The sequence below is a fragment of the Macrosteles quadrilineatus genome, unplaced genomic scaffold, assembly GCF_028750875.1.
Source record: "Macrosteles quadrilineatus isolate MER2022 unplaced genomic scaffold, UCM_ALF_1.0 Scaffold_2__2_contigs__length_208266976, whole genome shotgun sequence".
Classification (NCBI taxonomy): domain Eukaryota; kingdom Metazoa; phylum Arthropoda; class Insecta; order Hemiptera; family Cicadellidae; genus Macrosteles; species Macrosteles quadrilineatus.
The window spans coordinates 56049791-56292462 of NW_026542595.1; the positions used below are offsets into that span (position 1 = coordinate 56049791).

Here is a 242672-nt window from a genome sequence, read left to right on the forward strand (position 1 = left end):
CTAAAATAATCATTCAAATAGAAGATCCGGGAGGCAGTATCAAAAAAATGTTATGAGTTAGCTTATCCTCCCAAAATGTAATACAGTGCATTTTAAATTTTTTTATCAAATTTATTCTCTTCTACGTTTTTATTTATTCTCTTCTGAATTGTTACTCCATTGTGATACACCCTTAGAGGTGTTTGGCTTTAGCATTATTTTTTAGATCAAAAAGCTTTGGTAAAAAAATAAAAAAAAACTTGCTTAACTTTTCAAAATAAATGAATATGCCAAATGTATTGTTGAGCTGTCATTACATTAAATAAAATGGTTTCTTCAAATTTGAGTTATTTATCATTCATAAACTTGTACTAAAAGGTAATCACGCATCAGATCTCTGGGTGGAAACTACATAATGCTACAAACCAAACAACATATTGATTTATTTTAAATAAATTCTAGGTTTACTCACATTAAGTGTATGTACTTTAAAATGTTGACTTTATTTTAAGTATTAAAAAGCTTTAAAGGTTTACTCCTGATTCTCATGTAGTTGAGTTGAATTATTTAGTGACAAGCAGGATGTGCATTCACATTAGAACCATTTCCCACCTCCATAGCTTTTATTTCGCACAGACATATCAAAATTTATGTTAGATCTAATTAAATGTATGCATTAAAAGTAGGGGAAGAGTGGTGGGAAATGCTTTGTCTTCCTTGCACTGCCCTTCCTTGAGGTCATACTAATTGATTCAACTTTTACAACTGGACAAAAAATTGTATTAATTTGAAGAGAAATAAAAGTACTGTATTAAAACGTTTAATTATGATACAAATAATGTTGCAATTTAAAACAGTTACAATTTGATCTAAGGCCGTACCTAATAAATCAGTCTTTTATTGGTAGATACGTTTTTGGAACAAGAAAAAGATAATTTAGTGTAGAAAGTACAACAATTTGCAATTAAGCAAATTATTGGTAATTTAATAATATGCAGTTTAAGCAATATAAATTAAAAAATTCCTGATAGTAAAAAAAAAAAAAACTATTATAAATGCTTACTTCTAAAAGCAATTCTCTTGTTTGCAAGTACGGTATATATTCTCCTACATGCAACTTTTCTGCAGATATTTAACATAACAAAGGCAGTCATAACAAAATCAATATTTAACAGTACAAAGTTTAAAAAGTCTGTACTACTGTTTCACAACAGACTCGCTAAAGTGATAGTTTCTAATGACTAACAATCGATTCTTAACAACAACACATAAATAGTAACATTTTGTACAAACTTCATCGAGAATATTTTAATGTCATTTTATAATATTCTGAATGAACCAACTCTATACACAAGAAATACTTAAATAAATAAAATATAGTAGTCGATTGATGTGACTGGCGTTGATCTGTACATGAATGACAGTGGCTAACATAGTTCAGCCACACACATACTCTGCTGGGGTTGATTTAGGTCTGAACCTGCAACATGTGATATGGCACAATAGACGAATGTTATTATATAAATAACTGAAATATAGTTTGCATCTAGTTGTTTTTCTTACTGGATTCACTAAAATTCAAGCCAGTTCCCACTAATATGGTAATATCAAGCTCGTAAAAATATTCTAAGCATTGTAAAAGAAAATGTACGTTTCACCAAATAAAGATCACGATCTGTGATTGATTTTTTTAGGTTTAAGTCGTCAACCACTATTGTCAATTTAAACCAATTGACCAATAGAATTTATTTGAATTTAAAATTTTCACCATCTCCAGTTGGCAGACATGAATGGAATAGAGTTTGAGGATGGTGTTCTGTATTTTGCCCAGACTGTGGAAGAAATTCTAGAATTCACTGTAGGAAGATTTTCATGATTTTTTGAGTGAATGGAATATGTTCTTGTTTTTGCCATGAATACAGAAGACAACATTTTGTCAAGACTGAAGTAGATGTGCTCAATATTGCGGTGACTGCGGAAGACGTTTATGATTTCACTGCTATATTGATGAGTTAACGACAATGTGTTGTATAAACTGTTTGAAATATTCCAATTGATATATTTTTTAAATAAATACTTTCCAAAGGTACCCAATGTTTGCTAGAGATCTGAGGGTGAAAATGTTTGACCTGCCTTGAAGTAAAAAATGTGGCATGCAGACTTTTAGTAAATGGTATAAGAATATTATTTGGTTTTAAATTTACGGATTTGAATTATCAAAATAGTACTAGGATTCCCAGAGTAGATTATCTAAAAAAACTTACCTACTATTGCAGTCAGCGCTCATGCATTAGCTTTGTTTACCCAGGATTAAACATGAACTACTTGTTCATTATCTTGTTAATCTTGATATAGTAACGGTTGACTGGCTAAAAGTCAATAAAACTATCAGTTTTCTCACCCTCCCTCCAATCTCAAGTGACAATGTGTTTACTTCTCTGGTTTTATGGTATTTCTGTGACATGTCCCCCCTATTTTAAGGTATGTATTGTTAATTAAAGCTTGAATCTTTCATTCTTTTCTCCCTCTCTCCTTTGAACCCACCTTGATGACAGTGTCAGTTGCTGAGGCAGTTCTCTTGACTCTCCAGTACGTGGCCACGGGATGGTGTGGCCGGAGGTGGGGAGGGGTTGAAGGCTGTGGCCAGAGGGAAGCGTTGGTGACACAGGGTCATGTACTCACTGGCAGCATCCCCACAGTCACCAAACTCACCCTTCCGTAGAGAGTTGAGCACTGCTGTACAAACCTGCACCAATACAATCACACCATTAACTACTAGGCCAACTTGTAGACAATATAAATGTGAAAAAATTACAATTATCATTACTGAAAACAATATATATTTCATTAGTCCCTTAATTATCCGGAATAATAGAGGGAAAATAATATTTTTTGTAAATTGTATATAATGTTACGTGCAATTGATGTTATTGCTACTAAATTTTAATAGATATCGCTTTTGGCATCAACTGTCAACAATCGATTCTCTTTACTGATCCCAATGTCCATGAATCTGAGGTAGGCCCTGTTGAGAATTTAGATTCCTACTGGAAAGCTCCTGGTTTTTTTTTTCTTCTCATCCTCTCTCTTTAGAAAAACACTCCTTGCATGTTTTCTTCATTGTTTGGTTTTGTTCATAGTACTAATTGTTTTTAGTTTAAATTCAGTAAACCGCCACACATAAAATTAAGGAAGGAGGGGAAGGAGTCCTACTAATTGATTAGCTGATATGATAAAGCATGGCTTTGCAGTTGTCTGCAGGACAACATCACTGTGCTCACGATGCAATACCAAAATAACATAGCTAACAATACAGTAGCTGGTATAACACTTTTGTATTAACTAATGGCAAGACATAAAAACTAGTTGGACATGTTCTAATTTTTAAAATGTTATAAACATGTGTTTATATGCTACCAGTTTATGGCCAGTGTAAGGCTCTCTTCAGGCTTGTAGCCCCCCGTAATCATGGACCCGGGGAGCTGAGGCAAGAGATATTAATCAAAACCATAGGTAGCATTAAATCAAGGCAATCGCTGTGGAAGAGTGAGATTTAAATATTCAACTCACATCAAGGTGTATGTAATTTAAACTAAGTTTGGTTTAGTACAAGTTTAATTTAAGGATGTAAATATAATTTATATTTTAAAATATAAAAACTTATTGGCTGGTAGATTACCGGAACGGTAACTCCTTCCATCGTAGAATCCAAGTTAGTCACAAGTTTAATGGCAGTTGCTTGACTTGAAGGATCCAGTAAATACATCATTTTCGCACCTAGAAATAATATAAACATGGAATGAAAATTTAAAATCGTACTAACCAAATATTGTAATATAAATTATAGACACAATGGTATGGTTTACTTTTCAAAATCAGGTAGTTTCAGTTAATATTTAACAATATTTAATTCAACAACAAGGGTTGATTGGTTTTAATTTCAGAGCCATAAGGGAAATAATGTACTCTATGAAGTTAAGCAATCAATTAGAGTTGCTTGTGTATGAAAGCTGCACACACTAACTTTTTTACATTATAAACACTGGTCATACCTGCTGACATACTCAATTTACACTGATCTATGCAGCATAAAGTTCCTTGTTCATGACGCAGCATCTGTGTGAAGGATCCCGCATATATCAGTGTAAATAGAGTATAAATAGTGTATATAATGTAAAAAGTGTAATGGGTCAAAATTATAGAGGGGTTAGGATTTTATATCTATTATGAAATAATGAAATAATGAATTTATTTCCTCCAATAAAAACACACAATGGATACAAATATGACTTGGAAATTAACTTATTTATTCATCAGTAGGCCTATTCCTTACCTGGTTGGTGATAGTGGTAAACCTATCTTGGTAAGGAAAATAGCTGTAGTAGGCCGTCTGAGGCCTAGCCTAGGGTTGAAGTAGGGATAACCCCTTTTTTTTTGGCAAAATCACTAAAGACACTGTTTTTGGTGTATAAAAGTCATGAAATAACATTGTTGTGTACAAAACAGGCGATGAACTGTTTTCGTGTAACCCCCACACCTAATATAAACCTTTGGGAAGAATGCCAAAGTTGTTGTGCAGGCTAGGGTGGTGAATTGCGATCACGAATATAATATCATGTAACATGAGTACACTGTGTTGAACACTGTATTACTACACTATGTCGAACATGGGTGGAAATTATACGTCTTTGTTTATATCAGCAACGATACTAAAGTTCCGCCGAATAATTTCACAGTCGGCGCAGGTAAATAACATCATAACCTCTACCCATAGCCGACTGCCCGGGCGTTGTGAATCGTGACAGCGCCAGGGTTTGTGAACTCGTGACGTCATCGATCATCAGGGAATGGATCAGCTGATTCCCTATCCCTAAAGGATTAGAGAGGGGGAAGGAAGGGAGATCCCTCGTGGGCTAGGGATGTAAGGAACATTCTCATCCTATGTTTAACAGAGTGAAGTCGTGATTTAATAGACCAGTCGAGTGCTTTTGCTGGAGTTCTTGAGTCTATAGTGGGTTTGAGTGAAAGCACCTGGAGTTTATAGGTAACTCACCGTATATTTTTAATAGTGCTTACTATCATTTTCAGAGTATTTAGTTAGTGATAACCCTCACTTTATTATCTTAATCATAAAACTCACGGTAGGGCCTTTGTTGGGTGTTTGAACCTGTATAAGTCCGTGTTAGCGCATGCTAGGGCTTGTGTGGGTTGGTGATAAAGGGTAGGAGGTACGGTGAGCTTGCCAGCATGAAGATAGAGACTATAAACTGTGAGGTTGATGAAACTGCAAAAATAGTTTATTTAGGAATTTTATTTGTTGAAAGAATTTTAATTATTTCAAAATTTAATTAGATATTCCCAGGTGTGATGATGGTACAGTAGCGCTGTTTGTTATCGGTACAGAGTTCACACCTGATTTACACTACATTTTTGTGCATAAAAATCTGTACCCATGGTAGGATGTCAAATTAATTGTTTTAGTATCTGAACCCTGGAAACTTCCCAGCACGCCGACTTGAGCGATCCGCTGGCGAGAGTTGGTGACGTCTTTCCCGCTATAACTGCGATATAGGGTATATATTCCTAGCGAGAAAATCGTCACATTACAAAAGAAAATTCAACAAACCTCCCTGAAACATATGGAATGACTGAGGTGAAATATAATGGAGAAAAAACAGAATTCTGCAAGAACAAAGGCTACAAAAGAAGGTAAATAATTCAATTTCCGAGTTATTGTCACTCATTAAGACTATAGGACTATATGTTCAGTCCTTAGCTGTTGGGTGATTCATTTCTGTAGCATTTACCTTGGAAGACAGCAGGGAGGTAGTGAGAGTGAGTGTCCAGGAACTGTTGGTTGATGGTGTGAGGAGATCGGTCACCAGTGATGGGTCCCAGACATGTCTCCAGCACCTGCTTGCATGGCTCTGACAGTCTGTCCTGAGCCAGCCACTCCTTATACCTCAGCGCCAGTCTGATGACACAGCTGTGGACCTCTGGATGGTCAGGGGCCAGTCGGTGCATCCGCCTCACACTCTGCAGCATCAGCAGCGCTTTGTCTACAAACAACAACAACTGTTCAGTAATGTTGCCGTCCTGCACCAGCCACTCCTTATACCTCAGGGCCAGTCTGATGACACGCCACAGCCCTGTGGACCTCTGGATGGTCAGTGGCCAGTCGGTGTATCCGCCTCACACTCTGCAGCATCAGCAGCTAGGCCGTTGCAAGACGGCCTAATCCTATTACGCTTTCCCACGGAATTCAAACCATCTCAATCTGCGATGCTGTTTCCTTTACCAGAAAGACAACTCCTTAGACTGCAAAGCTTTAATCAAGCCTAATTATTGGTTAATCCCATGAAAATGCTAATAAACTAAGCTTACTTTTCAACAATAATTTTAGTCACAAAGGCCTTTAACTCAGGACCCACAATATCTTGAGGCTCTAAGGTTGAAGGTGATTTGCACAGAATTGGATTTGAAGCTTCGTAATAATAGAAAATTATTAAAGGGCGTTTAAGATTCTTAAGTAAAAATCCTTGAATTGACAAACATACTCCGATCATCCAATCATCTTCCGATATACCAGAATATGATAGGATTTCCTAGTCAGGGCTCACCTTTTCTGGAGTATATCTCAAATGCCATTAGGTGGGTCTCCAGCAGGTTGGAGCACAGGGATTGTAGGGGCTGCAGGAACTTGATGGCTTGGTCTAATGGATCGTCCACCTGCAACAGATTTGTGACAATGTAGCTCATACATCAAACTAATATCCAAAGTTATAAGTAGCGCATTTCCCATATTACTCTACCCTACCCTACACTAGGTATGAGGAATGTTTGGCATTACCTTGGCTAGTTTGTCTGGCACCAGCTCATCCTGAGGAGGTGCGTCAGGCTCAGTGTCCGCTTGTCTGTTCTTGTGTTGCTCTCTTTTCTCAGCTACTGTTGCTGCTGCTGCTTTCTCCAGTTCAGCCTTTCTTTTTGCTTTTCGTTGCTTGTTACGTAGCTTCTTCAGCTCTGAAGGTGCCAGGTTTTCTAAAGTAACATTCAAACTATTAGGACTCCAATTAAAACATAAAAAGAATTTTACATATTTTATAGTTAGTAAAAAAAGAGAATGGGTAAACCAAATCTTAGAGAAAGCTGAACAAGACAGGACAGCAAACAACAGTAGAGACTTCTACCGATCAATAAGATTTTTTAGGAAGGGATACAGTCCAATGCCATATGGGATTAAAAACAAATCAGGACAACTGGTGGTGCAGAACAAAGAAGGACTACAAGTATGGCAGGAACATTTTAAAGATCTTTTGAATGTAAGACAGTCTGAACAAGAAGAAGAAGAGGAGGAAGTGTACCAGAATGTAGATCCAATTGTACCATACCCAACAATTCAAGAAGTAAAAACGTCCATCAAGGAATTAAAAAATAATAAAGCCCCAGGGGAGGACTCTATCCCATCGGAAGTAATCAAAGCAGGAGGCACAGAACTGGCAAGGGAGATCCACAAACTGATCATTGATATTTGGGACAACGAATTGATTCCGAATGAATGGAAGGAAGCAGTTATCATTCCCATTCACAAGAAAGGAGACAAAAAAGAATGCACCAATTACAGAGGAATTTCCCTCCTTAACTGCACCTATAAAGTATTATCAAAGATTTTACAAAAAAGACTAGAGAAGTATACATCAAATATCATAGGAGACCATCAAGCCGGCTTCACAAGAGGAAGATCAACCACGGATCAAATTTTTATATTGAAAGAGGCAATTGCAAAATATTATGAATTCAACAAATCCTTTCTCTGCCTTTTCATTGACTTCTCCAAAGCATACGACTCGATCACTAGGGGAAAACTCTGGAAAGTAATGGAAAAGTATGGAATACCTAAAAAGTTAATAAATCTATCAAAGTCAACTGTTTCAGGATCTAAATGCAAGGTTAAAGTCAATGGAGAATTCTCAGAGGATTTTGATATAAATACTGGTGTGAGACAAGGAGATGGTTTGTCCCCATTGTTATTCAACCTAGCTCTGGAAGACTCTATACAAGAATTACAAAAGCTAGAAGCTGGAATTACTATGGGAACCAACATTAATATCCTGGCATTTGCAGATGATGTGGCACTTGTGGCCAAAAACGAAGAAGAACTAAAAGTTATGGTCTCAAAACTCATAAACCACACTAAAAAAGTTGGCTTAAATATCAATGTAGACAAAACCAAGATAATGGAATGTGGAAGAGCTATCCAATTAAATAATAAGAATCATGTAGAAATAGAAGGACACAAATTTTATAAAGTAAACAATTTCTCTTACCTAGGAGTAATGCTGACAGATAATAATGAGGAAGACTCTGAAATTCAGCAAAGATTAAATGCAGCTCATAAAAGTTTATCGGCATGCCACAAATTGTTGAGTTCTCGCCTACTCTCACAGAAAACTAAAATCCGTATATACAAAACTATAATAAGACCAGTATTACTATATGGCTCAGAGAATTGGGTGATAAGCAAGAGAACTGAGAAACGACTTATAGTGTTCGAAAACAAGATTCTAAGGAAAATCTTTGGACCAACCTTTGAAAACGGAGAATGGAGAGTTAAGCACAACAGGGAGTTGAGAGAGTTGTACAGGGACCCAGATATTGTGGCTGAGGTGAGAAGTAGGAGATTGAGATGGGCAGGCCATGTGTTAAGAAAGGAAGAGGGATCCTTAGTGAGAAACGCCCTAAACAACAATCCCGAGGGTAGAAGACCTCCTGGAAGGCCCAAGTTGAGGTGGAGAGATCAAGTGAGAAGAGATCTGAGAAGAATGGGAAGAAGAGAGGATGAAGCAATGGATCGTGCAGTCTGGAGGCAGTGTGTTGGCGAGGCAAAGTACCTCCTTGGGTACCAAGAGCCACGGCAGTAAGTAAGTAAGTTTATAGTTAGTCAAGAAGCTGTGGTATCTAGTGAGAGGTGATTCACTGTTTTAAAAACTGTGTTATTAAATTTATTTCCACCATTACTATTCTAAATGGTCCCAGCCTCAATGCTCGATTACTATATCTTCATCATACTGACAAATTTAACCTGTGGAGATCATCACTTGTACTAACTATGAATCACTTTCTAATTTCTGTGGTCTAAGGGCTCAACCCCAATTAAAATTTAATTAGTGTGAATGGAGAAAAGGGTTAGGTGGTAGAAAAAATGAGGAGCATAAGGGATGAAGGAAGTTTGGAGTTTGTGGTATGTACAAATTTGCTGGTGTAGGCAGGCATAGGTCTATAATCAGTTTTGTTTGAGTAATATAAATAAAGGAAAATTCGGAAATTTTGTATGCCAAACGAGATGCAACTGAGAGAGAGTTGCTCAGCTGATAGTGGACAACAGGACCCTGGTAACCTTAAGGCTCAGTATTGGGCCCACTTTTTTTTCTTATTTACATTAATGATCTTCCAAAAGCTATTAATAAAGAACTAATTCTTTTTGCCGATGACACTACTGCTTTGATCAAAAATAATAATACAGCTGAAATGTTTTCTTCTCTGCAAAGTGTGGTAAAGGACATGGAGCAATGGTTTTTAGAAAATGGGTTAAAATTTAATGTTGAAAAAACAAATATTATTAAATTTTCTACTAGACACAAAAATATGGAAAACTGTTCCTTTAATTTAATTGAAGCTCATAAATTCTTAGGGGTTTACGTAGATGACACAGTTAAATGGGATTCACATTTGAATTATTTACGTAACAAAATTAGGTCGATATCATCTTTATTCATACATTTAAGGGACTGTGTTTCTATTGAGACACTTAAAGTAGTTTATCATGCTTATGTGGAGTCAGTGTTAAGATATGGCATAATTTTATGGGGTCAAGCTACTGGTATTAAAACTTTATTCAGGTTACAAAAACGTATTATTCGTATTATTACCAACTCTCATCTACGCAGTTCTTGTAAGAAACATTTTCAAAATTTAAGAATTCATACATTAACGGGGTTGTATATTCTAGAATTATTAAATTACATACATTCAGTTAAAAATGAGCTACCAGAAACAATACATTTTAATCACAGGTATGAAACCCGAAATGAAAATATATTTAGACTCCCCAGACACCGTTTGACCCTATATGAAAAATCTCCATTGTACGCTGGGCTGAGATTGTACAATGTGCTTCCGCCATGCTATAAGTCATTAAGCAAAACCAAATTTAAAGATACAATAGATAATTTTCTTATTGACAAGGCTTTTTTTACTTAATTGAAGATTTTTACAGAACTACAATTTAGAAATTTTTTTTTAAGTGTTTAATTTTAAGTTAAAAGTTTTAATGTTAAATATTTTATGTATGGATTTAATTTTGACAATGCACCTATTCTAAATGTTATGACATGTATGGAATGTTTTGCAAATAAAGTCTATGTCTATGTCTTAGGCCCAATTCACACAGAACGGACGTTGGGCGGAGACGTGGCACGGACGATGCAAGGACATATGTCCTTTCTCGCCTTTCCATGTAAACAAATTGGTCAATGCACACACAAGTGACGTGACGCGGGCGGCCGCCCTCCCGCCACCGCCACGTCGCTTCGGCGTGTGTATTTTGTGTTCAGAGTAATGGTGAGTTGTTTCTTGTTCTTTTCACTATGCGAGAGGACATTGAATTCAATCACAGATTTTGTGAGAAGGTTGAAAAATTCCCTTGTTTGTACGATCACAGTCGTACAAACTAACTAATCAACAGAGTCGACAGAAATAACTAATTCAGTTGACACAAATAACTAACAGATATAGTCAAAAACCAAAACGTCTAGTCTACATACAAGTTTTCTCGCCACTGTACCGTCCCTTCTGTGTGCATTGTACATGCCACGTCTCCGCCTGACGTCCGTTCTGTATGAATTGGGCCTTAAACACACAGAACCGTGACGGTTCTGTACTCATATTTTTTTATCACTTATCAGGTTTCTTGCGGCTGGTTGGAGTTTAATAGATACAACGATATTTTGATATAGACTTGAATAAAATGGCACACCGTCTGAACCTTCCATTATTATCTGCCCGAAGAATATTACTACTCGACCATCGACCTGCTGTTCCTATTCAGGATAGTAAACAACCCACTGGCCTGCTGGACTGTTCTGAGATCCTCCATCAATTGGATTTCAACGTTCCACGTCACGCTCGCCGACATAAACTGTTCTCCAAACACTTCCTACCAACCATCTACAGTTACCAAAGCAAAATACCAAGGATTATGAGAGTCTGGAGTGAGGTTTGTGCTGACTTGGACTTTTTTGGTTCTACCATTGAAACTAGAAGAGAACACTAAACTTAATTTGTTGATATCGTTATTAAGTCATTGTTATAGTTCTGTTATTATATTGTGTTATATTGTTATTGTATCAGGCTATTTTTGACCAAATTTATTGTTATTTTGTTATATAATTATGTTATTACCTATTATAGTTTTATATATATGTATATATTATTATTATAAGTCTATATTATTATAATTCTATGTTATTAATTGTTGTTAAAATTAAAATTATGGCCTTTCCTTTGATTGCATCTCAATTAAAATGAGATTAGGATTCAATCAAACTGCTACACACAGTTACATAGTTAAGGGAATTTATGCAATGTTTTGTTGGATGTTATTTTTGCTTTTTCAAATTACTAATGCAAATCTGGAAGAATCAATATAGACTGTAATGGATATTGTTTTTTCCTGCCATCAGATTTGTAATTTTTTAGCGAATTTCCCTATAGGGAAGTAGCTATTACCGTAGGTCTCATGGTAAGACTTAGGCCCGGGACCGATTTACTTTTTCATTTTGATGTCCCCAGAGGCCAAAAACACCATTCGTTCAAATTTTTATATATGTATATATATATATATATATATATATATGTGTCCGTGAACACGATAACTTGAGTAATTTTTATCCGATTTTGATGAAATTTGGTTTGAAGGTGTAAGGCGGGAAAAACTTGAACGAGTTCGCGATCCAGCAAGATCGGACCATGGGAACAGTGTTTTATGGGGGGTTTTATGGGGTAAAAATTGGTTTTTCTCACTTTTGACCCTCAAAATACAAAATTTCCCAATTTTTCTCCAAACCTTCTTAAAGAGCTTAAAAAAACAAACAATTCAGTATACCAAAGTGTTTTTGTACGGTTATTGGTTACGGAGAAAACTAAAAAAAAAGGTAAATTTAAAATTCCCATGTTATTCTTATGGAGAATATTGTAAAATGTTGTAGTTTGCTTGTTTATGGATATATTTTGATCAAACTTGGCAAATTTATTTATTTTATAGTAAGCTATCAATATTTTACTAAAAACACACTACTTTATTAGTTTCCTTGTAGCAGCAAACCTAGGTACTCGTTAAACCTAATGTTATTTAAATAGATCAATTAAAAAACCAATTCAGGCAAATGGAAATTCGCTTAGACGGCAGGTTTGCTGCGGCGGGGGTATTTATTGGAGTATCACCGTTTGTTAATAAATAAATTAATAAAATCATGAGGGGTCTAAACTTGAATGTATGTTTATTTTTTTTTCATCAAAACATTTTGAATTGCCCATTAAGGTTTAATTGCAAACTAATATACTTGTGACGCTTAGCGCCACTATTTTATATAGTGCCACACAACGAAATCGCTGGCCTTGCGATCAGTGCGCCTCCCTCGGTCTGCCGCTTGCTTTTTTTCTGAGAAACGTCAAGGAGCTACGGAATCGAGATTTCCTCCGTCTTGTCTCTCGCCGCCTGTCGTTCGATTAGCTGCCGAACTCCATTTTCCCATCTCACCATGCCGCTATTAAACCAGGATAAGTCCTTAAATATTAAGTAGTGCTAAGATTAAGATGACAGGCTAAGATAACAATTTAAGGGGAAGCCGGCAGGGTTTCGCCCCATTCGCAAAAATGTAAATTCCAATAATTATGATTACCTCGCAACAACAAGGTAATCATTCCTAGACATGCAATAGTCACCACGTTGAAAATTTAAGTATTAAATCATTCAGGAATCGCCTTAGGAATCTAAATTTGTTCAATAAAGAGTTAGGGAATGTACCACAGAATGCATAGCCTAGTTTCCGCCCTAGTTCCCACCAGAAGGCTACATATTGGAGTTTATCTCCAAAAACAGTTTTGAAAAAGGTCTCTGTTACAATATCATATTAAAAATGGTTACAAATATACAAAACTTCTTTACTTGAACACACAAATAATTTATGAATTATTTATACTACCAACATGTGTTCTAAAAAAATTTGCTGATAAGAACTTTCCAAAAACAAAAAAGAAAACATATAATCAGACCACCACAAGCAGCTACTGGTCCACACATGGCAGAACCTCTTCTGGCAAGTGATTGAGTAAAAAGTAGTTTTTATGCTTTCATTTGATCTACACTAGTAAATTACAGTGTAAGAAACATAAAACAGCAGCATACTTTGCTCTGATGACAGGTCATTAAAAGAGGTTGTAAGTCAGCTGCAAACTATCACCTATAATCAGATCAAGGTTGTAGTTTTCTCCAGTATTGGATGTTACAAAACCAAGAAGATACTATAGATTCTAAATATAGCCTATAATCAATATCTCAGAAGATTTACAAAATATACTTATTAGCCTATTGATGTTCCCAGAGGCTGAAAACACCATTTGTTCAAATTCATATATGTTTGTGTGTCCATAAGCACAATAACTAATTGTTAAAATCTGCTGTTTATGAAATTTGCTTAAAGTATGTAAATCTTTGTTTATTCAAAAGAGTTCACGAACAATCATGATCGAACTATGGGAACAGGGTTTTATGGGGTAAAAATTGGTTTTTCTTATTTTTTACAAAAATTTTTTAGTTTCATTCTAAACTATTTTGAAGAGCTTATAAGTTAAATTTCAAATAACTAAGTATACTAAGCATTATTTTACGTCTAAAAGGAACAGATAAAATTTAAAAAACATGTGACTAGCTTAGCCTTATTTTACAACAAAAATAAGTAAATTTCAGCTATTCAATCATTTTTTTGTCTTTTTAGTATGTTTGTCTTTTTTAGACAATTTTTAACTTGGTGTTCAAAAATAGTAATATGTTTAATATGTTTTAATATGTATAAATATGATAATAAGAAACTTTCTAAAAAACTGATCCCTTAAGTTAAGTGATGGCTTCGACATTCCCTTCCTTTCAAAATTACATTTCTTTCAAAACAAAAATCATGAAAATCAGCCAAATGGTTGATTTTGAACTGTGAATTAAAAAACAATCTATAACTTTTTATATACTATTATATATGATTGTAACCTGATTGAGGTAAGTAAATCAATCTTCAAGGTATGGATTAACAACAGACAAACTAATTTGGCCTATTGTGTTATTCATTTTGAATGCTCAATTTGCACATGGTCCTCTTGTGCTTACATTGTTTGTTCAGATTATTAAAACTAATTTTGTGTTTTATAGAGATTAGGTAACTTTTACTGTAGACTGTTACCATTACTTGGACTGTTTACGGTTAGTGATTTTAATGTGATAAGCCAGTTGTGAATGTTGCGTCACAATGATAGCAAACTGGTCCATGTCCAGCCTGTGGCCGTGTGGCCGTCCACTGGGCAGTTTACTGTGGCTGAGACACGACTCTCACGGAAGTACAATCTCCCAGCACTCACAGCTTACTCCACTAACTCCTTCCTAAATGCTTTTAGTGAATTTTCCTTCAGGAAAGTAGCTCTTACTATGGTGTTTATGGTTATTGCTAAACCGCTGTGGCTTTTATAGAAGTCTCTAGAAACCAATAACAATTTGCGTTTATGTTTTAAATGTTAAAAATATATACAGGCACAACAATTCTGTTTAAAATGTTGGGATTTTGATTAAATTTGAATCACAAACAAATGTATATTTTAATGAATTTATAGAACAGTCAGGTTCAATAATAGGATGAGGGAGGGCATTTAATTATTGTTTTTATAATTTAATTCAGCTTATATACAGCCTATCATCATGATATTATCAAGTTAAAAGAGGGCTAGAGGGGTAATAGTGTTTTTGAATAAATGTGATGCAGACAATCTCTTTGAACAAAACTTACAAGAGGAAATTAGCAATAATACTGAATAAAAAGTACAATAAAACAAGTGAACAATATTTCTTTTAATAAAAGCAAAGAATATTTTGGAGAGCTGTGATAACTAAAAAAAACACCCACAGCATGGTTTAGAGAGAAATTGGGAAACTATGTTTTTTGAGGGTCAAAAATAAGGAACCCAATTTTTACCCATAAAGCCCCCATAAAACCCTGTTCCCATAGTACAATCATACTGGTTTTCTAAATAGTTCAAATAAACGTAGTTGTACATGTTTGTACCAAATTTTATAAAAATCTGATCATTTTCACTTCAGTTATCGTGGTAATATTAAATAAATGAATTTGAACGGATGGTGGTTTGGCCTCTGGTAACATCAAGTAAATCGGGTCCAAGTCCAAAAAAATGAGGCCTACGGCAATATCCTGTTCCCTATATGGGAAATTGACTAAAACTCTTTTGATTGATAGGTTGATAACAATTTTCAAGAATTTATTATTTGAGAATAAAAAAATCAAGCTGATAGATAAGATAAATTACTATTCTAATGAGTTAACAAATGCAAAGAAGTAATGTAGCTTAACAAGTTAGTAAAGATAAGCATGTTAAAAAGAAGTTTTAGATTGTAGTCTACAACTGCTGTCTATAGATATAAACAATCAATGAACTGTGAATTTTTGTCAAGGTACAAGATGTTCTCCAATGTCAGCAAGAATTGTGTAATAGATATGTGGTTTTAAACATTGACCACTGGCCAAATCCTCTTCTGGTGCTTTGAACACTGATATTTACCTACTAAAACTAAACAATTACAATCCTGAGAAGACTATTTTCGCTAGAGGAAATATTACAACAGCTCTGAGAAAAGTGAAACTGTACATTTTCCTGATTAACAAGTTCCTTTATGTTGACTGTGTTATTAGTGTGGTAATGTCAAACCTGTAATGTTTAGCCTTGAGTGGCTAATGAGTCTGACAAAGTTTCCATGGATAATTAATGTTAAGTAAGACACCAGAATACTTTCATCAATCAATATCTTAATCATAACTATGGTATTAGGGATTACTATATGTTGACCAATCAATGTAGTCTGCAAAGTTAAATTATTGACAGATCATTAAATACAAATCACCCTGATCCAGTTTAATTTTAAAGGGTAATTATAATGACCCTGCCCGTCCGTCTGGGCTGCCTCAACTTAGGGTGGCGAGACCTATAAAAGACAACATTCATCTCACAGGTATATTTGTCCCACAAAGGATTTACAATTTTTAAAAATGTGAAAACGTAACCTTTTAACATTTGTGTACAAAGTTTAAATCATTTATTATTTTCATCAAATCTCAAAATAAATATAAATCAAACTTACCATGTATAGGCCTAACAATTCTTATATTAAAATCAGAAGACGTTCCCAAAATTATTTTAAGTAAAATCAAACTGTTAAAAAAAAACTTTGCAAAAGTAATATTTGGTACTTTCCTGTTAAAGGGAACATTCATTATTATCGATGATTTTTTTCGATATATCGATAGGCCTATTAACAAATTGAAACATATCAGCTGACAACTACGATAAATATTGTTCAGTATATGAAACTGTTCTAAAAAACTAACCTAACATAACTAACCAAACTTGCTGTAACATTTAAAAATTCCGTTTTTAACTTGCCTTTTCTATTATCAAACCCAAACGGAAGTTTTAAATGGTACAGCAAGTTTGGTTGGTTATGTTAGGTTAGCTTAGAATAGTTTCATTTCTTAATCCATATAGACTATTTTAGCCCAAACAAGATCAGTTAGTTGTTCTTGTCAATTTGTAATAGATCTGATCGGAAAACAAAAATATCGATATATCGAAAAAAATAATAGATAATAATGAATGTTCCCTTTAACAGGAAAGTGCCTAATAGTTCATGGTATACTAACAGTCCCACATGTCGAGATACAGTATCAATATTACTGCCCAAGAAAACTCAAGTCTTTGACACACACAAGTGTTTTATTTCCTATGGTGATTCTTTACCAATTTGATCCTAAGTACGGTCAATCAATATAATCTGAAAATGTACTAATAACTCAATTTTAAAACAATAATGAGGAGCATAATAATGTTCTTGTGATCCTTCACAATCTTTTGTATATACATTGCTACCATTCATGACAGAAAACTACCGTTATAAAAAATAGTGCTATTACATATTTATATATTAAAAATGAAACGAGTTAACCATACGTGCCTATCCTTCCTCCTTAGCAGTTTTACTCTATTTTGAAGTAGTTGGGATAACTAAAAAAAAAAAAAAAAAGCCAGCTGCACAGCATGGTTTGGAGAGGAATTGGGAAACTCTGTGGTTTTAAGGGTGAAAAATGTTAAAACCCATAAAACCCCGTTCCCGTAGTCCGATTATGCTTTTTGCGAACAAGTTGACAAAGTTTATGCTAGATCAACATCTGAGAAGTTTGTAGGCAGAACAAGAGTTACACAAAGCACACGATTTAACTTTTGCTCCATTTCTGATTGCCAGAAAATCATTTAGAATTTCATAAGACAACAAAACAACTTGGCCGAGTGGGTGACCGATATCGCGGGCGAAACAAACGAGGACAAAACACAAGAATGTCTGGCAGTGAAAGGCGGGGCGGGAGGTGAAGGCCGGAGCAGCGGCAGCGGCGACGTGTTGGTAACTGGTAACCCGAGTCGTTACCGACGTTACCGTTACAGTTACCGTGCCACTGTTACCACGGGCACACGTCCTGCCTTCGGAAACCTCGGTCCAACGAGATAAGACCATAAATAATTGTCCGTCATCTGAGAATACAGACAGATCAAACGAGCCAAGAAAATAAATCGTTTTGGCAAATAATAATATATCAAGGTAGACTCACAGTTAAAGCCCTGTAAACAAACAGTTCCTCAGGGTGTGGCTCGGCGAGACTAAATCTGCCTTCAAAAACAAGACTCGAATAAGATATGATCATGAGTAATTGCAGATGATAAAAACAATGTTGCCTAAGTCCAGAAAAAATCAATTTGACCGATGAACATGTACCAGTTAGGACATATCGGTTGTTGGTTGTTGGAACAGTGTGGCACGTGTCGACAACAGAGAGGAGGAATGCAGCCTGACGTTGGCAATCTCCGGCCTATAATGAGTGTTGGTGTTCGATCCAATTACAGCAGGCCATATCTGCGAGGGATCTGCCGTGGTCGTGGTATGTCGCAGCCACCACCGTCCACCAACAGCCCACTCTTCTGCTGACATTAACAGTGTCAGCGGCGCACAATTAACTTGATAGCACTTCTCCAACCTTTACCGTTGCAAAAGAAAGTTAATCTAGCCGCTCCAGTTCACCCAAAACTGGTATAACTTTCATCTAGTTCTGGATTCTTCCCGTGTTGCAAACTGTACTAAGCAATATAATATAACACTAAATAAACGTATACAAACAAATTACTTGCAGCCGCAGCATTAAAGCTTAGGATATGAGTAGATTGATAATGAGCATGCAATATAGTTATTTCTAGTCAGGCACAACAGGAATATGTTGGATGATAAAATCCAATCCAAATTAAAGAATTGTTTCCAAAGAACGTAATAATTATGTTTGGTGAAACTAGATTGACGAGATACACTAGAATATGAATTAACGAGAAGTAGATGTCTCACTGCAACTCCGGTTGATCTACCGAGTTTGAACTATAAGGAGGCATGGGACCGCGTCTCGTTGTCCCTCCGTCTCGTTGTCCCTCCGTCTACTTGTACCTCGAGGCCTAGGGACAACTAGTCGTAGGTACAACTAGACGTAGGTACAAGTAGACGGTGGCTCACCCGACTAGTTGTACCTGCAGATTTTTAGGAGGTACAACTAGACGTAGGTACAAGTAGACGTAGGTACAACTAGACGTGTATCCCACCGACAAGTAGTATCACCTAGCTTGTACGGATGCGACCAGTTGTCCCTACGACTAGTAGTCTCTACGACTAGTAGTCTCTACGACTAGTGGTCCCTCCGTCTAGTAGTCCCTACGTCTAGTTGTACCTACGCGTATTTTGCGTCCTTATAGTCTAGTTGTATCCATCCTTCAATTCGTTACCCTGTTTAATTGATTACTGCACGAGTACTTTTTAATAATACCCTTAATTAAATCAGGAACTGCAGTCGATTGAGTATGATTGGCAAATATTTTTCACCGCAATACGATGTTTTAGTAGTTTTACAGACGTTAATTGGAGGCTGAAAGCTACGCATTGCTGTCCAGGGTCGAAATGGCAGCTATAGTTGTGATTAAAATTTTCCAGCCCTAGTACCGAAAATCGCTTATTTAATTAAAACATTTATATATATATCATTAAATATACAAGCAGTATATCCCTAATGAATTGCAATAGACCGCTGCCCAGCAATTATGTATTACTATTTTTGCTGATTCCTTTAAATATTTTTTCACATAACCTTAAAGTATTTGCATTGATTAGTGTGCATATCTTATAGTTTACAATGGATTTCCCAGTGATCAATGAACAATGAAGTGTACAATGAAGTTGAGGTCCAGCGGTTGAAAACTCGACAAAAACTATGCAATGTACTACACATACTTCTCCTTTTAGCGAATTTCCCTATAGGGAAGTAGCTATTACCGTAGGTCTCATGGTAAGACCTAAGCCCGGGACCGATTTACTTTTTTATTTTGATGTCCCCAGAGGCCAAAAACACCATTCGTTCAAATTTATATATATATATATATATATATATATATATATGTCCATCCGCACGATAACTTGAGTAATTTTTGTCCGATTTTGATGAAATTTGGTTTGAAGGTGTAAGGCGGGATAAACTTGAATGAGTTCGCGAACCAGCATGATCGGACTATGGGAACGGGGGTTTATGGGGGGTTTTATGGGGTAAAAATAGGTTTTTCCCATTTTAGACTCTAAAAACACCAAATTTCTAAATTTCTTTTCAAACCATTTTGTAGAGCTTAAAAAAACAAATAATTTAGTATATTGAAGCGTTATTATGCGCCTAATTGTTAAGGAGAAAATTCAAAAAAATTGTCATTTTAAAATTCCCATGTTATTCTTATGGAGCATAAGTCAACTGTAGTTTGCTTGTTTATGAAAATATTTTAATCAAATTTGGAAAATACATTAACTTCTTACTAAACCACAGTACCTTTTAACATTTTACATAAAAAAAAACTTGTTTACCCTCCCTGTTGGAGCAAACCTAAGTACTTCTTAGACACCATTCTCTCTAACACTATACAAATTGTCAGCGAGCCTACAAGGGTGACAGAAACCTCGGCAAAATTGATTGATCACATCATAGTAGACAAATCAGCCGAGATTGAAAGAGTTGGAGTCATAGACACCCCCAGCATAGTTGACCACAGAGGAATGAGGATGACTGATCATAAACTAATATATTGTTGTATATCTTGTAAGAAAGACAAAAGGGGGTCGAAGCTAATCACATTTAGAGATTTTTCTAAATTTAATGCAGATACTGCACTAAACATAATTGCTGATACTAACTGGAATTGTGTGTACAAGCTAGAGTCTCCTGATGAGATAGAGCAATTTATTACTGATCATATTAAGAAAGTGTTTGATGAGGTTGCTCCTATTGTTTGTAAGAAGGTAACACGGAAAAAAGCTCCCTGGATAAATGAAACCATTATAGAATTGTCAATTGTTAAAAATAAACACCGTAACAAATATTGGAGGACCAGAGATTCTTCAGACTGGTATGAGTATAAAACCATAAGAAATAGTTTGAATTTCATGATCCAAGAGGCTAAGAAAATATTCTTTTCTAACAAGCTTGCCTCATGTGAAAACCCTGCAGAGTTCTGGAATTGTTTAAAAAATTGTGAGATTGTAAGTAGTAAGAGAAATAGTAGGCTCCCCCCAGATTTAGACATTAATATGATAAATGAATATTTTGTCAATATGGGATCTTGTAATGATATAGACATTGAATTGCTAAAAAAACTTCAACAATATAAAAAACATGGAGATAACGATAAGTTTGAATTTAAAATGATTACAGAAAATGATGTTAAAGAGGCAATGAACTCAATAAAATCAAAAGCTGTAGGTGTTGATAGTATATCGATACAAATGATAAGATCTGTTAGCCCATATGCAATTGGAGCAATAACACATTTGATAAACATGAGTCTGGCCTCAGGTGTTTTCCCTACAAGTTGGAAGATTGCCCATGTGAAACCATTGCCTAAGGTTGCTGCGCCAAAAACCGTCCAGCATTTAAGACCTATCTCCGTGTTACCTGCAATGTCAAAAATAATGGAAAAGATAGTAACTAAACAAATTGCTTCATTTCTAGATGACTTTGATATATTGCCTAAGCTACAGTCAGGGTTTAGAAAAAACCACAGTACTTGTACTGCACTGACTAATATGTTTGCGGATCTATTCGATGCCAAAGATAAAGGCCTATACAGCACATTAGCTATTCTAGATTATTCCCAAGCATTTGACTCTATTGATCATGAATTGTTATTGGCCAAAATGAAGTGCTATGGCTGTAGTGAAAAAGTTGTTTGTTGGTTTCGGTCCTATTTGGAGTCCCGACTGCAGGTTACCAAAATTGGGAGTGAGACATCAGATCCGCTTTGCAAATTGCGTGGTGTTCCTCAAGGTAGTTGTTTAGGACCTGTGCTGTTCAATTTGTACACGTCTGACTTGTCCAGAAGTGTAGAATATTGTACGGCACACTTGTATGCTGATGACTGCCAACTACACTTGTCATACAAGCCAGACAAGACATCAGAAGCAATCCGGCTCATCAATGCTGATTTGCACAGCATTTTTCAATGGTCTGTCATGAATGGCCTTGGATTGAATGTTGACAAGTGTGTAGTCATGCATACTGGACCAAACATTATGATGCAGGAATTGAGTAAATCTGCTATAGAAATCACCCTTGATGGCATGAGATTGTCTGTTTGCGACACTGTCAACACACTTGGTGTTGTACTTGACAAAGACCTCTCTTTTTCTGACCATGACACATCTGCAGTTCAACGTGCAGTGGGTAGACTGAGAGGTCTTAGCAGATTTAAAACTCTACTGCCAGAATATGCCAAAATGCAACTCATGCGGTCCTTGGTCCTCCCAGCCTTTACATATTGCTTTCCTGCATATGGAAACAGCATCTCTAAGGAGGATATGGCAAGAGTTCAAAGAATTCAAAATTCTGCAGTAAGGTTCATTTTTGGCCTTAACCGCTTTGACCACGTGTCCTCCTTCCGAGATGCTGCAAAGCTCATCCCAATGGATGAAATATGCAGGAGGCTGACCTGCTGCCTGGTCCACAAAGTGCTCACGCTGGGAGAGCCTCAGTACCTCAGCGAGAGGCTTAAGTACAGGGGGGAGATCTGCCTGCGTGGTACTCGTTCCGACCGCAGGCTTCACTTTCCTAAAGTGAGGCTTGAGGTTGGAAGAAAGTCATTTTCTTATTTTGGCCCGCAGTTGTATAATGGCCTCCCTCAGGACATAAAGAGCTCCAAATCGTATGGCTCATTCAGGGCCGCAATGCATAAAAACAAATGTAAATTGTAAATGTTTTTTCTTTGTAGTTTTTTGTATATTAAATTTCTGTATATATTAGGTTAGTTTAGTTTTAGTTTGACTTGAGTAAGTTTGAAAATCATGTATATGAAACTCGCTTGTAAATAAAGGCCTTTTTATTTATTTATTTATTTATTTATTTACTCATTAAACTAATTCTGTTTAAATAGGGAATAAATGTGATATTTTTAAGGAGACATTTTAGTTTAAATCCAATCAGGCAAATGGAAATTCGCTAAGTCTGCAGGTTTGCTGCGGCGGGGGTATTAACATACACTGTAAATAATAAATGTGATTGGAATATGTTCCATTTGTTTTGATTTTATTTTCATAATTAGTTGTTATTTCGTCACCAGCATAGCAACCCGTTAAACCCATGTTAGTTTTAAACATTTGTAATTCTTTTTTTTATGTCTTTTTAGCCTATTTTAATTTATAAAGGCATTCTGTAGATCGACAGGAAAATACATTTCCACCGATATGCGGATATTTTCTCTGTGATGTTCACGAGCTGATAAAAAGGTTGTAAAGAAACATGCTTGCCTACATTATTGATATATTTTCTCAGTTTTGTATAGTTTGGTGAAAAACAGCAATCGTACCACGGACCGATTTCATCTTCGTCTCGAACTTAAAAATGATCCCGAGCTGAAAAAAAGTCATTTTCGGCCCTAGGTACGAAATATACTCTTAAACTATCGTAGGATCGGTGAATACTAAACTCTATCTTGGAATTGCATACACTCGCTCCTATCTTTAAGTTTACGTTGTTGCCATACAATAAATGTATAAATAAACACAAAAATTCACAAGTTTTGTTGTAAGTACCTATATCATGTATAAATAAAAACATACAATAGCATCATGTGTAAGTGTATTCTGTAAAACTTTAAACAAATATTAGTAAAATAGTTTTCAGGTAAACTATTGTTGAATGAATTAGTTTTAAGTTGTTAAATTAACCTCGACCCGTGCTATATGTTTAATGGAGTTTGTCCGGAAAAATACCATAGTAAAATTAAATCAAATAAATAAAATCAAAAGCAATTCATAACAAAAGAATAATAGATACAGAATGAACGTTATTTCTGAAAATCGACAGGGCCCACATGCGAAGCCTGTGCGTGGGGACCAAGTTGACTCAATAATTGGCAATGTGTCATAGTCTTGTAACATAACTAACTACCACTACTATAATTATCAATACATTTTCAAAGGAGAAACAAACGTCCGATTATTTCTAGGCAGCCACAACAGATAACTTTAGAAAACTACGTTATAAGAATTAGAACAACTCAAAAATTAAATTGTTAACATGATTTGTTTAGCCTAACGAAGAAAATCATGAAAACCAAATTTAACTCCCATAAGAAAAACATGGGGAGCAATTTCGTTTACGTATAAGCCGAGTGAGATAATAGAAAAATATACGCCGAAGCTTGATGGCAAATCTGTGCGTGCATACCTTTAATTTGAGACCTCAATAATAAAAATGATCTGGTAGCAGAGCCAAACGAATAACCCATTTTCTTAAATTTATAAGATTATTTAATTATTTATTTATTTTACTTGACTGTTAATACCAAAGCAAAAGCTTCAACTTCGTATGCGTCCGGATTACGAATAAACCTAAAACAATCTTACACCAATTTACCAATAAGTTTAATAAACCAAAATTGCACATACTCCGGACAGATTTCTTATAAGGAGATGCTATGACAATATGATCAAATCTCTATTTAATATCGTTTAGGTTGTGTATTGATTAGTTAGGACATTGATTGAATAAATAAATATTTAAACAGTATATATACTAAAACATAAATACAGTACAAAACAAACATAAATGTAAAACATAAAACATAAATGTACAGTACATAAATAGCCTAATTGTTACAATAAATTAACAATGATCATTTGTTAAATTAATCAGTTCAATATTATTTATATAATACGACCATAAAGATAGGCGAATGTCTCTCGTGTTTATTAGGACAATAACACAATATACCTTATTGTTGATTCAGGAACACGCCATGAACAGCTATTTCTGAGAAAGGTGAACGAAATACCTGTTGTAAAATGCAGCTAAAGACATCTGCTACAACGTATTTGACTTATTGTTTAATATAAGCAAAACCATATAGATTCAGTACTTGGAAAGGCAAAGGAAATATTTTGTAAACAGCGTACAGAATGTCCCGTTAATCCCCACACGTTACTCAGAATGGACTTCATTTGCAAATTCTTAGAGTTTCCTTTCACAACAATCCATTCCAGTTATTGGGGTGTTGGGTCAGCCCTCTATCGCGTAGTTGCGAGAAAGTGATTGGCCTCCAATCAACCTAAATATTGTTTTGATTTTACGTTGTACTGTGGTAGTTGCTAAAAAAAAAACTCTTTCACTCACAGTATTAAACATTTTCAAAAAAATGTTGATTATATCAAACTGTTATGAACAGTGTGATTTTTTTATTAATAACATAAGCTTTTAGTTGAGTATTTTAAACTCCTTGAATGACAAAAGTTTTAATGTAAAACAGATCTATAATCTGATGTACGCTGCCCAACAAAGACGTTATTTATTTATTAGTTTTGAAATAATTCCTGGTAATACACATAGCTTAAAAATTAGTCGATTTCGAGAAACAGGTACACTACATTATAGTGCAAACAAAACGTAAATAACACTTAGATTTTCAATCCATTACTGATTTTATACTGATTTTAAGTCTAAATCTACACAGGCAACGTAACTTATGAAATACTCTTAGTTTATGAAGGCTTGGTATAAAAAGTCTTGTAAAGTGCCATTCTTGTGTGTTCTCTGGTTAGGAAACTATTTAGTTGTTTATGATATAAGCGGTCTGATTCATACCTACAGTGTATTCAGGTTTTGGACTGGCTAGGCCTATATCATTGACTATGAATCCTTAAGGATTCATAGTCAATGCCTATATACAAATATGCATGAGTGTTCGATGTCATCATGAGCGTTGGAATGTTTACCTAAAAAAAATTTCGTAGTAGAGGGTGATAGTGTAAATCATAGCTGTTCCCTGGTCCATCGGCCGGTGCCTCGAGGGATAATGACCGACGGACTAGGGATAGAGCTGATGACTCGTCCGGTCATGCGAACATCGATATATTATCTAATACTATTTAATAGTAACTAGGTGAAACCCGTCGAAATCGATGGTTACTTTCAAGGATTACGTTAATTCACCTAACTGCGATAAATTGGATGAAATATAGGCTACATATTTTGAGCATTTAGCATTGTTTAAAGAATAATAAGTGTAAAAACAATATTGATATTAATTGCGTTAGTCGCCAAATTCGGTTGATCATTCAATGAATAAAATATTCCCCTTACCATACGTCATCGGAGTTATTATTAGTATGTTATCTGGTATCTCTTCCTTTGGAAGAACCTTTAAATGGTATTAAAATCGTATTGGTGGATCTTTTGTAGTTAAACACTTCCGTGATTTCATCAGTGTAATATGATTTTATTTGAAAAGAAAACTTTTTTTGGGAAGACATATTCAAAGGGAGGTATATCCGTTACAGTGTAAGTTTGATTTTTCCTTCGTCACGTCGCGTCAGTTCATATCTTACTTCTGTGCCAACGAATGCACCCTCTAGCTTACTTTTGAGAAATTTATTTTGAGGTTACTGTTGAAGCTGGAATTTCTTGACATGGGGGATGTCAGTTTCTTAAATAGGCGACATACGTAATTTTGATCACCACAGTCCATATTACAATAATCAGCAATAACATTGCGTACTCCTTTATGCATGCTCAAACCCCCTCAGCTCCTGGACTACAAGGCCTGGCCTTTGTGTTAGTGGAATTTGACAAGCGAAGTTTGCGTACACCACCAAGAACCACGGCTAGGTGTTGACTATTTGACTAAAGCAACCAATCAGTTCTCACTGATCAAATAAAACTTACTAACTATATTAAGTAGTAATAAAAATATACCGCTTTTAAATTACTATCTAGATAAATAAATGTATATGTAACTTGGTCTTATGTGATTGTTGGATGTAACAGCCGCTCATACACTAGACAGAATTGTCACGTATGGAAATGTATAAGCGGTCTTTCGGCCTTGACGGTTTTATTCATATTTACAGTTCTGATTATGTAAATACTTAGCGGCTACTATTACAATTAACGTTATTAGTAATCTACAATAGTACAGTTTCTAAATTAAAACTATTTCCATTAGTCAGTTCTTTTGGTCTTAACAAACTTATATATAGTTAAATATAGTTACTACCCAAGTTTGTGGAGGTATAATATCGCTTTAAACACGGAGCTATGTCTCTATTGTAATGATACCGGTATTGTTTGCGTATTCTTTCGATCCTTTGGTCCAGCATAATATAGCGACCAGAAATCATAACGTAGCCAAAATAAAGTGTCTCCTAAAACTAATAATGTTTAATGGTAGCTCAACGTTATTATCTGAAGCAACATTGATTGAAACCCAGATTTGTGTATGTTAAAAATAGTATTTATATGTTACTATAACTTTTACAGTTAAAGATATTTAACAAGTGATTGCGACGTTGTATTCCGCGTTGGATGGTTACTACATTTAGCCATGTAAAACAGGTTAGTTAAACCTTCAACCCTAACAGAACTGAGCGATAAATAATTAATTGTAATTAAGAAACTGTAAATATTGTACATTACTAATAACGTTGATGTAAATAGTGGCCGCTAAGAATGTACATGGTAAGAACAGCATATAGGAATACAACTGAAAAGACCAAAAGGCTGCTTCATACATTTCCAGACTTGAATTTGGCTTAAGTAAAATTTGTCTAGTAATGTATGAGCAACTGTTACATCTACACTCTATCTATTCTATCTATATATTAATTACGTAATTAAGCCGATTCTTTGCGTCAAAATTGTGGTGAGAGACTGGGAAATCGTAGAACGATTGTGGCATCTGTTGTGGCTGCCTAGAAATAATCGGACGTTTGTTTCTCCTTTGAAAATGTATTGATAATTATAATTAAAAAATAAATGATTCAGGATTTAATGGAAAACTTTTGCTTTGTTTTAATTTCAAAACATATGTTCAAGATTTATTCAATTTTTTTATATTTTATTTTACCAATTTTAATTTTAGATTAATTTATTGTGGTGTTTAATCAATTATTGTATAAAGGGATAAACCTCAACGGCCACTCTTGGAAATCAACCTGGGAATAAAGATGAAATAGGTTCGTTCAGGACAGGCAATATATTTGTTCATTAATCATCAAGTAAGTACTATGACAAGTTCCAATGGGCGGAAACACATAATTTTTTAGAGGAGATTTTAACCAGGTACTCCAAAAAAGGTTCAAATAATATAGCCCAGCATGTACGGTTTTAAAGGAAGCATCCATATATAACAGTAAAACCTAGAGGTAGTTTCCGTTTCTTAAAACCAACCAAAAATATGCATGTCGAAGATTCTGATGAAAAGTAATTAATTGTTTTTTAACTGGGTAATGGAAACCTAACCAGTCGCAAAATAGTTAGGAATCAGCCGTTGAATAGACCCCTTTTTTATAGAATATTTAAAATCAATCGCACCTTTAGGAGGAATACCACCACATAATCTTACACTAGGCTAATAGTAGTTTTTATGTTGATCAGAAACAAATCTAGCGATACGTTTGGTCAATGGGATGCTTTTACTTTACACTAATTTTGTTAAACCTTTCCAAAAGGAGCATAAACGTAGAAATAATAACTTCGTAGGGATGCTAATTTAGCGGTTTTGACCAAGAACTAAGCTTATCTCAACACACCTTTATTTGCCTTTTCATTTTTGACGAAGACGATTTCCAATCTTTCAATCAGGGAAGCCTTTTTATTATCATTATCATCAAACACAAGACCAAAGCTACCTTAGTAAACCAATATTTATTCACAAACATGTTTGCTGCCTTTAGTAGTAGAGTTAAACCTCTGGAGTAATATAAATTATTTATTAAAAATAACGTCAACAAAAGCAAAGAAAGACTAATAACAAACTGTTTCTCAATGAGCTGCAGACAAGCCAAATTTTCCTGGCTTTTGTAGCAAGTTGTTTATAATAAATTGTTGTAAGATTGTATGATTTTTAAAGAAATAAAATAAATCTCTTAAACCGGTGACAAGTTGAAGGGGAGATACAACTAGCCGCAGGTACAACTAGACGTAGGTACAAGTGGGCGTAGGTACAACTAGTCGTAGGTACAAGTAGTCGTAGGTACAAGTAGTCGTAGGTACAAGTAGTCGTAGGTACAAGTAGTCGTAGGTACAAGTAGTCGTAGGTACAAGTAGACGCAGACGTATGAGGTACAAGTAGACGGTGACGTTCCCGACTAGTTGTACCTGTAGATTTTTAAGAGGTACAACTAGACGTAGAGACAACTAGACGTAGAGACAACTAGACGTCCGCACCATCGTCAAGTTGTCTCTACAGCTTTGGACGGGGTACAACTAGACGCCTGTCACCAAAATGCAGCAGGTACAACTAGACGCCGGTACAAGTAGACATCGCCCCGGAGGCATTGATTGCACCGCGATGAGCAAAGGTAGCAGTTTCATCTTCAGGTGTCGACAAAACAAATTAAATTAAGTCAAAATCTTATGTAAATACAGGTTTTTCTGTGTGCTGCAAGTGTGTTCCTGGTGTAACTTTGTGTACCTACAGTGTAGTAGTTTCCCCACAACAATAGTTTGAACCTTCAAGCAAACTCATGACTTCCAATCTACAAAACTAATCTAAAATGCATTTAATTTATAGATATTGGATGCATAAGCTATCATTTTTACTGTTGGGCCCACGAGGCTAACCGAGCTTAGTAAAAATTAAGACTAAAATAATTTCCATAATGAGTGTTCTCATGTTGAACATTACAACACATTTTTAAAGAAACGTAAACGTCAACATTTGGTTGCTTTGTTGGCGATCGAAATTAAAAGCTGAATACAGTAGACTGCATAAGAAGCTAAAACTCCGAGTACTCCGTTTAATATAAGCAATAAAATTGAAGCACAAGTTAAGATGTAGTTTATTGAGTGCCATTGGTGTGTCCTGGGGTCCAACATCTAACACTTAAGTGGAATTCAAGGCCTAGTTGTATAGGTGCAAGATGTCCTACATACCACAGCAATACATTCAGTAATCCAGACTGACACCTCAAACCCACCTGCAACAGAAAACACACGTCTCAGTATATCGACAGAAAAAACAATAAGAAGGATAACAAACAAATACATATTGTCGTGATCTCTGTGCCGTGTTTCGCATACCTTACATTACATGCACCGTTACAGCATGCTAGTGGCTAGTGGCTGGTTCTAGATCACTTCCTCCTATTCATGTCCCATCAGTACTGAAGGCCAGTCCCAGCAATATACTACGCATAGCTCACTGAGGGTTTCCAATCAACATAATCGTCTTTCACTACAGTTGTTTTATAAAAAAAGTTCAGTTCTTAGAAGAGTTATTTTCCTGTAAGTTATAATATTAAATTTACGTTCTTTTGAGAATCTATTAAAGGATATAATTGAAAGCAGGAAATTTTTAAAGTAAAAGTGTATATTTTAAAGCGAAGTAAAACAAACAAATATTCAGTATAAGAAGAACAATTTTCTATAACTAGCCTATATCTAGTGCTGCTATCGCAGCACCCAATAACATTTAATCTATAAAGTACGATTCTAAAATATTAGGTAATGGGAACAAATTAACATCAAGAGCAATAAAGGAACTGTTGCTGTTTTATTCAGGGGGGGGGGCAATTTCCCTTACAGTACTGTAGATTCAGATTTCCAAACCAGTAAAGTCGCATATTTTAAATATCACCAGGACCCGTCGCTATACCTACGATACAACAGGTAAATACTTAAACTAAACTTTCCTTATCAGAATCAAATTCATCCAGCTAATATAAATAAATCGTAACATACTGATCCCGTTAATACAACTATATTTCGTATGATTTCATTTCTTTTCTATAAAAACCAAGCCATTTAGAAATTTCAGCCCGCGTCCCGTATAATGACACGTCACATTATGACGTATTGGCCAACTTGACATGACGTGTGTGGACAGTCGCAGTCGCGGTGCCATTAGCCTGGGTAATGGTCTAGTGAGCAACGGTACAGCGGTGGATTGGTGTAAATGTCAGGTACGGAGCACATAGCGATACCGTGCAAACTGCACTACTGCAGATAAGCCGTATATACCATCGTGCAATATACAAGAGAAGTATGAAGCCGGCGCTGGAGCACGTAGTAATGCATAGCACATTGCACATTAGCCGTATAAACCATCGATAGAGAAGTGCAGAAATGAGCAAGAGAGGTATGGAGCCGGCGCTGGAGCACATAGTAATGCATAGCACATTGCACATTAGCCGTATAAACCATCGATAGAGAAGTGCAGAAATGAGCAAGAGAGGTATGGAGCCGGCGCTGGAGCACATAGTAATGCATAGCACCATTGCATATTAGCCGTATAAACCATCGATAGAGCAGTACAGAAATGAGCAAGAGAGGTATGGAGCCGGCGCTGGAGCACGTAGTAATGCATAGCACCATTGCACATTAGCCGTATAGAAAATCGATAGATCAGTGCAGAAATGTGCAAGAGAAGTTTGAAGCCGGCGCTGGAGCTCATAGTAATGCATAGCACCATTGCATATTAGCCGTATGTACCATCGATAGAGCAGTAAAGAAATGAGCAAGGGAGGTATGGAGCCGGCGCTGGAGCACATAGTAATGCATAGCACCATTGCACATTAGTCGTATGTACCATCGATGGAGCAGTACAGAAATGTGCAAGAGAGGTATGGAGCCGGCGCTGGAGCACATAGGAATGCATAGCACCATTGCACATTAGTCGTATGTACCATCGATAGAGCAGTACAGAAATGAGCAAGAGAGGAATGGAGCCGGCGCTGGAGCACATAGTAATGCATAGCACATTGCACATTAGTAGTACATAAACCACGGGCAATAACAATGTGAAAGTGCCGGCCTCAGAGCAGGCAGTAAACAACGTTTAATCGACATCGTTCGTTCTATGCAAACTAGTCAAGCTCATGCGATTGGCAGAGCTATTACACCGCGTAAATCAACACTTATGCATCTGGAGCTACATAGATTTATATAAATGCGAAGGCATTGCTCGCCCGTGACTAATTATTTTTTGTTTTCAGGATAAAATGTGTAGGCCTAGTTTAATGAATTATAAATCATGTTAATGTATTTTCTTAACTGAATTTGAACTTCGAGTTCTTAAAACATTGTCACTTGTGTTAATGTTGTAACAATATGGTAAATGATTCAATAAAGTTTTAAACCTGTACTCAGGTAAGTTTGATTATTGTTATGCATGAGTACAGACAGACATAAATACAGTAGGCCGATTTTTATATAAAAAAAATCAATAGTACACACTTGTCTATGTGCCACTAGCTACACGCAGCGGTTAAGCGTTCAAGGTAATCTTGTTGGGGACCAGCGCAACACGTGTGTTGCTAATCTGCAACACTTCTAACACGTTGACCTCAACTTGTCATAAGGAATCTGCACTGCAATTAATTATTAGGTTTGAGTTGCATTCCCTTCTTTATAACATACCTTTACCGGTACCAAACACATGATTACGAGCGAGGCCTAATTAATAACGAATTCTATACATTTCTACTGGCCTTTAATAAGTTTGGAGTATATTATTGAGATAAAAGTATTATAACATTTAATTAATACTAAGTAAAGAGTAAAGGACAAGTGACTGCAAGAAATGCTTGTAAATGTTGTTGATTCAAACGAAGTGACTTAGCAAGAAATGCAAACTTAAAAAAAAATTATTAGTTCATCATTAATTAATTATAAATATATTGAATTGTATTAAAATTTAAGCAGTAATGATGCAGCAGAGCACAGTAAGGAGAAGATCTAGGAAGGTGTACAGAACAATAGCAACAGCAGCAGCAACAATGAAGCCGTGAGGAAGTATAACATCAGCAGCAACAATGAAGCAGTAAGGAAGTGTGCAGCAGCAGCAACAATAAAGCAGTAAGGAAGTGTGCAGCAGCAGCAACAGTGAAGCCGCGAGGAAGTGCAACAGCAGCAGCAACAATGAAGCCGTGAGGAAGTATAACATCAGCAGCAACAATGAAGCAGTAAGGAAGTGTGCAGCAGCAGCAACAATGAAGCAGTAAGGAAGTGTGCAGCAGCAGCAACAATGAAGCAGTAAGGAAGTGTGCAGCAGCAACAACAATGAAGCTGTGAGGAAGTGCAACAGCAGCAGCAACAATGAAGCCGTGAGGAAGTGCAACAGCAGCAGCAACAATGAAGCAGTGAGGTAGTGTGAAGCAGAAGTGTAACAGCAGCAGCAACAATGAAGCAGTAAGGAAGTGTGCAGCAGCAGCAACAATGAAGCCGCGAGGAAGTGCAACAGCAGCAGCAACAATGAAGCAGTGAGGTAGTGTGAAGCAGAAGTGTAACAGCAGCAGCAACAATGAAGCAGTAAGGAAGTGTGCAGCAGCAGCAACAATGAAGCCGTGAGGAAGTGCAACAGCAGCAGCAACAATGAAGCAGTGAGGTAGTGTGAAGCAGAAGTGTAACAGCAGCAGCAACAATGAAGCAGTGAGGTAGTGTGCAGCAGAAGTGTAACAGCAGCAGCAACAATGAAGCCGTGAGGAAGTGTGCAGCAGAAGTGTAACAGCAGCAGCAGCAACAATGAAGCAGTAAGGAAGTGTGCAGCAGCAGCAACAATGAAGCCGTGAGGAAGTGCAACAGCAGCAGCAACAATGAAGCAGTGAGGTAGTGCAACAGCAGCAGCAACAATGAAGCAGTGAGGTAGTGTGAAGCAGAAGTGTAACAGCAGCAGCAACAATGAAGCAGTGAGGTAGTGTGAAGCAGAAGTGTAACAGCAGCAGCAACAATGAAGCCGTGAGGAAGTGTAACAGCAGCAGCAACAATGAAGCCGTGAGGAAGTGCAATAGCAGCAGCAACAATGAAGCAGTGAGGTAGTGTGAAGCAGAAGTGTAACAGCAGCAGCAACAATGAAGCAGTGAGGTAGTGTGAAGCAGAAGTGTAACAGCAGCAGCAACAATGAAGCCGTGAGGAAGTGCAACAGCAGCAGCAACAACGAAGCAGTGGGGTAGTGTGCAGCAGCAGTGTAACAGCAGCAGCAACAACGAAGCAGTGGGGTAGTGTGCAGCAGCAGTGTAACAGCAGCAGCAACAATGAAGCAGTGAGGAAGTGTGCAGCAGCAGCTATGAGGCAGGAAACTGCGCAACGATCCTGGCCTTGCTCCGCTGTGTCCGGCTCCCTACATTTGTTTCACAACTTTTCCAGATTTCATAACGATCATGTTCTTGTTTGCCATTACACTTCATCGCTTTTCTAATTGCTGCCCTTTTTAAATCACTGACGTTATGATTATGGTGTACTTTCCAAGCAACTGCATTGATGCGTTTTTCTTCGCCCATTAATCTTGTGGAGTTCCACACGAGTAGCATGTTAACGATATATTTCACATTTATGGCACTCATAATGTCAACAGTACGGTAGATAGCTCGTGGAGTAGATATGTACAATTGGTGCCAGATCCTGATACATTTACACGTCACACGTCAGACAGCGGTGGTGTGGTGGTGAGGTTGTAATGGTTGATTGGTTGATCGCAGTGCAGTATCGGCCTTGGCTCGCTCAGCGACGTTGACGGTGTAATTGGTCTGTGGGTCGTGCAGATCTTGCCTGGTAATTGTTGAGCTACCACCACGTCACAGAGACTTTAGCCCACCAAGGTCCCGTCATGTGGAGGTTAAATCAAACTTTTGGGGTTTTATCAAAGCTCTTCATTTACCATCCAATTCGGTTTGGAATTCCAAAATATTTAAGTGATTGAGGGCATTACTGTACTGCATTTACAGTATAATTTCTTTATAAGGCATCTCACTTTATTTACATAGGATGGGCCTTTTCACAAACTTTGCCAACAAAACTTTATTTCGCTTTTGTCGGTCCTCTGCAAGTTAGCCTATATACAGGGTTAGTAAAAAGTGTGGAGACACGGTTATTTTTTTAACGGCCCATACTAGAAAAACTAAATTCGGCACACCATTATGGCATGTTATGAAGTACTTTTTGGGCATAACCGTCACTTGGTGTACATCCCCAAAATGGGGGATTTTGGGGGAACTCAAAAGTTTGCGTTGTTGGTTTTCTTTTACCAGGACCTTCAAAATGAGGGGTCACTCGATGGGTCTTTGTATTTGAAATTTTTTAGTTTCCCCCAAAATCCCCCATTTTGGGGATGTACACCAAGTGGCGGTTATGCCCAAAAAGTACTTCATAACATTCCATAATGGTGTGCCGAGTTTAGTTTTTCTAGTATGGACCGTTAAAAAAATAACAGGGGGTCTCCACACTTTTTACTAACCCTGTATTTGCTCCAAAACTTCCTCAGACCTAGCTATCTTAGGTTACTTCACTTACATCGCGACCTTCTCAGCATAACTTCTTCCAAACGATTTCTCTATTAAGACTTGATATACAATTCTACTCCTTGTTTACACTTTGCAAGTTTCCCATCATTCTTAGTTTCTTTTCCACTAGTAATACAAACGGCAAGATCCTTGAATAGTTTCCAGTGAATTGACAAATTTAGCTCATGCATTCATTTACTCTACCAACTGTTTAATTGGTTTAACTGAAAATAGACCAAACAACATACAATGAAGTAATGAGTAGCCTTGAGTTTGTACTATCGACTAATCACGGAGGATCTGTATAATCTTGACTGATTATGGTCGAATATACAACAACAACAACAAAGCATAAATTTATTGTAGATCATGGTCAACGAATTGAGCCAAGTGTCAGTGTCCATATCGCTGAATTTGAGTGACATCATAAGCTACACCTGCGACGTTAAACACTACAAACAATTTTTTTAAGACATGTCTGTGGCAAAGAGAGTATGGCTTTAATAATAATCCCATATTTTTAAGAGCCAAGCCAGCCATGTTCTGCCTGGTCGGACAAAGTAATTAAATCCACCGGTCAGCGACAGCGACGCCAAGGCCCTTGATTACTGAGCTAATTCAGATATCGGTGTCACGACGCTTGCCCAATCTTAGCTATTGTTGTTATACTTTCTAGATAACTCATTGGAAGGGCCGTTCTCCCTTCTCTATCCCTTCAGATTTCCTTATTTACGACTATAACTTTTATTTCGCCGACGGATAAAGGCTAAAAGTAGGATAAGTTGCGATCTGTAACAAACTTTCACGTGGGCACAACGAAATTCCCGTTGAAGTAATAAAATATACAAAACAAGAACTAGTTCCAATTTTTACTCATTTAATTAATTCATCTTTTATATCCTGCCATTTTCCAAAATTATTAAAAGTTGCTAAGCTTGTGCCTATTTTGAATAAAGGGGTACCCCCTCAGTGCGTAGAAAACTATCGACCGATATCACTTCTGCCAGTTATTTCAAAATTATTTGAAAAGGCAATGAAAATTAGGCTTGTGTCTTTTATAGAAAATAAAAACCTTCTGTTTAGTGGCCAACATGGTTTTCGCTCAGGCAGATCAACAATTACAGCTGCTTCAAGTTTCTTTGAAAGTATAATAAATTCAATTGATAGCCACGAAAAAAACCAATCAGAAATAAAACCTAATCACTTTGGTGTCCCTCAGGGTTCAATACTAGGCCCTGTTTTATTCCTTTGCTACATTGATAAGATTCCAAATGCACTGTCGTGTGTACCTTGTGGAAATATGTGTTTATATGCTGATGACATTAACTTAAAAATTACAGGAAAAACAGTAGAACACATCGAAATAGATACCTTTAGAGAACTTGCAAATATTAAAAATTACTTACTATCTAATAATCTCGAAATAAACCAAAGTAAAACTAATTTTATATCATTTTCAACTAAGCAATGTAGAAACAAAATAGAACCGTTGATAATTTTGGATTCTGATTAAATTAAACAAGTTAAAAAACACCTATCCTGGCAGGACCACGTCGATCATGTTTGCTCAAAGATAAATTCAGGGGTATTTGCATTGAAAAAATGTCTTATCTATGTAATATCAGTACTTTGAAAACAATATATCATTCTCTTGTCCAGAGCCACATTTCATACGGTATATCTTTATATGGAGCTACAACAAAGAAAAATCTTACTCGAATCCTTAAATTACAGCAAAGGGCATTAAGAACAATGATGGGACTAAAAAATGTTGAATGTGTTAAAATTCATTTTACAAATTTTAAAATACTAACTGTCTTTGCCCAATACATTTTTAAAACTGCTCTCATTGCGAGATAAAGTATACCAGATAACGCACAATTATGCTACAATACAAGAGGAAAAGCCCTAAGAGAAAATAGTCGCAACCATCTTTTATTTTCAAATAAAAAGCCCACCTGTGCCGGAAGAAGGTTTTTACGTTTTCTTCCAAATCATTTAAAACCCATTGGCAACATCAAATTTAATAACAAATAAAAAAATTATCTAATAGAAATCGCTCCTTACTCCATTAAAGAGGTGTTTCCTCAATTAACCTGATTTTATTTGTTGTTTCTTAGTACTGTATGTATAAATTGTAATTTTAGCTTATAACCGTTTACTAGGTTAGGAATATGACACTATTCAATGTACAATGTACAATTATTGAATAAAGATATTGAAATGAAATGCAGTCAACTTAGTGTACAAGTAAGTTGAAATATTTTTATTAAAATAAAATTCAATTCAAAATAACACTATACTGACGTTCTGAACTGATAAGATGCTAGTCTAAGTATCTTATCTTAGTGAGTTCAGCCAAGGTCACTTGGTTCAGCCTAACTTCCCCGACACCATCTGTCTCAGATTGTATTAATTCAATGCTGAAGTAGGGTAGAGATATGGAGGTGTGTACCTATCAGGTGGTATCTACCTTATATCACAACCTGCTCTCAAGGCTAGCGCTAATGTTTCTGACCTTTACACTCGACCGACCTGTGATATGTCCACCAAGTTACTCAGAAACATGTAATCTCATGGCAAATTCTATCGCTGCCAAGAGGTCTAAATGAGCAGAATGACATTTCACATTAATGATGAGCAAAGTACTGCCATCATTTGTGTTAGATTTGGTAAGTATTAATTTTGCCCCATCTTGTCACTCTTGGTCTAGAGTTGTTTTGCACTTGGAACACATGTCCAAGGATCCAAGGAAAATACGTATCAGATGCTACTTGGGATCAAGCACCTCCTGACAATTCCTCCTGGGGTAAGGCTTTCAACAAAGTGCTATCACTGATCAGGGTTTAACATTTAGGATTGTTAGTGTACGATTAGTCAAGCACATAATTCGACAAAATGCAATTGCCATCAGTTTTCACACTTTGATTTCGTACTTGTAACTCTGCCGCTTATCGGTTAGCAAGAAATAAGGTAATTAACGTGTATTTTCTTCCTGAAGTCTGAACGCTTACAATTTAAATATAGATTTGCTAATGTTAACGTAAAGTGAATGACAATGACAAGAGAGACGGAATGAGAGCATTGTGCCGACACAGACAGAGGTAAGGACACGCCCGTTTGCAACACAACCACCGCCACTCCATCGCCTGGGGCTGCAGCTACACCACCACCACCACCACCGACTGTGCGGTCACCGGTCACTGGCAACTCTGCACACTGCAGGCTGTAGTAGAGGCTACCAACAATGTTGCACCTGGCCGAATGTTGGTATCCACCAGGCATTACACATTTACATAGCATCCACAAACTTACAAAACATGTTTCAAATTGTACATTATCGCACTATGTTTTCAACAAGTATTAGCCTACCTTATATGGTATTAGCATAACTTAAACTGCGATTCACGATTCACCACCAAAAATATAAACAAATAAAGAGAGTTTAGTTAATTTGAAAAATCTACAAAAATCTGTTTGAATTATCCTTCATGATATTCCAAATACCGTATACTTAAAAGCTACAGTTCGTAATTCCTTAAAACTTTTCATCAAATTGAAAACTAAACATTTACGATGTACTATGGATACAATATCTAGATCTATACTAAACATTGATAGTTGAACGTGATAATTATTAGCCTAGTCTTATTACCAAAACGAAAATGCGTTATTAATATAAATTCATGAAAGCCCACGCCTGCCAAAGTTTATGTTGTTTTATTCAGAGTGTGTGTTTGTATGGAGGGTGGGGCGATACTACAGGTACAGGTGCCGGCCGGTGAAAGGGCACTCTGGAGTTGCACAACAAACTAGAGCAAACCACAACACACTTCCTACACTCTACACTCTACACTCTACACACCCGCGCCGAAATGTGACCCGAGCGCGGGTAAATGGCGGGTAATTAAATATATGGGAACGCTGATAACGTGATAAGTCACTCTCGACTCACACCCCTCACACCTGTATGGGGACCTACATATGGTAACACACATCTACAAACTAATATCAGCATTGGCAGCGATGTTCTAGGTGAGTGTGTAGCATAGGCAGGGTGAGTGGTTAGAGGGCTCGCTTGACAATCAAAGGACACAGGTTCGATCTGATGATTTGGAACTGCACCCAGCTGTCCTTGTTCACCAGGCTTTCAATTAATGATCCTGATTAAAAAACAAAGCTACACAAGTCAATAGCCATTAAAATATAAGTAGGAGACATCTGTGTCTCTTTTCTGATACGTGAATCAACGTTTGTATACATTAAATGACATTGGTATTTAGTAATTCGCAAAAGATGTAAAACACTCAGGTTGAATGTTTGTTGGGTGGGACTTGTGTACATTAAATAGCACCTGGTACAGTAAACAATTCATATGTTTAAGCATTTACTAAACGCATAATGGTATTATGTGTATAGTGAATGGTTTGAGTCATCGTAAGATATGCTTCAAAAGGGATGTCCGACCATTTTGCCATCATGATTTCTCAAATCAAACTCACTATTTGCTAATATTTCACAAACTTTGTTAGGTACGTTGTTTGTTCGAATACTTTGATTTATTTCGGATCGGACACTTCAAGCCCGCGAAATCTAGAAATTGTCGTTATATTTTGAACACACATAGTATAGTTAAAATTGCGATGACAATTTATACTGTTTATAATGTAAATAAATATTTACGATTTTTTCATATGAAAAGCGAATGAGTCACTTACTCGCCACGGAGTAAAATTGAGATCACATTTTTAAGATTACAGGTGAACCTGTTTAACATAATGATTGTATTTCCTGTGTTGCAACCTCTATTGTGAACAACTACCCAAAGCATGTGCATTGTCTATATTTCATTATTCCGCACGACATCGCAGCAATTGTATCAGACAATGGCAATCACCACAGTTTTATTGGACAACTCATAACTTTATACTTGGTACCCGGACACAATAGTGATGATCGAACAACTCTCCGAGAAATAGACGGGAAACAACAATCCACGCCCTTCTACCAAGAGGTTGACGAGAAGATTATGCAGTTCAAGTGAATATAAAGCCAGAATCAATATGTAGTATTGGTAACCCGAGATTGCATAACACAAGCACTAACGTAACATGCGGGTAGGTTAACCCGAGCAATGTTGATAGGTATTGACTAATAGAGCGATCAAAAACTTCACGATAAGCTGTAACTAGGTTGTGGACGAAGAATGTTTTATATAAATTTTGAAAAGACTATCCTAACTAACGGTTTGTAATAATTGGAAGAATAAACTATTTGCTAGTATTTTGCGATTCTATTTAAATAAGTGAACATAGAAAAATCCTATCTGCCTATGAATGGCTAAGTACTTTGCAGGAACTCATCAGGAAATCTCCTTGGGTCTCGGATTTTGCCTTAGTAGACTTCCCCCAGATCCCCAGACGTTACACTCTTGACACATTCTATTTGGGCAGACATACTTCAGAGTGTTCAAAGTGGGTTGGTGACAATAGGTGTTAACCTCGCCAACGAAACTCTCAAAGTTACGGTCGGGTCCACTTGAGCCATTCGGCATATTGTATAGCAGAAAGAGGAAATATATTCAAATGACAGTTTCGACCTTCCTAAAATCTCCAAGATATTTCCTGGATTTAAACTCGAAATCCTTGAATATCTAATAAGTTCTAGTTATACTTGATCTTCAACTGAATACATTGCTTTCAAAGCAGAATAGTTAACAATAACAGTGGACACACCTGGCAATACTCGTCAATGTTAAGTAGCGGAACATACAAGGAGTAATTTAAGATTTCATTTAACTTCAACTCCAAACTTTTGAGTTATCAAATCAACGTCTACGATTATAAAATGTAATTTTCGAGCTTGGTGCGTTGGTTTCGCATAGAAAAAGAAATTACTATTCAAGCAAATATACGTATTTTATTAGTACTATGCCAATTAAAATGGGAGCGCAATATGACTGCAGGACAATTGTGGAAATTCCTCGTGTAGCTATTTTGTTTCTTTCGCCAGGATCTTTTATTGAAAGCCCAAAGGTCAAAGAGGAGTAATTTTTAGTACATGTGGGGATCAGTTACACTACGACTGTACTTAAATATTGTTCAAAAAGTTATACTCGTAAAAAATATAAACTCACATTTAATTAGCTCTGGTTCAAATAACATCCAGACAATTTAACTTTCATTCATACAATATTCGATATCATATTTTAAAGCCTGTGTATATCAGTGGTGATTATGCATGATCATTGCAATCTTTCCATGAGGTTGATGGCGTTGATACGTTTCTAGACACCAAGTTGTGCATTCGTCGTTGGCGAGCTACAGTCTCAACTCTCAAGGTGGTTCCTGATGACCCTCCGACAACAAGTAGTTATTTATTGCTGACGCCATCACTGCCATCACAGACAGCTCATGTCTATGATCTGGTTCCTCGCAACATTGGTCCCGTCGACCTTCCCACGATAGAGTCCTCGGTCCCACAACATGAATCACCGAGGCAATAAATCATAGTCATGACCCTATAAAAGAGTTAACAGAGAGGGTCAGATTGCGAAACATGACGTCTATATTCTCTGATTACAGCATTATAACTCAATAACTCACGAGTTATATAATTGTGCTGAACGTTAAAGTAAGCAGTTAATTTCAATTGCAGTTCAACAGCTTTTAAGTGCTGGATAAGGGATTTCATAGATAGTTAACTATCATTTTTTATGCATTTAAAATATTTATGAGCTTATTAGACATTAGTAACTTATCCAAATTACCAAATCAAACTAGTGTTTAAGCATTAATAAATGCGTTCAACTGAAACGAAACCAATAGTCGGGGACATTCACCATTGTCAAGCCTGGTGTTTGAGTATAGAAGTAATGTTGTGGGTAATTTGTACCACGACACACTGCTGTAAACTGCTAAAATGACTTACAACATAGTGAAATAAGAGGAAATAACATATTGTGGCTGTGGAATGAGAGCAAGGGGAGGTGGCTCCAAGGCTGCACGTGAGGACAATGTCTGTCGCAAACCTACACCACCATACTGCACCATAGGGTACCATACTGCAGCACACGTAAGGACAATGGGCGGTGGTGTCTATACCACACCATACTGTACATTATATACTGCTGCAAACACGTGAACAATTGGCGATGTTTGTCGCAACCTGCACTACACTGCTATACTTAAACAGCTAAACCTACTACTTTGTCGTAAACACATTGCAATGTTTTTACTACTCCAGATGGTGCCTGTCTCTTTAGTTAAATTACATAAGAGCAATAACGTTTAACACTGAGAGTAATGAAACCAAAGATGCTTACACTTTGCGTTCTCTTCATGGCCACAAGGTAATATCAGACTCTGGCGTCTTAATCTAGACGAGTCACAGTCGATTGTCTTGAACCAGATCATGGCTAAAAAGCCGGCCTCGCGTCGCACCATGATAGCCACTCGCTTAGCATACAATCTAATGTGATGGCTATTCAACTTGTACAGTCTAAATACAGCATGAATGGTCCTCTGGATTCAAACAGACTATTGTCACCAAACTAGGCGGCCGTGGCCAACCACATGGCCTGTCTGCTAGATTGCAGGACTGAGGGACCGAGGCTAAACCCTCCAGGTGTTAACCGTAAATAAAACAAGAGGATTCGTAGTGCGAAGTAACGTAGTTTTTGAAAACTTCTGTTTATATTAATGCAAATGTACAAGGTTGATGGCGACAGTTTGGAGTACAGTTACGTTGTACGACATTGAAGTGAGGCAACAAGAACATTGTACAGTAAGTGACTGTCTGTGTCGCTCGGGTCACCTGTGTGTTAATGACCACATCTCACGGAGGACACAGGAAGTGAAATGCCCTTCACACCACACAACACTTTCAACAAGCGCAGAGTCGTCGTTGTCCCATTAAACGCTTTTTCGAGTAACGCACGAAATGTTTTCGAACTTTCTTCAACATTTTCCAAATGTTTGGTGTATGTGGTGGAATGTTCGCAATATAAACTGTATTTAAGACACCGATCGTAAACTATCGAAATTTAATTAGCACAGCCTAGTTATCTGGACAGCAATAATTACAAAAGTAATAGCAGCAGAGTTGTGTAACTGTAAGGTTATTACGATCGTGTGTAAGCCATTACATATATCTGATAGCCACGGTCCGGTGGTGAGGCACACGCCCCTCGCACAGACAGACAGAGGCCCCTGGGCATCGCGGGCGCGGGTCCACACGACATCGTACATAACACACGACATATAGGCCTACCACACAACTTAATCATACAACATTCAAATACGACACGAACCAATGTCAACCCTATACACTGGCGAGCGGCTTACGCGTCTATCTCGTCGCAGGAGTAGCATATTGCCCATGCGCAAATAAGAACAAGTAGGTCTTGATCGCATTGGGTTAAGCCAGTCTTGGTCGTTCCAAGTCCTGAAGAGAGATATACGCTGATGGGACAACTGAAATTAATCCAAAATCCTTGCAAAGAAGAGATGCCGAACCTACTTTTCTATTTGAAATATCAATTGGGAAAATTGTTTTATGTTTATGCTTTTTTTCTATAGCTTATTTTAAGAAACACTGGTCAGATAAAACATATTGAAATAATAATAAGATACTTTCAATAGTTGCTTCTGAGTCCTGAGGTTATTCGAGATTGAATGAGGGATCACCTAAACTTGAAACCATTGTAAAGACCAATGTCTAAGGAATTCATAATCGTCTGAGAGTTTTATATTGGATCCATGGTTTTAAATGCTATAATGTAACCATAGAAAAGGTCAGGAGTTGCAGTGTTTTCTGTCCTGACTAGAATGTCAATTTTACTGTCTCCACCAAACTATTCCTTGAACTTATCAATCGCTAAAGCATATTTACTATTGGATAGCATATTTTACTTCTGTTTTAATGTGTACTTCGACTAGCAAAGAAATACTCGATTTTGATTTTAAGACATGATATAATAGCAGGCGATACGCTGACCTATATCAGAGGCACCTGTCAAGCGGTTGATCAATTCCGGTGGTCATTTAGCCCAACCATATAATCTGTAATCTCTGGAGACCGACAAACCGGTACAATTGACAGTGGCTGGCAAGGTCAATCTCACCTGTAAGTAGGAGTAACGGTATGGCAGGATACAAGATGATTAACATAGGCTGTGCTACAGTACGTGGATTGGTGGTAGTGTCCCCAGCTATATCATGAATGTCGGGTCCGGGTGTAATTATAATGTATCGCAGGTAATACTCGTAGTTTAGTCCCAGTATTTAACACGCACTGGTTTCCTCGGCCTTCATATCGAGGGTAATATAGTTTAATGGCTTAAACATTGCTATTAACCGTATTTATTATGAACATAAGAAGTAGTAAATTGAAACTAGACCACGCGGCAGCGACAGAGGACCATGATACTATTGAACACTACTACTGCACACTTCTCACATGTTGATTGTTGGTAAATACTATTTAGAGTTATCGGATTGAATTTGAAATACTGAAGTTCTATAAATGGTTAAAGTGACTGTGTAGTAAATAGTACTGCACAACCAATATCTGCACACAAACTAAACTGAAATGGAAGTGTACTGTCTGTATACTGTAATGGCGTAGCTGAATTACTATGGATTTGACCAAACTAAACGCAATTTGTCATGAATTGGCAGTGTTAAGCTGTGTAACAAAAGATCCGCTAGCAGATCTAGTTTGAGCGAGAGATCGCGTATAATCAGCAGTGATGTGGTGATAGTGTAGTGGTCGCTTTCTCTGGCTAACAGGTGGCGTCCGGTCAACTGTGCCTATCATTACAGCATCCAGCAACTACCTGCAGTCTACACTCCACAGGATCTGCAATGCACAAAGGAAAGGAAATGTAAAGAGAACTCACTGATGCTTGCCCGAGACTGTTGTCGCCCAACACTTACTACGGTTCTCCTCAAAACCTCAATGATCACCATCAAGCATGTATATAATATACAAACATATATAACTGCGAGGTTTTACACTGTGTGTAATTAAATCGCAACTAGTGTGGCTGCGGAGGTGGATGATAAGGTTAAGGGAAGGGTGTGTACAGGAACTGGAACTGCACGTGAAAGTATAGCGAGGCCGTGGTCTGGGCAGACACAGACTGACTGAATCATACAAGCCAAGGTTGCGACCACCTGACACTTGGCACCTCACACTTACGATCTATTGTATTGTGAGGGAGTTACCACTGATACTGATGGCGATCACAAGAATATGGGAAACAACGTGAAGCCTGTACTGCAGCAACTGATCCTGAGTAGGTAGTGTTCACTCCTTAGTACATAATCAGGCCCAAATATGTTCTGACGATTGCCTGACTGTGCAAGGTAAAATTTTAAAATGCCTGTTTCCACGATCCAGAGGTGATTCCTGCATCACCCTTTACATTTCCTAAAGTAAGAAAAAATACTCATAGAAATCAAGTCATTCGTTGACAAAATTTGCTAACAAGGAGCCGGAAAAGGTTTTCCAACGACGTATGTGTAGGCCTACGTGTACATCAACACAATGAGCCGTCAGTCAGATGATTGGGCAGGGCGCGTGTCCAGCAGTCAACAGTCGGCACGCTGCTGGCTGCTGACTGCTATTGTTGGGTAAAGGTTGCTTGCTACACCACATTACAATGGACCTATTGAATGCGCAGTACGCTAGTGCGCCACACCCGAAAACTTCAACACAAATTTGATGAGACGATAATGATGAGTTCTGCACGTATGCTTTAGTCGATCGCAGTCGTAAGATTAATATGCATATGCTTAAACAACAGGATGTAAAATAAATCTGTCAACCGCCAAGGTCATCCTGAAGTGAAGTACAACTTGCAAACAGCAATTAACTACTTATACTTGTGCAAACACTATTTGCATCACAAAAACTCCAATTAACCATACAATGTAAGAGATTGCCTTTTATTTGTGACGTTTTAACGATAAAAACAATCTTGGCCTCGAGATATTTAATTGAACGTTACCAGGAGAGCAGCAAAGAAGGGAAAGCCCATAAAAGAGAGTTGCTAAATGACATATGTTGCTGCTTCGCTCTGGTCGTGTTATGTTATACAATACCTTTGTCGGTCTCTTATATGTTTTAATCAATGTTTTGCAACAGTTTACATAACGAGCAAGCATAGGTTTGAAGAATGTCCAGACATATAAGGTCCAGTTAATTATTGCTGTCCGTCGTTCCAATATACATGTGGTCAAGATAGGTAATCCGCGATGGACGTAATGAATAACTGTATGGCGATAAGTATATGTATCTTTAGTTGCTATACCATGGACAGTAACCCAACTAACTACAACAGTACAGATAAAAACTATCAAAATACACTATGTTGAAAAAATTACTCCCTGATTTACATTGACAAAACCTTTAATAATTAGTCCCACACGAATGTCATGCCACTCAGGTTTATTAGATGATTATTAGATGATCAAGTAAATACAGTATTCAGTCGTGTACTCATCTAGGTGTTGTAAGTAAGGATTTTTGTTTGATTAACTGCAGCAACAAGACTGCAGCATAAGTAGATACATATCCTCGATCTTTGGCGCATGTCGAAGTTTCCTCTTATACATCTTGTCTTCATTTAAGTTGATAATGTATGTTCACCTTTGCTCTCGAAATTTTGAGATATTTTCCAAACAAATAATCTTTGAAAATTCTTATAACAATTACTGACATAATGTCATTTGTCGCTCGTTTTGGCCGGCCTTGGTTCCAACAGCCGCAATCTCGCCCATGTGCCGGGCGGTGGAGTTGCGTGTGTCTAATGTTTGACCATTTGTATTTCTCGCTCGGTTTACGACATTCAATTTCGACCATTTCATTTCTGACTTGCACATTTCAAACGAAACTGCCACAAAAACGTATGCTCCGAGCTAAATGGTGTGTAAAATAATCGTTACACAAACATTTGTCGCAGATATTATTTTTATCCAGGTTTTTAAAAGCTATACTACAATTAAGCGACAATTAAGTAAGGTACTAAAAAAATTACAGAAAAAAATATAAAATTAAATAGATTATTAGGACCTCAAGTGATTCTTCTCATCACGAGCACAATAAAGGTTGATATAGACACTTGTGTAATGAACTAAGTTTTTTCGAAAAACTTCAAAATAATTTTACTCTAACACAGCCCATCCAAGAAATCTAAGAAAAAAGTGATAAGGTAAGTTATCTGAAGAAAGTGAGATGAATAAAATATTCTTCATAAATGTAATAATACGAATTTCTGAATTTCTTTATGTACAAATTACTGAAATGGTTTAAAATTACAATTGTTTAGAATATCGAAAACAAGACATTTATTGCAGTAATATACTTGATGTAACACGATTACAAACACAATCAATACAAATAAATTTCGAAAACTGTATGATAAAAATATATATATTTTATCATAGCTAATTAAAAAAAAAAATTAGAGGACAAAGTAAACAAAACTAAAACTGCAAAAGAAATGTCTTTCACTGCACATGATTTTGTTTTACTCCAGCAAGGTATTAAAGGTATTTTTATGCCTAACCGCAAGTCTGACAAAAATTTAATATACAGTAGGCTATATTTTTCTGAACATGGGAAGTATTTATCGGTGGTGAACGTCATTCCGATAGGAGCTACTAGGCGACATTGGCATCATCACGTCCTTCTTGGCCTTCCACCACCAAGGCTTTGACTCCACATGCAGACCTTCTGTCATTGCAGCCAATGTGTAGCAAATCAATCAGCAACATCATCTTAGTTTAAAGTTAAAATGTGTGGACCTGCACCATCCCGTCAGAGCCCCATTCGATGTGGCACAATCGATGTAACAATTTGGAGATATTAATTTATATTTCCATTACTCCGCAATAAATATAATTACAACTTCCTGAAGAAGGACCAGTGGTCACGTAGACGCATCCAGCCAAGACCATCTGTCTTTACGTGCCATCTACAATGGTGGTTACGTACTCACTACAACTGCTGAGCCTCGACACACTTGGACAAGACCAACCAACCAACGTAGAAACGGATAGTGTTTACGTATAACTAGTGAACAGGGTTAATGTAAGAGCAGTTATCTAGCCAATCTTGAAACATCTTTCTTTGTTTGTTTGATAAAAAAAAAACGTAAACATCAAATTCTTGAAAGAGCTAACCATCAATTTTACTTCATCTATAGCCAAGCAATACTAGTTATGGTAGGAGTCGTTGGCCTCACCAGGGCGATAGGCCTATTTTAAAAATCTACTTCTGGGTCCGGGGAGGGAGAAGAACAGTGAAAGACGTATATGTCCAGTTCTCCACTGGGAAATGAAATAACAACGTATAAAAGTTTCAAAACACATATCACTCATATCAGCATGCAGAAACAACAATCAGGAAAGATAAAATGTCGCACAACACTTGTTACTAAATCTCCACTCATTAGGGAAAATAGAGGACAATCTAGTATTTTAGGGAATTTTAAGAAAGGAAATATTAAGAGTACTTCGGAAGAACAGTATATTTATAAGGAAATTGAAAGCCCCAGAAATAAGCTAATTAATGAACGAGTAGATTTTGACTCCAGCTGTGCTTATAACTTCTTGCACAAAACTTTAGGTAGCCGAAAGGATATACAGTAAGTAGGTACCTCATCGAGATTCTTCTCATTCGCCTATCGGGTCTGATAATGTTGGAGGTTCCATTCGAAATCCATCACAACTTATCATATTTTGTCAAAGCAAATAAAATGAAATTTTCTCACAAGAATTTTACAAAATAAAATACAATAAGAATAGCGTAGAATTACTAAAATTAATGTATTTAGCCACTGCCTTGTGAGTAAACAGTATCACTGTAAATACAGTATATGTTTTCAAGTATTACCAGGCTTTCCTTAAAATGTATATTCGACAATATAAAATGAAATATTTTGGGACAATCCAAAATATTTAGCTTGCATCCAAAGAAAAGTGTTTTGACAAATAATGTAGGTACTGACTGAAATACAATTTCGAGCATAAAGGGTTTGAAATTCTAACAGGAATTTCAATTATGAAATTCTGCTAACTGACGTAGTAATTGCCGCAGCAGGTGTCGACAAATGGGTTGACGTGTTGAGAGATTCGACACTCGTTAACGGGACGACTTTGGCCATTAGAGCGGCAATATAGTAGAGTAGAGTGGTTGGTGGAGTAGGGTGGGGTGGGGCGCGTGGCGCGCACACGACAATGTCACTTTCACCTGCGCGCTGCGCATGCTCGGGCCCCGCGCCTGCGCTAGATAAATCATTGTAGTGGAGCAGGCGCAGGTTGCCCAACACAGACAAGCTCCAGTGACCACCGCCACAACGCCACAGATTAACAGTTTTGTGATTCGATATACCTCTGCACAATCAGATTATGTTATTACTCCTACAATGTGATTACAGTTCAAACAAACTCAATCGTGCGCAAAAGATTACCATTTGTAGTTAAACCAATAAAGAGAACAATCCAACTTGTTAGTTTGGCTGTCAAACTATGTAGACTACTTTAAAGTGGAACAGTTACTTTCCAAAAACTATTTATTGAATCTATAACCTTAATCTTACGAAAAGGTTGAAGGGTAGGCCTATACGAGACCAAGATACATTCCCACAACGAATACTGTACTAGTGTTCTGAAACGATAAAAATGTAATGTTAATCTAAATTAGAATGTTGAATTTATGGCTTGTGCATTATGCATAGGCATTTCCAACGCAAATATTTAGAGCAAACATGTTATACCAACGAGGAACGAGTTCACAATGGACTTTCAATGTACTTACACAATCATCGGCTAAGCAGACACGAGTGTTGTATTGTTTATTCGGTTAACGGGTTACAAAACTCAATCAGTCTTACCGAGAACAGAAACATATCCAGAGACGCTGCAATGTGATACCGATACCATGTGGAGTATGATTTAGGATCTACGTTAAATTGTATAACAATGAATAAAAATAAAATGATGATAGTACAAATTACTACTGATTTTTTTTTTTTTTGGGGGGGGGGGTAAAAGGGCATATCATCGTGTTAATCTAAGATAAGGGTTCAGAGAAATTAACCATATGGTACTTTTCACGTGTTGGGTACGAGTGACGAGTGTTAAATAAAAGCTCAAAATAAGTAAGCACAAAAATAAAAAAATTAAAAAATTGTATTTTTACCAGGAAAAATAAATTATCAGATTAATCACAGTTTAAATAAAAAATAAAAAAAACTACGGTTTACATTGACAAGACATTAAGAGAACAAATCCTTTTCAGCCATGAATGCATGAAGGCATTAACGTGATTTAAGTAACCCAAAATTTCGAATATGGCTGTAGAGAAAGATTGCATAAGGTAAAAGGACAAATAGTTTACGATTAGTTGGCTAAAATCGAAAACCGGGGAATGCAACAGAAAAATATATTGGGTGCCTGGTTGAAAATATAACTTCGGCGATTGACGAGGTGTACAAAGTAAAACTTATCAATCTATTTCAGTGGCTAGTTGGTGTTTGGTGAATGTAGTGATTTACAGTATATACACAGTTGTATGTGTAGATTGATGGTGAATTGTAACTGTTCAGCCCAGAATGCCAGTGTAGCAACTGTTAATTCACCCGAGTGTTAAGTTATGTCCTAGATCTGAGATGCAAAACGAGCTGTGACGCATGATTAAAACACAGCTGGCTATTTTGTAACCAATTAACAAAGGGCGGGGGAGTAGGTGTCATTGAGGGACTTGCCCCACAATCGTACGTGGGACGGTGTGGGAGCATTATACCATACTGTACCAGCATACCACCACCTCACGTTTATACCAATCTCAAAGTTCTTACAACTAAACACGTCTCGATAGCGTTGTGAACATAAGCCAGGTATGCACAAAACGGATTTACGACCCCAATCTGCATAACACAAAAAACATTTTGTTTTTGAAAATAAAGTTATTTCTGGGTTTAGTAAATTTGTTGTGCTGAATTGAATAAACAAATGTATTTCCTTTCTACGTATTAGACTATATGCGATTTTATAAAACGAGAGCATTCTTCTTTAAAATTGAGTGACATATGAAAATCTCAAGAGTAAAATACTAGTATCTTAACTTTCCAAACTTACCCTACGTGATGCAACATTGTTCACCCACCTGAAAACAAAAATCACTCATTAATTGCCAAATTATACCTCATCTTAAGGTAGCCTGACTCTGATCAAAGATAGACAAATCAATTATCTAAGGGAAAATTGATTAAGCTACTGCGCATAATCACCGAGCGCTTTTACAAACAGAAAGGCATTCATTACGGTGTTTGAATTCGGCGGTCGCCCAGAGAGATGAAGGAAGTGACCTTTAGCGCAGATATTATCTGGATCGACAGTCGGTCATTACCAATTAGTCGCTATCTGATCTGGACCGAGAGAGAGAGTTATGCTAATAGTGATGTTAATGACCGTTACATTAGTAAACATTGCATCTGGAGCTGGAGCCCGGGTATCCGCGAGCGATGTATTCACTTGCTGGGACTCTGTCACATATACATCCAGGCTCTCATCATGAGACATAGAATTCATCAGGGGGAAAACTTGCAGCCTCTCAACATTGGAGAAATCTACTTTCATACCTTCTATATACCACAAGAAGTGATGTTGTGTAGCGTGAGGTGGTTACTTGTGTATACAAGTCATGTTTGATCAATGGACAGTTATAATGGAAGTTTATCAAGCATTACGAACACGAGGCTAGTTGTCGTGCCTTTTTATAAATTCGCTGAGCTATAAAACAAATATCTCAATTTATACTAAGAACAAAAAAGTGACTGACAGCAATCGCAATTTGTTAGTATAAAAGTTCCACAAATTGGGCGAATTAAAAGCATGAAAGTGTAGATGAAAACATGGGTCCCATTACATCTTCACAAACAACGATCTTACTAGATATAAACTAAGAATTTCCACATTTTACCCGAAAAAATCTTATCAAGCCAAAGGTACTGTTCAATCTAAAATTCAACCGTGGGTGTCATTTCAAAAGTGAATTCAAATAATCGCATTTTCTCTTCCGTGTCCTCCCCCCATAGCGAATCAATGGTAGAGCGTCTATAGGAAATAAAGTAAAATATCTATTTAATGTCATTTGATTGTTATCTAAGTTTGGTACATTTTTAGCGAATTTCCCTATAGGGAAGTAGCTATTACCGTAGGTCTCATGGTAAGACTTAGGCCCGGGACCGATTTACTTTTTCATTTTGATGTCCCCAGAGGCCAAAAACACCATTCGTTCAAATTTTTATATATGTATATATATAGATTTATATATATATATATGTGTCCGTGAACACGATAACTTGAGTAATTTTTATCCGATTTTGATGAAATTTGGTTTGAAGGTGTAAGGCGGGATAAACTTGAATGAGTTCGCGATCCAGCATGATCGGACTATGGGAACAGGGTTTTATGGGGGGTTTTATGGGGTAAAAATTGGTTTTTCTCATATTTGACCCTCAAAACACAAAATTTCCCAATTTTTCTCTAAACCTTTTTAAAGAGCTTAAAAAAACAAACAATTCAGTATATCAAAGTGTTTTGTACGGTTATTGGTTACGGAGAAAACTAAAAAAAATGGTAAATTTAAAATTCCCATGTTATTCTTATGGAGAATATTGTAAAATGTTGTATTTTGCTTGTTTATGGATATATTTTGATCAAACTTGGAAATTTTTTTTATTTAATAGTAAGCTATCAATATTTTACTAAAAACACACTTTATTAGTTTCCTTGTAGCAGCAAACCTAGGTACTCGTTAAACCTAATGTTATTTAAATAGATCAATTGAAAATCAATTCAGCCAAATGGAAATTCGCTTAGACGGCAGGTTTGCTGCGGCGGGGGTATTAATAAAATAACATTGTAGTCGAGGTGAATGGTGTTACAAACGACAAAATAGCAGCTATTGTTGACCAAGTTTTATTTCTGGTATAATTCAGTACCTGAAATTGATATTTTGGAAAGAATACATATTATGATCATGTGTTCACGAATTTGATATAAATTGAGGGAGTCAACCCACTAAAACACTGTAGCCCATATAAGGTAGGGGCAGACAAAGAGCCCGAAGGTGGCTCTGTTGTATAACCGCATTCCTGTTTCGCCATAAGTGGAAACTGTATCAGCCCGCAGCCATTGAGGCATTCACGTACACTCGTACAGCCGCTAGTTCTACTTTAACAAATTACTTTAAACCTCATACTACATATATCCATTTAACAAGGCGATAACGTGAACGTGTTGCTAGAACAGTATTTTGTTAAGTGATGGAAAACAGTTTTAATGTACACTTCATTTGGATAATTTGCTGTAATTTCTTAACATCTTAACACGTCTTTTACTCAACTCTTAATCGGAGGACTGTATATGGTTACCAGTTTTACTGCACAACTCATCGTCTAGCTTATATTACTGTAATGCTGATTTTCTTGTTGGTCCATTAAGGCCAGCACATTTTGCAAGAAACATAAATATTGCTAAGAGCAGTGCGATGTCTTTTTTAAATAAAATCTGAAGATGCCATGTAATGTAAATATCTTCATAACATTTGACAGATTTATTTATTCCACTACAGAATTTAAAATTAGCAGACAACGTAAGTGAGTCTTCTTATTAAGGCAACATTATTTAGATTACACTAACCAAATAATCCATAATCTATTTTTAAAAGTTCTATTGGACTGCAAAGCTAGAGATTTTCTAATGTACGTAGGCGAGTCAACGTAAGCGATTTTGGCGTTGTAATTAATTCCTAAAAGAACTAGTGGCGATTTTATTTCTGTGCGAAGTGTTGCTTAAGTGTCCACCTTACCCCTGCAAGTACAGTAGCACATAGGTTAGATAGGTCAGTGTGACCCATAGACACATGTTCTGTTGCCCAATCTGTCCTGTTTAGCCCGAATGTCAAGGTAGAACAGGGCGGAGGCGGACCTCACACACTGACTACAGGACATCAGTGATACGTGTTAAGGACAAGCCGACACTTCTGTCAACTAGTGGAAACTCCACTACCAAGCATAATCAATCAATCTATCAGCGTAGGCAAATTTACATCTTCTTTAAAAATATCTAAGATCTATCCAAAGGACAAAAAAGGGTGTACTAACAAAACCTGAAAACTATAGCCCGATTTCACTGATCTCGACTTTTTCATAAATAATAGAAAAGATTACACTGTCAAGAATGCTTAGTCATCTAGAAATACATGACCTAACATAAATAAATCAGCATTGCATTCTCAAATGAAAATCCACGAAAACAGCTATAACGGACTAAATAGAAAACATGATAGACCATCTGGAGGAACACACAATACTCAGTTCAGTAAGGAACCATCCTATATCGGCCACACGATTATCAATGCACTGTCCCAATACCGTACCTCAAGACTATTAGAGGAAACACACTAAAACAGGGACTGCAAGACTGGCTGGTAGAACGAACTGTTTACTCAATCAAGGAATTTTTTCATCTCTTATAAAGATGGAGGACCAGAAAATACTTGTAAAGTACTGTACAAATAAATAAATTGTTCTACTGTCTATTAGCCAAGCCTGTCAACAATATCTCTTTAAAATATATTTACTAGAAATACATTGTAATTGCATGTGAAGATTATACAACTCAGAAATATATCTTCAGGGAAACATCGTTCTAAACATTTGGCATGCAATTCAATCCGTTTAGCCACGAAAACCCTTATACTGGTTGTCTTGCGTAGCTTGATTACTAAAAAGTTAATTGAAATGGAATAAAAAAATAACAAAGAAAAGCACAAATCCTAGCAAAACTAAAGCACTTGCGTAGCAATGACATTCAAGAACTGCGAGATTTTATAAGCCTGGAAAAATGTTGATTCGTCACAAATAAACGTTTTCGAGAACTTCAAACTGTAACTTACATAATGCCTTTAGTTAACTGAATAACAATACATGTAGGCTAGTAGGTATATTGTAAAACGAATTATTTTTGGAAACCTAACAGAAAACATTTATGCTTCGGACTTGTTGGTGCTACAAAATAAAAATACTTAAGAACACGTTTTATTATAAACAGTTTTATAAATCAGATCAGAACAAAGTATTCTATACAATACAGCATAATTTATGATGGGGTTAAAATGAGGGGGGTGAACTGAAATGTCGTAAGCGGAATTTTACCCCCCCGGCCGAGACGTCAGTTTTGCTAGGAATGGTTTCCAAGGGGGGGGGGGTAGAATTTCTCTACCCCCACTAAATTTCACATAAGTATTGTTCATTTTTAGTGTACACATGTATATTTAAACTGATAAGTTACACGTTACACATTCACGGCACTTAGATGCGATATAAATGACACGGGATATATTCGACTAGAGCTTTAACCTTTTACAGAAATGAGAGAATCGGGTGAGCATTAACATTAAACTCGACTATTGTAATATCTTTCACTATCTTAGTCTTACAGGCCTCTTTTATCCTGAAAGGTCTTGCAGTAGCTGAGATTGAAGGGGATTGTGAAACTGTCGTGATCGAGAAAATAGCAAGCAGGTGGTTTCGGAAGCCCGCCAGTTTCAACAGAGGGTTTGGGTAGACAATTATCACAGTTACTGGAGCCTATCTCGGGCTGGAGACCTCTCGGATCAGGGTCATGACTAACCTTAACAATTTTCTCTCATTTTCCTTTCTTTGCTATTCAAAATCACGATTATCCTTGAGATATTTTACTATTGCAAATCGCATAATTACTATTTCAGTGTTTCAGTCCGACAGATTACTACCCACTTACTCAGTTGCGACATCGGTTGTGGCACAAGCAATGCGCCCCTAGCCAAGGCCAATCACACGCACCGAGCTCCGCTTTGACTGTATGACCTCCTGTTGTCATCACAGGTATGTCTCCTGTCCTCCATTAGAACTCTTTGTTCTTCGTCCTCAATCAGTGAAAGGTATGCTCGGTGTCTTGAGAAAGCTTCTTAGCTTTCTCTAAATACATCGCTAACTAATTGCTCACTTTCGTGCCCGATGTATTATTTTGCACGTACCCAGATAGCAGCAGTAATGTCGGTTACTTGATCTCAGTACTGACTGGCACGACTTGGCTCCTGTGTCTACAGTATCGGTGTCCTGACATCGCGACAGTTGCGCCATCGCTGATAACATCTCACAGATTTACTGGACCCTGAATAAATACAGGACTACATATAACGGTCCCTGACAACTGACCGAGATACAGTTTGCCTGGGCAAATACTGTAAAGAGTTTACGCGTACATCTGGTTGCACCAGTAGTTAAATTTTCATTATTATTATCACCGTCGTGATAACGTAGCCGAGTCAACTCAACTAAAACTAAAATCGTCATAATCCATTATACACGTTTTTTGTAAATAAAGGTTGACCAAAACATTCGGTAAATACGGTCGTTGATGTCACCGTCTTTCACTTACTATTGCTGAATGTTTGCGACGATTAATTTAATTTACGAGTCCTAAAACTGCAGCAACCAAATAATCTAGGAGGAATAAATTATATAGTAAATTGAATGTTAGTATGTTTATATACTAACATTACTAGCCATTAAACCAGGATGCCAATTGGCATAAGTTGAATGGTATACTATTGTTTATTAACCACACTTGTGAGTCAATATGTGCTGATCAAGTTGGATCTCTGCTGTGGACGCTATCAGTGACACTGACAGAAAGCTCCGCCGGATCTAAGGTACGACTCCGCATAATTGATCAAGAGTTTTTAACAACGCTCTCCAGTAGAAAGTGGAAATCGGAACTTCCCCTCAGACATTGAATATTGGCCCATCCTCCTCTGGACCGGGGAAAGCTTCTTCCGACGCAGCAGACTCAGGATGTGGCAGTGACGAAGACTGTCCGGTCACTCAGAGATATAGCTAATAAACTGCCGTTAATTGGAGTAGAGAGGGACAGGGGAAACAGGGAAATGGCCAGATTCGTGAATGTATGATGCGGAGCAGTTGTACCAATTCAAAAGGTGGGTTTGAGTGGCTTTAGGTTGTGCATCTAAAGCTGTCTGATCTGCCTGGCAATAGATGGCCTGACAAGCGTTGACTTATATGGACTCTTTGTACCACAGGAACTTGGTGGATGAATCGTCCACATCGCGCCAGGGCCATCTAAGTATAACATGTTGTGATATATACTTCGATGGTCAGGGCCTAGTCAAATTGATCATGGGAGGTTTGACTGTACAGTACATTCATAAAGATCTGTAGAATAACTGTCAAGATGGGTTAGAGTACACATGAATATTCAATCCATAACATGTAAAGAACAGCATGTACATTAATTAAAATATAATCGAACATAATGAAGTGTGTTATACTTAATGCTCATACTGTCTTCATACTTTTTGATTTGGCGTATCCAATAAAAAAACAATGTAGATTTTTATTTTTCACAACCTTTCTGCCGATAAATGACTACTAAGCGATGACCTAGATGTACGTTAATTATCACAAGAACTTCTATCGAGTCAGAACCGTAAACATCGCGTCGGTTTCAAACCAAAATGGAAAACACCCTACTTTTGCATTCTTAAAACATTTCGAATAACTGCCAAGACGTGTAAAAGTATACATCAATTTCAATATTATCAAAAAATTCAGAACGGCAAGTGCATTAATTAAAACATAGCCAAACACAATAGCACACCCAAACCTTGCTCTCTCTCGAGGTATCCAATCAGTGTGAGACACAGACAATGGTGTGAACATAACATAGAGATAAGTGAACTTGAGGCTCGCCACTCGCTTGTATTAACATATAACTGAGGAAAGCGCAGAGGTGGGAAGTAGGCTTGTAGTTTACCCAAGCTAGTGTGAGTGTGAGCGACCTTAACCCCACAATGAAACGCTAACACGCTGTACAAGTGTAGAAAGTCACCGACCTTGTTTACCAAAACTCAAATATCCAAACTGATCTGTAAAGGTTAACGAGAGCAATTCAACATACCTCGAAGCTATACTGTTTCACTTCGCAACGTACGAGTTACAGTTTCAGATAATCGCTTGATGAAAGGTTAGCAGTAGTTTAACGATAATCGAATTGTACTTGTGAACGTCATGAGGGCTAGTTCAAAGTAATATAATTATTGTGCTTGCAAGTCACTCAGATACTAAATTGGTCAATCAGTGTAAGCAATGTTCAAAGTGAGCTGTTATCATATTTTCAAAAGGCGTCTTGGGATATTATATTTGTTGTGCGCTGCACACGACAGAGCAAATAACTGGACTTAAAAAGACGTATGAGACTATAAAATAGTACTTCACAATATTGTACTACGGATTCCCTGTCATCATAACAATATTTAGCTTGTTCACCTACTACGTACTCGTTCATTCTAAAACATATTTCATTGAAATCATATTACCAAAATTGCAAAATCCGCTAAAATCGCAATTGTATTCTCACGACTCTATTCTCACGTTGACTTGTACGACCTTGCGCGAACAGAGAAAGAGAAAAAAGCTCAAATATACATAAATTGCGTCTAGTTTATTCCTCATGCTTGGTTATGCTTCCAAGGTGCAATAAATCATCTCGTACATAGAATGGAACGACTTGTTTGTTGCATGACGAGGAGCAAACACTCGCAAGCGTTACAAATAGAAACCAATTTAAGTGGACGAAATTCAGTAGGTTATAGTGAGCATTTCTTGTGGTACATAAATTAAAGTAAAATGGTCCTATCGTAAAGCATAAAAAAACAATCGACCAGACGCCTTCGGTAAACTCGACCGTTGATGTCACTTGACACCCACCAGCGTCGGTCAAGTAATTTCATCATCCATCATCTTGCTTACGCGAATCTCTTAAGAAAATACCTTATAAGATGTTTGGTAGATGTAATGGTTGTTACTCCGTTAGATATAAATACAATAGTTGTACGCCATGTCAAGCGGCCAGAGAGAGGACGATTGATTAGCGAGTGTGATGATGCGGTAGAGCAGGTCCAGGTCCAGATGGCAGAGAAAGTGGTCGATGTGGTTGTCTATACTGACCTTGCCTCAGAGATGCTTCCCCACACTATAGTTTCAGTTTCACTTCCTTGACTTGACACTGACCACTGACCAATGACCACACGTCCTGCTCAATGCTCACAACACCGCGCATCTACCGCAAACATGATAACTACGAGCTTAGCCGGCAAACAAAATTGAACGGCGTTATTTTTTATGAAATCACAACATACAATAAGATAACAAACAGAATTTACTCCAAAAGGATTAGTTCGAAAGAGATTTAAAACAGATTAGTTAAATTCATTATTTCATCACAAAGTAACTGCACACAGTTATTTATAAAAATTCATCGAGCAAACAACAATTTGGACAATGGGTCAGAAATGTTCTTGGCGCAACTGAAGAAATGGTAATACATGGTCCATATTAAAAAGGTTATACGATTTATGCCTTAGGTTTTATCATAGATAAAACATATAGATTTCTCATCCTTATGGAACAGCTGAATTTTATCGTTAGTTCTGTCCTGTGCACTGTAGAGGTCGTGTTTTGTTTACAATTTTCTTGTTATTTAAGTAATTTAAAACCCTGTTTAGCCACAATAACTCATCCAAATCCACTAATAGAAACAAAATTTCCATTAGTGGACATGAACTAGAGACGAAAAACGATCTTCAAAATTAACAATGGAATGGGAAGTCTGCTTGTGTTGGTTAGTCTATGGTTATATGCAGTTTTCCAAGCATTGTCAAACCCTCCTTGAACAACTCGGCTACGTAAACTTCCCAATATAACTGCAAGACATTTGGATAACATGGGGGGGGGGGGAGTGCTCTGTGTATTACGAATGTAAAGAGAATTTAACACACTTTACCTTAACCTTACGTACTTTAAACACACGTGAAACTTACTTAAAACAAGTCGTGAAACGAGCAATCATACGAACAATTTACAATGACACATTATTAAGTTGTCCCTTACTTAATATGCCTCGACAAATCTTTAGGTCTACATTCCGACGAATTGGACCATAGAGGCACAAACACACACAACGTCGCTAGTTTATCGTAAAGATTTACGATAATCATAATCAGCTTAATCTGACCTTCAACGACCACTGGCCATCTCAAGTACTAGGACGATCCGTACTTTCAGTGACCGTGAAATTACGATATCATCAGCTGTATCTATCAATCTCAATGCCTTCTTTCGTATCAGATTTTAATGCCTTGATTGGGAAAAATTATGATGAACCTTTGGAATCAAGGCTGCAATATATCTTCGTTAAACGACTGTTTTCCAATTGATAAACTGTAATTATGATTCCACTCCCGTGAATTTAATAACTTTAAATTCCCTTAAAAACATATTGTTGGAAAGTACACTTGTTAAAATTGTATATTCCATTAGTAATTTTTCATGGGCTTCACGCAATTTTTTTAGCTTTTTTAGCCAGAACTATACACAAATGTGCATAGCAAATATGGTGACTGGGAGTTCTGGATAAAACAACGAAAATGGTGAGAGGCCTTAGGAAAAAAAAGGCGTACGATACCAGTATATCGTTTGTTGCCGTTTTGGCAACTAGCTTCGGTTCTTCTGAACCATCGTCAGGCCTCAAGGTATCCCGAGGCTAAACAACTCTCTGATCATGAATAATACCTCACCTGAAAGATGCCATTTGAACACAATAATTGTACTGTATAACTAACTGTTATCCATCGACATACTAATATTTTACGGTGGGATTCCAAGCTGCGGCATCATTCAGAAACTTATCTTACACAACCAAATTGATTTCATACAAGTACACACATCAATGCCTAATGATTCTTTGTTCAACTCACTACTAAGTGATCTTATACATTTAATATATTCCAATGATCACGCAAGCGGATAAAAACAATCATAAGAGTGCATTCGTGAGATATATCACATTTGTAAACACTTTATACGTTGGATTGATGTGGATGCAGTACTGTTGTTGTCTCCTAGAGGCCAGCATCCAGCATCACATAGTTACGTCAGCTGCGAGTGTGTCGCGTGTAGTCGTAGAGCTGCGGCTGCGGCTGTGGTGGACCCGCTAGTTGCGCAAGCATAATGCACGCCTCTGAGGTTCGCGACAAGCTGCTATTATTTCCTGCGGATATGTGATCTAATTACGTACGTCTCACCGTCATTAACATATCCTGATCTGCCGTATCAATGGCTACGCTGACGCTAGGCCGATGGCGGGCTTTCACTGCTCAATGGCGACGTTATGTCATGCTCTAGCTCTACTGTAACTGGAGCGGTCCGTGGTCCGAGCCGCACGTGACGATATAACACCACCTCCACAGAACGCTGGCAATCTTGGATAGCTTTGAGAAACAATATTATGAACTTAAATTAATAATCTAGTAAATGATCTTATAAGTTATACTTTTAAGGGTTTAAAAAGTCAACAATCTAATTTTCAATCAGACGTGTCTTAAGTCAAGCAAAGAGCACAAACAAACACGTATATTTAAGCCAAAATACATTATTATTTCTATACAACGACGCCGATTCGGCATTGTGCGTCGTTTTGGTAATGTTAACTAAACGGTACCGTATTATGCCAACAAACTTCCGAAAATTCAATAGCAATACAGTAAAATTGATTAGATCTTAAGGCGATAACATTACGATGCTTGATTGACAGAGCAAAATTGTCTACGTATCAGCTATACATGTATAAATAAATAAACTTCTATTTCAAGTACACATTATGTTGATCGTTTATCTACAAAACATCAGAAACAATGATACAACGATATTGAGTACTTGGTAAAAGATTAATGATTTACTGGAGTTTGAGCAAATAGTTTATCTGCGCAAATGCCATCAATACAACGTAAGGTTTCTAGTTCAAAGCAAACAAGTTAATTGATCGAAATGTTAGCCGGAGATGGAGATGGAGATGGAGAAGGTGAAGTAGATAGATGTACAGTATTGTAATGGATCCGGCATCGTGACCGAGCAATTCACTCTGATTGATGCTCCACACCTGCTACGCTCAGAACACAGTCAACACACAGACACACAAACACACACTACCAGGGATGTGGCGGTGTAGCAAGCGTGGAGGTAGTGACACATAAACTGATAATCTAAAGATCCTAACATCCTAGCTTCGGGTGACCAGTATCAAAAGTAAAGTAGGTATCGCTCTTGCACAACAAGTACGTTTAAGGGGTAGATTTACAGTTCAATAAAAGCGGGATTGTTTATTGCATTAGAGAACAAAAGATTTGCATAAATGTGGTCCTTCAGGACAGTGATCAAAATCATAAGTGTATTGAGATTACCAACACATGAATGTAGCCTAATGGTATTTGACGAAGGAAATGTGAAGGAAAACGCACAGCAGTAACAAACAAATATACTAACGACAGACGGATTTAAAGATGAAAAATTATGAAGCAATAGCCAAACGTAAGTTACTTTAACTGTCAAACTTGGGCGCGTATATTTGTGATAGCATTGTGTTTGCCAACGTGTGGACGTCGCCAGAAGATGAACGATTCCATCCGCGCATTTGGTTAGCTGTTGTGTTGACCAAACTCGCCCGAGTCCAGCTAATTGTTCATGTAAACAAACATTAAAATGCTATTCAATGGATTATTTGGGACATGATTAATAAAAAACGAATATTGTTCCAAAGAAGTTCCAAAATCAAAAATTAGTAACCCGTTTTCAGGTGAGTAAAAAATAACAATATCACATGAAAAGTATCTGTAAAATCACCATCTTGTACATACGTGTACATACAGGGTTGCCACCATTAGTGGGATGACAAAAGTCATGCATGCAGGATTTAAGGTTTTCATTGATAGCTTACAAAAATGCATGGTCGATGTGTTTGTATAATTTTAACACAATTGCGTTTAGCTGATTTCAGATATTTACGTTAAAGAGGCTGTTTCTTTGTGTGTTAATATTGAATAAAACTGTCTTACATGAAATCCAACTATTTTATAGTCATTTATAAATATACATTCAAAACCAAGTTGAAAACAAAACAGGCCCAGCTTTTATAATGACGAATTGGAGAACGATTGTAAAATATATTAAGTCTAGGTATAATTCAGTCTTTACACCGGAATAAAACAAAAATCCCGCTCACCCAGTCGAAAAGTACTGTTTTATCCCCCCACATGAATGCCATGAAATATCCTGTATTCTGGTTTATTTAATTACACAACGTACTAAGGTATTATTGGATTTATCACAGACTATAGACCAAAGGTCTTTCATCTGTGGTTTTATCCAAAAAGCTAAAAAAAATCAGGCGTCAGAGTCGGAAATTCCGTTTTATTACACGCCCCGTCTCAATTCCGTGCATGGTCTAAGCTTCCGTTTTTGCGATTGAAGCCCCTATACCCCTTTATCCATACGCGGCGGTAGGCCTGCTAATGATTTTTTGAACCATATCCAGTCCTCGGAAAGACTCATCTTACATCTGCATCTAACCTAAAATGACTCGGAGTGAACTAAGCAATTGTTTTTGAAAGTGAAACATGTTAAAAAATCATCTCCTAACTCTCTCTTGGTGTTGGTTTTTTTCTGAACGGTTAAATTAATATGAAATATTTCTTATTTGGCAAATTGAATGGTACTGGTTAAAAATATTTCCTGGTTTTGAAAACTCATGGTCCAATGGAGAAGTTCATGCATAATCCAAGCTTTTCAAGGTTTTCTTGGCTGGTGTCAACCCTGTTTTAGTAGGTACTATCATCCTAGTATCATCCTACCTTCCATTTTGTACTAATTATTTTTTTCTTTCATCATTATTTTGTTTCTTGTTTCGACTACAATGCAATACGGTATTTTTTTTTCTTTAGTCATTTCCTAGTATTGGCTAGATTTGTGTACCATCTTGTTATTTTTATGTACTCTTTTAGTTGAGGGTGTCGTCAGATTTCAGATTTCGAAACGTCATGAAATATTAGTTTTTACCATCGAAGTGAATAATTTCTTTGAAATTTCCTTTTTCTTTAAAATAACATGAACTATGAACTCGCTATAACAAAATAATGTCCAAACAAATTAAAAATTTGAATGATAAAATATTTGTGCCAGGAACAGCGGTTCCAAATGTCAACAAATCAGTAGAGTTTTGACGATGAAGGAAGTTAAAACACTTGGTGAATTATATCGGCCAATATACGATGGCTGGTGTAGTAACCGTAACTAATGGCGATTTAATAGTGTTGGGAGGTAGGCCAAGTTCAAGGCTGCAGAACAGAATACTCGTAGATGATAAGTGTGAAGGATCCGGGACCGTCCGTGACGAGCGAATAACACGGTGAGCTCATCTCGGTGATAACTTGTACTGGTTATACTGACATTGACATTGGATTATCTCTAACTTGGACTATCTCAACCAAGACTCTGCTCATTTCTATGTGCATTTAGTAACCAACAAAAACAAATGCTTGAAGCCTCCTAACCATGATGAATATTGAAACCAACCCCTTCCATTCTGTTGAGGATTTATTGCGTTTACCAAAAGTTTATCTGTAAGACCAAGTTCAGGGGCGACCTTGAAGTGTTGGGTTATTGGTGGTACAGTATTGAGGTTGGTCGATGATTTGCTGATGATGGCTGCCACTTCACGGGGGTCGCCTCTTCATCTCGAGGCCAACAGAAACAATCAGATTTATATGGGACACTAATAAATGTTTATGTCTGTTAAAGAGCCGTTTATTAATAGAGCAGCCAAGACAAACGGGCTTCGACATAATGACCAAGGACGTCTTTACTGTATAAATTTGTTAACTACTAAGCTTTGCTAATGTATAAAAGTCTCACTACGAATTGATCTGCATCATTGTAGTATGACCATTTAAACGTCAATTTTTCTGTCGAATCTTAGGTAGCTTGAGACCAGCTGATCTTTATCAGTAGCAAAATGGTATAATTTCGTTCATTCCACACTAATTTTTCAACAATCACGTGCGTCTTACACTCTGCACCTGTGTGTGTCGCAATAAATTATAATCTGATACGAGACAAAACAGAACCTAAATAAGCCTTAATGCATTATAATATAATCAATCAGCATGAATGACTTACTAACCGGAGTTCTCAGAATTGCTTCATAAGCGCATCGTAGCAAAATGATACAAAGAGAAAATAACCAATAAAGGGAATGGATGTTGGATGTTGTGCAAAGTGCTAATGAAGAGTCGTAATGCGGATGTTTCACCAACTGTTACAAACAGTCCGCTGTAGCTGTACAAACCCTCCTAATCACCCGCCCGCTCACCAAATATAGACAAACCAATCAACAACTTAATGTACAACATATTTATCTACTACCTGCTTTTGTCGACAAAATAATAACAAGTTATCGACTTTCAATCGCTTGAGTAATGTTAGACATTTTTCAGTTTGTGAATCACACCCAACGTTTGTGGAAACTAATTTTAAAACACTATTCACGCTTACTCCAGCCTTGAAAACGCCCGGAAACACCTGATCGTTTGGTTAAACCTAACGTTTACTTGTTTGCAGCATTTCCCATAACGTCATCATTAAATTCAAGACGAAACTAGCTTTATCACAGATCATTAACGACCAAAAAATCTGATCTAGTAGAAATGTGTACGTATAATACAGATCCTTATTTAATTATATCATGTAAATTATTCACGATAGTTTAAAATTGAAAGTACTTTATGATCATGATTATGAATCTCCCTAAGATGGCATGGCCAAATGATGCGCGTCATAGAGGGTTTCAAACATTAAAATATATGTGTTCAATGCTAATATGTGTACGTACAATCGTACATAGGGATCACGGGCTCAATCATGTCTGTCGTATACACAACAAACACAGATAAGCTTAATTTGAGAATTCATCGTGTATTATCAAATGAATCTTGTTGATCGGTACAAGAAGATACTGTTATTCGCAACACCCGCAAATACAATAAAATATTATTGAAAGAAGTAATCTGGTTCAATAGGTTAAACCTCGTCACTCTTTCCAAAAGGAATTATTTTCAATTCACGAAAAAGTAGACAGTCAAATTAAGTTATAGTTTTCGATGGGTACTGAAGAAATTTGTCTTGGATGATGGCGTGCCTTGAATGTTAACCACCAATCGTGAGTTGTTAAGTTCAAACAAGATACAAATTACAACAATCGAAGAGGAAAATGTGTACAGATAATGAGTCATATAAACTAATATGTATATCTAAACATTGCATTATTTGAAAAATATTATAAATGTAGCAATAAGTGTAGTTGATTGGTGTGAAATGTAATTGCAATAATTTACTTTTGCAATAGGCATTAGGGTATGTACCAACAGACAAATCTCAATCTATAGACATTACCATCATAATTTGTTGGTCACTGAATAAGTTAAACGCCAACGCGATCTTAATAATACGTTACGTAAAGTAGCATTTAATATCATCGCAATTAATTAATAAGATTTTTTACAGAATGTTACTGCATTATTAATTTTCTATTTGATTCTAGCTTAAATATAATTTGGCACTTGAATCACACGTAGCACAGCAATTTAGGAGCAAAGAATCCATTCATTCAAATTCCTGATATATTACAATTTTATTCATCATATGACCGCTAAAATAATTTAATGTTAAAAATCATAGACGGTAAGATCGAATATAATGTTAACGTGCCTTATTGATTTACATAGAATGCCATTCTATTTGAACATTATAATCCACAAGAAATAACACGCATTTAAAAATAATAATAATAATAATGATTTCATATAAGTTTTAAAAAAGAGAATGGATTTATTTAGGTTAGGTGGTGATTTACTTGATGCGGTATGTAGTGTTGACCTAGTGATCGTAGGTCGTGTAAGGTTAATGTAGTGAGCGAGTGAGGAGCGAGGCAGATGAACCAGTCACGACCCAAGGCCGGTCGGCGACCTAGCCTCTGCCTCTCACAAGATCACGGCCTCACACACACACTCATCCTCATCTCCATGTCACACGGAACTGGGGAATACCCAGCTAGTAGCTACACTTGGGAATGTCCCATGCAAGGTCAACGTCGAGTTTGGGAGAGTTTACGAGCGACGAAAGTAGACGGCATCTAAATCATCATTAGCCGTCCAAGAAAGTCAGAAGCACTCTGCAAAATTAGGTTTATTAGTCAAAAGTGGAAATTCCTGAAAATAACTAAAATATTGGCAAGTGGGTGGGATTCCTCAACACTCATGTCCGGGAAGATGCAACCTTTCTTTGGGTAAAAACATGATCCTGTATCGGGGAAGGAATGTTGTATCGAATCCATGGTGGGTTAGAATAGTTGGACAATATAGAGGAAATGAATCAGAATGAAAGCAGTCTGCAGTAGTGTAGAGGTAGAGGACAAATGAAGCCTGCCATAACTAGTGTCACAGTCGAGCGGTCTGCCCGCGGACATGACGGTTGGCGCTGTTGGATAATGTAATGGAAAACGTGAGAAAACTCGCCTACCGCCTCCGAGCCTCCCAGCCCCTACACAACATAAACTAGGGCGAACTACAAGGGAGACGGACAATTGGTACGCTACGCACCATTTTACTTCAAAACATATTTTGTCAGAACAAAACTAATTTAAAAATACTTTTAAAAATCAATCATACGGTAATAATAAATTATAGCTCTCTGTGGCGAAGGCGATCTTCACCATAACCTCATCCGTATAACTCCTTAGTTCCAATAAGATCTTCTTCATGTGAACATTGTCAACCTTGAAATATTTTATGCATTTCAAAGTAAGTTATACTGCCTATGTTTAAGAAACAGTTAGTAACTAAGCAAACAATATGACTGAACAGTAACATAATTCTGAGTAGGGAATGAATTGAAGGGAGCCTGAGGTAGGACGATTGAGAGTGAACTGATTTTGCCTTTTCACAAATTAACTACAAGACCTCGGTAGACTACATTGCCCTTGCAGTTATCCGATATATGTATTATGTACGTATTCTCATAAGAATGCTTTCTTCAATTTTGGTTTGGATTGGAGGAATATCCGACGAAGCGCGGCCATTATAAGACACGGATACGTTTTATGTCCAACTATGAAGAAATAAATTACGTTAGTTACGAGACAAAAGAGTAAAATTTTGGATTAACACTTAAGATAGTTTTAATTTAAAATAAAAAAAGATTAATATGCTAATAAGTTTCAAGTTGCCCCAATCGTTTGTTGTAATCGCTCAGTCTTTTGCAGTGACGCTTTTAAAGCCGGGCCCAGGGGAGCAAGAGGTTTTAGGTTTGTAGGGCACACATGGAAGGGAAGAATTCCCTCACAAGGCATAGGCCTATAGGTGAAGAGAGGCACAATTATCTTTTGGGTCCACAGCCATAGCGCATCACACGCAACCGAATCAGATCATTCTCGATATTATGAATCTAATAATATCTAGCTTTATCACAGATCATTAACGACCAAAAAATCTGATCTAGTAGAAATGTGTACGTATAATACAGATCCTTATTTAATTATATCATGTAAATTATTCACGATAGTTTAAAATTGAAAGTACTTTATGATCATGATTATGAATCTCCCTAAGATGGCATGGCCAAATGATGCGCGTCATAGAGGGCACACACGCGCCCCAAATATTGGGGAATATAGACCAATAATTGTTGTATGGTTGATGTATGGTGACGAATGGTGTATATTTTTTATTACTGTAGTGCGTACAATTATAACCATTTACAGAATTTATTTCCTATCTTTTATATTTTCACCAAACACTTTAATACTGAAAATTATTTTTCAACATTATTTTCAATATACTGACTGTAATTGTTTAGTATTTCAAACTTTATTTTTTGGAAATTCCACTGCACACACATACTCAATAAACCTGTCCAATGCCTACCTTTCATGAACACTAAAAACAGGCTGATGATATTCTACTAGCTAGAAGAGGATTGAGTTCAGCCCACTTGAATTCAATATGTAGAGTGAGTCATAACCTCCGTTAACTCCCTCATTTTTACCATTTTAATTTTTTGCCAGTCTTTTACTTTTCATCCCACATTATAAAACAGTAATAACAAACTAAAAGCTCTATTTACAACATGTGACCCAAACAAAATGTTTTCAATATGTTTTTAGAATAGAAATGTTTTTCCACAAGAAGTTGCAGTTGTAAACCTTGTTTACAGCCTTTTTTTAAGTTATACTGGAGTTCACATTTTGTTGGGAACTCTGACTAATAGGGTTCGGAACTGGCCTTAATCAGTGAACTCCACATTTATAGAAAATGGTCCGGTCTAAGGAACCAAAACTGTCAGCTTAATTTTTAATTTAAAGCCCAGTACACACGTGTTATTCGGCTCGTCAGAGCAGTTGGTTTGAGGAACTGAATTGGCTCCCACACAAACTATTCAATTTCGGGCTTGAGCTCACTAACTAAGTTTTTCAATGGTTTTGCATACAAAATGTTCACCATGGCTTGTTCACGTCATCATTAGTTGTTCTTCTTGGCATGATTGTGTGACGTGTTTGTGGGTCAGGCCGAAGTGTGGAGTGTCAGAGTGTGGCGTGTAGAGCAAGGTCGAGGAGTGCAGGGTGGTGGCTGGTGGGGGTCCGTGACTGCGGCGCTACCTTCTCTGTTCTACAGTCACAGTGCTATAGCTGTAGCTGGTCCAGTCTGTAGCTGTAGCTGTGTGTCTACAACAACATGTAGTTGTGTGCTGTGCCGTGGACTGTGTGTGCGCGTTATCACCACCTCACTTGGATACACACCCACCACCCAGGTCTCCTCTGCTTCATTATCTTACTTAGCAATAGTCGTCACATACAATACTGTACTACGATACCATGTTTGGCAACGATATCAGTACTGACACCACTAGACAATTCACGTTATTTAATTTCCTAAGGAAATTCAGTAGACCTATAGTACAACAAACTATAAATCTAAATTCATCTTGGAATAGCCTCCGAATCGTTAAAAAATCATATTTATTACTTAAAGTTAATTTTTCTTGTGATACTATCAATCAATCATTTTTTTTAAGTTCCGGTGAAAACAGGGTTTTAAACACGTATAACAATTTACAAAGGCCAAACAACGACGACCTCAAGTTCAGTGACTGGTGCTTTTGGACTTGAGGACTCGTAGTACGAATTTGCTGTTGTCATTAGGACACAAAATAAACCTTGCATTGAAATATATGTAGTTTGCTCAGTTCTTCGAATACAATTTGTTATTAAAGTACACTTGTAGCCGAGACCGATGTTATTTACATCGTTGTCTCGTGTTATCAAAATGTGAAATTATTAATGAATGCATTTAAATAAATGAGATAATTAAGTTAGGCCATTGCGAGAACCGAGAAACTCTATGGTTTTGCCTATTACTCTATCCTAAGGATTATGTCGATAACATCAACAGAGTGATGATATCATAAACGGTGACAACTATTAAGAATGGTAGGCTAAAGACACTAAAATAACAGTTCGTCACGGAATAGAGACATATTATGATAAATCTTGGGTTACATCCAACATTTGTACATTTACACTAAAGAACCACGGACAACAGACTGAATTACTATTCACATTTCGATTGCAATGTAAATTAAATATTTTATGCATTACATGTCCCTTTATATTTGGAAAAGTAATAAACATAATAAACTTTAAACAATGTTAAGAAAATACTACAAAGTACTCTTTACTACAAAGTAAAGAATAACATCAGACAGAATATTAAAATAAAAAAAATGAATGAATATACGTTAAAAAAATTAGTAATATCACCCATTGTCTCAAAACAGATTATTTCAAAGTCAGCTAAATTAATTTTAACGTGCACACATAAACCGGACTCAAGTTACATATGATTAAAAATTCGTCAAAAGAAGTTCAAGAGCAAAATGATTATTTGGGAACAATGATTAAATTATGGCAATTTCTTTGTACAAAAAACTGAAAATATACTTTTTAACTCTTTTAAATTAATTTAAATTTAAAGAAATTGAATCATGCTGCAACTTAACAAAACTCTAATCACGCTTTGTTGACATTGTAGGTCTAATTAGTGAATAAAATTACGTATTTTTAACATTAGTTTGCAAAAAAACTCCTATTCATCACTTCAAAAGGCTTTGTAAAAAACGAACAATGGAAAAAGGTACATTAGTCCTCACTCAATAAATAAAAGTAAAGTAAAATGTTGCGATACTTTCGGTGACTCGTTTTTAGTTTTGAAATTTCATCAATACCTTTATTTAATGATTATCGTATACTTTATGAACCACTATTAATCCAATGTCACGAAATTGAGGATTGTATTTGAAAATGTTGAATTAAAAGAAAAAAAAGTCCATTTTAGGACAATCAAGTAACGTAAAGCAAATATTTGTGTCCTGGTTTATATTCTTCTAGAAACATCCATACTAACATGGGTACTAAATACCTGCTATAAAATTGTCATTTTTATCAACTGAACTTGTTCTTGTTGTTCTTCGTTTATATAGAAATGTAAATTTACATTTGCTTAAAATAAAAAGAATTTAGAATTTTAACACCGCATTATCAATTTCAAATGTCGTAACATAGGCTCGATATGGTAAACATTTACTTCCATAATAAAAAGTGTACCAAGTCGTATTTGCTATGTCTCTTATACTCGTAAATTGTGCTATCAATTTCTTTAAATGATGTAATATCAAGTTACCTAATAAAACGAAATTTTCAAGGATACAGTGTTGGCTTCAATTTAATATATACAGGGTGGCTGGTCATCAGTGTTACAAAAATTTGTTGGTGTAAGTACAAAGTAAATGCAGTATGATGATGCATATCAAATGTTCCAAGTCTAAAAATTAGCTTCTTACAGAATTATTTTATGTTTTTCAAAAATAACTATGTTTTTAAAATTAATACAGCCATTTCTCAATTACCTGTAAATGGATTTGAGTAGATTATGTTATTTTCGTGTTCTACATTAAATTTTGAATAAGAATAATACAAAATGTCAGAGGATCAGTTGTAAAAACTCCATTGTAAATAGATTCAAAGATAAAAATTAAGATGTTTGATAAAAATTTAAAAAACATTGGTCAATTGCATTTGTTCACACCCTGTATACAAGAAAGTGTCGGAATATGTTAAAAACTGCGCCATTTTTTAAGCTATCCAACCATGTGCTACACCATTGAGCTTTATGTCTGCGTATGTACGCTTTAGTGGTTTGAAGACTACGAAGCATGGTGTCTTTAACATTTAAAACATAGAAAGCCGGCATGTATTAAGCAAAAGTTGTATTTTTGTTTCAGCTTGAACAGTAAAACAGTAAAAAAGTTCCCTGTTTTCTGGCAATCTAACCACTAAAACAAACAAAAAATATCTAAACCTCAATAGTGTAGCATGTGGTTGGAAAGCTTATAAAATGGAGCAGTTTTTAACATATTCCGACACTTTCTTGTATACAGGGTGTGAAAAATGCAATAGACCAATGTTTTTTTAAATTTTTATCAAACATCTTAATTTTTATCTTTGAGTCTATTTACAATGGAGTTTTACAACTGATCCTCTGTTATTTTGTATTATTCTTATTCAAAATTTAATGTAGAACACGAAAATGACATTATCTATTCAAATCCATATAAAGGTAATTGAGAAATCGCTGTATTAAGTTTAAAAGCATGATTATTTTTGAAAAACATAAAATAATTTATTGGGAAGCTAATTTTTAGACTTGGAACATTTGATATGCATCATCACACTTCATTTACTTTGTACTTACAACAACAAAATTTTTTAACACTGATGACCAGCCACCCTGTATATATTTGGTACTGTATATTTGTTTGGCAAGTATAGGGACGACAATATGAACTCTATAAGGCTATGTATTATTTGTAACAATCGTTTATCCATTATCAGCAATAAATATATAATATATTTATTATAGCAATAAACATATTAACAAGTGATTTATGTAGAATACATAGCGTAAATCAAATAACCGATGAACTATCTCCTTAGTACATAAGTCGCATGCAAAAAAATACTTTACTATCCACGACTTGGTATCAAACATTAGTAGCTAAGACTATACGATGGACTATGCAACTGATAACAACGTGGTGACTCGAGACTGATTTTATCACTCGGGCTATCAAACTGATAACACAATTTTCGTGGACGCATGACGACTCGACGATCCGCTTGTATCACTCAGGTTGTAGAACTGATATCACGACAGCGACATCGGGTTCGATAAAGCAACAACAATAGCAGGTATGTACGCGGGTGGTGACTCAGTGACCCACTTGTACCACGGAGCCAGGGGTCCATTTACATACCTCGTTAGTCAATTTGAGCCCGTATTGTCTTGCGTCGCCAAATTAAAGGTTATTGCCGCTTTAATAAGCAGTTTCGACACGGGTGTGGTGCTGGAGTCTGCCTGGCTCTGGAACCGCTCTTGTTACTGTTTAAATAAACGCTTGTTTGGAACAACAAACAATACCTCTCTGCATTTCAATAATGACCCATTCAATTCGGCTGCTCTTTTGTTACTTCACACATTGTCCGAGTCAAACAACATAATTTGTTTTTGAAGCATTTAAAAGTGTGGCCGTAACAAGTTAGATCTTTAGGCCTTAGAATTTACGAGTGGTAATTTTGTGTCCAATTGGTCGTTACGCCTGAACGACCATCGTTAGTGTTAACTGTTAAGAGTAGGCTACTCATAATGCAACTCTCAAATTAAATACACAAACACTTAGAATTTTTAGTTTACAAACCTCCACAATTTACATTACAGATGGATGATACAAATTGTAATATCGATGAAACGTGTAATTAAGTCACTATTAATGAAGTAAGTCACTCAGAAGCACGTGTGTTCGATGTGTAAACAACCCTCGTGTGCTACACACATCGTTGTGTCGCCAGCAAACAAGAATTTTCCTTGAAATCAGCCGCAAATTATCAATTTGTCACAGCGCGATGGCCGGAACAAACCCGTCTCATTGCACACCTTACATGGCCGTGAGTTAATTGAGCAAAATCCAATTACTCTAGTTTCCGCCGATTTGCGCGACTAACCACACAAGTTGCACAAGTCCCGCTCACTGACTGTTCCAACTTCCGCAGCTGGCGCGGTTATGACCATCCTTCGGAATACCATTAGCTGACATTAACTGGGACATAACTTACGGTACATGAGCAGCTATGAGGCTACGGCAGTGCAGCGGCTTACCTACCTGAAACAAGGTTACGTTGTTAGTACATCTCACAACACAACAAAGTCACGACTACGACTACAAAATGTAGAGCCCGGGAACAACAATAATACCACTCAAGAGTGGTAAAATAGATTGACGAATGTAATGATACCTTTAGTAACTAAAATAAGTGAATTGGTTTCAATTGGGTTGGTAATGACGTCATCAGTATCAGTATTGCCAGGGCAGTGTAAATTCCAAGTTTGAACAAAATGATAAACAACACATCAAGGTCAATTGTCAACTCGTGGGCTTTCCTATACTGAATCACTACAAGTTATGCAAGTCCAGATACAGGAGTGTACTAGTAGACTAGTGCGTAGCACCTTCACAATAATTTGTCAATATATATTCAAAGCAAATGCGTAAAATAAAAAACATCTAACAATAGGGTGATACAAAAATTTTCGAACTAGCGTCAAAGTACACACGGAATATTTTATGCATAAAAATATGGCAAAAGAACACTTAGAAGCTCGGTTAAATAGTTACAACTGCACGAAACCGACGAAACTTAACAACGTCCAAATGGTTGTCTCGTCCATAATACGCTATTATAAATAGGCCACCGAGATTGAATATATTAAAAAAGTGTATTATACGTGTTATGCTCCTCAACTAACGTGTGCAGCGTATAATCGTGTGGCATAGGTGTGGAAAAATATTGAATACAATGACAGCGAATTGGACAGAACACGGCTGAGAGTCCCAAACACACACGCCTTCAGTCCGCCAGGCCGTTCAGGTCTCTGGCGGCGTGGGATTAAAACAATAAATTACACAGATGTATGAATACAAATGTTTTATTTTAACACCATTAGCGACTGATTTGCGTGAATATTAACCAGCGTACTCGGTCTACTCTTTTTTTATTCGCATTTATAATTGGAAAGTTTTTACGCAATGCTCTAAGGTGTTACAAAATGGCGTTTGTATGTTCAACTTGTTTTCTTAGTTCTAAACAGTTACCTGGCTAGTATTTAAGATCCTTGTTGTCGAAACCTGTACTCAAATGTATACGCGTTGATCGCAAATCAGTCTAACACGGTGTGGCATGCGGAACATTATTTGGTCGTTTACTTATTGTCGCCAGAGGTGACCCCTGTCAAGGTGAGAGAGCAGGAAGTGGCCAGGCCATGTCCAAGTCTGCGCTACAGAGCTACACACACCACCTCTGCTCTACTTTGTGGTGTAGTTGTGACGTAACCTCACAATCAGATCACTATCACTATCACCGCTATAGCGGGCGGTGTAGTGTTATTATCAGGTGTTTCTAGTGATCTGGACCAACCAATCACCCTCTAGACACAGAGCGATATTGAATCACAACCAGGTTATATGTCAATTGTATTTTGCAAATTGTTAATCGGTATATCTAGATAGTATAACATAAACCATACAACGATATCTAACAATATATTGACATTTTAAAACGACAAATTCCCGGCAAACCAGGACACAATTCTCATTGTGAAATACAATTTATATTCAAGACAACTACCCACGAACCACTGGTCAGTGCCAACTGGCAAGTTTGAGTACTGTATTACTAATGCCAGGAATCACCAGGGCTACAAATAACAAGTTTATTTGACCGATTACAGCGACCCAAAGCCGAATATGAACACAATGTTCTGTCAGACGTCGCTGACGAGCAACCAGCACAATAATGTCCTAGTAGGCGGCTATCATCACATTATTGTTGATTGCAGGGAATGTCTCTGTAACGCCAGACTGCTAGATAAGGTTCGATACTGAAGACAGTCGACAACCTTGGTGTAGCAGATGGGTTACACTTCCACACTCAGTAACTATCCTTAGACTTGGAATAATCACCAAACTATTCGGAACAAATCACTATTATTTATGCAAAGCGCATGTTGTTAATTGGTAACAAGAGGTCCATTCGTCGTTTAGTATTTGAATGCCATCCAGTACCGGTACTAATGACAAGTCATTCAAAACTAAATATTCGAATGTTTGAGCACCAAAAACACAGCAGCATTCAGCAATGTTAAAGTACAATTTTAAAAACACATATATAACCACACATGTTCAACTCAACTCAAGATTGTATTTGAATCAAACGCGGTCCCCTGGCGAACTGGATTTCCAAATACGTAAATGAACGAAGACAAGAATGAGTGATGAGGTGCGACTTCCGCGGTGAGGTGTGAATAATTCAAGGCCCGTGGGTTGAGTGGCCGTGATAGCGACGTGCTGCTTGCGTCACAGTCACTAGTGTTGGGCAACGGCACACGACACACTACACGCCGCACGTCGCACGCGTAGCGATACAATACAACAACAATACATAGATAGATAGATAGATTAGCGCCGCAGGATCAAATATACACCCATCAAGTTTAAAACTGTAGTATGCATGACGAATGGACCAGAGGCAGTTGATGTTTATGCCCAGTGTCTGCATGGTCGGCTGAGGACCGATGGCCTGTCCCGTTCCACCAGACTAATCGGTGATGGAGGGAAAGTAAACTGTACCAACTCGGCTGCAACTTTTTCTCTTTTGTAATTTAAATTCCCGCCGCAAAGAGATGCTTATTATCGTTCTTTAAATACTTTGTGATCGGCGCCGCAAACTGCTACTTGGATGGTTGTCAGACATCATTAGAAAACTGGAAGGATGTCCCAACTAACATGGATTTATAACAATGCATTTTCATACAGATGCGGTGAAATTAAATCGCGAATAATAGTGTTTGGATATCTACTATATGAATCACTGAATTATGACCCCACCACAACTCATTGCCTAAAGTGAGGCAAAGGTGAATGAAGGATGAGGGTAATATTGACATAAGAGCTTTGAAGCTATTTTCACGCAATTGATTCATTATCTATTATGATCAGAGATGTTAGTGATGGGTAAAAAAAGTAATGATTTAGTAAGTAGTGGAAGCGTGTTAGTGAAGTCCATGGCTGACAGACAGGGCGGGGGATGATAATATAAGATTAGTCACCACCGTTGGATTACGACCAGTTGTGACTTGGTGACAACAATACAGTTTCGAGTCTTGTGCATGCGAATTAAAATGTCTAACGAGTTTGCGGCCACTTAAGAGGGGATCAGAACATACAAAATGTATCTCAAGATTAGATGATTACTATTACAACCAATTGACATACCTTACATGCCTAATCCTCAATCATTGTAAACGCCGTCTGTTTACAAATTGCATACATATATTGTAAAATGGTGTAATCGGTTGGGAAATAATAAATAAATTGAGATATGGACGAGACTGATGGTATTTTAAGCCCAAAAAGAATGTAGAATGGAATAATGTGCCTTGAGCAGTTTTTAAAACTGTGTTTTCATGCAGGAAAATTTTAAGCCCTGTGATTAAGGGCAACTGAGTCCAGTTCCGAACCATCAAAAAGACATTGAATTTTCTTAAACAAACTGGCGACGATCTTTCAATTACTAGGCAAAAACCTACAACAAATCTAAATTTTTGTTAAACATGTTGAAATATGGAGGGAGGGCAAGTATTGTACAAAAACAGCATGAAATCCTGAGGGGAACTGGCGAATGATGACAGTTCGGACATGATCCATGGATGACGGACGGGGCGGGGGATGATGATATAACCAGATTGGTCACCAGCGCTGGATTACGACAAAGAGTGTCGTGGTGACAACAAAACAGTTTCGATCCACTTGGTCAATCGGGACCGGGCGCGGTCGCTGACAGACGTTGGTGTCAAATCACCCCTAATCTGGCAAACACTCTACAACACAATGAGGTCACGGGGAACTGCATCGAGAATCACGTTTACTTATGACAATAGACTTCTTTCTTCTGGTTGTGGTTAGTTTTGTTAAGTGACCACAATATAAACAAAACAACTTTCTATTACAATCCGGGCCAAAGTGTTACGTACACGAACAGCATTCACAGATATTGTAAAATGTGAACGGTATTTTTTCCCAATGCAACAGAAACAAATTAAAAAAACACATGGACCAAACACTTGAATTTACAACAAAACGCCTAAGGTTAATAAGAATAGTTACCCCATTATTATTTTTGAAAATATGCATTTAGTAAATATGCAAAGAAAGTTTGTATAAATGAGTCGAAACGTAACCTTACGAATTTCAGTGGACACTTAGGAATTTGACGAAAGCTAAAAAGCCCGTCCTATACAAATACTAGTACAGTAAAACCAATACCAGGAGAACTACTCTCTCTTTGTAGAGAGTGGAAGAAGAGTCAAACGAACATTTGTTAAAATATAAAGTTGGCCTATTGTAGGGATAAATTATTGTTAGTCGATGTTATTCAACAACAACTAATCTAGGAAATGTTACCGAGGCTGAGTTAAGGGGTTCGGTAGTTACTCAGGTGGTGTATGGGGATGGAAGCTGGGCCAAAGACTGCGTTGTCGGGCGTCGAGCAGGAAATTTTGCGGAGATTGATTTGGAGGTTTGGTAGTTAAACTCATGCGGTGTATGGGGTTGGAGGCTGAGCCAAAGACGGTTTTCTATGCCTCGGTCGTCGCGATTAAAATTTTCCAGAGGTTGAGTTGGAGGGTTTTGTAAACTCATGCGGTGTATGGGGTTGGAGGCTGAGCCAAAGACGGTGTTCTATGCCTCAGTCGTCGCGATTAAAATTTTCCAGAGGTTGAGTTGGAGGGTTTTGTAAACTCATGCGGTGTATGGGGTTGGAGGCTGAGCCAAAGACGGTGTTCTATGCCTCGGTCGTCGCGAAGGAAATTTTGCAGAGGTTGAGTTGGAGGGTTTGGTAAACTCATGCGGTGTATGGGGTTGGAGGCAGAACCATAGACGGCGTTCTTGGCCGACGCTCAGGAAATGTCACCGAGGTTGAGTTGGAGGGTTTGTTGATCGGACACAGGTTGTGTATGGGGTTGGAAGCACAACCATAGACGGCGTTCTTGGCCGACGCTCAGGAAATGTCACCGAGGTTGAGTTGGAGGGTTTGTTGATCGGACACAGGTGGTGTATGGGGTTGGAGGCAGAACCATAGACGGCGTTGTCGGTCGTCGCTCAGGAAATGTCACCGAGGTTGAGTTGGAGGGTTTGTTGATCGGACACAGGTTGTGTATGGGGTTGGAGGCAGAACCATAGACGGCGTTCTTGGCCGACGCTCAGGAAATGTCACCGAGGTTGAGTTGGAGGGTTTGTTGATCGGACACAGGTGGTGTATGGGGTTGGAGGCAGAACCATAGACGGCGTTCTTGGCCGACGCTCAGGAAATGTCACCGAGGTTGAGTTGGAGGGTTTGTTGATCGGACACAGGTGGTGTATGGGGTTGGAGGCAGAACCATAGACGGCGTTCTTGGCCGACGCTCAGGAAATGTCACCGAGGTTGAGTTGGAGGGTTTGTTGATCGGACACAGGTGGTGTATGGGGTTGGAGGCAGAACCATAGACGGCGTTGTCGGTCGTCGCTCAGGAAATGTCACCGAGGTTGAGTTGGAGGGTTTGTTGATCGGACACAGGTTGTGTATGGGGTTGGAGGCAGAACCATAGACGGCGTTGTCGGTCGTCGCTCAGGAAATGTCACCGAGGTTGAGTTGGAGGGTTTGTTGATCGGACACAGGTGGTGTATGGGGTTGGAGGCAGAACCATAGACGGCGTTCTTGGCCGACGCTCAGGAAATGTCACCGAGGTTGAGTTGGAGGGTTTGTTGATCGGACACAGGTGGTGTATGGGGTTGGAGGCAGAACCATAGACGGCGTTCTTGGCCGACGCTCAGGAAATGTCACCGAGGTTGAGTTGGAGGGTTTGTTGATCGGACACAGGTTGTGTATGGGGTTGGAGGCAGAACCATAGACGGCGTTGTCGGTCGTCGCTCAGGAAATGTCACCGAGGTTGAGTTGGAGGGTTTGTTGATCGGACACAGGTGGTGTATGGGGTTGGAGGCAGAACCATAGACGGCGTTCTTGGCCGACGCTCAGGAAATGTCACCGAGGTTGAGTTGGAGGGTTTGTTGATCGGACACAGGTGGTGTATGGGGTTGGAGGCAGAACCATAGACGGCGTTGTCGGTCGTCGCACAGGAAATGTCACCGAGGTTGAGTTAATTAGACCGGTCGTGACTGTACTGTAGACTCTCTCTCTGTGTCTCTCTCGCCCTCTCCCCACCTTTTCTAGCGTGCGCCGCTCTACACTCTATCACTTAGGTAAAGTGTCGCCGCGGGTTTTCGGACCGCCACTAATACAAGAAGGCGACGAGGAAATGGCTCTACATTCGTAGCAACATTTTGCCTTAATATACGGGTTGAGAAACAATACACAGCAAAGGAAACTGATGCAACCCGGGCGAGTTCATAAAACAATGTAGAATAACGCTATTGAGACGTACAGTTTTGTACCAAGGTACATACTACCACTCAATGTACAAAGTGACACATTGAAGCCCATAGGCCTACCTTACGTCACAACCCCTAATCCCGCAATTAACGTCGGCGCTGTCCAATCAATCAATCAACAATGCGGCTCGAGGCTAAACGCTCCAAATCGGATTGAGATAAACGCTAACGGAGCGCAGCAATAACTCAGACTGGCGGGCATTAAGCAGAATGGAGGTTGCGTAAGGTTTATGATTGATGCAAGTGGGCCGATCAGACAATGCGGCGGTGAGTCGAGTAGTGTAGAGCGGCCGTGTACGGGGACCACGAGCCACGAGACACAGACAACGCTAATGTCATGAGCTAACGACGGCTAACACGCCACTAGCAATACTGAACAAAACACCGACCACTCACACCAACCGTAGTCAACATAGAACACGCCAAGTTACATACATTTATCAGGTGTTTGTTGATCTTACGCTCGATTGCTGTAAATAGCAATCGATGATTGCTGCTACTTGCTGATAAGGGGGCTCAACTCGGTGACTTTTCACCCAAAGACGGTATCAGTGAATGGCGAGTGTGAATGAAGTGAGATGACTCGTGAGGTTTTGTTACTGACAAGGACTAGCTGTTTCTAAAATCATGACCATTTATTTAAAGTCCAATTAACAAGAATAGCTGAATCTAGTATCGAACCGTCGAAAGTTGCTGACTTTTCTCAGGATCTAACCGGCAATCTGTTGATTACTAAACGAGTACTATTAGCCGTCTTCCCAGCTATGATGGCAACATAAATTTAGCCTGTTCTTGGGATGTAAAACCTATTCATCTAATTTCGGCCCACCCACAATCTACGGAAAACCTCGACGAAACCTTCCGAGCAAACAGTAAATGGAAGGAAATGCTATTAAAAAATCTGTTTTAAAATTGCACATAAACTATGTCCCTTGTATGAACCGCACTCGTTACTGTATCGGGCGGTGAGGTGTAGTCAGTGCAGCATGGGGAGCATGATAGGTCAGGGCCGGAGCAAGGACGGCGACATAGTGAGGCGGGGCGTGGTCCCAAAGTTCCGTACTGTAGGCTACATTACACTACGACACGCAAATACGAACGACAAAAACTATAGTAGATAATATCACGTAAATTAACGCAATGAATCATTAAGCCCCGCGCGCACTGCGCCGTCACGGCCGTCACGGACGTCACGGCCGGCCTTTTCCAAAAGTCGTTCCCATGTAATGTAATGGAGGTGCGCGCACTAGGACGGCACGGCCGTCACGGACGCCACCGCCGCCACCGACGTCTGTCAGAAAGTTCGGAGGAGTGAATCTCAGGACAATTCCGCGGCGTCCGTGACGTCCGTGCTGTCCCAGTGCGTGCACCCCACGGCACGGACGTAATTTGTATACGTAAATTTGTATCATGTCTAGAAAGACTCTCCTCTAGGTATCGAACTAGACATTCGAACTTTTCATGGGTCATGCTAAAGTACTGGAAAAATTTGTCATCGTCCTCTACAAGATTGGGGAATAATGGGTGAAATTCACCAAAACCTAGTCGTTTTATATTTATATTATGTATCCAAAATCTCGCTTTCCTCAACCTCTTCTCCTAAAATTAATCCAACTACCACCACGTATTCGTCGATATCCATAGCTCCCACACTCTCACTGCTCACAGCAAAACAACTCAATTGAAAAATACATCAGTCCAAAATGCTGTGACGGCCGTGACGGCCGGCCGTGCCGTCGCAGTGCGCGCACCCCCCCCTGAAAAAGGCGGTGACGGCGATGACGGCCGTGACGGCCGTGACGGCGCAGTGCGCGCGTACCTCTGACTTCTTCACAACACAAAACTTTTCTAGGGGCATGTTCTCCTCTTTCTACTGATCCCTCGACCTGATTATGTTGTGGTCGAACACCGTGCCATGTTTCCTGCCTCCACTAGCACTGCTTGCACAAACCCACCGTCATCAGATAACCAGCAATATACATATGAATAACTCCACAGCTTCCCGCCACGGCGACGACGCTGGCTGCTCAATGCTCACACCGTCACACCTCGGTCTACGTGTCCACAGTCATTACGATCGCTAGATTCCACCGAAAGTAAAAGTAAATTGATGAAACGACGATGTAACTTGGTCCTCAAATGCCACCCACATAACACGACCAAGACCGGCTACAGTGTGGATTACGATACAATGTTGATATAGAGACAGTTGTGTTGTGTGACATTTATAAATCTCTATACAGTACTTGCTTGACTGAAACCATACCAAATAGTATTTGTTTTGATTCGCAGCAACATTTTAGTCAGCTACGTTGCTTATTATTTTACCCTGAAAAATTGTAATCGTCGATGTCAATATAGTAACCAATAAAGAAATAGTATTTTATGGAACGATCGCGTAAAAGTAGAAAATAAAAGCTTCTACGAGTGTCGTTAAGACTATTTTACGCGAGTTGCGTACACAACTTTACCTGCGGTTTTTAATTACTAAAAATCACTACTCAAAACTTCTAAGAGAGGATATGTTTTCGTTTATAGCCTCTCATTGACGCAACCACTCACTGCACCAATCACTAAATTGCTGCACCAATCGTTAACAATTAAATTGGTAAACAGATGATTAGTTGAAGTTTGAAGCATTACAATTTACTTCTTCTCTCTTAATCCTTGAACCTAATTGGTCCGTTACCCGTGTTGTTAAGTGAAAACTGTCAATTCTAAGACCTGAACTGAAAGGCTACTTTAAAAATGGTCGTAGGTAAAAAATAATAAAAATTACCATTATTAACCATATTATATACATACGAGATACAGTGTTTTAACACGCATCGGTGCTAATAATAAAATGCACTTAGTTGCTTAGGGTATTTAAACCCACATCTGAAGTTTTAATTAAGAAATTGTATTACACTACGTAGTAATTAAGTTTTGTTTCCAAAACTAATCCATACAGCAAATCAAAACAGCAGAATTATTCCATTTCGTGTTCTCTCCCTGTTGCGGCGGGGCGCGGTAGGGCCTATATTATGTGCTCGTTGGGTAGGGCATGGCAGGGGGCAAGACGGGACCGTGACCTAGGCGATCACAACCAGGCACAAGGTCGACTCATCTCACCTCTGCCTGCATAATAATTACGTATCGTGACTCATCTCCCACAGCCATTCACTGCCACTTTCTACTGTGCTATCTGGCATGACACAATCATCGGTAGTACTATATTTCGATTTTATGAATGGCACTATACTGCCTAATGTTTCTGCTTTAAAATTTGTTTAGCAACAATTTCATTTTATATTTATTTATGCAGGCACAATTATATTTTCTTACGTCATTTATTATTTATAACTAATAGTCATTTGATTAATATTGGAAAAGGTGCAACAAATTCTCATATTCAAAATATTTACAGGAAATAATAGGGGATGTACAGTAGGGTACATTTTATTCATTATTTTACAATAAAAAACATACTAAACCAATAGCTCCAATAATAAATCCGAGCTTGTAAACATCAAGCATGAAATGTTGTTGGATAGTAATATGAGACACATAAGAATTAAATTTTGTTTTGTTTATGGTAATGGTAATACGTTATTTTCGCCACACAACTGGACTGTTTTTATTGACTTTCCAAGCAATCATTTAGTCCGGAAAACAGCCGTTTACCACCTGCTTGATCAAAAGGGATTTCATTACGTGGTAATGAATTTTTCATCACTCTGTATTCAAAAGTAGCCCATTTCCATACAGCTGAGATCTTTGAATATTTCCATACGCCAAATAGTGATCAGCTGACTTTTCTTGACATAAACATTTCTTTCGTTAAATAAACATTACTTTCGCTACACAAACAATACTTATCATTGTGGGCCTAGCAAAATGTAAACATCAAATCATATTATGTACTTAGTTTTTGAACATAAATGTATTTTTTTAATAGCGTCAAAATTCTTCACCTCACAAACCAAATTTATTAAGCAGAGTAAAAAATACAAAAATACACACTATTGTTCACATGTAGGGGTTACTGAACTTACAAATCGTGTTAATACACAATTTTCTTTGCTCATAAATTTTAATATTTAAAATATACTTAATTATAAAGATGTAGGCCCTAATCACAAAAAAGTTTGGAATACGTAGTCTAATATTCCAATGTCAGTAAGTGGTTACAAACGAAAACATACCCTCTCGGAGATGTTATGAGTAGTGATTTCTAGTCCTTAAATCGGTGGGAACGTATCACCGAACCGATTTTGACAGTTTTTCTATGGTTAGGTTACTTTAGGGTTGTAATGGTGAAAAATATTGTATGTCACTCGTCCAGAATTTGTTTACCGGACTCGTATGGTAAACCCACGCGAGACGACCACACTTGGTAAACACCTACTGTATTTTCCTGACTAGTAATGTAATATACTATTACAACGACACCAACACATCATGGTGTGTTGTTAACTGCTATCACATAGAAGGAAAAAAGTAGTACCAGTACTTTACTTGTCTGTGGTGCCATTTCATTTTCAATCTAAAGTAAATAGAATTCCCAATGAGAATGTTATTTAGTAAGTATGTAGATGTATTGTATGTTATGGTTGTTGTGGTATGTTGTGGCTCGTAACAGTGGCGCAACTAACTAGCCAACATCAATTACTGTGTAGAAAGTGAACTGGAGAGCGAGTGAGTGCACAGGCTAGATAACTCAGTAGGGTAATGACCCTTGAAACTACAAAACTGGACTGACCTACAATAATAACATAAAAACACCATATTACAACCAGAGAGATGACAACTCGAGCCTGACAAACACATCATGACTTGATTTCTGGCACGGTATTTCTTTACATTAATCATGGGTATTTTCAGATGGGTCGGACAAGCCTAGTTTTGTTCCTGTTGGTCTTCGCGGTCCTTGCTGCTGCTAAGGAGTATGTCCTGGAAGACTTGATAGCTGAGGAGAGCAATACAGACAATAGACGGGTCATCCACAATGTTGGTGAGTTTAGTATGTAACAAATGAGTCGTCAACAATGTTGATATGTTTATAATCAAATAATGTAACATAATGATTTGAGAATGGTATTCTACAGATTTTCAATGCAGAGCAAATAAATAACGACTATTTTGGGTATCTTCAATGGCTTTAAATTATTCTGTTAACAGAGGATTTTAAATATTGAATTTTATAAATTTTAATATTCAATATTGATACTTTTAATCTAAACAAAGTTCTTTACCAGTTCATATTTAAAATATGATATGCTCTTATAACAAATGTTATGTGTTTAGATTTTTTTATTTAACTTGAATTGTTCAATACTCCAATTTATACTTTAATGAGAATACTGTAACAAGTAGTATACTATTTACAGTCAACATATAACATATGACTTCAAATTTTAGGGGATGACGAAGACCATACAAGAGGTAAGAAAGTGGTGCGGCAAAGCAGGGTCGAAGATACAATAAGAACTGTTCAGGAACCTATCACTGGACCCGGCTTCAAACAAGAACCTAACCAGAGTGAAGCTGTCAAGGACAAGGGTGGAGGGAAGAAGGAAGAAACACAAGATGATGAGGATAAGAAAACCCTCTCTCAACAAGTGGCTGATGGAAAATATGGCCTAATACAAACAGAACTCTTCAGTAAGAGGCCGGAGAGACCAGGAATCATCAGCTATGAGGTCAACCCCGAGGTTCCAAAAGATAATGTTAATAATCTTGGAGGCTTAAGACAAGAAGAGATTTGGCTTGCAGAAAACCATTTACTTGTTTTAGCTGGAGGCAACTTTAAGGATAAAAGTCTTGATCAATCTATTTGGCCTCCAATTGACAATTACATTGCACCACCTAGACCGGTGAAAATTCCAGCAAACCCTAAAGTACCTCCACCATTTCCAGTTCAACTCAAACCAGGTGGTCCCGTGGAGTTCATCAAGAATGAAAACGGAACAGGAGGTCCACCACCATTCTTCCCGTTTCCACCACCAAACAATTCTTTTCCTTATCCACCACAGATCAACGGTCCGGGAAACTTCACACTGGGGAACGGCCCATATCTTCCTCCCCCGTTCCCCTTCTTTCCATCTCCAAACGGATCCTTGCCATTCCCACCACCAGGATTCCTACCCCCCATCCCACCAGGAGCAGCATTCCTACCTCCACCAGGAAACCTTACAGAAACATTCGACGAAGACGACCCATCTCTTTACTATCCTCCACCTTACAGCTTCTACTATCCAAAAGACAACAGTTCCTCAGTGCCACCAGGACCTTTAGTTCCCGGTATCGTCCTGCCTCCGCCGCCGGACTTCTTCGCACCATTCAAAAACACAACAGCATCTAAACCTAGAAGACCAACAACCAGGCCGTCCAAGAAACCTACAACACGAAAGCCTACAAAACATAAAAATGTACAAATCATAACTAGCACTGAAGATTCGTATGGTGGAGTTAAGATAAGGCCGAGTATAGGAAATATCAATATTGTTACAACACCACCTCCTCATTTGGTATACACTACCCATACTCCACCTGTGACTACCCAAGTATATACACGAAGACCAACAGTTCACACTACAACAGATAATTCACTGAATGAAGTAACGCCTCCAACAATAGTACATGCACTTCCTCCCAATGCAGTTGTCAAAGGATGGGTACCAATTCCTGCACCTCATCCCTACTATATCACAGGGGCGAGAAAACCATTCAGAAAAGTTACTACCACATTGCCACCTGATTACAATTCAGTCACACCCCCAGAAAACCAAGTCTATGGTTTCAAACCATCAGATTACGATTTGTCGATAACCAATTGGATTTACCCCAACAAAACCAAGACCTATACCCAAGATCAACAATTTTACAAGGTTAATACTGAGTCTCCTAAACACGACTTTTACTATGATGATATTTACTCAGAAAAGGGGCAATTCTATTCATCAACTGAGTCGCCACTGCAATATGATGACCAAACTAGACTGAAGTCATTATTTTACCCAACAAATGCTCCGCCAGCTAGTACTATTTCGCCAGCTCATTTGTACAGGTCACATTTAGACAGTAGAGGAAAAGCTTTGAAGACGTATTACTTCTATGAGGAGCCCCACATCTCACAGGGTAAGCTGACAGATACAGACAGTTTACCACCTTACCCTCCAGCTTTACCTCAACCAAAGTTTAGACAATCTAATGCTCACACAATAACAGAGGAGTCATATGAAAACTCGGCAGCTAAACCATCACTTCAAGGTCAATTCAAACCATCTCCTTTAGACTATTTTTACCCTCAAGAAGAATATATCAATGTTCCGAGAGTTAATACACCATCTCCTGTTCATTATTACTATCCAGAGAGGTCAAAAGGCTACAGTGGTTATTCATATTCTGGTATTGCAGGAACAACTGCTAGACCCGAGACATCAACTAAGCCCCCTGTATATGAATATAGTTTTGCAATTCCGGGTTATGGTTCTGCTGTGCCAGGAAAAGTAGGAAATGGACAAGAAGAGCAGTATGCTTATCAGACAACACCCAGACCTTATCAGGAACCTCTGTTTACTACTGCTGCACCTACTACAACTCCTGCGTCAGTTTACAACACCAACAATCAATACTACACCACAAAGAGACCTCACACTACGCCGAGACCAACTGTTCAAACTGACAACCCATACTACGCATTTTTCACACATCAAGATTCAGACTTAATTGACGATATAACAAAGAAATATTTTACAACTTTTGGACAAAAACTTAATAAGGGAGAAGCAGTGACATCACCTCTTCCACCAATTGACGATGTGTCCAGCAAAGATGTATTCCCGCACACCTCTCCTAGGCCACAATATTATGAGACGGACAAACCAAGGACTAAGTACATCCAAAACTCTGGTTCGATACCAGGGAATATCTACTACTCAACAGCGGCTCCACCTATTCAAAGCTATCCTCAAAGAGTACCTTACCCTACACCGATCTACAGCCAGTTCTACGATCAGCGGCCATATTCATCTTTAATTTCTACACAAAAGCCAATACCCTTAGGATCAGATGTATTGGTGAACTACAAAGAACCTCTTCCACCTATCAATCCTGACGCAGAATTCATAGACCCTTCAACTCCTGGGCTGGCTAAGCCGGATCAATCGTTTATCTCGTACCGGCTCCCTGGCAACGGCGGTGGACATTTCTTCTTCTTGACTCCTCAAGTGGCTCAGCAGAGTCAGCAGTACTCGGACTATGTGTTCAGTGCGGACCGAGATCAGAGTGCCCCTTATTACAAGCGCAACGCACGCAGACCACAGACTCAGCGCAGAAGACCTTCACCTCCCAACACAAGGACTAAGTGAGACTGAAGATGCATTAAGACTTTAACTAATGGAAACATTTTATCCTTGAGATGATCTATTTATTGGGGGCAAAAATCACTAGTTGGTAAAAATTGTGACTATTTTAACTGATGATTTTTAAAAGGAGGTAAACTTGTTTATTGAATTAAAAGTAAAGTGTGATCAAAGCTTGGATAAAATGTTTAGTTTTTTAAATCAATTTCACATTAACAGAGAGGCCAACTTGACAGCCGTTCTTGTGCTGTTGTGCTAATGTGCACATAAAACTGTGATATAATTGTTAAGTTGATTTTGGTGCAATTAAAGTGTAACAACAGACAAACAAATTGAGACTGAGTGTTGAGACAACAGTTCAAGTGTGTGTGTGTGTTGGAATAGAACAACTCAATGTATATTTTTAGTAGAATATAGTTCCTAAAATGAGCATACTGAGTCCAAGACATATCTGCCATTTCAGGAAACTAGAACAATCAAATATATTTATCCTGAAGTTAAAAAAAAAAATATTTTAAACATCTTTTTAAGTTAATATTAACTGAAAAGAAAACTATGGACAAGTATAATTTAATGTTTTTTAACAGAGTTTAAAGGCTCAGAAAAATCAATTAACTAAAATTATATACTGTGTGATTTATTTTTATATACATTTTACGTTTACAACTTTTCCAAGAAGGGTAAACCATTATTATTTATGTGTGAGAAGAACTTAAGTTATTTTATAAAAATGAGTTTCAGGTTTATAATAAATCGTCACTTTTAGTACCTACTGAATAAAATTAATAGGGAGGTAAATTTCATCATCTTTTAGAATATTAAAATTGATAGAACAAGTTTTAGAGCTTTGTATATGTCCAGTCTTTAATGTTTGAAATAAATTAAGCATATAATTTATATTCCTCAGTTTACAATGCTTGCTGATTCAGTCAAGTTTTTTGTATGTTGTATTTAGAAACTAATTTTTAATTTGACAATTATGTAACTTTGAAGTAATTATGTAATTTATGAAGTAACTTCATGAAGAAGTCATTTTGTACAGTGTAAATAAATAGCAATGTAATAAACTTATAAAGTATTGTCGCTAGTATTTTCTTTTTTTACCTTTACACAAAATAAATACTGGACGAATTGCATGAACTGCATGAGCCAAAGCAAATAGGCTTAACAGATTAAACGTTTAGTTCATTTAGTGGAGTAAATATTACGACCAATAACAATTAAAAAAAACTAAACAGTTTCATTGAAGGTAATAAAAAAATAATATACAAAAAACACAGAGATTTAAAGAGTAACAATCAAAGAGTATTATGAAGATATGTAAATAACTAGTTGTTGAGGGTGAGGGCCAATTTCCTCACACAGACCTCTGAGTAATTCCCAGCCAACAATGTTCTTTCATCAGGCGTCACAATACTCTGGGAACCATACCAAGTGACTTCTCATTAGACACTTGCGACATCTCATCTGCATCTCATCATGTGGAATGTAATTGTACAGTGAGACAGTGGTCTGTCCACCAGATCTCTGTATCATCAACAAGATGGTAAGATGACTTGCCTGTGCTTCACAATTGGGTATAAACACACGATTAATTTAAAAAGTCCTTTAAAGCCGCAATAGAAAACAACTGCCATCATTACCAATGATTGTAGAACACTGTGTATTTTCTTACATGGCCTGCCATAGAACTAATTTATACTATTACTTTGTTTCAACAAATGTTTATTAGTTGGCAAGGTATAAATGCTAAAAGAGTACCTATATTATTTAATTGGATAATTTTGATCCAATACACTATTAAGCTTCTGTTTGTAACTATTTTTATTACTGAGTAACATAATAATACTTTTTTATTTGTGTTCATTTTTATGAATGAACATTAAAAAATACAAACATACAAACAAACTATTGGATGGTTCTGAGCTGAATATTTTCCATTGGATTATAAATGTACGCTAGAATTTTGTAATATGAGTTATCTACTTCTGTTAATATACATCACAGTTTAGTTCAAAATTTATTTATATAGACTATAAACAGTTTTGTTAAGAAAGTAGTAATGTTCTAACTGCTTCTATAGTATGGTAACTAACCAATCAAATAATTTTCATAGACGGTTTTAACTTTTTAAACCCAAGAGAAAAGTCATAATGGATTTTCAAATAAGATACAAAAACAAAACAACAGTACCTACATAGAATTTCTCAACGTTTCACAAAGGTAATAGGTAAGATGGAGGAATAGGTAATGCTAAAAGTACATGCAGACACATTTGACTAGTGTTTAACTAAATAAATTGGTTTAAAGTCATATAAATGGTTGTAAATTTAACATTAACGATTCAAATGACCAATTGTAATATTGGTATAGTAAGGTACAGAACGGCACCAGCTTGCAGGTTACGACTAGAAAGAGGACAAAGAAATGAAATTGGAGCAAAGTAGCCACGCCCTAACCTTTCTCCTCAGTGTGGAAACTACAGTATCCGACCTTATCACCTGGCAGGCTACTGTTATCAACACTGATCTCCTGCTATATCCAGCTACTTTCACACTGTTTTAGAACATGTAGATCATTGGAGTTATCTTATTAAACAAAGTTACAGGTTTTAATTTGTTGTTATTATTAACTACTTCTCTTCACACACAAAAATTTGATGGATTATATTTGTGGTAAATTGTGACCTGGGGCCTTAGCCTGATTTCTGTCAAGACTAATCCAGTATATTTAATACAATTAGGTATTGATTGGTATTCTTCGTCTTCACATGGCTTTACTGAAAGTTATAACTGATGTTTTGTAGTTATTTAAGCCCATCTATTTTCAAACTATTTAATAATAATAATTAATAATTATTAACAAAGAATGGAAATAATATAGTCTAATTATAATCAATATTAACTACTAGCTGTTACCCGGAGCGCGTTGCTGCGCTTAAAAACTATTATTTTAAATGGTAATTTGTTTTTTACGATGAATAATAAAAATGTATATCAAGAATAAAAATGGAATATTTTACTTAATTGCTAGTGGATAAACAATGCTTTTTTTTCATTAGGTGTATAAATATATAAGTTTTTAGGCGTACCTACCACCACGTGAGCATGCAACACACAATAACTTTTGAATCGTAATTTGCACACTAATGGGGGGGGGGGGGGGTATACCATCTTGTTCAGAGTCAAAAGGAGTATAAAATACTAAATTGTAATCAACCTGGTTCTGGTCAATTTCGAGAATTTTTTTAATTTTTTATCTATGGGTTTTTATGGGGAAATCACCATTAAAAATAAAAATTTAAAAATAAAAAAAACACAGGGAGATAACATGGGTTAGTACCTACGGTAGTACACATACAAAATTTAATCAAAATCAGACCACAGGCGTGGTCTGTAGTTCTGTACACATCCACACAACAGACTGACAGACAGACACACACACACACAAACACACGGACAGACATCACTTTGTAAAACAACTTTTTTTGGGTTCAAGGGGATCCAAAAGGGATATCCACCAAAAACTCAAACTCGAAAATTTGGACAAAAGCAATACTTTCTGGATACTACGGTATAAGGGTAGAAGGTGAAAAGGATATACAGTAGACCCCCTCTAAACCAACCCTAACGGGACCAGACCTAGATCGGATAACTCAAAAGGTCAGCTAAACAGGAAATCAATAAAAACTTTTAAAAATTAAGTGTTATTCATTTGGAATTAAATAATTGTTACTCTGAAGTTGTGCGTGGATTATTTAAAAATTAAATTACACTTATTTCCTTTTTAGCGAATTTCCCATAAAGGGAATAAGCTATTACCGTAGTACTCATGGTAAGACTTGGACCCGGGACCGATTTACTTTTTCGTTTTGAGGTCCCTAGAGGCCAAAAACACCATCCGTTCAAATTCATATATATATATTTTACAACTTAGGGGGATAATCCTTAAAAATATTAAATATTCCCTGATTTTAGGTTCTAACAAGTAATAGCTAAATAAAAAACCTGTTTTATCCACTTTCTAAAAGGAGCTGTATTCTTAAGAATTTATAACATCACCTACTATCTTTGTTTACAAATCAGAATAATCAAAATCAAACATATGATCATATGTTGGTTCCATACAGTACATTAGTTAATTAAACCAAAGTCTTTTAAATAGGGGTTAAATGTAACCAAAGTCTATTAAATTCAATTCGTAACACACTCCCCACCTTTGTAAATTGAGGAGTTCGACAACAATTTACAAACACTTAATTCATAAAGTCAGTAAACATCAAATACTTTAACAGTACAACAATTTGTATAAGACCATTCGTAAGTTCATTCTGGTTGTCACTGTAATAAGTCTAGACTAAGGTAATGCGATCCGTGCCAAGAGTCTTGTGGCACTGGGGGCCTAATATTCAGTGTCTTAACGGAGCCTTCTGGGAACCAGGGGTAACCCAGTCGTACGCACCCCTTACCTCTCTAATCGGGTCACTGGGGAGGTGGACTTAAATACCCGGTATTCGTGAGAACAATGTAGACAATCTGACCCAAATGGAGGAGGAAGGTCAACTGAAATCTGACGATGACGACAAGCTCGCAGAAACCGGAAAGGAACGAAAAACGACTTTCCAGGGGCGAGTTGCAAAGATGGAGGATAGCGGATGCTTAAGCCAAAGGCGAAAAGGTGCTATCCAGAAGTGAGAGGAGGCTGGTGTGGGCTGCCAAGCACCCTAACTCTGCTGCCTGCAAAGCCAGTTCCTCCGGGAACTAGGATGCTGGGAAAAAGCAGAGCAAGGGTGGTACCCCTAAAGCTGACTCTAATGAAGCCTCCAGGAAGAAAGGTGGAGGCTGTGCTGGCGCAGCCACAAAGGATTGGCTGGTCAAGCAAGTTCAGGAGCTGAGTCCTTTCAGGAAAATCTCGCTACGGCTTGCCCCAGCCAGAGACCTTGTGAAAGCTGTGAAGGTATATTTATGTGCCCAGCCCTACAAGGTCTGCGTATGAGATCCCTCGTACGAAAAACGACTTTCCAGGGGTGAGTTGCAAAGACGGAGGATAGCGGATGCTTTAGCCAAAGGCGAAAAGGTGCTATCCAGAAGTGAGAGGAGGCTGGTGTGGGCTGCCAAGCACCCTAACTCTGCTGCCTGCAAAGCCAGTTCCTCCGGGAACTAGGATGCTGGGAAAAAGCAGAGCAAGGGTGGTACCCCTAAAGCTAACTCTAATGAAGCCTCCAGGAAGAAAGGTGGAGGCTGTGCTGGCGCAGCCACAAAGGATTAGCTGGTCAAGCAAGTTCAGTCTGAGCTGAGTCCTTTCGGGGAAATCTCGCTACGGCTTGCCCCAGCCAGAGACCTTGTGAAAGCTGTGAAGGTATATTTATGTGCCCAGCCCTACAAGGTCTGCGTATGAGATCCCTTGGGAGATCAAAGGGAAAAAAAGGTCACCATAGTCAAAAGGCTCTCACGGTTCACCAAAGACCTGGGATTTGACGGAGAATGAGGATCTGTGAACGAGGGTGCACAATAAGCTGTTCTAGCTGCGATGCAATCCCATGGTAACTTGTAAGCCTGGCCCTCGATAAAAAAAAAAAAAAAAAACTGTAATAAGTCAAGGAACGGCTGTCCATAAGACAGTCACATAACACAGTGATGCTCGTCCTAAATTTTTCTGTAGAAGGTCCTTTAACACACATATTAACCGCTCCCAATATCCTCCCCACCATGGTGCAGCGGGAGCATTAAATTTCCACTTTATTCGTTGAATTCTACATTCCTCTTCAATTTGTATCCAATCTAAATCATTGAATAAGTTTTTTACTAAATCCAACGGGAGAGGGTCATCCCATTCTTTACTTTTATCCCAGGACCTTTGCAACAGTATCTTCATTGTGATGCTTACTGCCATCTTGAATCCAATGGGTTCGTAAATCCGCTGTACCGTGGAAAGTAGAGTACATCGTGTAAATGCAACAGGTTCTCCTTCAAACAGTTTTAGATTACAACCTAACTTGTCTAGTCCACAATTCCACTTGAGACCAAGAACATTCTCTTGAGCATCTGGATCTTTCTCGATTATTTCAAGATTAACCCCTTCGCTTACAACGACGGCGATCCGCCGTCGCGCTCCCGTTAGCCATTGTGTGAAGCGACGGCGAATCGCCGTCCGCTATTAAAACCTGTTTGTGCCGAGTTAGTTCCCCAGAAATCCAATAGATCGCATATGCTTCTTGTTCTATGATTTCCAGGCTTTCTTTTGGTTATATTTTCGTCATCTCAGTCCAGTCCAATCGGCAAAAAAACTGAAGTTGAAATGGTGCAACTTAGCAGCTGACGACGTCTACACTGGTTTCACAGCTGATACGTTGTTGTGTTTACTTCGACGATGTAAACATTGTGTTAGAGCCTTGTTTTACTTTATTATTTTATTGAAAAGTGTAGTTATCTTATAAAATAAGTTATAGAATTTACTTAGTGTAAGTTTTTATCAGTATTTTACTTTTTCGTCGTTATAATGACTGAGTTATTAGGCCTATCATGTCGTGTTTCACTTCGTCGTGATAAAGATTGAGCTACAGTATCTTGTTTTACTATATTATTCAATTGAAAAGCTTTTGTATAATACGATGAGTCTTCAAAATAACTTGGTATTCGTGGATGAATGTGGAAAAGAGTTAGATGAAAGTGACATTATAAAACTTATAGGGGATTGTGACAGTGACAGTGATTGTGACTTGTTTGAGGAGAGTGGTTGGAGTGATGATGATGATTTGGAAGGGAGCAGAATTCAAGTGAGTAATAAGTCTAATACGCCTATTGATTATGAGACCACAGTTTCCCCAGACCATAATACTAATTGTGTTAGGCCTAATCCTTTAGAAAGTGACCAGTTGTTGCTTGAACAGCCTTCTTGCAGCTATGCTAGGCCTATGACCCCTCCAGATGCCCTTACTGTCCAATATAATTCAGATTTGTCTAGTAGGCCTGAAATATTTGATCAGCATGTATCTTCTCCATCACGTGATGAAGAATTGCCTAAATCAGTCCAGTTTCTTGATCGGTTATACCGCGGTAGTATGAGCGCGCCTTCTCTCTCGCCTACACCGAGTGAGGAAGCTGACGACCCTGGTTTCCCTGACTCTAGGCCTATAAATGATATAGATAGTGGCAGGCATAGGCCTATGACCCCTCCAAATGTCCAATCTGATTTAGATTTGCCTATTAGGCCTGAATTATTTGACCAGCTTGCATCTTCAATCGTGCCTGCCCTCTCACCTACACCGAGTGAGGAAGCTGACGACCCTAGCTTTCCTGACCCTAGGCCTAAAAGTAAACCTGTTAGGGGCAGGTCTAGAGGAAGAGGTAGGCCTATAGGAAAAAAAGCTATTTCACAACCATCTAAGCCTACTAAAAGGTCCAAAACTTAAACTAGTAACGATACAGCTCCACCAAAAAAGAAGAAAAAGGAGGGTTGGCAGTGGACCAGTACCATAGAAAGTAATATAATAAATAAAATCCCTTTTACTGGTTGTCCTGGTGTTAGAGCAAGTTTGGCTAGAAGTTTAGGCTCAGCTCCCTCTGAATTAGATGTTTTCAATGCGTTTCTTGATAATGACTTTTGGCAACATGTTGCAACAGAGACTAATAATTATGCCAAAGAAACAATTAAGAAAAAGAACGAAGCAGGCGGGGTAGGAAAAACTATATACTCAGAATGGTTTGACACAACTGCAGATGAGATGGCTTGTTTTTATACACTGTGTGTCCTTATGTCGCTTGTAAAAAAAAGAACCATACAATCATACTGGTCGCCTAATGCTGTAACTGAGACCCCTTTTTTTCGTAAAGTGATGCCATTCCGCCGTTTTTTGCTACTGTCCACATTTTTCCACCTTACAGACAATAATAGGAAACCTGTGAATGATAAACTGTGGAAGTTAAGGTATGTTATTGAGTACATGAACAGGAAGTTTTCCCATCTGTACATACCTGATGAAAACATAGCTGTCGATGAGAGTCTTATGAAGTTCCGAGGGAGGTTGGGCTATGTTCAATTTAATCCTAAGAAGAGAGCCAGATTTGGCATAAAGTTTTACAAGTGTTGTGAATCTGGAAGTGGTTATTGTTCTAAATTTAAGATCTATACTGGAGCTGAAGTCAAAGAAAATGTACCGGTTGAAGAAGGAAGTGGGGATTCTACACAGGAGGAAAAGCTGTTAACGAGTGAGGCGATAGTCGTTGAAATGACAAAAGATTTGGCAGGAAAAGGACATACTCTGACAATTGATAATTGGTATTCCTCACCTCTTCTCTTCTATAGACTTAAGCAAATAGGTTTCAATGTAATTGGAACAGCTAACTGGTGGAGATCAAACATGCCAGAGAGCTTCAAAGAGGGTAAACTTAAGTTGGGCGACTACGAGACAGCCTATAGCCACAATATGTTAGCAGTAAGGTGGCAGGACAAGAAGCAAGTTTGCATTTTGTCTACCTTTCATCAAAAAGCTGACAAAAGATCAACTGGCAAGAAAGACAGAGTTACCCAAGAAATTATAACAAAGCCAGAACCAGTGATCTACTATAATCGTTCAATGGGTGGAATTGACCGCGAGGATCAGCAATTAGCGTCGTTTCCTAGTATGAGGAGGTATGCTAAGGGATACAAGAAGATCTTCTTTTACATAATGGACATTGGCCTTTTTAACTCTTATGTAGTGTTCAAAAAATTAACCAGAAAAAAATTGGGGTTTAGTGAGTTCAAGGAGAGGTTTGTCAAGCAAATGTTTGAGTCGCGACAACTGCCACCGTACAATCGAAGAGGACGATCATCCAACTCAGAAACACCTCTGAGGCTCCAGGCAGCAACTTGGGGACATTTTCCTAGGCCTATTCCTCCAAATGAAGTCAAACAAACACCTTCAAGAAGATGTAAGGTGTGTAGTGCCCAGGGAAAGCGCAGTGACAGCCGATGGGAGTGTGAGCTCTGCCTTGTCGCACTTCACATGCCAGAGTGTTTCAAGGCATACCACACCAAAATGAACTTTGCTTGACATTTGGTGAGTTTTTATAAGTGTCATACAGTATTATAGACTAGTTCCAAAACATATATGAGCCCTATGTAGCTAAAAATGACCAATAAAAAAGTTTTTTTAAATTTTTTAATTTTTTTATTTTATTTTTATATGGTATAATAAAAAATTATAGTTATATTTTTTGGGGAAATATTTATATATTTTGAATCTACATTTAATTTTGAATAAGAAAATAATAATATCTTGCATATAAATAGTAAATGTTGCCTGAAAAAAAATTAAATCAGAAATGAATGAAACTAGCCACAACAAATTCGTTTGTTTTGGCCTAGGCGGATAAAAAAAAAATCATAAGTGAATGGGTTAAGCCATGAATCAAACACAGAATCATAATCATCGTACTTACCAATAAGTTTCAGTTTTTTGGTAGTAGAACAAAGTCTCTTTTCTGCGACTCCCTGATTTCAGGTTCTAACAAGTAATAGCTAAATAAAAAACCTGTTTTATCCACTTTCTAAAAGGAGCTGTATTCTTAAGAATTTATAACATCACCTACTATCTTTGTTTACAAATCAGAATAATCAAAATCAAACATATGATCATATGTTGGTTCCATACGGTACATTAGTTAATTAAACCAAAGTCTTTTAAATAGGGGTTAAATGTAACCAAAGTCTATTAAATTCAATTCGTAACAATATATATATATATATTTTTAGGATTTTTTGAGAGGATAGCAGGCTTACCTGAATGGGAAAGAGTCCAAACTGGCACAGGAAACACAAAACTTTACACTATATACACAAAACATTAGAATATTTCACTGTCACTGACAGCATTTTCAACTAAGGAAGAGAGAGTTTTCTAGATGTCCTTAGTTGAAAATACTGTCAGTGACAGTGAAATATTCTAATGTTTTGTGTATATAGTGTAAAGTTTTGTGTTTCCTGTGCCAGTTTGGACTCTTTCCCATTCAGGTAAGCCTGCTATCCTCTCAAAAAATCCTAAAAATCTAGGCCCTTGTGCTCTATGCTACACCCTTATATATATATATATTTTATATATATATATATGTGTGTCCATTAGCGCAATAACTCAAGCAAAAATGATCCAATTTTGATGAAATTTGGTATAAACGTGTAAACCTACATTTATTCGAACGAGTTCGCGAACCAGCATGATCGGACTATGGGGTAAAAATAGGTTTTTCTCATTATGACCCTAAAAACACAAAATTTTACAATTTCTTTCCAAACCATTTTGTAGAGCTTAAAAAAAACAAATAATTTAGTATAATGAAGCGTTGTTGTGCGCCTAATGGTTACGGAAAAAAAATTGTAAATTTAAAATTACCATGTTATTCTTATGGAGAATAAGTCAACTGTTGTAGTTTGCTTGTTTATGAACATATTATGATCGAATTTGGAAAATACTTTCATTTCTTACTAAACTATTAACATTTTACAACAAAAAAACACACTTTTACCCTCCCTGTTGCAGCAAACCTAAGTACTCGTTAAACTAATTCTATTTAAATAGGAAATAAATGTGATATTTTTATGGAGGCATTTTAGTGTAAATCCAATCAGGTTAATGGAAATTCACTTAGTCTGCAGGTTTGCTGCGGCGGGGGTATTTTAAGTAATTACAATAGATAAGTCATAAGTAAACCCGTATAATCCGATTATCGGTTAATGCAAGGTCGGTTAAAAAGGGATCTACTGTAATTGGATATTAGGCTATTTTGCCAAGTATGAGCAAACTCTGCTCAAGGCAAAGAAAACAAACCCTTTAAGAAGCGCAAAGCCTTTGTAAAAAATTCAGTCTGGAAATATTTGAATTTTCAATAGTTCCAGCTAGGTAACTATCGCGAGCGTCCGGCCAAGTCAGCTGACTGAGTGAGCAGTGAGACAAAGAATCTGATTAGAAAGAGATAGAGATGGAGCAATGCGGCCTCTGCGCGAGCGATCGTAGCGGCGCCACGCAAAGCTCATTTCGGGGACAAAATTCCAGACTGACTATTCTCCATATTTCGGGGGCAAAATTCCAGACTGACTATTCTCCATAAGCATTTCGCTTCTTCCTGAGGGCTCATTAAGGTAAAAAATCTCATTTAGGCTGGATTGTTGAATATGATGTACGTTAGATCCCATAACTAAATTGAGAAAATTGATTAATTGTTTCTCTCACCTGTATTTAATTACTATACAACAAGCTAATACATTTAATAACAAAATATCCTAAACAAACTTTTAAATCTTAATTCTACAAATGGCTTTTGAACAACCCTTTTTATTCTCTAAAAGATTTTTTTGAAATGCCTTTTATTAATTTTTAAGTATAGCTAGCAAATTTACCAAATTACTGTTGGATTTAGTTGGTTATGGGGTTTAATAACTTCCATTATTCCAAACGCCTTGCATTTTTCTTAACAATAAGATTATTTGGTTGTAATATTAAAGTATGTATTGTAACATGTCTCCTTGTGTGTAGTATTCTTGTAAATATTGTATATTGTATTAATTAACTGACTATGCTAGTTTTAGCAGTTTTCGGACATTATCAATAATTTGTATAAATTCACAAGACAATAAACACATTTCATTATTGGTAATCACTATGTAGTCTCTGATGGAAGAAGACTTGTATCAAACAACACTGAAAAGAAATTGTGCTCTCACCTGTATTGCTGAGGTGGTTTGTAAAGGTGGAGCTTTATTTTTATGGAGAGGTGGGAAAATTTGTTTATGCACACAGATGGCTAGCCTGTGGTGTGGGTCTCTTACGGGTTTTAAACCCACAGACTATTCACTAAAAACCTCTAATCTTCGGAAACTAGCCTGGAAATTTGTTGCAATTTACTGTAGGCGAGAGTTGAGAAGTCCTCTGAGCCCTGGCCTATTATAAAAATGCAGGCGCTTGCTACTCGACAGCTAGGCGGGTTTCTCATGTTCCACGCGGCAGTCAGGGCTCATATCCACTTTGTTAAAACAAAAATAGCACCTGCAAATACTGTGCGGCAACATACAAACATTGCTGCATATCGCTCTGGCTCAAAGGACTTCTCAACTCTCGCCTACAGTATCAGAACTAGTTTAAGTTTGCTTATGCCCAGAGGGCTCAATCCGTGTCCAGCAATTCATTTCTTACCTGACCTAGGGCTTGGAGGCTCCAAAACAAAGATTTCAAATACTAATTTTATATGTAGGCCTACTTTGTTAAGCTTAAAGCATAGCAAATTCCTTAATTAAATTCTGTATTTTTGTGTGTATGTCTGTTGGTAACGCATTAATGTCCTTATTTCTCAGTGTTTCACGGAATGGACAAGAGCACCTTTGATAGTGAAAATGTCAACCGGAATAAAGTGTTAAAAGGTGAGGTTGATGTAGTACTTTAAATACGTTTAACCATTGTGGAAAGTAACTTTCAATTATAGGCTTACCTTAGGGCTATGGCTCATGGATCCATAAAGCATTTTTTAGTTTAATCATTGGATTTAACATATGGACCAACACGATCCGGGTGGCATTTAATTGCGAAGCATTTATTTTGGCTTGAACTGTCAGATACTGTATTTGCGAAGGTTTATATAAAATAGTTTTGCCAGCATATCTGCAAATATGCAAACCAACTGCTTTTCCTAATATAAGAAGGTTTCAACTGACTACTTTAAGATCCCTGTGCGTAAAACGGGCACACAGCTAGTATGCTATAAATGTATTACTAGGAAATGAAAAAAGAAGCTTAACAAAATTATATTAGTTTTGGCTGGGAGCACATTTCATCGTGGACAGCCGAAGGATAAGTATTCTGTGCTGGGATCACCTAAACAGTAAATGCAGTCGGGTGAACCGGACTTGCCCATCAAAAATCAGCTACGACTGATAATAGTTGTATGTAACAAGAACCTTGCCATACCGATATTACTTGCATCATTAGTTCTGCCTTATAAGTCTGTCCTCTTCGAGTCTCCTGTTCCCAACTATCCTGCCATTGCAATTGGCAAAGGCTCAACCAAATTCTTTCTTCAACCTTGCTCACACCTTAAAGCCATAAAGAAGCACTTTTAAACTGGACTGCACACATCAAGAGTCTTCTTTATAAGCTTACTTATCAGCAACACTTCCAAGAGCCTTTTATACGGAGGATCTGGTATTTCCATCCCAACTCTTATTATCCACCATAGCACCGGTTCTCCCACGATGGGAGGTGGAGATTGGGTACCAAATTTCAATCTTGTATCCCAGTCTCAAAGAATCTGAGTCGAGAACTTTCACAAGTTTCCCTTAAGAGCTAGCCTTGTTTTGGTTCATCGCCCTGCGGAGAACTTTAACTCTGTAGGCTGCTGACTTAGCCTTGAAATTCTTCGAAGGATCTTCCTTGGAATATCCCCCCCCCCCCCCCATTAATGCACATCTGGCTTTCAGACAAGCTTTCTGAACGTTCGAGATCCCAGTACAAGGGTCATTTGTCACAATAGAGTCTCCTGCACGACATTGCCTGGTTACAAGCCAAGTCAAATCAGTATCATCCTCAGGATCAGATATTTTATATTACCAATGCCTCAGCGCCAGCCTCAACAAGTGAAATTGGGTTCTCCAACTATCCCGCAAGATTAAATTGGTTAACTTCTTGAAATGCAGCTTGTCTGAATTCCATCTACGTGGTACACATGATGGTGCTCATGAAGTTTATAAAAATCCGATATATTGTAGTGAGGTCTTTGATGACTCTCAAGCTAGAGATCCGCCCTCATTCAGGAAGAGTGCGGACCTGGCAGTCCAGGATGTATTTTGCCCTGGGAGTTTGTAGAGTGCATTTCCTACACGACAGTCCTAGGGTTAATATTCCTATATAAGCGGTAAATCTTAAGAAGTAAAATACCAAACGGGCTCATTGGGGATAATGTGGAGTGGAGACTAAAAGCTTCAAGTCCCTCCCTGGTGCTTCTATGCTGTTTCGCACCCAAGATGTGTCAGTTGAGTCTGGAAACCACAAATGTGCAAACTGGCTCATCCTACTCTCAGGTGTATGAGATTCAGGAATATGCTGGCATATTATTCTTGCATTTAAGCAACTGTCATGTGCTGTTCTCTTCGGTTAGGCCATGTGATCCATAATTTCAAGGAGTTTTTTAGGATCTCAGGGAAGTCAGTCAAGGTCCCCACCCTAAGTCCTAAGCTCAAATTCATGAATGGTACCCTTGTCCCCAAAGCCCTTATTGACATTCCCAGCAAAAGCCAACATTTCATCATATTTCAAGAGCTTTAAGAGCTCTAGGTACATCTGATTTACTTGATGACAGTCTTTGTATCTTACGGTTTGGCCTTAGTCTTGAAGCTCCCCAAAACTTCAGCAATAAACCACCCCCTCTCTGAGGGCTTTATCAGTATAGCTTCAGTCCTGGGCTTCCTTTGTCTGGGTTTCTTTAGTACAGAGGGGCCCTTCCTGGAGGAGCAGGGCCAACTAGGAGGCGTCATCTGAAGGGTTTAGATCTTTTCCTCAGAATATTGGCCAACTTGGGATCCCTGATGGGTGAGCTCCTTGTAAAGGTGGAGGTAAAGTTTTATCATACATTAATTACTATGAGAAGAATAGAAGATTAATGAAATACTTCTCTCACCTGTATTGGTATCCTATCCCGCAGTCTCATACTGAGGTGGTTTGTCACGAAGATGGAGAACAAATTCTATCACACACCACTACTTAGAAAATTGATTAAATGCATCTCTCACCTGTATTGGTATCCTGCTCTGCAGTCTCGTCCTGAGGTGGTTTGTCGTGAAGATGGAGGTAGACTTGTATCGCACATCTCGCAGCACGCAGATAAAATGGATGTGATCTTAAAACGTCTTCTAGCCGCAGGAGTCCCACATAAGATCTTAATGTCATCTTTCGCATGCAGTATGTGTGAAAGTCAAACTGGTCTTCTATTATTTCTGAGAAGTGCTAGAAAGAAAAAAAAGTTCAAATTAGTGTACAAGTTTATTTTAAGGAAAAACTCTAGACCAGTATTTTGAATTGTAGAATAAGGAGAATAGGAGCTAGCTTACCTTGAAGAAGTGCAGGTAGGTCATAGACCATACAGAAGACACAATGCTGACAGTGTGTTCAGTGTCTCTTCTGTTTATGGCCTACCTGCACTTCTTCAAAGTAAGCTAGCCGCTATCCTCCTTATTCTACAATTCAAATTAGTATACAAGTTTGACTGAGCATGAATTTTTAGTGACATTAACAAGTCATCAATGAGGTGATGGTTGTGTTTAATGTAGGTTAAGTTTCTGAAGTACTGAGCTATGAGATTTTAACTCCTTTCAAAATCTCTAGATAGAAACCTAAACTGACAGTTTAGTGTGTTATGATTAGAAGCCCACAGAAGTATTTTGATAATTGACTTACAAATTAAGTCTACTCACTGAGGCTACTGATTAGTGACCTCAAGCTTCATCTAGTTCATAGTTTTACAGTAAAATTATATCATGGAAGTTGTTTTTCAGAATTTAATATCCTAAAAATGTTAATAATGTTTGTTTATGTTTACTTACCCTGTCTACTTCGTGGCACTTTTTTAAAGCTTCTCCCCACTTCTCTAACCTCTGGTAGGCAAGGGCACACTCTGTTTGGAACCACATGCATTGCATCTCATTTAGATTTTCCATTGCAGACACACCTTCCTAAAACAAATGGGGACCACTTTGATAGAAAATCCTTATCTTCCACCACTATCTCTGAAATCATTAATACAACTATGCAAACAAAGAGCTTGTCAATTAGCATATCTTTCCAATTTTTTTTTATCTAACTCCAGAGAATTTACGTAAAGTACAACAGATTCAAGTAAAGAAATGTGTTTGTACTTACCCTAGTAAACTTGGAACACGTTTCCTCAGCCTCTTTGATTAAGTTGGCCCTCAACATGTACTTGGCACACTTGGAGTTGATGTACCTATCAGCTGTGTCCAGACCTTGAGCCTCGTCTAGCCACTTGAATGCCTCAACTACATCTCCTGCATGCTGAAAGATGACAAAGTTGGTGTAATACAACTTGTGTATGAATATTTAACCTCAGAAACTTTCTCTATCAGATAAAGTTTAGTTTACACAGTAGCCCTAGTTGTGTGGTATTGGCCAAATGCATTCAAAAGACATATCTACCACAAGCAAACAAGTTAATTAAACAAAGCAAATCAAATCTAATCTTTATTCATTATTGATATTTACATGAATACATTGAATAGAGTCAAATCTTATTTTCTAATTACTAAGGGATGTAACAAGAAGATCATAGAGGCCTAGGTTTTAAGGAATTTTCTAAGGATAGCAGGCTTGCCTGGATGAGGAGGGATAAAATGTAGCTAAATAAGAAACACAAAACATTAGATTATAACCAAAACTAAAGTATTTAACTGTTACTGACATCATTTTCAAAACATTTTTATTAGAGTCAGTGACAAAGAAATATTATAATTTTTTTGTACCGTATATTGTACGGTTTTCTGTTTCTTGTGCCAGAGTCAATTTTATCCCATTCATTTAAGTCTGATTTCCTCACAAAAAAACCTGAAAAGTTTATTATTTACTTTTTAATGAGAGTCGCGCATCTAGTAGCTAGCCAGCAATAATAGTTTTTTTTTGTCTAGGCTTATATCTCTTGTCATGTAAAATTCATGATATAGATTTTCAAAATGTATCTTTTAGTAAAAAGAACCGTAGTGGTTTAGATTATCCTACAGAACATCACATCACCGACTTTATAGTTTTCAGAACTAAAAAAACACATACAAAATACTCCCTGACTTTAGCCACCTTCTATACACTTAACTGGTAGGCTATTGGTTGATGCCAGCAAAGCCTAGCACACTACACTGTATCTCAGAAAAAAGTGTTCCCTAATTTCTTCTGTGTGGTAATGCAAAGACAAACGTCAAAATAAACAGTGCAGTGACAAAATAAGTGATAATTATCATAAACTAGGGTGAGTATCAAGGCTATTTCAATACCAACGGCTTTGCACAAGAGACGACAAAGATGCTTCAACATGTATTAGGTTTGACTAGCTGAAGGCTTAATTTGTAATGCATACCTTGTATATCCTGCCTTTGGTGACGAAGAGCTCTATGAGTGTAGGTGTGTGTTCAATGGCTGCATTGATGTATTGCAGAGCCTTGTCTGTGTTGCCCAAGAAGTCCCAGTGTTGTGCCAAGTAGTAATATACCCACAACAGAGCAGAAGCAGGCTCCTTAGGCTCGTTTGTTTCTGTACAAAATTAGTTCTCATTGGTCTAATTTGTTAAATTAATAACGAGAGAGTTGAGTAGTAGAAGCTGATAAAGGGAAGTAAAAGATGAACTCTTATAGGGAATTTTTCATAAAGAAATAGGCTATTACCGTAGGTCTCATGGTATGACCAATTAATTGTTTTTCTATTATTTTATGTCCCCAGAGGCCAAAAATACCATCCTTTCAAATTCATATATACAAGGGACGTTTTAAAGTATGGGCCGTTTATGTGTGTAGCTCCGTAGTTTCAGTGTATGCTACAATTAAGCGGTGAGCTGCAATACTGGCATTGTTGGTGAACGGAGTGTCGCCATTTGCAAATGTGTAACTGACATTTATGCTTTCCTGAGTGTTAAGACAATTTGACAATTTTTTAAATTATTGAATCTCCTGCCACATGAGGGATTAGGTAAAGTGTACTGTTAAAATTTTACAAAAAAAAACACTTAACTTTTCCTGGGCGTTGGCCATAAATATACGACAAAGACGCGTCAAATCTTACGTCAAAACATGTTAACATCATTTCTTGAATTATTTTAAAGTTGTTTCTTAGCCGTCAACAGTTACCTTAGGGCATTAATCAATATTATTGTTGCCATAACTTTTTTTATTTTTCAACTAAATTTCTGATTGGTGGGTTGGCAACACTGAACTCGTAACATCTATTGTTTACAAAACTGGCCGGCTGGGTTCAAAATATTCCGAATCAATATTTTTTATTGTATTAGGATTAGATAGGCTTAAGTCTGTTTTGTTCTTTGGTAATAATGAACAGTTAATCAAAGATAAATGTTTATCCTAAACAAAATTGACAAGCCTTAGAGATATATATGCAGATCAATGCATTCCTTAGTGAGCGTTGGACGTATACCTACGCCACAACATGGTTATAAAACTTGTAAAAAAATTATTTTGATAAAAAAGCTGTCTATAATCAACTATTTTTTTAACCTCAACCAAATTATTGATCGGGTTGTGTGAGTAAGGCTCCGCCCTGCAGCCGCCGTTTGGGAAGGGTTAATTACCTTCCCTGGTGCATCATAATACCTAAGTAATCATCAAGCCTTATGTTATTTAAATAGAAAATAAATCTGACGTATTAAGGAAATATTTTTGTGAAAACTCTATTATATTTATATTAATGGATATTTTCCTAGTCAGCAGGTTTGTTACTGCAGGGGTATTTATACTTTTTTTAGGGGAATATTAGGGGAAATATATAGTGATCATAATCTATAAGTATAAAAGAGGATGTTTGTATATTTGTTTGGCAGTGATAAACTCAGACACCGCTGAACCGATTGCCACGAAACTTGGTACATACGTGTAGAATTTCATGGAATAGGTTTATACACCATCAATTTCGTGATCCGTCATATCGGCTCCACCCCAGTGGCTCTGGAGTTTCCCATGTTAACCTTATGAGAAATGGAATTAATGAATCTTAACAGCTGTTTCAATTAAACAAGTTGGTTCTGTTCTATGATGTTCAATAGCATTAAAGTTACAAGGATTACCAACAGGGTGCAGCACTATTATTTCTTTTACATTTATGACAACAGCTAATTTGTAACCAAAAGGTGAGTGAGCGTAGCGAACGAACTTCAACCTGTAGGCGAGTTAGCGTAGCGAACGAGCTCCAACCTAAAGGTGAGTGAGCGTAGCGAACGGACTTCAACCATTACGTGATTGAGCCATGCGAACGAGATCATCTTTAAAATTAAGAAGTTAAACGGGGCAACGCCCGCGGGTTACAGCTAGTCATGTATAAAATATCAAATTCACTGTGAGAGGTTTCACTCTTACTGTGAAAGAGCATCCTCAGTGGAAAATGGTACATACAGACAATTTAGGTAAAACCTACATGGGTAAAAGTTACCTATATTTTTTTTTTATTAGATCCAATCAATCACTGATCAATTATTTGATACTGATTAAGAACCAAGATTTTTTTAGGAATTTAGCTCAGCTAGCTAGCCAAAGAAACTTTTAGTTCAAGTTCCAATAGGAAACTTCACAGAACATTAGGCCTACATAATGTGTTTTAGGTTAAGAAACAAAAATCAAAGGATCATGGTTAACCTCTCTTTGTTCATTTACAACTGCCCTACCCTGCCACGATTGGTCCTTGATAAAATCGATACAAAAAATTACATCAAGCACAAACTAAGATATTATGACTCACCGTCCAAACTGAACCGCCCATTTTTACTGAGGGCTTGGACGTATTGCTCAGCTAGTTGTTGGATTACTGCCACCTTTTCCTTATCCTTATAAAGAGACCTGAGGTCCACAAACAGAGGAGGCACTCCTTTATGTAAGCCTCGTCTCAGGTACCTGTCTACCTCCTGTTTGAACAGTTCACCTGCAATACATACACATATCTTGTCAGTTCTGATCATTACTAATCCACCTGTTCTCATTTTAAGACTCTGTAAAGAAATTACTATTACATATAAGGAAGACTAGTTAAATAAGAAGTGAATTACCACATTTTGAAATGACTATCGTCTTCTAAAACTTTTTGAAATATAAGACAAGACATAACTCTGGAAATTATAATAACCTGCAAATTAGTACTTTCTATGAATTGTTATATTTGTCGTTTCTACCTTGAGCATAGTTCAAGTAGAGACGTGCCGGAGCCAGTGCCTTGGGATATACCTCTCTGTACTCCGCCAGCAGTGACAGTCTCTCCTCAGACTTGTGTAGTTGTAGAGCGTCTGCTAGACTGCCGTAGTAGCCTGTGTTCTCAGGGTTACGCTGTAATAGCTTCCTGTACACCTCCGCAGCACTACTGAACTTGCCTAGCTTCAAGTAAAGGCTGCCTGAGAAACATCAACAGACTTCAATGAGTTCAATGGCTTTGATCATGGTCACTGAACATTCTCAACAATCGTTAATTATGTCATTTGGTAGAAAACCCTACCAGGGGTCCATAGTTATTTATAAAGGGAGACAACTGCTTGCGTTTCAAATATGTAGGTCTTAGTTGAAACACAAAAAACGCTAAAAATATTGACAGACCAATATTTTAGTAAAAAGGCCCTTTATCAAGGATGGCTTTTTTAAAACCACTTTAAATACATTATCTATACATTTTTCCATATTTATCGATAATGCCTATACAGGGATTACTCTATTAAAATCAGGTAGGGTAGGCATACGTAGTAGAAACAAAAATAGATATTCTTACATTAAATTACCACCAGAATGTTTGGGTTTATTCTCAAAAAACTGACTGCAAAATGTTTGTAGCAAATTTCTCACCTAGGGAATAATCTATTACTGAAGGTGTTTTGGGGTAACCAGAGGCCAAAAACAACCTCAGTTCAAATTTATATATAAGTATTTATTGATGTTATGTGTCTGTTACCACAATAACTCGGGCAAAACTGATCCCATTTTCTCCACAAGAATAACATGAGAATTTTACATTTACACTTTTTTTTATTTTCTCCTTATTCAGTAGGCATACAACAACGCTTCAATGTACTAAATTATTTTTTTTTAAGCTCTACAAAATGGTTTGGAAAGAATTTACAAAATGTTTTTAGGTTCAAAAATGGGATAGATAAATTTTCCCCCATAAATCCCAGTTCCTATTGTCCGATCATGCTGGTTTGTGAACTTGTTTGCATAAACGTAGGTTTACACTTTTGTATTTAATTTTATCAATATCGGATCTGTTATGCATAAGTTGTAGTGCTAATGGACACATTTGGTACAGTGTTTAAAAAAGGTGGATATAATTTACGTAGTGATTCCTTGGGTCAAAATAAACAGGAAACCTAGAATTAAACTTTTTCCAAAATCGCTTCATTTACCAGATTATATTTCGAATTTTAAATTTTTTATGAAAGGACACAAAGTTCAAAAGATTGACTAAGAAATATCTGAAATGTGAGGGTTTATAGTTTTGTAAAATGGGGTAGAATAAGGCTAAGCTTGTCAGGTTTGACTCATTTTACAACTTAAAACCGTGATATTTCATATATTTTTTATAAATAACTTCTTGATCAGAAGTAGGCCTACATGTTACTAAATTTACGGTAAGTAAATAAAAGACTCGCCTTTGCCTCGATGGAGAATCCGCCCCCAACACTTTTTTCATAAAATCGGCCACTTTTAGTCATTTAAATTTAAAAAAATAAAATGGCCAATAATTTAAAATTTAAGATTGCACCGGCAGATGGTGATTTATGACTAATCACACATGGTTACTGGATTAACCCCCTTCCACTGTCGTTTATGTTTGGTGTAAGGGATGAAGAGGATCTTTTATTACTTAGCTTGACAACAAACCTTTAGGATCAAAACTGTGCAAAACTTGAGAAAACGGATCGTTCAACAGAGAGGTCTAACTTTAAATGTTGTTGTAATAGGTATTTAATTTAAAATTTTTATTTGAACATTTATATTGTTACAGTACTACCTAGAGAATGTACAAGTGCCGTTTGACATATTAGCCAAAAGAACTTATAGAACACATTATCAGTTATCCAACTGGACCGCTTATTATTAAATTTTTAAGCCACACAGGCCTATTTTAATTTAGTTATTTTGTTACGCCTTTATTTTATCTGTCACTATAAATAATCATTTGCGTATATTTAAGTTAAAATAAATGTGTACCTATCTAAATGGCAAATGGGGACATCAGAGTATGTAGGGTAAAGCATTAATGTATGACTAAAATATTAGATATCCCATTATGTTTAAGTCTAAAGTGAAAATAATTAGCCTGTGTTTAATACATTACTCTAACAAAACTTCCAAGTACCGTAGAGTCTTTATTTTATTTAGGTAAAATGATTGACAATTTTTTTTTTATAATTGCAATATCACCAGGCTGCATAAACATATAAACAATTCATTGCAATGCACTCTTTTTCAAGTAATTTCATTAGAGGAATGTTTGAACAAAATAAAATTAACGTTAAACTGATAACCTTTCAGCTATATATCTACTTTGATAATCATGGAACTATCAATCTTTTATCATAAAAGTTGTTTTACTAAAATGTAATACTCTGCTCAAGATAGATGTAATTCTAACTCACAACTGTTCATACCTATAATCAATGATGCAAGTACAATTAGGTTTGCATTGGAATACTGCGCCTACCGTAATATGTGTACTTAATGAACTACTTGATGAATTACTGATGAATTACTTGATGAACTAGCAGCAAAAAAGTGTTTCAACGATTTTGTCCAAAAATTATAACAAGTGATTAGTCAAATATTTTCAATCCATTGGCATACCGAAATTGACCTACCTACACAGAGGAATTCCTATTTCTTAGTTCTTTTAGTGAATTACAAAAGCAACAATAATATACTTTATTCATTATTATTTTGTAATAAGTTGTTATCTTCCTTCTCAGAAACATAGGAAGACGATTCAAAATTATCTTTATACCAGTCTATTACACCCGATCGTAAACAAGACAGCCACGGCATTTTGACAGAAAACATACCTCAAATCTCTAACTTGTTGCAAAAACAGGATATGCAACCAAAATACACACAATAACTATTGCAGGTAGACAGAAAGAAATTATTGACCTGACGAGTGCTGCGATCCCTCGGAATAAGTTTGAACTACAGTAGTAGCAATGTTTCAGGACAGAACAGTTCCTTCTAGGAATGCCAGGCTTATTAGCCAGGCGGAAATGTTTGGTACATATGCAGTGGGTTAAAATAGCTTTAAAATTAATTCCTTTTGTCCAAAGTAAACTGTACCTGATAGACCTATGATATATTTGAAACTGGGATTTAAAAAAAACTTTAAACCAACAACAAAAGTTAAATTTGTAATAAAAGGCTGCAATATTATTTTAATGGTTAACTTTGTCGATCGTTGGGCTTGTATGAAATTATTCTAAAGAAGAATACCGATTGTCCACAAGCCAATCCAAAACTATTCTACCTACATTTATCCCCTGACTAGTGATTATAAAAATATATCATCTGATTTATCGTTTTTAATAGTCAATTATTCAAAAACATGTCACCTACTGCTGTTATATCAGTTTTGACAACTAAAGCTGTAACCATGTCAGTCAACAATGATAAAACTTCTTACCATGTATTTCTTGTACAGAGAGTTCATCACATATTTCAGTCTGAAACTGATCTAGATGTCTGAGAGCATCTACTAGGGCCCCGGACTCTTGGATCACCATGTTTTGGTACAGCAACAACTCACTATGTTCATAGTCAATTATAGTCTGAAACAATATGACACAGGTCAACACTAATGGCATTATATTATACATGTTTATTATATTATGGAGAAAACGTTCTAACTGGTTTTTGTTGGAATCTGAAATCCATCAATCTCAAGAAAAGATTCCAAATTTGATCGACTGTATTAGGCATAGAGAATGGAATCTCACATTTAAATCCACTTACCACCAGTGTGATCGCAACCCTTGTGTTTGTCAAATAGTGCACAATTCTGGCATTAACAGTTTGGAATTGGATCATTTTAGAATTGACTAAACTGTTAATGTTGGGTTTTTCTCTGTACCGGGCCTTTCAGAAAATTTCCCATATAGGGAATAAGGGTGTAGGGACTTTCCATAGTACTCGTGGTAAGACCTGGACCCGGGACTGTTTTACTTTTTTGTTTTGAGGTCAATAGCAATCCAGAAACACCATCCGTTCAAATTCATATATATATCTGTCCGTTAGCAGGATAACTCAAGCAAAAGTGATCTGATTTTGATGAAATTTTGTATAACCGTGTAAACCTACATTTATTCAAACAAGTTCGTGAACCATCATGATCGAACTATGGTAACGGGGTTTATGGAGGGGCTTTATAGGGTAAAATTTTTTTTCCCATTTTTAACCCTAAAAACATAAAAATTAGTTTTTTTCCCAAAACATTTTGCAGAGCTTAAAAAACATAACTATTTAGTATATTGAAGCGTTACTATGGGCCTAATGGTTACAGAGAAAATTCCAAAAAATTAAGAATTTAAAATCCATATGTTATTCTCATGGAGAATAAGTAGCCTACTGTTGTAGATTGCTTGTTTATGAACATATTATTTTGATCAAATTTGGAAAATGCTTTAACTCATACCTAAACTACATATTAAAATTTAACAAAAACACTTTTATTTTTTAAACCTTCCCTGTTGCTACTCGTTAGACAGTACTAGCGTTAAACTAATGCTAGGCCAATTTAAATATAGGATGAATGTAATATTTTAAAGGAGATATTTAATTGTAAATCTAATCATTTGCTTGGTCTGCAAGTTTGCTGCGACGGAGGTATTTTGAAGAACCAGTGGTGTACAAATACTAAGCATTGGCTTTCAGTACCAACACACCACTAATATAAATTTAATTTAAACTTTCAACGTAGTTTAGTTCAGTTTTTCTCAAAACACCACTGGTAAAAAATTTATTTAGTTACCTTTCAACGTAATTTAGTTAAGTTTTTCTCAAAACACCACTGGTACAAAAATAAATTTATTTAACGTTCGACGTAATTTAGTTCAGTTTTTCTTTTCAATCTCATTTATTTGCAAAAATGTCATAATGTACCAATTTACAAGTTTACAAATTTACCAGATGGAAGTGAATTTATGGTATAGCACGAAAAAGCTTTAAAACTACGGGGCCCATGTCGATGCGCAAATGAAGATTGAAAGAGGACGTACCCACCTCTTAAAAAAAGCAAGTCATCAAAACAACAGACTAAAAACACTGATCAGATGGATTTTACTACCCTAAGTTACAACAAGATAACATCTTAACATAATAACTAAATTAGATACCTGAAGTAAGGTCTTTCTAAATGCATTTAATATCTTCAAGGCCATATCATAATCTTTTAGAAGATGATAAGACATGGCAAAACCAATCCAAGATGCTCGTTGAGTTGGTCTCAACATGAAGAGTTGATATCTTGTGTCCTGACAAAGAAACATAGTTACATTATTATTGATCAGTAGTACAAAATTTCAACATAAACATAATATGTTGTGTATCGAACAATACTGCCATGTTTGAATGAATACTCCAGAAAAATTTATACATAACTTAATACTTGTTTCACAAAAATCTAGAACATTTAACACTTCATGAAACAGTACACAAAATACAGTAGAACCACAGGATAACCGAAACGGTTCCATAAATTAATGCAGGCCTAAAATATTAGTACAAAAGTATAGTACAATACGTAATATGTAAAGCGAGGTGTAGCGCCGAGCCCCTCTCTCTAGAAAGAATGCCTACGTGACATATCGGTATTGTACGGCGATGCGTGAGACGTTTGACGTGTCCTAGAGATGATTCACCTTCCCTCCCGGCCCCACTTACTACTTCCGGCCAGCGACCTGGCAATTCCCCTTGCCCTCCCATCAGTCACTTTCACAGTTAGTTGTGCTGTTAAAAACCCGTTGCAGTAGTGTACTGTTTGTAATTAGAAAGTGTGTACTGTATGTTGCCGGGTGTTTTTATGTGAAGTTGTGTACCGTAAAGATGTGTGTGTGTGTGTGTGTGTGTGTGTGTGTGTGTGTGTGTGTGTGTGTGTGTGCAGGGACGCCCCGAGGGTGGGGCGAGTGGGGCGACCGCCCTAGGCGCCGCGGCTTTGGAAGGTAACAATTAAACAACGTTATCGGCAAACCGCAAACAAATTTTTTTACGGGAAACTCGTAAACATGTAATCAATGACAATGTATATTCTAAAAAAAGCAATATATAGATTTTGTTTTATTATTATACAACTCGTGATATTACTACTTTTACGTCTGGCATGTGACTTGTTGGCAATACTGCGAGTCCGAGACAACACTGACACACACTGCGTAGTGCGTATTCGCCCACACGCTCCACCTACACTTGCTTGTTTCTAACCTCAAAGCTCAAACTCTTACGTCAACTCATAGTTGTTTCGTGATGTGAGTCTTAAATTCTACGTTTTTAGTAATTTAGTTCAGTGTAGTTGTTATGTTTATAAAAAATATTTGCAAAACAATCGATATGAATATATTGGACGTTGAGTCTATTGACGCAAGCCCCCCAAATCTTTTTTGGGGAGGGGGCGAAAGTTTAAATCTCGCCCCGGGCGTCTATTACCCTTGGGGCGGCCCTGTGTGTGTGTGTGTGTGTGTCTGTTCCATGGCTTCAGAGTGAAAATGTCTGGTTATCTCTTAATATAAGCAGCAAGTAAATTAGCTGCTATCAAACAAGTTGAAGAAGGTTGTTTACTAAAGACTGTTGCGGCTAATTAGGGAGTTGGTGTGTCTACAGTCTGTGAATGGGTTAAATCTAAACCTAAGTTTTTAGAGCAGCCGTGAAAAATGGTAACAATAAAACTTTGATGACATCAGAAGAATGGTTTTTATAAGTTTGTGCCACAAGTTGAAAAGTTTTTAGCTGAAAAAGGTTTGCCGAAAAAAGATTTTTATTAATTGATAATGCGTCCTCGCATCCCAGCAAGTTAAAAAGGGCAATATTGAATTATGCTTTCTTCCGCCTAATATTCAGGCTATTTGAAAGTGCATATTTATCATAAAATATTATCAATAGTGGCTATGGCATGATTATTTCAGTATTTGTTGGTGGGAGTGTTGCATGACGTCCAAGTGCCACGACATCCAATGATATTATTATTCAGTGCCACGACGTCCAAAACATAATTTTTGAGTTGTTGCACGACATCCAATACAAAATATTTGACTGTTGCACGATGTCCAAGTGCCACGACGTCAAAAAGTACAGTAACTTCAACAAAAAAGTCTTTCTACAAGCTTTGGACATCATGAAATTGGACGTCGTGCAACAGCGCACTTTATACTTTTGAAAAACTTAGCATTAGCACCACGTCCAAAGCTCTGTTAAGCCAGGTACACGACGTCCAATAACTCAGCCCTGTTGCATGATGTCCAAAGCAATAAAGACAGTAAAACAGTCAAAAATTATATTTTGGACACTGAATAATATTATTGGACGTCGTGCAATGCATCCTTGTTGGTTAAGTTGTCGTCACTATCGTCAGCTAATAGAGTGGTGCAATCATCAACACCAATTGCTCCACCATCTTCAACAGAAGACAGAAGGCAAGCTTAATAACGACTGGATCAAATAAATTATTCATTTTGACTCGACAAAATTATTAGAAACATTAATAATAGTTAAAAGTCACAAGATTATTTTATTTTATTCATAGAGTTCTTTATTTGACTTTGTTTTGTACGAAGCAACACAAACAGCAGAACAGCACTGAATGTACGACTCAAACCTCAAACTCAGTCAAGTTCACTCTAACTGTTTGACTCAGTGCAGTCCAGCTGAATTATAGGCCTAATATTTGTACTGTATTTCCAATGGTTAAATATTGGAGTACTCAGGATTTTGACAAATCATATTGCATTCGATCTGTAACCACTGTGATAAATGGCAACAAATTTCAAGTTAACGGGTAAATGAATTTTTTGATGGATGAGACTACATGGCTACATGACAACAGCTAAGCCTTCATTCAGCAAACAAAAAGGGCTTTTATTTGTTATTGTTTGCATGTTCAGTGGTTCGTACTTCATTTTGTTTTTGTCTTTCTCGAACGATATGAGGATGTTTAAAATGAAGTTTAGCGTCGTCCGTCTAATTTCTTCAAAATTGAAGAATTGGCCTTTGTTTTGCCAGATTTCTAAAATAAAATGTATACGTTGATGTGAATAATTAAACTTGTTTTGTGTGTAAATAATAAGTGAAAGTGGATTGGTTTATTACAAGAATGTAGAAGTAGGCCTAACTTAAGTTGTTGTTTTTGGTACTAATTTGTCATAAATTCTTATTAATGGCTTCCTAAGTTTGGAAGTATTTTAAAACTGATAAAAAACAAAAGATTTGCAAAATAAAACATATTTAATAGGCTTATATCTAGAGTTGGGGGGTCTAAAATCACTTTTAACCTAAACCCACAATACCGGTACAGGCACTAGGCCTACAAAAAAACCAGCTTATATCTAGAGTTGGGGGGTCTAAAATCACTTTTAACCTAAACCCACAATACCGGTACAGGTACTAGGCCTACAAAAAAACCAACAAAGTCATAAACCAAGCCTTTGTTAAACCTTTTTTCAACAAGCCTGCATCTTAAACTGTAACCTAAAATTGAACATGTACTCAGGCCTATTTCAAAAATGTTTTGTTTAAAACGTCCTAGAAAGTTAACAGACAGTTAAAAAAGTTAAAAGCTAGAACTTAACAGACAGTTAATTTAGTTTAACAAATTTCCAGAGCCCCTTTTATTACCAAGGTTAGTAGTCTATGTTAAATTTTAAATTTATATAGGCCTACACTTCTGATATGGTAAATATTGTTTTGTTTTGAATGTGTTTGGTTGTCAAAGTGTTGTTTGTACAAATAGGCCTAAGTTTTATTTTCTTAATCGCTTAATACAACCAACCTAAACTAATGAAAAAAAATCAGTTTTAAAAATTTAAATAACTTAGGGATATTTTGTTTTTAAAATAAAACAATTAAGTAGCCTAATTTAAAATGAGGTACCGATGGTACCGGAACCGGGAACAAGAATCGATTTTGGTTAGGAACCGGTACCAGGACCGACATTGAAAAAGTGGTACCGACCCCTCACTAGTCGTCGCCGATGATGCTGACGAACTAACCGACTAAGATATTGTAGAAGCATTTTGCAACCAGCTGACAGCACAAAGGAAAACACAGAAGACGATGTAGATGACGGAATCGGCAAAGTGACACCCGATGACAAAATTAATGCAGCAATTTTAATAGAGATTTCATTTAGTAGAGATTTTGGTACTTTGGTATTATACGGAGGCCACTTATTTTACAGTACGTTGAGGTGGTTATGTTAGGTTGGGTAGGTAATCACAAATATGTTTGTAGTACTTTACTCGTTTTGTTATTAATCGAACGATAACAGATGAGTCATATTTTTATTTATGATAACTCAACCTAACATAACCGCTGCAGTGCGCTGTATAAGACTGGCCTCCGTATAATACCAAAGTACCGAGATTTTAAACAAGTTAAATTACAGCCACTTTTATTATTGAAGGTTGCCCTAAAATTTGCAAAATAATGCAGCGAGTCAACGCCTACTAAATTATTACAATAATATTTAAGCCATTAAGTTAAAAATAAATTCTCTACAATTAAATCCTTTGAATAGAATTCTTTTAATTACAAGATGGTGGGACATCACAAATCAAAAACAATGTGAAGGACTTACCAAAAAGCAAACAAAAATCACTGATTTCAGTGATTTCTGTAAAATGATTACCTAAGTAACTTTAGTTGTTTAGATTAAAGTATTATCTAACCCATTGTAACATTTTTGTAGCTGAAATTAAACACTGTATTATATAGACATTGTTTTAAATTCATTTTTTCTACACACCGTGATTGTTAATGCATAGTCTATTTTTAGCATATAGCGGGTTAACCGAAAAATTGGTTATCTGAAACGGCTCTCCATCCTTTATTTCAGTTAACCCTGGTTCTACTGAAAAGCACAAACACTAAAGAGAAATATATAATTTTTTTATTTGAAAATTGTTTTTAAGTAAAATGACTCATCAGCTGACCTTGAATTTTCAAGTGAGCAACCAACATATTTTGAGACGGATGGCACTACAAAGGACCTCGATCGACCTTATTATGACCGATCAGCAGTTTGAGTATCAATGAACTTAACAATGTTTTCTGTCTGGGATAGTTTAGTTCTTTAAGTACCAAACTACTGTACATCTTACACCCTGTTGAGAAAAATTATCAAGCTTTTCACAGTTTTTAACATAAGGTGCACTATCAATAGTAGGCCTACACTTAAAAACAAAAGTAACTAGGAAATAATTATATATCTACGATTGGCTCTATAAGTTTACGTTTAGCAGTAACCATACCAATTGTTCAAACTTGCTTACCCTGTAGCCTTCCAGATCTCGCATTTGAATTTGCAAAAGTGATAAATCACGTAAAATTTGAATATTGTCTTTTTCCCATTTCAGAGCATTGCGATAACATTTTATTGCTTCATCATATTTCTTGTCTGACCGTTGCAAGAGTCCATACACGTGCCAACACACGTGAGATCGCAAGTCATTACGCAGGCCACGCCGAACATACTCGTATGCTTCTTCTTTGCGCCCCAAGCAATTAAGTGTCAGACCTTTCATTGCCAAAGTTTCTGTAACAAATATGAACTGGGCATATTCATTCTATTCAATTTTTTACCCTGATTGTATTTTGAATTAGTTCAGAAAAAACTCACAAACTTATTAAGAACACCCTTAAGTTAAGAGTATTAAACAGTCTAACTACGATTCATAAACATAATTTAAATATTAACATGTAGAATAATTTGCAATAATACTTAACATTAAATTAAATTAATTAATTACATACCACCATGTTCAGCAAACTTGGGATTTGATAAGATTTGCTTGGCAAACTTCAATCCATTCTTATACTGTTTCTGCTCATAGCATTTCTGAAAAATAACAATACCGGGTAGTATAAAAAACATAATTTCAAACATTAGATTAGCTATTGTAACACGGATTCATATAACTAAAAATAACTAGCCCTAATAGGAAAACATTTATATGAACCCTAGTGAGGTGCAGGGATGAGAGCGGCGGACGTGAGACTGCTAAAGATCAAAGTCGTTTCTTACTGCATTTACAGGGCTGTGTAGAGTAGAGCGCCGCCACCCACGCCATCCTACCCTTGATCCCGTCTCCGCTCCTTGATTGACATCTATATTTTTTATAAAAATATCTTTCTTAAATTGCTTTTAAAATGCATGAATAGTTTTTTTCACTAAGTATTAATTAGTCTATTTTAAATATAGGCCCTAGACCTACCTATAGTATGCACCTGTGCTCTTGCAAATCCATAAAACCGACGGTAAAAATCTAAAATAGTTTTAAATTTCAAATACAGTTCCCTTTTTTTAGCCAACGGGAATTTTAAAGGATTTCTCAAGTTTTTAATTTGTACCATATTTCACAGATTATACCCTCTAACCAACAAATGACCATGATTCATAATTAATTTTGTCATGACAAATCCAATGAACTATGCAAAGAATTGCTAATTTTTATACTTTTATAAATGCCCACACTTTTGTGTACCTGTTTAGCCTGGGGTAAATACAGTAGGTCCCCCTCTTAATGGGCCCTAAAGGGATTGGACCTAGGTTGGATAACTCAAAAGGTTGGTTAAACGAAGCATCCCTAAAAACTTTAAAAAATGAAATGCTGTAGCCTACATTTGGAATTATAAAACATAATTCTGAAGAAATTCATGAATTGGCTGATTACAAAATAAACTAAACTTAAGATATCTCCTTTTTTTCTTAAGTAGATAAATGAGTGAGAAACAAACCCAAAACACGGTAAAGTCAAATACTTTCTGTGGCATAAATTAGGCCTATAGTTGTAGGCAATAGGCAAGAGTCCATAAAACTCTTATTTTAATAGGTACCTTTATTAATATTAGTTGATGCTTTCCAAATCCATCGTAATACAGTAAAAAAGAACATATTATCGAAATTTAAATTACAAGCAACCGTTTCATTACAAGACAGGATGTGTATTTACTATATTTATAGCCTATAACATCCTGTAGAGTATAGCGTATTGTTCCCATCGCAGAGTGTGGGAGTGGAAATGTTGAGATTTTTAGAAAGCGGCTGTTAAACCGAACTGCTCTCAAAACAAGGTCTGATGAAACCTACTTTCAAGAAGGGTTTAAGATATCAGCACTGCCCGTATCGACTAAGCTTCAAGAACGACTTCCCTGGATTCACGTTCCATGCTCCCGAAGAACCACTGGCCCTCTACTGTATCCTAAGGGTACTCCGTCCAAACTTAGCCTCGTCGATTTCCACAACCGAGTTAGGCCTGCCGAGTTTTCCAAGCACTGGATTGCATGATGAACGAGGACTTTGCTCAATAGAACGAGAACCAATCTGTGTTGGTGCAACTTAGCAACCCCTCAGTTCTTAGTAAAGTAGCTGTGTTTCGGTGATTTCAGCCAAAGATAGGAGGTAACTAGTTTCATGACAGTCCTCAACAAAATACGAGCATTGGCCAGGAACATGTTTTTCAACGCCACAAGCTTCCAGTTGCAACTTGTAGGCTTCCTCTCTAGGAAGTTGAATGCTCACGTGGTTGCACCGGAAAAGCAACGTTTCCCAGTTAAGCAAATATTTCCGCCCACATTTCTCGCACTACGCCACATTGCTGAAAACACCATGCCAAAGGAGATTTAGCACCCCCATCTTTTCTCATAAAACAATGTTGAAGTGACTCAACACGCATGAATTACAATGCCCAGTTGTTTACCATTTTTAACACAAATTTAAAATGGCTTCAATCATTGGATGCTACAAAAGGACAAATTTAAGGATTAGGCTAACGTAGTAAAGGCTATTCCACCATCATTCCCTCTCACTGGGACGTACCACAACACGACCCTTTTAGTAGTAGTTTTATATAGGTAGCTTTTAATTATTATTGTGAAAGATTAGTAAAATATGTACCTATAAATGGAAAATATCTAATTTTTTAATGACAAAAGAAAACGGTTTATTGGATAACTTAGGCCTAACTTAAGTTTATTGTCCAGATTTTTAGGAAAATGCATTTTTCTTTGAGAGCAATGGGAAAAGCATTAGGTAGGTCTACAATGGTGATCTGGATATTTAATTCTGGTGCACAACCTCATAACATTTTCAAGATACTTAGGTACCGTAAATATGATCTGTAAGTTTAAGTTAATTTTGATAAAATAAGTTAAGTTATAGCCTACGCTAAGTTGGGTGACACTCATAAACGTCTTGGAGAAGAGAATAAGCTTTGGGGCAAGCACATTTTTTGCCTATGCCATAAAATGCACGAGTACCGTAGGCCCAGCCTCAGTTATCAGTTTCAAAGTTAGGCCCTACCTAACTTAGTTGTGGTGTGTGCAATTAGTAGAAAACTTAAAATCATTTTAAGTTAGGCCTATATTCCTTAACCAACCCAAAGAAAAGACACAAAATAAAATTGTGTTTAATATTAAAAGAGGAACACCAGGTCGGTGAAGATTAGTTTGGGAGTAAGTTAGGTCTATCTTAGCTTAATAAGTTAGGCTAACTTGCATAGTTTCTAAAAAGTCGGATTGGAAAAGAGTAACTTAGGCTACTTATTTATGACTAGCTGTTTGCCCGTTCTACGTACGGGAATCTTGTAGTAAATTTAAACCTTATATTCAGAACAGGAGTTGGTTTGCATATTTAGTGTGCATTTTTCCAGATATGCTGGCAAAACTATTACTGTATAGGAATATATATAAACCTTCGCAAATACAATATCTGACAGTTTCAAAGCCAAAACGAATGCTTCACATTTAAATGTCACCCGATCGTGTTAGTCCATATTTTATATCTAATGATAAAAGGAATTGCTTCATAGATCTATGAGCCCTCAGGTAGGCCTGTAATTGAAAGTTACTTTTCACACTGGTTAAAAGTAGTTAAAAAACTACCTCAACCTCACTACTGCACACGTTTTATTCGGGTTGAAATTTTCATTAAAAAAATTAAATGAAATGAAATAATATTTTATTTCCCATAAATTATATACATATAATTACATTGTAATTTTTTTTACTTAAAATATAATACAGCAAACATTACAACTAGATAGGTAACAAAACAAAAAATTATATTCTGTAGAAATAAAGCCAAAAAGTGAAAAAAATACATTCTAACAAAGGAAAAAGTCTACATAGGCAGGGCCTGTGCGTAGACTCGAGTTGCGAAAAGGTTAATTTAGATGGGAGGTAAAAAAATGAATAGGAAAACAAAAAATAATTCGTATAATTTTAAATAAAAAAAAAATGTTCTTGCTTGACAAAGGTGCTCTTGTCTTTTCCAAGAAACACTGAGAAATAAGGACATTAATGCTTTACCAACAGACATACACACACAATAGCAGAATTGAATTAGGGGATTTGCTACGCTTTAACCAAAGTAAATTACAAACAAAATAATTATTTGAAAGTTTTGATAGTGTCATCAAATGTTAAATGATAATCGTTTTTAGGCCTAATCAAACTGTAAAATTTGTGTAAATCCGTTGGCAAATATATAAATAAGTAAATAAATACACAGTCCACAAAAAAATTATTCGTTAACAACGCCAAGCTTTAAAAATTCATGATGGTTTGCTAAAAAATCTTTCAATAATGTTTTATCATTTCATAGCATAAACTAACATTTTGGTTCTAGACAGAAAACGCAAAAATTATACAGTAGGACATCAATTAAATTTAATAAGAAATAAGGTGCAGCACTAACGATAACTATAGTTGTAAATAGTGATGTGTTTCTACATAAAAATGATTCTTACTGCTACCACCGGTTCTAAGGAAAAGTAGCTGTACCATAAACCAACGTTTACATTTAAGAAAATAACTATAGTACTTACAACCAATTCAAACTGCCCTTCTAATCAAACTGTTTTATATAGGTGTTAATCCGTTAGCAAATATATAAATAAATAAATACACAGGCCACAAAACATGTAACATGTAACGTCAACAACGTAGCTTAAAGCTTTAAAACTCACTATGGTTTGCTAAAAAAAAACTTTCTCTTGGATGTGGTGCAGTACCGAAGTTATTAATCTCCCTTGGTTTTAAATTTCTTTTAAGTTTTAAAGAATCAAAGTTTTTTCCAATTAATAGCATTATTTGTAAGCAACTTTCAATGTTAACATATTAATGACAGTTTGAAGAAACCACCTTTATCCAAACAAAGGTTTCTTATGTAAAAGATTACGTACCGGTAATCTCTCTCTAAACGATAATTGGTACATATATCTAGCAAACATTCGGAGGAAATGTGACAAAAAACGCACAAATCTGGGGTTTTGGACGTTTGTAGTTTTACTTCCTAAGTAGGAAAAGTACCGATATCGTTGTCGAAATGTAAGTAGTAAAAACCAAAAGTGACACATTGGAAAAGCGAATTTAGCTACATCTGTAAGTTAAACCTCTGTTACGATCACAGCAAAATCAGAAAGATCTACCAAGATCGCAGCAACATCCACGATCACCCAGCCACCCACTGCAGTTGTGATTTTTTACTTTGCACTTTACACAACTGTCCTTGAAGCGCCGTCAATGAGTGGAAACCTTTTTTGTAAGGCACAACGTTTTTTATCTCACTTGGTTTGGATGTGCTAACAAAACTTGATCAGAAATGGTTGCGGTATTTGTAAACAACTTTTACTGTAAACATATCAGCGACAGCTAGAAGTGATAACTAATCCAAACAGCTGATCGTTATTTAATCAAATGTAATAGTAAACATTAGGAGAAAATTTGACAAAAATCGAACAAAATTGGGTTTTTGATAACACATTATTTTGTTTTCAAAGAAGCGAGGCCAGGTTTTTATAGCCAATGACAATCTCACCAATTCAGTAAATACAGACAAATGTTTAGAACCTTGATCGGTACTCTAGTTTTTTTAAAATGACATTTTGAAGTTACAGACGCAACCACAGAATGGACAAACAGACAAACAGACATACAGACAGAAATATAGATAAGACTCGTTTCGGCTTTCTTAGTCCTCCGAGTTTTATTTGTCGCTGCAGCGACACACAACACACTTTGTGTCAGTGTTTTGTGTCGCTGCAGCGACTCACAAACACTGTTTACGGCGAAGGCTCTATGACTGACAAAATCGGATTGAACTGGATCGAGTTAGGTACCGGTATCGTTTTATTTGACAGATTCAGAGCTTTCTCCGGAGGTCTGTCTCTAAGCGCTATTCATTTTAGTTCCGAAAATATTGTAGCAGACAGCTGACGTGCGTATTTGTAAACAGCTTGGTTAACCTCGGACCGATGACTGATGTGTTTTATTAAGTTTATCATTGTTTTTAGTGTTAAAAATCAAAAGTAGTGATATACGTGGTGCATTGTAAGAAGATTTAAGTGATTTTGAAGGGCTGGTTGATGATCCTGAAGAAGTAGGTAGTGATATTGATGTAAATTATCAGCCAGATTCCTAGCTATGGTTAGGCTATGTATTCTTAGCTAAACGCTATGTACTGAAATCTGTTTTTTGCCCATAACTTATTTATTTGCAAATCTACTTCCTTATATTATTATATAGGCCTATTTGTAATCCTCATAAAATTTAGAACAAAGTGGTTATTTTCAAATATTTATAGGCCTATAATTTATACAATTTCATTGAGCGCAAACTTATTTTTTTTTTTTGAAAATTTTCCAAAATATTTTTTTTTTACCTAAAAAAATTTTTTGAAACAAATGTTCCTTATGTTCTATGTATAATATTGAAGCCCATGATTTTCCAAACAAAATGGTATATAGAACAGTATAATTAACATTGTTTTCAAGCTTCTCAGATCTGTTTTAATAAAACCTTGCAAATGAGCAAAAAATAGGCAGACATTAAGGCCAAAACAAGTGACACTCGCAGGGTTAAGCTATGAAACGTCAAAATAACCAAAAACTGCATGATTCTAAGCAATGTACAGACAAAACTGTAATTTTATTTATATAGATACTTCTAGGGCCTATGGATTTAGCAGAAAAAAAACACAATGTATTAGTGCCAACAAACTTCGTGGTTACCAAACTAATGTAAGGCTTAGACCTACCAATGTAACTAAAATTGTACTTGATTTGCATGGTAGGTTTATTCCTAAGTGAAAATACTGAAGTGTTGGGGCACTTCCTAGCCTAAATTCTGAGTTTAAGTTTATTCATATCTCAGAATTATTCAAAGAATAATAATGGCACAAATAAAAATAATTAAACATGGGATTGTTTAGATTGTTGACTATCAATAACCAGAACTAGCTGATATTATTAATTTGGTGCTTCAGTAAAACCTAGCCTAACTTTTAATAGCCCACAATATTTGATGTATTTTGAAGTATTATAAGGCTCCATTGGTTCTATTAACTCTAATGCTTCTTTTCTTAATAGATAAATGTCTTAACAATTTCAGTGTATGACTTAAAAAACCTTAAAATAGAATCGAGACCAATCATATAAAAAAAACAAGAGGGTTATGTTTCAAACCGAAACTGGTGGAGAATCCATTGCTTAGTGATACTGTAAATTATAAAAATTATTTTTATTGTTATTTAAATTGACTTCCAACTTACCAGTATTCGTTTGAAAAGAGAGTTTTCCTTTGGGGGTAAAGGATTACTAGAAGGCATTTTAATTAGGTAATTTACCCAAACACCGGAAAAATCACAAAATAACTCCTTGACACAACCTCGTGGCTATAGCCAAAGATGGAGTCGCGTCACGTGACCTAACGACTGCGCCTGATATCAAGGTCGGGTGTTCTGCAAATCATCAAACTGAAGCGTATGGTAAATTTATTGAACTAGCGGTATATACAGCCCATTCGGTACTATACAAATTTAATATTTTAGATTAGGAGATGGAGATATTTTCACATAATTTTAAAGCATCATCATATAGAACAAGATCCAACATCAAAAAGTATAAAGTATGCTCCAGAATACTGCATAAAATTCTTGACTTGACTGACCGATCCAAAGGGCAAAGATCAAATACTTCACATTATAAGCATTGCAATACAAATAGATTCAAAAATACTTTATAGGCCTAGTTTGTACTTTATTTCAATGACTAGCTGGCTGTACCCGTGCTTTGCAACGGGAAGAGGACACAAAATAGAAACACTTTGATCTTTACATTTGTTGTATAAAAAAGTTGCACATCCACCAACGCTTTTAGAAACAAAATTCGGCTGCACTTTAGTATCAATTGACATAAATTAGAAAAAAATCTATAATGAAGTTTTATATTAAAATCAATAGTACTGCACCCTAAACCTTATAACTTGTTAATGCCATTTAATATCATAGAACCAACTTGTGTAATTGAAACAGCTGACGAAATGGTTTTATTCCTTTTAAATATGATTACTCATAAGGCTAACATGGGAAACTCAAGAGCCACTGGGGCGGAGCCCGAAAGGACTTTTGAGATAAGAATGCGTCTATATGTTAATCGGGAATGTGAGGTATCATCACACCAAATTTCAGCCCAATCCAATCAGTATTTTTCGCGTTTACTTGTCACAAACATACATAGGTACATCCACACATTAAAACTTTCTCATTTATAATATAAGTAGGCATGGTAGAATTATTGCTTGTTATAGTGTGTAAGGGTTCTGGCACGGCCACCTTTTTTTAGGTAGCTGTGGTTCTGGTGATAGCCTTTAAATAATGAAATGTGAACATTCGCTATAAGTACAACAATCCCAAGCTAGGATGATTTTGTACCCAGACGAAGAGCGCGAAGATGCCACCACGCCAAGGAGCCACCGAAACAGCGTGCCAACTAAAAAAGAAGTTTTAGGTGATGGATTGCGTGGTAGCCCCATGTCAGAGTGGCACATACGCGCAAGCGTGCACGACAACCCACCACTAAGTGTGGGGTGGCAGTTTGACATGGTGACAATTTGTCAGGGTGGCGCCTGGACGTGAGATTGCGCCATTGCACGGCCACCTTTAACTACAGGCCGCGGCCTGGTGGAATTGCCAACGTCGCAAGGGGTGTTGTTTAGTGACAGTTGTACCATAAGATAAAATGGCAGACAGGTGACATCAGCTCATTTGATTCGCACTTCATTGATTTAAATTTAAATTTAGGAACATAAATTTATTAAAATATTGAAAATAAAACATGCAGAATAGAAAACCGAATCAATATGAATTAAAAATCTATATCTGTATATTTTTAAGCGGATTAAATATTGTCATAGTCTAGTAACCAATCCTTCGGCGGAGTCAGCTAATGATATTTGTGTACTTTTTAAGAACACAAAGCTTTGTTACTGGGCTATGTAAGCTATTGACTACACTTTAAATGTACAGAAACATATTCATATTGTTTGGGTTTCAATTCTATATGTTTTATTTCCAATTTATTATTACATTTTATGTTCATAAATTTAAACGAATAATTCACGAATTAATGAGCTGCTGTCTGTCACCTATCTGCCATGTTATCTTATGGGACGTCTGGCACTAAACAACGCTACTTGCAACGTTGCAAATCCTACCAGGCCGAGGCCTGGAGTTGACGGTGGCCGTGCAACTAGTCGTCAGATGAGTCGTCAGCGTACTAGACCACCTCTTAAGTTCAATAATATATGATACATTTATAACAATACATTTCAATAATATATAATACACATCCCTTGCTGTGTAATACTGTATAATAAGCTCTTATCAAAGATTCTACTTGATCCAAAGCTGGAGAAGATCTAAAATATAGACAAGGTCTCAAAAATGTTTTTTTATATTTCATTTTATTGCCTTTTCCTCTACAGATTTGGCATCAGCAAGTCCTATTATGTGACGACATGTTGTCTAAATACCCCCGCCGCAGCAAACCTGCAGACTAAGCGAATTTCCATTTGCCTGATTGGATTTACACTAAAATGCCTCCTTAAAAGTATCACATTTATTCCCTATTTAAATAACATTAGTTTAACGAGTACTTAGGTTTGCTGCAACAGGGAGGGTAAAAATCTGTTTTCTTGTAAAATGTAATAGTTTAGTATAAAATTAACACAATTTCCAAATTTGATCAAAATATGTTCATAAACAAGCAAACAACAACAGTTTACTTATTCTCCATAAGAATAACATGGGAATTTTAAATTTACAGATTTTTTTTTTTTTTTAAGTTTCTCCGTAACCATTAGGCGCATATTAACGCTTCAATATACTAAATTATTTGTTTTTAAGCTCTACAAAATGGTTTGGAAAGAAATTGCTAAATTTCAAGTTTTAGGGTAAAAAATGGGAAAACCCAATTTTTACCCCTTAAAACCCCCCATAAACCCCTGTTCCCATAGTTCGATCATGCTGGTTCGTGAATTTGTTCAAATAAACGTAGGCTTACACGTTTTTACCAAATTTCATCAAAATCGGATCATTTTTGCTCGAGTCATCGTGCTAACGTACACATATAAATATATATATATATATATATAATATGAATTCAAACGGATGGTGTTTTTGGTCTCTAGGGACCTCAAAACAAAAATGCAAATCGGTGCCGGGTCCAGGTCTTACCATGAGTACTACGGTAATAGCTTATTCCCTATAGGGGAAATCCTCTAAAAGGGAGTTACTATGGGTTTTAATCGATAAATCAAAAAATACCCCCGCCGCAGCAAACCTGCCGACTAAGCGAATTTCCATTTGTCTGAATTGATTTTAAGTTAAATATATTTTAATAACATTAGGTTTAACGAGCACCTAGGTTTGCTGCTACAAGGAAACTAATAAAGTGTGTTTTTGAGTAAAATATTGATAGCTTAGTACAAAATAAATAAATTTGCCAAGTTTGATCAAAATATATCCATAAACAAGCAAACTACAACATTTGACAATATTCTCCATAAGAATAACAAGGGAATTTTAAATTTACAATTTTTTTAATTTTCTCCGTTACTAATAATTGAACAAAAATTCTTTTATATACTAAATTATTTGTTTTTTTTTTAAGCTCTTTAAAAAGGTCTAAAGAGAAATCGGGAAATTTTGTGTTTTGAGGGTCAAAAGTGAGAAAACCCAATTTTTACCCCATAAAACCCCCCGTAAAGCCCCGTTCCCATGGTTCGATCGTGCTGGTTCATTCACGAATTCTGAATTCTGCTGGCGAACTCATTCAAGTTTATCCCGCTTTACACCTTTAAACCAAATTTCATCAAAATCGGACAAAAATTACTCAAGTTATCGCGTTCACGGACGTATATATATATATATATATATATATACATATATATTCAAATTCAAATAGTTTATTGCCATTAAGTATACATGTCATACAATAGGCCAGGTCAATGGAGATAATATACAATTCAAAGTACAATGTACAGAGTCAAGTGTAAATAGATGAACATGCTATACTAATAAACTAATAATACTGGGTTTTTGTACAAAAGTATTTGAGATGTATTGATAATGATGATAATAATACTGTTTATAGTTAAGCAAACAAGTTGGGTAAGTGCCTATAACAAAATAATTACAAGGCTAAAATTGGCAGAGAGATACAGCTTAAAACTAAATAACAATAAATTTTTAAATAAAGTTCACAGAAATAACATTATTATGAAAGACTATTATATCAAAGTTCATGAAACCATTATTACATACTTTAGAAACAATACCCTACTTAACAATTAGAATTTTACAGAAAATCATCATGTTTGAAAGATAAAAATTCCTCGATAGAGTAGATAACCTTTCTGTTCAAAAAATCGGTCAATACATTTTTCAGTGACTTAATAGGCAAGTTGCGTACATTTTCAGGGAGGGCATTGAAAAGTTTAAGTTGTAAATATTTATAGCTGCGCTGTGTTGAGGCCAGTCTTAATGATGGTAACTCTAAATTATTCCTTAGTCTGGTGTAATGATTGTGAGTTAATGAGCGAGATGAGAATTGTTCAATATTTGTTTTTACAAAAATGATATTCTGCAAAATGTACACACTTGGTAAAGTGAGAATTTTGTATTCAGGAAAAAAGGTCTTACAACTAACTCTACTTTTTATGCCAGCTAGGATACGGATTGCTTTTTTCTGTTTTTTAAAAACGTTAACTGCCCCGCTACTACTGCCCCACAAAATTACCCCATAAACTAAGTGACAATGAAAGAATGCATAATAAACATTAATTAACATACTTAAACTAACATGATTTTTCAACCTCCTGAGCAGAAACAAAGAGTTACTTAACCTTGCAACAACCATTTCAGTATGACTACGCCAAGATAACTTACAGTCTAATATGATTCCTAGCAGTTTAGCATTTGATACTTCAGATACAAGATTTGTCTGTGAAAAAATAATTGAAACAGTTTTGTCATTGTTTACTGAAAATTTATTTGCCTTAAACCAACTATCGGCTGCTATTTTCATCTCCTCAGTTTTAATTTTTACCTCTTGCAAAGATTTGCTTGAGACTATTAAGGAGGTGTCATCTGCATACAGTACTGATTTTGAAGGAAGATTAGATGGAAGATCATTTATTGCAATTAAAAACAAAAAAGGGCCAAGTACAGAACCCTGGGGTACTCCTGCTGTGACTTCTTTCCACTGAGAGGTTTTATTGTTGGCTGATACCATCTGATATCTATTTCCTAAATATGATTTAAATAGATCTAAAGTTTTATCTTTTACACCATAGTAACTTAACTTATCAATCAACAGGCTATGAGAAACACAATCAAATGCTTTACTTAAATCTACTAAAGTTAACTCTAAAAAGGTGTGTGATTCAAAAGCATTCAGAATGTCATCAACAACTGACTTACAAGCATCGATAGTTGATAAACCGGCTCTGAAGCCAAACTGGGAGTTGCTTAGAAAATTATGATTACTAAAAAAGGCACTTATTTGGTTATAAATACAACACTCAATAACCTTAGCAAATACCGGGACAAGCGCAATCGGTCTGTAATTTGATGGACATGAAGTGTCGCCTTTCTTGTGAATAGGCACAACTTTTGTAAGCTTAAGATTATTTGGAAAAACACCATTTTGTAAAACTAAATTGATAATGAATGTCAGAGGAGGAACAAGAGCATACTTGAGTTTTTTTACAATGTTTGTTGTTAAACCATAACAATCCTTGCTGGTGGAGTTTTTCAGATTATTGATGATTAAGTCTATATCTTGTGGAAATACATGCTCCCACATGAAGTTAAGATTTTCAGTATAACATTGCTTTGGATGATTATTAAGTAAATCAAAAGAACTAGGCCTATTTGAGTTGCAGAGTGCATTGTTGTTTGAACCATCAAAATTTGCTACATTGACAAAAAAGTCATTGAAGTTGTCAACATCTATAATAGGGTTGGATTTATTTTTATTAAAACTACCAGATTCAGACTTTATAATATTCCAGGCCTCCTTACTTTTGTTATCACAAGTATTGAGTTTATGGTCATTAAACTTCAGCTTTGCCTCTTTGATTTTGCTTTTGTACATTTTTTTGCACCTAACATAAAACTCTCTATTTCTATTTATATCACCATCTACCATTAATCTGTTGTGAAAAATTGTCAAAAACTCCCTTATCTTTGCAAGTTCAGGTGTAAACCATTTATTTTTATTTTTCTTAGGTCTAGAGTGGATTTTACTGGATTTAATTTTTTTTACAGGACAAAACTCATTGAATTGACAAAGAACTACATTTAAAAAATAATCAAAGGCCTCGTTAACATCATTAATACAAAACAAGTCACTCCAGTCAGTGTTCAATAAACATACATTTAACCTACATAAACTATCATTAGTTACTTTACGAATTTCTATGAGATCATTATTTTGACTAGATCTAGCATTAACAAAGCCATCTATATATATATATACATATATAAAATTTGAACGAATGGTGTTTTTGGCCTCTGGGGACATCAAAATGAAAAAGTAAATCGGTCCCGGGTCTAGGTCTTACCGTGCCACCTACGGTAATAGCATAGATAAAACATACTCCCTTAGTAGATTTCTCATCCTTATGGAACAGCTAAAGACAATTTTATTGTTAGTTCATGTACGGTTTATGTAGAGGTCGTGTTTTGTTTACAATTTGTTTCCCGTTATTTTTAAAACCTCGTTTAACCAAATAATACGATCTAATCATAAACAATAACTTGTCCCCTAGATATATAACCAAACAGTAAAGCACAAATCAAGAAATTAACCCTAAAATAGTGCAAACAAAGTTTCATCGACACTAGCGCCTTTGTGTCACGTACATGAACTAGACACGAAAAACGTGCTTCAAAATTTACAATGGGATGAGAAGTCTACTTGTGTTGGTTAGTCTATGGTAATAGCATAGATAAAACATACTAATAGCATTGAGTATAGACCTGCTAATAGCTACTTCCCTATAGGGAAATTCGCTAAAAACCATTGACTCTGAGTAGAGTGTATTTTATCAATCTTTAACCGAGTCTTTTCAATACAACATTTTATAGTATTAAACGCATATTTTTTCAACAGATAATAATAATGTTTCCTTTTATTAAAGCACTTAATAAGCTATACGTAATACAATGTGTGATTTATTATAGTACATATAAAAGCAGATTTCAATACTAATTTTCATAGATCTGTATGTTGGTAGCTTTGAAGAACTGTCATTTCATTTTTTCTTTTCATCTGTCATTCCTTAATGTTCAATGTTGTGGTTGTGTCAAAATTCAGGAAAATGAAATAAAAATCTCACAATTAATTATGTAATTTTAGAAATATGTTTAAAATCACTCAGGAAATAGTTTGCTTGTTTTAACCATTATACTTGACAACAATATCATTGATGCTGTTTGGATCTACTGGTAAGGAAAATTAACTTCAGAGTAGTCCTTTAAGTTATCCATTTCAACATCTGCTTAATTTTCCTTCTGATGTCTAGCCTGTATCATAATCTATTAGAAAAGTAGCCTAATTATAAACTCTTGGAAGAAGAAAGCTATTTGAAATAGTAGGCCTAAGTTTATGGTTGAAAATGACTTGAACCACATTGATGTGAATCTGCCAATACATAGCTCACCAATAAATAGTGGAGCGTGGGCCAGTGTGCCATATGATGTCTATTGATGGTGCTATTCCGTCACAATAGGCCCGCGTAGTATAAGTTAAGTTAATACCGGTACACATATAGTCATGTTGTAAAGGATATGTTTACGCATAGCAATACACCAATGTTGTAACTGAGGAACGATTAGAGGGGGTCAAGAAATTGAAAAGAGAAAAGTGCTCACGCATAAATTTATTGACGAATATATCCTGGAACAATAGGCCCCAGTACAGTGATATACATGTGATAAAGAACATGTTCACGCATACACCAAAGTCATAACTCAGAAACACATTAGAGTGACTATATGTATGACTGTACTCCGTCCTTTTGTCCCGGAATTTTGCACGAACAATTTGTGACTTTTCACCCCCTCTAATGTGTTCCTGGGCTACGATGTTGGTACCTACTCTGCTATGTGTGAACATGTCCTTTATCACGCGACAATATGTGTATCATTGTATCGGGCCTATCGTGGCGAAATAGCACCAACAACAGACATCATATGGCACACTTCACTATTTATTGGTGAGTTATTAGCTTCACACAATTTTGGACCACTGCTTAAATTTGCTAAGTGGTACAGAAGCTTCTAAGTTATTTAGGCATCTGGTATGTGCAAAATATTTCCACGGTAAAAAAAATGCTTTAATTTACAGTTTGACCGATAGTTTTTGAGTACCGTACGGAAGCATTAGGGGATTCTTCCTTTCTCTTTCACATACACACACATGCACACGTAAGTTACAATCAGTTAATAAATATTATGATGAAATGGAAAATCAACGTTTCATAATGAATTCATTAGAATAACAGTCAGTTCCGTAATGGAGGAGGAATAACAGTTTTGCTCGGCAACGGTTAGTCGTCGTTTCATTCCGGACTTATCGATATCGGCGTTAACATGTTAACTGCGTGACACAAGTGTCTCCCAGTGCTGAGATTTTGTCGCCCAGTTGCTATGGGTGGTGCCGGCATATTTTTTAATGATTCACATTTTAAATCTATCGGAATTAACAAAGTATTTAGTAAATAGGTAACATTTTGTAAATATTTTAGAGTTGAGCCCACGAGGTTGTAAAGGGATTCTTGGCCTGTTACAACGTTCTAGAATACGTAATTAAGTGAGATTATAATGACTATTTAAAAGCAAATATAATAGAAAAATTCATTAAAAGATAGAAATGTGTGATTTTCACTATAATTTATGCACAAATTTCCGGGAGAGAACCCCCGGACCCCCCCAGTAAGTCCGCCGCCACTGTCGCCCAGTGGAAATGCCTTAAAATATGCTCTGTATCGGCGTGGAGTTCTGTATTAAGTAATTGATATATAACTGGTTACGATAACCTGTTATCGCTCAATAACGTATTAGTGATAACCTAATATTGATATATAACTATAATTTGCATCTCTGGACACGAGCGCCTTTAATGTGGTTCTCTTCTATTTGTTTGTAAACATTTTTGCGTTTATACTAGTTTTATAATAGTATTTTCTCATCTCCGCTAGTTTTATTCCTAATTTAGTTGGTTTTAACACCGCAAGACCAAATTTATTCAATTTAGTGACAATGAGTTAGAACAGAATAAAATTTAGTTTTAATGAAATTAAAAAAATAAGTTCAGCACTTTTGGTGTTTGTCATGATTTGACGAGATGTAGAGACTAATTTACATACAAGAGCTTTAAAAGCCACTAAGACCAATGCTGCTTTTTCACTCATGATGTTAAACAATAAGAATAATTGATTGTTAGTTTAATCTTTAAATATTTTTGTTTTATAAAGCTTTTACTTCGGGTAACAGCTTAAAAGTACCGGAACCGGTAATGAAAAAATAATTTTTGTGTAACATAAACAGTACTGTTCTAATTTGATTTACCGTTCATGCAATATTCCACACCCCCCAGATTTCAGAACCCTGAGTTTAAAATCCAAATTTATGTTCAAACAATATGGATATACTAGCAGAGTACCTGTCCTTCGTACGGGGTTGGCATATTAGTATAAAATGCTTATTGCAGTTATACTCAAGCTTTGTGTTTGCAATGGGGGAGAACACAGTTTGATACAATTTGCTTCTTCAAATTTACAGTATACTAAAGTTAGTGATGTGGGTCGGGTAAATACCCAGTGGGTAGGTAAATATAAATTGGGTATTTACCCGGGTTTTTACCCCAGGCCCGGGTAAATACCCAAAAACTGGGTATTTATAATTTTTATTAAAGTTAGAGAAGATTTAGATGTTTTTTTACAATTATTACCCTGTAAGGATAGTAAAATGATGATAAAATGTGTTAAACAAAATTTCATATGGTCACTACTAGCATTTTACTTATGGCTATAATCGCCATAAATACCCAGGTCTGAGCATAAAGCATTATCGGCATAATACCCTGGTCGCATGGTTGCACTGGTCCTGACTCTTTATGATTTTGTAATTTCTATGATAGATAAATGAATTTATTTTATTGGAAGTGAAGAAAAATAATTTGTAAAGTAATAATTATTATTTAGAAAGAATGACAGGAAGATTTAACCTAGTAGTGGCCTATGTGTAAACAACTTATGAAAATAATTAAAATTCAATCTGTAGGATATGGCAGGATTTAATAATATTTTTGTTCTAGATCTTTTGTTGGTATCAAAGGTATCAAAATAAAAAAAACCTAATTTCATAAACTTGTGATACAAAACATTTGAATCTATAGCACAATAAATCTTTCAAAATTATATTAAGTTAGACCAAAAAACAGGAGTTACATTTTTTTAGTAGGTTTATCCAAATATATTATTGTTTTCAACTAAGCGGTAACACAGAAAAGTTTAATTACTTTTAGTATTCTGCCATTCTGCCTATGTCAATCAGGCTTAGGTCTGTCTAGCCTTCCAAGCCATTTATACAATAGAAATTTTAACTATCATAATTAAATAACAGTAAAAGTAGGTTTAGGTTCACTATTTTTCTGATGAGGTGTTGTCTTGATTTCATTTCATAGGGAGTGTTTAGTTTCTAGCATTCTCAATCAAAGGTAGCATCACAGGCTTGTTTTATTACTGCACACCCGCACACCCAGCCCGTTTATGTTATGGTTATAAATTTATAAAATGATTAAAATTGAAATAGCCTTTTTTTAATATCCTATTTTTTATTATGTTAAATTTAACTGATGTTACTCGATTTAAGACACGAAACCCCATGCTTATTAAGAAACTTTATGTATTATTTACAAAAAAAGTGCTAAATCATTAAATAAAAGGTACTATCAAAGCTTCAAGTTACTGTAAAAGGTGTTATAGGCTATCCTAATTTATCATGTAGGCCTAGTGATAACAATAACATATTTAGGGGTGAATATAAACAAATTTAAATTGATTTCATAAATACCCAAAATACCCGGGTATTTATGGATTTTGGGTATTTACCCGGGTAAATACCCAGGGTATTTACCCCGAGTTTTAAATACCCAGGTATTTTACATCACTAACTAAAGTATTACATGGTATTACTCATCTACCATAGCCATGATGTTCTACCACTTATCCTAAACAATAGAGAAAAATATATTATCAAACATTCGCAAAATATCACACATTATTCATTAAATTAAAACATAAACACAACTGTAAACAATCCTACTTTGACAGTTCTCATTACATATCACAGTTATTTGTTGCTGCTTGGTTCAAATTAGCTTATTTAAAGTTCATTGTGTAGCCACTGAACTGTTGATAAGACTAATATTTAAGGTAGGCTATATCTTAAATAATAGGCAAATTGGCTGTTTTCATAAAAATGCAAAAAAAAACACTAATAGTGCTGCACCCTGTTAGTAAATCTTATACTTGTTAATGCTTTTGCATAGCATAGAACCAACTTTTTAAGTTGAAACAGCTGACTAAATCCTTTAATTCCCTTTAAAATATGAATACTCATAAGGTTAAGATGGGGAACTACAGAGCCACTGGGGCGGAGCCCAAATGGATTTTGGAGATAAGAATATGCCTATATGTTAATCGGGAATGTGGGCTATCATCATGCCAAATTTCAGCCCACTCCGTTCAGTAGTTAATGCGTGATTGAACTTCAAACAAACAAACAAACAAACAAACAAACAAATACACAAACTTTCACATTTATAATATTACTAGCTGTAACCCGCGGGCTTTGCCCCGTTTAACTTCTTAATTTTCAAGATGATCTCGTTCGCATGGCTCAATCACGTCCTAGTTGAAGTTTGTTCGCTACTCTCACTCACCTTTAGGTTGGAGCTCGTTCGCTGCGCTCACTTGCCTTCAGGTTAGCTCGTTCGCTACGCTCACTTGCCTTCAGGTTAGCTCGTTCAATACGCTAACTCGCCTCCAGGTTGAAGTTCGTTCGCTATGCTCACTCACGTTTTGGTTGCAAATTAGCTGTTGTCATAAATGTAAAAGAAATAATAGTGCTGCACCCTGTTGGTAATCCTTGTAACTTTAATGCTATTGAACATCATAGAACAGAACCAACTTGTTTAATTAAAACAGCTGTTAAGATTCATTAATTCCATTTCTCATAAGGTTAACATGGGAAACTCCAGAGCCACTGGGGCGGAGCCGATTGGACGGATCACGAAATTGATGGTGTATAAACCTATTCCATGAAATTCTACACGTATGTACCAAGTTTCGTGGCAATAGGCTCAGCGGTGTCTGAGTCTATCACTGCCAAATATATATACAAACATCCTCTTTTATACTTATAGATATACTAGCTGTACCCGCGGGCTTTGCCCCGTTTAACTTCATAAGTATTCGCGTGGCTCATTCACGTCCTGGTTGAGGTTCGTTCGCTACGCTCACTCACCTTTTGTTTGGAAATTAGCTGTTGTCATAAATTAAAAAAAAATAATAGTGCTGCACCCTGTTGGTAATTCTTGTAACTTTTATGCTATTGGACATCGTAGAACAGAACCAACTTGTTTAATTGAAACAGCTGTTAAGATTCATTAATTCCTTTTAAATATGAAAAATCATAAGATTAACATGGGGATCTACAGAGCCACTGGGGCTGAGCCCGAAAGGGTTTTTGAGATAAGAATATGCTTTAATGTTAATCGGGAATGTGAGCTATCATCATGCCAAATTTCAGCCCAATCCGTCCAGTAGTTTATGCGTGATTGAGCAACACACACACAAACACACACACAAACTCACAAACTTTCAGATTTATAATATTAGTAAGATATATATATATATATATATATATATATATATATATATAGTAAGATAAGATTATTTACATTTTTTGTTGCAGTGCCAGTGTAAGAGAAAAGTAGTTAGTGTTGGTTAATGAATTGTTGCTCCAATGAAATTTGTGTCCCTGTCACTGTAGATAAAAACATACTCCTCTTTAATGCACTAGAAAAGCAGGCAGAGGAATGCACCTTTTTCGGATTTTGAGACTAAGGTGGGTTTTCCTAGCTGCCGAGTACGGCTGTGTGTTTTGGCTCTGACTCTTCACACAATTGTCAAGTACTGGTACAGCCCTTAAAACACTAGAAGCTCACCTGACATTCACAACTCCGCAGCCATATTTGGCAGCTAGGAAAACCTACCATAATAATTTACTGCATTTATGTCAAATCTTCAATGAAGATTTTAATGCTTTTATTTTTGCTCAATACATTTTAAAATTATTTTTCTCGCTAATGTCCAAAGTTTTTGACTATTTGATATGAATCAACGAGGCTAAATTAAGTTTATGATTTGCAAACATGAACATGCTCTGGTACTTTTATATAGTTTGTTATTCAACTGGTATCAAAACTTGTCATTTAATGATTCATAACACTCTCTTTCAGAACTTTATTGCCAATATGGAGGATTATAAATTTTTATTCAAAGTAGTTCTGGTTGGAAATGCTGGAGTTGGGAAGACTTGTCTAGTTCGCAGATTTACACAAGTAAGTATGTTATTTGTTAGGTATTCGTAAACATATAATTGCTTACATCTATCTTCTTCGCCTCGTTACTTTACGATTGGATGAGTTTATAAAATTCATCTCAATAATTCAACTAGATTCTAATAAAGTTCATTTTTAAAACAGCAACCTAACTCAACTAGTCAACATGATTGTTGCAGACTATCTATGGTGGCATTGTTATGTTACTCATAGCTGTGTTACTCCCAGCAGTTTAGTTATTTATACAAATGTGAGAGGACGTGTGTGCAAACTGTGCAGTTTAATAGGGTCCAAAACCTTTATCCGAGGCTAAATGAATCAAGTTCAATGTTCCCTTATTTACCTTTTAGAGATTATGTTTGCTTAGAACAGTTATTTGAATATAACTACTGAATTGTAACTGATTTATCATGGAATAAATGACTTTTGATTTGAATTTAAATTAAATTTGTTGATTTTAGATCTGCACTAAAGAGTGATTTATCTACCTTAACCAGGTCACAGTTGTTAAAAATTAACCTATTTAAATTACACTAGTTGCTCTGCCCGTGCTTCGCTACGGGGTGAGAATAGAGAAAAGAAAAATTCGGTTTTACTGCAAGATACTATAATACTATGAGAAACCGTTACAACCCACTTACCAGGAAACATGTAGGCAAAAGCTCAATCCTGCTTATTGATTATTTAAATTAAGATCTCTTAATGTATTACAGTACTATCATTTTATATAGTGTATAGCGTTTAAAATATATGCAAAAGTATATAATTCATTGACCACATGGCACCAAAAACAATTCTCCTTGTAAACAAATTAAATTAAATAGCAGAACAGCATTTCTGACAACAGCTGTAGTTTAATAACAATGTTTGTTTCCCATGTTAATCTTATGGAGGAATACGAAACTTTAAAGGGACCCAGCACCTCACACTCTAATTATTTCCCTAAAAAGAAAGTTTCCTCCACAACTTCACGTTACGCTCTTTCCAATGACACCAAAAACATGTCAATCGGTTCAGTAATTTCGGAGGAGTAATTGTCACAAAAAACCTGCTTGCGTATTAAATAAGTATATAGATTTTCATGAACTGTTTATTCTCTTGTTTACAATCTGACTGTGGTTGCACATTCAACTGAAGGATCTTAACTGTTAAATTATAATTTAGGCTAAATTTAAACCGTTATAAAGAAAGTTGGTCATCATAACTGGATCTTTGAAAATGGACTCTATTAATAACTAAAACGTGAGGGGCAAAGCTCTAAAGGAAATTACCTTTTTAATTACCATTCACAGGTACGCTAGATCAGCATTAAAATGGCACCTCAATCGTAAAAATTTGTTTTACAATCCGGCTGGTGGGACCGAATGTTCAATGGGGGAATAAAATATGGTAGTTACAAAACCAGAGAGTGAAAAATATGTAAAACTCGAAGGACCGCCCGATTAGGTCGGGAACCATAGAGCTTGGAAACACCTTAATTAAATGAATGAAGAAAAGAGAGTTACTCACCAATTTCCATTGTTCTGTTAGGCTAGGGGAAGGCGTCGTGTCCAAGCTAGGGTGTTGCACAGAGGGATGAGTCACTAGGGAGAGAGGGATCTTGATCTTGATTAAATTGAGCGTTCACGCCAAAACAAATGTCCTTCAATAAATATCTTCTGTCGCGGTAGACCGTTAAACAATACATTCACGAACGCGCACAAAGAAGTTGTAGAAGAGTAGAGCATAGAGGGGGAGAGTAATTTAGAGCAGCACAAGAGACTATAAACACTAATTTTGATTTAGAGTAATAAAGGGACTTTACTTTAAAACTGAACAATGATACATAAGAGAAAGAGTTATGAAGAGACAATTAATCCAAAACGCCTTTAAGAGAAGCGTGGACAAAAGAGACAACACAGCGGGGACGCTATGGTTGCAAACAAACTCAAAACATGAAGAGAACTGAACAGAGTTCAACGAGAACAACAACTGAGCTTTCCTGTGAGTACAGGTAAACTCCAAAGGGCAAGGGGCGGGGGAAAAATCATCCGTTGCTAGGCGGAAGTGACGACTAGAAAAGAGATGTTGAGAAAACCCTTATTGTATTAAGTATATGGATGAGGAGACCCGTGCAAAAATGGCACATTTTTATAGGGTTCGATTCCTAAGCAAAATGAATAATGCAATTAAAACATTAAACTGAAAGATCAACTGTTCACTTCTAAACAGTTAATGAAAGCTGATTATCATCACTGAATCTTTGAAAGCAAACTCTAAAAAATCCAACACTAGGGGAGTGAAGCCTTGAAGAAATTACCTTTTTAGTAACCATTCGTCACTTTGCTAGATCGTAAGCTTTACAATGACATCTCAATCGTAAAAATTGGTTTAGTAGGACAGCTGAAAAAGGGATAGAACAATGAAAACCTTTATTGTATTATGTAGCCATATAGATGGATTATTTTAGCATTGAGTGTACTTGTACAACAGTGTTAAGTATGAAATTGCATATGAAGTTGTATGGTTTTAAATGGTTGAATGGTTTAAAATGGGGTTTTATACTCATGCAAATTAAGTTGATTACAGAAGTAATGTAAGTGTCACCATGCACAAAATAGAAGAATGAATTGTATCAGATATTGCTATCAGCCGATGGATAGAAATTAGGCCTAGGCTTTTTTGAACCGGCACGAGGACAGATTAAAAACATATGACAATTTTGTTTTCTATTTCTAGGGGCTGTTTCCTCCAGGCCAAGGGGCTACCATTGGTGTTGATTTCATGATTAAAACAGTTGAAATCGATAACGAAAAAGTGAAGGTAAATAGACATTTCTCTGTTTGTTTCTAACCTAATCTTGTTGACCAGTTTAAAAGTTACATCATTAACTCATTAGTAGCACAATTTCATTCCACTGTCCAGAAAACATATTTCTCTGTATCAAACTTTTACAAAATGTTAAAATATTATTTCATTTCTGAAACTTACTTTACTGATTAGTGATTGTAACTTAAAAGGTTCATGATAGGTGCTGGTCTTGTTGACCTTAGTTATGGTCTGTCTGGTTGCTGAGAGTTGGTACACCTAATGTAGTAATTTATAATTTATAAATTTATTCATTTGTTAATTTACCAATGCTAAAAGCTAGTCTTACCACTTCAGTACCTATATAATGTAGGCACTAATCCTTGGTATTTCCAGGCCTTTTAAAATTTTGATTTTTAAAGGTGATTTTTCCACAAAAACCCTTAAAATAACAAAAAAATCTTATTATTCATTCTGATAGCCCCTGGATTTCATTCTGGTAAGCCGATAAAAAAATCTTATTTTAAAAACCAGTTTTGATCAAAACTAGTATTTTATGGTCCTTATAATTCTTAAAATAAACGGTATCAGCATTCTGACACATACTTTCTCCCATAAGTTTGTAAACAACCTTTATCATGTGTAAGCGGTGAGAGTAAATATACGGAAATGGGATTTGTACAATTTTCTTCAGAATTTAAAGGACTATAACATACTAAATTTTTATCAAAATCGTTCGGACTAATTTTGGGAAAATCTGATTTTCCGTCATTTTATGGGGTTATATGGAAAAATCCCCATTAAAAATAAAAATTTCTAAAAAAAAACTATCAAAATTGTAAGGACCATAACATACTATGTTAAATCAAAACCGGATTTTTGTCTAAAATCCTATTTTTCGTTATTTTATGGGGTTTTTATGGGAAAATAACATAATTTACCATAACTTTTGAACCATAATTTTTACAGAAATTGGATTTTTACCATTTTGTTCAGAATTTAAAGGGCTACAACATACTAAATTTTTATAAAAATCGTTCAGGCCATTTTTGAGAAAATCCGATTTTTCCGGTTTTTTATGGGTTTTTATGGGAAAATCCCCATTAAAAATCAAAATTTCAAAAAATTAAAAAAGCTCCTGGAGATACCATGGGTTAGAACCTACATACCAAATTTCATCGAAATCGGACCACAGGTGTAGTCTCTAGCTCTGTACACATCCAGACACACAGACACACACACACACACACAGACATCACTACGAAAACCACTTTTTTGGGTCCAGGGGGACCCAAAACGAATATATCCACTCAAAACTCAAACTCGAAAATTTTGACGAAAACAATACTTTCTCCATATACTATGGTATAGGGGGAGAAAGTAAAAATAGTGCCCCCTCCATTGCTGTAAAAATTACGGTTCAAAAGCTATTGCAACTTTTGTGATTTTTCCTATAAAATATCATAGTTGTTCTCTCCGCTTACTCTTGATAAAGGATAAAGGTTGTTGTTGACAAGCTATAATGGGAGAAAGTATGTGTCAAATTGCTGACACCGTTTATTTTACCATGAAACAAGTTAAGATACAAAAACGCTATCCCAGGAGTCCTGGGGGTAGAGCTCTAGGGAATTTTAAGATTGAGAATAAAATAGAAACATTCGTGGGCATTTAGAGAACAATTTCATAAAGTTTCATGATTTTGTTGATATTAAAGCTGCAGATCTGGGATACGGCTGGTCAGGAGAGGTTTCGCTCCATCACACAGAGCTACTACAGGTCTGCGCACGCTCTGATCCTGGTGTATGACATCAGCTGTCAGCCGACGTTCGACTGTCTGCCAGACTGGCTGCGGGAGATAGAGGAGTACGCCAGTAGCAAGGTGCTCAGGGTGCTAGTTGGTATGTTTAACTCTTGCATAATGTTTGCTAGTCAAATTGTATTGCATTGTACTGTAGAAACAGCCCAATTACTGGGGACCACGAGTTGAGGTTGGTTTCTTCAACACACGTGCGCTTGTTGTGATAATATTTGTAACTGACTGGACATCTAAAACTAAACCTGATACATCATATTTATCAATCAGTTTCTTCAGCCATGATTACTAAAATTATTCCACAGTTGTTCAGTTCTTTTACCTTATATTTTTTCTTTAGCCTGTTTAAAATTAATATTAGAACAGCCGATGATTTTTAAATAATTCATAATACTGTAAAAATAAACATTCCATTATGGTTCTTCTTGTTACAATGATTTGATTAATTTTCTGATTTTCTCACATAATTTTAATTTATTTTACACAAACGCTCTACAACAATGCTTGGATTTTGTTAATTTTTTTTATATATTTTTGGTTATTTATTACCTATTATTTCCACGTCCTAGGATGCTAGTTCTAGCCCAGAACTGTTTTACACATTACTTCAGTCTAGTCCTAGAAGGTTGTGGCATTATCACATGGATAATATCCATTAGTGGTTGACTGGATTTGAACCCAGTACCTCGGGAACCGAAGTCCTACGCTCTACCACTAGACCAGCTCGCTCCTCAAAATTGTGTTATTAAAATCAGATTGACTATTGGATACTGAAGTTGTATCAATAGTCAAAAGTAAAATTTTCCTTACTTTTCAAAATTGATTGAACAGTTAAAATTAATATTTCAATGAAATAACGCTTATTAACAAAATGGTATCGAACGACAATGCCAACTTACAAAACATCATCTTTTATCTTACATAAGAAAATACTGTAGTGCTAACAAATCAAAATTGTAACCTGAAAATGATCTATCCTTTAAACACTAGGGTTTTATTACTGGGCAAAAAATACATGTTAGTAAATTATTATTTGTTTTATTAGGTAACAAAATTGACAGAGAAGACAGGGAGATTCCCACTCATGTAGGTGAGGACTTTGCCCAGAGACACAATATGTATTACCTGGAAACTTCAGCTAAAGAGGCGGACAATGTGGAGAGACTCTTTCTGCAGATAGCTGCTGAGCTCATGGAGGTATGCATGGTCACTCCAGTACATCAGGACTTTTGTTTGGTCCTTTGCGTTTTCATGGCAAACCTGGACAATTGTGTGTGGCAAGAATAGGTAAAAGTTCAGAATAGGTTCAAGCAAGTACAAGAGTTGTCTGTAAATTAAGGTCTCCATTGAGCTCCCGTCACAACTCAGGAAACTAATTCAAATCTGAGACCAACGTCACGTTCTTTACTTCATCCACTATGGATGCATTGCACGGCGTCCAAAATATAGTTTTTGAGCTGTTTCACGCTGCCACTTGCAAGACGTCCAATAGCTCAGCGCATTCTTACGACATCCATAGCGCCTGCACACAGAGTACTATTTTACCGTCTGTAAGGCATACTAAGCTAACATAACTTATCCTAATCTAACCTTGCTCCGTATGCAAGAGCTCTGGACGACACCTGCAACAAGTTTTTAAGAGTATAAAGTGTGCTGTTGCACGACGAGCCAATCCCATGACGCCCAAAACTAGTAGAAAAGACTGTGTTTCTTGCAGTTACTGTACTTTTAGACATGATGCGAATTTGACTTTGTGCTACAGTCAAATAGTTTATATTGGACGTCATTAGACATAGTCCAGTCAATAAAGGGATTGTAGAGGACATGGAGAGGGGGAATTTTTTTTTCTGCGGGAATGTGTTCGGGGTAGTTAGAAGGTAAAAATAACAAAAGTCCCCGCCCCTGGCCCTGCTGCTTCAGCGGGGGGAGGGGGGGAAAGACCCCATTTTTTAATTTTTTACTTCTACACTGAAAACCGTGCATCGTACGGAAAAAATGTAAATTATAAAAAGAAAGATGACTGGTTATATTCAGAAGAATAGTTATATTCATTTCTTATGTATATGCATTAGTTTTAAAGATATTCTCAAAATAAGATAAAAATTATTTTCTGAATTGATTTTTCAGACGTTTTTTTTTCAAATAAATTCATATAATCGATTAGCCTGCTGTTGTTTTACATTAGTAAGGATAGAAAACAGGTTTTGGAGCACAAACCTATATAATATAATATATCCATCGTATATATTGTGTTAAAAATAGTTTATATAAATTTAAATAAGTTTTGTATATTTGTCATGGAAACAAGTAATTTTGGCATTTAATTAATACACTAAAAATGAAAAAGATTATGTTTGCAGCTACATTTGTTCAGGTTTATTTATAACAACTACCGAAACCAAGACTTTTAATACTATTGTTCGTGCTCTGACTCACTTGGGACGAGAGGGTCCGACTTCTGTCCCAAAAACAGGTGCCATCTGGAACTGAGAACCACCATCTAGGACATCTCCATCATTCAATTCTTGTTGATTAGACTCAATATTGGCTATCGAAGTGATAATGCGGTGTAGGCCTATATATTCTTCATCTTCCTCATTCATCAGAATGGGCATTCCATGTAAAAAGTTCCATTAGCAGTTCTGGCATAACGGCCAACGAGGAACAATTAATGGACATTTCATTGCATGTACATCTTTTATTGCTACAATCTTTAGTATATTTGCAAAAAAAAAAACATTCTCAACATTTCTCGTGGGTTAGGTGGTTCATTGGTTAAAAATGGGAACAGATTACCTTTTTGCGCTCCCAACCCCACATTTTTTAGGGTAGTTGGTAGTTGGTTTTCCAAACAGAGTTGTCCTTGATGAAATTATACAAATGATGAAATGTCATATATTTCTAAACTGACAGCAATTTTTTAAAATCACCCACTCTTCCCTGAAACTCAAAACATTATGTCAATAGCATCTGGGGTTGTAGGAGATGAATCCGTTAACTGTTACGATGCTCTATTACGTGGTCAGCAAGTAATTAATCAAATGGTAATCATTTTCGGACAACAAGCTGTCACGGGAAAATATGGCTCTCCCTTTGTCTTCTGTGAGTTCAACCATTGATATTGCAATAATTAAAACGTTGTAGCAAAACCTTTAATTCTGTTTCAAAGGATTTGTATAAGTTAAAAAAAGTTATCAAGATTTAAAAGATTTTTACGATTTGAACTTGCCCCATTTCCCTTTATTTATTTAGAGTGGTATGATAAAGACCAAAAAGGCTGCTCTGTTCAATACCATAGCAATCAAAAAATACCCCCGCCGCAGCAAACCTGCAGACTAAGCGAATTTCCATTTGCCTGATTGGATTTACACTGAAATGTCTACTTAAAAATATAATATTTATTCCCTATTCAAATAGAATATTAGTTTAACAAGTACTTAGGTTTGCTGCATCAGGGAGGGTAAAACTGTTTTTTTTTTTGTAAAATGTTAATAGTTAGTAAGAAATAAAAACATTTTCCAAATTTGATCAAAATATGTTCATAAACAAGCAAACTACAACAGTTTACTTATTCTCCATAAGAATAACATGGGAATTTTAAATTTACAATTTTTTGGAATTTTCTCCGTAACCATTAGGCGCATAATAACGCTTCAATATACTAAATTATTTGTTTTTTTAAGCTCTACAAAATGGTTTGGAAAGAAATTGCTAAATTTTATGTTTTTTGGGTCATAAATGGGAAAAACCTATTTTTACCCCATAAAACCCCCCGTAAACCCCCGTTCCCATCGTCCGATCATGCTGGATCGCAAACTCGTTCAAATAAACGTAGGTTTACACGTTTGTACCAAATTTCATCAAAATCGGATCATTTTTGCTCGAGTTATCGTGCTAACGGACACATATATATATATATGTACTAGCTGTAACCCACGGGCTTTGCCCCGTTTAACTTCTTAATTTTCAAGATTATCTCGTTCGCATGGCTCAATCACGTCCTGGTTGAAGTTTGTTCGCTACGGTCACTCACCTTTAGGTTGGAGCTCGTTCGCTGCGCTCACTCACCTTTAGGTTGGAGCTCGTTCGCTGCGCTCACTTGCCTTCAGGTTAGCTCGTTCGCTACGCTAACTCGCCTCCAGGTTGAAGTTCGTTCGCTACGCTCACTCACCTTTAGGTTGGAGCTCGTTTGCTGCGCTCACTTGCCTTCAGGTTAGCACGTTCGCTACGCTAACTCGTCTCCAGGTTGAAGTTCGTTCGCTACGCTCACTCACCTTTTAGTTGCAAAGTAGCTGTTGTAATAAATGTAAAAGAAATAATAGTGCTGCACCCTGTTGGTAATCCTTGTAACTTTGATGCTATTGAACATCATAGAACAGAACCAACTTGTTTAATTGAAACAGCTGTTAAGATTCATTAATTCCTTTTAAATATGAAAAATCATAAGGTTAACATGGGAAACTCCAGAGCCACTGGGGCGGAGCCCGAAAGGATTTTTGAAATAATAATATGCCTATATGTTAATCGGGAATGTGAGCTATCATCATGCCAAATTTCAGCCCAATCCGACCAGTATTTTTCGCGTTCACTTGTCACAAACATACATCCATACATCCATACATCCATACATCCAAACTTTCTCATTTATAATATTAGTAGGATATATATAAATATATAAATATATATATATATGAATTTGAACGGATGGTGTTTTTGGCCTCTAGGGACCTCAAAACGAAAAAAAATCGGTCCCGCGTCCAGGTCTTACCATGAGTACTACGGTAATAGCTTATTCCCTATATGGGAAATTCGCTAACAGCACGATTATGGCAGGCCAAGAAAGACGCTACAGATTGAAAAAGTCAGTAGCAGTGGCGGTCCCAGCTAAAGCATAATAACGTATAGTTTTACAGTATTTCAGCCCTAAAATATCTTCAAGCTACTGTATTTATGTTAGGTTATAAAATATTTTGGAGAGGATACAGCCCCCCCCCCCACACCAGGGACCGCCACTGGTCAGTAAGTATTCATTTGAACAGCGACACCGAAATTATAGTAACCAGGAACAGTAAAGTTAATCTCTTAACCAAGTTTTTTGCAAATGTACTAAAGCTTATAACAGTGTCACATGCGCAATTTGTGCATGCAAGAAAATGTCCATTAATTGTTCCTCGTTGGCCGTTATGCCAGAACTGCTAAGCGAACTTTTTACATGGAATGCCCATTCTGATGAATGAGGAAGATGAAGAATATATAGGCCTACACCGCATTATCACTTCGATAGCCAATATTGAGTCTAATCAACAAGAATTGAATGATGGAGATGTCCTAGATGGTGGTTCTCAGTTCCAGATGGCACCTGTTTTTGGGACAGAAGTCGGACCCTCTCGTCCCAAGTGAGTCAGAGCACGAACAATAGTATTAAAAGTCTTGGTTTCGGTAGTTGTTATAAATAAACCTGGACAAATGTAGCTGAAAACATAATCTTTTTCATTTTTAGTGTAATAATTATGCCCAAATTACTTGTTTCCATGACAAATATACAAAACTTTTTTAATTTATATAAACTATTTTTAACACAATATATACGATGGATATATTATATTATATAGGTTTGTGCTCCAAAACCTGTTTTCTATCCTTACTAATGTAAAACAACAGCAGGCTAATCGATTATATGAATTTATTTGAAAAAAAAACGTCTGAAAAATCAATTTAGAAAATAATTCTTATCTTATTTTGAGAATATCTTTAAAACTAATGCATGTACATAAGAAATGAATATAACCATTCTTGTAGAGAATTTTATCATCTTTCTTTTTATAATTTACATTTTTTCCGTACGATGCACGGTTTTCAGTGTAGAAGTAAAAAACTAAAAAATGGGGTCTTTCCCCCCCTCCCCCCGCTGAAGCAGCAGGGCCAGGGGCGGGGACTTTTGGTATTTTTATCTTCTAACTACCCCGAACACATTCCCGCAGAAAAAAAATTTCCCCCTCTCCATGTCCTCTACACCCCTCTTTTGAGCCTTCATTGACTGGACTAACAGCTCAAAAATTATATTTTAGATGTCGTAACACTGACTTATATCATTGGACATTGTGACATTTGGACGTCGTGCAACACTCCCTATTATAATATAATATAATTATAATACCTCACTACTATTATATCTGGTTTTCACCCTTATGGGACCATTGGTTTTGTCATACTATTTGAAAACATCTTGAAAGAAAATTGACATTCCTGCCAAGTATAAATCACGTTTTTAGCTTCCTTTTGATCACTGAAAGTTGTGATTTTAATACACAACTTGATCATTTTAGTGATCCTTTGTGAATGTGAGTGATTGTCTTTTATGCTATCTCTGTTTATTTTCCAACAGCAAGCTCGATGTAAAGAACTGCCCAGGTATGATCAGACAAATCCTACAATCAATGGACGGACAACTTCTATAGGTGATTCTTGCTGCTCAAGACTCTCCTAAGCTCAACTTCCTCGTCTGTTTCCTTGGTTGTGGCCTAAAACATTACACATCTCTGCTGGTGTAGTTGGTACTTGTCCTGGAAAACACCTGTATTAAAATGAATACAGGTTCAATCGTGGTGAAAATCCTTTGTACCTTTGTAAGTTGGGTTTGTCGCACGCATTATGATGTTTATCAATTTTAAGCAAAATAACAATGGTTTTAGACTGACATAATAAGTATAAAATTCCCCCTGCATTTAATAGTTAATTTAAACAAGACCAAATAAACAATTTAGAATAATAGAGTAAATAGTCATTAGCAGATTCGAGAATTGCTTTCCCTGAACTTTGTATAACATCACATTTTAATCAGGTATTTGAGACACTGGTTTAGTACTTATTTAGTTGTAGTATTAATTAACAATTACAGAAACATTTGTCAATAAGAAGATTCGATAAGAAATATGATGAATGTTTTAGTAAAGAAATGTTATTTTTAGTAATTTTATTATTTATTTATGTTACAGATTATTTTAATATTCAGGTATAATTAGATATAATTCCTGCTTCTAGTTAACTTACATCTCCAAATCTTCTCCAACTAACACAACCTGAAAGTATTTTAATTAGACATGTTTGTTTATAGAGCACATTATAATGAAGTAGATCCTGGATTATATCTTAGTTTTATCCTCCTTTAAGTTTGAACGGTATCAAAGTAATACATTTTTGATCTTTCATGCATTCAAGTGAATAGTTATGTGCTTTGTAAAGGTAAGCATGACAATTTTTTCTCTAAGACAAGATAAGTCTTACAATTTGACTCATGTTAACTAATGTTATTGTAACAACATTGTCAATTTTCTAGTATAATCTGTTCATTCGGAGGATTGAATGTCAAGATGTTGACACTTTCTCTTTACAATGTTGAATGGTTGTACAGAATAGTGTACATTTCCTGTGATATAGCTTATTGTTGTTACCCTGTATGTTAAGGCATTTGTACTTACCTGTAAATAGGAGCACTGATTGGGTGTTTGTTTTAAACTAAATATATTTAAATATCTAAGCTATTTTAAAATAATTTTGATTTATTTTTTGTGGTAATTTCTGTGGTTATTATGTTAGCATAATTTGTTTTATTATTACTATCTTACATGTAATGTGGTGGGGTTTTAACTCATTGTGAATTCGTTTTTGAATTAAGTAAAAAACAGTATTATAAAAATTCCATGTCATTAAAATGAATTGTTATATAAGTTATTTTACTTGTGTTAATTGTTATAATTGTTTTTAACTTACGTGACTTTGTTACTTAATTTTACTTTTATGGCTAACCTAAACTGGCCTATTTAAATTAAAATCATTTGTAAAATATTTCTCACTTGTCTTTTTCTTTGTACTCGTACATTGTTTAAACATTTAAGAAGGGTATAACAATTTGAAAAAATTATATTTTGTTGTATAAATGAGAACCATTCTTTTTAGACACAGCATTACCTAATAAGGAATGTATTCCGAGATTGAGCTGGTCTTAGCCGTAGAGCGCAGGATTTCAGTCCTTGAGGTCCTAGGTTCAAATCTCACCCAATCACTAATGAATTTTAGTAATAATGCTGTAGCCCCTAGGGCTATCCTGAAGTATTGTGAAAAACGATCCCGTACTAGGGCCTAGCGTCCTAGGAGAAAAATTTTATAAAAATGTCTGTCATAATAGTTTTTATGAGAATTAACTCAATCCATTAATCTACTTAAACCACTTTGTTGATCAGAGCTGTTTTTATCTGCTCAAGAGTATCAGGACCCTTGTTAGCTAAAGGTTCCACATATTTTGGTTGTAACTGCTGAAAATTAGATTTTCTTTTTTACAAACTCAATTTACAGTTTGCTGTTTCTCCCAATTTGAATATTCCGTAAGCATTTTAAGACATTCTTCTGACACTATCAGTTATCGTACTAATATTACAATGATAAATAAAGTGCAATGTGCAAAACTGGAGCCATCAAATAAGCTTCTTAATAAAAAATTAATAAAATGGTTACGATTATGTTTAAAATCTAATATATAAAATTCTCGTGTCACAGTGTTTGTCTGCAAACTCCTCCGGAACGACTTCACCGATCGTTATGAAATTTGGTGTGTAAATTCTGTAGGCATGCGAATCGGACGTAAACTATTTCCCGTTTCGAAATTCTTAAAAGGGCTCCGCCCCAGTGGCTCTGGAGTTTCCCATGTTAACCTTATGAGAAATGGAATTAATGAATCTTAACAGCTGTTTCAATGGTTCTGTTCTATGATGTTCAATAGCATTAAAGTTACAAGGATTACCAACAGGGTGCAGCACTATTATTTCTTTTACATTTATGACAACAGCTAATTTGCAACCAAAAGGTGAGTGAGCGTAGCGAACGAACTTCAACCTGGAGGCGAGTGAGCGTAGCGAACGAGCTAACCTGTAGGCAAGTGAGCGCAGCGAACGAGCTCCAACCTAAAGGTGAGTGAGCGTAGCGAACGAGCTCCAACCCAAAGGTGAGTGAGCGTAGCGAACGAACTTCAACCAGGACGTGATTGAGCGATGCGAACGAGATCATCTTGAAAATTAAACGTAACGGTACTTTCTTTCCATCGGTCTGTCTTAGGGGAAACCTATAACTTAGGCGATACGAAGTTCGCCGGGTCAGCTAGTGTATTTATAAATCTCAAAAAAGTTTGATTCTTAAATGGTGTTGCCCTCAGCCGATCCACTCAACACAAACTTTACTGTTTTAACTCTCTGTGTTTAAATTTAGAAAGTTTTGCTCATAATAAGTTTGGTAAAACTGCCAACACTTTTTTTGTATTGTATATTATACTCCATTCATAGAATTTAGGCGTTTCTAGAGGAAGATATCTATCCCCTCCACGTCTTGATCCCAGTAAACATAGCTCAACAGCTGAGATTTGTCAAAACGTTAATTAGTTGCAAAATTCATTAAGGAGAAAAAAGTGTGGGGAAACTTCCCCTCAAACCGCCTAAATATTGTGAACGGAGTATAGTACCTATTCTAATAAGACTAAAAGACTTATTTTGTATTATTTGTGTAATGTAGTATTACAACATTTTGAACTTAAACTTATTTTATTGGTGGGGTTCAATAATTTTACAACTTTTTGTTGTGCATTCATGATTTACTTTAATTTTATCAGTTTAAGAAACATAATAAAAGAATAATGCATTGTTAATTTAATAAAATAAACATTATATTCCTAGCTGTGTTTTATTTATTGACTCAGGGCTTCTGGTTTTGGTGGGATGGCCAAACAATTTAGATATAGTTTCGGGTTCAAATCAAGGCTGGTTGCATGATGTGCTGTAGCGCTGATCACTTGTTGGCTGAGCATGTATTGCAGGGTCGTAGGCTTGTGTCATTCATTACACGTGGTTCCATGCTTATAAATGCTGGCACCTACTGTGTTGCTGGTGGGATGACACTGTGAAGCTGTTGAATGCTGCAGTATGGGTGGTACAGGTGCTGGTCTCAGAAGTGTCGTCATTGGTTACTGAGGCTGCTGTTGCCATCTGGATCATGGTGGCAGCAGCAAACTCAATAGCAATGATAAACATGTAAAGCACCTCATCTACTGTCTTGGAGTCTTGTCTCCCTTTAAAAAAATGTTTCAGTATTTTTGAAAACAAAATTTTTTTTAAGTATTTTTGAAAACACCAAGTTTACGCTATTTACTGTATGTAAAATCCAGAGATGACTGAACAGACTGGTAAATATGTTTAAAATGAAAGGAGCAATTTTACATTTGTTCGTACAATCAATAGGTCACTCATGGAGGGAAAGTAAGTGATTTGGCTTTAGAAATACTCTTCTTAAACAAGTCTCTGGGGACTTTGCTCACACAGGTCCATAGGGTGCTCGTCATTAATGACTCGAACATTTGAGGGATTCATATTGTTTGCCAAGTACTTAGCCTACTGCACAGAATCTGATTTCCATGAAATTCATTGTCTGGTCTTTAGTCTGTCCTCCTGGCGTCACTGCTTCATGTAATGTGTACTTGTACTTTAACTAGCCTTTTGTGATTCCTGCCTTCTAATTTTTTGATAATCAACTTTTGAGTAAATGGCACCCCATTCATCATTCACTTTCAATGGTAGCCAACACAAGACTAATTGCTACCTCTCTCTCTTCTTCATGTTTGACCTTGATTCCACTCCTCCCTTGGGATAGGACCACAGCTCTGTCTTTTTAAAATCAGAAATGAGAGTTTCCATGTTGGCTCTTTGGAGTTACACTAAGGTCTAACTTTAAATGAATACAAATAAATCAGAATTTTACTATGGAACAACAAAAATAATACTTTGGCAAGAATTTATTGATTATGAAAACAATTTTGTTGTCAAATGACATTTATCGTATTATATTATGTAAAAGTATACTTTATAACAATATACAAATAGATTCAATAATTTTTCTACGTATTGGTACAATTTGACTTAATATAAACTAAAATTTATCACAGAATGATTAACGATCCACCATCTTGAATCTGAGAGGTCCATCAGGCATGTACATTGGATGTATGCTGTAGCTTAGCTTGTCATAGTGATATTCCATCTTGAATGCTTGAACCATCTGAAAACAAGAATTTTAAGACTTAATTTATGGAATCATCAAATGTAAAAAAAAACAGCTATAGTGATATTTAACCACCAGGGCGGTGACATTTATATGGGGTGGCGGAATTGTACAGCTTAGTGATGTCACGATGACGTTTCATTTTCTCAACAAAAAAGCACATACGGGCTGGAATTGTAACCCCCTTATTAATTATTATTAACCCCCTTGATATTGTTATGGACGAGTGGTTCGATTAAATCCATCGGCATCTAAAAAACTGTACAGGCCATAATTGTAGCCCCCTGGAATTTTAACCCCTCTCCCTACTATTTGATTCCAACCTCTTCACGCACTGAAATTAAAATGGATGTGTAGTAATTAATTCCTATACTGTATGTGATTTTTTCAAACTGAAATAAATTAAATCCAATGTAGGCCTATGTCGTCTGTCATATCTGTTAGTCTCTTGTGCGTTACGATATCGTCCATCATATCACCCTAAAACTTGTCGATTGGGGAGGTTGTCTCAGGCAAAGTATATAATCAGGAATTCTATATTGTATCATGTAGGCGTACTTACGACGTTTTGAAATTGACTTAGGGCTTTTTCCTACGAATTTTCAAAATTTTTACGCGTATGAGGTCAACTTTGAGAAAATGTTTTATTAAATAACAATGATAAAAATAATTACTAAAGTATCCTTATTGTCCAAGGCTAACTAAAGTAGTAAAGCAAAATCTTTGGGCAATCCTTTCACAATTATATTTCCTTAGAACAATCACTATTTTTTGTACAAGCTTAAATATCACTCCAACATATGTCATCACTTCAGAAGGAATTCACTACTATTTAGTCTTAATGATAGGCCTACCACTTAAGTTTATTGAAAGACTATTGAAGATGTTACTTTGTTACTTACAGTTACTTTACTTTACAGTTACAGGGAGGGGAACAACTCCAGCCCGTACACAAGCCACGCTACCTCTCCAAGAGGTATACAGGTTACAGGGGGGTACAATTCCACCCTCTACACATTTGGTTTTCTGACAGGGGTTACAATTCCGGGCAGTAAATCTCCTGCTCTTTTTAATTTTTAATACAACTATCCGGTTCACTAATCACTTGCCCACATTAAATAGATTAGATTTCGTTAAAATCAAAGTGTACTGGGGGAATTGTACCCCCTCTAAAATGACATCAACGATCAGTGGGGGGTACAATTTTGGCGACCCAGTTATATAGCCTATGTATTACAATATTTTAGTGTTTGACTACAGTAGGCATAGTTATTTAAAATAATTTTAACTATGGGCCTGTAGGGGCCCCTAATAGCCCCTAATTTAGACAAAAAAAAACTATATAAAAAGACAAATACTTGAAATATGTTTTTAAAATTATAAATGTTATGTTACTTTAATTAAATTAACAGTGTTTCCTGTTTTATATCTTGGTTTTCCTTCCGCTGGAGTCGTATATTAGTTGCTTCTGATGTGTCAATGAAATACAATTGCCCATGAAGCCAACTCCCCATTTCGCTGTAGTAAGTCAGAAATATATCTATGAATTTGTCCCTGAATTTAAAAACAGTAAGGTCCATTTTGTGTAGCGGAAAGCGACGCAAAGGCCATTGCACTGTTGTATTGCCTCATGTTCTTTATGTAGTTAGAATCATGTAAAAACAGTTCTTTTAGTTCGTCATTTTTTTGGTTGTGGCACGTTAATGAGTCCATTGTGGCAAAATGCGTTGAAATGTCCATTTTTGGCCTCCACTGCGAAGTTAAATGCGCTACAATGCATGCAAGTGCTGTTAAGAGGACCTAGATTGTGAGAAGCAACACTCAACTCATTTTCCAGCGTTCTTCTGAAGGCTGGTTGTTAACCAGCTTGTGGATTTCTTTTATAGTTAGGCCTTAAATGACGTTCTCTTTCAGCATTTCTTGTGTCAGTTGAATTCCTGGATACTCTTCTACGTCTTGTAGGTGTTCCCCTACCCTGTCTAGTTACTTCACTCATTATAAAAACGGGGAAAAAATTAAACGAATACATTTCATTTTGAAACATTATTTAACAACATTGACTTTCAGAATAAATTTAAACATTGCAAATAAATAACAGCTGATAGAATGCAGACGTTTTTCAGTCCCTATGCATTTATTATGGTGGATAGTTTACGTTGTATCTCGATTTTTGGTAACTTTATGGGAATTCTGCTATTTTTCCCGAGTCCCTGGGGTCAAGACCTTTAAATTAAGACGTCTCCCACTTTTCTGCCACTTACCAGACGTCCACAATTTTCTGGTAAAAATCTGGTCTTACAGAATTATATATATAGATAAGTGGCTTATTTACAGGAACACGGAACAGCTACGTTTTGCTTTGACTGCCTGCATTTAGTCTCCATGAGTAGAATGATTTAATCAATGCAATGTAGTATATTCGTTCACAATATTTAGGCGGTTTTAGGGGAAGAAATTTATCCCCTCCACTTGACCATTGACCCTTACCGTAAAAAATAGCTCAGCTGCTGATTGGGCAACATACATTAAATACAAAAAAAGTGGTTGGGGGAACTTCCCTTCAAACCGCCTAAATATTGTGAACGAAGTAAAGCTACTAATAATTGAGTTGCTTATGTTAACAAAGATTTTAACCATGTCAGTCACCTTAGCAACCAGAGTTTGTATCTCCAACTCTGCAAAGCGTCTGCCGAGGCACATCCTACGACCGTAGCCGAAGGGCAGCGATGCAAATGGGTGATGTTGCTCCCTGCTACACTTCAACCATCTCTCAGGGATAAACTTGTGTGGCTCAGAAAAATATTCCTCAGAATTGCTGATCACATAGTGTTGGAAAACTATTTGGGTCTGAAAACAGTAGAATTTTTTACTAAAAGTTTCTGTTCAAAAAACACGAGCTGGATGTTTCTGAAGAGGTACCGTAAAGTTGATGGAAATTTCTTATCGATAATTCCTTTAAACCACACTAAGTTTCAGGAGGTAAGGAGACCTTAACAGTTTAGTTAACACACTTAGGGATTGGAAAAATCTATCTATTTTACCGTAAAATAAAAATAGTTGTCCTTCAAATAATGAACATGAAAATACAATATTCCATTTTTCTCTAAGTGCAAATTTGAACAAATGATGTTTTTGACCTCTGGGAATTTAGAAATTAAAAATTGAATCGGTCCCGCCTACAGTAATAGCATTATTCCCTAAATGGGAAATTCACTAAAATAAAATACATGTTTTTCTGATAAAAATATGATACACTTCAATAAGGGGCAAATATAAGGGCCCACCCAGGAGCCCCAAAAATAATGAATATGAAGACAAAAATAAGTACCATATAATAGATATATTTTTTTATGATTTGATGTCAACAATAAAGAAGCGTGATCTCGGTAAAGTAAAATAAGTGGCATTCAGCGCAAATTAACTCTAGTTAAGCAGCAAAACTGAGATAAAGTACCCACAACCTAACCTTACATTAATCTTGGTTCCCCCCTCAAAATATATTCCATATATTGGCCACGTCGCCACTGACTCTTTTAATAAATTTGATACCGTATGACAAACTTACCCCTTTTGGTATTTGATAGCCAGCAATGACAGAGTCTTTGGTCATGCATCTACCATTGCCGATCACTACTGGATACATTCTGAAATTAATTTGGAATAATGAGTTATTTTATTTTTTTTAGTATTAGAAATTCTGAAGGTCTACAGGGGTAATAAACCCTTTGTGTACGATTCCAAGAAATTGATATCTTTATATGCATCTATAGGCTCTGTGTTAGAAATTTAATTACAATCTATTCATTGGTATTTGAAAAATGGTTTTCGATGAACCCCTTCACTTTCATACAGCTTTTTATTATCTATTAGTTTCCACACCAGAAGTATTTTGTGGGCAAGAATTGCGAACAAATTTAAGTGAAAGTGATCCAAACTCATGAAATTTTGTTGATATACTGGGAATTGAACCTGTCCTTTTACACCTTAGTCCAAGACAGAAACTTTTAGATATTGATTTGCTGTAGCAAACAGTGTTTCATATTGTATAAGATACGATATACCATCAGGTCAGTGATTACCTAAGAGTTTCCTTGATGACAGCTCGCAGGTAAGACATCTGGTCCAGACGTTGTGAGGTGAGAGGCTCCCCAGATGTCAGCACTTGGCTCACCTAGACCAGGGATAAACCATTATAGGAACAGGTCATCAGGTACAGGCTACATGTTTCCAAAATCTAATACATCAATTTACAAAATTATAGAAATCTATTGACTATTCCTCACAAGACTATAGGTACTTGTCTGTTTGAAGGGAAGAAGAGCCCAACTAAGTTCATTTAAAAGTTGTTTGCAGTAAAAATGAATTATTAAAACATTAGTATCTTAAGCTCAAAAATAAATAATAACTCAGTAAAAAGAAATAATTACACTTACAACTATTATTTGTAACAGTATAATTAGTCATATTAGTAAGTAATAATATTAAAACTATTACAGTATATTCTTATTCAACCTTAACATAAGATCAGATCAATCAAAGCATAAATAGAAGAAAAAAACTAAATAAATCCTTCAATTGTATTTATTTTTTAGATATTTTTTTACAATAGTGTAGGACTATTCTCATACATCAGGCATTTGTAATTATTAAATATTCTTCAATACCAAAGACAAAGTGAATTCTTGGGGAAAGCTGTACATATATCTGAGAACACTTATTCAAGTTATATGATATCCAAGCATAGGAAAATATTGATAATTATTTATACTGAATAAATGGTGCTATCATAATATACCTCATTGTGCAGAATCTCCTGCTTTTCTGGGTGTTGACTCAGCTGGTACAATATGGATGCCACTGCTGCTGAAGTCTGGGAACAGTAAAACTTTAGGACATTACAATTTGTTTGACCAATGTAAATGGTAACGAATGCAGTTTTAAAATTAAAAGGAATGAAAATATATAACCTGTAAGAAAAATAAATTAACATTATTATTATTTTTATTTGAAATAGTGGGCATTTTAGTCCTTCCAGTCTATAAAATTTAGCTCTGAAATCTACACATTAAACTGAAAACTTATAACAGTTAATTGCAAAAATAAGAAATAACCATGTTGATTTGAAAGAAAAGTTTCCCAGTTATAAAAGGAGCAATTCACAACATCATCGATTGAACGTTCAAACAAATATTTGTTGAAGTTGAGGTTTACACACGGTAAGGATTTGTGAAAAGTAGTAAACGCTAGATGTAAGGTGAAACTCTCAAAGAAACACCCAACCGGTTAACCGGATCCAAGAGGTATTCACCACTCGGCCAGTGGTAGACCTAATTGTCTACCACACTAACAGCACTCTATGGATCAAAGTCCAAGAGTATTATACCTGACTAGATTCTTACTGTAACTCTTATGTTGCAGCACATGCCATAGCTTTTGTTTAGTTTTATTCTGATGTAATTGAATGTTTGTTTTGTTAGTTATTTTCACTATCCCACATCAAATAGCAAAGTTTAATTTTATACCCCATATCACCAAGATGTCTCCCTGCACCTTTTACACAGCTTTTGTGTCTCTGCACTCACCTTGCATCCATATTTAGCTTAAAATACCCACCAAAGTGTGCGACGCTATCTTAAAGTAATGATATTGATACTGACCGTGTCAATGCCCACCAGGAACATGTCCATTGCCAGAATACAAGCCAGTCGAGGGTTGTCAGGTTCCTGGGTCAACACTCTCTCTAGTAATGATGACTGTGCTGTGCACTCCCCACCCTTGCCTTGCTGCAACCTCTCTAGTGCTGCGGAGATGTGTTTCATTGTGATACTGAGGAACAGAGAGTGCAACACATCTATACTATCATTGTTGTTTTGTTTACTACCTGCTCTAACACTTTACCACACACTTTTGGATACTGAAAAATACATCACATTTGGACCAGCTCTTGCAAATTTTTTAAAATTTCAAAATAACCTAGTTGAATGACTCAGTAAAATTATATATCCTACTGTACCTTATTTTTTGTTATTGAGATAGTTGATGTAATGTAAAAGATACTATCATAGCCTGTCATCAGTTTGATTTGGTTAAAAAAACGGCTTTATTTGACAGAAATAAGTAACTTACATCAGCGCAATCTGAGGATGGCTCAATTGAACAACGTCTATTTTGATCTAACAATAACTGGCAACAGCTTTAACTTGGGGATGGAATATCTAGCTCTACCAACAGTCAAGAACTTAGACTTAGTGGAATAATGTAATTGATTTATCAATTATGCACAATAAAACTCTTTATCTATCCTTCGGATGACTAGTTCGCCTCTACATAAATAAGTTTATTAATCTTTATTTTTTATTGTATTTTAAGACTTTCAATGTGCTAGATTGAGGTGATAAAGACAAAGATGTTATTTACCTGGTTATAGTGTCAAGAGCTCCAATGTACTTGCGCCAGGTGGGAGTGTTGAATAGTCGCCAGAACGGGACCTTGAGTTCCAACACACCGACATTGTGGAAGAATGTGTTGACTGCGTCTATGAGAGACTGAGTCTCGGGTGAACAATCGTCAAGGCAGCCTAGTCGGGTGTCTAGAGCCACTTGAGCTATGGCTACAACATATTAAGCATGTTGAAGATATATTCTGAAACTACTTGGGCTATGGCTACAACCTAGGTATTTTTCAAATTCTTAATCCATTTGAGCTGTCAAGACTAATTTACAGTCAATGATTTATATCAAAACGTTGTAGTTAGTAACTAATGATGAGTAGGCAACTTTTTAAGAGGATGGTGGCCTCTCTTTTGATGTAGCATTTGCCCGTCCTCAGAGGCATGTATCCAGCAAAGCAAGGGATGAGTCGATATAGTATAAAGTACAAGGGGGGCTTTACTGGTAAAAATCAATGGCAAGTACTAGGATCCGAACCCTTAACTTTGCTGTTATAAATTCAAAGTCCATCGCACCCCCTACTGAGTCACTGACCCACCAATGGGGGTTCTATCTAGTTTCTAAGATCCAGTATTTATGTTTGGGATCTTCTAAACATTGATTTCTTAAATAAATGAATGGTATTAAAATGTCTGGGGAGTCGCTACTGAAATCGCTAAAATTGTTATTTTAACTAATTTTTACATTGTATCAGGCTTTTATACTTAAAAAAGACCTAAAACAAAAAAAAAATTTAATAAAAAATATATTTTTTTATGTGCCCTAAAAATGGGTTTTATTGTTTTTTCGGAACATTTTTAAAATTGATATTTAAAGAAAACCATAAACCTTACACAAATGGAAATTGTATACTTTTGTTCAGCATTAAATTTACTTTAATATCACGAATTTTTATTGTATTACAGAAACATTTACTTTTTTTTAAATAACAGCAAATTCTTAAAATTTGCTGTTATTTAAAAAAAGTCAAGAAAATTTAATCTAGAATAAATCAAAGTGAAATTTTTGTTCTGAATTCTAGGTACTTTTTACAGTTGAGCGATAAAAATAATATTTTTTTGTTACCTATATATAGGGGAGTCGCTACTCAAATTAGTGAAAAATCTTCAAAAATTCAAAATTTTGTTTTTGTTCCTAAATTATTATATATATCTTTTTACATAATAAAAACCACCCAAAATCATTTTTACATACATGTACCTAGGAGAAAAAAAAATAAAACAAACTGTTTTACGGTGCGACAATAGTATAGTATAGTATAGTAAAAATTTTAAAAAATTAAAAAATATTCTTAAAATATTTTTTAATTTTTTAAAATTTTTTGTTAATTTATATATAAAAACAATTTTACCAAATGGATTCAAAATACGTGTTCTTTTAGGTTTTTATATGCAAAAGGTGTGTACAAAATTTCAGAACTGTGGCTCAAGTAGTTTTTTTGGAATATAAAAGTTTTTAGGCTGAAACATGGAAAAACACAACCTTCGGGAAACAGAATATTTCCGGCAAATGTGTTTTACTATACAAAATAATTAGCATTTTTTAATAAAAAACCATTTTTGGTAATTTTTTTTTACAATGCCATGGTAACAAACAAATAAGAATTCAAAAAGCTATAAACTACAATTTATTTAGGGCTAAGTTGTGAATAACATATGCACATACCTTTTTATAAGCCTTTGGTTACATTAGCCTACTTGTCTTTGTCGCACCGTAAAACAGTTTGTTTTATTTTTTTCCCCTAGGTACATGTATGTAAAAATGATTTTGGGTGGTTTTTATTATGTAAAAAGATATATATAATAATTTAGGAACAAAAACAAAATTTTGAATTTTTGAAGATTTTTCACTAATTTGAGTAGCGACTCCCCTATATATAGGTAACAAAAAAATATTATTTTTATCGCTCAACTGTAAAAAGTACCTAGAATTCAGAACAAAAATTTCACTTTGATTTATTCTAGATTAAATTTTCTTGACAAATTATAAAAATCCAAGATACATTGTTGATTTGTTGAAGGTTTGTTTTTAATTCTTTCTCTATATTTAAAACAAGAGGACTATAGTATTGAATTTTGTTATTGGCATTAGCATAGATAAAACATACTCCCTTAGCCTAGCGCACACGAGAGACTTTTTGTGGGTCGACTGTCTGGCTGGAGTAGGGTGGACAGTCGGAAAGTCGTCAAGACTGTTTGGTCGTTGACTGTGCACACGCACACGCCACAACTGTTTAGTCGTCTTTAGAAAGTCATAAGGATGAATATGACAGAAACCGCTGTCATATATACGTTATTGACCAGATTTTGTGCAAGAAAACGTAAAAGAAAATACTGGGTCCATCCAATTTATAGTCAGTGAGCCTTGGAAGACCAGTTTTACCTCTTATACTCGGATTTGAGGAAATATGCGGACAAATTTTTCATGTACTCTCGAATAAGTGTTGGTAGTTTTTAATATTATGTCTGAATACTCTTTTCAAAGACTTTTGTAAAGAGGGGGCCGGGCCTCCACTTCATCAATAAGTTTATCAACTTTTTTGTCTCGCAAAACACTTTCACCTGTCGCAGCCATTTGCACTTGAATGTCTGCGTTGCACACACAACTAAACTCTTGTCAGACTGACAGACTTTTTAGTCGTCAGTGTGCGCGATCAAACTTGTCTCTATGCCTTTATCAATACGACACGACAGTTGAGTCGGGGAGGAGTCGGCAGGAAAATCGGTCAGCCCCAAAATGCCCAGACTGTCTGCCTGCAGTCGGCCCATGTGCACGCTCAGATTTACCACCATGGGGCCGACTTTGACTCCTGACTATGACAAAATAGTCGGCAGAAAAAAAGGCCTTAGTAGGTTTCTCATCCTTCTGGAACAGCCGAAGCAAATTTTATTGTTAGTTCTGTCTGGTGCACTATAGGAGGTTGTGTTTTGTTTACAATTTGTTTCTTGTTGTTACAGTCATTAAAAACCTCGTTCAACCAAATAAAACGATATAATAATCAACAATAACTCGTTCCCTAGTTATATAACCAAACAGTAAAGCACAAATCATGAAATTAACCCTAAAATAATAGAAACAAAATTTTGTCAACACTAACGATCAGTGTCACTGGACATGAACTAGATACAAAAAACGAGCTTCAAAATTTACAATGGTATGAGAGAATGGGTGAACAAAATCCTAGAGAAGGCGGAACAAGATCGGACGGCAAACAATAGCAGAGACTTTTATCGATCGGTAAGATTTTTCAGAAAGGGTTATAGCCCAATGCCATATGGAATTAAAAAAAAATCTGGGAAACTAGTGATACAGAGCAAAGAAGGGATACAAGGATGGCAAGAGTATTTTAAAGATCTCTCGAATGTAGAAGAATTAGAAGAAGAGGAAGAGGAAACCGAGGAAGTGTATCAAATTCAAAATGTGGAACCAATGGTTCCAGACCCAACAGTACAAGAAGTAGAAAACGCAATCAAGGAATTAAAAAATAATAAAGCTCCAGGAGAGGATTCAGTATCATCAGAATTGATTAAGGCAAGAGGGGCAAGACTAACGAAGGAGATTCACAAATTGCTTCTGAATATTTGGGAAAAAAAGTTATTCCAAACGAATGGAAGGAAGCGATAGTCATTCCTATTCATAAGCAAGGTGACAAAAAAGAGTACACCAACTACAGAGGTATTTCTCTCCTCAACTGCACCTACAAAATACTATCAAAGATTTTACAAAAAAGATTGGAGGAGTATACATAAAATATTATAGGTGAACATCAAGCAGGCTTCACAAGAGGTAGATCAACTACCGATCAAATATTCATACTGAAGGAGGCAATTGCCAAATACTATGAATTCAATAAACCCTTTCTCTGCCTTTTTATCGATTTCTCCAAAGCATATGACTCGATTAGTAGAAGACGACTCTGGAAGATTATGGAAAAGTATGGAATACCCAAAAAATTAATAAACTTATCAAAATCAAGCATATCAGAATCTAGGTGTAAGGTAAGATAAATGGCGAAATCTCAGAAAAGTTTGATGGTTTGTCCCCATTGCTATTTAATTTAGCTTTAGAGGAAGCACTACAAGAAGTAAGACAAACAGAAGCTGGAATTACAACAGGGACCAAAATAAACGTCCTTGCATTTGCAGATGATGTTGCAATTATAGCGGAGAGTAAAGAAGAGCTGAAAGTGCTGGTCACAAAACTCCTAAACCATACACAGAAAGTTGGTTCAAGAATAAATGAAGGGAAAACTAAATTAATGGAGTGTGGGAGAGCAACCCAAATAAACAATGACAACAATATAGAAATAGAAGGGTACGACTTTAAAAAAGTAAACAACTTCACTTATTTGGGAGTAATACTGACGAATAATAATGAAGAAGATATTAAGCTATCGAATACTATCACACAAAACAAAACTCTGTATATATAAAACCATTATAAGACCAGTTCTGTTATACGGCTCAGAAAATTGGGTGTTAAGAAAAAAAACAGAAAAACGTTTGATAGTATTTGAGAACAAAATATTGAGAAAAATATATGGTTCAACCTTTGAAGATGGAGAGTAGAGGATAAAACACAATGCGGAGTTGAGGCAATTATATATGGGCAGTACATACTGGCCGAGGTGAGAGGTAGGAGAATGAGATGGGCTGGCCATTTACTAAGGAAAGAGGATGACTCCCTAGTCAAGAACATCCTTTTGAACAATCTGGAGGGCAGAAGACCACCAGGAAGGCCCAAGTTGAGATGGCGAGACCAGATTAGAAAAGACCTAAGAAGACTGGGAAGAAGGGAAGAAGAGGCAATGGATAGAAAAATCTGGAGGCAATGTGTTGGCGAGGCAAAGTATTACCTTAGGTACCAAGAGCCACGGCAGTAAGTAAGTCAGTATGAGAAGTCTACTTACTTGTGTTGGTTATTCTATGACATTAGTCAACATATTGAATAATGTTACGCTCTGTGATTTATACTTACATTCTAATGACCATTTGTGAATCTCATTTAAAAAATCATCAGGCATTTCCATGGATGAATCTCTTATCGTTCGAATCCTGAAAAAGAATGTTCTTATAGTAGCCTTGTAAAAACTAAATATAAAAATTTACCATTAAAAACAGACTACACTTCAGTGTGATATGTCAAAAATTATTTGTTATTGTTGAAATCAAATTTTTCACTTGCTCTTGCAGCGTTTCACTTGTCATAGTGAAGTCCCCTGTTGATTTTGATGGCTGTGTTCAAACCTACTACCTGAGGAAGAGGGTAGAGGCGCAAGGCTGTAGTGTCTAAGCAAGCGGCACAGACCTCACCTTCTGTACAATGTTCCTCTTTGTTCATCAAGCTCTACTTCGGCCTGCACTAGATAGCCATTTTTGAAGGCAGGCAGCATCTGCCCAAGTGTCCTCCTATTAGCATCTTCTCTTCTGACCTTGGAGTGTTATCCACCAACAGTGCTAAAGCCTTGTGGACTGTCTTCTCACTTGTTTGACTGCTCCCTTATCTTCCATTTAAGGAAAACATTAAAATGTGTGGGCTTCTGGAGGCAGACTGACTATATTCACTCAATTAAGCACCATCATCACTTGAAGCACAATTATCTATGCTGTGTATAGCTTTGATGAGTTCCTCAGTGTTAGATGGGACTGAACACTTCCACCACAGGTTTGGGGAAATTAAGAGCAAATTTCCAGGCTCATGCCCTTGGGTAGTGGCATCACATTCTTATCCTCTCCAAAAGCTCTTCCAAAATCCGATATTACTAAGAAACTGTAGAATTTTCTTTTCCCACACGTTTAACAGACTGTTGATTTTCTTCTCATTATGCATTCTTGCACCAATAAATTTGAATTGTTCTTCATCAGAGTACAAAATTAGTTCCCTATACTCTGGTCTCTCATTCAAATTGTTGTAAGTTACCTCATAATTTGCCAAGAACAAGTCTTCTCTGGTCCATTACTTGACGATGACTTCATGGTGTTTTCTGTTATGAACAAGCCACAGAGGTCAAGTTTGTATAAGGTGGATGGAAACATTCAAATCATCCATTTTCTTGGAAAAGACTTGTTTGCTACATTGGAGACTTGTTGTCACAGTGTTGTTATCAAAGTGCCGACCATTGACCACTTGATTAGATGAGGAAGGGAGGAAGAAGAGGTAGTCTCTCTCTGTCTTTGAATGGCGAAATACTAAACTAATATTTTTTTTTTATAAAACACATTCATTACGAGAAAATGTGCTAATGCTTACTTTTCTGTTTACTTATCTTCAAGTGAGACTTAATTTCTCATGAAGGAATTGTTTTAAAGATTTACCTATCACTTTTCACTCTATTAAATTGTTATATAAGTGCAATTCGTACAAACTCAAAATTTTAATATCAAAGCAATAATCCTTTTAGTTAAAATTATTATTGTATATGGTTCAAGAATAGCCAATATAAGTTAGAAACACATTAAGTAGTTAGTTTTTTCACCTGTCAATGAATGCTTGAGCGGTCTGTTCGATAGGAGTTACATAGAGCTTTGCTGTTCTTGGTTGCAACATTGGCTGCTGTACTCTGGTACGGAACCTGTACCACTGTTCTCCATGCCTATGGAGTGGAAACGCAAACATCAGTTCAACATAAAAACAATATCAGTAAGTGAATGCTAGAGAATGCAAGGCCCAGAACCAAAATGATAGCAAAAGAATGTGGAGAATGAATTTATTTGATGGAAACAATTATGAAATGGTCTTACACAATAATCAAAGAGAGGGATTGAAAAATATAGGAATAACTAGATGCTAATGACAAAGGCACTTTGAATGCCAGTGCCAGTGCGAACCATGGGAGGGTTTCAACATAAAATTAGGTCTAATTCCATCTTATATTTATGCAAAATTGAAGCTCAATTGGTTTATTCACATTGGTTTTCACGAGATTGCCCATGTGACATTTTCACAAACACCCAAACTCTCACATTTATAATATTAGTAAGATAAGATAAAAGATCACAAAATTAGCACTTTCTCATGTTTTCACTGCTTGTGGAAACTGAACATGAGATGAATAAAAGCCTTTCATTGTTAACTATAAATCACAACCACTCTTCCTTCTCTTCAACCAACAGGGCTCCTTACATTTAAAAAAGTAGCAAACTACCACCCTCCGCTCATCTGTATTAATTTAAATCTAGAACTACTTTCTTGATTTGAAACCTATAAAATCTTGCCCTTGAACATTTGAAACTCACACAGCTATCACCCCAGCGTCTTCACCAAAGAAGTCCTTGCGCAGGACATGTTTGTAGTAGTTGAGGGAAGGCATGGACGGTCTGTGAGGCATCAGTTCCTCACTGCGGAACACTCGCTCTATGTCGTCTGCGTCAAACAAGAACACCATGTCTGGCCGGCCAAGCAGTCCTGCCAACTTGACTATACGACCGTACTGTCTGTGTAACTGTTGGCACACCTGGTCTATATGCTCGATACTGTAGTTACCTGAGAAAGTACACATAGTAAAACATTGGGGTGTTTCGTGTTCCAATTTAAATAAAAATCTTAAATTAAGAAATGTAACAGAGAGCATTTTGTAAGAGAGAAGATCTTTTCCTTTGTTGAAAATGGTATCAGTGACAGTGAAATATTCTAATGTTTTGTGCTTATAGTGTACTTGTGTGTCTCTTGTGCCGGTTTGGACTCTTTCCCATTCAGTTAAGCCTACTACGCTCACAAAAGTTTTTAAATTAAATATCTTAACTATAAGATTAAAAGCTCTAAAAAGAAAAATACCATCCAAACTTTCATATTTTCCGTTCTTATATTCTTTGAACAGTGAACAAATGAATCTTGATTGTGGTTCAATGAGATAACAAATGGAAGGAAACATATTTTTTTAGATAACTGAACATATACTGAATGGCTTAAAAAAATAACCTTCTTAAATCACAAATAAAAAAAACTCAAACAATTATGTAAATTGGTTTGGCATATTACTTAAAAAAACCTGTCACAGGACAGGCAATTCAAAACATGTTTTAAAGTAAAATGTACACTTCAAATTGGTTGACAGAATTGAGGTTTACAGGAAATTATAAGGAAATGTTTATTGCATCTCACCTAAGTGTGCTGTGTTAACTAAGTGGTAAAGGCCTTTTCACACCGGCTTCCTGGACGTCCCGGACGTCCTTACGTGGTGCTTCCCGCCACTATTCGCACCCCGCGTTATCTGCAGTGTGTTTACTGTTTGTTGTTGCTGGTGTTTTGTGCGTTGTACCAGGCTAATACCATGGAAGCTAATACCATGGCTAATACCAAGGAATATAATAACACTAAGTCATCGTCACTGTCACCACTTGATTCGTCCATCCATGGAACAGTAAATCCGGGCTCACACCAAGGAACTAGCAAAAAAGACATCTTAGCACGGGAACTAACAGACTTAAACACTGAGTGAGAACTGCACTTGACTGATCACCTGTCCATGAGTCATGCGCAAACAAGTGGACGTTTGAAACGTCGCTGGGCGGTGTGAAAGAGCCTTAAACTTAGTATCTTGGGTGATTACAGATTTTGTTCTAGTATTCTTATGTTAATACAAAATCTTTAAAATAAATTTTTTTTAGTTTTTATTTTTTGTGTCTTTTATGGCAAAAAAGTTATGATTTATTTATGCAAATTAAATTACCTTATAAAAAGAAGAATTTATCCTATATCTTTATAAGCATATCTAATTTTTATGTGAGTTTTTTTAGGTAGATAGAGTTCTCATATTTTACCTGAGAAAGGTAGGTGTTAAGAAGCTTTAAAGATACACAGAAACATCCCACATAACAAAACTCTGATATTTGCCAGGACTTCTTCTAGAGTAGGTTGATAAAAAACCAGTATTGTTTGTGAGTTTTTTGTGTAAACCCTTTTCATTCACTGGTATGTTAACTGAACCAACACTTCCTTTTCCCAAAACATTCCCAATTTAGCTACCTACAAGTATTTCTTGAATTATACTTCAGTAATGATTAAGCCCATTATTTAAGTAATCACAAATTAAAGAGTTGTCTACTCTTTAACTTGTGCTGTAACATACCTATGAAGGGCATGAATCGCCAGTTGTTGCCCAGCAGCGGCAGTGGCGCAGGGCCGGGCATCTCCTCGTAAGGTCTAGCACTGGTGAACTCATCAGTCAGTGAGAGGTCCTCCACAGCTGACGACTTTGTGCGAACTTGCACTTGGTTCAACCTTGCCACTTGCTGCAACGTTCCTGATATCCTCTTCAAGATGCTCGCTTGTTTCATGTTTCTGTAAATTGTAAAATTAGTGATACATGATTCACTTTCGCAATGGTTGTCAACGTCTTAGTGCTTGCCTTTAAATCTAGAGGCTGCCGGTTCAATCCTGAGAGATGTATTACAGACCTAGATCCAATTTGTCATTTTGCTTTTCAAATAATGATGCCATATTTAAAAATTGACATTATTAAAGCTATACCGGTAATCCATTCACAAAAATTAGGTGGTTTTTGGGGAAGAAATCTATATTCTCTCTACATGATCCTACCTTTGAAACAATTAATAGCTCAACAGCTGAGAGGTTTGCCAAAACGCCAATCAGCTCCAACATATTATAGCAAAAAAGTAGTGGAGGAACTTTGCTTTAAACCTCCTAAATTTTGTGAACTGCAACTGAGTATAGTAAAAAGACCAGGTTTTAGACCGTTCTATTGACAAACTGTAAAATTGCCAATGGCATTGGGTAGTGCAACAAAAATAAAATATGTAAAATATGAAATTATCAAACAGAGTCACTAAAATGATTGAAATTAAGAGAAAATATTTATCTTTTGAAGTTTGGTAGTAAATAAGTTATTCTTCACGATTAGAAACATTGTAAATAATCATGTGAGTAGCTGATGGGCTTAGTAAAACCTAAGGTTAAACACTCATCAAGCCTTTATTTATCATCCTTATGAATCTGCTTAGGCCATTTTAAAGGTTCTTTTTGTTTCAGGATGAATTTTCTATTGTGTTTACTGTTATGTTAACCAATATTTTATTTTACCATACTATCTGCATTAATTACCAGTATGATATTAAATTAAATTTAAATCACAAATTTAAGTTAAATTCATGATTGTCACTGATAATAAATGCTCAATTCAGATTACAGTATTCTTTGTACTCTTAACAACCTCAGGCTATTCATTGTTGTAGTTTCTTTGTTCTAGCTATGCATAATGGTTATGGTTGTTGGTCAGTTGTAAATAAAGAAGTCAATGAATACAAACTAGTCGCCCAAACCGACATTACCATCTGAAAGAGGATGAGTTGTTGAGAAACAAAAATGTGTGACAAGATAGAACAAAGACAACAACGACCAGCCTGACACTAGTGACAGGAAGGTAACTACAGTGAATTATCACTAAATCTATAATGAACAGATAACTAAGTGTGGTTGTAGCACAGAAAATATACTACTATTACCTGACCCATTCAAGTAATTTTTTGTGTTTTCACTTTGTGTAATGTGTATACATGAATCAAAATAGTTTGTCATGAATACAAAATTGAAAACAAGACAAGTTACATAATAACAGCAAATTCAATGGTTCTGGAAATAACTTTATTTTAAATACATTATTTATGAGATATTTGTATTGATGATATTTTATATGTTTTACGGTATACTATTTTTTTACTGCAGAGCGTGTGAAATGATGTATTTATAAATGTTCCAAAATGAAACTTTCTTGTTTTAAAGGTACCTATCAAACTAAAAAAATGTTGTGTTTACAAAAACATTTTCTAATGTGAGATAACTGTAATGATTTTTAATCTTTGAGAAATTGTTTTTTTTTTTATTTAAAGGGCTATGTTTTAGTAAATTCCTTCATGTCAACCTTAGTCACTAACAAGACTGCAAGATCACTCACTTATCCTACACTCATTCCAGATAATACTTGGCATAAAATACCTACATTCGTATGGTCGCCATTTTAGAATAAAGTATTAAGAACATTAAAGCATATAGGGAATAGGCTTGATGGCGAGATAAAGCACAAAAAATGAATTTAAAATTAAGATTGTACGCTGATTGAAGTGTCGTCTGCAAAAAATGATGTGTTATCTTGATTTGTTTATAATTTGGATAAAACCCTATACATTTTGCACCTCAAGTTACCTTCGTTACAATTTAAACAACAATTTAAACGTTGAGTATACACGTATTCTCAATATGGTTTATTTTAAAACATCACAACGATTTAAATACCAAACATCTTACTCTATGAAGCATAAAATCCTGTTTCTTATTCTACTGTCTTATTTCGAACGATTTAAATAAATTGTTTATTGTATTTTGAGCACACACGTTTGAAATGACACTGGACAATAAACCATACTTTACTATTACCTTTTCATACGAATTGATAATAACTAAAGTGAAAATAATATGTAGATTTTTCTAGAATTAACAGAATTTTCATTTTGTGAACAGACTATAACTTAGTTTTTAAAATTACGTTTTTAAAGAAAATGTTTGTTCTATTTACAGTTTTTGGATTAAGTTATTATGTTTTGTTTTTAAATTCACTCATAGAACATTCAATTTAGTTGTTATGTTAGATATAGTTCATTTAAAGTATTTTCGTCCAACATAACACTTTTAAACGGCAAAAAATATCTCAGTTTTTGTATATACAGTAGTAAGGAAATTTCTTACTTCTAAACAAACTAAAGTCGTATTCGAGAGGAAACAGATAAGAGTTGATTCTCTGATTTGCGACCGCTATGAAAGTGGCACTTTCACATATAGCTATTAGGATTCTTGATGTAATTATAAATGTCTCTGAACTCTTAAAACTACAACTAAGGCCTACCAACACCTCTTGATCGGCAGATTGGCTCTACTTACTGATATCGAAGACTAGATGTTATTAGAATACTTGATGATGTTTGTTATGATAGAGGTAGATAAATACACACTTCAGTACGCGCGTACTCACAAGAGAAAGGCAGTCAGGATCCACGACGGCCTACATAGACAGACTGTCGTCCTTCGCGCAGGAAACTACTTTCTTCTCCAATCTCCATTCTCCACTGAATCTCCCCCCCCCCCACTCATAAACTGTCCATCAGGGCCCTGTTTCATAAAAATACTAGTCTAGTAATTACTAGTCTAGTAAATACTAGTCCCGTATTTACCTGTCCTACTAATTTCTGTTTCATAATAGTATATTACGTTACTAGTCCTGAAAATAAGTGTTTACCGGACGAGTGTGGTCGTTCCCGTGCGAGACGAAGTCGAGTACGGGATTACCATACGAGTCCGGTACACACATTTTGGACGAGTTACGTACGATAGTTTACGCCATACTACGTAATGCGTACAAATCCTTATATATTTCCACCAACTAAAGGACTAAAAATCACTAGTCATGAGAGGTTATGTTTTTGTTTATAACCTTTATAACCACTAATTGCCACGAAAATACAGTATAATCAGCTGATTGGTGTCCGGTAAAACTCATTGCAGAACAGTATTACGCAATGAAACCCCATTTGAATAAGCTGGCGGCAAACAGCTGTTTTCTGGACTAAATCCTTGCGTGGAAAGTTCATCAAAATAATGTAGTGTGGCGTAAACGTTTTTATACCACTAGTAAATACTAGTGAATTTTACTAGTCACGTGGCCAAAACTACTAGTCACGTGACCAACTTTACAAGGTAAACTTTCAAAACAAAATTCTAACCTCAATCACGGGTTTTCAAACCCTTTATAAAGGGTTTTAATTTTGTTTTCATTTGATACAAAAAGTAAATAGTTGTAGAAACGCAGTGTTTTCTTTTAATTAATAACTATATAGACACATAAGTAAAACAATCACACATTATTTATCAAACCGCTATTATTTATGTTCATCAATGAACCCGCCGAAGCGCCGGCGCGGCGCGGCGTCGCGTCGCTGCAATCAACACGGTGATTGTAGTAGCCGGTTGTAGGCCTAGTTGCGGCGCTCAACAGTTGGGTGGAAGTTGATCTGTTGCTGCCGCATTCGCTGTGATTTGTATAGTTTTTGTTTTATTCTGACATATAAAATTAAGCTTGCTATGAGTAAAGAAAAGAAATCTCAAATTTTGAATGTAATTAAATCATCTAAGGACATTTTGTTTATTGGAACGGTTTCAAGTACCCTTACCTATGTTTTCAAATATTCGAATGCATAAGGATATTTGGGTTAAAAACCATTTGGTGATATTCTAATTTTGAGTCTACAAACCATGAATAATAAGCCTAAACGTTTATTGATGCAACAAAAAATTGCAACGCCGTTACAAGCAATGGAGAAGAAGGTTTTCAAGTACTGTATAGTAAAACATGGCATAGTCGTTACGGCAGGGCTTAGCTCAGAGGCAGGTAGAGTTCTCGCTAGTCATGTGGCGGGTCCCTGGTTCAAATCGTGCCACTCATTATACTTTTTATTCCATTAATTAAACTTTTACATGTTTTTACATTAAAAAAACATGATCAACATCTAATTTTTTTATTACTTTTAATAACAAATTCAGAATACCAAAATAGATTAAAAGTAATGTTTTTATGATAAGCAGTTCAGTTCAACGCCCAAAAATCAAATATAGGCCTACAAAATTGTTAGTACATCACAGGGTTTTAGCTATTAAGAGAAGCAAATAATAAGCACCTCAAAAATACAATGCAACTCCTCTTTAAAAGTGTCTTACTATTATTTCCTATTCAAATGTCTTTAAATAAAACCGAGAGCCTTGGGTGTAAAATTATCTGATTAATGTTGCAATGTTGGATACATTTGTTACATTTTTGTATGCAATACGGTATGCGGTTTTAATTTGGTTTCTCTCAAAGCTTAAAATTCTTTTCTCTGTGATAGCTAATAGTTGATATAACCATGAAATTTAACTAAAGTAAAATTAGACTAAAATTTCACAGAAATTGATAACTTATAATTATAATTAATTCTAATAGGGCGATTGTACATACATTATACAATTTTATTTCTCTCATTTTGTACTACGCCTCATTTATTAATTGTAATTTATATAAAATAATTATCATTTTAGCAAACACAGATCTATTTTTATCTTAAATTGCAAACGTGAGCCAATTTGCACTTGCAAAAAGAACTTAATAATAATTTTTTTTTTTATGATGTGAGTAATGAAATAATTCTCTTTCCAAAAAATACTAGTCTACTTCAAATAATACGGGTGTAGAGAGGTTGTTAGAAAATGGCAAGTATTTACCAGTGTAATTTACAAGAGTAAAACTTTATGAAACACATTGCTGTCTACACTAGTAAAAACCACTAGTAATACTAGTCCCTACACTAGTAACTAGTATTTTACACTAGTAGGTTTTTGAAACGTAGACTTGTAAAATACACTAGTATTACTAGTCCATGGACTAGTAAATACTAGACTAGTAGTTTTATGAAACAGGGCCCAGATGTCTTTTTGGACCAGAGTAATTTTCATATTTTTGTATGAATAAACTAAAGTAATTGTACGATTTTTGTTGTTAAAGTAGCCTATGTCTCTCCCGTTCATATCTTACCTAGAGACCTACGGTAATAACTAAATACCTAGGTCTGGGAAATTTGCTAAAAGTAACTTCCGTAAGGACTAAGGAGTACGAGTATAATAAAGTCATGCTCTTTAGGATCATACCATATATAGGTATGGAGTTAGAATAATTAAAAATTAAAGGAACATACTCTGTCACTTAAAACTCTTCGGGTGCACGGCAGACGAGAGGGCTTCGAACTTTTCGACACATTGTTGTCATCATGCAGTTTAATCCTGACTTAACTGTAAATTTATTGTTTTAATACTACTGTCCATTAAATTTTTTATCCTGTAAATATAAATATTCATCAAATTCTTATATATTGTGAATAAATTTTAATTTTGCAAAACAGAATAAAATTTTGCATTCTGATTGGCTTAGCTGCTAATTCCTTTACTCTTTCTTTACAATTATGGCCCCTTAACTTAAGCTTTACAAATGGTATGTGAGTTACATAACTTCCATGTGCTAACAAATTCCAAGGTCTGGTTCACACATGGTGAGGTAAACTGACAACGGTAAACGGTTAGTGGTGCAATAGTCTATTGTCTTTATTTTTATACAGGGTGTTTGTGAACTCTCTCGAAAAAATTCACAGGATTATTCCTTGGGTTAATATATGAATATTTTACATTATAAACATGGGTCGCCGGAGCCTCGTTTTCCGTCTGTCTGTCTGTATGTGTTTTTAATAAATAACCTTATAACTCGAGTTTGAATCAAGGTACAAACTTTAAATTTGACACACTTGTGTATTTTAACGTGGTACACAAACATGCAAAATTTCATTTCGATGACTATAGCCGTTTCAAAATGGCGGCGATCTAAAATCGTTGACCTCAAATTACATGAAAACCACTAGAGTTACAAAAAAAATACAAGAATAAAAAAATTTAGGAAATTTTATGCCAAATCAAATGACACCTAGATCTTAAAGATCGAACAACAAACAGCTGAGTTATAGTTTTTTTTTTAATAATTAATAATTTTTTTACTGGCTTTTAATTGTTATTGTTTATTCTTTAAAATCATCTGATACAGAGTACATTACGTAACCTTAAACACATCTCAATAGTTAAGGTAAAAATAGGACACTTAATACATTTACCTTCTAGTAAAAAAACTAAATGTTGTTGTTAGGGCAAACCAGCTGTCTTACATTGTTGTAACAATTTAGAAAGGATCAGATGATTTTAAAGAATAGACAATAACAATTAAAATCCAGTAAACAAATTATTAATTATTAAAAAAATTAATAACTCAAAATAATCATGTGATCATCTCAAAATCATCTGTCCAACCAGCTGTCTTACATTGTTGTGACAATTTAGAAAGGATCAGATGATTTTTAAGAATAAACAATAACAATTAAAAGCCAGTAAAGAAATTATTAATTATTTAAAAAATTAATAACTTAGCTGTTTCTTGTCCGATCTTTAAGATCTAGGTGTCATTTAATTTGGCATACAATTTCCCACATTTTGTTATCCTTGTGTTTCTTTTGTAACTCTAGTGTTTTTTACGTAATTTGAGGTCAAAGATTTTAGATGGCCGCCATTTTAAAACGGCTATAGTCAACGAAATGAAATTTTGCATGTTTGTGTAACACGTTAAAATACACAAGTGTGTCAAATTTAAAGTTTGTACCTCAATTCAAACTCGAGTTATAAAGTTATTTATAAAGAACACATACAGACGGACAGACAGAAAACGAGGCTCCGGCGACCCATGTTTATAATGTAAAATATTCATGTATTAACCCAAGGAATAATCCTGTGAATTTTTTCGAGAGAGTTCACAAACACCCTGTATTCCGTACCTAACAGTTTACAGCAATTTAATTTTGATTGGCATCATTATGCTGCACAATGATCTTTATGTACAGTAAAAAAAGTAATAAAACTATTCATGAATGAACAATTTGGTAATGCAAGAGAAGGACATACATCGATGATGCAGATAAACAGACTTATACACGAAGACATACAGACAGACAGACTTATACGCTTATAGTGTTCAGAACTTCCAGGCCCATTTTGTGGATTTGTTCCTTGCATCTAGGATCAAGAAAACATTTAAAAATACAAACTTAACGTAGAGCGCAGTAATCTGTATGTCTGTATGTACTTGATTTTTACTAAAATCTCAATAATATGTGAGAGAAATTTAGGCTACAAACTTCATCTAAGCATCTTTGATAAGTGTTCAAGCAAAGACACTTGTAAATGTCAAATTTAACGTTTTTAACCAGGCCTACGGTAGACCTGGTATACCTTGTTTAAAAATGGTTTATCTTCAAACATTTTAAAAGCTAACTAAATTATCTAAAAAATAATGCTTATGTAAAATAATATAAAAATAATTATGACAGTTTTATTCTGAATGCAAATCTTTGAACACCTTAATTATATCTTACTGAATTAATCTCACTCGAACTGAATGATAATTAACCAACTTATAACACTTTTAAGTATATAATAAAACTGAGGTTATTATTTTTAAGAACCCTCTTTATGTCTAAATTAGGACATGGTCAAAGATCACAAAACACTTTCCTAATGTTGATGGATTGCCCTAACTTTACTCAGAACTTCTATAATGAAGGAAATAATTTATTAATTAAATACATCTGCCTTTATAATAAGGTTGTCAAAATTGTCTCATCATTGTTTCATAATATTGTGTGGCTGAATGAAAGTAGGTTGACTGTATAGTACGACCATTCAACGTAGGTATTTTTACTAAGACCATCCAGTCTAGTTGTTTATTTAGCAAGATCCATCAAAAGCCCAACAAAACAATGATCACTGATGATCCGGTTTTAAATCAACAAGAAGCTACTGAATGTTGTCAGATACCTTATGTATGTAACCACATAGTATGGTAGGTAGTAGTGTTTGCACATCTATGCAGTTAATCTCGGTAGAGTCAAAAACCACTTTAGGAATCCCAGTTCCAAAATTAAGAGATGCTATTGGGTTTTTTATAGCCTAGCTTGCATTTTATATCCAATTTTTGGGGTTTGTTCAGTAGGTATACTTATTTAATAATTCCTTGCAATATGTTTTTAAATGTCTTTGTTCTCAATACACCACAGTATACAAATATAGTTTGAGTTTTACTATCATATGTTTAATTATTGAACTTGTTTATTTCCTCTTCCTATAAATAGTAGGAGAAGGTATTGTTGTTGTAAAATTATCGATTTTATTTTTTGGGTGGAAAAATCTATTTTGGATCCTCCTGAACCCAAAAAAGTGGCTCTCAAAGTGACGTCTGTGTACAATTTTGAGGATTTTGGTTTGTGGGTACTTATACTTATTGATAGTATCTCCAGTTTATTTTTTATTTTTGGAATTTTGATTTTCAATGAATGGAAAATCTCATTTACACAAAATAAAAACAGGTCTAACAGTTTTGATTGAAGTATATAGTATGTTACAGTCCTTTTAACTCCGAACATGCCACAAGCCCCAAAGTTTTACAAAAGTTATTGCTGCTTTTCTCCATAAAAGCTCATATTTACCCGTACACATAAAAATAGTAGGATGTTCAATTATAATGCCAGCTTATGGGAGAAAGAGAAAGTATAAGTCAGTTTGATGATGCCATTTTTCTTGCTATAGTTTGACTTCAGTATACTGTATTAGCCTACCCATTTACTCTTCACTCCCACTATTATTTCTTTCTACCTTTGAAAATACAAGACCACTGTTTATTGTCACACAATAACCTTCACTTGTGTTCTGTGTATTCTTAATAAAGTAATCACAGTTAATGTAAATTTTCTTCACTTTTTCAAGCTGAAGAAATTAATAGGAAAATTATAAAAATAAAATATTTTTAAAAAAGCTATACATTTTCAAAATTTGCATTTTGCAGCCAGGGAATATATCTATACAGGGTGATTGATATAAGTGTGCCAGCCGTTTTATTCGTAAACTATAAGAGATATCAAAAAAAGTTAAATGGTAAGTGCCTTGGATTTTTTATTTGAAAAATTGTAGTCATGTCGAAAAAAATATTTTAGCCGCCAACTTTGATTTTTCTTATAGAACTCCCTGTATTTTATGATGTGTTCCGGTAGAAAATGAAATTTTAAGACGATTTTATTCTTGTAATTTTTTTCATAAACCTAACCGTTTCAAACATAATAATGGTTAAAGTTTTTAAATTTCGGCATGAGAAAGAGTTTCGATAAAGGCCTAAGCAAGCATGCCAGCTGTTTTATTCAAAAATTATTCGAAATTTCACCACTTAAACCATTATTATCTTTGAAATGGTTAGGTTTATGAAAAAATTACAAGAATAAAATCGTCTTAAAATTATTTTTTCTACCGGAATACATCATAAAATACAGGCTGTTCTATAAGAAAAATCAAAGTTGGCGGCCATATTGGAAAAATGGCGGCTAAAATAATTTTTTCGACTTAACTACAATTTTTTAAATAAAAAATCCAAGGCACTTTCCTTTTAACTTCTTTTGATATCTCTTATAGTTTTCGAATAAAACGGCTGGCACACTTATATCAATCACCCTGTATACTTTAAACATAATGGTTTTAAACAGTTATAGGTATCAATCTAGTTGTAAATTCACATTTTTTTGCTTTAAAGCTGAGTATAAAATAAATATTGAAAAGAGGACCTGATATTTTCTTTACTGTACTAACAGAGTGAAAATGCTACATCTGTAAAAGATGAGAACAACTTTTATGATAGAGAGTTCCAGGAAGCTAGAGGAAAATCTATTTCACTGAAGAGTTTTTTTGGATTGTACCTATAGATTCATCTTGAGTTCTTCACTTTTATTTTCAATTTTAGGACAAACATTGCCAATTTACACAAAAAGGGGGAAATATGGTGAATTAATTAAACACAGATTTGCAGTAATATTTATTTACATACAAACAAAATATTTAAAATACCCCCGCCGCAGCACACCTGCAGACTAAGCGAATTTCAACTTGTCTGATTACATTTTTACTAAAATATTTCCATAACTAAGACATATTTATTCCGAATTTAAATAACATTAGATTTGCTGCTACGGGGAAGGTAAAAAGTTTTTTTGACCATATGTCAATAGTATAGATGAAATAAATAAATTTGCCAAATTTTATCAATATATATCCACAAACAAGTAAAACTACAATAATGGGAAAACCCCATTTTTACCCCATAAAACTCCCCATAAACCCCTGTTTTCCCATGGTCTGTTTATGCTGGTTTGCGAACTCGTTTGAATAAACGTAGGTTTACACGTTTGTACCAAATTTCATCAAAATCGGATCATTCTTGCTCGAGTTATCGCGCTAAAGGACACACATATACAGAGTGACAAAAAAGTCTGGAAACGGCTTAATATCTTTTTACCTAAATCCGTTAGAAAATTCATTCCTTTCACATAAACTTTCATGAATGAAAACTACTTTTTGCAAGCATTACCAATTTTTGGCCCCTACCAGGGGACGACCCACGAGGAGTAGGTACTTAAGCTTTAATGTAAGCATAGGTCGGTAGCATATGCACATCATTTTAAAGGGCTCAAGGTCAAGTGGAGTTCATTGCCGGAAACCGTAGCTAAAAAGGTTCATCCGTTAAAAAATGGGGGACGTCCAAAGTTCTTGTGGAATATACCTGCACAGGCCTTAGTATTGGTAAATACTCGTAGTCAACATTAGCTTAAGAGCTGAAATTGACATTTAAAGTAAACTATCTCATTGAATAATACTATTCAATATTCAAAACAAATTTAACCGGGTTTCAGCTTTTTCGGCTAATGTTGACTACGAGTATTTGCCAGTACTAAGCCTGTGCCGGTATATTCCACAAGAACTTTGGATAGCCGCCATTTTGTAACAGATGAACCTTTTGAGACGCGGTTTCCGGCAATGAACTCCACTTGATCAGCACTTTAAAATGATGTGCATATAGACCTATGCTTACATTAAAGATTATATACCTACTCGTCATGGGTCGTCCCCTAGTGGAGGTCAAAAAATGACAATGCTTGCAAAAAGTAGTTTTCATACACATAAGTTGGTGTGAAAGATTTTAATTTTCTAACGGATTTAGCTAAAAAGATATTAAGCCGTTTCCAGATTTTTTTGTCACCCTGTATATATATATATATATATATATATTTATAATAGTAGCCCTTTATCCAAACAATTGTATATATATGAATTTGAACAGATGGTGTTTTTGGCCTCTAGGGACCTCAAAATGAAATATTAGATCGGTCCCGGGTCCAGGTCTTACCATGAGTACTACGGTAATAGCTTATTCCCTATATGGGAAATTCGCTAAAACAGAAAGAGTTTGATTTGACAGAAAAAACAATTAGGTTACAAAACATTAAAACAATAATATAATTTACTACATTCTTTGGAGTCTGTATTACATATTACAAAAAAGGTTAAATTAATCTAATATTCATCAGGACTAAATACAACAGCTTTGAACTGAGATTTCATGATAATTTAGGTTTAAATATATGATCGATCGTTATGCTATTTACATTTGTTTGATAAATAAATATTTTCATGCACATCTTTTAAAATATTAACTAAGCCCATGCACTTCAATAAACACTTCTATTTATATACTTTAATGTTAAAATGTTAAAAATACAATATAACTTAACATGTTTAATTGTTGTACAAAAATACTTCGAACACATCAAGTTGATGTCATAATTAAAATCTTATTTTAAAACTAAATAAAAAATTACAATTTTAAAAATAAAAGAGTGATTAAATATTCAACAATAACAAAATAAAAATATTAAAGATACTTTACAAAAAATCACACCAAATTGTAGTGTAACACATCTTTTGGCATTTTTAGAGAAGGCCTTGTATTTTGCTTCTCAAAAAATAAACCATCTTAGTAATACTTATTTCAATAAATTGTTGGTACACTTTCTAACAATTTCAAGATACATTCACCTTACTGACCTTTAAACGTAGCAAAAGTGTGTACTCAGTAATACTATGTTTCTTATAAAAACGTTTGTGGGTGTGTGTGTCATTATAGATAAACATCATTACATTTTGTTACAGCTTCTAAAAATAATATCTTATTTTTTAAATATTACAATGTAAACTTGTAGAATTAAATTTGAAAATTCAAACTTTTGTATACAATCAATAAATGGGTTTAGTAAACATATAGAATTAACATAATCCCGAGACCCGAGGATTAAATAGATATTTTTCTAGTTTAGGAAGTCAAATGTATTGTCGTCAAACGGTTGTTGTGTGTTGGTGTTACGCTGCATCTGTTGCATTCCCATCATCTGTTGTCGATATTGAGGCTGAAACACACATCATCAACACCTTAGACAATTATCACCATCGTCAAACGAAAAACAAAAACAGACATGGCACTGTTTTTACTTTCTCCCCTTATACCATAGTAGGTATATATGTAGAAAGTATTGTTTTCGTCAAAATTTTCGAGTTTTAGTTTTGAGTGGATATATACGTTTTGCAATGTGTTAGGCAATGTGTAGGCGAGGCCAAGTACCACTTGGGGTACCTATGGCCACTGCAGTAAGTAAGTATATACGTTTTGGGTCCCCCTGTGTGTACAGAGATGTGTACAGAGCTACAGACCACACCTGTTGTCTGATTTTGATTAAATTTGTTATGTAGGTACTAATCAATGGTATCTCCAGGTGTTTTTTTAATTTTGATTTTTATGTTGATTTTCCCATAAAAGCCCATAAAATAATGGAACAAATTTTTTTAGAAAATAGCCCAAACAATTACGATAAAAATTATGTTATAACTTAGTCATTTAAGTTCTGAACAAAATGGCACAAATCCCAATGGCATAGTCCAAAAGTTAATGCAGCTTTTGTGATTATAAAAATCATAGTTACTCTCACCGCTTGCCCATGATTAACCCATTGGTGTCAACTTCGAGCATTACTCGTACGGCCGCTGCATATGAGTGCTGCTGGCTCATATCACCGCTACACAGCGCCATTAGTTATTTATTATTATAATTTTCCCCCATTTTTGTTTTTTCTTACTTTTATAATGTTTATAAATATCTTGCTTCTTGTATTGCATATTTGCAGCTGTGGTATATATATATTGTATGCAGCTGTGGTAAGGTAAACAATATCTTATTACATATAAAAGTTCACTACTTGTGATTTTTCTACGTAGGGAATCAATTGAAATTTATAATTGTAGGGTCATTTGGTGTCTGGATTAATCTTGGAATTTGTAAATAAAGTTTACTTTAAAAAAAAATGTTTTTTAAAATTGTTATTGTTGTAATCTTTCTTTTTACTTTGACTATCCACTTTTTTTGTAGACAATTTTAACTGTGAACAAAATGGCAAAAGAATTATTAATTTATTACCTAAGGTTTTCTTTCTATAACAATTAGAGTAAAACTCTAAAAATTCGGTAAAATGAATTGCCGACAGAGGGGGCTGCAGGCAGCGCATTAATTCCTTCCCCAATGGGTTAAGGTTGTTGACAAGCTTATGGGAGAAAGTATGTGTCAGATTGCTGATACCAATATTAAAATTTGTATTGCAGGTTGAATGTCACATGGCTTTCATTATCAGCTGCAAAGTATATGTAAAACGATGCTTACCTATGGTAGCATTAATAGCGTAAAGTGAAAAGTACAGCACTAATTACGAATAATAACACAAATATGTAAAATGGGTGGAATAGGATTTCCTTGTTTCGCTTACATGCAAGCATCACATGTGTTATGCAGACCAGCTAATTCTCCATTGAAAGCATTTGTTGACTACGTGCTCCATACAAGACTAGTATCTGTCTATCCTTATAAAAACTCTGTCAAGGCGCCTAACCAGCCCCAGTCCAGAAACAATTGATTACAGTTCATTGAATGAGTTATTAAGAAGTCCCTCCAGGTGAATGATTTTAAAATCCTCGAACATAAATATATTTGTTATTGTGCTCATTTTTCAACTTTAAAAAGTATTATACATTTTAGAGGTTTTAATATTAACAAATCATTTAATCAAAGTTGTTTTATTATGGTGCGGCTGTGGCTAGATGTTTGTACCTGTTGCAGCAGATGCCTCAGGCCCGGGTTGTTGGACATGGCAGGTCTCATCATCTGTTGTTGGTTGGCTGCCCCTGCCAGCTGTTGTTGTGCCATTCCACCAGCGTTGTTGGACTGTTGCTGTGGTGTGATCTGTCTCTGTTGTTGTTGTTGTTGAAGTTGATGCAACTGTGCTCTCAACTGGTGCTTTTGCTGCTCCTGCTACAAACATTTCATAGTATTGGTTAAAATTTAAAATCAAACTGATATTCTTGGGATTCATAGGAATTAGGAATACATATTAATAATTTCATTGAACATACCCTGTAGACCCTACATTGAAATATAATACTAGATTTTTACTGGCAAGTACCCAAATATTGAAGTATGTACTAAAGTACTAGGTGCACGCTCATTCTTTCCGATTGTGGACGGAACGAAGGCAGTGAATAAGGTTGAGCAGGTAGTAGTAAGGTGGCTAGAGTAAGGTGAGTACACCGTAGTACTCTAGCTGGACGCACAAAGGACTTAGCCCAAGATGTATGGAGTAAAAGAGGTGGGCCAGACAGAGAGCGCCTCTCGCCTATCGAGCCGAGTCGGTGATGTCACTGCAGTCCTCAAGAGTGCAGGGCCGAGTGCCCTTTGCCTAAACACTATGACGAGGGTCATTTTACAGCCTGAAGCATGGCGGGGCTCGTGCCGTCCAGGTATCAGTGACCAGATCCACAGTGGGGCGGGTATGGGGGTGGAAAGATTGACCAGGAGGGGATAAGAAAAATTTGTTTTAGGGATAAAATGAAACTGTTATAACCCAACCTAACCTAACCAAACTTGCTGATTATGAAAAAATTGAATGAAGGTTTACTAATCGAATCGATATAAATTTGCAATCGATATTAGGGTAGCCCAGTTGATAAACTGTACCCGGTCTCCGTTACATCTTGCCCACTACACCCCCTTCCACTAATACCCCTCCGATGAATCACACTTACGCTTGAAAATAAGTTGGCAACATTTAAAGATACTATGACTACGATAAGCTGGTACAGTGTTTCACAGCCTTTGAGTATTGTAACTATGATTTAACCTGTTGTTTCGTGTTAACATTCTATTTTCATTCAACGCTCGGATTTAATCTAACCTAAAACGTGTTGTTTAGTGTTTGAAAGACTAATTATTTATAGGCTTTATAGAAACTATAAGAAAAATATAATATGTAGCACGAGTGCAAAGTGCCTTTGCTGCACTTGTGATACTTTCCACACTCGCCTGCGGCTCGTGCGCATTTCTCTCATGTGCAGCAAAGTGCCACATCACACACTATAATTACACAAATAACTATACCCGTACCACCATACCTTTTGTTATTTTGTACATTCATCTCAATAATTAGGTTCATCTCAATAATTTAGGCCTCATCTCAATATTTATCTCCTAATTGTTGCTGACTAATTTAATATCGTCTAGTGGTATGATTCTTAGTGTTGTTATCAATCAATTATATCAATTATTTAAGATGGGGACGCCACTATGTGCGTATTTTAGCCCAAATATGGGTGAAGAATGAGTGTAGTACGAGTGGCGCGATCTTGTAGTCTTTTTAGTGACTAAGGCCGACATATTCCTTAGACACAGCTGTTAATTAATAGCCCAAACAGCTAATGGCAACTAAGGGACCTACAGTTTATCCAAACCACATTCTTTCCTTGGTATTAACGAATTGGTCTAGGCTAATTATCAGGATAGTACTGCGGATAGTCATAGTACTCACTAGTGCGGACGTTAATACACACCAGGGAGTATCGCCTCTACAGTGCATCTCTATAAATATCCACAACTCGTGACCTCCTAGTAGCTGGACTACAGAACGACGCCACTGTCCTAGTCGTTAAGAGCCTTTCACTCACCACCCTCACATAGCATCATTATTGACACAACTGGCTATCAGCAGGAAATATGTCAAAGTGCAAATACGAATGCAGATTGTGAGCAACTTTTTGATGATATATTAATAAGTTAATACTCTGAAATCTGAAATAAGCAAAAAACTGAAATCCGTGATTCCTTAACTGTGCAAAAGCATCTGGACCATAACAATATGTTTACCTCCATCTGAGACTTGAAGAGGTTTTCCTGTTGTTGAGCCTGTTCTAAGTTTTGTTGTAGTTGCTGGATCTTCATATGGTTGAAAATCTGCAACAAAGCTATGTGTCAACTTTTTTATGATTGTTTAACCTAAATGAAGGATTTTGAATTATTTGTTGATAGATTTGATTTTCCATGTTTTATTTATTTAAATGACGAGCCTATTGTACTTATTGTATTTAATGGCAATAAAGACTTATGACTTCTATTAATTCAATAAACCAAGGCAAATAAGTGTGCCAATTTACAACTCGAGGCACAAACAAAATTTATAAACAAGGTTAATTTAGTTGTGTCAAATTTGGATCAGAGATATCTTTTCTTCATAAGGGAGGCCTGATAATAGGGCTCAACCTTTCTGATATCCGTTCAAGAAAACATCATTTCCAAATCAATCTGGGAATTAACTCTACAGTATTGTAGTTATAAGGGAGTTAAGTTGTCAATGTTTTTAGCCTTAGAATACAAGTTTAACCTTTGTTCAGTAAAAAAAAAAAAAATGAAAATAGGTTACAAGGAATTAACACTGTGAATACACCCACTTGAAGGCTAGATATGTTATTAGAGCAACAGACATCCACAATATAATGTATTATCATGTTTTTTATTCATAATAAATTACGAAATGTTAAAATATAATGTTGCAGTAGAGATTTTAGTCTTTTAGAGGCAAGCAAACTTGGAGTAAGTAAATATAACACACAAACACAGGTAACACCTGAACACAGGAGTTGGTGTCCAGGTAAGAACACAGATTATATCACTGTGAAAGAAAGCAAATATTTTTCAATAAACCAGTTTTTTATAAATTGGGGTTTATTTTTGTTTGTCTAAAATAATGTCCATCAAAGCTAAAATTTAGTCAAGCATAATTTTAGGTTATATTTTAAAGGGACACCTGTTGCCAAGAATCCAACTTAGGCCTATCTGAGAAAATTAGAGTCCAGAGGCTAATAATAGATATACAATAAAATAACCCAAAACATTTCTCAGGTAAGCTAGCTGAATTCTATTCCTTTTCACAAAAATTCCTAAGCATAAATTTAGTCAAACTATCATCCAAACATAAAGAAAAACTTTTATTTGTTTATTTTGAACTGATGTTTAAAACAAAACATAGTTTTAAATTGTTTAACGATGCAATATAGCTTGTGTAAATGATTTTAAATGTGTTCATCACACACATTACCTTACGCACAATATCAATTTATATTTTAGTTTGACTTTAATGAGGAGAAGGGAACAGATCAAAAGGCAAAACTACAAAAATGTAGGTAATAATCCTTACACTCTAATACTGTAATCCAATTGTCTAGCCATATCATAAAACTATCATGGCTTTAAAACCTGAAAACTCTCTTTAATGAAATGTGAGGATTTAGGTAAGTAAGTGAAGTGATTCCAAATTAATTAACTTGTACAGAGAAATTTTAAAACTTGTTTAAAATTTTTCCTTGAACCACCGTTTATTTGTTTTTTTTTTTGCACATTCAAAATGGGCTACTATAAATCCTGCAGCAAAAGATACGCAAGAAACTGACTTCCGCCTCACAAAAAAGCTCGTACATTTTGATAATAAATTAAAGAAAACCAACTAGAGGGTTTCTAGATGTGTCTAGCTATACTCACTTCCATTTGAGACTTGTAGTGTTGTTCCTGTTGTTGAGCTGCCTCTAGCGTCTGTCTGAGCTGTTCTATCTTGACTAGGTTCTGTTTCCTGGCCACCTCCATCTGCTGAGGTCCTGGGTTGTACTGCATTCCTCCCTACAACAGACCATTAGAACTTCACTGTAGTCCTACCAAAGGTTAATAGTGTGACCTAATAGCTATGAAGTACACTAAGAAGTACAGGCCTGCAAGGCAAGAAGTATCCACGTAATAAGATTTCACTTTTTGAACTTGGAAAAAAATATTATTTTTAAAACCTTTCCAGCATTTATCATGAAAGTGCAATGCACCAGTCAAAAACCCCATCTAGTATTAATTGTGTTTATGTGTTCAACATTTTTGTGTAAATTTGTTGAGAGCCCACTGACGTAATGTAATACTATGCCTTTTTTTGGCTTGTGTCTACGTTAGAGGCATTTTTATAATGAAGTCAAATCAAGCACTTTTGAGGGAAAGCAGTCCAAACCCATCAAGTTTTTTCGATGTGCCGGGGATTGAACCCATCCCTTCGGCACCGAAGTCCGAGATGCTAACCACTAAACTGCACATATACAATTTTTGAAAAATTGTTTTGTGAGAGTGATTGGTAAATTCACCGACCTCTAGATGATTTGACCAAACCCTTTCTGTAGGCGTACTGTGGGGTCTGACTTAGGGGAGGTACGATTGAGGCATTAGTTCAAAATTCCTCCGTGAACAACGCTGTAGTAGAGAGCACTTTGGCAATACAGGTTTACTAATAGCAAAAATAGTTCTGTTCATAAAATAAAATGTTAAATGCCTCAAATTCAATTTTGTTATTTTTTAATTATAAAATTAAACTATCATAACCTAACCGAACTAACCAAACTTGCTGATAATGAAATAATATAACAAAAGTTTAGTAATAGAAAAAATAATTCTGTTTATTAAATAAAACTAGAAATTGCTCAATTAAAATTTTATAATGACTTAATAATAAAATTAAACTGTCGTTATAACCGAACCAAACCAACCAAACTTGCCGATAATGAAAAAAATCTTGGACAAAAAGATAATGCTACCAGTGGGATTCGAACCCGGGACCTCCAGCACATCAACCCGGCACGCTAACCACTAGACCACCGAGGCCGATGGCGACAGATCGTATTGTTACGGTAATGGCGTTCCCTCAGCTAATGAGAAGCCCACAGCTGTCATCGTAGCCTCTTCTGTACCTCCCCTGAGTAAATACCGCGTACTGTGTAGTTTAGTAGTTATTTACCTGTATATTGATCTGGTTATTGGCCTGGCTGGTAGCAGGCTGTGTGGTAGGTCCTGACATCAAACCTCCACCCCCAGGACCTGCCTGACTGACTACAGCACCTCCTGCCTGTCCTGCCTGACCCACTGAAAACATGACACAATAGAATGCCTCATTTGAGCTATCAACAAACAAAACATGGACGAAATAGTTTGTTTTGTAGTATAGGTAGTAATAAATAATTAATTTGGTCCTACTATCACAAACAATTTTTTAAGACCTAGGCCCTTGTACCTAAGTTAGAAAACCTCATATATTGACTAAATTTACAGGCTATCTCGAGAATAAACAGTCTAAATTTACTTGTAAGACTATGGTTTTATCATTCAAAGAAAGTAGGTTACTACTGTAATTTCAGTATATGAACATATATCGTACCAAGAGTGTTTTGCTGCTGTCCCATGGAAGCCATAGGTCTACCCATAAGGCCCCCCTGTTGCTGCATGCCTCCTGCCATGGGCCCCCCCATACCTGAGGCCCCTTGCTGGACACCTTGGGCAGGGTTCATACCTGGTGCCTGGCCTGGTGCTCCACCCTGCAAAGGATATGAAGAAAACATTCCCTCAGTTATTTAAAACGTGTTTAGGATAGTGTTTCGTTTTTGTTTAACTGGTAGTCTAGGTTATATTTTTTCCTTTAATGTTCCGTTAATGTCCTAGATTTAACGGTTACCATGGAAGGTGTTTGTGATTTTGTTTGCTACCGCATAAGATTTACACAATTTCAACTTAATGGCGGAAGATAAAAACAATTATGCCATTGCTGTGGTACATGTTCTCAATTTTACCGTGACCGCAGACAATATTCACGATTTCGCAGTGACAGCAGATGATGTTTACAATGTTTCAATGGTCGGGTTTTTCAGAGTTTCATGAGCGTTTTCACAATAAAATAGGTACCGTACGTCGTTGGGTTGTAAACCCTTCTAAATTTGTCCTAAAGCCATATTGCAACAAAATTTTAATTAAGTGAGATGTTCCCGGTGAAATACAATATTCACGCAAAATTTCCAGTCTATGGCCACCCGGAGTCCAATCTCAAAATTTATTATTATTATTTTATATGATTTTACAGTTTGATCCAGGTTTGTGTTTGATTTTAATTTTACTATCTTGTTATGGTACGCAAATTAAAGAAGAGTCTCTCATAAGTTATTATAAACAATAAGTAAGTACCTGTCCCTGACGACTCATTGCTTGCGAAGTCTTCTGATGCTGAATCACTTTCCTCAGACGGTCTACAAAAGCAGCCTGGTCATTAGGAATGAACCCAAGGTAAGCTCTCTTTTCAGCTGTGTACAGTAGGATCAGCACCTTGATGTCACAGGCTGAGGTTGAAAGACTGGTGAAGTGTACACATCCAGCCTGCCACAAACAATAACAACATCTTACTGGTCATCTACATACACAGCTTGTTTCATTCTATGCTGTCAAAGAGAAAAGATCCAAGCCGGGTTTACACAAAGCCAGTTGGTGAGACAGTTGTATTTGCCAATTGTCATCACGTGATTGCGGGATTGTCGGAAGCCAGTTATCCTGCTCGTTTTCCTCAATCTAATCCCGGAGACAACTGTATTTTAGGCCAATTCTGAGGGTAGTTGGCGAGGCAAGTGCTTACTTATTTAGTACTAGGCTAAATAAGTTTGACACAAGAGTACTTACAAAGCCTGAACTCATGACTTTGGTGAGTGACTCGAGTGCTTCACAAGGTTGTGGATGGAACAGAACAGATTTGGAGTTTTTGAGGTAAGCTCCTCCAATGTTGCCTATGAGTTGCTTGGGCATCAACTGCATGATCAGCTTCTGAGGCCAAGAATCTGCTTTCCTGAGGAGATAAAAATCTAGATTACAAACATTTAGTCGTTGACAAAAAGGTATCATGAATATATTTTGTTCAGTTGGCTTTCTCTTTTATTATATTATAATGGTGTCTGTTTGGTAAAAAATATTATCTTTTTATTTTATACAAGACCATCATTATTCATTATCATTTATAAAAATTTCAAATTTGAAAAAAATAATCAAAATTTTTGTTGTGGCACTAAGTTGGTTATCAACAACACAAAATTGGTGCAAGGGTTGCATAAAGGAATTTTCTATTGTATCACTAGGCACGAGCAATGAATTTTGCCGGTTGAAACTTACAGCTCAGGTTCACCATCCTTGGAATGGGCAGAGACCTGACATGGCACATGCCTGGTGTTCTTCTGTGCGTCATTCGGTGTTTTTGATTTTTCAATCCACTCCAGCACACCCTGCCAGATAGTGTGTCTCTCTCTGCCGGCCTGAACATAACACAGCACACATGTGAATGTCAACATCTAATGGGCAGACTTTGCTAACACACACAGCTGGTTCATGCAACTAGGGTTCCTAATGAAAACAATACTTAAGGAGATAACAAATAGGGTAGTAAGGATAGGACACGCTTAGCTCTTATGTTGCCTCTAGGCATTATTCAGAAGGCTGGTTCTAAATTTTGCTTTTAAAATTTATGCTGAGCAAAGTAGAAGATTTGTTGTGTTGTGATTCATAATGCAAATAAAAGCCACTAAAATCGGGGTTTCTCTATGAAACTTCAAAATTCCCTGTTTTCCCAAGGATTTTAGGTCTGTGGCTACTAAATTACCACTAAAATCTCCGCTATAACTTTAGACTTATATCTACCACTATAATGGCTATTACCATTATAATCATACTTGAGAATTAAGACTGCACTCCTTCAACAAGTTTTCCTTCAACAATGGTATGAGGTATAACTTGCAACCTGTTGTAGTTTTAAGATGTGTTTAAAGCTGACTTATTTTTACTTTGGTTACCACTAAGCTTAAGACCTGTAAAAAGATCAAATGTTATAAAATCTTATTTTGTTGTTCTAATTACCAATACCTCTTCAGTAAATTTTCCAGAACACTTAAGTTCATTATTACACTTAGCTTGTTTGTAATAAACCAGCTTCAAAGATCTGACTGTTTGTACCTGTGGTTGTGGGGGAGGCTGCTGTGGCTGAGCAGGTGTAGGCGGAGCCTGAGCAGGGCTGGTCAGTTGAGTACCTGGTGACGGGGCCCCCATCATACGGGGACTTTGGCTCATCTGCTGGTCTACAAAATAGAGCTCATCTTCTAGACACAAACACATAACACACCGATATACACACAACATTCACCATGCAACTACAAGTACAATACTGTAGAAGAGCAACACCAAAGTAGTCTTGAATATCCGACTCAAACCGGCAGCAGAAAGGTGGATTAGAACTAAAAATAACCAAAAACCCATTGTAAACATTAAGTCAACAAATAAATAACGTTAGACCAAGAGATTAAGGTTCTCTAACAAAAGATAAAGAATTCCAATGGCGTCGATAAACACAAAATAAACTGAAGTAAAGACCACTAATGTTACCTTATATTACAAGGTGTGTTTTTTTTAACACAACCCAAATTACAAGTACCATAAGATTCTGTTTAACGATAAAACAAGCTCACATTTTGGTATCCCTGATAATTCTTTATTTCATAATCAATCATCTGATATGCATTGTTGCATAGTTTTCTATCACTTTCAGTGTTTTTTGGAATTTATTGTGAATAAGTCTGAACTTGGCATTTTCACAAGTTCTATTTGAACATAATAAATTATCACTAAACCTCATATATAACTCGAAAGATGCATATTAGCTGATCGGCAAGTCTGGACTTCGTTCAGGGCTTTCACCGAACAAAGAAATTTTACTTTCGGACTTGTGTAAAAAACGAAATTGTGACATCCTGGTCATGCAAGAGACTCATAGAAGTATAACGGACCATAGGCCAAAAATTAATGGCATGAAACTTATTCTAGAGAGACCACATGGACAATACGGTAGTGCAATATTTACAAAGCCAGATTTAACGATCCTTTCTGTGGCATTGACTTGTAATAGCGACATAGAAATTCTGACAGTGGAACTCCAGTCCTGTACAGTAACGTCCATCTACAAACCACCAAATGTGCCTTTCCGTTTTGCTGAACCTGCAAATTTTAGAGCAAAGAGGATTAAGTTTGTAATTGGAGATTTCAACTGCCACAGTACGACATGGGGCTACAGCCAAACTGATGAGAATGGAGAAGAACTTGAGTCCTGGGCTGAAAGAAACGATCTAAAGATCATACATGATCCAAAGTTGCCAGCATCTTTTAACAGTGGAAGGTGGAGGAAGGGGTACAATCCAGACAACATCTTTGTGAGTGACCTTGTTGCACAGCAAACAGTAAAGCTAGTTGAAGACCCTTTCCCTCGGACACAGCACAGAGCGATTACCTTTCTTGCCACCGCTGTGGTGAGCCCCCAATCTGTTCCTTTCAAAAGACGTTTTAATTTCAAAAAAGCTAGATGGGACCTATTTACTGAAGAGCTAGACATGGGCGTTGCTAATCTGCCAAAGGGTTGGAAGGCATATGAAGATTTTGTAGCGCTTGTCAAGAGAATATCCAGGAAACACATCCCGAGAGGGTGCCGTAGGGAATATATTTCTGGCCTGACAGGGGACTCTCGTCCCATCTTAGAGCGGTATAAAGAGCTTTATAATGAAGACCCTTTTTCTGACGATACATTTGAGGCGGGCGAGGAACTGCTTGCAACCCTGACCGAGTCAAGAAAGGAAAGATGGAGCAATTTGATAGGGGCACTAGACATGAAGCAAAACAGCAGGCGTGCCTGGAAACTGCTAAAAAATCTCAGTAACGACCCAACTGCACCGAAGAACCCGCTGACAAATGTTACGCCGGATCAGATTGCACATCAGCTGCTCCTTAATGGGAAACAGCCGCTGGAGAAACCAAAAGAATGGCCTTCCCCAAGGTAGCGTACTGGCCCCTTTGCTGTATAATATTTACACTAATGATCAGCCTATACAGCGTAATACTAAGCAGTTCATCTATGCTGACGATACAGCGGTAGCAGCTCAAGAGCATACATTTGAGGAGGTGGAGAATACGTTGACAAAAACTCTGGAAAAACTTGGAAGCTACTATGATGAGAACCATCTTAAGCCTAACCCAACCAAAACCCAGGTATGCGCTTTCCACCTACGGAACAGAGAGGCAAAAAGAAAGTTAAGGGTACTGTGGAGAGGGCAAGAACTCGAACATAATGACTATCCTCAATATCTAGGTGTGAAGCTGGACAGAGCATTGACTTTTAAACAACACTGCCTTGCTACTAGGCAAAAAGTATGCTCCCGAAATAATATCATTCGGAAACTTACCAACACATCCTGGGGAGCACAACCACAGGTGCTGCGCACTTCTGCTCTTGCTCTTAGCTTCTCAGCAGCAGAGTACGCAGCACCAGTGTGGAGAAACTCTGCCCATGCAAAGCAGGTAAACATAGCCATCAACGAAACTGCAAGGATCGTGTCAGGATGCTTAAAACCAACCCCAGTGGACAGTATATACCCTCTCATTGGGGTAGCTCCACCATATATAAGGAGAAACGTGGCAGCCGCAGTAGAACTACAGAAGCAAGTGACCGACCACCGTCATCCACTATATGGGCATCAACAGCAGCCCTCTAGACTCAGGTCAAGAGTTTCCTCAAAACCACTGAGATACATTCAGTAACACCGGAAGTATTAAGGCTTCAGCTATGGAGGCAGGAGGCTCAACAGCCACCAGTAGAACTCAGAGAGGAACTCCCTGCAGGCTGTCACCTGCCTTACCCCACATGGAGGACCCTAAATAGATTGCGAAGTGGGGTCTCGAGGTGCAAAGTAAACCTCATGAGGTGGGGGTACTATGAAGGAGAACCAAACTGCACATGTGGGGCCCCTCAGGACCATGAACACCTACTAGTTTGTCCAGATATGGGCAGAACATGCACCTGGCTCGATCTTAAGGAGGCAAATGACGAAGCCATATATGTGGCAGATTATTGGAAAAATAATATCTAATTGAGCTGGTGTTTTTATCCGGACACGGAAAGTAAGTAAGTAAGCTGATCGGCAATGAAGTAAAGAAAATAGGGATACCATGATATGAGCTGCTTTTGTCGTTGCTATGTTTGAACATTGTTTAAATTGCGGCTGACTTTTAACTTGTTTTTATTATTGTTTTTGTTTCTAGTTTTTTACTCATGAATAAGTTCAGTTCTATTTTATTAAACTAAAAATAAATAAAATAGAACTGAGGAATAGAATAAAATAGAACCATAGGAAATAAATATTTACCTAATAATTTATGTATTTACTTCAAACATAACAGTTGTTAAAAAGTGTCTCTTGGTGGTTGAAATCCTATATACTCATCCTCCCAACATAAGTCTAGGGTTCGCATAAGAGATGCAAGTGAGACAAGTTATCTGAGTAGCAATCTAAAATATTAAATAATCTCAGGAACTTTTGAATGCCGGTGTCTGAAGAAGCACTTACAGAGTACAGGAGACACCCATCAATGTGTACAGTCATGCCATATAGAAATCACACATAGTTTCTTGGTACTCAATTGTCTGCAAGGAGAGTTGGATAATCAAGACTCTATTATACAAGAAAACAACCAGTTTACAGAAGCAAGTTGACTAATATGATTACATGTTTTTGTTTTGTGTAGATTAAGAATATTAAAGTCAGAAATTATACTTGTACATTTAACTACTCTGGCCAGAACTTACAGCAGTAGGTTAGATAATCATTAGCTTACAGTTAATACTCGCTGGTTTCAACTGAAGTGTAAGCCTGTTATAATCCAAGTAATGTGTTCCCTTTACCTTTACCTGAGTCAAACTTAGCGGAATGTTGTGTGAGGAGGAGGTTTTGAGTTGTCTGTTAAATATATTGTTGCAAAAATAAAAAAGTGGGATTGTTTTTAACATTATCTGATTGGTTGATAAAACATCTGTAGTCATGTAAATGTACAGTATGTGTACATGAAGATTACTAGTACATAAGCTTTTTATGGATTGTGTGATTGTGAAGAGAGCCCAAAATAAACATGGCGACGAAAATGAACAAAAACTATCCAAAAAGCCAAAAATCAATGGAAACAAAATTGTATTTGATAATTGATTATTTAAACATTATGTTTGTTATGTTAAAGTTGAAATTTAAAAGAATCTAAACACGTCAGAAACAGTGTAATATATTAAAATATGTATAGATGTGTTTTTAACTATGGATACATAAAATGTATTGAAAAACAATTTTAATGTTATGTTAAATTCCTACCTCATCTATTACAAATTAGACTATTGTCAAATGCAAGATATTGTTAACCATGCAACTCTAACTACTAATGTTTTTCAACTGAATACCACAGAGAGGGTTAAACACCCCTGTTTTGTTACTATAAAAATAAGAAAATCAAGAACTTTCAGCCTCATGTCTTTGAATCAATTGTTACTCACTCTTCTACTATTTTGTTTAGGTTTAGAATACATTGAACAAATCAATATTCAAAAAATGTTTATCCTGGTCCATTCAGGAATTTTATAATTTTTGGCTGTTTTTTACTTTACTAAACCAGACCAATCAGTTCTAACAAGGAAATATAAACTAAATTGTACTTTTTTTTAACTAATAGATCTGGAAACCTCTAATAATCATGAGTTAAAAGAGAGTAAAGTAAAAGTGTGAAATTGTAGGAACTATTATGTTGTATAGGTTTTCAGGTAACATCCCCAAATTTTATTTTACATTCAAGGTTGCAAGTAAACAAAACAAAAGTTTAATTTTGGAAGTTAAGATGGCTGAATCAATGGGTGTTTCTATTGATTAGGCCTAAGTGGACTTGATAAGATCATCTCCTGTAAATAGAAAATCTAATTTATGTATGTTGTCCATCATGCATTGAAAAACAGTTCAACAAATCACAGTGAAAATTGGGGATCGGGGCTCTTACAACATATAAAATCTTAACATTTTGTGGATTAATAGTATTGATTCATTGATTGTTCTTTGTTTGCAAAGTAAATATTTACACTTTTCAAACCCTTTTAGTTTTTGACTATAGTAGAACCCCTCATATTAGGCCATCACAGGACTGAGACTGGCCGGGTACCAATCTGCCCGGATAAACCAACCTATTATGAAAATTATAATTGATATATCATAATAATGTGTAATCAATAATTGTAGTCAAAAGTAGTGTTCAAGTCTCTCTTGGGATTTATGTTGAATAGTAAAACCATAAGAAATATTAGTATCAAAAAGTGGGAAAGGTAATTAACATGGCAATAAGCCTACTATGAGTTAGGATTGCATCAACTGATGTTAAATAAAGATGGAGTTAAAACATAACTCACAATAAATTTTCCTTGAAGGTTATTTGGCCTTATAGTCCATAATTTTCCAATAATATTTTTATGAAATGAAACAATTACTGGAAATAATAACAAACAGTTTAGAGGTTAGGCCTACTAGCCCAACTGAGTAGAGAACTCGGTAAAATGTACAAACAGATAAACCGTGAGGGCGCTTGACTAGCACAGCCTAGTGCAATGGGTAGCCATGAGCTTCCGAGAATTGGACAGATAAACCAAGGACCGGTAAAACTGAGGCTAGGTATCAGGGGTTCTACTGTACCACACATACAAAAAAAAACCTGGATACTAAAGGATATATTTCCTAACATAACTGGCAATTGTTTTCTGAACTTTATCTTTATCACAGTATGAGATATCCATACAAGTATGAGTTATAGCTAGGCTCCCTTTTACAACTGTTTTGAATTTTCTATTTTATTTAACATGGGGTTTGCTTTAATGGGGTGTAATTAAAAGAAGTTTTACTGTGGAATATTTTGTAGTGGGTGTTTAACTTGAAGCTACTAGTTTTGCTACAGAGTGGTACTGACTGGAGAACTGAGGGTTGACAGCCATGGTGGGGGGTTGTGTGAGTTGTGCTATGAGAGCACTGCCTTGCTGTGCAGTGTTGGTGTACGGGGCTCTGTTCTGAGGAGGCATCATAGGCCACCGTGCCCTGGCCTGGGGCAGCATGTAGCCGGGGGGGAAGGGGGCAGCACCACGGGCGGGGGCTACTGTCTGAGCGGCTGGGGCGGCCTGGGCAGCGGGCGAGGGCTGCGGCTGAGCTGCTGGACTCTGCTGGCTACCCAACATCACCTAAACACCAAACCAGATACTAAGTATCAGCTGTTAATGGATTTCATATATCTAACTTCATGTTATTGTAACAATTTTTTTTTTCAAATTCCTACCTCATTATAAACAATTTTTTATAATATCATTAGAAAATCAACCTCAGTTTAGCAAAATTGCTCTTAGAAAATCTTTATATAACAAATTACTATGACGATACTTATTTATAATGGACATATCTACAGTAATGAACTAATATAATACTACTAATATGAGTCGTAGCACTCCAATAAGCATTGCTAGCTGAGTGAATTCAATATTTAGTTTTGTAAGGACTAGTTTGTCAATTGAACACAGATTTAATCCTATCAGTATCCTAAATGTTTTGTACACAAAGTTTGTATGCTACAAGTACACACAAAATATTTTGGGCAGGGTAAATCATTAACAGTAAAACAATATTTGGAGTTGAGTGGCAATTATTTAGAACAGCTACTTCTATGACGTTAACTCTAGCAATTTAACTCATATCACTCCCATCTCAAAATATTTTGTGTCTAATACACTCTTATTCATGACCAATACTAATTTAAACTTGAGTTAAATTTCACATTCAATCAAATTTCAATAAAAAATAAAGAAATAAAAATATATAAAATAAAAAATTATATTCACTTTCACTTTAAAAGTTGAATTAGGCCTACCTTGAGATCGATAAAGAATATTATAAAATTATCTAAGGTTAAACATTACAAGATAATTTGTTTCAATAGACATGATTTAGCACCTGAGATGAATTGATGACTATAATGTAATAATACAATTACCTTGTCACAGCTGTGAAGTACCCATATATACAGCCGTTTTGGCATTAATATAGGCATGCCGAAACGGCTGTAATATACGGAAACTTCAGAGCTGTGTCAAGGTAATTGTATTATTATATTACAGTTAATAATTTGTTTATCTGTATATTTTTTGTTTAGCTGAATGAATGGTCTACATGTACACTGTATACCTGACATAACTCACAAGGATGGTCTGAATTACATTTCTCGTCCATCAAAATCAATCCAACAACCAGAAAAGAGCAACAACCATCTTAACTGAGATACAAAACCCTTTATCTTTCAGACAGATAACATTTTACTTACTCAACCAACCTATAAATCTTTCAATAAATAACCAACCAATTAATCTGAACAAATTAGGAATATCTTATTTATTAACATTCAACTCTACAACAATGAATTATGTTAGTTGCTAGATTTGATTTTGACATGTAATAACTAGGAGAAATAAAAGACTATTGGAAATAATCGCCAAATAAATAATAATCACACTACCCAAGTTCTAGAGGAAAATCTGGTACTACTTCACAATTGTAAAAATTCACAATTTATGACAACAAGTAAGTATTTACAAAGAATTAAAATCCCATTTAAACAATTTACTAAATGAGAAATTACAATTATAATGTTTTATTTTACTGCATTGAGGATATCTAGACATTCATTCAGGTTAGGTTTGGAGAGAAAGGGCTAATTGCCTGAGAATAGGTGTGAGAAAGGATAGGATAAGCAGGCTTACCTTAGGAAATGTAGGCATCCCACTTCAATACACAGAACACAGAAGAAAACACAAACAAAATAAACACTGGATATTTCGAGGCCACTGGCCCCTTTCTCAACATGGAGAGTCACATTAGATATTTAGAGTTTTTCACTGGTAAGGAAGCAGTGTTGCCAACACACTATGAACTTACAAATGAATATTTACAGGTTAATGAGTCATTGATTTTATTTACACTTAGTCTAAGCCTTCTTTTTAGGTGTGGAAGGGGAAAAGGAAAATGTTAGGCCTATCTGAGATTGAGGTTTGGGGGCTCCCTGGATTTTGTGAACCATTGATAAGAGAGTTCCCATCTCCTTAGTTGTGATGGGTTATATTATTATAGTAGAGGGGTGGTTATTGAAGATAGGCGGTCCAGAACCACCCCTCTACCACCAAATACCATATTGGTAACAATAGACGTCACCTCCCTATACACAAACATCCCTCATGTACATGTCCTAGCTGCTATAGAACATTTCCTGGACCAAAGGCCTAACAAAACGTCTCCGAGTACAGCTTTTTTAGTTAATTTAGCAAAATTTTTTTCTAGAAAAAAATAACTTTCAATTTGAAGGCACAAATTTCCTACAAATAAAGGGTACTGCAATGGGCACTAGAATGGCCCCATCATATGCCAATTTATTCATGGGCCGCCTTGAACAATCATTCCTGAAAACACAAAAAACCCAACCCACCTGCTGGTTTCGTTTCATTGACGATATCTTCATGATCTGGACAAATTCAGAGGAGGCTCTGACTAAATTTCTGAATGACCTCTCCAATTTCAGTCCCCTCCAATTCACCCACACTACGTCCACCGCAGAAATCACTTTCGTGGATGTAAATTTAAAATTACAGAATGGTGTAATCGAAACTGGAATTCATATTAAGCCGACCAACCACCTGCAATACCTTCACTTCAATAGCTGCCATCCTACTAACACTAAACGGTCAATTCCTTACAGCCAAGCCATGTGAGCCAAAAGAATTTGCTCCTCTGACATAGAACTGGAAAAGTTCAATAGCAAAATGAAAAACTCCCTTACTAAAAGAGGTTATCCGGCCAATCTGGTTGAAAACCAGACCCGTCTTGCTCAATCAGAAACCACCAACTTTAGGCCTACTCAAAAAAGAAACTCCCAACAAAACCTGCAGCTTATCACGACCTATCGCCACGGCCTCCAATCCTTAAACACAATTTTAAAAGACTGTTTCAAAATCCTCAGAGCGTCCCCACACACCAAATACTTCTTGGAAAAACCTCCCACAACTACATTCCGACAACCAGCCAATTTAAAAAAGTTGTTAGTTCACCCTGAACAATCAAAACCTAACAAAGACTAAGATAAACCCATAGAAGGCTCATTCCCATGTGACATGGCAAGATGCAAAACCTGCCACTTTAATAGGCCCAGCACAACATTTACAAGCACATCAATAGGGAGAAACCTTCAAAATTAAAAGACACAATATATGCTCCACGAAAAATGTTGAATATCAACTTCAATGCAACCATTGCCCATCTCAATACATTGGACTTATCACCACCAGTTTTAGAACAAGAATGAATAATCATAGGACAGACATAAAAAACAACCATCCAGAAAAACCAGTGCCTATTCATGCTGCCAGCCACAATATGCAAGATTTAAACAGTTGTTTCAATTCAAAAATAATAAGATCTTTCCCTCCCACCTGTAACCCATCACAACTAAGGAGATGGGAACTCTCTTATCAATGGTTCACAAAATCCAGGGAGCCCCCAAACCTCAATCTCAGATAGGCCTAACATTTTCCTTTTCCCCTTCCACACCTAAAAGCAGGCTTAGACTAAGTGTAAATAAAATCAATGACTCATTAACCTGTAAATGTTCATTTGTAAATTCATAGTGTGTTGGCAACACTGATTCCTTACCAGTGAAAAACTCTAAATATCTAATATGACTCTCCATGTTGAGAAAGGGGCCAGTGGCCTTGAAATATCCAGTGTTTATTTTGTTTGTGTTTTCTTCTGTGTTCTGTAGTGAATGAAGTGGGATGCCTACATTTCTTAAGGTAAGCCTGCTTATCCTATCCTTTCTCACACCTATTCTATAGACATTCATTCATTCATGTTTGTTGAAGGAGCCAAAAACACCCCGACTGCAACCCGGTACCTATAACTAAACATAACCCGGGCCCCATAGTGTCGGCCAGAGCTTACGCACCAACCTTAACACATCATGACTTAAGGCCATCAAGCTCACCGGCTGCCAAAGCAACCCTTCGGAAAGAGGGTTACCCCTCAATCCTAACCAGGGATACCGGTTACTTGGTCGCACGGAGACTCCAATGGGTTCCACCAAGGCCGAAACCCCCGAAGGACCATAATGGAGTGCCCTGAACGCAACACAGTGCAAGCAAGACTCGGGACCTACCCAATCCCTGACAGGCCGAAACCTGCCATCAAAGCCAGGAAGAAGGGGACCCCAACCACCTATTTGCACCACTACCCGATCGAGGCCTACCCATTCACTGGGAAACCAGGGATAACCAGGGCGATAGATCCTCAGATACCCCCAGCGGGCTTGATCCCAGCACCCGATCTACTTCGTTTGCCCATCTAGCCCAACATCACTGCCAGGCCATCAGGGTTTCCCAAAAGGAGGCAGGTATAGAAGTGGGACCCACCCGGATGAACCTATCCACCAAAGGTGGCGACACCCTTAACTCAATTGAGGTTCCAGGGAGAACCCCCCAAACTCTAGATAACCATACCCTCTGGGCTCAGAGACAGAGATAGGTAATGGAGTGTGACCACCAGCCGTTACCCTCACACTGTGGAAAGTTCCGTTCCCCTAGAGTGTCCCCGTGAGCTTACGGGTACTCGCCCGATTTCACCTCCCAGGAAAAGGCTACTTCCAAAGTCGAGGATTTGCCACACAAAACGTTGGTTGCACACAACAAGTGGGCCGAAACCCATAGAACCATAGCCACAGGTAGATGGGAGATTGATGACACACTACCACCTCTCCGAGAGCTAAACACCCCACCATCCTGGATGGAGGAATGTCACTGGGCGCTTCCCCTAAGGGTCTGAATAAGATTGAAGCTAATATAATGTATTGGACAGTCTTGAACATTGAAGAGATTTTATCAACAGTTGACAACTCTAGGGGAAAGATGGGGAGAGGAAGACATGGCGTCAGTTTAGTTTAGACATACATTTTGTACCCGCCGCCGTGTAGTAATGACAGTTGTATGGCCACGCATTTTATAGTTTTTTGTTTGTGTTTATGTGTATGTGCTACATGTTTTTCAAGACTTGTGACGACCTCCTTCGATTCATAGATTTAACGTCTAGTTTGACAATGACCAGGTTGAAGCCGGTCGCCTCATAGTCGACTACAGGATCACGTGATGAAAAAAAGGTTAAAAGGTTAGTTATCTAGATCCAAAAAATCTTTCTTTCCAAAAAAAGGGAAGCATATAAATGACCGATTTACTTACCGGAGGAGTGGTCTGGGCAGGTTTGAAGATGGGCTGGGGCTGCTGAGGACTGTTTATATTGGGGAGGGGGGAAGACATGGACTGAATTGGCAGACTGGCATGAGGAGCAGGTGGAACTGGCCCTGGACTGATGGGTCTCTCCTTCAAACTACAACAAAAATAACATGACAATGTCTGTAGAAGGGCTGGGACTGCTGAGGACTGTTTATGTTGGGGAGGGCGGAAGACATGGGCTGTAGTGGCAGAGTGGCATGAGCAGGCAGGTAGAACTGGCCCTGGACTGATGGGTCTCTCCTTCAAACTACAACAAAAATAACATGACAATGTCTGTAGAAGGGCTGGGACTGCTGAGGACTGTTTATGTTGGGTAGGGCGGAAGACATGGGCTGTAGTGGCAGAGTGGCATGAGCAGGCAGGTAGAACTGGCCCTGGACTGATGGGTCTCTCCTTCAAACTACAACAAAAATAACATGACAATGTCTGTAGAAGGGCTGGGACTGCTGAGGACTGTTTATATTGGGGAGGGGGAAGACATGGACTGAATTGGCAGACTGGCATGAGGAGCAGGTGGAACTGGCCCTGGACTGATGGGTCTCTCCTTCAAACTACAACAAAAATAACATGACAATGTCTGTAGAAGGGCTGGGGCTGCTGAGGACTGTTTATATTGGGGAGGGGGGAGACATGGACTGAATTGGCAGACTGGCATGAGGAGCAGGTGGAACTGGCCCTGGACTGATGGGTCTCTCCTTCAAACTACAACAAAAATAACATGACAATGTCTGTAGAAGGGCTGGGGCTGCTGAGGACTGTTTATATTGGGGAGGGGGGAGACATGGACTGAATTGGCAGACTGGCATGAGGAGCAGGTGGAACTGGCCCTGGACTGATGGGTCTCTCCTTCAAACTACAACAAAAATAACATGACAATGTCTGTAGAAGGGCTGGGACTGCTGAGGACTGTTTGGGGAGGGGGGGAAGACATGAACTGTGGTGGCAGAGTGGCATGAGCATGCAGGTGGAACTGGCCCTGGACTAGTGGGCCTCTCCTTCAAACTACAACAAAAATGGTGCTATTTATTTTGTATAGGGTGAAGTAGTAAATTGTTTGATTGCTCGTTTTTAGGACTGTCATTTTAAAGATTACAAAAATGTACTTAACCAAACAAGAATATACAAGGATATAGTATAGTGTATTATAACTTTACCTTTACTTTTAAGTTTTCTTTCATGTTATTTATGTAATGTTCTATCAAGATTTTTTCCATTGTGTATCCAACCAGTTGACTATCATTAATTAACGTGGCCAAGGTTGGACTTACCTGTAACCTTTGAGTAACACAAGGTGACGAGGATCTTTGGCGTAGTTCTTAGTTTGACTCGGCAGATCTCCTCCTGCCTTCTCATACAACTTGAACAGAGCAGGGATCTTACGGGGAGACAAAATGGAGAGGTGAATGTTCCGCTGAAAATATAATCTGTTATTGTCAGCTCACAAAGTGAGAAACACATAGAAAAAAATAACAGAATAAAACTAGCCAGTATGAAGTATGTATGCTCTAAACAAATTATTATCATCAAGATTATTGTCTCACACTAAACTTAAAATCTACAAAACTATCATAAGACCTGTTTTAATTTATGGAGCTGAAACCTGGGTTATGGATAAAAACACAGATAAAAACTAATTACTTTTGAAAACAAAGACCTGCGCAATATCTTTGGCCTTACTAAAGAAGGAGACGTATGGAGAATTGAACGTAATCAGGAACCCAGACCTGTTGTTTAACGAGCCTGATATAATTGCAGAGGCTAAAAGCAGCAGGCTTCGCTGGACGGGCCACATCATTAGAAGAGAGGAAACAAGCACATTATATCAAATATGGAAAAGTGATCCACTGGAAAGAAGACCATGAGGGAGACAGAATAAACGCTGGACGGATGAAGTAAAGAAAGATATGGCGAGTATGGTAGTCAATGAAGATACAGCAAGAGACGGGACGACGTGGAGTGTGACTGGGACAGGTGGCGTCGTCCTGTAATCCAGCTACTAGGAGGTCACGAATTGTGGATATTTATAGGCATGCACTGTGGATGCGATACTCCCTGGTGTGGATTAACGTCCGCACGAGTGAGTACTACAACTATCCGCAGTACTATCCTGATAATTAGACCAATTCGTATATACCAAGGCAAAAATGTGGTTCAGATTCCACTATAAACTGTAGGTCCCTTACTTGCCATTAGCTGTATGGGCTATTAATTACAGCTGTGTCTAAGGAATGTCGGCCTTAGTCACTAACAAGACTACAAGATCGCGCCACTCATCCTACACTCATCTCCATTCATACTTGGCTTAAAATACCTACTTTGTATGGTCGCCATTTCATTGAAAAGTATTAAAAGTGTTGGTGAGGCCCAGTACACTTGGGATACAAATGGACATGGGAGTAAGTAAGTAGTAAGTAAATATAAATCATAGAAGATACAATATCGGGAAGTTCTTTTGCAAATGCATTTGTTAGTTCAATCTGGCAAATATTCATGTAAATCTTGTTAAAATGCGAGATAGGTAAACTGCTCAGCTATAGCTAATATTTTCATTAATTTTTAAGAGTTGTTAGCCTCCGGATTACGTTTGAATATTTATAATGGTTTAAATACCTGCATTCAGTAATCCAATATGCTGCTTGTGACAACTATAGATTCGGTTCACAAGGAACCATCTTCAGGCCGTACAAGGCGTCGTTATTCACTTCCATATATGAAGGTCGTCATTTAATAAATAAGTACATAGAACACGAACACAAGAAAACGCACATTGATACAAACATTTAACATTAAAAAGACCGAGTACTCGGGAACACGAGACAGGTGACGCGACTGGGTGGAAGTTTAGCTCGAACTGGTGGTCAGTGGTCAACTGGTATGACGTCAGCCATTGTCTCCTTATCACTGCCGGCTCGCATTCATTCCTTCTCTCCTCCTCCCCCATCCAGTATTTTGATTGTGGTGTTATAAATGGAATTCAATTGGAATGAGAGTTTGTCATTTAAAAAATTTTGACCGTCTGTTTTGACTGCCTTGTATATTTCAAGATACAAGGCAGTCAAAACAGACGGTCAAAATTTTTTAAATGACAAACTCTCATTCCAATTGAATTCCATTTATAACACCGCAATCAAAATACTGGATGGAGGAGGAGGAGAGAAGGAATGAATGCGAGCCGGCAGTGATAAGGAGACAATGGCTGACGTCATACCAGTTGACCACTGACCACCAGTTCGAGCTAAACTTCCACCCGGTCGCGTCACCTGTCTCGTGTTCCCGAGTACTCGGTCTTTTTAATGTTAAATGTTTGTATCAATGTGCGTTTTCTTGTGTTCGTGTTCTATGTACTTATTTATTAAATGACGACCTTCATATATGGAAGTGAATAACGACGCCTTGTACGGCCTGAAGATGGTTCCTTGTGAACCGAATCTATAGTTGCCACAAGCAGCATATTGGATTACTGAATGCAGGTATTTAAACCATTATAAATTTTCATTAAAATTGAAATGTGATATTTCTTAATGAAACAATAATGGGAACTTCAGCTTTCTGATCTTTATGTGATGTTTTCTTTAATGGAAATTGCTATACTGAGAGCTATACACTTTTTTTATATTAGCGCCAGTGTGTACTTCATTGAGACCATTCCTCACAGAACCTACTCACAGAGTATTTCCACATGTTTTCTTCATTAAATTTACCATTATCCATGTCAATTTATCCAAATGTTTACTGTTTGTTATGATAGAGTATTACTCGTTTTAGAAAGCCTTAGTATCTTTTGTCCAGTCCAAATTCAAAACTATTTTACATTCGGCAGCTAAACTGTATATCAAATTTGAAAATTGGAAAAATTTTGAGACTAAACTTGCCTTTGATCAAAATCATTAACTTTTCACTGAGTAGGCCTACTCTGACCTAGTGGTGATGGTTGATCAGTGCCTTCAGTGAACAGGTAACTAGTGGGAAGTGTTTACTCTATGAACAGAGAATCTCTTAAATAATCTGCTAAGCAAAACTATTGAATTGACATATTACCAATTTTACCCAATTTTGTAACATCTATAATATTAAAACGAAACAGAGTTTTTTTATTTCACGATTCTGAATCAACCACTGGACGGATTTTCATGATTTTTGTGTTGAAAGAAAGATAATTTTGAGAACTAGGGAATGTCGAAGCCATAATTTCAGTTTAGGGTCCCAGTTTTTTAGAAATTAAGTTTAAATTTTTAAAAAGTCTAGCAGCCGACGCTAAGATTCTAAACTAGCTTTTGGCATAAAATAATTTGCTTAACATAACAGCTGTAAACATTCAGCTTTTGTGTCACAAATTCAGCATTTGGATAAAAATGTAAAGACATACTTAGGGTTCACTTATTTATACTATGTGTAATGCTAATCATTGATACGTTCAATTCTTCTGTAAGAGGATGACAGATTAATTAAATATACATAGTAAAATACTAGGATGTTCAAGTTATTTTTTAAAGCAATCTTTGTAATCTTTGATTTGTTTTATAGCAATATAATTTGTTTTAACCAAGAGCTGGTTAAATATAAACTATGGAACTATGAGGTTATTTTATTTACTCTTATTTTGTCATTGATTATAGGAAATAAGTAAGATTAGTAGAGATAACTAGACCACAGTTAGTTTAGATAGTTCAGTTAGTTTGTAGAATAGTTTAGACCAAAATTAATTAAACCACAGTACAAATCGAGGCTCTGTACACGAGTCTTAATAAAAAAAGGATAAATGCAAATTATTTTACTGCTCCACTTTTCAAGGAAAGATTAGAAAAATAACAATGTTTACATGTTTTAATTCTTCATGGTAGCTTTTTGTTTACAATTAATGTTTGTCTGCTTTAACTTTGTTTGGATTAGGCCCGGAAATATTGATGTCATAAAAAGAAGATCAAGAATAATCAGGAATCACGATTTTAAATTACCACCACAACCGTAGCCGGGTTTTATACAAAGATAATCAGATGGATGACATAGATTGAACACAACGTCAACATTGACCTAGGATACTGCAATTAGACAAACCATCTTTTTTATGAAATCATGTTCAGTTGTGGTTACGTTTGGGGGTGCCTATATCAGCGCCCACAAACGTGAAAATATAACTTTTATTTCAACTATGAATATATTGTAGTTTAAATTAACTAATATGGGAATATACTGTGTACATTTATTCAATGAGGGTGGGTAATTATCAAGGATAGAACTGATAACGGTATGGATAATAAACATTGACAATTAATTACGTCATTAGCCTTACTAGCGTGTTTACTTTTTATATTCCTGCTACATGTGACCAGTTCTTTTTTTTCAAATGAATGTTATTTGAACCAAACAGCTGTTTCAAAACAAACTGTTATTGATTTTACTTTTCTTTGTTTACACTTATTTATTTAGCAATTAATGCAGTGAAATTGATATAAAGGATACGTGTGACGATTAGTTTTGATGTTAGGACACCAAAGTTAAATTATGTGTACTGTGAATTTTATTGGATATTATCGTTTTATTTTAGGTCGTTTCTATTCAGACCTACTGGAAATTGTGTATAGTAGTTGTATTGTGGTGATAATAATTATGGAAGAGGCAGGTATGCTATGGAAGGTGGTATTGTTGACTAGGTCTATACACTTCTCAATTGACTATTACTCTCTCTACTGTAGGCTACTTATAATCAGTGTGCGTCTGTGCGAATCGACTGCAAATCTCACTTCAACGCTTTTCACATTATAAAAATTGCAGAATTGCTGTTTTATTGTAAAATTATCGGATTTAAAATGCATATTGTATAGGCCTATGATGGAATAAAAACATATTTGGTCACACAACATTTGTTTACAAAAGGATTTTTCACACTGCATGAAACTTTGTCTCTATATGTGTAAACTAGCTGATCTGAATTGTACACGGTTTTAACTGACTACTGAATTCCCGTACGTAGGACGGGCTAACACCTCGTCTATATATAAAGCCAAAAGTACCCGTGAACTTTTGAGAAAACTACAAGTCACACCCCCATAAACCATATACTTAAAATGTTCGTCATGACGAGAAACCTTGCGCAAAATTATGCATTATGTCATAAATTGCCCTTTAAGGTCGTAATTCCTTTCTAAAGGGAACTTTTCATATACCTAATGTTAAAAATACCTCAGCTGTACTTATTTGTTTGTTATTCTTTCAATTTATTACCTTATTAAAATCTGGTGTGATTATTTGTTTCTTTTACTGTATTTTGTTTATTTCAGGTTAACTTAACCAATCAATAGTTTTATTAATACTTATGATGTCAAACGGGGCGAAGCCCGTGGGTAACAGCTAGTTACATCTAAATATTAAATGCATAAATAGTTACCTCGTTTAGTACCCCAGCTAGTTGTTCAACATTGAGTCCATCAAACACAGGGGTTTCTCTGACAGGCATCATGTAGGGAGGTGAGTTACACACCAAGATGCAATGTTTCTGAGGTGAAGCATTCACATCTCGCTTGGGCTGCAGATCCTCAAAACACAACAGAGCTGTAGCCAGCCCCTCGGCAATGTTGGCATGTGACTCACCCTTGCCTCCTACAAACCTACAGAGATAAAGTACAAATCAAATAATTATTTGGCAAAGAATAGAGTTCTAAATAAATCTCAGTAAAATGTGTAAAATGGATTGATGACTTATTGATGAAGATAAACTTTAGCAATTACAAAAGAGAAATAGACAATAATCCTTGTGTGTCCACATTTACACAACAATGGTCCTCCAGAGGTGATGGTTGTGGACCAAACAATGGTCCTGAAGAGTTAAGACTTTCTAATCATAATTAAGTCTAAAATATCACTTATCTTGAAATTGCAATCATGAATCTATATAAAGGCAGACTATTGTTCAAAATCACGTTCCTTATATACTTACTCCATTCCGATTTTCTCAAGCATCATGAGCACTTTCTGAGGACTGGTGTATGGGCCATATGTGTCACTGCTAAGGTTAGGTAGGCAGTCAGCTGCCTGATACGTGACAATCCCATAAAGTGTGTTTGTACTCTGAAACATTGCAAATTGAAATTTTTAATTAAGAAACTTACAACACGGTATGCATATAAGATATTTAACAATCAAAGAAGTAACCACAGTAATCTTCTGCACTTGGGTATCTTACCCATTGAACACAGCTTAGAATTCATTTATAATACTTCAAAGTAATATTGGGCGTTTATTTATTGACGGCAAATACCATTTTACAATAACGTTAGAAATTGGTAAACAATCAATATATTAATACGCGAGCAGTTTTCTTTTCACAGTCATAACTAGATAACGGCTGGACGGATTTTAACGTTTGATGTGTCAAGTTAAAGGTATTTTTTCGTAGATGTGTAAATATGTCTCAGAATGTTAAGAAATGGCATCACTTAAGTACAGTTGAGGGCTAAAATTTGGGAACAGTGGCGCTATCTGTCGTAATTAAATCAAACTTAATTCACTCTGTTTACAACTAGAAACATATGGACACGGTTAAATAGTTCTTAAGGTTAATCACAGACTGCAGGACTTATTACTTCCAGAGCAAAGCCTTACAGTTCGGTATGATGAAGTGAATGTATAAAAGTGCTCATTCGCAATGCATTCATGGGTATTACCTTACCATTTTATCATGTAATTTACAATGTGTATCATTATTTCTTTGTAGTGTTGTTTGGTTTAGCTCTTTCGTGTTTTATTTAAATTTTAAATTAAATGCCACCTAAGACAAAGAACTTCGAGTGGCCGGAAGAAACGCGAATAGAGATCTACGAATATAGATTTATATATATATACGTTCGTGAACACGATAACTTGAGTAATTTTTGTCCGATTTTGATGAAATTTGGTTTAAAGGTGTAAGGCAGGATAAACTTGAATGAGTTCGCAAACCAGCATGATCGGACCTCATGCTCATTCATGCTCATGCTCATGATCGGTTTTACGGGGGGTTTTATGGGATAATAGGCTAAATGATTTTTCTCATTTTTGACCCTCAAAACAAAAAATTCCCAATTCCTCTTTAGACCTTTTTAAAGAGCTTAAAAAAAATTGTATATCAAAGTGTTTTTGTACTGTTATTGGAAACGGAAAAAGTTAACAAAATTTAAATTTAAAATTCCCATGGTATTCTTATGGAGAATATTGTAAAATGTTGTAGTTTGCTTGATTACGGATATGTTTTGATCAAACTTGGCAAATTTATTTATTTAATGCTACTTCCCTATAGGGAAATTCGCTAAAACGGTGAATATTATGTTATTTGCGTCTTAACCCTCTGAGTGTTAAGCGTCGCGAAAACAACGCACAACACACCTGCCGTGTAGTTATGCGTCGCTTTTGCGACTCACAAACATCGTTTATGGCGAAGGCTCTGGGACTGACTGAATCAGATTGAACTGGATCGAGATTGGTATTGTTGTTTTCGGCAAATTCTAAGCTTTCTCCTGATGCTTGTTTCTAAACACTTTTCATTTTAGTTACGATCATATTGTAGCAGACAGATGACGTGCGTATTTGTAAACAACTTGGTTAACCTCACAACGATGACATTGTGTTTTATTACGTTTATCATTGTTTTAGTGTTAAAAATAAAAAGTAGTGATATACGTGGTGCATTATAAGAAGATTTAAGTGATTTGGAAGGGCTGGTTGATGATCCTGAAGAAGTAGGAATTGATATTGATGTAAATTATCCGCCAGATTCCTAGCTATGCTGGCTATGCATTCTTAGCAAAACGCTAAATGTACGAAATATGTTTTTCACCCATAACTTATTTATTTACAAATTTACTTCCTTATATTGCTATATTTTTGGAATCCTCATAAAATTTAGAACAAAGTGACTATTTTAAAATATTTGTAGACCTATAAGTTATAAAAATTTATTGAGCACAAATATAAATTTTTTCATTTATTTGATCCTTTCTGAGAAATGTTAACCTCACGAAAATTGTTGAAATTTTTTTTTGTAATGTTAGCGAATTTCCCATATAGGGAATAAGCTATTACCGTAGTACTCATGGTAAGACCTGGACCCGAGACCGATCTAATTTTTCATTTTGAGGTCCCTAGAGGCCAAAAACACCATCCGTTCAAATTCATATATATATATATATATATGTGTCCGTTAGCGCGATAACTCGAGCAAAAATGATCCGATTTTGATGAAATTTGGTACAAACGTGTAAACCTACGTTTATTCAAACGAGTTCGCGATCCAGCATAATCGGACCATGGGAACGGGGGATTATGGGGGGTTTTATAGGGTAAAAATGGGTTTTTCCCATTTTTGAACCTAAAAACAAAAAAATTTGTGATTTCTTTCTTAAACGTTTTGTAGAGCTTAAAAAAAGAAATAATTTAGTATATTGAAGCGCTGTTGTATGCCTAACGGTCACAAAGAAAATTCAAAAATAGTGTAATTAAAAATTCCCATGTTATTCTTATGGAGAAAATGAAAATTGTTGTAGTTTACTTGTTTATGGGTAGATATTGATACAATTTGGCAAATTTATTTATTTCATCCTAAACTATTGATGTATGGTCAAAAAACACTTTTTACCTTCCCCGTAGCAGCAAACCTGAGCACTTGTTAAATCTAATGTTATTTAAATAGGGAATAATATGTCTTATTTATGGAAATATTTTAGGAAAAATGTAATTAGACAAGTTGAAATTAGCTTAGTCTGCAGGTTTGCTGCGGCGGGGGTATTTTATATATTACATTGAAGCCCATAATTTTCCAAACAAAATTATATATTTTTCGTAAAACCCTGTGATTGCGCAATAAAGGGGCCAACATTATTACCACTACTATGGACACTTGGAGGGTTAATAAAACCTGACCACAATTTATGACCTCTTTATTTATAGGTTGTATAAAATGATAACATACTAAGTTATATATTTTTTATGTGTCTTATAAACAAATACACGATATAGCACATACATTTTATAGGAAATCTTATCTACTTTTTGAATAAGCATTGTTTGTTCTACTCCATAAACATTTTATGTTTTTTTTGTTTATAGTATCCTAAATTCATTTTGATAGCTCCCGGACTACGTATAATGACTTTCTAGGCTTACCTCCGTCATTATATTGAGTTTTAGCCTCCTGATCACATTTAAATACTAAATAATGGTGTAAATACCTGCATCTATGTGATCAATGTGTTGCTAAAATGCAACCGGTTTCGACTCACAAAGGAGTCATCGTCGGGCCAGTACAGATGTCTTCTTGCTTCATTTGAAGGTCGTCAATTCGTAATAAATAAATACATTTAACACGCACACGTACACGAACATAGAAACAAACATTTAAGGTTAAAAACGAAAGATAATACTATGGCGGTAACGGGACACGACGTGATCGGGCGGAGGTTATGTCTAGACTGCCAGTCATGATCAGCGTGGTCAGTGATGACGTCGTGCCTGGATTTCCCGATCAGCTGGTAACTTCATTCACAACTGTCCCTTGTGCTATTATCTTGATTGCAGTGTCGTAAATGTAATTCGATTGAAATGAAATCTTGTCGTTGATGATGTTTTGGCTGTCAATTTTAACGGCCTTATAAATTTCGAATTCTTCCAAGGTGTTTGTATTAAATCGGTCATTTGAGAGGTGTAGGATTTTCATGTTATTATTAATATTAGTGTAATTGTGGTTGTGAGAAACCGGTTGTCTCCTTTGTGAGTCGAAACCGGTTGCATTTTAGCAACACATTGATCACATAGATGCAGGTATTTACACCATTATTTAGTATTACCTCCGTCGGTAAAAATTATGTTCAACTTCAATTATTCAAAGATGACACGTTTCGTTGTAATGCAACATCGTTGGAGCTTGCAACACGTCAAAAACATCAAAATTTACATATAATACAGTATATTATACGCGACACGGGACACTTAAACACGAAAAAAATACGATAGCACTATCATGACACGGCGCGGCAGTCTACCTACAACCGCTGCCACTTCGTGTCATGATAGCGCTATTGTATTTTTTCATGTTTAGCCTAAATATTCCGTTTCCCGTATAATATGTAGGCCCTACTATATGTAAATTTTGATGCGTTTTGACGTGTTGCAAGCTCCGAAAATGTTGCATGGCAACGAAATATATTAGCTTTGAATAATAATTGAAGTTGAACAACATTTTGGACTACTAACATGGAGGTAAGCTTAAAAAGTTTTTTTTGTTTGTTTATAAAATGACTTATCAGCTGATCTTGATTTTATAGTCAGCAGAAAAAGAAATTAAGAATTCAATCACGCTTATAGAACAGAAAATATATAGGAGAGTTGGCAGGATAGTCAATAGTAGGATAGTCGGTCAAGATGTCGGGTCGTACAGTTCGTTATCCCTGTGGCGTCTGTGAAAAAACCGTGAATAAAGGAAATCACGGAGTTACATGTGACGGATTTTGTTGTAAATCGTTCCATACCGATTGTGTGTCATTTGAAAGTGATAAATACCAATCTATAACAGAGCTGGGAGACTCAGTCAAATTCAGTGTGAACAACTTCCCACTAAGTACCAGGGTTACTCATCTTTTAAGGTAGGTGTACCTTCTGACTTTATTGACAAGCTGTTGGATAGCAATCTCTGGCCTGTAGTGGGGTGGGTTAGCTGAAAAATATTTCACATCTGGCAACCAACGCGCCCCTTTCGATTCAGATAGTACATGCGTAGACGAGTCCAAAAAGTCCGGGACACAAATTTTTCGGACACTATGGGTGTTGATGACGTAATCAAAATGGCCGCCAAAGTTGTGTGACATGATTCTACATTTCCCTATATAACTCGGGTTCATATTCTAATAAAGCCCTACATTTTTAGTGATTATTAATCACGAAAAAATTACCTTTCCGATGGTGTACTTTACTTCATTGTTTAGATTCATAATACTACGAATATTTATATTTGTATTAAATATTTTGTTTTTGATTTAGATTTTTTTAAATCATTTTGCTAAGTGTCGTGGATCGTGTTACACATAGCTGAAAACGTCTTACATACACTTTTTTGTCTGAATATTACCTTTCTAACGGTATATATTACTTATATTTTAATACAAAAACACTGCTCAAAATTTGCCTTAACAATGTAGTGGTACACAGTGAGTCGTTATGACAACAATGCAATGTCTATGGGTACCGAAAAGTAATAGTGCTATTTAGGGCTATTAAACTTTTAATTTCGTTTTAAAATTAGAGACAATAAAATTAAGTAGAAGAAGAATAATTAAATTCCCCCTGCTGCAGCAAACCTACCGACTAAGCGAATTTCCATTTGTCTGAATTCATTTTCAATTAAATATATTTTAATAGCATTAGCTTTAACGAGTATCTATGTTTGCTGCTACAAGAAAACTAATTAAGTGTGTTTTTTTAGTAAAATATTGATAGCTTAGTATAAAATAAATAAATTTGCCAAGTTTGATCGAAATATATCCATAAACAAGCAAACTACAACATTTTACAATATTGTCCATAAGAATAACATAGGAATTTTTCTATTTACAATTTTTAAAATTTTCTCCATTACCAATAACCGAACAAAAACACTTTCATATACTGAATTAATTGTTTTTTAAGCTCTTTTAATAGGTCTAAAGAGAAATTGGGATATTTTGTGTTTTGAGGGTCAAAAGTGAGAAAAAACAATTTTTACCCCGCAAAACCCCCCGTAAAGCCTCGTTCCCATGGTCCTATTATGCTGGTTATGCTGGAACTCATTCAAGTTAAACCCGCTTTACACCTTTAAACCAAATTTTTATTAAAATCTGACAAAAATTACTCAAGTTATCGCGTTCATGGACGTATATATATACAGGGTGTCCCACGAAGGGTTTAAACGTTTGATTTTAGATTACTTGCCCATTTATGTTCCGAACATTTTGAAACTTTACACAATCTATAAAGTACATTTTAAAAATATTGTGGGAAAGTTTCAGCTCCCTACCTCTTGTAAAAACAAAATCGGAGCATATTGAGAAATGATGTTTTAAACACATTAAAAATAGTGTTTTTGGTTTTGTAGAACATTTGTATTAACGCATTCTATGGAAATAAGGCTTTTTCATCAGGAAATTATACCATAGCCTAGTGAAAACCCTAAAGTAGAGTCCAAATTTATTGTAACTGTTATCCATCACTAGTTAAAAATTAATAATAAATTGATTTATATAATATAATTAGTTAATAAAAACATTCAATACGCCACAATTTTGTTTCTACAAGGGATAGGGAGATAGATCTTTCACAGACATTTTTAAACCTTCTGTACTTTATAAATTGTGTAAAGGTTCAAAATGTTCGGTCCATGAATGGGTAAGAAATATAAAATCAAACGGTTAAACCTCTTCGTGGGACACCCTGTATATATATAATTTGAACGAATGGGGTTTTTGGCCTCTAGGAAAATCAAAATGAAAAAGTAAATTGGTCCCGGGTCTAGGTCTTACCGTGCCACCTATGGTAATAGCTACTTCCCTATAGGGAAATTCGCTAAAACAAAAGAGTGTACTCTATACAATATTGTTTAAATTTTATATCAAAATTCATAAATATCATATACATCAAAAATATAATCCAGGCTTAAATCAAACAGATTAACCCTTAGTGCCCATTGACCAAATCTGTGGACACAGTATTATAAAACATCAATATCTGTATAAATATAAATTATGTTATATATAAAATATATCTAACCCATAGATGGGGTTTTAGGAACAAATTGAGTAATTTTTGTCCGATTTGGATGAAATTTGGTTTAAAGGTGTAAAGCGGGTTTAACTTGAATGAGTTCCAGCATAACCAGCATAATAGGACCATGGGAACGAGGCTTTACGGGGGGTTTTGCGGGGTAAAAATTGTTTTTTCTCACTTTTGACCCTCAAAACGCAAAATATCCCAATTTATCTTTAGACCTTTGTAAAGAGCTTAAAAAAACAACTAATCTAGTATATAAAAGTGTTTTTGTTCGGTTATTGGTAATGGAGAAAATGTAAAAAATTGTAAATTTAAAATTCCTATGTTATTCTTATGGAGAATATTATAAAATGTTGTAGTTTGCTTGTTTATCGATATATTTTGATCAAACTTGGCAAATTTATTTATTTTATACTAAGCTATCAATATATTACTAAAAAAAAACACACTTAATTAGTTTCCTTGTAGCAGCAAACCTAGGTACTCGTTAAAGCTAATGTTATTAAAATATATTTAATTGAAAATGAATTCAGACAAATGGAAATTCGCTTAGTTGGTAGGTTTGCTGCGGCGGGGGTATTTAAATCTTGTAGTTAATTTTATTGTCTCTAATTTTAAAACGAAAGTAAAAGTTTAATAGCACTCAATAGCGCTATTACCTTTCGGTCCTCTTATAAATTCCATCGGGGTGATAACGACTCACTGTGTACCACTACATTGTTAAGGCAAATTTTGAGCAGTGTTTTTGTATTAAAATATAAGTAATGGATACCGTTAGAAAGGTAATATTCAGACAAAAAAGTGTATGTAAGACGTTTTCAGCTACGTGTAACACGATCCACGACACTTAGCAAAATGATTTAAAAAAATCTAAATCAAAAACAAAATATTTAATACAAATATAAATATTCGTAGTATTATGAATGATATAATAATGAAGTAAAGTACACCATCGGAAAGGAAATGTTTTCGTGATTAATAATCACTAAAAATGTAGGGCATTATTAGAATATGAACCCGAGTTATATAGGGAAATGTAGAATCATGTCACACAACTTTGGCGGCCATTTTGATTACGTCATCAACACCCATAGAGTGCCCGAAAAATTTGTGTCCCGGACTTTTTGGACTCGTCTACGCATGTACTATCTGAATCCAAAGGGGCGCGTTGGTTGCCAGATGTGAAATATTATGGTGTAATTTTTTGCTAACCCACCCCACTACTGAGGGAATACTCATATGTAAATTTTTGACTCCTAGAACTAATAATAGTCACAGGACCAGTACTAGGCCTAACCTTGAACAACATGATAGGCCTAGGCCTACTTCAAAGACTTCTGATGGTCCAAAAAACGGGACGTAAGCCCCAACCCACACTGTCTTGGGGCGGAAAAAAACTGTGATATTAGTTTTAGGTTTGATTTCTTAAATATTAGGTCTATTTTTAACAAGATAGAAGACCTCGAAGTTTTGTTACATAATGAGAACCCTGAAGTATTGTGTGTTGCTGAAATGTGGCTTAATGAATCTAAGCTGAATTGTTTTAAAGTAAATGGATTCAAAACCATTTCTGAATATTCTAGACCTAACCGAGTAAGGGGTGGAGTTGCTCTGTTGCTTAAAACTGACTCTAGGCTTAAATTTAAGCCTATGACATTATCTATTGACGAAGACATTTGTTCTGAAGGTGTATTTGAGTTCTGTTTGGGACTAATGCAGCTAGACAAATTCTAAATTATTGTTGTAGTATTGTATCGGCCAGGGACTGGCAACAGCGCTGATGTGATTGATTTTATCGATCGTTTCGACTTGTTGATTTTTACCCTCAGAGATAAGTTTAATATCCCGCTTCTTATTTGTGCTGACTTAAATATAAACAATCTTGAGAGATCCTGGGAAAGTCAGCTGCTTCAGGATTTGTTAGAATGTAATAACCTGAACATTATATTTAAAGGACCAACGAGAGTAACACCTGACTGTATAACTCAGCTTGACTATTTTATTGTTGACTCGTGTGTTGCACATATGTTTCGTGCCCCCAGTGCCAAACCTGTTTTTTTTTTTCTGACCACCATTTGCTATCAGTACATCTGTTGTGTGAACGTTTTGGAGAGGGAAATGTAAATAAAACAGTGAAGAGGAAATTTACAGCCTCGACTTTTGAAGCCTTCAAAATTTTATCTAGCAATGAAGCTTGGATGCCAGAACCTAATTTAAGAAATATTACCTCTAATGATTTATTTGACCATTTCTACGATTCGTTCATGTATGTTTTTAATGTAAGTTTCCCTGTGTCTACTTCAAATACAAAGAATGAACATAGCTCTTCTTGGGTCAGTCACGAGGTATCGCAGTCGCATGAAGCACTCTTGGACCTGTACTGGAATACTAGGTCGCCTCACTGTTCTGTCGATGGAAAAAATGCTTACCGCGCAGCTAAACGTCACCACTCTGCACTTGTTAACAAAACAAAAAAGGCCTTTTTTGGTAACAAAATATTAAATTCAAAAAACACAAGCAAGGAATCTTGGGCAGTGGTCCGTACACTGTGCGATGAAAAGTATCAGACCCAATCAAACCTGATTCTTATGATCGATGACGTGGAAGTCAAAAATCCTCAGACAATAGTAGACTATTTCTGTAAATCTTTTCACCAGGAAATATGTACATTGGCTAAAGATAATGTAGCCCCTGTGTTGCCCACTGATCTCGAAGCGAGTCGCTTTGTACTGTCTCCTACTTCTGCGTCTGAGGTTCGTGAAGTCGTCTTATTATTAGGATCAAAAAAAGTTCTGGCATTGATGAAGTCCCATCCATGCAGACTTCTCAAACTTTGCAATGAAAACGTCTTTGAAGCATTGGCCTGCGCTATTAACAAGTCGTTTGAATCTGGTTGCTTTCCTGATTCGTTGAAAACTTCAAAGGTTGTCCCTGTATTAAAGAAAAATGATCCTCTTAACGCAAGTAACTATCGGCCTATTTCTGTTCAGCCTTGTTTTGGTAAAATCTTTGAGATTATTTTTCTTAAAAGATTGCTAAGTTTTATTGAAACAAATAACATCTTGTCAAAAAACCAATTTGGGTTCAGAAAAAAACATATCTACCTGTGATGCCATTTTTGCCCTTTTAAAGGAAGTATATAACCACCTTGACATATCTGACAGCTTACTATGTCTCTTTTACGACATGACAAAGGCTTTTGATCTTCTTGACCATAGGATCCTTCTGGATAAGCTGCGAATGCTTGGCATTTCTGGAAACCCACTGCGATGGATTTCATCGTATCTTAAAGATCGGCACATGATTGTATCCTTGAAGCACAGAGGCCCTGACAACATCCTCCGGACATATAAATCGTCTCCATCACCAGCTCTGAACATCGGTGTCCCCCAGGGATCAAACCTTGGGCCCATCCTATTCCCGTTATACGTGAATGACTTGTCTGGCTACATATCCTTTAGAAATTTATGGCTTTTTGCCGATGACGCCTGTCACCTAGTCCCAAGCCCAAATCTAAACATCACGATTGAAAACGCCCAAACTGGCTTGCTTGAAATGTCAACTTGGTGTAGCAAAAATCATCTGTTCCTAAATTCTAGTAAAACCAAATTAATGGAATTTTATAACAGGAAGAAGCCTGAACCACCTCCGATATTGACCTTGGACGGGGTGCCACTTGAAACCTGTAGTGAAACCAAATACTTGGGCCTACACATTACGGAGAATCTTAATTGGGGAACACATGTCGATGCAATAGCGCCCAGACTGTCATCTGTCACCTACCTGCTGTTTAGACTTCAAAAGCTAGTTGACATCGAGATTCTCCTTAAGGTTTATTATGGCTGTTTTCATAGCATTTTGGTATTTTGGGGTGGTTGCAGTGAGGCAAAACGCATCTTCATCCTTCAAAAGCGTGCAATTAGAAGAATATGTGGAGTCCTTAGACGGACACACTGTAAACCTTTGTTCCAAGAACTAAAAATTCTCACACTTCCGTCCCTCTTTATATTGGAATCCGCATTGCTTGTTAAGAAGAATCCCAATATTTTTGTAACAAACAGCATGGTCCACAATTACAATACAAGAAGAGCAACAAATCCACATGTACCTCAAGTAAATTCCACCCTTGCAAGCAAGAGCCCTTACTTCAATAGTATAAAAATTTACAATAAATTGCCTCAGTACATCACGCAAGAGCCCTCTATCAACAAATTCAAGAACCTGCTAAAAACATTCTTAAGTCAAGCGGCCTACTACAGTGTTGATGAAATATATGTCTAGGCCATGTACATCCCTGAAGAGGAAATGAATCCATCTATTTAAATTATTATCAAGAAATGTAAAAAAACCTGACGACCACGTCGCTGATGCGATACCAGTGGGAATTCTCCAAGTATCCAAGTAAGTATCCAAGTAATAGGCCTATCTTTAACTTTTTTAACTACCTACATGCTTAATTTAACTCAATCTGTTGTTGATTGCTTGAATATAAGTAAAATGAAGGACCAGTAATTTTGTCACTGATGTCACTACACAAAGGACCCTGATTGGCCATAAAATTACCGATTGGCCGTTTTAAGGTTAACGTAAATAAGGTACGTAGCTTATACTTTAGTAAAATAAATGCAATCTCCAAGCAAAAATTCATCTAGGCTACTTACCTATTTCATGAATACAGTAATAACAAATTGATTTTTTACAGTTTTACTTACTTCACAGACATAATCTTCAATTGTCCCTTGGCTGAAATATCTAAAATAAAACTTGATGTTAATAATGTGGTTTAGGCTATAAACTAATCTTTCTCTAGGCAATTGCTTCTAACACAACATTACAATTGGTCTAAATATTATAAAGTAATTGGAGAGACTGATTGGAGTCATTGATATAAGTCACTAGGCTACTATGTTCACAATATTTAAGCAGTTTGAGGGGAAGTTCCTCCACCACTTTTTCTGCTTAATGTAGGCTAACATATGTTGCTGCTGATTGACGTTTTGACAAATCTCAGCTGTTGAGCTACATTTAATAGTAGGATCAAGACGTTGAGGGGATGGATTTCATCCCCTCTATAACCACCTACATTTGAACGGTAATTAGTATACTAAAATTAGTATACTTTTTAAAAGTATAAGAACAGTTAAAAAGACTGAGAATTGGCAATTTTTTGATAGGCCTAAAAATTTTTCGCCCCAAAGTATACGCGTCGAGTAACCGAACGTGGATTAGGCGTCCGGCAGTGTCGTCACCGGGTTGTGGGGCCCGGAACACCATTACCACAACGATACGGTGTACTGCTGGTACACATGTGTTCGTGGTGTAGTGGATAGAGTACTCGGCTGATGTTCAAGAGATACTTAGATTGAATCCCATTGGTGTCACTAAATTTGTCTTTAAGATTTTGCTTAGAATGCCATTTCTTCTTAACTGTGCATCTTTTGTTAGAATTTAAGGCATTTATAATTTTTTTTCTTAACCCTTTGAGTGCCATGCAACGATTATCGTTTGGCACAACACATCTGAAAAATATACTTCACAACGATACATCGTCGTCTGTAGTCTTACCGAAAAATACATTGCAACGATAAATCGGGCCGGCGCTCCTTTCAATCATGTGAGTTTTAATTGGCATATCGATTGACTCGGTTGTTATTTTAAAACAACAGTGATTTCAATCGATTTTTCATACGATCGAGGCACAATATATCATTCCATGGCACTTTTGGGATGAAAATTTAAACTTTTACTGATTAGTATTCTTGCGCACTAAACTTCGTCCCTATGGAAAGCCTGGCACTTTTCGGACATACCTAGTAAAAAGCACTTTTCGGAAAGTAGCCAACCAAAATAAATTTCTGGCACCCAAAGGGTTAACAGAATTTAACTTTTATTCGATTTTTTGGCAAATATTTACTGTATTTACATTGGGATATGATGTAATTTTTATATGTCTACTTACAGTATTTTTAACGCTGAATCCAAAAATGCAATCAGTTTTTGTCGGAGCGATTCCTAAGTTGACATAGTGGCCGTAAAACGAAGGTTAGGATTACGAATCTAAGGATAATTGAGCGGTATTGAAGGTAATGGCAACATGGCTTGGTCTGGACTGGACGGGTCCGTACTGAGTGAGGCAGTAACGTAGCCAGGATTTCAAAATAGGCGGGGTCGACCGACCGGGGAGTCTGGGTAAAGGGGGGGGGGGGGTCTAGGGAAACGTTTAAAAATATAGGACCCTAAAACGGTTTTTTTTAGCTCTCTTGACATTGAAAATAATCAACCCCAACGTCAATACAGTACGATTATATAATTCTACATTTAATTTAACAAAAAATATTATATTTAAGACCAGAAGGGGGGGGTCCGGACCACCAGGACCCCTCCCCTGGCTACGTCACTGAGTGAGGAGTGACGAGGACTGAGTGAGAAGAGCAAACAACTGTTTATACTTGATCTAATGCGGAATGAAATCAAATCAATTGGTTTTGATTTTTGAAACCAAATAATCAGTTCTTATTTAGGCATGTGAGGAAGGTAGGTCAGGTTTTATGCGGATTCGTGACTGTATTAAGTGTTTTGAAGTGAGGTTAGATTAGGAAGGTAAAGGTTAGGTTCATTATAACCTAACCTTTAACTTACCTAATCTAACCTCACTTCAAAGGACTTAATATAGTCACGAATCCGCATAGAGTCCGACCTATTTTCCTCACATGCCTTTTCTGACATAAACTGCAATTTAAACATTAATATTAAGGTTGGGTTGGGTTAGGTTAGGTTAGATTATATTAGATTAGATTATGTAACATAATTTATTAGTTGCTGATACATTAAATTATGCACTGTGGCACGTTTTCACTTTTAGACACAATGGGATTATGTACTATGGGATTATGCACTATGGCATGTTCATTAACAGACGTTGAGGCATTAGCCAATGGTTGAGGATTGGAATGAGGACTATGATCATGTCGGCAGGGGCCTAGCTTCTATTACTGATATTTTACGTGAATAAATTCTATTTTGTTTTATATTTTATGTTCATGTGATTAATAGTTTATGTATTGTAGTTGATTTATTGTATTTTCTAAACAGTACCAAAGTCCATTTTCTTTGAAAAATCTAAGTTAGTTATTGCATATTGTAACTCTGATTTTGCTCTCATGGCGTAGTGTGTTGTTTTGTCAGTTTAGTATTGAATGTAAACAGCTGACAGCTGTTTCCACTCCACAAACCTTCCACCCCTTTTAGTGTTAGTCGCCACTAGAACTTGGACTCGTCCATAGCCTACCACAAATATGTTAATAAATCTACAAAACCGAAGCTTAATATTAATTATTTAACTATACGGCCACATAGGAATCTCTCCAACCAAAACTGATTGCATTTTTGGATTCAGCGTTAAAAATACTGTAAGTAGACATATCAAAATTACATCATATCCCAGTGTAAATACGGTAAATAATTACCGATTTTTTCATTGCCAACAAGTTTGGCCTAATCCAAGTCTGGTTACTGGACCAGACGCGTATCCTCTGCCTTTCGGCAAACCAAAACAGGATTTTATCAGAAAAAGATTTACAGTAGCCTAGGCCTAAATAGACATTTTTGGCCGTAGGCCCCTACTTTTGCCTACCATTAGCGGTTTTTGGCATGCATTAAACATTAATTTGTTTGCCCCTAAAGTTACACAGGACATAGGCCTAGGCATAACTTAGGCTAGGCTACTTAGAATTTTTTAATTTAGCAAACTACGTTTTTTTTTCACAGAGGATACGCGTCCGGTAACCAGACGTGGATTAGGCGTCTGGTAGTGACGTCACCGGGTTGTGGGGTTCCGGAACGCCATTACCACTACGATACGATGTTTGGCCAGCGTTGTTCGTGGTGTGGTGGATAGAGTGCTCGGCTGATATCCAAGAGGTCCCTGGTTCGAAACACATCGGTTTCTTTAACTTTTTGTCACAGATTTTGCTTTGAATGTAATTTCGGTAATTCTGAGCAATTACTTGGTCAACCCCAATTTTTTTCATATTTTACTACGGGCATCAGGAGGTTCTCAGAAAGCAAGAAACATGTAATTCAAGGCCCGCAAGGCCATCGTACAGGTTGCCGAGCGATAAGAAGGTTCAAAGTCCAAGCGATAACAGTGGCTTGCGGCGTTGATCCAGTTGCCGCTGACTCGGATGAGGACGTTGAACCCGGCGATTACTGAGGTAATTAATAACCTAACTCCTAACCTAACCTAACCTAACTTATTATGTTTGTTTAGTCTCAAATACATCTCTAAGGCCAATTGTATCAGTACCGTTACGTTAGGTTAGGTTAGGTTAGGTTAATTAATAACCTAACTTAACCTAACCTAACCTAACCTAAATTAACCTTGCGGGCCTTGAATTATATGTTTCTTACTTTCTGAGAACCTCCTGATGACCGTAGTAAAATATGAAAAAAATTGGGGCTGACCAAGTAATTGCTCAGAATTACCGTAATTTCTTCTTAACTGTACAGCTTTTGTTAAAATTTTTGGCATTTATAATTTTATGTTATGAAGAGAATTGAACCTTCACTTGATTTTTTTTCATTATCAGCAAGTTTGGTTGGTTAGGTTAGGTTATGACAGTAACTGCCGTGGACACCTAATCCTCGTCCTGTTACCGGACGCGTATCCTCTGCGATTTTTTTTAGCCTACAAACTTTTTGTTTAAAATAAAGTTATGTGATTTGATTTCAAACAAAAAGTTTGTAAAATATTTTTCCGGAGATTTAATCCTAATTAATCTAGCCTACCTAAGGTGCCAGCCTCAGGCCCTGGCCTAGAGCAAGTTGAATTGCTACAAAAGAAAAAGATTCAACATGGTACTCACTCTAATGTTGGTATAATATAATTTGACTTTAGATCATTTAAATAAGCGCCGTTAATTGCAGTCCCTTCAATAACAAAAATTATATCAGCTTGAATAGTGTGATCGACGGGTCCCACAACCATGTTTGACGTTTGTTGTGTGTGTTTACTTAATTAAATTTAGTTTTCTGTTTTCTTATTCTTTTTCACTTTTCATAGGCTAATACGGCTGGCACTATCGTAAAAAAAATCAAAGATTATTTTACGGTTGGTACAGCTGCGGCCCCAAACAACCAATGTTTTCTGCTGGCATCTGGCATGGTGGTCGGTGGAAGGAAATAACATGGGTGTGCTAATTCCCATCATATTCTGACGTCACTCGGATTGCAAACAAAAGATCGCCTGATTGTCCCTGTCAAATTAGTATGTACATGGTCCGGCAGAAAAAAACTCCGCGATTACAAAGTAACGTGATGTGGACAGGTGGACAGTAGAAGGAGCAGAGTGGTGGGGGGCGCGTCCTTGAGTGTAGCTACTCGACGTTCTGTACCCACGAGCACCTTAGCTTCCACAAGCACAGAAGGCCTTCGAACAGTTCCTGGGATAACAGCTATTTGTGTAATAGCTTCACTGTATATCTTTATTGGACCTGTTTAGATAGTTGTTTCAACAGTTGCAGTTGCGAACATCGATGTATAATACTCTTGCGAACTGTGCATTGTGATTTTAAGGTGTTTATTCTTTACTGTTTGTTTATTTTTGACTTGAGCTGCTTGATAAGGTGTTTTATGATTATGAAAATGAAAGTGTTGTGAGTGAGCTGAAGCTGATTTGTTATTAGGTATTGACAATTAGCCTAAATGTTTTGCGTGCATGAATTATTTATGAAGTTTACTTAACCTATATTTTTCGGATTCCTCAAGAGAGAGTGATTGTTAGGTTATGTGTTTGTGTGTGAATATGTTAGATTGCAGTTTTGGTAGTGGTAGGTCAAAAGTCTCTAAGGTAAACTTAGGCATACTCTTATAAATAGATAAGTTATTAATTTAACTTTTTCAAAGGCAATAACTTAGACCTAAACTCCACTGAAAGGCCCAACTAACTTATTTAAAATAAACCGAGACCTAAGTTACCACTACCAAAACTCCAATCTAACAAATTCACACACAAACGCAACGCAACCTAACATTAACACTCACTCTCTCTTGAGGAATCCAAAAAAGATAGGTTAAGTGAACATTTAAAACTTCATAAATAATTCATGCACGCAAAATGAATTATTTCAGCTCACTCACAACACTTTCATTTTCATAATCATAAAACACCTTATCAAGCAGCTCAAGTCAAAAATAAACAAACAGTAAAGAATAAACACCTTAAAATCACAATGCACAGTTCGCAAGAGTATTATACATCGATGTTCGCAACTGCAACTGTTGAAACAACTATCTTAACAGGTCAAATAAAGATATACAGTGAAGCTATTACACAAATAGCTGTTATCCCAGGAACTGTTTCAGGGCCTTCTGTGCTTGTGGAAGCTGAGGTGCTCGTGGGTACAGAACGTCGAGTTGAGTAGCTGCCTACGTACGTGCCGTTTTCAGTGTACGCCATGGCGTGGTCTGGTGAACATCGTGCATTCGTAGTAGAAAATTTTATTCAAAATGGCTTTTCGTGTTCGCTTTAAAAAAAAAAAGAAAAAAAAGCGTGTTTGTCCTTGAACACGCTTGGGACGACGGGACCCCGCTCCCGATAAGAAAACAATTCATTCTTGGGTTTCTAACTTTCGTGAGACAGGTTCTGCATTAAAACGGAAACCACTTGGACGACCACGGACTGCAACAGGCCCCGGAAACGTTGATGCAGTTAGAGCTTCAGTTCAACAATCTCCTCAACGATCCGCTAAAAAGCATGCGGCAGCATTACGGATTTCTGATCGGAGTGTGAGAAGAATCTTGCATCGAGATTTAAAAATGCATCCTTACAAAATTGTAACTACACAAGAACTGAGTGAACGAGACTGTGGTGTCCGTGTAAGGTTGTGCCGAGACCTTCTTCGAAACATTCGTCCCGAAGATGTAGTGATTGTTTCTGATGAAGCACACCTTCACCTTTCCGGAACAGTGAACAGCCAAAATTGTAGGTACTGGTCTGAACAAAACCCACAAGAACTTCATCAACGGCCACTTCATAGCCCGAAAGTAACAGTATGGTGTGCTGTTTACAATTCCGGAGTGATCGGTCCTTACTTTTTCGAAGAAAATTACAGGAATTTAACCGTCAACAGTGAACGCTATTGTGCCATGCTCCGCAACTTTCTCCAACCGAAACTAAGGGAACTTTTTGGTGAAATTGAGAACGTGTGGTTCCAGCAAGATGGCACTACAGCCCACACAGCGCGGCAGTCACTGGCATTGGTGAAGGAAATGTTTCCTGGCCATGTGATCTCGTTGCGTGGTGACATTGGCTGGCCCCCACGATCGCCGGACTTGGCGCCCTGTGATTTTTTTCCTTTGGGGCTATTTAAAATCAAAAGTTTATGAACAACGTCCACAATCTTTACGAGCCCTGAAAGAAGCAATTACACAAGAGGTTGAAGCTATTCTTCCAGAAATGACTCAACAAGTAATGGATAACTTAAGGGAAAGACTCAACCAGTGTGTCGACTGTAAAGGAAGCCATTTAAGAGATGTTTTATTTAAAAAGTAAGACTAATGGTAAACCCTAAGAATGGTACATTTTCTAAAATGGCAGAATATGTACTTTTAGTTGGTATAAATAAAAATGTTCTACCTTATATGGTTTTGTTTCTATTAGCTTTTCTTTTAGGGGAGGTTTTTCTGCCGGACCCTGTATTTGTTTTGATTTGATTGTTATTGTTTTTACAATACCACCCCAACCCCCGGTGGGACACACGGGAGGGACGATGGCTAACATAGTGTCAGCATTCGCCGCTCGCTAAGTTGACAAATTTAAATTAAGTTAATTTTATAATTTTTAGTTATAAAATTAACTTTTTAATTATAAAATTTAACCGTCATAACCTAACCTAACCAACCAAACTTGCTGATAATATAAAAAATATATAAGATAAAAAATAAATGAATGTTTACTTATAATTTTTAATAATAAAATCATTTTTAAAATTTTGTATAGTAAAATTAAATTGTCATAACCTAACCAACCAAACTTGCTGATGATATAAAAAAAGATATAAGATAAAAACCAAATAAAGCAAAATCTTTGACAAAAAGTTAATGTCCCCGACGGATTTCAAACTCGAGACCTCCTGAACACTAGTTTGATGCGCTACCAACTATGCCACGAACGCCGCTGAAATCACATCGTCTCGTTACGGTAATCGTGTTGCCTCAAGAGACATTTATTAGCCATTATAGATATGACGTCACCACACCTTTAGCCATCGTCCCTCCCGTATGCCCATTTCCCCCAACCCCAGCGCTCAACGTATCGTAGAAGTGCGTAACGCATTCCACCTACCAATAAAAAAATTGAAAAAAGTGACGTCAGCCAATCAGAAGTCTCTAAATGACAAAACTAATAGTGAAATAAAAATTGTGCGGCCTTGATCAGGCTGTGAAAACTAATACAAAAATGACCTTCTCAAGAAGAAGTTACACTCTTATTGAATTAGAAGGCTGTCACTACAATGGATCTCGTATTACCTTGCCAACCGAAGTTAATATGTAGAGGTGAAAGCATTGGATAGCACTAAGCACTGGGTGTCTACTTACGCCCTCACAGATCCTCTACTGGTACGATCGTCAGTGGAGTGCCTCAGGGGTCGGTTCTTGGTCCGGTACTGTTCCTCCTCTTCCTCAACGACCTCCCATCGTCCCGTTAGTTGTTCAAAAGAGTGAATTATGTCTTTTTGCTGAAGACACATCTCGCTGTTTCCAGCCCAAACCGACTCGAACTAGGTATGTGTGCCTTTAGGTGTACAATGCAGTTGTCTGCTTGCAATATTGAGCGGAGCCAGCATATTAATTCAATGTCAATGATATATTTGGTTCGCATTTTAAATAGAATGCCTATTTGCAGTAGGTATCCAAAGTCAATCATAAGTCCGGATTAAGTGAATGAATTGTCTACTTGCAGAAACCATATTCTATGTTTCATCTGGTTCTCATAAGTTAAATGTATACTTGCAGTATCCAATGCTAATAATATATTTAGTTCGCATAAATGTAATGCCTATTTACAGATTCTTAAGTCAATGGTACGTCTGGTTCACGTAGACGGATTGTTTACTTGTAGTATCCAAACTCAATGGTACATGTAAATGAATAGTCTACTTGCAGTATCCTAAATCAATGGTCCATTTATTTCGTTCACTTAAATAAAATGCCGAATTGCAGTGTCCGAAGTCAATGGTAGGCTTAGGCCTACTTCTGCTTCACTTATATGGGATGTCTATGTGCAGTATTCAAAGTAAATGATGCGTCGGGTTTACGTCAACGAATTGTCTAATTGCGTTATCGAAACTATGAGTGTTAAATTTGGTTCACAATAATGGAATTCCTATTTGTAGACTGCAAATAGGAATTGCAGTAAATATACAAAGCCTACATTAATGGCACGTCTTGCTCACATAAAATACTGTAAAAGTTATTTACAGTATCCAAACCATAGACTAACCAAGAGTATGTTTTATCTATGATCCAAACGCAATATGGTCCATTATTCTAATTCTGGCAACCCTTATGGTTATTCATTTTGTAGTAAATTATGCTCAATGCTATTAATCAAAAGCAGGAGTGTAGTATTAGAGAAGTTATAAAGTCAATGATAAGAGCTTCACTCGCTTCGCTACGCTCCGCTCAATAATAATTATTAAAAAGCAATAACGATTATTATTTGAGATCCCAGGTTCGAATCTCCTCGGCGGCCTTAAAATTTTGCTTCTGATTTTGTTAGAATATAATTTTCTCTTAATTTCACTAATCAGTAGTTTTTTTTTATCTGAGAAATTTATAATTTAATTTTGTCATAAGAATGCATTTTTTATAAATACATTAACTTTTTGTTTGTAATCATTTCCTAACAGCGAATAATTGAGATAGGCTAATCGATTCTTAAAATTATCAATTCGTTTAAGTATAGACCTATAACTTAGGTCTAGTTTTATTCGAGCAGTTAAAAGTAAGAAATATATTGTCAACCACTTTCAAAATTTCCCTTTGGTGCAATAAAATTTATCAATACGACTATAATGTAGACTAAAAAGAATAAGTGAAAACTTTAGTAATTGGTTTACCGGTACGTTACATTACATTTATAAAAACATCAAAATAAGCAGTTTGCTTAGCTTGAAACCTTATTTTTCCTAGTAGCTGGAACCTATATATTTTTCCTACTTAACTTTGGACTACTACATGGCAATGTTTAAAACTATTTTGTAAGTTAGTATCGCAGAGTAAAGCGAGGTGGTAGACAATAGGCCTACCAGTAGGCATATTTGGTTTAAAAACGACGTTGTTACATCTTCTCATGAATTTGACAGAGGAGCATATAGGCCTAATTTAATTGGTGATTAATTCTTGTCAAAGTGCACACAGCAATATTAGTGTTAATCCTTTGGGATTTTATTGTCTAAGTTAAACCGTTTAGTTTTAAACATTATCTGTAAACCAAGTGGTTGTGATTTCATTTCGTAAAATTATTTTGTATTTTTAGCTACAGGTACATTTTTTACAAATTTATATGCAAATCAAGGGCAGTGTGATTTTTGTCTGTATAATTATGTTGTAGTGTTTTTTAATGACCTCGTTTTAACTTCTCCTTCTCCACGCAACAGGCTTAGGCCTAATTAGTTGACTATTCATTGTTGTTAAAAAGAACAGAACGATTATACAATTAAATATAAACGTCATGAGTTTAATCACTCAATATAGAGATTTATACCTTCCCATGGTTGGGTACTATGACTGTGTTAAATTTCGTGAAGATCGCTTCAGCCGTTCAGGAGGAGTATTTGTAAAACAAAAGCAGGAGTGTAGTATAAGAGCTTCGCTCGCTCCGCTCAACAAGACAGTTGCTTGTTGCAGTGGTTCGACGAAAATCTCCTCAAAATCAATCTAACAAAAACTCAGCTTGTTGAATTCTCAATTAGGAAAACCAAAAACAAATAAAATTTTATTTTGGATGGCACTGAAACTGAAACCACTGCTTAATTAAATTCCTGGGGTTGTTGTTGGACGATACATTTATTTCAAACCCCACATTGATTCTGTTTGTAGAAGGTCAGTTCAGGAATTTTTCTTCTGCGCCAACTAGCAAAATTTAAAAAAAATGTACTTCTTACTGCTTACTACGGTGTACTTTATCCACACGATATATGCAGTTGCACTATGGTGGGGGTCAAGGCTATTAAAAAGAAAAAGTTAGTATCGCAGAGTAAAGCGAGGTGGTAGACAATAGGTATTCGTTTTTTTCTTTTCCTCTTTTTCTTTTTAATAGCCTTGGGTGGGGGTGGTGAAAGCACAAGAACCCATTTCCTTTTTCGCCTTCAAAGGAGAGCTATCAGAATAATTCACGGCCTTCCCTACAAACATACTTGTAGAGCTGTATTTAAATCATCCGCAATTTTAACTTTTCCCTGTATTTACATTCTAGAAGTCCTCACTTTTCTGAAGTCAAATTATTCTCATTTCCACACCGCAACCACCCACTCATATCTGCTTCGCAATACTTTCAATCTGAGAATTCCAGCCCATTCAACCACCACTATTTGAACGTCGTCTAAATGATGATGCCATCAAACTGTTCAATGCTCTCCCTCTTCAAATCAAGTCCATATAAGATCCCAGATCCGGGATGCTTCAAAAGGTACTTGAGGACATTTCTCGCGGGTAAAGACTACTACAGTGTCCGCGCCTTTCTTGCTGACGGACAGTCCTCATGAACACACATAGCTCCTTGTTGGGATTTTTGAGATAAGAACATGCCTAAATGTTAATTGGGAATGGGAACACACCATGCCAAATTTCAGCCCAATCCATCCAGTAGTTTATGCATGATTGAGCAACACACAAACATTCAGATTCATTCAGAAACGTCCAGAAGAATATTTTAAGGGAATACCAGCACAACTACAACACCAGAAGAAACAGAACCTTGATATGCCACACTGTCGCTTGACTTGTGCCCTAAACTGCTATCCCCGCACTGCAATATGATGTCAAAAGCATGAGAAATTGAATTTACATCACTGTGCCTTTCGCTCTCGATAAAAGAGTTTGCAGAGTGAGAGATTTAATGTCTGAGTTTCAATAACAAAACTGGTTATCATTCTGTTATTCTGTAATAAGAAAACAACTTAATTATAGCTATGTGTGAGTATGTATGTATGTGTATAAAATTAAATCCTTCAAAATTAGATTAATTTGTTATCTTCAAATTCCTTGGAATAGTTTAGACCACATAACACAACGGTCGGATGAGAATTAATTCAATGACTCATTTTGGTAAATAACATACCAACTAACAACAGATGTGAATTCCGCTAACATGACTGTGTTGGTTTGTTTTGTTGATGTATCACTCTCACAGTTTCTAGCCAGAATCATCAACTCAAAATTAAAGCCTTTTTAGAATCAAGCACCTTGATTCTGTAGCTCAAAGACTGCTTTTTCTGTTTATAAAAACAGCAAAAATAAGGTTTTCAATCCCTTTTGTAAAAAAATATAAATATATTGCTAGTATAAAATATATATAATATAATATAGCACTATAGGGTGGCTAAAAAGTAATTTACTAACCCCCACCCTTAACTTTTAGACTATTTTTGATATTTCAAATCTGTTTGCGGCAACCTTCTTCGATTTGAGGGTCTGCAATAATAATGTTTATTTTTTTAAATTTTACCCTTTGGGGTGGTAAGGGTAGGGGGTGGCTCAAAATGTTCAAATAGAAAGTATGGTCATAGATAAAACATACTCGTTAGTCTATGGTATGGTCGACTTTTATATAATCATAGATAGATAAAACATGATAAAACCATAGCCCTTAGTAGGTTTCTCATCCTTATAGAACAGCTGAAGCCAATTTTATTGTTAGTTCTGTCCGGTGCACTGTAGAGGTTCCGAGGTTGCGTTTTGTTTACAATTTGTTTAATGTTATTTCAGTCATTTAAAACATCTCTAAGTCCGATGGAACTTGGGCAAGAAACGATATTGAAAAATCTGAAGTGTTTGCAAACCACTTGGCCGCAGTGTTTACTCCCAATCAAAATCAAAATAATAATTTTAATAATCTTGACGAAATTCTTGAGTTCATTGACTCACCAAATCAGTTATCACCTCCAATAAAGCCCTTTACTCCCTCAGAAGTCTGTAAACTTGTAAACAAATTAAAACTGTTTAAAGCCCCTGGATACGACTTAATCACGGGAAAAGCAATGAAAGAGCTTCCTAGAAAAGCATTCATATACCTGACACTCATTTTTAATTCAATTATACGGACTGAGTATTTCCCGTCACAATGGAAAGTTTCAGAAATAATCATGATAGCAAAGCCAGGAAAACCACCTCAACAAGCAAGTTCATATCGACCTATCAGTCTACTTCCAATAACATCCAAATTGTTTGAGATGCTCTTCTTGAATCGTCTACTTGAAGAAGTAGAGGACAGAAACTTGATTCCAAATCATCAGTTTGGGTTTCGACGGGAGCATTCCACAGTTGAACAAGTACATAGATTGGTTAATACAATTAAAGAAGACCTTGAGAAAAAGAACTATTGTACAGCTGTCTTTATCGATGTAAGTCAAGCCTTTGACAAAGTTTGGCACACAGGCCTACTTTATAAACTCAAACTGAATCTTCATCATACATTTTATATGACAATTAAATCATACCTAACCGACAGATATTTCAGAGTTAAATTTGGAGATAGCATTACAAAATTGTACCCAATTCAAGCTGGCGTTCCACAAGGAAGTGTTCTCGGACCTGTACTATATACTCTGTTTACAGCCGATCTACCTGAAAATGTGAATACTTCTGTGGCCACTTTTGCTGACGATACAGCTATTTTAGTGTCCCATCCTGATCCAGTGGTAGCTTCACTTAATCTTCAAAATTCCCTAGATGACTTAGAAGAATGGTTGCAAACATGGAAAATAAAAGTGAATGAGAGCAAATCTACTCATGTGACCTTCACTACCAGATTAGGTACTTGTCCTCCTGTAACCTTAAATAATGTCCAAATTCCGCAATCCCACGATGTGAAATATCTCGGCATGACGATTGACAAAAGATTAACCTGGAAAACCCATATCTGGAATAAAAGAATGTACCTAAATTTAAAATTTAAAAATCTTTCCTGGCTCCTAAATAGTAAATCAAAATTGACCATTGCAAATAAATTATTACTATACAAAGTAATACTGAAGCCAATTTGGACTTATGGAATCCAACTGTGGGGAACGTCCAGTATGTCGAACATAAACATTATCCAACGATTTCAGTCAAAAGTTTTAAGGTTCATTCTGCAAGCCCCGTGGTATGTTAATAACAATATCCTTCACAAGGACAGTGGAATTCCTACGGTTGAAGAGGAAATAACCAAATTTAGTGCAAAATATCTAAAGAAACTTGAAAATCACCCTAATCACCTGGCTCTAAACCTCTTGGACAACAGCACCAGTATATACAGGCTAAAAAGGATTCATGTTTTGGATCTAAGCACACGTTTTGTTTGAACAATTTAATTTTCCCTTGTTTATTTACATATTTATGTTTTCATTGAAATATTTTTAAGTTAGCTCTGTCAATGGACAGAGATTAACTAACGTTTTATTAAAATTTGTGATTGTATTTGCTAAATGTTCTAAAAATGAACAGATTGTAAATAAAATTGTGATAAAAAAAAATTTAAGACATCGTTTAACAAAACTAGCTGTTACCCACGGGCTTCACCCCTTTTGACATCATAAGTATTAATAAAACTATTGATTGGTTAAGTAGTAAAACTGAAATAAACAAAATACAGTAAAAGAAACAAATAATCACACATGATTTTAATCCTACTAATATTATGAATGAGAAAGTTTGGATGTATGGATGTATGTATGTTTGTGACAAGTAAACGCAAAAATACTGGACGGATTGGGCTGAAATTTGGCATAATGATAGCTCACATTCCAGATTAACAAATAGGCATATTCTTATCTAAAAAATCCTTCCGGACTCCGCCCCAGTGGCTCTGTAGTTCCCCATGTTAACCTTATGAGTATCTATAATATTAAAACGAAACAGTGTTTTTTTATTTCACGATTCTGAATCAACCACTCGACGGATTTTCATGATTTTTGTGTTGAAAGAAAGATAATTTTGTGAACTAGGGAATGTCGAAGCCATAAAAATTAAGTTTTAATTTTTAAAAAGTCTAGCAGCCGACGCTAAGATTCTAAACTAGCTTTTGGCATAAAATAATTTGCTTAACATAACAGCTGTAAACATTCAGCTTTTGTGTCACAAATTCAGCATTTGGATAATAATTACATGCTTAGGGTTGACTTATTTATACTATGTGTAATGCTATGCTCATTGTACGTCCATTTTATGGGTAAGAGGATGACAGACTATTTAAATTTATTTTTTAGAGCAATCTTTAAAATTTTAAGTTTGTTTTAGTGCAATATAATTTGTTTTAACTAACAGCTAGTTGAATATAAAAGTTGTCTTTCAAACTAACAGGTTAGTTTATTATTCTGTGATGTTGGCATTGAATATAGAAAATAAGTAAGATTCAAGATTCTATAACGACTGATGTATACAAATCGAGGCTCTGCCCCCGAGTATTCAAAGGAAAAATTATGCAAATTATTTTTCTGTTCGACTTTTTGAGGAAAGAATAGGAAAATGTGTACATGTTTTAGTTCATCTTGGCAGCTTTTTGTTTTCAGGAAATGGTTAACTGCTTGAACTTTGCTTGGATTAGAAATGGAAATATCTATATATTAATTTGAAACTGTTTTTCTTTGTCATAGCTATTTTGAGAGAACGGCTGGGCGTAGAAACTCGGTAGGGGTGTCTAAAGAAAGGTCTTGGTCTGTAGATGAGCCATCAAAAGAGAAACGTGGTAAATTCCCTAGGGGCTCTGCCCCAGTGGCCTTTTTAAGTCCCATCCCATGTTATTCTTACGGAGGAAAACGGGGTTTTTGTCACAGCCAATTTGAGAGAACGGCTGGGTGTAGAAACTTGGTAGGGGTGTCTAAAGAAAGGTATTGGTCTGTAGGTGAGCCCTCAAAAGAGAAACGAGGTAAATTTCCTTGGGACTCTGCCCCTGAGGCCTTTAAAGTTCACTCAGCAATTTTGTTTACATTACGACCATATGGATAATTTTACACTACTTTTAATGAACCAGCTGTTAATATTAAAATAGTATTCAAAGGTTTACTGAAACTGTCAAAATTAAATGTTTACATTATTATTTATGATTTTAAATTGATTCTCCACTCCATGGCAAGTTTTTTTTATAGTTTCAACAAAATGATGAATTTATGATACGTTTTAAATGTTGTGATTAAAAATATATGCTTTATTGATCTTAGAAAATTTTAAATTATGAAATAAGTGTGACATATCAATTTTAAAGGAACATAATATATAACACATTCCTTAGGAACATAACATATTCCTTATCGGGTTAGCTTATATATATTGTAAGGTTGGCACTTGCCTTTTTTTGCCTACTTTCAATTACCATTTATTTTTGAAATCAAGAAAGAACACCAGAAATTTATTTATTGGTATAAAAGTTTTCGACAATCGGGTTAAAATTTGTGTCATATATGAGTACGTTGAGGATGAGAGCTGTGTTTTAGTTTTGGAATTGACTAACTACGGAGTATGTTTCATCTATGGTTTTGGTGAAGTAGGTGAACTAATGTCAATTCAGGTATTTAAAAAAATGTGTACCGGGCTTTTACTTTGCTGTACACATGTAACAACGCATCTAAACCTCACTACATACAAAGCATTCGGAAACACAACAGTGTCAACACATCTAATCGTATTTGCATAATTTGTTACCAAGGCTGGACTAGGTTATGGATTTGGTCCCGCAAATGTTGAAGATTTGTTATCAAATTTCCGACAATTATGGTTCATTCCATCCACGAAATGCATGCACAGCTTTATGTTATCGATCTGGCCAAGGCGAAACTATCCCGAACTATAAGTTAATGAATTATCAAGTAAGAACAGGATGATTAAATACATGGGTCGATGTGGCAAGAGAAGGAATTAAAATTGCTTAGATCGAAGTAAGAGTCTTACTGCTTTCTAGAGAATCAGATATTTTTATCAAATAAAAAAAAAACTGATTTAATATGCTGATAAAATTCTGTATTTTTATGACCAAAGATGAAGATTTACTTATAAATCTGGATACAATCTGAATGATTTTCCAAAGCAGATTGAATTAGTTGTTAGTAATAAATATTGACTCTTTCCGTAACATGATAGACTATACGTACTGATAGATATGAACTCATTCTCCCATATAGTGAAAGTGGCTTTGACATGAAACAAACTCATAAACTAACAATTTTATAAGACTCCTAAAAAACCTTTTGGGCAACCTAAAGCCGATAAAAAGGTAGGAAATATTGTGTTAAACGAATTCATCAATCACGTTTTTTAGGGAACACAATCGTCATACTTATTATTATGTTTATCCTCCCTTCACTTAACTAATGACTTCACTCTCTATCGCAGTTAGCTGAATTTTCATAAAACCTCAAGATGAACCGGCGATTTCGACGGGGTTCTACTAGTCTATATATTAATTTGAAACTGTTTTTCATTGTCATAGCTATTTTGAGAGAACGGCTGGGTGTAGAAACTCGGTAGAGGTGTCTAAAGAAAGGTCTTGGTCTGTAGATGAGCCATCAAAAGAGAAACATGGTGAATTCCCTTGGGGCTCTGCCCCAGTGGCCTTTAAATTCCCATCCCATGTTATTCTTATGGAGGAAATCGGGGTTTTTGTCATAGCTAATTTGAGAGAACAGCTGGGCGTAGAAACATGGTAGGGGTCTCTAAAGAAAGGTCTTGGTCTGTAGATGAGCCATCAAAAGAGGAACGAGGTAAATTCCCTTGGGGCTCTGCTCCTGAAGCTTTTAAAGTTGCCTCTTCAGATTTGTTTACATTACGACCATATGCATAATTCTACACTACTTTTTAATGAATCAGCTGTTAGTGATTTATTGAATTTGTCAAAATAAAGTACAGTATTTGCAATGGGTTTTTCTGATTTTAAATTGGATTTTCTTCTGCATCATGTCATGTTTTGCAATGTAATGTTCTATTACCAAATCAGTGGAAAATCCTAATATCACAGTAACTCTTAAAATTATTTCTTTTGGAGTTAACTTATATCTATTGTATGGGTTGGTTTCTGCCTTTTTTACCACTTATTGGAGAATGTACGTAGGTGATATTTGTTGGCATATTGCATCTGTAGATGAAAATTGGGTTGGTATAATTATTACAATGGAAAAGAGCGAGAAATCCTGGACAATTTGATATAGGCTAAAAATAAAACTGAATTAACACTGTTATACATTTCTTGAGCAATCATTGAAATAATCGATTTGCAAACAATGGAAACATAGAAAAAGTCATAGAACACAACCAAGTAGAAGAAATAGAAATATTTTTTTTTTTCATTTATAATCGTTGTCATAGACAACCTAATGCGGCTATGAAAGAGAAAAATTTGTAGAAAACACTAAAAAAACAAGATAAGCTTTTTGAAAAAAGATAAGATGTTTACAAAAGATTTTGATTATATCTAACTGTTGTGTAGATCGTGAGTATTTCCATAATCTTTGAGTCGCCTGTAATGCTTCGCAATTGCTCGAATTCGAGCAACCTGCAACAGGTACACTAGTTAATATCATTTCAGTTTTTGTTGACTTCTCAATCCCGTACGTAGGACGGGCCAACAGCTCGTTCATATTTAAAGGGAATTAAAGAATTTAGTCAGCTGTTTCTACTAAAAAGTTGGTTCTATGATATTCAAAAGCATTAAAGTTGTAAAATTGACCAGGGTGCAGCACTATTATTCTTTTTTCATTTATGAAAACAGCTAATTTGAACTGAGCAGCAACAAAAAACTGTAATATATATAAATAAAATTAGAGTTTTGTCTGTACATTGCTCAGAATCGTACATTTTTAGGTTATTTTTACGTTTTATACATTGAAGAAGCCGAAACAAGTCTCATCAAAATTTCTGTCTGTCTGTCTGTCTTTCTGTAACACTCAAGATGGCATTTTACGCAATCTTCTCCAGGAAAACTAGAGTACCTATCAAGATCCAAGTAATTTTATTGTATTCACTGGATTGGCGAGAGTGTCTTTAGCCATTAAAATATGGAATCACTACTTTGTAAATAAAATTACGGACGTTCAAAAATGCAGTTTTGTGCGATTTTTGTCAAGTTTTCGTCCAATTTTTATCACATAATCATCTATGAAATAACGAACAGATGTTCGGATCAAGATTATATTTTATAGCCGTCACTGATATGTTTACAAATACCGCAACCATTTCCGATCACGTTTTGAAGGCAAATCCTATCCAGTGAGATTACAAACGTTTCTCTTAGAAAAAGGATTTAATTAATCGCAAGTGGAATAATATAGTGTAACCGTAAATTAAATTAAATAACTAGGCATAATCCAGGTCAGGAACCAGAGATTCTTTGTGTATAAAATTGTTCTTGAGTTTTGATAACCAGAAAGAAGACATTGAATCAGTGTTGTATACGGCTCTGGGAAACTTAAATTT

General features: G+C 36.1%; 5 protein-coding genes across 5 annotated transcripts; 2 read left to right on the forward strand and 3 right to left on the reverse strand.

Annotated features, from left to right (window-relative positions):
- Positions 1-1283: 1283 nt before the first annotated feature.
- On the reverse strand, positions 1284-126862 carry LOC128986293 (N-alpha-acetyltransferase 15, NatA auxiliary subunit-like). Its single transcript, XM_054406583.1, has 17 exons — positions 126726-126862; positions 119930-120014; positions 119449-119711; positions 114307-114444; positions 112599-112743; positions 109120-109335; positions 108693-108872; positions 106312-106484; positions 105090-105242; positions 104774-104902; positions 103964-104177; positions 6830-7017; positions 6600-6708; positions 5787-6038; positions 3659-3756; positions 2524-2725; positions 1284-1459 (listed from the first exon to the last, which is right to left on the reverse strand). Exons 1-16 carry the CDS (start codon positions 126780-126782, stop codon positions 2537-2539), a joined length of 2589 nt encoding a protein of 862 aa, XP_054262558.1. The 5' UTR covers positions 126783-126862; the 3' UTR covers positions 1284-1459; positions 2524-2536.
- LOC128986292 (uncharacterized) lies at positions 69887-90286 on the forward strand. Its single transcript, XM_054406582.1, has 3 exons — positions 69887-70022; positions 85731-85860; positions 86268-90286. Exons 2-3 carry the CDS (start codon positions 85731-85733, stop codon positions 89216-89218), a joined length of 3081 nt encoding a protein of 1026 aa, XP_054262557.1. The 5' UTR covers positions 69887-70022; the 3' UTR covers positions 89219-90286.
- Positions 126863-133806: 6944 nt separating the features above from the next.
- LOC128984410 (ras-related protein Rab-30-like) lies at positions 133807-154330 on the forward strand. The gene is made up of 6 exons (XM_054403729.1): positions 133807-133967; positions 140050-140151; positions 142870-142953; positions 144653-144836; positions 145797-145948; positions 151137-154330. Exons 2-6 carry the CDS (start codon positions 140065-140067, stop codon positions 151236-151238), a joined length of 609 nt encoding a protein of 202 aa, XP_054259704.1. The 5' UTR covers positions 133807-133967; positions 140050-140064; the 3' UTR covers positions 151239-154330.
- A 132-nt stretch (positions 154331-154462) lies between these two features.
- LOC128984409 (probable cytochrome P450 49a1) lies at positions 154463-174323 on the reverse strand. Its single transcript, XM_054403728.1, has 12 exons — positions 174187-174323; positions 171365-171576; positions 169533-169779; positions 168773-168889; positions 167275-167351; positions 162266-162458; positions 161506-161674; positions 160644-160718; positions 159928-160019; positions 159414-159492; positions 158495-158695; positions 154463-155845 (listed from the first exon to the last, which is right to left on the reverse strand). Exons 2-12 carry the CDS (start codon positions 171570-171572, stop codon positions 155738-155740), a joined length of 1566 nt encoding a protein of 521 aa, XP_054259703.1. The 5' UTR covers positions 171573-171576; positions 174187-174323; the 3' UTR covers positions 154463-155737.
- Positions 174324-181761: 7438 nt separating this feature from the next.
- LOC128984228 (mediator of RNA polymerase II transcription subunit 25-like) lies at positions 181762-228007 on the reverse strand. The gene is made up of 18 exons (XM_054403529.1): positions 227873-228007; positions 223721-223760; positions 212179-212309; positions 211630-211849; positions 206513-206655; positions 205706-205795; positions 205191-205338; positions 199847-200111; positions 193997-194139; positions 193163-193302; positions 192680-192842; positions 192194-192382; positions 191397-191553; positions 190980-191104; positions 189698-189832; positions 188030-188116; positions 185945-186145; positions 181762-184199 (listed from the first exon to the last, which is right to left on the reverse strand). The coding sequence occupies exons 1-18, from the start codon at positions 227992-227994 to the stop codon at positions 184101-184103; spliced, it is 2598 nt and encodes an 865-aa protein (XP_054259504.1). The 5' UTR covers positions 227995-228007; the 3' UTR covers positions 181762-184100.
- Positions 228008-242672: the final 14665 nt, after the last annotated feature.

Coding starts and splice junctions, on each gene's coding strand:
- LOC128984409 (XM_054403728.1), bottom strand. CDS start 171,572: ATGAAACAAGCGAGCATCTTGAAGAGGATATCAGGAACGTTGCAGCAA. Junction 168,890..169,532: donor GACGCTGGGGTGATAGCTGT/GTGAGTTTCAAA, acceptor TCCACTCCATAG/GCATGGAGAACAGTGGTACA. Junction 161,675..162,265: donor GCTCTTGACACTATAACCAG/GTAAATAACATC, acceptor TCTGTTCCTCAG/TATCACAATGAAACACATCT.
- LOC128986292 (XM_054406582.1), top strand. CDS start 85,731: ATGGGTCGGACAAGCCTAGTTTTGTTCCTGTTGGTCTTCGCGGTCCTT. Junction 85,861..86,267: donor ACGGGTCATCCACAATGTTG/GTGAGTTTAGTA, acceptor TTCAAATTTTAG/GGGATGACGAAGACCATACA.
- LOC128984228 (XM_054403529.1), bottom strand. CDS start 227,994: ATGGTTGTGGGACCCGTCGATCACACTATTCAAGCTGATATAATTTTT. Junction 200,112..205,190: donor CTGCCCAGACCACTCCTCCG/GTAAGTAAATCG, acceptor TTTGGTGTTTAG/GTGATGTTGGGTAGCCAGCA. Junction 188,117..189,697: donor ACTACAAGTCTCAAATGGAA/GTGAGTATAGCT, acceptor GCTTTGTTGCAG/ATTTTCAACCATATGAAGAT.
- LOC128984410 (XM_054403729.1), top strand. CDS start 140,065: ATGGAGGATTATAAATTTTTATTCAAAGTAGTTCTGGTTGGAAATGCT. Junction 144,837..145,796: donor GGTGCTCAGGGTGCTAGTTG/GTATGTTTAACT, acceptor TTGTTTTATTAG/GTAACAAAATTGACAGAGAA. Junction 145,949..151,136: donor TAGCTGCTGAGCTCATGGAG/GTATGCATGGTC, acceptor ATTTTCCAACAG/CAAGCTCGATGTAAAGAACT.
- LOC128986293 (XM_054406583.1), bottom strand. CDS start 126,782: ATGCCTTCTAGTAATCCTTTACCCCCAAAGGAAAACTCTCTTTTCAAA. Junction 119,712..119,929: donor CAAGTTTGCTGAACATGGTG/GTATGTAATTAA, acceptor TATTTGTTACAG/AAACTTTGGCAATGAAAGGT. Junction 6,039..6,599: donor TGAGATATACTCCAGAAAAG/GTGAGCCCTGAC, acceptor TGTTGTTTGTAG/ACAAAGCGCTGCTGATGCTG.